Source organism: Plecotus auritus (assembly GCF_963455305.1).
Source record: "Plecotus auritus genome assembly, chromosome: X".
Classification (NCBI taxonomy): Eukaryota; Metazoa; Chordata; class Mammalia; order Chiroptera; family Vespertilionidae; genus Plecotus; species Plecotus auritus.
The window spans coordinates 46,073,415-46,361,772 of record NC_137784.1 but is presented as its reverse complement, the minus strand read 5'-3'; the positions used below and the strand labels follow the sequence as shown (position 1 = coordinate 46,361,772).

Below are 288,358 nucleotides of genomic sequence, written 5' to 3'. Positions count from 1 at the left end.
CCCTCAGACCGTTGGAGGGCCGGACTATAGTTTAAAAAAAAAAACTATGAACAAATTCCTATGTGCACTGCGGGCCCGGGACGAGTCAGCTGCTAAGCAGGACAGGCAGCGGCACCCAGCGGACCAGATAAATGTCCTCGGCGGGCCGCATGTGGCCCGCAGGCCGTAGTTTGAGGATGCCTGGTATAACCATTACTCTGAATTATTTTTCTGTCATATTGCATGCCTCTGTTTCACTTATTTCCTTTCTTGGCAATTCCTCTTTTTCTTTCCTCTGGGGATGGTTTCATTGTCTCCCCATTCTAACTGTCACCAGAAGGTCCAAATTTCAAGTTGCAGGGAACTGAGTCATGTGCAGTGGGAGTGTCACAACACTTGAGTGTCACTACAGAGCTCTGATACCAAGACCTGTGGCTGCCATGGGTTGGTGGGTGCCACGGGTGCTGATAATCAGAGTCATCAGCACTCAGTGCAGCCTTGTGTGCACACCTAGAATTCGGGACCCCACATGGGCCACGCTGAAAAAAAAGTCTATGCAAGCATTCGCTGAAAATCAGAGTTCCCTAGTGTGCACATGCCAACAATCAAATATCAAAGTCTCTGTCACTTGGTGCGTCCTCCTGCCAAGAATCAGGTCCCTGTGTGCATGTGCCCCAAGAATTGGAGTCATTGGTACTCAGTGTGCATTCACTGAGAATCAGGGATCCCATGTGCACTCAGTGAGAAACAGAGTCCTGGCTTTTGTGCGCCAAGGATCAAGTCACTGGTGCTCAGTGCTGCCTTTTGGGGCAGTGGGCTCAGGTGGCCTGCATGCTGAAAAGGCATGACTGTGGTGTCTGACAGTCAGCAGCTGTAGATTGAGAAGACTCAGTTTTTGCTGCCGGGACCTTGCGCCCTTGTTTGTATTTCCCTGCACCCAGCAGCAGTGGCTCACAGAGGCACCCGGGGGCCATTTGCCAGGGCGGTGCACTCAGAGGGGCCCTGGCGCTGAAGGTGCATGACCCGTGGTGTCTGTGGGCAGGCAGCTGGGAATGGGGTAGTCACAATTTCTACTGCCAGGGTGTACACCCTTGTTTGGATACGAACACACCCAGTGGGGGCTCAGAGTGGCACCCAAGAGCCGTGCACTGGAAAGGCACAACTCTACTGTCTAGAGGTCAGCAACCAGGGAGGGGGAAGTTGCACTTACTGCTGAGGGAGCCATGCACCCTTGGAGGTGGAGGTCCGAGGGTCTGCAGGTCTGTGGGTGGGGCAGCAGGATTTTTGCTGTAGTGGCTTCAGTGTCGTGGGCAGTATCCAAGCCAGTCTGGGTGGTGGTGCTGATGAGTTCCTAGAAGAGGCTGCTTTCCCCTTCAAGATGGCAAGGGGTCTGTGCCTGAGCCCTGTAGCCCAGGGAGTGCCCATGGTGGTGGTAGGTGCTCCCTGTCCAGGAGATCCTGGTCTGCCAGCCCCTGCTACTCCTGCTGGATTTAACTGTCCCTCACTCACTCACACACACACACCACACACACCCACACACTCTCCTTTTACCCCCTCACTCGCTCACACCCTCTCCCTCACTTCTGTCCTGCCAGCCACCAACTTATCTCCTCAATAGTTTTCATTTTTCCCTATTGTCTGTTTGCATCTAGATAACATACCTTTGGAATGTCAAGTTAACTTGTAACTTCCCCTTTTCTGAACCCCATGAGGTACAAGCTATGTGCCAGGGCGTCAGGGTGGATACCACAAATTCTCTCATTGTTCTTGTTTTCATGTTAATTGACTATTAACTATCCTGTAAAAGATGTATGTGTCTATCATTTTACCTTTTATCCATTCTCAGAGGTTTCCCCCTGTCATGCCCTCTTTGCTTTCTTCTGCCTCCCTAATCTATCACTGGTGGATTTCATGTAACCCACTTACATCTCCACCTTTGATGGTAATTCATAAAAATAGGTGAAAAACCACCATTCTTCAGAGCATTGTCTCAATGCATTGAGATTCTACTTCCCAGAAGTTGTTGACAGTTTGGCTCAATAAACTCACAAAATTCTTTACAGGTTTGCATGTTTCTTACATTAACATTTTCAAAGAAGCAGCTCTTTGTTTCATTGATCTTTTTTGTCTTGTTTTCATTTATTTTCCCCTCTGATCTTTATTATTTCCTTTTACTTACTTTTGGCTTTGTTCATTGTTACTTTTCTAGTTCCTTCAGGTGTAAAGTTACATTGCTTATTTGAGATTTTTCTTGTTTCTTGTTTCCATAATGCTCTGAATTTCCTTCTTAGTATAGTGGAACCTTCATTCTTGAACTTAATTCCTTCTGGAAAGCTGTTTGAAAAGTGATTTCTTCAAAAAGCAAATCACTTCCCATTAGAAATAATGTAAATGGAATTAATACATTCCAGACCCCCAAATTATTCTCTGTTTTAACCTTTCTTATATATAGTAAATGTCTAATGTGCTGTTTAATCTATAAATATGCACTTCCTATATTTATTCAACTACCCCCTAAAAGCTTTAAATGAATCACTTTCACCACTCATTCTAGAGATGTCTTTCAGGTCAGAATACAACATCTTTGCTTGTTAATATATCACTGTCTCCGAAACGCTGTCACCAGCTAACTTCTTTTTGTTTATAGAAATCAACCACAGTTTTTCTAGCTCTTCAATTGCCCATGATCATTCCTTCTTTCACTCCTTTGGCAACATTAGCATTCTTGATGGCCTCCTTATGTTTTAAAATTGTGTTTGATTTTGCCAGCAACAATAGCATTCTCTCTTTTGTCTGTTGCCTGAGAGATGCTTTTTCTCATGCTGAGATATGAGCATGAAAAGGTTGTCAGGTTGACAACTGAAGTTTGGTTCAATAACTGGGACATTATTCCTGTGAACAATTTAGTTGAGAACCAAATTGTTCGAGATAGAAGACATTCAAGAAATGAAGTTTGACTGTACAGCTCTCGCTGTGTCCCATAGACTTTGGGTTGTTGTGTTTCCATTTTATTTGTCTCAAGGTATCTTTTAATTCATTCTTTTATCTCATTGTTATCCCATTCGTGGTTTAGTAACATGTTATTTAGACTCATGTGTTTCTGTGGTTTTCCGTTTTTTTCTTATAATTGATTTCTAGTTTCATGCCAATGTGGTCAAAGAAGATGCAAGATTTGACACTGATCATGTTTGTGGCCTAAAATGTGATCTATCTTGGAAATTTTTCCATGTACACTTTAAAAGAATGTATACTCTGTTGCTTTGTGATGAAATTCCCTGAAAATATCAATTAAATCCATCCAGTCCAGTGAGTCATTTAAGGCCACTGTTTCTTTGTTTGTTTTCTGTCTGGAAATTCTATCCATCGATGTCAATGGGGTGTTAAAATGCCCTACTATGACTGTAGTACTGTCAATCCCTCCTTTATGTCTATCAAGGTTTGCTTTAGAAATTTAGGTGTTCCTATGTTTGTGCATATATATTTACAAAGTTTGTATCCTCTTGCTGGATTTAGCCTTTATCATTATGTAGTATTCTTCTTTGTCTCAAATTATAGTGTTTGTTTTAAAGTCTATTTTGTCTGATATAAGTATTGTGCTATGCCAGCTTTTGTTCATTTACATTTACATAAAATGACTTTTCCCATTCCTTTACTTTCAGTGTGTGTCTTTCCTTATGAGGTGGATCTCTTGTATACAGAATATATATGGGACTTGATTCATTATCTATTTAGGTAGCCTAACACTTTTGATTGGAGCATTTAATCTATTTATATATAAAGTGGTTATTGATAGGTACATATTTATTGCCATTTCATTCTTTATAATTATGTTCTTTTTTCTTTTTGTTCTTCATAAAGAAGACCCATTAACATTTCTTGTAATACTAGGTTGGTGATAATGAACTCCTTTTTATTGTCTGGGAAGTTCTTTATTTCTTCTTCTATTTTAAGTGATATCTTTGCTAGGTAGAGTAGTCTTAATTGTGGGTTCTTGTTTTTTATCCCTTTGAATATTTAATGTCAATCCCTTCTGGCCTTATAACTTTTTATTCTTTTTTATTGAATTTATTCAGGTGACACTGGTTAAGAAAATTATATAGGTTTCAGATGCACGATTCTACAACACAACACCTGTACACTGTGTTGTGTGTTCCATCTGGCTTTACTAGTAAATGTTTCTCTTGAGAAGTCAGCTGACAGTTTCATGGGAGCTTCTTTGTATGTAACTAATTGTTTTTCTTTTGCTGCTTTTATAATTTTCTCCTTATCTTTAACTTTTGACTTTTAATTGTGATGTGTCTTTCTGTGGGCCTCTTTGGGCTCATCTTGTTTGGTAATCTCAGCTTCCTAGATTTGGAGTTTTCTCTTCACCAGGTCAAGAAAGGTTTCAATCATTATTTCTTTAAGTAGGTTTTCAATCTCTTGGTCTATCATGTTGTCCCAGAGGTGCCTTAAACTATCCTCATTTTTTAAAATTTCTTTTTGCTTCTCTGATTGGATGTTTTTGTCTACCTTGTCTCCAAATCACTGATTCAATCCTTCGCTTCATCTAATCTGCTATTGATTTTTTAAAGTGTATTCTTCATGTATTATTCATCTGACTGTTATTTATGGTTTCTATGTCTTTTTATGCTTACTATCTCTTTATTGAAGTTCTCACTAAGTTCTTTGAGCATCCTTATAACCATTGTTTTGAACTCTGTTTCTGGTAGATTGCTTGCCTCCATTTTATTTAATTCTTTCACTGGGCATTTCTCCTATCCTTTCATTTGCAGCATGTTTCTTTGTCTCACCATTTTGGCTGCTTATCTGTATTTGTTTCTGTGTATTAGGTAGATCTACTATGTCTCCCACTTTTGGTGTGGTGGCTTTATGTATTAGGTGTGTTTTGTGGTACTCAGTGGCACAGTCTGTCTAACTACCTAAGCTAGGTACTTCAGGAATGTCTCTTGTGTGGGCTATGTGATCCCTCCTGTTGTAGTTGAGTTTTGATTGCCCTTGGGCCATCCACGGATGGGGTTGATCTCCAAGCTGGCTGGCTATGACAATCAACCTTGAGCATTGTATACAAGCTTCTCTGTGGGGGCTGACCACATGAAGCAGAATTTTCTCTAGCAGAGTCTAGTGCCTGCCAATATATCTCTTTGGGTGCTACTTAAGAAGTTTATTGGGTTATTTTCTGAAGTGGTATGAAACTTGTCATTGGGTATATTGGTTCTGGGGCCTCTTAGGAAGGACTCTGGTCCAGGTCAATATCTGGTGTTGCCATTGATTGGCCCTGAGCTATTGGTATAGAGCTACAAAGTGATCAACAGTTTGTGACTGCCTCTGCTGGCCCTGGGTGCATGTGTGAGAGCCCCAGCTGTATACCAAGGCCATATTCCACCAGCACTGAGCCTTGGGACAGGTCAGCAAAAGCCCAAGATACCCCAATATTTGCCTCTGCCTACTGGCTGCCTGTTAGGCTAATTCACTGAAAGAGCCCCTGGCTATATGCAAGTTTCATGAAGTAGGTTCTCAGTGAGTAACCAGGTAGTGGTGAATGATGTTCACCAGGTTGATACCAATTGAAACTCAGCACCAATGTTAGTTTTGAGACCACTCAGCAAAAGTTTCAGGATACATCAAGGTCAGTTGCCTCCTGCTAGGGACCTATGGACATTTGTGTTGGATCATGGTCACAAGGAGTCATCAGTTTAAGTCCAGTGGAGTCCATCAAGCCAAAGCAGACTAAGATTGGACCTTGTGGAGGGAGGGCTTTGCATAAGAATGGTGGCACCTATTGGATGTATGATGGAAAAAATGGTCTCCACCCTAGAGTCACACAACTCATTCTCTCCACATTTGTTCCTGCTACCCATGAGTTTGCCTAAATGTCCTTGAGACCCTTCCAGAAAATCTCCATGGTGGACCCAAGATGGCCACAGCTAGCTGACTCCTCTGAAGGGTGCATATTAAGTAGAGTGGGGCCAAAGATGTTGGTAAGGTGGGGCTGGTGCATTTCCCAGGTTGATGCATTTTGGTGTGGCATGCTGGGCCCAAGAGAGATGGTGCCTGTGGAAAGTATGGGAGAGGGACGTGGCTCAGGGACCTTGGTGGCTGTTCCTGTCCCCAGAGCCACACTATATAGTCTCTCTATATATGACTCCAGTCGGCTGAGAGCCACCTTTCCTCTGCCAGAACCCAGGATGAGTGGCCACAAATGAGTTTTTGTGCATTGGCCCTTTAAGGGGTCACCTGTGTTTCTAGCAGACTCCCATTTCTCCCTGGCAGACAGAATCCCCAGTAATTTTTATATCCAAATGTTATGAGAGCTCTTCTTTCCAGCTCTGGTTCTTTGGGCTCAGGAGCCCGGTGTGGGGTTGAACCCCCTCAATCCTCAACTGGGGTTCTTTGCAGCTGAGATATCCTTGCAGGTTGTCAGCTGCCACACGTGAGTACAGGCTGACCCTTTTCATAAGGTCAGTCCCTTTTTTGTCTCCACTCTTCCTACCAGTGTCAATGTGGCTACTTCTATAAATTCTTGGTTATAACACTTGTGTTCAGTTAGTTTTCAATTGGTTATTCAAATTGGTTGTTCTTTAATTTAGTTTTAATTCTGGTTTGCTCCTGGGAGGATGTGAATGTGACTTCCACCTTCTCTGCTGCCATCTTGGATCTCTTTCTCTAGTATTATGTCCTCAATACAATGATCCAATTTTCATTAAAGACAAATCAGACACTCAATGCAACACTATAATGGACATGCAATCTCTTCCTTCTGTAACATAGGGGGCCCTCCCCTTGTTTTTAATTATATTTTTCTCATTTTTCATAGTCTCAAAAGTTCTTTGGATAGGACTGAAGAAAAAAAGGATATTTCAACAATAGCCTGTAGAGTCATTAAGGATTAACTCTGTCTTTCTTAACTCCTTTTTTTTCTGAGAAGCACAGGAACATCATTTAGAATAGTGAAGGAGACTTGGTAATCCAAGTATATAGCTAATGACCTCCTGAATCTACCTGAAATGTAGTAAATTTTATGGTATACTTCTGATTGTACACTGAATCTATACTAACTTTGAAACCTTTACCAATCAGACTTTTTTGGGGGAGGGGACTGAATTATGGTCAACACACATCAGGACTTATCTCTAATAGATGGCTTATGCTTCTGAGGAAATCTGGATGTTGATTTTTAGACACATATTCTTCTAGGATTAGAAAATTACCTGTTAGTCCAAAAGGTAATATTATGGTTAAGGTAGTGAGACATGATTAAGAAAACATTTGCCTTGCATTTCCACTCCCAAATATTATCCATGTTTCCCATAATACCACATATTCACTCTTTGCTTCCCTCACCCTTTGTTTTCTTCTTAAAATGAGAGCCAAACATTGATAGTGCAAATTCCACCCTACATTTTATATCTGAAATTAACTTCCTGCTTGGCACAGAACTGTAGGGGAAAAAATGATGTCTTCATTTCCTGAAACTAGGAGGTTGTGTGTGCTTCAGCAGAAATACTACTAAGTTGGAGCCACAAAGGCACTATCATCAGCAAATCTCTTCCCATGAAAACCCTGAGTGGCATGTGGAGGAGGAGTGTCTGTCTAAGTTTCACCTTCATCAGCAGTGCTTACATTTGTTTGCATGGTTTACCATTTTATATTTATGCTGTTCCATGCTACTATCCAACCCCAAGAAGAAAAAGGTCAGATGTGGGCCTTGATAGTTCTTTTCACAAAAATAGTTTCCTGAGAAAAACACCCCAAAACTGGTCCTGTGATATTTTTCATTATTATTCCAAACTTCACTATAGACCATACACTTAGACCTGTAATAAATGGAACTCTAGACAATGGAATGATCTTCATCCTTCAGGGCACTGGAGCTCATCAGAACCTCAACTGATCATAGCAGCTCTGTCAGTTGTTGATTAATCTTAATAGCTTTAACACTTATTGCCTGGATTGGCCTCCAAAGCTGAGTTCAAGTTCTGCTAGATTGAGAATGTTATGGAAAGGACCAAAGGCTCCCTGTGTTAGTGGGATATAAACATCTAGTGGCATCTGGGCCTTCTGAAACCAAATCCTATATAATAAAGAGGTAATATGTAAATTGACCATCACTCCAACACACAAGATGGCTGCCCCCATGTGGACACAAGATGGCTGCCACAAGATGGCCAGCAGGGGAGGGAAGTTGTGGGTGATCAGGCCCTGCAGGGGAGGAAAGTTGCAGGGGGACCAGGCCTGCAGGGAAGGGCAGTTAGGGGTGACCAGGCCTACAGGGGAGGGCAGTTGGGGGTGACCAGGCCTGCAGGGGAGGGCAGTTGGGGCCAATCAGGCCAGCAGGGGAGGGAAGTTATGGGCTACAAGGCTGGCAAGGGAGGGCAGTTAGGGGTGACTGGGCCTGCAGGGGAGGGCAGTTAGGGGCAATCGGGCTGGCAGGGGAACAGTTAGGCATCGATCAGGCTTGCAGGGGAGTGGTTAGGGGGTGATCAGCCTGCCAGGCAGAAGCGGTTAAGGGCAATCAGGCAGGCAGGCAGGCAGGCGAGTGGTTGGGAGCCAGCAGTCCTGGATTGTGAGAGGGAAGTCCGACTGCCCGTTTAGGCCTGATCCCAGTGGACATCCCTTGAGGGGGTCCCAGATTGGAGAGGGTGCAGGCTGGGCTGAGGGACACCCCCCCCCCAGCATGCACGAATTTCGTGCATCAGGACTCTAGTTAAATTATATTGTTTGATAGTAATACCACTAATAGTCTTAAGCATAACTGCTTTTCCTAATGAATGTCACCATAAATGTGCCATATGGTAAAGTCAAAATATGCAACTTTTTTATGCACTGACAATTGATATGTTTCCCTCCACCCCAAGTCTGAGGATCTCATCTATTGATGATATTCAGATTGAATGCTCTTCACTCGGAGGAATACAGTCATCTCAAAGGCTAAATTGCATGTGAAGACAGTAAGTTATTTGAATTAGGTAGCTACATTGTTGCAGTACCTTGTACCTCTCTCTGTTCTGATTGCAGACAGTGAAGTAACTTATTATCTTTACCTGGCACCACATGAACAAAAATGCATCCATTGGGTTAAGCACTTTCCTCGGTTGAAGAGTACTTCATTTCTGGATTCCTAGGATCTAATCTAGTCTAAATTATAAATACGACTACTTATTTTTTTTCTCTTTCCTTTCTGGGCCTCTTCAGGTTACAAACTCTGGCATGTTACTTGGAAGAGGTCTACTCTGGCTGAATTATAGCCAGTGAATAATGTACTGAAATCTTATAAATAACAGTATTGTCTGGAAGTGAAATATCTGTAACTGGAAAATGCCATATACTTTGTGGTTTCTTGGTCTAGGACCTGCCACAATTTGTGAACGTTATTATGTTTGGATCTTTTTCTTAAAGATTGACTCTGGTATTAGTCTCAGGGTTGTGTGTCTCTTGGCAGTGACATTGCCATTTTTTCCATCCTTCTTGGCAGGAGAGTTTATTAATTTCCCACCCATCCATTTGTCATTTAAGAGATAAGCTTCATATACAATGTATTGAATCAAAGCTGGTGGAACAAAAATTATTGCTATGTGGGAATAAAGTGAATCATGTCAGTAAGTAAATCTATTAATTTATTTTTGAGACTTTACTGAATTTATGGGGGTTGTTCAACAAAAAAAGAGGATGATATATGACAACTGACACTGAGTATAATATTAGGCCTGGGAATTCAAAAATATTTTAATTATTATATTGACTTTTTTATCAATTTAATGTAAATGTTGTTTTTGCCTTGGTTTTAGGAACTGAAAATTGAAGAAACTGTTATAAGTTTCCCTGCCCCATAGTAACACCATAACTTATTTGTTATTATGTGGTGTGTGGTGTTTTTAATTGCTCTAACAACTTAAAATTAGTCTACATGACAGCAGCTACTGTGTATAATTGTGATGCTTTAATAACAGTTTTCTGTGTCTCCAAAATTCCTCTTCTTTTCACATTATCTTATTTTATACAAAACTGTTGTGTCAAATAGTTTTTTCTCCATGATAACTAAAAGTTTAGCATATAAGTAATTGAATTTTGTGTGTGTGCATTATTTATTTTGTTTAAAGTATTACAAATAGTAGTACATATGTCTCCTTTTTCCACCATTGGCTTCCCTCAGGTCCCCCTTCACCCCCCGCCGGCACATGCCCACACCCCCATCCCCAGTGTCTGTGTCTATTGGTTATCCTTATAAGCATGCATATAAGTCCTTTGGATGATCTCTTACCACCCCCGCAACTGTTCCCTGCCTTCCCGCTGTAGTTTGACAGTCTGTTAGATGCTTCTTTATCTCTGGATCTCTTTTGTTCATCACTTTATGTTTTTCATTATATCCCACAATGAGTGAGATCATGTGATATTTATCTTTCACTGACTGGCTTATTTCGCTTACCATAATGTTCTCCAGTTCCATCCATGCTGCTGCAAATGGTAAGAACTCCTTCTTTTTTACAGCAGCGTAGTATTCCATTGTGTAGACGAACCACAGTTTTCTAATCCACTCATCTGCTGATGGGCATTTACTAGTATGCTATTTCCAAATTTTAGCTGTTGTAAATTGTGCTGCTATGAACATAGGGGTACATATTTCCTTTCTGATTGGTGTTTCTGATTTCTTGAGATATATACCTAGAAGTGGTATTACTGGGTCAAATGGCAGTTCCATTATAATTTTTTTGAGGAGATACCATACTATTTTCCACAGTGGCTGCACCAGTCTGCATTCACACCAGCAATGCAAGAGGGTTCCTTTTTCCTCCTCATCCTGTCCAGCACTTGTCATTTGTTGATTTGTTGATGATAGCCATTCTGGCAGGTGTGAGATGGTATCTCGTTTTGATTTGATTTGCATCTCTCAGATGAATAGTGACTTTTAGAATCTTTTCATATGTCTCTTGGCCTTCTGTATGTCCTCTTTCGAAAAGTGTCTATTTAGGTACTTTGCGCATTTTTCATTAGATTGTTTATCTTCCTTTTGTTAAATTGTATGCGTTCCCTATAAATTTTGAAGATTAAACCCTTATCGGAGATAGTATTGACAAATATGTTCTTCCATGCAATGGGATTTCTTGTTTTGTTGATGGTATCTTCTGCTGTGCAGAAGCTTTTTATTTTGATGTAGTTCCATTTGTTTATTTTCTCCTTATTTTTCATTGCCCTAAGAGTTGTGTCGGTAAAGATATTTCTATGACAAATGTCTGCTATATTGCTGCCTATAGCTTATTCTAAGATTTTTATGGTTTCCCGTCATACGTTTAAGTTCTTTATCCATTTTGAGTTTATTTTTGTATATGGTGTAAGTTCATGGTCTAGTTTCATTTTTTTGCAAGTATCTGTCCAATTTTCCCAATACCATTTATTGAGGAGACTGTCTTGACTCCATTGTATGCTCTTGCCTCCTTTGCCAAATATTAATTGAGCATAATGGCTTGTTTCGATCTCTGGGGTCTCTATTCTGTTCAATTGGTCTATATGTCTGTTCCTGTGCCGGTACTTTGTAGTTTTGAAAACAGTGGCTTTGTAGTATAGCTTGATATCTGGTATTGTGATCCCTCCAGCTTTGTTCTTCTTTCTCAAGATTGCTGCAGTTATTCGGGGTCTTTTTTTTTTTTTTTTTATTCCAGATGAATTTTTGGAGACTTTGTTCCAGGTCTTTGAAGTATGTTGCTGGTATTTTAATGGGGATTGCATTGAATTTATAGATTGCTTTGGGTAGTATGGACATTTTAATGATGTTGATTCTACCAATCCATGAATATGGTATATTCTTCCATTTGCCTATGTCTTCTTCTATCTCTTTTTTCAGCATCCTGTAATTTTCTGAGTACAGGTCTTTTACCTCCTTGGTTAAATTTGTTCCTAGGTATCTTAATTTATTTGTCTCAATGGTAAATGGGATTGCTTTTTAGATTCTCTTTCTGTGAGTTGATTATCCTATCTAATAAAAGAGTAATAGGCAAATTAACCGTCACTCCACGACAAAAATGGTGGTACCCACAGCCACAAGATGGCGGCGCCCAGGCCTCTCAACCCTGCCGGAGTCCCCCAGTCTCAGGGAGGGCTGCCTCTGAGAGCCTGCAGAGTAAGCGGCCTGGCGGAATGCTGCCCAGAGGCCCCCCTGACCCTTTATAAAAAACAAAAACAAATTCACTCCCCACAGCTGATCCCCTGCCAGTGGTGGCACCCTGGGGACTCAGCCCAGCAGGGGCACGCACCCCCACGGCGCAATCCCCTGCCAGCGGCAGCAGCCTGGGCTAGGGTCTCAGCCTGGGAAGGGCGTGCACCCCCACGGTGCAATCCCCTCGCATCTGCAGCAGCTTGGGGTCTCAACCACTGAGTCACACCAGCCAGGCAGATATGGAGGAATCTTAAATGTTTCTTTTTTTAAAAAATATATTTTATTGATTTTTTACAGAGAGGAAGGAAAAGGGATAGAGAGCTAGAAATATCTATGAGAGAGAAACAACGATCAGCTGCCTCCTGCACACTCCCCACTGGGTATGTACCCCCAACCAAGGTACAGGCCCTTGACCGGAATCAAATCTGGGATCCTTGAGTCTGCAGGCTGATGCTCCAGCCACTGAGCCAAACCAGTTAGGGCTGTCCAATATGTTTAAAAAAAACCTTATCTAATAAAGAGGGAATGTGCAGGGGAGAACATTTGGGGGTGACCGGGTTGTCAGGGGAGGGTAGTTGGGGACAATCGGGCTGGCAGGGGAGCAGTTAGGTGTCAATTAGGCTGGCAGGGGAGTGGTTAGGGGTGATCAGGCTGGCACACGGAAGCGGTTAGGGGCAATCAGGCAGGCAGGCAAGCAGTTGGGAGCCAGCAGTCCTGGATTGTGAAAGGGATGTCCAACTGCCTGTTTAGGCCCGATCCTACAGGGATTGGGCCTAAACAGGCAGTCGGACATCCCCCGAGTGGTCCCAGATTGGAGAGGGTGCAGGTTGGGCTGAGGGACACCCCCCCCCAGTGCACAAATTTTGTGCACTGGGCCTCTAGTTGGTGTATAAAAAAGCCATAGTCTTCTGAGTGTTAATTTTGTATCCTGCTACATTGCCGAATTCATTTATTAAGTCTAGTAGGTTTCTGATGGAGTCTTTAAGGTTTTCTATGTACAATATCATGTCATCTGCAAATAATGACAATTTTACTTCTTTTCCAATTTGGATACCTTTTGTTTCTTATTCTTATCTGATCACCATGGCTACTACCTCCAGTACTATGTTGAACTGGAGGGATGAGAGTAGGCATCCCTGCCTTGTTCCTGTTCTTAGAAGAAATGGTTTTAGTTTTTGCCCATTGAGTATGATGTTGGCTGTGGGTTTGTCATATATGGCTTTCATTATGTTCAGGTATGATCCTTCTATTCCACCTTGCTGAGAGTTTTTATCAAGAATGGGTGGCCCTAACTGGTTGGGCTCAATGGATAGCGCATCGGCCTGTGGACTGAAAGGTCCCAGGTTCGATTCCATTTAAGGGCATGTACCTTGGTTGCAGGCATATCCCCAGTGGGAGGTATGCAGGAGACAGCTGATCAATGTTTCTCTCATTGATGTTTCTAACTCTCTATCCGTCTCCCTTCATCTCTGTAACGAATCAATAAAATACATTTTTTAAAAAAAGAAAGTGTGTTGGATTTTGTCAAATGCTTTTTCTGCATCAATGGATATAATTATATTGTTTTTACTTGTTAATTTGTTTATGTGATGTATCACTTTTATGATTTGCGGATATTTTACCATCCTTGCATCCCCAGAATAAATCCCACTTGGTCATGGTGTATGATCTTTCTAATGTATTGCTGGATTCAATTTGCTAGAATTTTGTTGAGAATTTTGGTGTCTATGTTCATGAGGGATATTGGCCTGTAATTCTTTTTCTTTGTATTATCTTTATCTTGTTTTGGTATTAGGGTAATGCTGGCTTTGTAGAAAGAGCTTGGAAGTGGTCTTTCCTCTTGAATTTTTTGGAATAGTCTGAGGAAGATAGGTTTTATTTCTTCTTTGAATGTTTGATAAAACTCCCCTGTGAAGCCATCTGGTTCTAGGATTTTGTTTGTTGGAAGCTTTTTGATTCCTGTTTCATTTCCTCCATAGTTATCAGCCTATTAACACTTTTTATTCTTCCTGATGGAGTTTTGGAAGGTCGTTTTTTTCTAGGAATATGCCCATTTCTTTTAGGTTGACCAGTTTGTTGGAGTAGAGTTGCTCATAGTATTTTTTTTACAATTTTTTGTAATTCTGTGGGGTCTGTTGTTATTTCACCTTTGATTTCTGATTTTGTTTATTTGGGTCCTCACTCTTTGCTTCTTGTTTAGCCAGGCTAGAGGTTCATCAATCTTGTTTATCCTTTCAAAGAACCAGCTCTTGGTTTCATTGACTTTTTTATGTGTTTTTGTTTTTGTTTTTGTTTTTTGGGGGGTGTTGTTTTTCTTTTTGGGTTATTTTTTTGTCTCTATATTTCCACTATGATCTTTATTATTTCTGTCCTTCCACTCACTCTGGGCTTTTCTTGTTTCTCTCTTTCTAATTCTTCAAGTTGCAGAGTTAGGTGATTTATTACCAGTTTTTCTTGTTTTTTGAAGTAGGCCTGTAATGCTATGAACTTCCCTCTAAGGACTGGTTTCACTGTGTCCCATAGATTTTGGATTGTTGTTTTTTCATTGTCTTTTGTTTCCAGGATGTGTTTTATTTCTTATTTGATCCCTTTGGTAACCCACTCATTGTTTAATGGTATGCTATTCAGCCTCCAAGTGTTTGAATTTTTGTGATTTTTATTGTAGTTGATTTATAATTTTATGCTATTGTGAACTGAGAAGATGCTTGATACGATTTCAATATTCTTGAATTTAGAGAGACTTTGCCTGTGTCCCAATAAGTGGTCTATCATTGAAAATGTATAATGTGCACTTGAGAAGAATGTATATTCTGTAGTTGAGGGGTGGATTGTTCTGAATATGTCAATTAATTCTATCTGATCTAGTGAGTCATTTAGCATTGCTGTTTGTTTGCTGATTTTTTGTCTAGAGGATTTATCCAGTGATATTAATGGGGTATTAAAGTCTACTGAGAGACAAAATTGCAGCAGAATAGACCAACATGTCCTGAGCCTTGTCCTGGAACAAATAGAATGAGCAGCTGAACGAATAACATCCAACATGAATTAGTGAAGGAGACTCAGCTGGTGAGACAGTTTGCAGTGGGGAAGGGAAGAGGGCCCATGGAGAAAGCCCAGGGCACTGCAACCATGTGAAGAGCAGACATGTGATCAGCCCACTTCTTTCCAAGGAGCAGCATCCCTACAAGCAGCCCACCCCAGTCCTAAGAGCAGCAGCCTCACATGGCCTGACACCATCCAAGGAGCAACAGCTGTGTGAATGGCCCGCTCCCCCGTCCGAGGAGCAACAACCACATGAGCAGCCCACCCCATCCAAGGAGCAGCAGCTGCATGAGCAGTGCACCCACGACTGGGGAGCGGCAGCCCCATGCAGACTGCCCCCATCTGAGGAGCAGCAGCTGCACACAGCCCACCCCCATCCGAGGAACAGTAGCTGTGCACAGCCTACACCCTGCACCTGTCTGAGGAGCAGCAGCTGTGCAAGCAACCTGCCCCCATCTGAGGAGCAGGAGCAGCACGAGCAGCCTGCCCACATCCAATGAGGAGCTCATTCTATGAAGCCAGCATCACCCTAATACCAAAACCAGATAAAGGCAACACAATGAAAGAGAATTACAGGCCAATATCTGTCATGAACATAGATGCAAAAATCCTCAACAAAATTCTAGCAAATCAGATCCAGCAATACATCAGAAAGATCATTCACCATGACCAAGTAGGATTTATCCCGGGGATGCAGGGATGGTACAATATTCACAAATCAATAAATGTGATACATCACATAAACAAATTGAGAGATAAAAATCACATTGTCATATCAATTGATGCAGAAAAAGTATTTGACAAAATCTAACACCCTTTCTTGTTAAAACTCTCAGCAAGGTGGGAATTGAAGGATCATACCTCAACATAAATAAAAGCCTTATATGACAAACACACAGCCAACAACATACTCAATAGACAAAAACTAAAACCATATCCCCTAAGAACAGGAACAAGACAGGGATGCCCACTCTCACTACTCCTGTTCGACATAGTACTGGAAGTGCTAGCCATTGCAATCAGACAAGAAGAAGAAATAAAAGGCATCCAAATTGGAAAAGAGTAAGTAAAACAGTCCTTATTCGCAGATGACATGATACTGTACATAGAAAACCCTAAAGACTCCATCAAAAAATTACTAGACTTAATAAATGAATTTGGCAATGTAGCAGGATACAAAATTAATGCCAAGAAATCTATGGCATTTCTATACACCAATAATGAACTTACAGAAAGAGAGGTTAAAAAAGCAATCCCATTTACCATCGCACCAAAAAAAATTAAGATACCTAGGAATAAACTTAACCAAGGAAGTAAAAGACCTAAACACGGAAAACTACAAGACACTGAAAAAAGAGATAGAGGAAGACATAAAGAGATGGAAGAACATACTGTGTTCATAGATTGGTAGAATCAAGATCATCAAAATGTCCATACTACCCAAAGCAATCTATAGATTCAATGCAATCCCCATTAAAACACCAACGGCATATTTCACAGACCTAGATTGAACTTTCCAAAAATTCATCTGGAAAAAAAAAAAAGACCCTGAAAAGCTGCAGCAATCCTGAGAAAGAAGAACAAAGTGGGAGGGATCTCAATACCAGATTTCAAGCTGTATTACGAAGCCACGGTTCTTAATACAGCCTGGTACTGGCACAAGAACAGCCATAGAGATCAATGGAATAGAATAGCGAACCTAGAAATTGACCCAAACCACTATGCTCAATTAATATTCGACAAAGGAGTCATGAACGTACAATGGAGTCAAGACAGTGTCTTCAATAAATGGTGCTGGGAAAATTGGACAGATACATGCAAAAAAATGAAACTAGACCACCAAATTACACCATACACAAAAATAAAATCAAAATGGATAAAGGACTTGAACATAAGATGGGAAACCATAAAAGTACTAGAGGAATCCACAGGCAGCAAAATCTTAGACATATGCCCAAGCAATTTCTTCACTGATACTGCTTCTAGGGCAATGTAAACTAAAGAGAAAGTAAACAAATGGGATTACATCAAAATAAAAAGCCCATCAACAAAACAACAAGAAAACCCACTGCATGGGAGAACATATTTGCCAATGTTATCACCAATAAGGGTTTAATCTCCAACATTTACAGGGAACTCATATAACTTAACAAAAGAAAGGTAAACAACCCAATAAAATAATAGGCAATGGACCTAAATATATACTTTTCAAAAGAAGACATAAGGAAGGCCAAGAGACATATGAAAACATACTCAAATTCACTAGTCATCCAAGTGATGCAAATCAAAATGACAATAAGCTACCATCTCACACCTGTCTGAATGGCTATCATCATCAAATCAACAAACGACAAGTGCTGGACAGAATGCAGAGAAAAAGGAACCCTCTTGTCCTGCTGGTGGGAAAGCAGACTACTGTGGAGAAGAGTATGGAGTTTCCTCATAAAACTAAAAATGGAAGTCCCATTTGACCCAGTAATACCACTTCTAGAAATATATCCCAAGAAACTAGAAACACCAAACAGAAATGATATATTCACTCCTATGTTCATAGCAGCACAATTTACAATAGCTAAGATTTGCAAACAGCCTAAGTGCCCATCAGCAGATGTGTGGATTAAAAAACTGTGGTACATCTACACAATGGAATACTATACTGTAGTAATAAAGGAGTTCTTACCATTTGCAACAGCATGGGTGGAACTGGAGAACATTATGCTAAGTAAAATAAGCCAGTCAGAGAAAGATAAATATCACATGATCTCACTCATTTATGGAATATAATGAACAACATAAACTGATGGACAAAAACAAATGCAGAGACAGAGAAACATCGATCAGACCATCAAATCTCAGAGGGAAGGTATGGGAGGGTCGGGGTAAGGGTGAGAGATCAACCAAAGGACTTGTATGCATGCATATAAGCCTAACCAATGGACACATACAGCAGGGGGGTAATGGCATGAGTGGGGGTTTGGTGATATTGTGGGGATAAGGACACATATGTGATACCTTAACCAATAAAGAAATTTTAAAAATAATAAAAAAATAAAGTCTGCTACTATGATTTTATTGCTGTCAATCTCTCCCCTGATATCTTCCAGAATTTTTTTTATGTATTTGGGTGCTTCTGCATTGGCTGCATATATGTTTACCAGAGTTATATCCTCTTGTTCTATCAATCCCTTTAGAATTCTGAAGTGGACTTCCTTGTCTCTTGTTATGGTCTTCACTTGGAGGTCTATTTTGTCAGATATAAGTATTACTACCGCAGCTTTTTTTTCATTTTCATTTGCCTGATATCTTTTCATCCCTTCACAATCAGTCTGTGTGAGTCCCTTGTTCTGAAGTGGGTCTCTTTTAGAATAGCATATGTATGGGTCATGTTTTCTTATTAATTCAGTCGCTCGATGTCTTTTGATTGGAGCATTTAATCCATTTATGTTTAATGTTATTATTGATAGGTACTTATTTGTAGCCACTTCTATTCTTTATACGTGTGTTACTTCCTCCCTTTATATTTCTTCTTTTTACAGCATTCCCTTTAGCATTTCTTGCATGGCTGGCTTGGTAGTGAACTCCCTTAGCCTTTTTTTTTTTTTTTTTTTTGTCTGCTAAGCTCCTGATTTCCCCTTCAATTTTGATTGATAGCCTTGTTGTGTAGAGTATTCTTGGACTCAGGCCTTTGCTTTGCATCACTTTGTATACTTCATTCCCTTCTATCTTGGTGTGTTTCTGTTGAGAAATCATTTGATAATCTGATGGGGGATCCTTTGTAGGTATCGCTCTGTCTCTTTCTTGTAGCCTTTCACATTTCTTTCTTTATTGTTAATGTTTGCCATTGTAATTATGATGTGTCTTTTTGTGGGTCTTTTGGGGTTCATCTTGCTTGAGACTTTCTGTACTTGTGTTACTTTTTTCTTCCCCATATCAGGGAAGTTTTCTGTCATTGTTTCTTCAAATAGGTTCTCTAATCCTTGCTGCTCTTCTTGTCCTTGTGGCATCCTTATTATATGTATATTCCATAATTTCATGTTGTCCAAATGTTCCCTTCTGTTCTCCTCCTGCTTTTTAATTTTTTCTCCATTTGTTTATATTGGGCTTATTTCTCTATCCTATCTTCCATCTTACTAATTTGGTTCTCCATTTCTTCTAATCTACTGTTGAAACCTTTCATCGTGTTTTTTATTGTAGCTATATCACTTTTGATTTCTTTCTGATTTTTGCATAGGTTGTTGATTTTCTCATCCATATGGTTTATGAACTGTGTGAACATTACTCTGAATTCTTTTTCTGACATATTGCATGCCTCCATTTTACTTATTTCCTTTCTTGGTGATTCCTCTTTTTCTTTCCTTTGTGTATTGTTTCATTGTCTCCCCATTCTAGCTATCTTCTGAAGGTCCAAGCACTGCATTGCAAGGGCTTGAGCCGTGCATGGTGGGAGCATTGCAGCACCTGAGTGTCACTGAAGAACTCAGACACTGAGATGTGTGGCTGCTGTGGTTGGCAGGAGCTGCGTGCACTGAGAATCAGAGTCCCCACATGCCTGCACCGAGAATCAGAGTCACGGGCGCTCAGTGTGGCTTCATGCATGTGACAAGAATCAGGGTCCCCACATGCACACTGAGAGTCAGGGTCCCTGCATGTCAAAAATCGGAGTCACTGGACCTTGATGTGGCTTCACGTGTGCAACTAGAATCAGGGTCCTCTCACACATATGGTTAGAAACAGAGTCTCTGCATGCATGTGCCGAGAATCAGAGTCCCCATGTGCATGTGCCAAGAATCAAGAATTGGAGTCTTTGGCACTCGGTGCGGCCTCCCACACACTCCAATCATCAGAGTTTGCTTGTACGCACTGAGAAACAAAGTCACTGGTGCTCAGTGCAGCCTTCAGCACATGTGCCCACAATCAAAGTCCCTGGCCTGCTACGGGGGGCAGGGTTGCACAGCCTCCCTGTGTCAGCGGGAGGCCCGCTCACGCTCCACTGGTCGTACAGTCCCTATGCTGCAGCGGTGGGCTGGCAGGGTGGGGGATTCACTATGTGACTCACAGAAATCTGCGGCCAGGATGTCTGGCATCTCGGTGTCCTTGGGTCTGCAGCTGTGGTAGCAGGTCTTTGTCCAGAGTGACTGTAGGGTCCCGGTTTGTGTCTGAGGCCAGTCTGGGTGCTGGTGAGGCTAGAATCCTAGTCACAGCAGTTTTGCCCTTCAAGATGGCATGGCTCTTGTGCCAGCACTGGCCACCTGGGAGTGTTTGCAGCAGCAGTGGGGTTTCGCAGTCTAAGACTGCCTGGTCCGCTAGCCCCTAATAGTCCTGCAGGATCTAACTGTCCCTAGCTCACACACACACTCACCACACATGTCTACACACTCCCCTTTCACTCCCTTTCTTTCTCACACTCTCTCTCTTCCTGCCATTTTGCCTGTCACCATCTTCCTTCTCCTCTTAAGTAATTGTATTTATAATTTTATTTTTAGTCAGTCAATTCTGAACTTCTTACTTTGATAACAAGTGAAAATAAACTACTCAATATGAAGGTCAGGGTAAAAATATATGTAAGATCCTTTTCTCTACTTCTTTACTAGTATATTGCTTTTTACATACTACCCAGCTGTAAGGAGTATATTGCACCCATATCAATGAAGACTGCCATGATAGTAGGTTAATAGCAAGAAAACTTTTCAGTTAAGTGAGTGAAGCAGGATGGCTTAAGGCATGCCTTCTATATGATCTCACTGTCTTACTCATGCCTTTTTTTCCTTTACCTTAATATTTACTAATTACAGAAAATCCCAGTCTAAATTAGTAAATATTTTTAATACTTTATTATTTTGGTGTACATACAAGATATATCAGAGACCAGCTTAATGGAGTAGAAATTTCTTTGTTCACGCGTTTGCAAATGGCTATTGATAAAAACAATTGACAAGTTCTTTTAATAAAATTGTTACTTTTCCTGACAATTATTTTATTTTGAATTATACAGAAAGAAAGTTTATTTTATTGTCTATCTAATTACAAACTGGAAAATATGTAATTCAAACTGATTTTACTATGGTTACCATTTTGAATAACAGAACTTTCTTGAGAACTTGTCTCTTGTGGCCAAGGGTACTGTGGAAAGTATTTAAGGGAATATTTTGTCAGTCAAAAAATATATATGCAGCCTAATTGGTTTGGCTCAGTGGACAGAGCATCAGCCTGTGGACTGAAAGGTCCCAGGTTCGATTCCGGTCAAGGGCATGTACCTTGGTTGCGGGCACATCCCCAGTGGGGATGGTGCAGGAGGCAGCTGATTGATGTTTCTCTCTCATTGATGTTTCTAACTCTCTATCCCTCTCCCTTCCCCTCTATAAAAAATCAATAAAATATATTTTAAAAAATTTAAATATATATATATATATATATATATATATATATATATATATATATGCATTTTAATCACTACCATTAGCACATTACCCATATGGTGGAGCAAATGTCTTCGCTTCTAGGAAGAAAATGATTTATGACCTTGATCATGTCAGTGAGGTAAGCCTATCAATTCATTTTAAGACTTTACTGCATTTATGTGGGTTACTCAACAAAAAAGAGGATGATATATGACAAATGGCACTGAATATAATATTATGTCTGGCATTCAAAAATATTTTAATTCTTACCTTGGCTTTTTCACCAAACCTGTGTATATTTGTTATTTTTAGCATTACTTAATAACTTAGGACAGTGGTCAGCAAACTCATTAGTCAACAGAGCCAAATATCAACAGTACGATTGAAATTTCTTTTGAGAGCCGAAAACCGACTTCTGCGCAAGGGCCACGAAGTTTCAATCACACTGTACGTGTGCGCCCACATGTGGTATTTTGTGGAAGAGCCACACTCAAGGGGCCAAAGAGCCGCATGTGGCTCATGAGCCACAGTTTGCCAACCACTGACTTAGGATATTCACACCATCTTTTAAACCATACATTTATAGCCACAGGTGGCCTTTTAATGAGAACAATTATTTTTAATTTTATTGGGGTGACATTAGTCAAAATGAATATATAGGTTTCATGTGTGCACTACTAATTTACAAAATCTACATAGAACATTTGATAAAGGAAGAATCTGTGCATTTTATTTAATTACTAGAGGCCTGGTGCACGAATTCGTGCACAGGTGGGGTCCCTTGACCTAGCCGGTGATCGAGGCCTATTGGGGGACTGGCCAGCCAGGGGGAGTGGCCACAGGAGGTTGGCTGTGGGAGAGCACTGACCACCAGGGAGCAGCTCCTGCATTGAGCATCTGCCCCCTGATGGTCAGTGTGAATCATAGTGACTGGTCAACCTGTCATTCCGGTCATTTGGTCTTAACGGTCACTTAGGCTTTTATATATATAGGTTACTTTTAGAAATGTTACTTTTAACATATTTTTATTGATTTCAAAGAGGAAAGAAGAGTGAGAGAGAGATAGAAACATCAATGATGAGAGAGAATCATTATTTTTAATGAACTTGGTTATGTTTTTATAATTGCATTTATTGGCATGACATTGCAAGCCACTGAACAGTAGAACTTATTTGCCAATGGTATCTCTGAAAAGGGGCTCATTTCCAAAATATACAAAGAACTTATACAACACAACACCAAGAAGACAAAGAACCCAATTAAAAATTTGGCAAAGGACCTGAATAGACACTTCTCCAAAGAAGACATACAGATGGCCAATAGACATATGAAAAAATGTTCAACATCATTAATCATCAGAAAGATGCAAATTAAAAACACAATAATAATCTGTGTGTTTCAGACTGTGACATGGTTAAGTATCTAAATGGTAATTACACTGTACAAATATTGGGTAGGTAAACAAATTTAAGCTATACTGAGAAATCATGCATTTTGACTGGACTGAGTCAGGTGGTAACTGGCCATAATTACAATGGAAATTGTAAGAGCAGGACATCGGCTTTTTTAAATACATTTTTTATTGGTGATAGTATTACAGATATCTCCCATTTACACCACCCTTTACCCCCTTCCTCCCAGCCCCTCCCCTCCCACAGTTCTTCACTACCTCATTGCCCATGTCCATGGGCTATGCATATAAGTATATAAGTTCTTTGGTTTATCTCTTCTCAACCCCACTTTAAAGTATGTCAGTCTGTTCCATGCCTCCATGCTTTGGTTCTTACTTTGTTGGTCAATTCATTTTGTTCATTAGATTCCACAAATAAGTGAGATCATGTGATATTTGTCTTTCTCAGATTAATTTCACTTAGCATAATATTTTCCAGGTCCATCAATGCTGTCTCAAAGGGTAAGAGATCCATCTTTTTACAGCCACATAATATTCCATAGAGTAAATGTCCCACAGATATTTTTTATCATTCATCTATTGATGGTCACTCGGGCTGTTTCCAAATCTTAGCTATTGCAAATAACAGTGCTATGGACATAGGGGTGCATATATTCTTTCTGATTTGTATTTTGGGGGTTTTAGGATATATACTTAGAAGTGGGACTACTGGGTCAAACAGAAGTTCCATTTTTAATTTATTTTTTATTATAAAAGTTTTTAAATGAACTTTCAATTTTTTAATATTTTAAAAATCTTTTTTGTTGAAAGTATTACATAAGTTCCCCTTCTTCCCCCATTGACCTCTTCCAGCCTGCTCCTGTCCCTTCCCGCAGGCCCCCAGCACCCCATGGTCTGTGTCCACAGAAAATGCATATACTAGTATGCATGCAAGTGCATTGGTTGATTTCTTCCCACCCACCCTCCCGTGTCTTTCCTCTGAGTTCTGGCAGTCTGATCATGCTTCCATGCTTCTGGGTCTATTTTTGTTCATCAGTATATTTTGTTTATTAGATTTCACATATGAGTGAGATCATGTGATCCTTATCTTTCTCTGACTGGCTTATTTGCATAGCATAATACTCTCCAGGTCCACATATGCTGTTGCAAATGGCAAGAGTTCTTGAGGAAGCTCCATACTGTTTTCCATAGTGGCTGCACCAATCTACATTCACACCAACAGTGAATTAGTGCTCTCTTTTCTCCACATCCTTGTCAGCACTTGTTGTTTGTTGATTTTTTTATGATAGCCATTCTGACAGGTATGAGGTGATATCTCATTGTGGTTTTAATTGGCATTTCTCTGATGATTGGTGACTTTGACCTTTTTTTTCATATGCCTCTTAGCCATTTGTATGTCCTATTTGGAGAAATACCTATTCAGGTCTTCTGCCCATTTTTTAATTGGAGTGTTTGTCTTCCTTTTGTTGAATTGTATGAGTACTTTATATATTTTGGATATTATCCCCTTATCAGATGTATCATTGACAAATATGTTCTCCCATACAGTGAGCTCCATTTTCATTTTGATGGTGGCTTATTTTGCTGTGCAGAAGCATTTTATTTTTATGTAGTCCATTTGTTTCTTTTCTCCTTAGTTTCCTTTGCCCTAGGAGATGTATCCATAAACATATTGCTACATGAGATGTCTGTAATTTTATTGCCTATGCTCTCCTCTGAGATTTTTTGATGCATCTACTTTTTAAAACTGCCTTTATTGAGCTCTTCCTTAACTTCCTGTGAATAGCAAGGAAATTTAATTCCTGGCAGGTACTTGTCTTTAATACTGTTCTTTTTAAAAATATATATATTTTTTTATTGATTTCAGAGAGGAAGGGAGAGAGAGATAGAAACACCAATGATGAGAGAGAATCATTGATCGGCTGCCTCCTGCTTGCCCCCCTACTGGAGATTGAGCCCACAACCCAGGCGTGTGCCCTTGACCGGAATCGAACCCAGGACCCTTCAGTCCGCAGGCCAACGCTCTATCCACTGAACCAAACCAGCTAGGGCTTTAATACTGTTATTACTCGTAGGTTGCTTTATCGTAGCTTAATAAGGTCTTAATTTTGTTTCTATTTTGAGACAAAGTGAAATAAAATAAAACTTTTCCCATAATTGTTTTCTCCAGCTAGGGAAGATCTAGGTGGAACTATTCTTATTATTAATAAGAAATGTAACTAGAAGCTGATATGCTTCTTGCTATATTACATAGTCAGGATGGCTGGAAAGAAGTGTTATTTTCTTTCTGCTAGACAGACTAGGTATGTTTGGTGAGTCTCACCATTCAGGTCCAAACTTTCAGATTCAAATCCAATATTTACTATGTTTGCTTCTGTCTTTAAGTTACATATTGATCAATATTATTTCAAGCTAAATGAAAGACAACTGGACTCACATCCTATAGTTGTATGTCACTGCACAATCAATTGATTCTAAAGAACAGTTAGTACAGAAAACTAATGGAAATATTCTTCCTTCAGTTTTTTAATCTCTCAATAGATTAAATACTTTTACCCAAGTACTTTTATTTAGCTTTATCTCTAAAAGTTATTGGCTTACAAAGATACCAGTACTTTCTCTTTCTATTTAGAATCTAAGTTTAATGAAAATTGATGGAGAGGTAAGTCCCCTTGAAGTCAATGAGGAAAAAGGTATGAAAGAATACTTGAAGAGGGATCAAAAATGTATGTCCTAGTTCTAGCCCTACCACTTACTACCTAAATGACTTTGGGTGAGTAATTTAACCTCTTTGAATCTGAGTTTATTCTTGTGTTAAGTACAACAATAACTGCTTTTCTTGCTTAGTAAGTTCGTGTGAATATCAAATGAGATAATATATATTAAATGTCCCTGAAAACTACTATATAAATTTAAGAAAAAAATATATTATGCTGTTTCTAAATTTAAGGCAAATCATGAAAAAAATTACCAAAGGAATATGCTGTAATGAGTTTCAGTTTTGAGCATGCCATCCAAAGAAGTTCTTTCTTAGAAAGTACCTCTTTTGTTCTTTACTAAGTCTAATCCTCCACAGCCTGCTTTAGATTTTATGAGAAATGTAGATCCTGCAGAGATCTACATTTCAGGGGTTAGTGCTATTCTGAAATCACTGGATATTGAAATAACTACATGAAATATCTTTATTCTTCTCCTGTAGAAATATCAACAAGATTGAAATAATGCATACACTAGGGCAGTGGTTGGCAAACTGCGGCTCGCGAGCCACATGCGGCTCGTGAGCCGTGGTTTGCCACTGTGTTGACTAATGAGTTTGCCAACAACTGGGATAGGGGCTTAATCACAAGGAACATCAACAGCCTGTAATTACTGGAATCGAGAGTCTAGGTCAGTGGTCAGCAAACTCATTAGTCAACAGAGCGGCAAACTGACAGTAAAAAAAAAAAGCCGCAGTTTGCTGACCACTGCACTAGGGAAAGCTCATGTTAGCTTCTAAGATCAGAGATGAAAGTACATTATTCATGGTTGATATGTCCCTCCAATAGCCAGTTTAGAGAGTACGACTCAGAAGAGTGAAAGAAGAACCCTTATCTTGTGCTGTGATGCACTTGGCAGTATAAGACTTGTGAATTATACTTTGTTTTAACGCCATTTCTACTACATTATGCATAACAAAGCACTGTCTTTCTACAGGCAAGCAGGTGGCACAATACAATATGAAAAATCCCCTGCTTTCCCTATTTGATGAGGTGCCATTGGTGACTTTGGAGAAAGATTTCAAAATTATAGTTGCCTCCTTTTGGATAATCTGATCAATCTATCTAATGTCTTACCAAATTTACATGACCACGATTATATATCCCTGAATTTGTCTTCTCCCTAGAATATGTTGTAAATCCATTTGAAATATTTAAACCCTAGATATAAGCAAAAAATAGTAGTAGGTTCATGCTATTTCTTTAGATGTTTCTCAACCCTGTTGCCTATTTTATTGAAGAGTACACTAAAATTGAGCTTTCTACTTGATTATATTTTGAGCTCCCTCTCTCAAATCTATCTTCCTGATGGAAAATACGCAGGAATCACACTACCTTTGGCTGTCCAGTGTATTTCCAGTGTACAGTATTTCTTAAATGCTATAATTAAAAATGTAGTTAAAGTTGTTATTACCTATACCTAGGCAAGATTTAATATCTAGGATGAAATTCAAACCACACAGAAAAGATGGGGAATACATTACAGTTGGTGGCGGGGGAGAGGATAAAAAAGTTTTTTTTAAGTTCTGAATGTTCTTCTAATACCTCATTAATATCTAGAACAGAAATTTGTGCTAAATACCCCAAAGCATGGAAGTTTTCTAAATAATTATCAAATCCATGTAGCTTGATTCTACTTATAGCAAATGAGTTATATCATTCCAGGTTTTTCTGGGACAGTTAGGTCTGTTTTTGAAAAGAATAATGTTTTTTTTAATATTTAAAAGATAAGACTAAAGTTTTTCCCAAAATTATTAGTACGTTTATTTTAGTTTTTATAATTAAACATGATTTTATTATATATACAGTTTTTATTTCTTATGGAAAATTTAATTTTCAGTGGGGTGGGGGCTGGGTGGAAAGGGGAAAAGTGGGGGAAAATGGGGAACATCAGTAATACTGTCAACAATTAAAAAAAAAAGATAGTCAAAACAACACTGATCCTGATGTAATCAATGATAGGCAGTAAAAGAATAAACAAATATTATTTTTAAAACAAGCTTAAAAACCAGCAATACCATACTGAGTAAAGAAATGACCTTAAAGGAGCAAATATACTTAAACAATTTAATAATTTTAAAAAGCAAAAAAAAATTTAATTTCCAAGATAAAATTTTAATTTTATATATCAGTGACCATCTGTTGCTCGAGTCAAAGGGTTCTCTTTACTCAATGCCTTGAATTCCACTTAAAGCCTTGTGCAATATCTTCAAGTCATATTATAACCAAGTTTTCCCGTAAGCATAAGGAAATCCAAGAACAAGTAGCTTATTAGAAAGGAAAATGATACATTCACAGTCAATAATTTCTCCATTATGTCTCCCATCTCCACAGTATCTAAAGTTCCTTCATGTACACTCTGATATATATAAAATTAATTATGCTTCAGAAATATTGTGGTATTTTTCAACAACCTGAAACAATCTTCATATAAACTTACCCAACATCAGCATTCATATTTGTGAAACCAGTGGGGACCACCACACTTAGAATCTAGATGATCTATAGGTAAAGAAAACATTTAAAACATTTTAGTTGTTCAACATCAAATGAAAAATTCAGGCTAAACTTTTAAGAAATCAGTTTGTACCACTTTCTTGCCCTTTTATTCTCATCTGCTAAACTGCCCTTATGTTCCTTTTCTTTTACAAAGTTCTACATGTGCTTTAATAGTCTGTCTAGTGAAGTCAATGTCAAAGGAAAGAAAAGTTTTGTCATTGTCTTCAGTCAATGTATTATATGAGGAGCATGTTTGTTTACTTAAATATAATGGTTTACACAATTTTTAAAATTCTTAAGGCCAGATTTCATTTTACTCAGGACTGGGTTTTTGATATGTAAGAGTGAATCTAGCATATTTCATAAATTGAAAAAAAGTGTGTTGTCACTGTAATGTTGTTTCAAATGTCACATCTACACTAATAAAAGAGAAAGATGCAAATTGACCATACCTCCGCTATGCCCACCAGCCAATCAGGAGTGAGTATGCAAAGCAACCCAACAAAGATGGTGAGTTAATTTGCATACCCAGGCACTCAGCAACCTGGGTCCTGGGAACATCCTTGGGACTTAGGCCACTCCGAGCCTGTAGGACCACATGTAAGCCCTGAGCTGCCAGGGTCCCAGAACACCCCAGGCCACTCTTAGCCTACCGGCCTTGGTGCACATTGGCCAGGGGTGGGGTGGCAGAGCCTTGAGCAGGGCCTGAGTGGAGCCGGGGGGGGGCCTGCACAAGCTGGCAGAGGCTTGATTGGAGCCCGGGGGCCCAGCCCAAGCTGTGGCAGAGCCTTGAGCAGGGACTGAGTGGAGCGGGGGCAGGGGGGCCCTGCCCAAGCCACAGTGGAGGCTTGAGCAGGGCCTGAGCAGAGGTGGGGGGGCCCTGCCCAAGCCGCAGAGGCTTGAGCAGGCCGGGAAATGGGGTTGGGAGGGGTGCCAGCCTCGGCTTGCCAGCAGTCCTGCCTCTGCAGAGGAAACACCTTTTCTGACCACTCATTGGCTAAGCTCCCTGTACGCCACTGGTAATGTTCTTGGTAACTTAGGTAATAAGAATCCAAAAAGGTGATCTAGGGTTTTTCCACCACTACTGGAGGAAAAAACGAAGGTCCGCTTCTGGAGGGCTAAGAAATGTCATATCCTGCCCTAGGCGGTTTGGCTCAGTGGATAATGCCTCGGCCTGCCAACCACAGGGTCCGGGTTTGATTCTGATCAAGGGCATGTACCTAGGTTGCAAGCACCTCCCTGGCCAGGGCCCACGTCAGGGCTCATGCAGGAGGCAACCAATCAAAGTGTCCCTCTCACATTGATGTTTCTCTCTGTCTTTCCCTCTCTCTTCCACACTCTCTAAAAATCAATGAAAACATATCTTCAGGTGAGGAATAAAGAAAGAGAAAGAAAGAAAGAAAGAAAGAAAGAAAGAAAGAAAGAAAGAAAGAAAGAAAGAAAGAAAGAAAGAAAGAAAGAAAGAAAGAAAGAAAGAAAGGTTATATCCTATGAAAGACACATCTTGAAAATGCCTAAAGAAAGTTGTCATTTTTTCATGGTGAAGGGACTGGAGTCCATGTTGATCAAAACACCTTGGTGGCTGCAGTGGCTGGCAGTGGCTGCAGCAGCGGGGTGATGGGGCTGGTGCCTTCCCCTGATCAGCCCGGTTGCCTCCCACAGAGGGAAGCCAGAGTGCAGCTTAGGCCCGCTCCCCATGGGCCCCTAGTAATTAATAAAGCATGTAGTATGCACTTATAGCATCCTTTTTTTTGTGGGAGACTGGGTTCTATGGCAAAAAAATGGTACAGCTTCTAAACATTTGCTTATATAGGTATGAAAGGTATAAATTATTAGTACATATGAATTTCTATTTGAAGCATTTTATGCTTCAAAAAATGTAGAGTGCCCTTCAATTGTGTGGTTCTATGCAAGTTAAAAACATTCCAGAGTCATATGAATCACAAAGCAGCATGAGCAAAAGTGAGCTGGATTGATAGACACAGTATACTATGTTAACCAGATAAGTAGACTTGAGGCTTAATTCTTTTTTTAAGGCTTGTTTTTTAAAGGCTGTTAAGACTTTTAAATAAATAACAAGAATTGGAAGTGAATATGGCATAGCTGGGACAGAAATTACAAATAGGAACAAAGAGGTAAATAAGTTAGGCAAAGTAAGGCGGTATTCCCAAGTCAATAGTTCAGGAGTTTATATTTTAAAATTATAAGAAATAGGAAGCAACCATGATGACCCAAGAAGATGAGAGGAAATTGGAATGCTGGTTGTACTTTGGGTAGCTTTAAGAATAAAACATTCAACCGAAGGACTTGTATGCATGCATATAAGCACAACCAACCAGGGGTGGGCAAACTTTTTGACTCAAGGGCCACAATGGGTTCTTAAACTGGACCGGAGGGCTGGAACAAAAGCATGGATGGAGTGTTTGTGTGAACTAATATAAATTCAAAGTAAAGGAGCGGAGGGGAGAGCAAGAGAACCCTCCGCTCTTTCGGCTCCGCGGGCGGGATAGAACAGCCGAACGGGCCGGATCCTGCCCGCAGGCCGTAGTTTGCCCACGGCTGCAACAGACTCAAGACACTGGGGGCAGGGGGATGAGGGCAAGTGCTGGGGGGTAGGGGAAGTGGGGGGAGGTCAGTGGGGAAAAAAAGAGTCATATGTACTACTATTTGTAATATCTTAAACAATAAAATTGAAAAAAAGAATAAAACATTCATAAATCTATTAAATGTTTTCTGTTTTCCCAGTGTCCACAAATAGGTAATGAAATAGTCAACATACTTTACTGCTAGCCTCAAACAAAAGACCAAATAACTGAGCAGTCTTAATGTTTACCAAGTAAATGTTAAACTGGGGCTTTTTGTTTATTTGTTTTAGTAAGATTTTTTTTCTAAACCTATCACTGCATTGCTTTGGAAAGCCTATAGAATACAAAACAAACAAACAAACAAAAACCACTGAGCTGAATGTTATAAACACCACAATATAATCTGGGACAATTTTCCTGATACTAGATTACTAAGTGAATTTCAAGAATGTGCACATTGCTTCTCTTCTCCCTTAAACAGTCATGATACCTTTTCCAGGCCAGGCAAATACCCATTGCTTTCATGGACACTCCTATAAGGGCACATGTCTGAAAAAGTTTAAATTTTGTAATTATATAAAATCTCAGTTATGTAAAAGACTGAAACACCCCCCAAAATAGAATACCATGTGCCTTATGAAATATACTTGCTTCATGAAGACTTAGAAGCTAACAGCTGCCCCTGGGATTGGAAAGCATGAAAAAAGTTTCTCTCAAACAATGGAAAATTTTCTAGCAAGTGCCTTCACTTATTTTACTTTGTGCTGAGGGCATTGTCCTTCAGAAATGGGAACTGGCAGTTCTAATTTTAGAACAGTGGAAGATCTCTGTTCCTTCTCCTCCAGGGCCTTATCAAGACACAAAATCTTTAAGCAAAGATAAGTCTTTGCTGACTGACTATTGTACTATATACAAAGACAGAGTAAAATGAACAAAGTTGTAAAACTCATAAATTAAAAAGATGATAAACCACCACCTTCTTTTCTATTGTTCTGAGTTCTCTAATTTAACAAATATTATTAAGTGCCTATTGTGTGCCAAGAACTGGAGATACAGTGGTGAATAAAACAGGGCTACAGACCTCATAGAGTTTAGTCTATTGGCAGCATCCTATTAATCACACAAATATGTAATTGTGTTAAATGCAAAGAAGAAAAGTGGAAAACGAAATTTATTTTTATTTGTTTACAAAGTTGACTAGAAAATATATTCCTTAAAATAAAATTTTAAGTAACATCAGTTTCCATTAAAGAAATACATTATAAAAGGAAATCATAGAGCAGGAAACTTACCAAATAACTGATTAATATTGTTGTATCCCTTTACATAGGAGATAGTATTACATAGTAGTAATATAGGGTCTGTTACGGGGGGGGGGGGGGGGTATTTGGAATATGTTATCTAATTTCAGGATCTTTCCTTACCATATACTTTATTTACATGCTTTCCCAAATCATAAGACTCCTTTCCATGACTGGTGAGCCCCTGACTCTACATTTTGATCACATGCCCCCTGAGGATAGTACTTAGTTTGATTTCACAGGATAATATTTCTTATGTGTGCCCATACCAAGAAAAAGGGGAAGAAAGAAGATGGTAATCCATGTAAATCTTGCTAGTTATATCTGTTTCACAGTAACTCAAATAACATTTGTATTTACACAATAATTACTCTAATGCAGTGGTTCTTAACCTTGGCTACACATTGGAATTAGTTGGGGAGCTTTACAAAATACCGATATCTAGGACCCACTCCTAAAGATTTCAATTTAATTTGTCTGAGGTAATATCTGGGAATTGGGAGTTTTTAAAGTCCTCCAGATGATTCTAAAGTATAATCAAGACTGATAAACACAAGTTTATCTATTTGATTAATTTGACACTATTTGATTGATAGTGAAATCCTGGATCCATGAAGTTAAGAACTTACCTGGAAGAAATTAGAACCAAACCAACCCTTGAAGATCTTCAACCAGACACAGCATAGCTATACACTGAGTGGCCAGATTATTATGATCTCTGAACGCATAATAATCTTGGCACTATTATATATATTATAATGAATTCGGTGCATGAATTCGTGCATGGGTGGGGTCCGGCCAGCCTGGCCAGCGGGGAGAGGAGATGGGCGGTTGGCCAGCCTGCCTGCCGGTTGAATTCCTGGTGGAGGGAACAATTTGCATATTAGCCTTTTATTATATAAGATATACACTGAGTGGCCAGATTATTATGCTTTCAGAGATCATAATAATCTGGCCACTCAGTGTATTCCCAAGATAGAGTAAAAAGTATACTTTTCTTCCTAGTACCTAAATATATATAAAATGTTTATTAAGCCTTTAGAAAAAGAAAGTGCTCTTGAAAATTCTTTTTTTTTACATTTCTGTGATATATAACACTCACTTTGAGAGATTATAACAATTAAATGGAGATGATAGTTGGAAATATCATTAACTGCAAGGCTCTGGAACATTTTCTTGCAATGGCTTCCAAAGTGGAAATGGGAAAGAGCTGTGTTTGAGTTATGAGGTCCATGTATATTGAAGAAAGTAGCATCTACTGTTGGAAGTATTGTAACCCCTCACATGATACAACACCAATAAAGTTCCATTAAGCCAGTTTTGACACAGGTAGCTGGACATCTACATCTATCTATTCATGACTCATCCTCAGTAGTATGCCATCCAGGAACAGTGTTACAAAGTAGAATAGTGATAAATTTAATATTACTATTTTTCATCTAGATGACAGTGACTAAACCAATCAATGAAATGCATGTGGTAGTGACCTATGCAACTCTGGGCATTCAGTGATTCCTTTTAAGTCTGTCTTGGTTGTTTCTTTCACCTGCCCTGTCTGTCCCGCAACTTCACTCTATTGATACATCTTCCTAGTTGTTCCATTCTCTATGAGGGTGGAGGGCTGATTTCACTATTATGTCATCAAGGAAATTTCTCCATCTCAGTCAGCACACCCTCTGAGAATGCTTTAATTTCCCAATCATGAGGTTGACTATCACAGCTTACTAAAATAGTCATTAGGAAGAAAACCTCATAAGGACTCTCAAAATGTGATCAAGGTCATGAGACCATGATCTTTGAAGCATGTTAATGGAACTGGAATTATAGGTTATACAGAACAAAAGGTTGGGAGGAATATTAGTGGGAGGGGTTTGTTCATCAGTTTATTTTGCTCATAAGATTCCACATATAAGTGATATAATATTGTATTTGACTTTCTCTGACTGGCTTATTTCACTCAGAATGATAATCTCCAGGTCCATCCATACTGTCACAAAAGGTAAGAGTTTCTTTTTTCTTTTTACATCTATATAGTATTCCATGGTGTGGATGTACCACGGCTTTTTATCCAATGATCTACTGATGGGCACTTTGGAGGTTTCCAGATCTTTGCTATTGTGAATTGTGCTGCTACAACATAGGGGTGCATCTGTTTTGTTTTTTTTTAATTAGTGTTTCAGAATTCTTAGGATATATTCCCAAAAGTGGGACCACTGGGGCAAATTGCAGTTACATTTTTAATTTTTTGAGGAAATGTCACACTGTTTTCCACAGTGGCTACACCAGTTTTCTTCTATGACTTTTATGGTTTTTTGACTTACATTTAAGTATTTTATCCATTTTGAGTTTATTCTGTGTATGGTATAAGTTGGTGGTCTAGTTTCATTTTTTTGCATGTACCTGTCCAATTTTCCCAACACCATTTATAGAAGAGACTGCCCTTACTCCATTGTATGCTCTTTCCTTCTTTGTCAAATATTAATTGACCATAAAGGCATGGGCTTACTTCTGGGCCTGTTCTGTTCCATTGTTCTATATGCCTGATATTGTGCCAGTACTAGGTTGTTTTGAGTACAGAGGCTTTGTAGTATAACTTGATATCTGGTATTGTGATTCCTGCAACATTTTTCTTCTTTTTCAAGATTGCTGCAGCTATTCAGGGTTTTTTTGGTTCCATATAAATTTTTGGAGTATTTGTTTCAGATCTGTGAAATATGCCATTGGTGTTTTAATAAGGATGGCATTGAATGTACAGATTGCATTGTGTAATAGGGACTTTTTAACCATGTTAATTCTTCCAATCTATTAGCACAGTATATGCTTCCACTTGTTTACTAGTATATCTTCTTCTATCTCTTTTTTCAACTTCCTGTAGTTTTCTGAGTACAAGTATTTTACCTCTTGGTTAAGTTTATTCCTAAGTATCTTAATATTTTTGTTGCAATGGTAAATGGGATCATTTACTTAGTTTCTCCCTTGATAGCTGACTATTGGTGTAAAAAAATGCCACCCATCCTGGTTGGTTGTGGCTCAGTTGGTTGGGTGGCACCCCATGCACCAAAAGTTTGCCCATTTGATTCCCAATCAGGGCACCTGCACAGGTTGTGGGCTCAAACCCAGGTAAGGGGCATGCAGGAGGTAGCCAATGGATGTTTCACTCTAACATTGATATTTCTCTCTCTCTACATCTCTCTTCCTTTCTCTCTAAAAATCAATTAAAAATACTTTTTTTTTAAATGCCACCAACTTCTCAATATTATTTTGTATCCTGCTACTTTGCCAAATTCACTTATTATATCTAGCAGCTTTTTGGGGGGGAGTCTTTAAAGTTTTCTACCATTATATATACTATCATGTCACCTGCAAATAATGACAGTTTTACTTCCTCCTTTCCAATTTGAATGCTTTCTATTTTCTCTCCTTGTCTGATTGCTGTGGCTAGGACTTCTAGTACTATGTTGAATAAGAGTGTTGAAAGTGAACCTCTCTGTCTTTTTCCTGATCTTAGGGGAAATGGTTTTAGTTTTTGCCCATTAAGTATGACGTTGGCTGTGGGTTTGTCATATATGGTCTTTATTATGTAGAGCTATATTCTCTCTATCCACTTAGCTGAGAGTTCTTATCAAATATGGGTGCTGGGGGAGGGAACAAAGATGGGGGCATAGGCAAAAGCCTGTACTAACCATCTCCCACAATCACATAAAAATTACAACTAAAATACAGAACAATCATCATCCAAACCTGACAGGAAGCTGGCTGAATGAAAGTCCTACAACTAGAGAAGTAAAGAAGAAAGAACTGAGACTTGTAGGAGGTGCCAAGGTGTGGAACAGGCTGGTCTGGCACCCATGTGTGCTGCTTTTTTGTTGTTATTGTTGTTCTTAATTTTTTTAAATTTTGCTTTATTGTTTAAAGTATTACAAATAGTAGTACATATGTCTCCTTTTTTTCCCCATTGACTTTCCCCCGGACGCCCCTACCCCCCAGCACATGCCCTCACCACCCCCCCTCCCCCAGTGTCTTGTGTCCATTGGTTATGCTTATATGCATGCATACAAGTCCTATGAGTGATCTCTTACATCCCCACCCCCAACACTCCCCAGGCTTCCCACTGTAATTTGACAGTCTGTTCAATGCTTCTCTGCTTCTGTATCTATCTTTTTATTCATCAGGTTATAATGATCTTTTTTTTTATTAAGGTATTATATGTGTACATATCTTACCATTTCCCCTCCACACCCCACTCCCATACACGCCCTCACCCCACAATGTTTTGCATCTGTTGGTTATTCTTATATGCATGCATATAAGTCCTTCAGTTGATCTCTTATTTCTCCCCCTTTTCCCTAAACTTCCCGCTGTAATTTGACAATCTTTGATGCTTTACTGCCTGTGTATCTATCTTTTTGTTCATCAGTTTATAATGTTTTTTATTATCCACAAATGAGTGAGATCATGTGGTATTTTTCTTTCATTGACTGGCTTATTTCACTTAGCATAATGTTCTCCAATTCCATCCAGGTTGCTATAAATGATAAGAATTCCTTCTTTTTTATGGTACCATAGTATTCCATTGTGTAGATGTACCATAGTTTTCTGATCCAGTCATCTGGTGACAGGCACCTAGGCTGTTTCCAAATCTTAGCTATTATAAATTGTGCTGCTATGAACATAGGGGTGCATATATCCTTTCTGATTGGTGTTTCTAGTTTCTTAGGATATATTCCTAGGAGTGGGATTACTGGGTCAAATGGGAGTTCCATTTTCAGTTTGTTGATGAAACTCCATACTGTTCTCCACAGTGGCTGCACCAGTCTGCATTCCCACCAGAAGTGCACGAGGGTTCCTTTTTCTCCACATCCTCACCAACACTTGTTGTTTGTTGATTTGTTGATGATAACCATTCTGACAGGTGTGAGATGGAATCGCATTCTCGTTTTGATTTGCATATCTCGGATAATTAGTGACTTTGAGCATGTTTTCATGTGTCTCTTGGCCTTCCTTCTGTCTTCTTTCGAAAAGATTCTATTTAGGTCCATTGCCCATTTTTTATTGTATCATTTATCTTCCTTTTATTAAGTTGTATAAGCTGCCTATAGATGTTGGAGATTAAACCTTTATCAGAGATAACATTTGCAAATATGTTCTCCCATACAGTAGGGGTTCTTGTTGTTTTGTTGATGGTTTCTTTTGCTGTGCAAAAGCTTTTTATTTTGATGTAGTCCCATTTGTTTATTTTCTCTTTGGCTTCCATTGCCCTAGGGGCAGTATCAGTGAAGAAGTTCTTTCCGCATATGTCTGAAATTTTGCTGCCTGTGGATTCCTCTAGTATTTTTATGGTTTCTCATCCTATGTTTAAGTCTTGTATCCATTTTGAGTTTATTTTTGTGTATGGTGTAAGTAGGTGATCTAGTTTCATTTTTTTTTGCATGTATCTGTCCAATTTTCCCAACACCGTTTATTGAAGACACTGTCTTGACTCCACTGTATGTGCATGACTCCTTTGTCAAATATTAATTGAGCATAGTGGTTTGGGTCGATGTCTGGATTCTCTATTCTATTCCATTGGTCTATATGTCTGCTCTTGTGCCAGTACCAGGCTGTTTTGAGAGCAGCGGCTTTGTAATACAGCTTGAAATCTGGTATTGAGATCCCTCCTACTTTATTCTTCTTTCTCAGGATTGCTGTGACTATTTGGGGTCTTTTTTCATTCCAGATGAATTTTTGGAGAGTTCTTTCTAGGTCTGTGAAATATGCCATTCATATTTTAATGGGGAGTGCATTGAATCTATAGATTGCTTTGGGTATTATGGACATTTTAATGATGTTGATTCTACCAATCCATGAACATGGGATGTTCTTCCATCTGATTATGTCTTCCTCTATCTCTTTTTTCAGTGTCCTGTAGTTTTCCACGTATAGGTCTTTTACCTCCTTAGTTAAGTTTATTCCTAGGTATCTTAATTTTTTTTGGTGCGATCCTAAATGGGATTGTTTTTTTAGTCTCTCTTTCTGTAAGTTCACTATTGGTGTATAGAAATGACATAGATTTCTTGGCATTAATTTTGTATCCTGCTACATTGCCAAATTCATTTATTAAGTCTGTTAGTTTTTTTATGGAGTCTTTCGGGTTTTTTATGTACAATATCATGTCATCTGCAAATAAGGGCAGTTTTACTTCTTCTTTTCCAATTTGGATGCCTTTTATTTCTTCTTGTTGTCTAATTGCAATGGCTAATACTTCCAGTACTATGTCAAACAGGAGTGGTGAGAGTGGGCATCCCTGTCTTGTTCCTGTTCTTAGAGGAAATGGTTTTAGTTTTTGCCCATTGAGTATAATGTTAGCTGTGGGTTTATAATATATAGCTTTTATTATGTTGAGGTATGATCCTTCTATTCCCACCTTGTTGAGAGTTTATATCAAGAAAGGGTGTTGGATTTTGTCAAATGCTTTTTCTGCATCAATTGATATGACTATGGGGTTTTTATCTCTCAATTTGTTTATGTGATGTATCACGTTTATTGATTTGTGAATATTGTACCATCCTCGCATCCCTGGGATAAATCCTACTTGGTCATGGTGTATGATCTTTCTGATGTAGTGCTCGATATGATTTGCTAGAATTTTGTTGAGGATTTTGGCACCTACGTTCATGAGGAATATTGGCCTGCAATTCTCTTTCATTGTGTTGTCTTTATCTGGTTTTGGTATTAGGGTTATGCTGGCTTCATAGAAGGAGATTGGAAGTGTTCCTTCCTCTTGAATTTTTTGTAATAGTCTGAGGAGGATAGGTGTTAGTTCTTCGTTAAATGTTTGGAAAAACTCTCCTGTGAAGCCATCCGGACACGGGCTTTTATTGCTGGGAGCTTTTTGATGACCGCTTCTATTTCTTTCATAGTTACTGGCATATTGAGCTGTTTAGGTTCTTCCTGATTGAGTTTTGGAAGGTTATATTTTTCTAGGAATATGTCCATTTCCTCCAGGTTGTCCAGTTTGTTGGAATACAGTTGTTCGTAGTATTTTGTAAGAATCCTTTGCATTTCGGTGGGATCTGTTCTTATTTCACCTCTTTCATTTCTGATTTTGTTTATTTGGGTCCTCACTCTTTGCTTCTTGGTGAGCCTGGCTAGAGGTTCATCAATCTTGTTTATCCTTTCAAAGAACCAGCTCTTGGTTTTTTTGATCTTTTGTATTGTTTCTTTTGTCTGTATGCCATTTATCTCTGCTCTGATCTTTTATATTTCCTTCCTTCTGCTTACTCTGGGCTTTTCTTGTTGCTCTTTTTCTAACTCTTTGAGTTGTAGGGTTAGGTAATTTATTACCATTGTTTCTTGTTTTTTGCAGTAGGCTTGTAGAGCTATGAACTTCCCTCTCAAGACTGCTTTCGCTGTGTCCCATAGATTTTGGATTGTTTGGTTTGCATTTTCATTTTTTGCCATGATGTTTTTTATTTCTTCTTTGACCTTTCTGGTAACCCAGTCATTGTTTAATAGCATGCTGTTTAGTCCCCATGTGTTTGATTTCTTTGGATTGTTTTCATTGTAGTTGATTTCCAGGTTTTTTTTGCCACTGTGGTTTGAGAAGATGCTTGATATGATTTCTATCTTCTTGAATTGGAAGAGACTTTGCCTATGTCCCAACATATGGTCTATCTTTGAAAATGACCCATGTGCACTTGAGAAGAATGTATATTCTGTGGCTTTGGGGTGAAATGTTCTGAAGATGTCAATTAATTCCATCTGGTCTAGTGAGTCATTTAAGACTGATGTTTCTTTGCGGATTTTTTGTTTAGAGTTTTTGTCCAATGGTGATAGTGGGGTATTAAAGTCTCCTACTATGATTGTATTGCTGTCAATCTCTCCCTTGATATCCTCCAGGAGATTTTTTATGTATTTGGGTGCTCCTGTATTGGGTGCATATATGTTTACCAGAGTTATTTCTTCTTGTTGGATTGCTCCCTTTTAGTATTATGAAGTGGCCTTCCTTATCTCTTCTTATGTCCTTCAGTTTGAGTTCTAATTTGTCAGATATAAGTATTGCTACCCCAGCTTTTTTTTTCATTTCCATTCACCTGGAAAACCTTTTTCATTCCCTTCACCCTCAGTCTGTGTGCGTCTTTTTTTCTGAGGTGGGTTTCTTGTAGACAGCAGATGTATGGGTCTTCTTTTCTTACACAATCCGTTACGCTATGTCTTTTGATTGGGGCTTTTAATCCATTTACATTTAAAGTTATTATTGATACTTACATATTTGTTGCCATTTTTATTCTTTACCCCTGTGTTCCTTCTTTGTTTCCTATTTCTTTTTTTTTTTTTTTCAGCAGAACCTTTAGCATTTCTTCCGTTGCTGGTTTGGTGGTAATAAATTCCCTTAGTCCTTTTTGTCTGTGAAGCTCCTGATTTCACCCTCCATTTTGATTGAAAGCCTTGCTGGGTACAGTATTCTTGGATTCAGACCCTTGCTTTGCATGACTTTGTATATTTCATTCCATTCCCTTCTGTCCTGATGAGCTTCTGTTGAGAAATCAGTTGCTAGTCTGATGGGGGTTCCTTTATATGTAACTTTCTGTCTATATCTTGCTGCTTTTAAGATTCTTACTTTGTCATTGGTGTTTGCCAATTTAATTATAATGTGCCTTGGCGTCGGTCCTTTCGGGTTCATTTTGCTTGGGTCTCTGTGAGCTTCTTGGATTTGTGTGGGTTTTTTCTTCCTTATATCAGGGAAGTTTTCTGTCATTATTTCTTCAAACAGGTTTTCTATTCCTTGCTCATTTTCCTTTCCTTCTGGAACCCCTATTATGCAGATGTTGTTTTTTTGTGTTGTCCCAAAGTTCCCTTAGGCTCTCCTCCTGCTCTTTAATTTTTTTTTTCTAGAAGCTGCTCTACTTTTGTATTTTTTTCCATCTTGTCTTCTAGCTCACTGATGCAGTCCTCTGCTTCTTCTAGTCTACTCTTGATGCTTTCTATTGAGTTCTTTACAGCAGCGATGTCATTTTTCATTTCTTCTTGGTTCTTCTTCATTTTCTCTTGGCTCTTGCTCATATTGTCGAATTTGTCTTCCATCTTTCCAGCCACCTTATGACCATTACTCTGAATTCTTTCTCTGGAAGGTTGCTTTTCTCTATTTTGTTTACTTCCTTTTCTGGTAATGCCTGCTTTTCTTTCATATGCGGGCTGTGTCTTTGTCTCCCCATGGTCTCTCTTCTCCAGATGTCTGGTTATGTAGTTCTCTCTCTCCTGCGTTGATTTAAAGGCACAAAATACAACACAACCAGGTACAACACACAAGGAACTGAACAGAAATGTATTCACGATATGAATAACCTCCAATAAAGGTGAACACCAGAGAAAGGCAAATTAGGGGATAGGAGAGAAAGAAGAAGAGGAAAAAGAAAGAATGAAAAAGGAAAAAAAAAGGAGTGTCAAAATGAAATTGGGAAAAGGAAAAAAAAAGAGATACAAGAAAGAGATTAAGAGATATAGGGGAACAAACTATATATATGGGGAGAAGACTCCAATAGAACAACCACTAATCCCAGCAAATGCCAGCAACAAGTACCTGGGGATTAATACAAACTACAACACCAACTAATATCAAGTGAGGCAAGGGAAAACAGAAGCAAAAAACAAACAAAAACAAAGCAAACAAAAAACAAAGAATCCAAAAAAAGAATAAGCAAAACAATCTCACAAAAAAGCATAAAAATTCGATATAATCAACATTCAAGCAAACAACAACAAAAGGACAGAGAGAAAAACAATTTTTTGGATAGTTAAGACAGCGAAGAGAGAGGTATGTATGGACTTGGATCAGGGGATTGTAGATAAGATATATAAGTGAGGTGAAATTTTAACTGGTGGTAAACAGAAAGAATAGGGAAAGTCTAAAGCAGGAAAGGGGTAAGATAAACAGGACACCTAAAGGGGAAAGGTTAGGAAGAGAGTGATGGCATAAAGGTAGAATTGAGATAGAGTAAAACGATGCTAAAGGAAATATGAAAATAGAATGTAGAACACTAATCCCAAAGTAAAATAAAGAGAAAATAAAATGACACTTAAAAAAAAGGTAAAATAGTAGTAGTAATAATAGTAATTGAAAATAAAAATATAATAATTAAAAAGGTAAAATCAAGTGAGGAAAAAAGAATAAAATATTAGTTTCTTGAGTAAAAGATGCAAAAAAATGAAAAAAAATAAAATAAAATGTGCAATAGTGAAGGTCATTCACTTCCTCTATTGTTCTGTTTGGCACTCCTATTTCTCAGTCTGGATAGTATTGCATTTCCCTGCTTTCCACATCTCCTCAGTGTTGTGAGCCAGTCCTGATTTTTAAGCAGGTGGTGTGTCTTAATTGTGGGAACCCCTTTCAATTCCCGCGTGGTTCAGGGTTCCAGTTCAGGGTTCGGGTTCTGGAGAAGGCCGCACACAAAAATGAAGAGAGAGACTAGAAAAGCGTTAATTTGGGAAAATGGGGGGCCAGGCGGGAGCCCACCTCTAGTGGGAGGACTACCCCTTGCTCTGGCCTTGCAATCCCTTTTATTGAGACTATGGGATACGCCCATAACCTTTAGGCAGGAAATTCCAATAACAGAAATTTACATAGGAGAAACAGAGGTGGAGGCTGCTTCAGCTAACAATGTTTTTACTAAACAGTGAGCGATTAAAACAATTAAGGTTGTTGACCAGCCTTCCCAGTTTCCTGGCCACATCTTTCTATGAGTGGTAGAATGATTGGTTTCCGGCATCTCCCCCGTTTCTTTCCTTAAAAAAAATCTTGCATCTGCAGACCAGAAATAAACACATAAGAACAAAAATGTTTTGAGTCCCAATTTCAATGTCCAACAGTTCTGAGTCCCAGTTTCAATGTCCAACAGTTCTGAGTCCCAGTTTCAGTGTCATACAGTTCCTTATGTGTACATGTCAGCAATGATATCTGGATGGTGGACAAATGGTGGTAATGCCAGGTCCGACCCTCTCTGGTTTGGTCCTAGGCAACCTGCAGCGACGCACAGCTGCTGACTGCTAGTTGTGGCAAGGCGTCATCAGCGTCTTCCATCTCTAGACTGTTTCTCCTCTTGTCTTCATGTCTGGAGGATTCTTGTCAATTCCTCTCTGTTGCAGGAATCCACATGGTCTTGGAGTTGTTTTCTGAAAATATACAAACAAATTCTCGACCAAAAGTTATTAAAGGAATCTTTTCTATAAATTTTACTTGGGATCCTTTTTATTTTTGCCCAAACGATTTTCCTTTGGCCTATTTTGACATCATGTATGTTTTTCATTGGTGTCTTGCTGTTAGCATTACAAATGAAAATGAAAATTTTTTAAAGTAAAAATTTTCTCGATGTAATTTATTTACAGAATATTTTTCCTTACATGCTATTTTTCCACTATCCCCCCTTTTTTTGATTAATGGAGGCTTTTGGAAATGTTATAATGCAGTCTTGGTAACTTTAAATTTTAATTTTTTGCACAAAAATATGACTGCTTTAGTTTCATTGCATGTTAAGCAATTTTACCATGAGATGAACTACCAATAGAAATTTCAGTTACCACTTTAGGAACAGCTTTTTGTCCAGTACAATTAAATTTTCTTGAATATTTACTTATTTTAATTAGCCAATTTAAATTAATCTGAAAACTTAACTATTTTACTGTCAAATTTAATATTCTAACAACAATCTTAGTTTACCTTGTAAATATTAATGGAAAGGATTATTTGCATCCTTGAGTAGGCCCTGAGCATTCCTGGTGCTAGGCTGGATTTAGATATAGGGCAGCTGCTGTTGGCCAAGTCTCGGTCTGTTCCCTGGGTCCCGATCTGAGCTGGGCTCTGTTACCTGGGTCCTGATCTGAGCTGGGCGTGGGAAGCGCGAAGCAGCCATGGGGGCTGGAGACCTCCCTCAGAAGGGGTTTGGGGCGCCAGATGTGGGAACCCCTTTCACGTCCCGCGTGGTTCAGGGTTCCGGTTCAGGGTTCGGGTTCTGGAGAAGGCCGCACACAAAAATGAAGAGAGAGACTAGAAAAGAGTTAATTTGGGAAAATGGGGGGCCAGGTGGGAGCCCACCTCTATTGGGAGGACTACCCCTTGCTCTGGCCTTGCAATCCCTTTTATTGAGACTATGGGATACGCCCATAACCTTTAGGCAGGAAATTCCAATAACAGAAATTTACATAGGAGAAACAGAGGTGGAGGCTGCTTCAGCTAACAATGTTTTTACTAAACAGTGAGTGATTAAAACAATTAAGGTTGTTGACCAGCCTTCCCAGTTTCCTGGCCACATCTTTCTATGAGTGGTAGAATGATTGGTTTCCGGCACTTAATTTCTTGTATTCCTTTATTTTTGATTACACAAGAGTCAATTTGTGATTCAGCCCCTGGGTGGCAGTGTTTCTGGATTGACTTCCAGATCTATTTGGCCTCTCTAGCCTGTATTTAGATCCTTCTTTCCCTGTGGCACTCAATACCGGTTTGTGGAAGTAGGCTGCCTCAGAGCTGGCTCTCCGATGGTCACTCCCTGCTCCGATCCCCAGATTCCAGAAAAACAACTTTCCCCTGCAGTCTCCCAGGGTGTCCCCAACTGGGTGATCCTATGTATTGGGCTTAGTCATCAGAAGCAAGGATTTGAAGAGGAAAAAGCCCAAGTGTGCAAACAATGGGTCTGCGCGCAAGTCTAAGCAGTTGGCACACCTTTGAAATTCTTAGGCTGTCCCTGCAAGTCAGATCAAAATGAGTTGCTTTTTAGAGATACCTTCTGTTAGCAGCTCTGAGGATCCCCTTCCACATTCACGGATCGTGCCAGCCCCAACAGCCACGGATTTTTCTAGGCACAGACTTCCTTGGTACTCCAGCTCCTGCAAAACGCGCGGTTCTCTCTCCTGTCAGGACCAGAGACCTCACCTTATCCCAGGCGAAATCTGACCTTTCCATGGTGGAGTGTAGAGCTCCTCTGAATCCACGTGTTTGTGCCAATTGGGAACCGATGCTCTGGGGCTCGCAGCTGTTCTGTGGGTGCTGCAGTTGTGGATTTTCAGGCTTCCGATAAGCTCCACTTTCCCTTTCAAGATGGCGCAGTCTCCGCGTCTGAGCCCGTAGCTCTGGGAGGGGACCCAGCCGCAGTGGGGGCTGCCTGGTCAGGGGAACCCGTCTAGCAGTCCCCCACCTTCTCCTGGAGTTTAGATGTCCCTTAACTTGCCAACAAACACTCCTCGTGCGACCCTCAGCTGTTCTTTCTTTCTGCTCCGGGACAAGGTTTGGAACCCATCTGTCTATTCCACCGCCATTTTTTTTCTCCTATAATAATCTTTATTATTCATAAATGAGTGAGATCATGTGGTATTTTTCTTTCACTGCCTGGCTTATTTCACTTAGCATAATGCTCTTTAGTTCCATCAATGTTGCTTCAAATGGTAAGAATTCCTTCTTTTTTTATAGCAGCGTAGTATTCCATTGTGTAGATATACCATAGTTTTCTAATCCACTCATCTGCTAATGGGCATTTAGGCTGTTTCCAAATCTTAGCTATTGTAAATTGTGCTGCTATGAACATAGGGGTACATACATCCTTTCTGACTGGTGTTTTTGTTTTCTTGGGATATATTCCTAGAAGTGGTATTACTGGGTCAAATGGCAGTTCCATTTTTAAATTTTTGAGGAAACACCATAATGTTTTCCACAATGGCTGCACCAGTCTGCATTCCCACCAGCGGTAAAGGAGGGTTCCTTTTCTCCGCATCCTCTCCAGCATTTGTTATTGGTTGATTTGTTGATGATAGCCATTCTGACAGGTGTGAGGTGGAACCTCATTGTTGTTTTGATTTGCATCTTTTGGATGATTAGTGACTTTGAGCATGTTTTCATGTGTCTCTTGGCTTTCTGAATGTCCTCTTTCGAAAAGTGTCTGTTTAGGTCCTTTGCCCATTTTTTCATTGGGTTGTTTATCTTCCTTTTGTTAAGTTGTATGAGCTCCCTGTAAATGTTGGAGATTAAACCCTTATCAGAGATAACACTGGGAAATATGTTCTCCCATGGGCTTTCATGTTGTTTTGTTGATGGTTTCTTTTGCTGTGCAAAAGTTTTTTATTTTGATGTAGTCCCATTTGTTTATTTTCTCCTTAGTCTCTCTTGCCCTAGGATCTGTTTGTAAAGATATTGCTACAACATGTTTGCAATTTTGCTTCCTATGGAGTCTTGTAGGATTTTTATGGTTTCCCGTCTTACATTTGAGTCCTTTAGCCATTTTCAGTTTGTTTTTGTGTATGGTGTAAGTTGGTGATCTAGTTTCATTTTTTTGCCTGTATCTTTCCAAATTTCCCAGCATCATTTATTAAAGAGGCTGTTTTGGCTCCATTGTGTGCTCTTGCTTCCTTTGTCAAATATTAATTGGGTATAATGGCTTGGGTCAATTTCTGGGTCCTCTATTCTGTTCCATTGGTCTATATGTCTGTTCTTATGCCAGTACCAGGCAGTTTTGAGAACCGTGGCTTGGTAATATAGTTTGATATCTGGTATTGTAATCCCTCCAACTTTGTTCTTCTTTCTCAGGATAGTTGTGGCAATTCAGGGTCTGTTTTTATTCCAGATGAATTTTTGGAAAGTTTGTTCTAAATCTTTGAAATATGCCATTGGTATTTTAATAGCTATTGCATTGAATCTTTAGATTGCATTAGGTAGTATGGACATTTTAATGATGTTGATTCTACCAATCCATGAACATGATATGTTCTTCTATTTGTTTATGTCTTCCTCTATCTCTTTTTTTTTAATGTCCTGTAGTTTTCTGAGTACAGGTCTTTTACATCCTTGGTTCAGTTTATTCCTAGGTATCTTAAATTTTTTGTTGCAATGGTAAATGGGATTTTTTTCATTTCTTTTTTTGTGAGTTCATTGGTGTATAAAAAGGCCATAGAGCCCTAGCCAGTTTGGCTCAGTGAATAGAGCTTTGGCCTGCGGACTGAAGGGTCCCAGGTTTGATTCCAGTCAAGGGCACATGTCTTGGTTGTGGGCTCCATCTCCAGTAGGGGGCGTGCAGGAGACAGGTGATCAATGATACTCTCTCATCATTGATGTTTCAATCTGTCTCTATCCTTCTCCCTTCCTCTCTAAAATCAATAAAAATGTATTTTAAAAAATAAAAAAAATAAAAATGCCATAGATTTCTGGCTGTTAATTTTCCATCCTCCTACATTGCTAAATTTATTTATTTATTTATTTATTTATTTATTTATTTATTGTTTAAAGTATAACTAATAGTAGTATATATGTCTCCTTTTATTTTCCCCATTGACCTCCCCCCGGCCTCCCAGCACGTGCCTTTACCGGTCCCCCCACAGTGTCTTGTATCCATTGGTTATGCTTATATGCATGCGTACAAGTCCTTCGGTTGATCTCTTACAGCTCCCCCCCCAACCTCCCCTGCCTTCCTGCTGTAGTTTGACAGTCTGTTCAATGCTTCTTTGCCTCTGTATCTATTTTTCCCCCATTTCTTTCCTTTAAAAAATCTTGCCTCTGCAGACTAGAAATAAACATAATAACAAAAAGTGTTTGAGTCCCAATTTCAATGTCCAACAGTTCTGAGTCCCCGTTACAATGTCAAACAGTTCCTTATGTGTACATGTCAGCAATGATATCTGGATGGTGGGCACATGGTGGCAATGCAGGTCTGACCCTCTCTGGTTTGGTCCTAGGCAACCTGCTGCGACGCACAGCTGCTGACTGCTAGAGTGGCAAGGCATCGTCAGTGTCTTCCATCTCTAGATTGTTTCTCCTATTGTCTTCGTGGTTGGAGCAGACCTGTCAATTCCTCTCTGTTACCGGAATATACATGGTCTTGGAGTTGTTTTCTGCAAATATACAAACATATTCTCGACCGAAAGTTAATAAAGGAATCTTTTCTACATAATTGATTTGGGATCCTTTTTATTTTTGCCCAAACGATTTTCCTTTGTCTTATTTAAACACCATGTGTGTTTATCATGGGTGTCTTACTATTAGCATTACAAATGAAAATTAATTTTGTAAAGTAAAAATTTTCTAGATGTAATTTACTTATAAAATATTTTTCCTTACATGATATTACCCTACTATCCCCCTTTTTTTGATTAATGAAGGCTTTTGTAAATTTTATAATGCAGTCTTGATAACTTTAAATTTTAACTTTTTGCACAAAATTTTAACTTTTTGCACAGAAATTTTACCATGAGATGAACTACCAATAGAAATTTTAGTTACTACTTTAGGAACAGCTTTTTGTCCAGTACAATTAAATTTTCTTCAATATTCACTTATTTCAATTAGCCTATTTAAATTAATCTGAAAACTTGATTATTAGTTTATTGTCAAATTTAATACTCTACCAACAATCTTAGTTTACCCTGTAAATATTAGTGGAAAGGATTATTTGCACTCTTGAGTAGGCCCTGAGCATTCCTGGTGCTAGGCTGGATTTAGATATAGGGCAGCTGCTGTCAGCCAAGTCTCTGTCTGTTACCTGGGACCCAATCTGAGCTGAGCCAAGTCACTGTCACCTGTGTCCCGATCTGAGCTGGGCGTGGGAAGCAAAGCAGCCATGGGGGCAGGAGACCTCCCTCAGATGGGGTGAGGGTTCAGGCCCCTGCAAGGTTGGGGGGGTGAGGGTCTGTGCCCCACCTCTGTTGATCCCCAAGTTCTCTCCTGGTGGCCCCTCTGCGACTGTGCCTGTCTTAGGTTGTTTCTTCCTTGAGGAATCTTACCCTTCTCTGGCTAACCAGTCATCCTCCGGGGCCAAGCAGGGTGATGTGAGGTTCAGTTCTGTCTCCTTGGTAGCCTATGCCCCCGTGGCCTCCACGCCCAACACCTGCCTTGGGATCCCCTGGCCTGCTGGCGGGGCCCCAGCACTGATCATATATCTTGGGGAACTCAGGTTTCTTCTCCAAGGAGGGCCCAGCTCACGCGATTGGGCGAGAGACAGATCCATGATACCATCCACCACGAGTCTTCAAGCTCAGCATGAACAGAAAGCTCAGGCAACAGCTGTGGGAAATTGGATTGTGAGAAGAGGGTCCCTCTTGGCGCCAAAAGGCAAGAGGGGCCAACATAGAATGCTCAAGTGCCTTCCCAGTGACTTAATTCCTTCTGAAAGGGATTAAATCCTTTCATGTCCTTTTTTTTAAATTGCTGCCAAACATTCCAAGAATTAGTTTGTAAGTTTGTTTGGGATAATTGTACAATATGCTGTTGTAAAATATCTAAAATTATAATGACATTGTAGAATAATATCATGTAAGTATATTCTTTGCGCTAAGCCATGGCAATTCAATTTCAAACTGGCTGTCAATTTCTTTTTATAACTTTATCTAAACTTTGTCAGGGAGGCAAAAACACAAATTACTTACTTTAGTTCAAGAGGCCAAATATATTGACTTTCAATTACAATCCTTATGACTTTTGAAGGAAACTTCTCTTTGTTTCCTTCCAAAATAATTTAAGGGCTACAGAGAGTTGCATTTAAAAATCTTTGTCACATGAAACAATTTCTCTTAAGGTTATGGTGACCACTAGTATGGATTAGATTTAATATTTTATTTTAATTTTATTTTTTATAATAATTTTTAAATCACTTTTTAATTTTTATTTTTTACATATGTGTCCTTATTCCCCCATAACCCCCCACCCCCCACTTATGCCCCACCCCCTTGTTGTCTGTGTCCATTGATTAGGCTCATATGCATGCACACAAGTCCCTTGGTTGATCTCTCCCCCTTACCCCCACCCTCCCCTACCTTCCATGAGGTATGACTTGCTGATCGACGTTTCTCAGTCTCTGGATCTATTCTTGTTTATCAGTCTATGACATTCATTATATTCCACAATAGAGTGAGATAATGTGATATTTATCTTTCTCTGCCTGGCTTATTTCACTCAACATAATATTCTCCATCTACATCTATGTTGTTGCAAATGGTAGGAATTCCTTCTTTTTTAACACAGGGTAGTATTCCATTGTGTAGATATACCACAGTTTTTTAATACACTCATCTGCTACTGGGCATTTAAGCTGTTTCCAAATCTTAGCTATGGTTAATTGTGCTGCTATGAACATAGGGGTGCAGATATCCTTTCTGATTCGTGTTTCTAGTTTCTTGGGATATATTCCTAGAAGTGGGATCACTGGGTCAAATGGGAGTTCCATTTTTAGTTTTTTGAAGAAACTCCATACTGTTCTCCACAGTGGCTGCACCAGTCTGCATTCCCACCAGCAGTGCAAAAGAGTTCCTTTTTCTCTGCATCCTCGCCAGTACTTGTCATTTGTTGATTTGTTGATAGCCATACTGACAGGAGTGAGATGGTACTGCATTGTTGTTTTGATTTGCATCTCTCGGATGATTAGTGACTTTGAGCATGTTTTCATATGTCTCTTGGCCTTCCTTCTGTCTTCTTTTGAAAAGTGTCTATTTAGATCAGTTGCCCATTTTTTTGACTGGGTTGTTTATCTTCTTTTTGTTAAGTTGTATGAATTCTCTGTAAATATTGGAGATTAAACCCTTATCATTGATATCATTGGCGAATATGTTCTCTCATGCAGTGGGCTTTCTTGTTGTTTTATTGATGGTTTCCTTTGCTGTGCAAAAGCTTTTTATTTTGATGTAGTCCCATTTGTTTATTTTCTCTTTGGCTTCCATTGCCCTAGGAGCAGTATCAGTGAAGAAGTTCCTTCGACATATGTCTGAGATTTTTCTGCCTGTGGATTCCTCTAGTATTTTTATGGTTTCCCGTCTTATGTTTAAGTCCTTTATCCATTTTGAGTTTATTTTTGTGTATGGTGTAAGTTGGTGATCTAGCTTCATTTCTTTGAAAGTGTCTGTCCAATTTTCCCAACACCATTTGTTGAAGAGACTGCCTTGACTCCATTGTATGTTTGTGCCTCCTTTGTCAAATATTAATTGAGCATAGTGAGTTGGGTCAATTTCTGGGTTCTCTATTCTATTCCATTGATCTATATGTCTGTTCTTGTGCCAGTACCAGACTGTTTTAAGAACAGTGACTTTGTAATACAGCTTGATATCTGGTGTTGAGATCCCACCTACTTTGTTCTTCTTTCTCAGGATTGCTGTGGCTATTCGGGGTCTTTTTTTTATTCCAGATGAATTTTTGGAGAGTTCTTTCTAGGTCTGTGAAATATGTCGTTGGTATTTTAATGGGGAGTGCATTGAATCTATAGATTGCTTTGGGTAGTATGGACATTTTGATGATGTTGATTCTACCAATCCATTTACATGGTATGTTCTTCCATCTGTTTACATCTTCCTCTATCTGTTTTTTCACTGTCATGTAGTTTTCCATGTATAGATCTTCTACCTCCTCAGTTAAGTTTATTCCTAGGTATCTTAATTTTTTTGGTGCAATGGTAAATGGGATTGCTTTTTTAGTCTTTCTTTCTGTAAGTTCATTATTAGTGTATAGAAATGCCATAGATTTCTTGGCGTTAATTTTGTATCCTGCTACATTGCCGAATTCATTTATTAAGTCTGGTAATTTTTTGATGGAGTCTTTAGCGTTTTCTATCTACAGTATCATGTCATCTGAGAATAAGGACAGTTTTACTTCTTCTTTTCCATTTTGGATGCCTTTTATTTCTTCTTCTTGTCTCGTCACAATGGCTAGTTCTTCCAGCACTATATTGAACAGGAGTGGTGAGAGTGGACATCCCTGTCTTGTTCCTTTTCTTAGGGGAAATAGTTTTAGTTTTTGCCCATTGAGTATGATGTTGGCTGTGGGTTTGTCATATATGGCTTTTATTGTGTTGAGTTATGATCCTTCTATTTCCACCTTGCTGAGAGTTTTTATCAAGAAAGGGTGTTAGATTTTGTCAAATGCTTTTTCTGCATCAATTGATATGACTATGTGGTTTTTATCTCTCAATTTGTTTATGTGATGTATCACGTTTATTGATTTGCGAATATTGTACCATCCTTGCATCCCCGGCATAAATCCTACTGGGTCATAGTGTATGATCTTTCTGAGGTAGTGCTGGAACCAATTTGCTAGAATTTTGTTGAGGATTTTGGCATCTACGTTCATGAGGGATATTGGCCTGTAATTCTCTTTCATTGTTTTGTCTTTATCTGGTTTTGGTATTAGGGTGATGCTGGCTTCATAGAAGGAGATTGGAAGTGTTCCTTCCTCTTGAAATTTTTTGAATAGTCTGAGGAGGATAGGTTTTAGTTCTTCCTTGAATGTTTGGAAAAACTCTCTCGTGAAGCCATCTGGCCCCGGGCTTTTGTTTGCTGGAAGCTTTTTGATGACGGCTTCAATTTCTCCCATAGTTATCACCCTACTGAGATTTTTAGAATCTTCCTGAGTGAGTTTTAGAAGGTTGTATTTTTCTAGGAATGTGTCCATTTCCTCCAGGTTGTGTAGTTTTTTAGAATAGAGTTGTTCATAGTATTTTTTAACAATCCTTTGTATTTCTGTGGGGCCTGTTGTTACTTCAGCTCTTTCATTTCTGATTTTGTTTATTTGGGTCCTCTCTCTTTGCTTCTTGGTAAGCCTGGCTAGAGGTTCATCAATCTTGTTTTTCTTTTTGAAGAACCAGCTCTTGGTTTTGTTGATATTTTGTATTGGTTTTTTTTGGTCTCTATGTCATTCATTTCTGCCCTGATCTTTATTATGTCCTTCCCTCTGCTCACTGTGGGCTTTTCTTGTTGCTCTCTTTCTGATTCTTTGAGTTGTTGAGGTAGATGATTTATGACTATTTTTTCTTGTTTTTTGATGTAGGCATGTAGTGCTATAAACTTCCCTCTCAGGACTGCTTTCATTGTGTCTCATAGCATTTGCATTGTTGTGTTTTTATTGTCATTAGTCTCCAGGATGTTTTTAATTTCTTCTTTGATCTCGTTGATCACCCAATCATTGTTTAATAGCATGCTATTCAGCTTCCAAGTGTTTGAATTTTTTGGAATGTTTTCATTATAGTTTATTTCTAGTAGTATGCCATTGTGGTCTGAAAAAATGCTTGATATGATTTCAATCTTTTAAATTTGGGGAGACTTTGCTTGTGACCTAGTATGTGGTCTATTTTTGAAAATGTCCCATGTGCACTTGAGAAGAATGTATATTCTGTGTCTTTGGGGTGATATGCTCTGAAGATGTCAATTAGGTCCATTTGATCTAGTGCATCATTTAGAATTGCTTTTTCTTTGCTGATTTTTTGTCTATAGGATTTATCCAGTGATGTCAGTGGTGTATTAAAGTCTCCTACTATGATTGTATTGTTGTCAATCTCTCCCTTGATGTCTTCCAGGGAGTTTTTTTTATGTATTTGGGCGCTCCTGCATTGGGTGCATATTTGTTTACCAGAGTTATATCTTCTTGTTGAATTGCTCCCTTTAGTATTATGTAGTGGCCTTCCTTATCTCTTGTTATGGCCTTTACTTTGAGGTCTATCTTAACAGATATAAGTATCGCAATCCCAGCTTTTTTCTCATTTCCATTTGCTTGAAAAATGTTTTTCCATCCCTTCACTCTCAGTGTGTGTGAATCCTTTGCTCTGAGGTGGGTCTCTTGTAGACAGCAAATATATGGGTCATGTTTCCTCATCCATTCAGCTACCCTATGTATTTTGATTGGTGCATTTAATCCATTGACGTTTAATGTTATTATTGACAAGTACATGTTTGTTGTCATATTTTTCCTTAGTGTTTGTGTTTCTTTTTGCCTTTCTCTTTCTTCTTTTTACAGCAGTCCCTTTAGTATTTCTTGCATTGCTGGCTTGGTAGTGATAAACTCTCTTAGCCCTTTTTTGTTTGTGAAGCTCCTGATTCCACCTTCAATTTTGAATGATAGGCTTGCTGGGTATAGTATTCTTGGATTCAGACCCTTGCTTTGCATCACTTTGTATATTTCATTCCATTCCCTTCTGGCCTGGTGTGTTTGTGTTGAGAAATCAGTTGATATTCTAATAGGAGATCCCTTGTAGGTAACTTTCTGTCTCTCTCTGGCAGCCTTTAAGATTCTTACTTTGTCATTGGTGTTTTCCAGTTTAATTATGATGTGTCTTGGTGTCGGTCTTTTGGGGTTCAACTTGTTTGGGACTCTATGTACTTCTTGGACTTGCATAGTTTTTTTCTTGCCAATATCAGGGAAGTTTTCTGTCATTATTTCTTCAAACAGGTTTTCTATTTTTTGCTTCTCTTCCTCTCCTTCTGGTATCCCTATTATTCTAATATTGTTTTGTTTTGTGTTGTTCCACAGCTCCCTTAGGCTCTCCTCTTGATTTTTAAGTCTTCTTTCCAGTTGCTGCTGTGTTTGTGTGTTTTTTCCTACCTTTTCTTCTAATTCGCTGATGTGGTCCTCAGCCTCTTCTAGTCTACTGTTTAAGCCTTCTAATGTGTTCTTTATTGCAGCTATGTCGTTCTTAATCTCCTCTTGGTTTCTTTTCATGTTGGTGACATTCTCATTCAGCTCCTTATAGTTCTCATTGAGTTGTGTGTATTTGTCATTGAGTTGTGTGTATTTGTCATCCATCCGTTTAAACATCCTTATAACCATTACTCTGAATTCTTTCTCTGTTAAGCTGCTAGCTTCAATTTCATTTAACTCCCTTTCTGGTGATTCTTCTTTTTCTTTCCTTTGGGAGTTTCTTTTGTGTCTCCCCATGTTTTCCTGTAATGTTTTAATTGTAGATCCAATTGCTTTGCTACCCAGGTTCTTTTGGTGATGCTGTTACTGGTGTAATCTCTCAGTTCTCCTGGGCTTGGTAATCTAGTGTAGCTCCCTACTTGAGCTATTTGGGTTCTCTTGATATAGGCCTGCAAGCTTGAGAGGCACAACTGCAGTGTCTAGAAGTCAGCAGACATGGAGGGGAGTATCCCATTTTTTGCTGTCTTGCACCCTTAATTGAAATCACGTGTGCCCAGTGGGCACTCACAGTGGCACCAAGGATCTGTCTGTTGGGGTGATGTGGCTCAGGGGGCCTGCCCTCTGGACAGCTGTGATTGTGATGCCCAGAGTTCTGTAGTTATGGGGTGGGTAGACTCAGCTTTCGCTGCTGCACCTGTGGTGGATAGGCGCTTACTCCCAGTGGCGGCTCACAGGAGCACCCGCAGTAAGTTCACCAGTGAGGCACACTGAAGCACTCTGAAGGGCCCTGGTGGTGCAGCCTTGTAATTGAGGTTCCTAGCTTCTAAAGATTTCTCTTTAGGGCAGATCCTATAGCCTCAGGGAGTATTCAGATTCCATGGTGTTATTCAGGGTGGGATCTGGGTGTGGCTATATTGGTTGCCTGGAGACTGGAGGGAGGGGCTATCTCTCAGGAGAAAATGGCGACCGGGGCTTAGATATGACTCAGCACCAGACTCGCTTCCACCTCTCCTGGACTGTCCGCTGCCTACTCCCCCCAGATTCCACAAGCTCACCCCTTCTTCTGCACCTCTGCCACAGGTAAGTGTCTTTATCCTAAAGATCCTACAAACTAGGTTCAGTGTAGAAAGGCGCAGGCCCCAGCGCGAGGAGGGACCGCGTCTCTGCAAGTTCCTCTCTTGCCGGCACTGTGCGGTCCGGCAGCTCTTCAGGGCTGCCTTTCAGCTCAGATCCCAAATCCAGATTCCAAGGTCTACAATCCCCTACCTCCCGCAGTCCCGTGGACCCCCCCCCCTTTTTTTTCCAGTAAGACGCTTTGCCTTTCCTCAGGGACACGGCTTGGCGCCATGTAGTTTCTCCCCGACCGACCTTCTGGGAACAGAGGTCCAGCAGATTCTACTGCCTAGATCTTTGATTTTACCTTTATCAGAGGGATCTCTGCCCTTCCCAGCTGCAAACTGTCTCACCAGCTGTGCCTCCTTCACCAATACGGGCTGGATTCCACTCGTTTCAGCTGCTCCCTCTATTTGCTCCGGGACAAGGCTCAGGACACGTCCCTCTATTCTGCTGCCATTTTGTCTCCCCCACTTCTAGTATTTTATTTTATTTGTCATCTGTTAACACAAAACTGTGGAGCACAATATTTAATTAACTTATCCAGAGCATCTTCCATTGCTGATAAGTCGGAAAGTTCCTCCAGCAGTTTTTTTTTTTTCCTGTTGGAGCACTGCTCCAGAATTGCTGAGATCAGACCCTATCCATCCCATCAAATATGATTCTTAGATTTTTTAAAAAAACCAGGTCAATTCCACTTAAGTCATTGGTGATTTCATACACTCTTCATTTTCATACTCCCAGTTTTGTTGCAACCTTTATTTACATCAAAAATACCCCCAGGAACATTTCTGACAAGATCCATAAATTTTTGAGTTAAATAAACCAGTGACAAATCAAAACAAGGTCTCTTCACTTTTAGAGCTTTATGCATGGTGACATATTACACAGTATCTTCTAAATTAATCCTTTAAAAAACATAAAAATTAATCCTTATTTTTTTTAAATATATTTTATTGATTTTTTACAGAGAGGAAGGAAGAGGGATAGAGAGTTAGAAACATCGATGAGAGAGAAACATCGATCAGCTGCCTCTTGCACACCTCCTACTGGGGATGTGCCCGCAACCAAGTTACGTGCCCTTGACCAGAATCGAACCTGGGACCTTTCAGTCCACAGGCTGATGCTCTATCCACTGAGCCAAACTGGTTTTGGCAATTAATCCTTATTTTTGATGGCAGTAGGCACTCCACATTGATGGGGTCTCAGCACTGGTGGTGTACTATCTCCTCTGCTGGTCTATCAGCAGGCTGGTCAGTTTTCAAGCCGGATGCTGCTGACTCATGCTACCCAACTGGAAGCTCCTGGGCCTCACACCCATGAGCTCTCCCACCTTCTCTTGGTTGGGTCAGATGCTACCCCTAACGTTCCCGGAGCCAAACATGAACTGTAACTAGGCTCTAATGCCTGCTCGGAGGTGCACCTGGCTGGGCAAGGCAATGGACCAACACACCATTGCACCATATCCCAGAGAGTTATAACACAGCTTTCAGGAGATACCATTCCCATGATCTTCCTGCATGTGCAGTGCTTTACTATTTATTAATCCTTTAGTCTTCCAGGCACCGTACTGAGCACTTTGTGTAGATTATTTCTTTTGATATTTATGACCCCTCAGGTGGCTATTATTTATTTACTGTTGTGTCTTTTCTATCACTCTTTACTCCCTTACACTGATTTACTTTTTCTTTGTAGAATTCACCACTACTTGATATAGAGTATATTTACTTGTTTACTTGTTTGTCTTCCACTCTAGAATGTAAGCCCACACAAGCAGGAAATTTTGTATTTCATTTTAATTGCTATATCTTCCATGCCTAAAACAGTGCCTGACATATAATAGGCACTCAATAATTTGTAAAATGAATTAATTAAATAAATAACCTTTTTGCAAGTGAGAATAAGGCCCAATGAGGATGGTAAATATCAGAATGGTGAAATCACTTACCTATATAGAAGATGTTTAGACAAGATCTAAACCCATATCCATGTGTTTTCCACAAATGATACTGTTAAGCACCACACTATTTTGCTTTCTGCACATCTTTAATGACCACTTACAAAGCATTTCCAAACCTTCTCTGGATGTTGTAAGGGAGAGAGAAGAAATGTTAAATATGATACCTGGCTTAGTGATATTTTTGTATATATGGAGTTAAGATGTACATATATGGGCACACCAATGGACACACACACACACACACACACATATATACACACTTATACAAGGAGGATTATTGAACTTTAAACATTGCGATGTGAAAAGACTTCCTAGAACAAGTATGTCAAACTCAAAGGCTAACATGGGCCAAATAAACAAGGTTTAAGTTTATGTGGGCTGCAAAAAAACAAAAGCTTCAATTTTCATAGAAATGTAGGTTTATTTTGATAGATACATGCTGAATACAAAGAGCTGAAATAAATGAGTAATTGTTAACATAAAATAATAGAACATTTTAATAAAAATTAATATTTTCTTGAACATTAACTTACCAGACACTGAATAACTGCACAAATTAATAAACATAATGCAAATAAACTTATTTTTCTTGTTCTCCAAAAGTGAAATATTTCCTGTTGCACACACCAAACAAGTCAGTACAAGAGTAATGGCGTGGCAATCAGCTGCTAAAATATCTGCTGCTAGTATTAGTGGAGAGAAATGGTGCACATGTGTGTAAGGTGCGTAAGGGAAATGAATGCAACATGATTATAGTAATCAGTCATCAGTGAATGTTGTAGTTTGTTATTCATAATTATGTATAACAGATTATTGTAAAAATTAAGTTAAGAATTTTTATTAAAACTTTTCTTACATACCGTTATATTGCCTGGGCCACAAGAATATTCGTTGTAGGCCACGAGTTTGACATGCTTGTCCTAGAGGAAGTAAATGAAAACTAACATTTATAGAACTCCTGCTTTGGGCTGGACACATTATCCTAAGTCCTTAACTTGCACAGAAGACATCATGAATCCTTCTTCTCTTTATTTTGGTTGAGGAAAATTGAGGTCTAGAGACACCAAGAGACCTATTCACAGTCATACAGCTGGTAAGTATCAGAAGGGAGATTTGCAATTTAAGTTGGTTTGTTTCCAAAGCCTGAACCTTTCTCCTCCACTCCTTAGGGCTACACATGAGCTGCACCAAGAAAGATGAGGTGGCTGAAGAGTAGAGGAAAGGAAGATGCATAGCTGCTCTAATCCAGAGAGTTCACCTTTTGTTTATCTTCAAACTCAATGCTTCCTGGGTTTATGGTATGCATGTAATAAAAGCTTACTAATTGTGGGTGAACAGCAGAGAAAAAGACCCATATATTTTGAGGTCTGGTAGTATTCAGAGGTTACTGACTCTGTGCCTACTTCCACCCCCATAACCCACCTTCCTAGAAAAAGGGCATATTGGAGCAATGCATTATTGTGCAAATATTAGCTGAGACCCTCCTTTTTGCATGTGTACCTTGTGCTCGACTAAGCTAGAGGAAAGCAATAGTACAGAGAAAATCCACAAAGGTCCTGTCCTAGAACATTCATACAAACAAACCCAGAAACACCACATATAAAGATGCACAGGTACATATAGGCCCATATAGATATACATATAGATATACATATGTGCATAAAATGGCCATAGGCATAAAATACTAGTATTAACACATTGACACACAAAACACAAAATATGCATGCAGAGATAGAGAACACAACATAGAGACATACACAAGAGTACAGAGACAAACAAATACACATAGACATGCACATAGACACACAAAAACAAACATTTTGGATTGTTGTGTGTTCATTTTCATTTGTTTCCTGGATGTTTTTTATATCTTCTTTGATCTCTTTGGTAGCCCATTAACTGCTTAATAGCATGCTATTTAGCCTCCATATATTTAATTATTTTTTAGCTTTTGTAGTATAGCTGATTTCTAATGTCATGTGATTGTGATCTGAGAAGATGCTTGATATGATTTCAATCTTCTGAATTTGTAGAGACTTAGCTTATATCCTAACATGTGGTCTATCTTTGAAAATGACCCATGTGCACTTGAGAAGAATGTATATTCTTCAGCTTTGTGGTGTACTGTTCTGAAGAATTCAATTAGTTCCATCTGTTCTAGAGTGTCATTTAGGATTGCTGTTTCTGTATTGAGTTTTTGTCTAGAACATTTATCCAGTGATTTTAGTGGGGTATTAAAGTCTCCTGTTATGATTGTATTGCTGTTGAACTCTCCCTTGATATTCTGCAGAAGGTTTTTTTTATATATTTAGATGCTCCTGTATTGAAATAGACTCTTCCTAGTTCAATGTTAATTTCCTCAAATTCCTTTTTATCTCTTCATTTATTTTTAAACTTTTCCACTTTTTATTTTGTAGTTCCTTTAAGGCATGATTTGTTATGTTTGTTTACTTTTGTGTTCCTCTTAATTTTTAAAATATTTCTAATTATTTCCTTTATTGGCACCTCATTTCTCAATGTTTACAATTCCTTGTTCTTTCAAGAGTCATATTTTCTTAATGAATTTCAGCTCATCTTGAAATAGGGTTTTATATATTTTTGTGGATATGTGTTTTTGATGTGCTCTCATTGTTCAAGTTGCTGTTACTCTGTTTCTTATTTTCTATTTTTAGTACAATAAAATTTTATAATAAAAGATTATAGAATTTTCCCTGGCTAGTGTGGCTAAGTTGGTTGGGCATCATCCCTTATTACCAGGAGGTTGCGATTTCGATTCCTGGTCAAAGGCACATGCGTGGGTTGTGGGCTTATATGTTTACCAGAGTTATAGCCTCTTGTTGTATCAATCCCTGTAGTATTATGAAGTGGCTTTCTTTATCTCTTGTTATGGCCTTCACTTTGAGGTCTATTTTGTTAGATGTAAGTATTTCTACCCCTAGCTTTTTTTTCCATTTCAATTTGCCTGAAAATTGGTTCCATCCCTTCACTTTCAGTCTGTGTGAGTCCTTTGTTCTAAGACGTGTCTCTTGTAGACAGCATATATATGGGTCATGTTTTCTAATACATTCAGCTACCTTATATCTTTTGATTGGAGCACTTAATCCATTTATGTTTAAGGTTATTATTAATAGGTACTTGTTTGTTGCCATTTTTATTCTTTATATTTGTGTTCCTTCTTCTCTTTCTATTTCTTCTTTTTATAACAGTCCCTTTAGCATATCTTGCATTGCTATCTTGGTGGTAATAAACTCCCTTAGCCTTTTTTTTGTGTGTGTGTGCAAAGCTCCTGATTTCACCTTCTATTTTTAATGATAGCCTTGCTGGATAGAGTATTCTTGGATTCAGTCCCTTGCTTTGTATCACTTCTTATACTTCATTCCATTCCCATCTGGCCTTATGTGTTTCTGTTAAGAAATCAGTTGATAGTCTAATGGGAGATCTTTTGAATGTAACTTTCTGTCTCTCTGTGGCAGCCTTTAAGATTCTTACTTTGTTGTTGACACTTTCCAAGTTATGAATGGTCTTGGTGTGGGTCTTTTGTGGTTCATCTTGTTTGGGACTCTCTGTGCTTCTTGTACTTGTGTGACTTTTTCTTCCCAAAGTCAGAAAAGTTTTCTGTCATTATTCCTTCAAAAAGATATGTTATTCCTTGCTCAGCTTCCTCTACTTCTGGCACCCTTCTTATGCGAATGCTGTTTCATTTCATGTCCTAAAGCTCCCTTAAACTCTCCTCTTGCTTCTTAATTTTTTTTCCAGTTGCTGCTCGACTTGGATGTTTTTCCTACCTTGTCTTTTAACTCACTGATTCAATCCTCAGTTCCTTCTAATCTACTGTTGAAACCTTCTAGTGTGTTCTTTATTACAGCTATGTCATTCCTCATTTACTCTTGATTCTCATCCAAATGTTTGTGCATCTTTATATCCATTACTCTGAATTCTTTCCATGATAAATTGCTTTCCTCCATTTAATTTAGTTCCTCTTCTGGTGATTCCTCCTTTTCTTTCATTTGTTTTTCTTTTCTTTGTCTCCTATTTTTGCTGTTCTTTTGTAATTGTTTCTATGTATTAGATTGAACTTTTATGTGACTCATTTTTTTTTGAATTGGTCTTCTGTAGTAGATGTTTTGTAGGACCCTGTGGTGCAGTCTCTCACATCTTCAGGCCTGGGTGCTCTAGGGAGGCACCCTACTTGAAATATTTGGGTTCTGATGTTGTTGGATATTAAATATTATTGTCTGATTTGTGGATGGAGTCTCTTCTCAGGGTGATTGATTATGTGGCTCACTCCCTACCATGTCATGCCAACTGTTGTGGAGGCGCTGACTGAACAGCACAAAATAAAACATGGCAAGACAGGACACAGAAGAAACAGAACACGAATGTACACAAGACACCTATAACCCCAATAAAAGTGCCCAACAGAGAAAAGAGAATTAGGAAAGAGAAGACAGCAAGAATGATAGCAAGAAAAAGAAAGAAAAAATATGGAGAGATAACACAACAAAACAAACAAATAAGCCAAAATGCACAAAAAAAAAAAAAAAAAAAAAAAAACAGAAAAAAAGGCAGGGCAGAATCTGTAGATGCAGAGCTGAAACAGAGAAATTTTTGTTAAGGAATTGGATGAATAGGGAAGGCCCATGCTTTAGAATAGAGGAGGGAGAGAAGAAATGGGAAGATAAGAAGAAAAAATTTAAAAATAAAAAAACACATTTTTTAAAAAAAGAATAGAGTAGAGAGCAGATAGGCCTAAATTTAGGAAGTGGAACAAATTAAAAAATTAGGGGAAGAAAAGAGAAAAAGAAGAGAGAAAAATATCGAGTAGTGAAGAAAAAGGAGGGGAAATGGAGTAGGAGCAGGGAAGAGGAAATTAGATATATGAATAAACCAACAGAGACTAGAATAATAACATATTAAAGAAGCAGATAAAGAAGAACCATTTTTGAAAAGGGGAGAAAAGAAAGGAAAGAGAAAAACTAAAACTGATAAAGGAGAAAAATGGGAGGAATAAAAGAGAAGTGATGAAGAAAAGGATGCAAGAAAGTAAAAATAAGGAGAAACCAAGATGGCAGCATAGGTAAGCACCTAGGCTGCTGCCTCGCACAACAATTTTGAAACTACAACTGAAAGACAGAACGGACACCATCCAGAACCACAGGAAAGCTGGCTGAGTGAAAATTCTACAACTAGAAGGAAAGAGAAAAGTTCACAGAGAATTGGAGGTACGGCAAAGGGTCTTTGTACGCACAGAGAAGAAGGGCGGCTGAGAGCCTGGCTGACTTTCTCTGGCGGAAGGGGGAAGGAAGCCCCCAACCGCAATGAACCCCAGTTCTGACTGCACTGAACCCCAGTTCCAGGCGAGCCCCTGGGAACCCACACTCTTGTGGGGGGAATCTGGACTCTCGGGCGGAGACTCGGGAGCCGGGAAGGCAGAGGTCTGAAGGCGCGCATGTGCGCGCAAGGGCAAGGCTGACAGGAAGCCAAGGCTGTCTGCTCCACCCTGAGACTCCACCCCATCCAAGCTGAGCACAGAGGCTATTGCAATTTGGCAAGTCTAATCCTATAAGGCTGTCTCCAGCACCGAACTTCTCCCAGCATAAACACAGCTGATCCTTACAGCCAACTGGCCTGGAGGTCAATTCCTCCCAGTGATACCAACAACAATCAAGACTTAATTACAACAAGGCTGTACACACAGTCCACAAAGGGGTGCACCAAGAGTATCCACCTCAGGTTAACTGGGGAGGCCAACCCACTGGGCCATATAGGAAACCTAGCACACAAATCTACCCTACCAACTCAGGGAAACAGTGAAAATGTGGCATCAAAGAAACAGATCACAAATGAAAGAAATGGAGGAAAACAAAAGACTGGATATAGAATTCAAAACCACGGTTATAAGGCTTTTCAAGAATATCCTAGAAAAGGCCAATAAATATAACAAGACCCTCAAAGATATGAAAATGGACCAACTAGAAATTAAACATACACTGACTGAAATAAAAAATATTATACAGAGACCCAAAAACAGACTAGAGGAACACAAGAATCAAGTCAAAGAATTGAAATACAAAGAAGCAAAAAACACTCAACTGAAAAAGCAAAAAAAAAAAAAAAATCCCAAAAGTTGAAGATAGTGTAAGAAGACTCTGGGACAACTTCAAGCGTACCAACATCAGAATCATGGGGGTGCCAGAAGAAGAGAGAGAGCAAGATACTGAAAACCTATTGGAAGAAATAATGACAGAAAACTTCCCCCACCTGGTGAAAGAAATAGACTTACAAGTCCAGGAAGTGCACAGAACCCCAAACAAAAGGAACCCAAAGAGGACCACACCAAGACACATCATAATTAAAATGCAAGAGCAAAAGACAAAGAGAGAATATTAAAAGCAGCAAGAGAAAAACAGTTAGTTACCTACAAGGGAGCACCCATACGACTGTCAGCTGATTTCTCAACAGAAACTATGCAGGCCACACGGGAGTGGCAAGAAATTTTCAAAGTGATGAATAGCAAGAACCTATAACCAAGATTACTCTACCCAGCAAAGCTATCATTCAGAATTGAAGGGCAGATAAAGAGCTTCACAGATAAGAAAAAGCTAAAGGAGTTCATCACCACCAAACCAGTATTATATGAAATGCTGAAAGGTATTCTTAAAGAAGAGGAAGAAGAAAAAAAGTAAAGATAAAAATTATGAACAACAAATACATATCAACAAGTGAACCTAAAAATCAAGTGAATTAAAAACCTGAGGAACACAATAATCTGGTGAATATAATAGAATCAGGGGCATAGAAAGGGAGTGGACTGATAATTCTCAGGGGAAAAGGGGTATGGGGGGTTCAGGAAGAGACTGGACAAAAATCATACACCTATGGATGAGGACAGTGGTGGGGAGGTAAGGGCAGAAGGTGGGGTGGGAACCGGGTGGAAGGGAGCTATGGGGGAAAAAGGAGAAACAATTGTAATAATCTGAATAAAGATTCATTAAAAAAATAAAAAAGAAAGTAAAAATAAGATAAAATAAAAACAAAAAATAAACAATAAAAAATTAAAAAGTGAAGTGTCATTCACTTCAGCTGAGTTTGATGCCCCATGGGAACTGGTTTAGTACCCCACTCTTCTGTTCTCTGCTAATTCTAGGCTTCCTGTTAGGTACTTTGGTGCTGGCCACTGTCAGGCACTGTCTTTTGGCTTTTAGCACTCTGCTTGAAGCTTGAAGCAATCCACAGATCCTCTGCTTTTGTCTGTCTCCACAGGTCTTGGCTGCAAGCAGCCGGGCCAATCTGCCCTCTTTGCCTGTCTGCCAGCTGTCAGTCTTAATTACTCAAACGTCTGTTTCTGACAGGGGTTGGTGCTGTTTCACTTTCAGGAAATAAGATGGGTGTTTTTTTCCTTACCCAGAGCTACTCCTCTGTGAGTGGCCCAATATATTACTCTGGCCTTGGTTGGTCAGAGATCCTTGTATGGAGACCAATGGGGTTGACTGGCAACCTGGAGTTTTTATCAGTCTGGTTCCCAGAATAGTGGCATGGAGTGGCCCCTCTTCCAATTCAGTCCCTAAGGGCTCCTTGGAACTATTCAGAACTGTAATCTTGGCCTTTGCCTTTGTTTCCTCTGTAAAGCTCAAAATTCAGGGTGTGGCAGGCTGTATCACCTGCCTTGAGCCTACTAGAAAGGGCTAGCTCTTCTAGGGAGAAATGGCCACTTCGGTTTGGAAGCTTAAGAATGTCCCGCCCTGACCGGTTTGGCTCAGTGGATAGAGCATCGGCCTGCGGACTGAAGGGTCCCAGGTTCGATTCCGGTCAAGGGCATGTACCTTGGTTGCGGGCACATCCCCAGTAGGGAGTGTGCAAGAGGCAGCTGAATCGATGTTTCTCTCTCATCGATGTTTCTAACTCTCTATACTTCTCCTTTCCTCTCTGTAAAAAATCAATAAAATATATTTAAAAAAAAAAAAAAAAAAAGAATGTCCCAATGCAGGACTCCTGGCCACGTCTCCCTGCCCTGCTTCCCTCCCCAGCCTCTCCTCAGGCACCTCAAGTCTCTGATTTTCTCCCTGCACCAAAGCCTCAGGTGAGTGTTTGCAATTGAAAAGTCCTGTGCTCTGGGTTTAGTGAACAAAAGCAAAGAAAAATCAAAACCAAAGCAACAAGGAAACTGCTGGTTTCTCTCCCCCCAGCACTATGCTGCTCTGGCCGTCTTTTGCAGTGCAGCCTTTTGGGCTGTGGTCTTGGGTCCAGATTCCCTGGCAGCCAGTATCCCTGTGGCTTTTCCTTTTCACAGTTCGATGTTACTCCTGTTACCAAGGGATGTGGCTTTGGTGCAACTCAGCTTTTTCCTCACCCTCTTGACCTGCTGACCAGCCACCTCTCTCAAGCCTACATTCCTGATCCTACTGATCTCCCGCTGTCCTTTGTCCTTCCTTGTTATAAATTGTCTCATGAGCTGTTTTTAATTTGTTAATTCTGGGTGGATGTTCTCTGATTTAGTTGTATTTCCAGTATGGCCCCAGGGACAAGGTGCATGACACATCTGCCTATTTGGCCGCCATTTTTTCCTTACCTGACAGTATTGTATTTTTAAATATTCACCCACATACTACTAGTTTCAACTCTCCAAATTCACATTAATCAGAACAACTCTGAATTTATCTCCTAGACCTATTGGGATTCTAACATGTAATTTTCCTGAAAGGAGTCTATGACTTGAACAATTTGAAAACCATAGACTTGGCTAATTTTTTTAAAATTATTGTTGAGAGTATTACAGATGTCTTCCTCCATTCTCCCCCCACTCCACTGTCCTCCTACACCTGGATCCTGCTCTGCCTCAGGTATTCACCAACCTATTGTCTGTGTCCATGGGTAATGCATATATGCATATAAGTTCTTTGGTTAATCTCTTTCTACCAACCCCTCCCATCTTCCCACTGAGATTCATCAGTCTGTTACATGTTTCTATGCCTCTGGTTCTGTTTTATTCATCAGTTTGTTTTGTTCATTAGATTCCTTGTCCATTTACTTTGATTTTTAGATTCAATTGTTGATAGATATGTATTTATTGCCATTTTATTGTTCATATTTTTTTTCTTTTTCTTTTTTTTTCTTCTTCTTAAAGAAAACCCTTCAACATTTCATGTAATACTGATATGGTGGTAAACTCCTTTAGCTTTTTCTTGTCTATGAAACTCTTTATCTGACCTTCAATTCTAAGTGATAGCTTTGTTGAGTAGAATAATCATGGTTGTAGGTCCTTGATTTTCATCACTTAGAATATTTCTTGCCACTCCCTTCTGGCCTGCAAAGTTTCTGTTCAGAAATCAGCTAACATTCATATGGGTGCAACCTTGTAGGTAGCTTAACTGCATTTATCTTGCTGCTTTTAAGATTGGCTCTTTGTCTTTAACCCTTGGCATTTTAATTATTATATGTCTTGGTGTGGGCCTCTTTGGGGTCTTCTTGTTTAGGACTCTCTGTGCTTCCTGGACTTGTAAGTCTATTTATTTCACCAGGTAGTAAGTTTTCTGTCATTATTTCTTCAAATAGGTTTTCAAGATTTTCTCTCTTCTTCTGGCAAGCCCATTATGTGAATGTTAGTACACCTGAAGTTGTCCTAGAGGCCTTACACCTTTTATGTTTGGATTCCTTTTTTTTTTTTTTTTGCTCTTATGATTGGGAGTTTTTTGCTTCTTCATATTCCAAATCGCTGATATGATTCTTGGCATTTTCTACTCTACTGTTGAGTCCCTGTAAATTATTCTTTATTACAGTTAGTGTATGCTTAATTTCTGACTGGTCCTATTTCATGTCTTCGATGTTTTCACTAAGCCCTTTAAGCCCTCATTAGGATCCTTGAGAGCTTCCATTATTCTGAACTTATAACCATTGTTTTGAACTCTGAATCTAGTAGTTGGTTTGCTTCCATTTCATTTCGTTCTTTTTCTGTAGATTTCTTCTGTTCTTTCAACTGTGGCATGTTTCTTTGTGTCTGCATTTGAGGTGCTTTCCTGTGTTTATTTCTATGTATTAGGTAAAGCTGCTGTATCTCCTGGAATTGGTAGAGTGTCCTTGTGTAGTAGGTGTTCTGTAGGTCCCAGTGGCTCAGCTTCCCTAGTCACCTGAGCTAAGCACTCTAGGTCTGCCCGTGTGGGCTATGTGCACAATCTTGTTGTAGTTGAGCCTTGATTGCTGTTGGCATCAATAGAAGAAATTGATCCTAGGCTTACTGGCTGTAAGGACCAGCTGTGACTCCAGTGGAAGAGCTGCTTTTCAGGGGACACCCTTATGGATCAGGATCTGCTTTATTGGAGTCTGCCCCTTGAGTGTGTTACTTGTAGATATGGTAGCATTGTAATCCGGCATGGTCTGAAGCTGTCCACTGGATGCAATGACCCTGGAGCCTCCACAGAGGTATAAAATCAGCCACTGTCTGCGCCCTGCCTGGGGGCCACCTAGCATGAACTATAGAGTGATTTGCAGATGGCTGCTATTTGTGTTGGGATTGGAGGTGCCTGGGAGAGTCTAAACTGTGAACCTTGGCAAACTGCAACTAGTGCTGGGCCTGGGGTCACATATCAAGTGGTATGGGGCATGCTGAGTCCAGCTGCTACTTGTTTGAGAGATTTTAGGAAAGCCTGAAGACTGAACCAGGACAGGCCATTCATATGGAAAAGACACTGCAAACAGCTTGGGTGGGGCTGCAAATTAGGGGGGGTAGTATTTCAGAGAATCATCAGGGCAGGATGAACATTGTGGACCAAGTTGATGGAGACTCAGATCAGGCACCTGCCAGTCAGCTCTGTAGGGTGGGAGGTCTCAGCAGCAGTACAATGACTTCTGTGAGCATTTTTGTCTGGAAGAAAGCTGCCCCCCAGTTCTTGTCCTGATGATAGACAATTTAGTTCCTCCCCATATGTCCCTTCAAGCTGCTGCCTCAGCACTGGAGCTCAGAGGGAGCAAGTCTGAAGAAGTCCATGCATGGTCCCTTTATGAGGGACTGCCTGGTTCTCCAGGTGCCTCCATGTGACTCAGCCACAATCCCCAATGGATTTTATAGCCCAAAGTTACAGGAACTTCACTTCCAAGCCCTGGAACTCTGGGATAATGGTTCTAGTGTTGTGCTTGGACTCCTTGATTTTCACAGGAGGCCTTCTCAGCCAAGATATCCCTCCCAACTAAAAACATGCCACTTGTGGTGGTTAGACCAGCTTATTCTGGATCTCTGCCCCTCCCACCAGTCTCAATGTAGTTTCTTCTTTAATTCTCTAGTTGTAGGGCATCCATTTAGCCAGATTTTATGCAGTTCTGAATGATGGTTTTTCTGTATTTTAATTGTCATTTTGATGTGGTTGTAGGAGGATGCGAGTACCTCATTTACCTATGCCACCATCTTGGTTTCTCTCCTGACTTAGATCATTCTTAAAGACCTTGATAAGTCTGACTTCAAAAGGTTCTGGTACAAGAGTGTAGCATGAGTCTAGGCACATAGTAGGTACTGAACAAATGCATATTACTTACCTTCAATGTTTCTGATATTGTTCCAGGTACTGAGGATAGAATAGTGAGCTAAACAGACATGTAGATTACTTTCTAATGAAAAGTGATAGTTATTAAACAAAAAGCCAAACAGATACACAGGAAAAGTAATATATATATATATATATATATATATATATATATATATATATATATATATATATATATAATAAAACTTATCCATGAAGTCCCAGCAATAAGAACACTGAATCTTGTTCTCACCACCAAAATTATCTATGAACTTATTGAGAGAATGGTAAGACAGAAAATATTCATGGGTGTGCATGTGCAGGGTTGAAATGAATGGAGGTGTGGGAGCAAATGATAGATAGATTCTCATCTGCTATAGAAAGTAGAAGGATTAACAATATAAGCATATAATTTAATGTAATGGAGTCCCCTCACCCCTAAAAGTTGAAAGGTTTGAAATGATTGTCTTTGAAGAAAGGCAAGTGTTTCAACAAGAATCAGAAAACTATTTTATTGATTTGATTATATGAATGTTTAACTAGAAAAATGTGAGTAGTATATAATGTGTCAGGTGGTGATGAGTACCATGAAGTAAAATAAAGCAGAGCTATAGGACAGAAAGTGTAGTCAGCAGAATACTGGATTCCCCCAAATGTTCACATGCCAATTCCTTATGAATATGCTAGTTTACATGGCAAAGGATAATTAAATTCACAGATGGGATTAAAGTTGTTAATCAATTGGCCTTAACATAGATATTAATGTATATTATTTAGATGGTGTCAATGTAATAACAAACATTCTTAAAAGTGAAAGAGGGAGGCAGAAGAGTCAGAGTAAGAAGAAAATGCTAACTATGGAAAAAATATGGAGAGGCAGAACGTCGCTAGCTTTGAAAGATGGTGGCCTCTAGGAGTTGAGAAGGGCAAAAATTTGGATTATCCCCTAGAGCCCCCAGAAAGAAATTTAACCCTGCTGAAATCTTGATTTTAGCTCATTAAGATCTGTGGCATACTTCTGAACTCTAGAACTGTGAGATAGTAAGCTTGTGTTGTTTTAAGCCACTAAATTTGTGATAATCTGTAATGGCAATGATATAAAACTAATACTAAGGTGGCATACACTCTCTAGGGAAGTGATATTTGAATAGAGACTTGAATGAAGTGAAGGAGCAAACTTGGGAGATATCTGGGGAAAGATAATTCCAGGAATGAAGGTCTATAAGTGGAAAGGTCCTGAGGAGGGAGCATGGTTGGTAGAGGATGTGATAGGAAAGGGTATGGTTGAGGAGGAATATATCACATAGGATTATTTAAAGGATTTTTAGCTTTTACTCTGAGATAAGTAATGATTAGAGGAATTTGAGCATAGGAATGGCATGATTTGATTTGTGTTTTAAAATAATTTTTCTGGCTTATCTATGGTAAACTCTAGAGGAGCAACAAATGAAGAAATATAGGATTGTGGCAGCTAAATCATAGTAGAAGAAGTAAATACCAGAGATTGGGGAAAGAAAAGTGACTAGAACTTGGCTATGTGTTAGTGTGAATCATGGCTAAATGAAAAGCATAGATACTGTTCAAGTGGTAGAGCTGGATGGCCTGGGCAACAATTAGGCCACAAATAAGACTCAAGAAACACTGAATGGATGAGGCAATTTTTAAAAAATGCTTTTATGGATTTCAGAGAGATGAAAGGAGAGGGAGAGGAAGAGAGAGATAGAAACATAAATGATGAGAGAGAAAGAAGCATCAATTGGCTGCCTCCTGCTACTGATGATGAAGCCTGCAACCTGGACATGTGACCTGACCAGGAATCAAACCAGTGACCTCTTGGTTCATTGGTCGATGCTCAACCACTTAGCCACACCGTCCAGGCAGAAGAGGGTATTTTTAGCAGACAATACTTTGGGACCAGACAATTGAGAATAGAAGTGATGTGACTTCCGCATTGAGATGTCTTCCTAGGGGAAATATGGTAGGGACCAGAGCACAGTAAAGAGATCATTGCAAGAGGGAGATATTTGACAATCAAGCCATGGAAGCTTGGCATACCAGTGAGGAGAGAAGAGTGGAGAAAAAACAGAGTCAAGAATGGAGAAGTGTGTGTTCATATAGGAAACCCTAATCCCTCCTTTGCCACCAATTCCAGACCCAGACTTAGAATCACAGAAAGTTGAAGCCTAGAGGACCCTTTGAGGTTACGATGGGTCCCACTTTGCCTCAATTGTGCAGGTGTGAAAAACTGAATCCTTGAAAAAAATGGAATTTATTCAAGGTTACACAATGTCAGAGGAAGGGCTAGAACTCACACTAACTTTAAATATATAACACTGCCACTTATGTTGTACATCCCCTAATTCTATAGATTCTGCTCAGTCACCCTAAGGAGTGTATTTGGAAGAAACCCCTGGGCATTGTAGAGCTGTTTTGTCTTTACTGAGCCATGATTACTCTCTCTAAAATAAAAAGCCAATATAATTGGTCAGTCTATTGTAACAGCAAAGCATGCACTTGAAAATCAAGACTGTATCCACTGGTTGTACGCATGCACAAAGAATGGGAAACAAACAAAAAAAAAATGAAACAAGAGTATGCCATCAGCTTTTTTACTAAAACTTTATGGGGCTCTGGTTCTTAAGGTGACTGAAGAAAAGGAAGTTAGACAGTTGTGGTGACTGTGAGTGGGTGGATATGATATATATACACTGTCCAAATTTCATGAGTTTCCTACTCCCACCCACTCTCCCCACTAACTTGGAGAGACACTGATATCCCAATGCCTAAGAAGATCTCTTGCAGGCTGGAGATGCCAGCCTTTACCCATGCCACCTCCTGAATGGACCTTCAATTTAATTCCAATTCATTTCATCAAAAGGTTTTATTAGTGACTTGTGTCAGGTTAGTGTTACTTATAGGAACTGTCTCCTTTATTTAACCCTTATAACAAGGACATGAGAAAGGCACTAATTTTACTCACATTTTGCATATAACAAGGGTAAGACTCAGGGAATGTAGATAACTTTCCTTAGGCTCCATAGCTAGTTTGACGTGGAGCTGGGAATGGAACCTATGAGCCCCTGTTCTGGCTACCACTATCCCAGACTGCATCTTGTACTATGAGGTTCATCTCTGTAATTCTGTATCCAGGTCAGGGCCTGGTATGTGTTTAGTATTTGTTATAATGCCTTCCACAAAATGAATGTGGAAGGCAATGTAACTAGGAGTTTAAAGTACTATAAAACAATTGGAGAATGAAGGATTAAATCCCCAAAGGGTCAGGAAAGATATTGAGGAGGAGGTGACTGCATTTAAAATAGACTTTGAAGACTTGGTAGGTCTTATATAGGAATAATTGGGGACAATTAAGGGGGTTACTTCAAGCTAAAGTTTAGGGTGAAGTGGGACCACTTGTGTGTGGATGGATGGCTTTATCTTTAGCACTTATAGCCTCATATTCCAGACTTCAATCCCAAGACATAGCAGATGTTTTTCCTTAGACAGGATTTGACTTATGGTATACCGAAAGCTATGTAACAGCACACCATGTAATACCAGTAAAATGATTACTGTATTAAGCATAAGTTCACGTTTCTTGAGCACATGCCATCTGGAGGATTTAAAAAAGGTGTCTGTAATAATCTTGGTAGGTAGAAACAAATAAGCCAGCATTAAAATTTCATTTTAAAATAAGTAAATTAATAGAATCAGGAAATAGATTAGCTGTTGCATAGGCTGGGGAGACAAGGGGAATGAGGAGTGACTGCTGATAGGTACAAGGTTTCTTTTGGAGTTCTTAAAGTATTCTAAAATTGATTATGGTGATGGTTTTACTAAAATATTTGTATTGTAAACTTTAAACAGGTGTATTTTTTTGGTCTGCATACAAATTACATCTCAATAAAGCTGTTAAAAAGTTCATTACAGTTTTGGAGAATCTTCAATGGCCTGGGAAAAGTTTACAATATAATGTTAAGCATTAAAGAAGAATATGAAACTGTACATGCATAATCCCAATTAGATTAAAAACATGATGGACTTGTGTTTAATATTTTTCTTTTAAGTTTTCTGTATTTTCCCTTTATCTCAACTACCATGCTTTCTTTTTATAATTATATATGTGAAAAATAAGCATCAAATGTTAATACTTGTCTTTAATTGGTTAAAAACAATTTAAATTTTCTCTTTTGTACTTGTTGCTTTTCATAAATTTCAAGTCAGTTTTTCTATGATTAAAATTCATTATTTTATCTTTTCAGAAGAGTAAATTTTTATTTTTAAATAATTTTTGTTTTCAATTACAGTTGGCAAATATTGTTACACTAGAGGCCCAGTGCACAGATTCATGCACATTGAAAGTAAATTAATTAGAAGGTGGCCAGTGGGGTGGGACTGGGCGATATGGGCTGGAAATGCCCTGGAGCCAACCTCCCACAGCCCCTCCCTGGCCAGCTGTACCTGGGGCAGCACCGGGGCTTGAAGGGTGTCTGCAGAGTGAGCAGGGTCCCTCTGGCAGGTGGGGTCCTTCGGCCTGGCCTGCAGGGATTGGGCCAAAACTGACAGTCCGACATCCCCTGAGGGGTCCCAGAGTGTGAGAGGGCACTCTTCAAAGTTGCTGTTGCTCAGAAGCTCCTGCATTGAGCGTCTGCCCCCTGGTGGTCAGTGTGAATCATAGTTACCAGCCAGTTGGCTGGTCAGCCGGTTGCTTAGGCTTTTATATCTATATAGATTATTGACTATAGTCCCTATGCTGTATTTTACATCCTCATGACTATTCTATTAATACCAATTTGTACTGCTTAATCCCTTCAACTTTTTCACCCAGTCCCCCAACCCCCTCCCATCTGGTAATTATAAAAATGTTTTCTGTATCTATGGGTCTGTTTCTGTTCTGCTTGCTCATTTATTTTGTTTTTAGATTCACTTGTTGATAGACAAGTATTTATTGATATTTTATTGTTCATATTTTTTCATATTCTTAAAGAAGACCCTTTAACATTTCATATAACACTGGTTTGGTTATTTTAATATTCAGAAAAAAAATTAATGCATTAAAAATACCATAAAATATTCATTGTATATTAGAGCATCTACAAATAAATAAAATAATTTAAAATAATCAATAAAAATGAGCAATAATTAGGTGACAACCTGCACAAGAAATAATATATTTGATTAGTAAATACATGGGAATAAGCAAAGCCTTGCTTATAATAGAAGAAAGATGAAACCAATGGATACTGCCCATTGTTAGTGGAGGAGAGTCACTCTCTCATGAGGATGGCCAGAGTATAAGACCGGTGCCAATATTTTAGAAGGCAATTTCACAATATCTATAAAGATAAACAGGTTTGCTGTGCTATTAAAGTTTTAGAATATCATTCTTTCTACAGAAGCATTTAGACAAGTGTACAATGAAATACAAACAAGGATGCTTAGTTCATCATTGATTATAATAGAGAAAAAAATAGAAGCAACCCAAATGTCCATCAATATGGAAGTGAATATATTCATCGATCTGAACCATAATTTAGAATTATTTAAATATAGTTCATCAATATCTATAATAATAAAAGTGTAATATGCTAATTAGATCAGACAGACAAACAACCTTTCGGATGTCATTTTGGACATCCTTCTGCACAAAGCTGTGCTGGCGGGGGGCAGAGGCAGAGGTGGTTGGGTGTCATTAGGCAGGCATGCTAGCAGTTAGGGGTGATCAGGCAGGCAGGTGAGCAGTTAGGGGCAATCAGGCAGGCAGGCACATGGTTAAGAGCAATCAGGCAGGAAGGCGAGTGGTTAGGGGCAAGCAGGCAGGCAGGCAAGTGGTTAGGGGTGATGAGGCAGGCAGGCAAGTGAGCAGTTAGGAGCCAGTGGTTCCGGATTGTGAGAGGGATGTCCGACTGCCAGTTTAGGCCTGATCCTACAAGGATCCCTGCGGGATTGGGCCTAAACCAGCAGTCAGACATCCCCTGAGGGGTCCTGGATTGCAAGAGGGTGCAGGACGGGCTGAGGGAACCCCCCTGCACGAATTTCGTGTACCGGGCCTCTAGTAATAAATAGAACTATAGGAAGAGATTAACCAAAGAATTTATATGCATATATGCCTAATCCATGGACACAGACAATAGTGCAATGAAGGCCTGGGGGGGATAGAGAGCAGGAAAGGAGCAGAAGGGATCAATGAGGAATAAAAGATGGAACATCTGTAATACTTTCAATAATAAAGATACATTTAAAAATATATCATTGAGAATAAAACATGAATATTTAAATTTCCTAAAAAAAAGCATAATATATAGCTATTGAAAAGAATGGGGTAAATAATGTGTACAGATACAGAAAGATGTCTACAACATATGCTTATTTTATGAAAGCAATCTATACAAATAAAAGAGAAATATGTAAATTGACCATCACTTCGCAACGCCCACAGCCAATCAGGAGTGAGTATGCAAATTAACCCAACAAAGATGGCAGCAGCCCCTCCCCCCGGCCGCTCTGGGTCTCTGGGCAGTGCACCTCCTCAGGGCCTCCCTGCCACGCTCCACACCTGTCAACCATTTTTGCAGCCTCACTGTGGCCCAGCCCTGGACCACAGAGGCAACCCTCTGGTGCCTGAGGTCGTAGCTCCCGGTGTTTGGCGTCTCCCTCTACCCCACCCCTGCCCCGCTGCTCTGGTAAACAAAACTCTAGCATTGGAGCAGCCTTGCAGGTGGGGACATGCACAGGACTTGCTCAGTACACAGTTAGTGAGCCCTGGAGCCCAGGGCCAGCCAAGGAGTGATGGTGGCAGCTGTGGTGGCAGCGGCATGTGGCTCAGCCTTGTTTTGAATAGATGAAAGAGGCCACCTACACAGTAACCCAAATTATCAGATCTCCCTCCTCCCTATCTTGCCAAATCCAGAGGGGAGGGGTGATGGGTATGGAGGGAGGGCAGACGGGCAGAAGGCAGAGGGCAGAGGAGGAAGAGGATGAGGAAGGGAGCCAGTTGCATCCCACTTTCAATATGGAAAAGTGAAATGCACTAGTGCACCCAACCTCTCCAGTCCTCCCCACCTGCCTCGCTCCCCTCACCTCTTCCCCTCTGTGCCTCCCTGGGAGCACCAGCACTGCACAGAGGAACTCTCTGGAGAAGGAGGGTGAGAAGGAAGTGGCGCCAGAGCACGCAGGGCTTGCCACCGCCGCTGCCGCTGCACAGGCTGCTAGAGTGAGCCCATTGTGTGCTGGCAACCAGGGCAAGGAAGGCCTATTCTTGCACAAATCTTCATGCATCGGGCTTCTAGTTTTTAAATAGAATGCATAATATGAGTCCATTTAATAACAAGCAAATAAGTTAATATATGCATAGTATAACTCTGTGCAGGGCAAATGACAAACTGTAATTTATGGGGTGAATTTATGGGGGATTTTCATTTTCTCCTAATAAGGAGGATTTCATCAATCCTACATTGACTACTTAAGTTATTTTATCTCTCTAGCCTCAGTTGTCATATGTAAGAGAAAACTAAAAGGTGTACATATTTCATGGGGTTTTCTTTACAATAAAATGAAAATGCATGTTTGTGCTCAATTAATGTTGGCTATTCTACTTTGTATTTTTCTAATTTTTAATAATTTTCATGCATTGTTCTTGAAACCAGAAAAAAAGTAGAAAAATAGGCTAAATATTATGTTACTAAACAATGAATGGCTTAACAATGAGATCAAGGAAGAAATAAAAAGCTACCTACCTTAAAACAAATGAAAGTGAGAATACAACAACCCAAAACCTATGGTATACAGTGAAAGCAGTCTTAAGAGGACAATTAATAGCATTACAGCACTACCTCATGAAACAAGAAAAATGTAAAATAAGCAATTTAACTTTATATTTAAAGGAACTGGGGAGAAATACACACACACAGAGATAAAGCCCAAAGTGAGTCAAAGGAAGGAAATAATAAAGATCACAGGAGCATTAAACAAAATAGAGTCTAAAAACACAATGCTAAACATCAATGAAATGAAGACCTGGTTCTTTGAAAACATAAAGAAGGTTGACAGACATTTAAGCAGACTCATCAAGAAGAAAAGAGAGTGGGACCAAATAAATAAAAAAAGAAACGAAAGTAAAGAAGGCACAAAAGACACCAAAAATTCCAAAGTATTATAACAAAATATTATGAACAATTATATGCCAACAAATTGGACAATCTATAAGAAATGGATAAATTCCTAGAAACAAACAAGTAATATGAATAGTTTAAAACTAATTAAATTTAAGCAGTAATTTTTAACGTCCCCTCCCCCCAAAAATAAAAGGGAATGGATTCACAGGTGAATTTTACCAAACATTCAAAAAAAATTAATACCCAAAAATCTCAAAATATTTCAAAAATTCAAAAACAGGAAAAACTCCCAAGGTCATTTTATGAGGCCAGCATTATCCTAATCTTAAAACCTGATAAAGACACTATAAAGAAAGAAAATTATAGGCCAATATCTCTGATGAATATAGATGCTAAAATCCTCAACAAAATATTACCAAACTGAATCCAGCAATACATTAAAAAGATCAGACACCATGATAAAGTGGGATTTACCCTGAGGATGCAAGGTTGGTAAAATATTTGCAAATAAATAAATGTGATACACCACACAAAGAAATGGATGATAAAAATCACATGACTATGTTAACAGATGCAGAAAAAGCATTGGACAAAATCCAGCACCCATTTTTAAATTAAACTAAATTTATTGGGGTGACATTTGTTAACACATTATATAAGTTTCAAGAGTATTATTCTATCATATATCATCTGTATTTGGCACTGTGTGCTCATCACTAATTTTTAAAAAATCTTTATTGTTCTATATAATTGATTTGGGATCCTTTTTATTTTTGCCCAAACTATTTTCCTTTGTCTTATTTAGACACCATATGTGTTTATCATTGGGTGTCTTGCTGTTAGCATTACAAATGAAAATTAATTTTGTAAAGTAAAATTTTTCTAGTTGTAATTTACTTATAGGATATTTTTCCTTACATGATATTACCTTACTGACCCCCCTTTTTTGATAAATGGAGGCTTTTGTAAATTTTATAATGCAGTCTTGATAACTTTAAATTTTTTTTTTTTTGCACAAAAATATGACTGCTTTAGGTTCTTTGCATGTTCAGGAATTTTACCATGAGATGAACTACCAATAGAAATTTTAGTTACTACTTTAGGAACAGCTTTTTGTTCAGTACAATTAAATTTTCTTGAATATTCACTTATTTCAATTAGCCTATTTAAATTAATCTGAGAAAAATTGACAGGTCTGCTCCAACCACGAAAACAAGAGGAGAAACAGTCCAGAGATGGAAGATGCTGATGACGCCTTGCCACGCTAGCAGTCAGCAGCTGTGCGTCGCAGCAGGTTGCCTAGGACCAAACCAGAGAGGGTCGGACCTGCATTGCCACCATGTGCCCACCATCCAGATATCATTGCTGACATGTACACATAAGGAACTGTTTGACATTGAAACGGGGACTCGGAACTGTTGGACATTGAAATTGGGACTCAAACATTTTTTGTTATTATACGTTTATTTCTAGTCTGCAGAGGCAAGATTTTTTAAAGGAAAGAAATGGGGGAAAAATAGATACAGAGGCAAAGAAGCATTGAACAGACTCTCAAACTACAGCGGGAAGGCAGGGGAGGTTGGGGGGTGGTGCTGTAAGAGATCAACCGAAGGACTTGTACGCATGCATATAAGCATAACCAATGGATACAAGACACTGCGGGGGGCCAGGTAAAGGCGTGTACTGGGGGGTAGGGGAGGCCGGGGGGAGATCAATGGGGGGAAAAAGGAGACATATGTACTACTATTTATAATACTTTAAACAATTTAAAAAAAAAAAAACAACGTGAAAAAAATAAATAAAAATAAAAAATAAAAAATCTTTATTGTTGAGATTATGACAGATTTCCCTCTGTTTTCCCTTTACCCCCTCCACCAAGTTCCTGCCCAATCCCAGGGCTTCGCCACCCTATTGTCTGTGTCCATAGGTAATGCATATATGCATACATGATCTTTGTTTAACCTCCCCCCCACCCCCTTCCCTCTGAGAATAGTCAGTCTGTTCCATTTTCATGCCTCTGATTCTATTTTATTCTCAAGTTTATTCTGTTCATTAGATTTCTTATTCGTTCATTTTGATTTCTGGATTAAATTGTCCATAGGTATGTATTTGTTGCTATTTTGTTGTTCATATTTGTTTGTCTCTTTCTTTGTCTTCTTCTTCCTCTTCTTAAAGAATACCCTTCAACATCTCATATAATACTGGTTTGATGGTGATGAACTCCTTTAGCTTTTTCTTTTCTGTGAAGCTCTTTATCTGATCTTCAATTCTAAATGATAGATTTTCTGGGTAGAGTAATTTTGATTGTAGGTCCTTGCTATTTACCACTTGGAATATTTCTTGCCACTTCATTCTGCCCTGCATAGTTTCTGTTGAGAAATCAGCTGACAGTCATATGGGCATTCCCTTGTAGGTAACTAACTGCTCTTTTCTTGAATCTTTTAAGATTCTCTCTTTGTCTTTAGCCCTTGATATTTTAAGTATGGTGGGTCTTGGTCTAGTCCCTTTTGGTCTAGTCTTTCTCTTATTTGGGACTCTCTGTGCTTCCTGTACTTGTAAGTCTATTTCTTGCACCAGGTAGGGGAACTTTTCTGTCATTATTTATTCAAATAGGTTTTCAATATCTTGCTCTCTCACTTCTTCTGGCACCCCCATAATGTGAATGTTGGTACACTTGAAGTTGTCCCAGAGGCTCCTTACACTATCTTTATATTTTTGGATTCTTATTTCTTTTTGCTCTTCTGGTTAGGTGTTTTTTACTTCCTCATATTTCAAATCATTGATTTGATTCTCAGAATCCTATACTCTACTGTTGAATTCCTGTATATTATTCTTTATTTCAGTCAGTGTATGCCTAATTTTTAACTGGTCCTTTTCCATTTTTTTTTTTTTTGCATTCATACTAAGATCCTTAAAAGTCTCACTAAATCCCCTGGAGGTTTCTAGAAATTCTTGAGTAATCTTATAAGCATGATTTTGAACTCTATATATAGTAGTTTACTTTCTTCCATTTCTTTCATTTGTGACATGTTTCTTTGTCTCTGCATTTTGGCTGCTTCCCTATGTTTGTTTATATGTATTGGGTAGAGCTGCTATGTCTCCTTGAGTTGGTAGAGTGGCCTTGTGTAGTAGGTGTCCTATAGGGCACAGTGGCTCAGTCTCCCCAGTCACTTGAGCTGGGAACTCTAGGTAAATCTCTTTGTGGGCTGTGAGCACAGTCTTGTTATAGTTGAAACTTGATTGCTGTTGGGATCATTGGGAGGAACTGACCTTCAGGCCAATTGGCTGTGGGGACCAGCTGCGACTAAAGTAGGAGAGCTACTGTGCAGGAGATACCCCTATGGAGAACAACTTCCTTCAGAGGTGCTTTGGTGGTCACTGAGTATGTCCCTTGAGTGTGTCACTTATGGATGTGTAGAGTTGTAATCTGGTATGGTCTGACATTGACCACTGGGTACACTGATCCTTGGTTCTCCAGGGAGGTGCAAAGTCAGCCACTGCCTGGGGCCACCCTACAGAAACTATAGATAAATCTTCAGATTCCTCTTCTTTGTGTGGGGTTTGGAAGTGCCCAGATGAGGCCCAGCTATGAAGCAAAACAGGCTGGTATTGGTTCTGGGTCTTGGGCCTTGTATTGATAGGTTTGGGGCTCCCTGACCCAGCTGCAGCTTTTTTGAGAGATTTTAGCCTGAGCAACGACATGCCATTCATATGCAAATGTTTGAGCAGGGTTGTAAATTGGATAAAACAGGGTGTTAGGGAATCACCAGGGCAGAGCAAACAGAAATGGCTGCCAGTTAGCCCTGGGACTGGAGAGATCCCAGCAAAGGAACAATAATTCCTGTGAGCACCTCCATCTGGGAGAAAGCCACCCCTGAGTTCCTGCCCTGATGCCAGACAATCCAGTTCCTCCTCATATGTGTCTGTGTCCCCCAAAGCCTCACCCTGGTGCTGGAGCTCAAATGAAGCAGGACCTTGTAAATTCAGTTCATGGTGCTGGCCTTTTAGGAGGAACAGTGGGGTCTCCAAAAGCCTCTGTGTCACTGAGCCCCAATCCATACTGGTTTTTACAGCCTGTAGTTACAGGGACTTCTCTTCCTAGCTCGGAGACCCTGGGCTGGGGGTCTAGTGTGGGGCTGGGACACCTTGCTCCTCGAGGCAACCTCCACAGAGACTACCTCCCTCCTGATTAAAAAAGCAGCACAGAGGACTGAAGATGGCTGCCAATGGCAAGGCACACTGCAAGATAATGTGTGAGTGTAAGGTTAGGGAGAGGTGGGGGAAATAAGAGATCGACTGAAGGACTTGTATGCATGCATATAAGAGTAACCAACGGATGCAAAACATTGGGGGGTGAGGGCATGTATGGGAGTGGGGTGGGGGGGGCAATGGTAAGATATGTACACATATAATACCTTAATAAAAATTGGAACAAAAAAAGATAATGTGTGAGTGAGAGAATGAAAGTAGAGTGTGTGGAAGTACGGGGAGTGTATATTTGTGGGTGAGGGACAGCTATACTTCAAGGGACTGTTGGGGACTTCCAGAGCGGGCTCCCCTGACCAGGCAGCCTCCACTGCTGCTGATATCTCTCCCAGAGCTACTGTCTCTGCTGGGAGACTGCGCCATCTTCAAGGGGAGAGTGGATGTGATCAGAAGCCTATACATCCTGGGACTCTACAATCACAACAACCAGGATCCAGCTGTGAACCCAGAAACACCAGACGTCAAGCAGCATGAATATGTGGACTCCTGGACAAGCTCTGTACCTTCTCACAGACAGGTCAGATTTCGACTAGGGAAAGGTGAGGTCTGTGATCCAGGCTGGAGAGAGAAATGCACGCAATGGGACTAGAGGTTCAGGGGAAGTCTGCGCCCCACAAAATCCACGGGTGTTGGGGCCAGCGTGATCTGCGAATGTGGTAGGGGATCCACAGTGCTGCTGGCAGAGGGAACTCTAAAAATCAATCCATAGCTGGACTGGACAGAAAAAGGCAGCTTGAAGTTTTACCAGAGTGCCAGCTGCTTAGTGCCAGGGGGAAAAAGACATGCACAGAGAAGTTCACAGAGTTGTGCCCAGTGCCGGAGGGTAAAAGTCGTGAGTTTGTGCACTTACTCTGGCTCTTTTTTTCTCTTTAAATCCTTGCTTTTGATTACTAAGCCCAGTACATAGGATCACCCAATTAAAAACACTCTCAGAGACTGCAGAGAAAAACTGTTTTTGTGGAACCTGGGGATCAGAGCAGGGAGTAACAATCAGATAACCAAATCTGGGGCAGTTCATTCTCCCAAAGCAGTAACAAGTGTGACAGGGAAAACAAAATCAAAATACTGGCTATAGAGGACTTATAGCCCCAGCGGTCAATCCAGAAACACTGACACCCAGGGGTTTAATCACAAATTGACTTGTGTAAACACAAATAAAGGCAGTCTAAGAAACAAAGAAATACTGCCTGCTTGAAAATCAGGACTGTGGCTTACAACACAGAGGAGCAGTGGAAAGGAGGGAACTTCAATACTGTCCTGACTACCTGACAGGAAAGGCGTTCCAAACAGAACAGAAGAGGAAGTGAATGACCTTCACTACTGCACATTTTTATTTTTTCATCTTTTACTTAAGAAACTATTTTTTTCTTTTTTCCTCATTTGATTTTACCTTTTTAATTATTATATTTTTATTTTTAATCAGTATTATTACTACTACTATTTTACTTTTTTTTTTAAAAAGTGTCATTTTATTTTCTCTTTATTTTATTTTATTTTATTTTATTTTATTTTATTTTGGGACTAGTGTTCTACATTCTATTTTCATTTAGCATCATATTACTCTATCTCAACGTTACCTTTATGCTAACACTCACTTTTCCCATTTTGTGTCCTGTTTCTCTTACACTATCTTTGCTTTAGATTTTCCCTATTCCTTCTTTTTACCCCCTGTTAAAATTAATTCTACTTACATATCTAATTTTTGATCCCCTGCTCCAAGTACATACAAACCTCTCTCTTCTCTTCCTTCACTATCCAAATTTTTTTATTCTCTCTTCCCTTTATTTTGTTTGTTTTGTTGTTGATGTTATTGTTTCTTTGTTTTGTTTTTTTGTTCTATTTTTTGCTTTATTTTGTTTTGTTTTCCCTTGCTTTCTCTCTGTCCTATTGTTGTTTGCTTGATTGTTGATTAGGTTGTTTTATTGTTTTGTGCTTTTTTTTGCTGGTGAGATTGTTTCTCTTTTTTTTTGTTTTTAGTTTTTGTTTTGTTTTAATTTTTGTTTGTTTTCTGCTTCTGTTTTTCTTCTCCTTGCTTGTTATTAGTTGTTGTTTGTAGTATGCATTCATTTCTGGGTTTTTGTTGTTTGCATTTTTTGGGATTAGTTGTTGTTCTATTGGAGTTTCCTCCCCATATAAATAGTCATCCCCCCTTCTTTTTCATTCTCTTTCTTTTCTCTATTACTGCTTTTCCTTTTGTCAATATCATTTTCCCCTCTTTTTTTTTTTCTAAAGATATTTTATTGATATTTTACAGAGAGGAAGGGAGAGGGATAGAGAGCTAGAAACATCGATGAGAGAGAAACATCGATCAGCTGCCTCCTGCACACCCCCCACTGGGGATGTGCCCGCAACCCAGGTACATGCCCTTGACCGGAATCGAACCCGGGACCCCTCAGTCCGCAGGCCAACGCTCTATCCACTGAGCCAAACCGGTTTTGGCCCCTCTTTTTTTTCTTATCCCCTAATTCCCTTTTCTCTGGTGGGGTTATGAGTATCATGAATACATTTGTGCTCAGTGCCTTGTGCATTGTGCATTGTTGTGTTGTATTTTGTGCCTTTAAATCAATGCAGGAGAGAGAGAGCTACATAACCAGACACCCGGAGAAGAGAGATCATGGGGAGACAAAGAAACAGCCCACATATGAAAGAAAAGGAGACATCACCTGAAAAGGAAGTAAACGAAATGGAGGCAAGCAATATGTCAGAGAAAGAATTCAGAGAAATGGTCATAAGGTTGCTGAAAAGAATGGAAGACAAATTCAACAATATGTGTAAGAACCAAGAGGAAATGAAGAACCAAGAAGAAATGAAAAATGGCATCACTGCTATAAGGAACTCAATAGAAACCAGGAACAGTAGACTAGGAGAAGCAGAGTACTGCATCAGTGAGCTACAAGACAAGGTAAGAAAAAATACCCAAGCAGAGCAATATCTAGAAAAAATCTTTAAAAACAGGAGGAAAGAATAAGGGAACTTTGGGACAACAGGAAACAAAACAACATCCACATAATTGGGGTACCAGAAGGAGAGGAAACTGAGCAAGGAAGAGAAAACCTGTTTGAAGAAATAATGACAGAAAACTTCCCTGATATAGGGGAAAAAAAATTCACGCAAATCCAAGAAGCTCACAGAGTCCCAAATAAAATGAACCTCAAAAGACCGATGCCAAGGCACATTTTAATTAAATTGGCAAAGACCAACGACAAAGTAAGAATCTTAAAAGCAGAGAGAGAGAGAGAGACAGAAAATTAACTACAAAGGATCCCCCATCAGACTAGTGACTGATTTCTCAACAGAAACACATCAGGCCAGAAGGGAATGGAATGAAATATACAAAGTCATTCAAAGCAAGGGTCTGAATACAAGAATACTGTATGCAGCAAGGCTATCAATCAAAATTGAGGGTGAAATCAGGAGCTTCACAGACAAAAAAAGGACTAAGGGAGTGTATTACCACCAAACCAGCAACACAAGAAATGCTAAAGGGTCTGCTGTAAAAAGAAGAAATAGGAAGGGAAGAAGGAACAAAGGAGTAAAGAATAAAAATGGTGAGAAACAAGTACCTATCAATAAAAAATTTAATTTTAAATGGATTAAATGCCACAATCAAAAGATATAGGGTAGCTGAGTGAATAAGAAAACATGAACCATATATCTGCTGTCTACAGGAAACCCACCTCAGAAAAAAGGACTCACACCAGACTGATGGTGAAGGGATGGAAAAAGGTTTTTCAGGCAAATGAAATGAAAAAAAGCTGGGGTAGACATACTTATGCCTGAAAACTTACATACTCAAGTGAAGGACATAACAAGAGATAAGGAAGGCCACTTCATAATACTAAAGGGAGCAATCCAACAAGAAGGTATAACTCTGGTAAACATATATGCACCCAATAGAGGAGCACCCAAATACATAAAAGTAACTTCTGGAGGATATCAAGGGAGAGATTGACAGCAATACAGTCATAGTAGGGAACTTTAATACCCCACTATCACCATTGGACAAATCCTCTAAACAAAAAAATCAGCAAAGAAACTTCAATCCTAAATGACTCACTAGATCAGATAGAATTGACATCTTCAGAACATTTCACCCCAAAGTCACAGAATGTATATTCTTTTCAATTGCACATGGGTCATTTTCAAAGATAGACCATATATTGGGTCACAGCAAAGTCTCTTCAAATTCAAAAAGATAGAAATCATATCAAGCATCTTCTCAGATAACAATGGCATAAAACTAGAAATCAACTACAATAAAAACAATAAAAAAATCAAACAACCCAAGGTTAAATAGGATGATATTAAACAATGACTGCGTTACCACAGAGATCAAAGAAGAAATAAAAAACCTCATGGTAAGAAACGACAATGAAAACATAACAATTCAAAATCTATGGGACACAGTGAAAGTGTCTTGAGAAGGAAGTTCACAGCTCTACAAGCCTACCTCAAAAACAAGAAACAATGGTAATAAATTACTTAACCCTAAAACTCAAAGAGTGAGAAAGAGAGCAATAAGAAAAGCACAGCATAAGCAGAAGGAAGGAATTAATAAAGATCAGAGCAGAGGTAAATGACATAGAGACCAAAAACAGTACAAAAGATCAACAAAACCAAGAGCTGGTTCTTAGAAAGGATAAACAAGATTGATGAACCTCTAGCCAGGCTCAACAAGAAGCAAAGAGAGAGGACCCAAATAAACAAAATCAGAAATGAAAGAGGTGAAATAACAACCTATCCCACAGAAATACAAATGATTATGAAAAAATTCTATGAACTACTCTATTCCAACAAAATGGACAACCTATGTTAGTGGTCAGCAAACTCATTAGTCAGCAGAGCCAAATATCAACAGTACAACAATTGAAATTTCTTTTGAGACCCAAATTTTTTAAACTCAAACTTTTTCTAACGCCACTTCTTCAAAATAGACTCGCCCAGGCCGTGGTATTTTGTGGAAGACCCACACTCAAGGGGCCAAAGAGCCGCATGTGGCTCATGAGCCACAGTTTGCTGACCACGGACCTAGGTGAACTGGGCATATTCCTAGAAAAATACAAGCTCCCAAAATTCAACCAAGAAAAATAAAAAAATCTGAACAGGCCGATAACTACCAAAGAAATTGAAACAGTGATCAAAAATCTTCCAGCAAACAAAAGCCCTGGTCCAGACAGCTGTACAGGGAAGTCCTACCAAGCATTCAAAGAACTAAAACCTACCCTCCTCAGACTATTCAAAAAAATTCAAGAGGAAGGCACAATTCCAAGCTCTTTCTATGATGCCAGCAATACCCTAATCCCAAAACCAGATAAAGACACCACAAGAAAGAGAACTACAGGCCAATATCTTGATGAACATAGATGCTAAAATCCTCAACAAAATTTTAGCAAATCGGATTCAGCAATACATTAGAGAAAGATCATAAACCATGACCAAGTGTGATTTATTTCAGGGATGCAAGGGTGGTACAATATCTACAAATCAATAAATGTGATACATCACATAAAAAAATTGAGAGACAAACCCACATAATCATATCCATTGATGCAGAAAAAGCATTTGACAAAATCCAACACCCTCCCTTGATAAAAACTCTCAGCAATGTGTGAATAGAGGGATCATACCTCAATATAATAAAAGCCCTATATGACAAACCTACAGCCAACATCATACTCAATGGGCAAAAACTAAACCAATTTCCCCTAAGAACAGAAACAAGACAAGGATGCCCACTTTCACCACTTCTGTTCAACATAGTTCTAGATGTACTAGCCATAGCGATCAGACAAGAAGAAATAAAAGGCATCCAAATTAGAAAAGAAGAAGTAAAACTGTCCTTATTTGCAAATGACATGATATTATACATAGAAAACCCCAAAGATGCCATCAAAAAACTATTAGACCTAATAAATGAATTTGGAAAAATGGCAGTGGAAGAGACGGACGTGTCCTGAGCCTTGTCCCGGAACAAATAAAGGGAGCAGCTGAAACAAGTGGAATCCAGCCCGAATTGGCAAAGGAGGTGCAGCTGGTGAGACAGTTTGCAGCCAGGAAGGGCAGAGATCCCCCCGATAAAGGTAAAATCAAAGATCTAGGAAGTAGAATCTGCCAGACCTCTGTGCCCAGAAGGTCAGAGAGAAACTACACAGCACCAAGCCACGTCCCTTAGGACAGGCAAAGCGTCGGACTGGAAAAAAAATAAAATAAAAGGGTCCACGGGACTGTGGGAGGTAGTGGATTTTAGACCTTGGAGTCTGGATTTGGGATCTGAGCTCAAAGGCAGCCCTGAAGAGCTGCCGGACCACACAGTGCCAGCAAGAGAGGAACTTGCAGAGACGCGGTCCCTCCTCATGCTGAGGCCTGCGCCTTTCTCCACTGAACCTAGTTTGTAGGACCTTTTGGATACAGACACTTACCTGTGGCTGAGGTATAGAAGAAGGGGTGGAGTCGTGGAGTTAGGGAGAGAAGGCAGCAGACGGTCCAGGAGAGGGGGTAGCGAGTCTGCTGTTGAGTCATATCTAAGCCCCGGTCACCATTTTCTCCTGAGAGATAGCCCCTCTATTCAGTCTCCAGGCAACCAATATAGCCACACCCAGATACAACACTGAATAACACCATGGAACCTGAATACTCCCTGAGGCTATAGGATCTGCCCTAAAGAGAAATCTTTAGAAGCTAGGCACCTTAATTACACGGCTACACTGCCAGGGCCCTTCAGAGTACTTCAGTGTGCCTCGCTGGCAAACTTACTGCAGGTGCTCCTGTGAGCCGCCACTGGGAGTAAGCGCCTATCCACCACAGGTGCAGCAGTGAACGCTGAGTCTGCCCACCCCATAACTACAGAAAACTGGGCACCACAGCCATGCCTTTCCACAGTGCAGGCCCCCTGAGCCACATCACCCCGACAGACAGTTCCTTGGTGTCACTGTGAGTGCCCACTGGGCACACGTGCTTTCAATTAAGGGTGCAAGACAGCAAAAATTGGGATACTCCCCTTCATGGCTGCTGACTTCTAGACACTGCAGTTGTGCCTCTCAAGCTCGCAGACCTACATCAAGAGAAGCCAAAGAGCTCAAGCAGGGAACTATACTAGATTACCAAGCCCAGGAGAACTGAGAGTTGCACCAGTAGCACCATCACCAAAAGAACCTGGGTAGCAAAGCAATTGAATCTACAATTAAAACATTACAGGAAAACATGGGGAGACAAAAAAGCAATCCCCAGAGGAAAGAAAAAGAGGAATCACCAGAAAGGGAGTTAAATAAAATTGAAGCTAACAGCTTAACAGAGAAAGAATTCAGAGTAATGGTTATAAGGATGTTTAAAAGGATGGATGACAAACACACAACTCAATGAGAACTATAAGGAGCTGAATGAGAATGTCACCAACATGAAAAGAAACCAAGAGCAGATGAAGAATGACATAGCTGCAATATAGAACACATTGGAAGGCTTAAACAGTAGACTAGAAGAGGCTGAGGACCGCATAAGCAAATTACAAGACGAGGTAGGAAAAAACACACAAACACAGCAGCAACTGGAAAGAAGACTTAAAAAGCAAGAGGAGAGCCTAAGGGAGCTGTGGGACAACACAAAATTAAACAAAATTAGAATAATAGGGATACCAGAAGGAGAGGAAGAATATCAAGGCATAGAAAACCTGTTTGAAGAAATAATGACAGAAAACTTCCCTGATATTGGCAAGAAAAAAACTATGCAAGTCCAAGAAGTACATAGAGTCCCAAACAAGTTGAACCCCAAAAGACCGACACCAAGACACATCATAATTAAATTGGCGAACACTAACGACAAAGCAAGAATCTTAAAGGCTGCCAGAGAGAGACAGAAAGTTACTTACAAGGGGTCTCCTATCAGAATATCAACTGATTTCTCAACAGAAACACACCAGGCCAGAAGGGAATGGAATGAAATATACAAAGTGATGCAAAGCAAGGGACTGAATCCAAAAATAATATACCCAGCAAGGCTATCATTCAAAATTGAAGGTGGAATCAGGAGCTGCACAGACAAAAAAGGGCTAAGAGAGTTTATCACTACCAAGCCAGAAATGCAAGAAATGCTAAAGGGACTGCTGTAAAAAGAAGAAAGAGAAAGGCAAAAAGAAACATAAACACTAAGGAAAAATATGACAACAAACATGTACTTGTCAATAATAACATTAAACATAAATGGATTAAATGCACCAATCAAAAGACATAGCGTAGCTGAATGGATAAGAAAACATGACCCATATATTTGCTATCTACAAGAGACCCACCTCAGAGCAAAGGATTCACACACACTGAGAGTGAAGGGATGGAAAAACATTTTTCAGGCAAATGGAAATGAGAAAGAAGCTGGGGTTGTGATACTTATCTCTGATGAAATAGACCTCAAAGTAAAGACCATAACAAGAGATAAGGAAGGCCAGTACATAATACTAAAGGGAGCAATTCAACAAGAAGATATAACTCTGGTAAACATTTAAGCACCCAATGCAGGAGCACCCAAATACATAACAAAAAACTCCTGGAAGTGCCCAAACCGGTTTTGCTCAGTGGATAGAGCGTCGGCCTTCGGACTGAAGGGTCCCGGGTTCGATTCTGGTCAAGGGCATGTACCTTGGTTGCAGGCACATCCCCAGTGGGAGGTGTGTAGGAGGCAGCTGATCGATGTTTCTCTCTCATCGATGTTTCTAGCTCTCTATCCCTCTCCCTTCCTCTCTGTAAAATATCAATAAAATATATTAAAAAAAAAAAACTCCTGGAAGATATCAAGGGAGAGATCGACAACAATACAATCATAGTAGGAGACTTTAAAACACCACTGTCATCACTGGATAAATCCTCTAGACAAAAAATCAGCAAAGAAAAAGCAATTCTAAATGATGCACTAGATCAAATGGACCTAACTGACATCTTCAGAGCATTTCACCCCAAAGACACAGAATATACGTTCTTCTCAAGTGCACATGGGATATTTTCAAAAATAGACCACATATTAGGTCACAAGCAAAGTTTTCCCAAATTCTAAAAGATTGAAAACATATCACAAATTTTCTCACAACACGATGGCATAATATTAGAAATAAACTATAATGAAAACATTCCAAAAAATTCAAACACTTGGAAGCTGAATAGCATGCTATTAAACAATGATTGGGTGATCAACGAGATCAAAGAAGAAATTAAAAACATCCTGGAGACTAATGACAATAAAAACACAACAATGCAAATGCTATGAGACACAATGAAAGCAGTCCTGAGAGGGAAGTTTATAGCACTACATGCCTACATCAAAAAACAAGAAAAAATAGTCATAAATCATCTACCTCAACAACTCAAAGAATCAGAAAGAGAGCAACAAGAAAAGCCCACAGTGAGCAGAGGGAAGGACATAATAAAGATCAGGGCAGAAATGAATGACATAGAGACCAAAAAAAAAACAATACAAAATATCAACAAAACCAAGAGCTGGTTCTTCAAAAAGAAAAACAAGATTGATGAACCTCTAGCCAGGCTTACCAAGAAGCAAAGAGAGAGGACCCAAATAAACAAAATCAGAAATGAAAGAGCTGAAGTAACAACAGGCCCCACAGAAATACAAAGGATTGTTAAAAAATACTATGAACAACTCTATTCTAAAAAACTACACAACCTGGAGGAAATGGACACATTCCTAGAAAAATACAACCTTCTAAAACTCACTCAGGAAGATTCTAAAAATCTCAGTAGGGTGATAACTATGGGAGAAATTGAAGCCGTCATCAAAAAGCTTCCAGCAAACAAAAGCCCGGGGCCAGATGGCTTCACGAGAGAGTTTTTCCAAACATTCAAGGAAGAACTAAAACCTATCCTCCTCAGACTATTCAAAAAATTTCAAGAGGAAGGAACACTTCCAATCTCCTTCTATGAAGCCAGCATCACCCTAATACCAAAACCAGATAAAGACAAAACAATGAAAGAGAATTACAGGCCAATATCCCTCATGAACGTAGATGCCAAAATCCTCAACAAAATTCTAGCAAATTGGATCCAGCACTACCTCAGAATGATCATACACTATGACCCAGTAGGATTTATGCCGGGGATGCAAGGATGGTACAATATTCGCAAATCAATAAACGTGATACATCACATAAACAAATTGAGAGATAAAAACCACATAGTCATATCAATTGATGCAGAAAAAGCATTTGACAAAATCTAACACCCTTTCTTGATAAAAAACTCTCAGCAAGGTGGAAATAGAAGGATCATACCTCAACACAATAAAAGCCATATATGACAAACCCACAGCCAACATCATACTCAATGGGCAAAAACTAAAACTATTTCCCCTAAGAAAAGGAACAAGACAGGGATGTCCACTCTCACCACTCCTGTTCAATATAGTGCTGGAAGAACTAGCCATTGTGATGAGACAAGAAGAAGAAATAAAAGGCATCCAAAATGGAAAAGAAGAAGTAAAACTGTCCTTATTCTCAGATGACATGATACTGTAGATAGAAAACGCGAAAGACTCCATCAAAAAATTACCAGACTTAATAAATGAATTCGGCAATGTAGCAGGATACAAAATTAACGCCAAGAAATCTATGGCATTTCTATACACTAATAATAAACTTACAGAAAGAAAGACTAAAAAAGCAATCCCATTTACCATTGCACCAAAAAAATTAAGATACCTAGGAATAAACTTAACTGAGGAGGTAGAAGATCTATACATGGAAAACTACATGACAGTGAAAAAAGAGATAGAGGAAGATGTAAACAGATGGAAGAACATACCATGTAAATGGATTGGTAGAATCAACATCATCAAAATGCCCATACTACCCAAAGCAATCTATAGATTCAATGCACTCCCCATTAAAATACCAACGACATATTTCACAGACCTAGAATGAACATTCCAAAAATTTATCTGGAATAAAAAAAGACCCCAAATAGCTGCAGCAATCCTGAGAAAGAAGAACAAAGTAGGTGGGATCTCAACACCAGATATCAAGCTATATTACAAAGCCACTGTTCTTAAAACAGCCTGGTACTGGCACAAGAACAGACATATAGATCAATGGAATAGAATAGAGAACCCAGAAATTGACCCAACTCACTATGCTCAATTAATGTTTGACAAAGGAGGCACGAACATACAATGGAGTCAAGACAGTCTCTTCAATAAATGGTGTTGGGAAAATTGGACAGACACATGCAAAGAAATGAAGCTAGATCACCAACTTACACCATACACAAAAATAAACTCAAAATGGATAAAGGACTTAAACATAAGACGGGAAACCATAAAAATACTAGAGGAATCCACAGGCAGAAAAATCTCAGACATATGCCGAAGGAACTTCTTCACTGATACTGCCCCTAGGGCAATGGAAGCCAAAGAGAAAATAAACAAATGGGACTACATCAAAACAAAAAGCTTTTGCACAGCAAAGGAAACCATCAATAAAACAACAAGAAAGCCCACTGCATGGGAGAACATATTTGCCAATGATACCAACGATAAGGGTTTAATCTCCAACATTTACAGGGAACTCATGCAACTCAACAAAAAGAAGATAAACAACCCAATCAAAAAATGGGCAACTGATCTAAATATACACTTTTTGAAAGAAGACAGAAGGAAGGCCAAGAGACATATGAAAACCTGCTCAAAGTCACTAATCATCAGAGAGATGCAAATCAAAACAACAATGCGGTACAATCTCACACCTGTCAGAATGGCTATTATCAACAAATCAACAAATGACAAGTGCTGGCGAGGATGTGGAGAAAAAGGAACCCTCGTGCACTGCTGGTGGGAATGCAGACTGGTGCAGCCACTGTGGAGAACAGTATGGAGTTTCCTCAAAAAACTAAAAATGGAACTCCCATTTGACCCAGTGATCCCACTTCTAGGAATATATCCCAAGAAACTAGAAACACGAATCAGAAAGGATATATGCACCCCTATGTTCATAGCAGCACAATTCACCATAGCTAAGATTTGGAAACAGCCTAAATGCCCATCAGCGGATGAGTTGATTAAAAAACTGTGGTATATCTACACAATGGAATACTACGCTGCGGTAAAAAAGAAGGAGTTCCTACCATTTGCAACAACATGGATGGAGATGGAGAGTATTATGTTAAGTGAAATAAGCCAGGCAGAGAAAGATAAGTATCACATGATCTCACTCATTTGTGGAATATAATGAACGGCATAAACTGATGAACAAGAACAAATCCAGAGACTGAGAAACATCAAACAGCATGTCATACCACAGGGAAGGTAGGGGAGGGTGGGGGTAAGGGGGAGAGATCAACCAAGGGACTTGTGTGCATGCATATGAGCCTAATCAATGGACACAGACAACAAGGGGCTGGGACATAAGTAGGGGGTGGGGGGTTATGGGGGAATAATTTGTGTTTTTTGCCTCCCTGACAAAATTTATATAAGGTTACAAAAAGAAATTGACAGCCAGTTTGAAATTTAATAGCCATGGCCTAGAGCAAAGAATATCCTTACATGATATTATTCTACAATGTTATTAAATTTTTAGATATTTTACAACAGCATATTGTACAATTATCCCAAATAAACTTACAAATTAATTCTTGGAATGTTTGGCAGCAATTTTTTAAAAAAAGGGACATGAAAGGATATAATCCCTTTCAGAAGGAATTAAGGCGCTGGGCAGGCACTTGAGCATTCTATATTGGCCCCTCTTGCCTTTTGTGCCAAGAGGGACCCTCTTCTCACAATCCAATTGCCCTAAGCTGTTGCCTGAGCTTTCTGTCCATGCTGAGCATGAAGCCTCGTGGTGGCTGGTACCATGGATCTGTCTCTCGCCCAATCGTGTGAGCTGGGCCCTCCCTGGAGAAGAAACCTGAGTTCCCTGAGATATGTGATCAGTGCTGAGGCCCGGCCAGCAGGCCAGGGGATTCCCAAGGCAGGTACTGGGCATGGAGGCCACGGGGGCATAGGCTACCAAGGAGACAGAACTGAACCTCACATCACCCTGCTTGGCCCCGGAGGATGACTGGTTAGCCAGAGATGGGTAAGATTCTTCAGGGAAGGAACAGCCTAAGACAGGCACAGTCGCAGAGGGGCCATCAGGAGAGAACTTGGGGATCAACAGAGGTGGGGCACAGACCCTCACCCCCCCAACATTGCAGGGGCCTGAACCTTCTCCCCGTCTGAGGGAGGTCTCCTGCCCCCATGGCTGCTTTGCTGCCCACACCCAGCTCAGATCGGGACACAGGCGACAGACAGTGACTTGGCCCAGCTCAGATTGGGACCCAGGTAACAGAGACTTGGCCGACAGCAGCTGCCCTATATCTAAATCCAGCCTAGCACCAGGAATGCTCAGGCCCTACTCAAGAATGCAAATAATCCTTTCCACTAATATTTACAGGGTAAATTAAGATTGTTGGTAGAGTATTAAATTTGAAAGTAAAATAATAATCAAGTTTTCAGATTAATTTAAATAGGCTAATTGAAATAAGTGAATATTCAAGAAAATGTAATTGTACTGGACAAAAAGCTGTTCCTAATGTGGTAACTAAAATTTCTATTGGTAGTTCATCTCATGGTAAAATTCCTGAACATGCAATAAAACTAAAGCAGTCGTATTTTTGTCAAAAAATTAAAATTTAAAGTCATCAAGACTGCATTATAAAAGTTACAAAAGCCTCCATTAATCAAAAAAGGGGGGATAGAAGGGTAATATGTAAGGAAAAATATCCTATAAATAAATTACATCTAGAAAATTTTTACTTTAGAAAATTAACTTTCATTTGTAATGCTAACAGCAAGACACCCATGAAAAACACACATGGTGTCTAAATAAGACAAAGGAAAATCATTTGGGCAAAAATAAAAAGGATCCCAAATCAATTATATAGAAAAGATTTCTTTATTAACTTTTGGTCGAGAATATGTTTGTATATTTTCAGAAAACAACTCCAAGACCATGTGGATTCCTGCAACAGAGAGGAATTGACAGGTCTGCTCCAACCACAAAGACAAGAGGAGAAACAGTCCAGAGATGGAAGACGCCTTGCCACGCTAGCAGTCAGCAGCTGGTGAGGCAGCAAGTTGCGTAGGACCAAACCAGAGAGGGTCAGACCTGCATTGCCACCATGTGCCCACCATCCAGATATCATTGCTGGCATGTACACATAAGGAACTGTTTGACATTGAAATGGGGACTCAGAACTGTTGGACATGGAAATTGGGACTCAAACATTTTTTGTTATTATATGTTTATTTCTAGTCTGCAGAGGCAAGATTTTTTAAAGGAATGAAATGGGGGAAAAAACAGATACAGAGGCAAAGAAGCATTGAACAGACTGTCAAACTACAGTGAGAAGGCAGAGGAGGTTGCGGGGGGGGGGCGGGGGAGTGGGGGGCAGCTGTAAGAGATCAACCGAAGGACTTGTACGCATGCATATAAGCATAACCAATGGATAAAAAACACTGGGGGGAGGGGGCAGGTAAAGGCATGTACTGGGGGGAAGGGGAGGCCGGGGGAAGGTCAATGGGGAAGGGGAAAAAAAAGGAGACATATGTACTACTATTTGTAATACTTCAAACAATTAGAAAAATAATATTAATAAATAAATAAATAAATAAATAAAATAAAATACTAACATATATGACATATCAAGATATTCATAGCATTAAAGCCTTCCATAAACAGATTGTTATTGCAGTTAAAGTTTCAGCAGAAATCAGACTGGACATTCCCGTTGCCAGAGAACACTCTATCACAGTATGTATAGGGAGCACCAAGGGGTCCATCGCTGCCTATCTATGTGAAGTAGATCGAGATTGCTCAAGTAATAAGGTGCATGAAGGTGTACGAACCTCTTCATCTAAAAAAACACACCCAGAATACCCTGATAAAAAAGAAAATACTGGCCTTGGCCGGTTTTCATCAGTGCTTAGAGCCTTGGCATACACTGTAGGGTTGCAGGTTTGATTTCTGGTCAAGGGCACACAAAAACTGTTTTGCAAGTTTAATCCCATTCCCAGAGTGCAAGTGGGAAGCAATCAATTAACGTGTCTCTCTCACATCAATGTCTCTCTCTCTCTCTTACTCTCTCTCTCTCAAAAAAAAAAAAAAATCAATGGAAAAAAATATCCTTGGGTGAGGATTAGCATAAAGAAAAAAAGAAAATCTTCCACAGCAAGGTGAAGAATTGCTTGAAGTGAGCAACTGATAGGATTTGAGAATTTGTTTAGTCAGTATTTTTGGATCTTGTCAGAAATCCTTATCAATGACCTATACACCAAATTGGATTCTCAGAGCAATAAATGACCCATGAATTTCCCTGATTCTCAATAGCAGCATTAAGGCCAGTAATTTTTTGAGCAATTCATTACTTACATTACTGGAGAGTTATGGTTTTCACATTAGAAAACAACTCTTTTTATAATTATTCACTGCTTTTTGTCAGTGAAATAGACATCATGCCTACCTAAATAACCTCATCACAAAGGGTATCATTAAAACAGATGGTCAATAAGTAGATGAATGGATAAAAAAGCTGTGGGACATTTGCACAATGGAATACTAGCAGCTGAAAAAAAAAAGAGGGATATCTTACCCTTTGGGATAGCATGGATGGACCTGGAGAATATCATGCTAAGTGAAATAAGCCAATCTGAGAAAGACAAATATCACATGATCTTCCTTATTTGTGGAATCTAATGAACATAATGAATTGACTAACAAAATAAGACCCGAAGCATGGAAGCCTGGAACAGACTGACATACCTTGATGTGGAGATGGGGGGATGAGAATAGATAAACCAAAGCACTTGTATACTTATATACATAGTCCATGGACATGGGCAATAGGGTGGTGAAGACCTGGGTGTGGGGGCTAGGAATAGTGAGTTAAAGGGGGGGGGGGAAATGGGAGATATCTATAATACTGCCATATCCTATATAATAAAAGCCTAGGTGGCATCGCATGATGTTGTCACAAGATGACCACCACAAGATGGCCACTACAAGATGGCCACCACAAGATGGTCACCACAAGATAGCCCGCAGGGGAGAGTAGTTGGGAGTGAACAGGCCAGCAGGGGAGGGCAGTTGGGGGCCATCAGGCTGGCAGGGGAGGGCCTGAACCGGCAGTTGGACATCCCCCAAGGGGTCCCAGATTGGAGAGGATGCAGGCCAGGCTGAGGGACAACCTCCCCTCCCGTGCAGTCTGGGAGCCCTCAGGGGATGTCTGACTGATGGCTTAGGCATTCTCCCCATGGGCCTAAGCTGTCAGTTGGACATCCTTAGCACTGCCACAGAGGCGGGAGAGGATCCCACCACCACCACTGCACTCACCAGCCGTGAGATTGGCTCAGGGCTTCTGGTGTTGAGCGCCTGCCCCCTGGTGGTCAGTGCATGTCATAGCAACCAGTCATTCCACTGTTGGGTCAATTTGCATATTACCCTTTTATTATATAGAATATATATCAGAAACTAAAAAACAAAACAAAACAAACAAAAAAAACGACAACAACAAATGGTCAGAGCTGAAATGGACAGTTCTTCATAGACTCTGCCCCTTCCTTTAATGATCACAAAATAAATTGCCTTAGCATGGTTCATGTCTGTAATTAGCTATTGTACATGGGATGGGAGTACACATGAATCTAAATGTGATGTCTTTGTATATATCTGCATAACATTTAGATTACTTACAAAATATTTCTAAGGAAAATCTTCCCCATTGCATAATCCAAATAATGTATATATGGAAAGTAACAAATTCTCTAGTTTCTGTGATAACTATAACTTATTAGATTACTCTAAATGAGGGTTAGAGGAGAATTATTTTCCAAACTTTTACATGTAGAAGTATCATAAATATGCTATACAATTAAATTTAATGGATTCAATTAAAGAATTTCAGTATGATTCTGAATGCTAGACCTGAATTTCGAACTACTTTCAGTTATTGTGTCTCAGCAGACCAGTGGCATGCCCCAAGCCTTTGGGGCAAGTGTAGAAATGCCATCAGGTAGTGATTTAATTAATTGCAAGACAGGAATTTAATCATGGTAAAAATTGGAAACTATTTTAACCTTTTTTTAAAATTTCTTTATTGATTAAGGTATTACATATGTGTCCTCATCCCCCTATTTTAACCTTTTTGCCAGCAGATATTATAATATGTTTCTGTATGTAACCTTGCTCTTAAATCAAAGAAGTTTACTTATGATGAGTTAGTTGTACCCTGCCCCCTCTCCAGCTCTAGTCCCCCATTTCCAAGTACCTAGCTAATCCTATCTCACTAGGAAAGCCATTTACCACTCTGAGCCTTGGTTTAATCAATATTTTAGTATTAGACAGTGAGCTCCTTGAAGGAGTTTGTCTTAATCATTGTTGTGTTCAGTGTCTTTGCCCCATGCCTGGCACATAAAAAGTGTTCAATATATGTTTAAACAAATAATAAAAAAGTAGCTATCATTGCTATAGTTGTTATATGTATAGTTTGATTTTTAAAAATCTGAAGAGATACAAACATCAAGTCTAATAGTGCTCATGTTAAAATTAGGGAAGCTGAGGTTCAGGGATACTTAACTTGGCCAATGTCTCAGAATGAAGTAAATGCAGAACCAGGTCTATCTCTGTGCTTCCTGACTTCCCCTTCAGTGCTCTTCTTGCTCAACAGGGAGCACACTGCAGGACTGGATGTCTTTGCCAGAAGAATGCTATATATGTTCCCCTGTATACTTATTTATCTTCAGATCTAAGAGGTTCTAACAAGAGGCAAGAAGATAGTTTTAAACATACAAATCCACCAGGCCAGTGGGAAACTGAAATCAATCTAATGGGGCATGGGCCTTCAGATCTTCATGATATGGAGCAGGGATGTGGAATCTTTTTTATGCCAGGGGCCATTTAGGTATTTATAACATCATTTGAGGACCATACAAAATTATCAACTTAAAAATTAGCCTGCATATAGGTCAAACATTTAATTAATTCACCCCTAATGCCTTTGCAGGGCCAGACCAAATAATTTTCTGGGCCTTATATGGCCCATGGGCCAGATGTTCCCTATCCCTGATGTAGAAGGAAAAGTGTGTGTGTGTGTGTGTGTGTGTGTGTGTGTGTGTGTGTGTGTGTAGATATATGGTGGTAGTGGTGTAGGGTATTGGTTGGAAATTACAAAGTTCAGAGTTCCCTGAGTGAGGACTCAAGAAGAAAGAATGACTAGAAGATCCAGAGAGGTGGACTGAAAGAAGTAACCAAAAAGCAAGGGACAACTAGGCAAGGGTGATTGAATCTGGGAATCAGAGTGTTTTGACAAAATTCCACGTGATAATGTCAAGGCTTAAAATTCTGGAGCCTCCTCTTAGCCTTTGCAGATCCCTCAATCATGTGTATATAATCACCTCTTGGCAAGCATATGGAGGAGATGTTTCCTTGTGGAGTCTTACTCCATCTTGTTGCAAAGCTCATCCATCCTCCAATCAAGATGTCTGTTATTCCTCTAATTAAAAAGAAAGGTAAGATTATATGTTACTTAGAAGTCAGTATGAATTTGTTGAATGAATTTCTCCTTTGGACATGTTTTATTTTCGAAGCTTAGTAGACCGTGGGCAGTGCCAAACCTAGATGTAGAGTGCTGGTGGACTTACAGTAACTCTGGAGCCTATAGAGAAGCAATTAAGCTTCCTGGGAGGCTTAATGTCATTCTATTGCAGTCAGGGATCTGTATCAATGGAAAGTCATTGAAAAATTCAACCTAATAGACTTAATTTTTCCTTAAAAATAAATAAAAGATCCCTTATGAGCACTAATAGGAACACTTCCCACCAAAGAGATGGAGCTGTAAGAGAAAGTGGTTCATAAAGGTTATTGTGCTAAGTGAAATAATTTAGTCAGGGAAAGACAAATATGATTTCACTTATTTGTGGAATCTAAAGAAAATAATCAAACAAAATAGACTCATAGATATAGAGAACAAACTGATGGTTGCCAGAGGAGAGGAAGGTTGAGGGATTGGGTGAAAAAAAGGATTAAAAAGCATAAATTGGAGTTACAAAATAGTCACAGAGATGAAAAGTACACCAGAGGGAATATAGTCAATAATCCTACCTAATAAAGAGGGAATATGCTAATTAACCCTCATGCCATCGCAAATATGGCAGCGCCCACAGCCAATAAGGAGGGGATATGCTAATTGACTGTCCCGCCCTCAAATATGGAAGCACCCACAACCAATAAGGAGAGAATATGCAAATTGACTGCCCCGCCTTCAAAAATGGTGGCACCCACAGCCACAAGATGGAGGCACCCAGTCCCCTCAGCCCCGCCCGGGCAACAGATGCTCAGCAAGGCCTGGCCTGCCCTAGGCAGGCCTGGCCACTCCATACACCTTCCTCCAGAGTCCTCCAGTCCCCTCAGCCACCCTGGGCCGGCCCAAGGTACAGGCAAGCCTCAATGGCGGCTGCCCAACCTCCCAGGGCCACCCGAGGCTCAGGTAACTAGGGCCAGCCAAGGCTTGCGCTACCGGCAGTGGCAGCAGCAGAGGTGTGATGGGGCATTGCCTTCCCCTGATCGCCGGGTTGCCTCCCGCCCTTGAGGGCTCCTGGACTGTGAGAGGGGGCAGGCCAGGCTGAGGAACACCTCCAGTGCACTTCACACCATATGTAGTTATTACATTACTAGAGGCCCAGTGCAGATAACAGTGAAGGATGAATCGAGGTTACTTTTAAGGTCCTATCTAGCTCTTCAACAACATTCCTTCTTTGGGAGGTATATGTATTAACAGGGATCAATTCATGCACTGGGCCTCTAGTAATGTAATAACTACATATGGTGTGAAGTGGGTACTGGGAATATCAGGGGAGCACTTTTAAAGCATATAACTGTCTAACCATTATGCTGTACACCTAAAAATAATATTGATTGTAAACTGTACACTGAGTGGCCAGATTATTATGATCTCTGAATGCGTAATAATCTGGCCACTCAGTGTATATGCTATATAATAAATGGCTAATATGCAAATTGTCCCCTTAACCAGGAGTTTGACCAGCATGCAGGCTGGCCAACCGCCCATGTCCCCTCACCCTGGCCAGGCTGGCCGGACCCCACCCATGCACGAATTCATGCACTGGGTCTCTAATGTGTGTGTGTGTGTGTGTGTGTGTGTGTGTGTGTGTGTGTGTGTGTGTTATATATATATATATATATTGAGTGGCCATATTATTATGCATTCAGAGATCATAATAATCTGGCCACTCAGTGTATTAGATATGGGGGTGTATTCTTCCATGATATTCTTATATAGCTGAGCAAGCAGGAGTTAACAGCATGATGCTGAATATTACACCAGCCAGCAAAGTTGATCTCTTTTCCTTAGACCCACCAGAAAGGTAAATACCCCCATACTGGAGGAAGCAGACTAATCCCAAAAGTCACCCCCAATATCTAAGTTTTGTGGAGGAAACCCAGAATAAACACATCCTGTGAGCTTTAAGATCAGAGAGCCCTATTGGCTCCAGGGAAGTAAAGTCAATACCCTAGCAGGGAGAGAAATTGCTTCACTCACCATCAAACCTCCAACCCCAGGCAAGGAAGGGAGGGGAATGCTCATGTGACTTGTGCTGAAATAGGGAAGGAAGGGAAATGTGAGATGGGACTGGGAGTCAAGTGAGAGATATGAGGAAGGAAGGGAAGTGAGCAGGCACAGACACTGGCAGCTATCAGGAGTTTGAGCCTCTTTGACAGCAGAAGGCAGGAAGAAAGGACAGAAGTGGCTCTGGCTGTGATGGGGTTCTTGCTGGGCCTGCTGTTCCTGGGCCACCTAATGATGGTCACCTATGGTAAGGCAGAAAATTGTGGCCTGGATGCCACTACTGGCACGGGAAAAAGACTGGGGTGTGGGCGGTGGGATTGAATGCCTACTGAGGAAAGCCTATTTCTGCTGAGCAGGAGTTTCTCAGGCAGTACTGCAGACTCTCTCAGCTTTGGTCAGAAGAGAGGGAGGTAGTTGAATGCCGGTGAAGGATCCAGGAGGTAAGTTTTCAAAGAAATGGAAAAGGATCCTCTCTTGGAAAGTATCCAAATACTTTCATAGTTCTTGTTTTTATCTCTGGGGCATTCAAAAAGTACCCAATGCTTCCCGAATCCCTCCACCATCTGCTGTCTTTCAACTGAAATTCTACCATTATAACTTCAGGCTTTGATCCCTGTTAATACACATACCTCCCAAAGAAGGAATGTTGTTGAAGAGCTAGATAGGACCTTAAAAGTAACCTCGATTCATCCTTCACTGTTATCTGATTACATACTTCCAGTGACTGCTAGTTCACTACTTTTCCAGGCCATCTAGTTTATTCAGAGGAATCTCCAACTGTTAGAAAGTTATTCCTAATATTGAACTAAATCAACTTTCCAGTGACTTCTCTCCAATGTCCCAGCACTGTTTCTTGGATACACACAGATCATATCTGCTTCCTCTATACTGTGACAGCCCTTAACATTTCTGAGAACAGACATCATGTCCCCTTGACCAATCTCTTATTCAAGCTAAACAACCCCACATCCTTCAACTTGTCTTCACATAACTTACTTTCTTACCACCTTCTTGGGTAACTCACTTCCCTGTCAACATGGTAGAGATTGTCTGGGGTAATAGTGGGAAATTAATGTTGGACACATATTCCAAAAGAGGTCTGAACATAGCATAGTAACATTATTTCCTTGGGTCTTCTTCCATCTTTATATCCATGAGAATTGAGATAGTCTGTTAAGAAAATACGACTGAGTAATAACTAAATGCAACCTATGGTAGGTCAAAGGGGTTCTTGCTGCACCCTTGCTTCTTTCATATTCTTAGATATAGAGGTTGGATGGGATTAGCTTTGTGTTCTTTGTATGGTCAGAAAGAATCCAGCTTACCATAGCTGACTCAATTAAGGCTATACTATCCTGAGGCTCTATGATCCATCAAACTCTAGAACTTCAACCTAGAATTAAGTCACCTAAAAGGGAAAAGCATTGGTGTCAGAATTAATGGTCCTAAAAATAGTGTTCTTTCTAGAGCTACAATATTTTCACTTTCTTTTTTATTATTTTTTATTAATTTCTTTATTGATCCCCCCATTCCCATCCTAAACCCCTCCCCATGCATGCCCCCACCACCCTGTTGTCCGTGACCACTGGTTAGGCTTATATGCACGCATAGAAGTCCTTTGGTTGATCTCTTCCCCTTACCCCCACCCTCCCCTACCTTCCCCCTGAGGTTTGACAGTCTGATCAATGCTTCCCTGTCTCCGGGTCTGTTTTTGTTCACCAGTTTATGCTGTTCATTATTTCCCCTAGATGAGTGAGATCATGTGATACTAGAAATACACTTATAAGAACCGAAAATGAGACAAGCAATAATGGTTATGCTGAGAGGCAAATGAATCAGCCTGTAGTGAGTTTCTTTCTGGGCCAACAGTTCTTTTGAGACCCAATTTCAATGTCAAACAGTTCCTTATGTGTACATGTCAGCAATGATATTTCAGTTCTGGATGGGGGACAAATGGTGGTAATGCAGGTCCGACCCTGTCTGGTTTGGTCCTGGGCAACCTGCTGCAATGCACAACTGCTGACTGCTAGTATGGCAAGGCATCGTCAGTGTCTTCCATCTCTGGACTGTTTCTCTTCTGTCTTCATGGCTGGAGCAGTCCTGTCAATTCCTCTCTGTTGCAGGAATCCACATGGTCTTGGAGGTGTTTTCTGAAAATATACAAACATATTCTCGACCAAAAGATAATAAAGGAATCTTTTCTATAAATTTGATTTGGGATCCCTTTCCATTTTTTTGCCCAAACGATTTTCCTTTGGCTTGTTCTGACACCATGTGTGTTTTTCATGGGTGTCTTGCTGATAGCATTACAAATGAAAGTTAATTTTCTAAAGTAAAAATTTTCTAGATGTAATTTACTTACAGGATATTTTTTCTTACATGATGTTCTTCTACTATCCCCCTTTTTTGATTTAAATATTAGGAGGCTTTTGGAAATTTTATAATGTAGTCTTGACAGCTCTTAAATTTTAATTTTTTGCACTAAAATATGTCTGCTTTAGGTTCATTACATGTTATGCAATTTTACCATGAGGTGAAATACCAATAAAAATTTTAGTTAACACTTTAGGAACAGCTTTTTGTCCAGTACCATTAATTTTTCTAGAATATTAGCTTATTTCACTTAGCCAATTTAAATTAGTCTGAGAACTTGACTACTATTTTACTGTCAAATTTAATACTCTAACAACAATCTTATTTTATCCTGTAAATATTAGTGGAAAGGATTATTTGCCTTCTTGAGTAGGCCCTGAGCATTCCTGGTGCTAGGTTGGATTTAGATATCAAAAACCCACTTCCCCACACCATGGGTACAAGACAACTCAAACAAGTCTTGTTGCAGTGAGAGAGCAGCTGCTGTTGGCCAAGTCTCTGTCTGTTACCTGGGTCCCGATTTGAGCTGGGCATGGGAAGCGAAGCAGCTGGGGGCAGGAGACCTCCCTCAGAATGGGTGAGGGTTCAGGCCCCTGCAAAGTTGGGGGGGTGAGGGTCTGTTCCCCACCTCTGTTGACCCCCAAGTTCTCTCCTGATGGCCCTTCTGCAACTGTGCCTGTCTTAGGTTGTTCCTTCCCTGATGAATCTTACCCGTCTCTGGCTAACCAGCCATCCTCCGGGGCCAAGAAGGGTGATGTGAGGTTCAGTTCTATCTCCTTGGTAGCCTATGCCCCTGTGGCCTCCATGCTCAGCACCTGCCTTGCGATCCCCTCGCCTGCTGGAGGGGCCCTGGCACTAATCACATATCTTGGAAAACCCAGGTTTCTTCTCCAGGGAGGGCCCAGCTCACCCCACTGGGTGAGAGACAGATCCATGGTACCAGCCACCATGAGGCTTCAACCTCAGCATGAACAGAAAGCACAGGCAACAGCTGTGGGCAATTGGATTGTGAGAAGAGGGTCCCTCTTGGCCAAAAGGGCAAGAAGGGCCAATATAGAATGCTCAGGTGCCTTCCCAGGGGGCCCTCTACACAGTGGAATGGATTAAATCCTTTCATGTCCTTTTTAAATTGCTGCCAGACATTCAAAGAATTAGTTTGTAAGTTTGTTTGGGATAATTGTACATTATGCTGTTGTGATTCTAAAATATCAAGAGATGTGTTACTTTTGTCTCCAAGCACCAAAAAGATGATTTTTTATTGATTCCCAAGGGTACGAGGTACTATTATAGGTAATGGGGGTAATACAAACCTGGGAAAAATTATAATGACATTGTAGAATGATAGCATGTAAGGATATTCTTTGCTCTAGGCCATGGCAATTTCATTTCAAACTGGTTGTCAATTTCTTTTTGTATAGACAATGTCTTAGTTACATTTTCTGCACCTCTCCTAGGAGCAAGTAGTGATAGTCCCTTCCTTTGGTGTCCACACAAGCCAGAAACCTCTCTTTAATTTTACACACAAAGGAGCAGTGGTTTGATTTTGTGTCATACAATATTTTCATTTTCTAACACCTTTTACACTGCACTTCCCTACCTTTCTTCAAATGTGTTGGTTTGAGGTGGGACTTATAAAGGCAGGGCTGGAGCTCATAGAAACATTTTGTAAATGTTAAACTTAAATCATGTGTGGGCATGCACATGAGAGCTCATATGTTTATTGTATCATCCCCAGACTCAGGTCCTCCAAACCTGAAAGCAGGGCTTTCATTTGAATGTAGGGTTTTACACTATAAGACCTGAGATTCAGGACATACTGAATGACCAATAATGCCTTACTCTCTCTGTATCTTAATGTACCCAGCTCATTTGTACATTGAGGGGATCATGTTAGCTGGCCTCAAAGGGCCCTGCCAACTGGACAGCTCTTTAGGACTATTTGGCTTCACTTCTGAAAAGCCTCTAGGGGCGCAAATCAGCTATTAAGCTTAAGGCAAATGTTGAAATAATCATAATAAAAATAAATAATATTTGCATTTTATGAACATTATAAAATTTTATAAACATCTATTATATAAGTTAATATTCCATCTAGGAGGCAGCACAAAAGAGGAAGAGTGGCCAGACACAGGAATGTGGGGTCATGGGAAGATCTCACCCTCTGTGTAATGGTAGGAGGAAAAAGATTCAAAAAGGGATCTAGAATGAGTTCTGTAAAGGGGTCCACACCCAGAAAACTAGGTCTTTCCTTTATTTAGTACCATTACACAGGCCCCAGACTTTTTTTTCCTAAGTCCAGGTCCTGGACTAGAATGGGCCCCCATATTCTTCCCTCTTTCTAAAGTTAAACCCTTTTCCAACAAAGCCTTTTGAGTCAATGCTCATCCCTGGTATTTCTCTTAAAGGGAGCTAATATTTGAATAACATTAAATTATTTCCTGGGGGAAAAGAGCAAGGCTCTAAAGTTCTTGGAAAAGATTTTTAGAAAGTAGCCAACAGATGGGAGAATTCTTTTCCAGGCAGTCAGGGAATATTATCCAATCATAGGATAACATCCCTTTAAGCCATGCCAAGTAGGCCCAGGTAAGGGGGTTGCTGGATTTAGCCACAACTGAAGCCAGAAACCCCTTAATAAGTTTAATAAGTTAGTAAGAAGGTAAGAAGGCAGTAGCTTCTGAAAGCCTTTACTCTATGCCTAGAGGCCAAGATCTGTTCCTGCTATGTGTGTCTCTTTGGATAATGATCTTTCTCTCTCTGAGCCTCAGCCTTGCCCATATGTACCATGAGGGAATGTGACTAAGTGGTTTCTAAAAGCCTGTAAATGTATGCAATTCTAGAAATCTCCAAAATACTATCTTGCCTGGTCCCCCAATGCCGCAGTCTTTTTGCTGCAAGTGTTCAGGAATATGGAGAAGGGCTGCACATAAATGAATATAGACAAGAAATATAAATTTGGAAGGCATTTTGGGGGAGCCAGATGGAAACTTAGCTCTACTAAGCTCCCTGAATCTCTGGACCCACAGCTTTTTATTTACTGGAAAACACATTGGTCCTTTAGGAAAGCAGATATACATATCAAAGGTAACGTTGGATAAACAGGAAAAGATGATCAGGTTAGGGGAAATGCCTACAGCTGTTCAGCAGCAGGTAATAATATGCAGATTTTCAGCCCTGTTGAAGCCCCAAGGTCCATCAGCCTTCTGGACTAGAATGGGCCCCCATATTCTTCCCTCTTGCATAATTATGACCTGCTGGAATTTGCCTTCAGCATCCCAAGACCTGTTGTACTAAGTACATAACCATTTGGTGGTTTTCATGGCTCCATAATGTGTAGAGCATCCACTCAAGTGTTGATGCTTTCCTGAAATAGATTTTCCCTAACCAATCTTCCAGGAAAGTGAGGAGTATTGCTTAATTTGGACAACATTTCACATTGACTTCCATGCCAGCCTTGTTGTTGGAGGCAGAGGCTACTGTGAACTTTTTGGCTACCCTACAAACCAGGGATGGCCTATTACCTGCCCATAATTTGGTGGGTGCCATCAGGCTGTGAAGGGTGACTTGCCTGCTCATGCCTTAACTTCTCTTTTAGGTCATTATTAAAGCTTACTATGATCCAATCTAATTGATCTATCCACCTTAGGGAAAATATAGTGAAGACTTCTATAGGATAAGAAGAATCAAGACAAATATGAGAAGTTTCCCTTGAAGCATGGGACAGGACTGGCATTTATCCAACACCTACTGAATGCCAACCACTGTGCTAGGTAATTTAACACCTATAAGCTTATTTTATCTTCATAGTAACCCTCTGTGAAAGGTTTATTATCAACTCCATTTTATTGATAAAGCTCAGACAGGTTTAGCAACTTACTCATGGTCACACAGAGAAATATGTGGTAGAGCAGACCTTGGATTTATATTGTGTTATGCCCAGATTTCGTGATCCCCAAAGACCACCAGGGAGCCGAGTCCGATGCAAAAGCAAAGAGCCTTTAATCGAGCTAGCTCGAGCTCCCCATCCACCACACTCGCCGACGCAGCGGCAGGAGGCAGAGAGAGAGCCCCAGGCCCCAAACGCACTGATTTATAGGGGGCCTGGGAGAGGTAGGAGGGGTGAGGTAGTGTGGCCTCCACTGATTGGTCAGGGTCAGGTTGCACATGGGGGCAGGGTGCGGCTTACTTTCCTCTTGCATTTCTATTGGCTAATTCAAAAGTGTGGGTTGGGCTCTTGGAGAGGTTCTAGGGCGGGAACCTGACTCCACGAGGTGGAGGACATGGAACAAAGGGAACATGGAGTCGGTCTCTCCCCGCCCTTTCAATTGGTGTTATTATTCTTACTCACCATGCAGCCTTTCACTCCCCTCTTGAATTTACTAGGTACTCCTGCTCAATGTTTTTTAGTTTTATTGAGTATTACAGGGATTGTTGAAATGTATAAGTCAATGCTATTTTTTTAATAAAACTTTATTGTTCAGATTATTACAATTGTTCCTCTTTTTCCCCCCATCGCTCCCCTCCACCCAGTTCCCACCCCACCCTCTGCCCGTACCACGCTACTGTCCTCGTCCATAGGTGTACGATTTTTATCCAGTCTCTTCCTGCACCCCCACACCCTTTTCCCCCCAAGAATTGTCAGTCCACTCCCTTTCTATGCCCATGATTCTATTATATTCACCAGTTTATTCTGTTCATCAGATTTTTTTATTCATTTGATTTTTAGTTCCACTTGTTGATAGATATGTATTTGTTTTCACTTGGTTGATCATAATTTTTATCTTTATCTTTTTCTTCTTCTTCCTCTTATTAGAGAATACCCTTCAGCATTTCATATAATACTGGTTTGGTGGTGATGAACTTTAGCTTTTTCTTATCTGTGAAGCTCTTTATCTGACCTTCAATTCTGAATGATAGCTTTGCTGGGTAGAGTAATCTTGATTGTAGGTTCTTGCTATTCATCACTTTGAATATTTCTTGCCACTCCCATCTGGCCTGCATAGTTTCTGTTGAGAAATCAGCTGACAATTGTATGGGTGCTCCCTTGTAGGTAACTAACTGTTTTTCTCTTGCTGCTTTCAAGATTCTCTCTTTGTCTTTTGTTCTTGGCATTTTAATTATAATGTGTCTTGGTGTGGTCCTCTTTGGATTTCTTTTGTTTGGGGTTATCTGCACTTCCTGGACTTGTAAGTCTATTTCTTTCACCAGGTGGGGGAAGTTTTCGGTCATTATTTCTTCAAATAGGTTTTCAGTATCTTGCTCTCTTCTTCTGGCACCCCCATAATTCAGAGGTTGGTACGCTTGAAGTTGTCCCAGAGGCTCCTTACACTATCTTCATACTTTTGGATTCTTTTTTCTTTTTGCTTTTCTGCTTGGGTGTTTTTTACCTCTTTGTAATTCAAAACTTTGACTTGATTCTTGTGATCCACTAGTCTGCTGTTGGATCTCTGTATATTACTTTTTATTTCAGTCAGTGTATGCTTAATTTCTAGTTGGCCCTTTTTCATATCCTCAAGGGTCTTGCTAAATTTATCGGCCTTTTTTAGAAAATACTTGAAAAACCTTATAACCGTGATTTTGAACTCTATATCCAGTCATTTGCTTTCCTCCATTTCTTTCATTTGTGACCTGTTTCTTTGTCTCTGCATTTTGGCTGCTTTCCTGAGTTGATAGAGTGGCTCTGTGTGCTAGGTGTCCTATAGGGCCCAGTGGCTCAGCCTTCCCAGTTACCTGAGGTGGACACTCTTGGTGCACCCCTTTGTGGGCTGTGTGCACAGTCTTGTTGTAGTTAAGCCTTTGTTGTTGATGGTATCACTGGGAGGAATTGACCTCCAGGCCAATTGGCTGTGAGGATCAGCTGTGTCTATGCTGGGAGAAGTTCTGTGTTGGAGACACCCATATGAGACAAGACTTGCAAAAGCCTCTGTGCTCAGCTTGGATGGGACGGAGTCTCAGGGCAGAGCAGACAGCATTGGCTTCCCATCAGCCCTGCCCTAAGAGGCCCCTGGGTCTCAGTGTCCCACAGTAATTGCTGCAAGCACCTCTGAAAGAAAGCCACCCTCGAGTTTCGCCCGCTGCCAGACAGTCCAGTTTTTCCCCAAATGAGTCTGGGTCCCCAGAGTCTCACCCGGAACTGGAGTTCAGAGCTGTCGGGAGCTTTTGTCTCCCTCCCGATTGAGAAAGCCAGCCACGTACTCATTTGCCAGCCCTCTCCGCGCACGTCCCTCTGTACCTCTGCCTTCTGCAGCTCCTCTGAGTCTCAGTGTGCTTTTCTCTTTCCTTCTAGTTGTAGAATTTCCACTCAGCAATCCTTCCTGTGGTTCTGGATGATGTCCCTTTTGTCTTTTAGTTGTAGTTTTGAAATTGTTGTGCAGGGCAGCAGTTTAGGTGTTTACCTATGCCGCCATTTTGGTTTCTCCCTAAGTCAATGCTATTGAGGTTACCTTCACTTTGTAAATAAAAGAACAAGAGGAATAGTATTATGTTACTTTTCCTGTGATGCCCTGTGCCTACCATATACTTTCTCTTTATTCTACTACTTAACAAGTAGGAAGAAGAGGAGAAAATAACACAAAAAAGAAGGAGGACAAAGAGGAGAAAGATGAAAGAATGGGTGGAAGAAAGGAGAGGGGAAGAAAAAAAGTAAAAATGGAATAACATGAGATTATTAGAAGTCTGGTTACTAACTCTGTCCCATAACCTTATTCTGAGATGGAAAAGTCATGTTTGACCCAATACTAAAAATGACTTCCAGGATTGGGAAATTGGGACTGGCTGTCCATGTTCTTGACAGAACAGAGTGATCTATGTGAGAATCCCCAGCAAGTTCCCAGAGAGGATAACATGAACCAGGCCTTGCAGTTCCCCCAAGGTTAGAAGGAAAACATACATACATGTAGGCAAAGGCATTTTCAGCTGCTCCAGATGTCCTCAGAGCAGAATTATGCTCTGTTCAACAGGAGGGGACTATGAGAATGATTTTAGGAAAAGGGGAGGGAGATTTGGGAGAGCTGGAGGAAGATTAGTGGAGAAGATCCACCCAAGCTCCCAAGTGGGTGTGCCATCTATGTCTGTATTCTTCCTCTGTTTCCCATCTTCAGGCCATCCCATCCTTGAAGCGCCTGAGAGTGTGACTGGGCCTTGGAAAGGGGATGTGAATATTCCTTGCACCTTTGCTCCTCTGAAAGGCTACATCCAAGTCTTGGTAAAGTGGCTGGTACGACGTGACTCAGACCCAATCACCATCTTCCTACGTGACTCCTCTGGAGATCATATCCAGCAAGCAAAGTACCGGGGCCGCCTGCACATTAACCGTGAGGTTCTAGGAGATGTGTCCCTCCAACTGAAGACCCTGGAGATGGATGACCGGAGCCACTACACTTGTGAAGTCACTTGGCAGACTCCTAATGGCAACCAAGTGGTGAAAGATAAGATCATTGAGCTTCGCGTCCAGAAACGTGAGTCACTGTGGGGGTAGGAAAGTACTGATTAGCAAAGACTCAATAAAGGACTATAATCCTAGAAAACCTTGAGAAACCCAGAGACATTTGTGCTCATCAGAGTAAGTGTACAGGCAAAGTATCCTCAGGGACACTTTCATGGCATAATTTTAAAAATCTTGGGAAGGGTCCTTGGCCTTCAAATCTCTACCCCTTGAGTGTCATAGAAATTCTTGTATCCACAGTTTTGTTGTCCTCTTTGGGCTCTGGGTCTTAAAACTCATAAAAATGAGGATATCTTATCAAGATATTGGATATTGAATTGATGCTGACATAGAAGCTCTGGGGACAGGGATGCAAGGGTCAGCTAAGATGAGTTTTGTTGACTTGACAATTATACAGATATCTCCTGTAATTCAAAAGCTAAATAATCCCCAAACTACTGGAGCTTAATAAAGCTATATTATCTTTTTTACAGTCAGTTGATTTTTAACTCCAGGTAGTCCAAAACCCAAATAATACAAAACAGTACCTAATCTTCTAAAAGGAAGGTATTTTTTTTACATTGTCCTGTTTGCTTCTTTCTTCCAAAGTCAGGAGCCCCTTTCAGTTCCCTTTGTAGATATGTACATATCCCTATACCCAGAAAATATGCTTCAGCTTTGTGTTCCCATATTCTTGTAACTTACCATAGCCTCTTCTCTTCTCTTCCCTTTGCAGTACCTGTTTCCAAGCCCACAGTGACAACTGGAAATGGCTATGGCTTCACAGTGCTTCAGGGAATGAGGATTAGCCTTCAATGCCAGGCTGAGGGTTCTCCTCCCATCAGTTATGTTTGGTACAAGGAACAGACTAACAACTCAGAACCTATCAAAGTAGCAACCTTGAGTACCTTACTTTTCAAGCCTGCAGTGTTGGCTAATTCAGGCTCCTATTTCTGTACTGCTAAGGGCCGGGTAGGCTCTGAGCAACACAGCAACATTGTGAAGTTTGTGGTCAAAGGTGAGCAACCCTCTCTCCTGGTGAGCATATCCATGGACAACCTGATTCTAGATATACCTCAGTAGAATGTCTTTATTCCAGAGAAGAGAGATTGATGTGTGTGAGGTCGGAGGGGTATTGGGTTGTAAAATCACAAAGAAAGAAAAATTTTGGACTTGGGAAAATAAGGCAGGAGATAATACTTGTCCTGCTGTAGGTTAAGTAAATAAAGTTTGTAAAGGGAAAAGTGACATTTGCTAGATATGTAGTTTCTTTCAATTTTCCTCAAGCCAACTATAAGTTCTACCATGTTTCCTCGAAAATAAGACAGTGTCTTATATTAATTTTCGCACCCAAAGACATGCTAGGTCTTATTTTCAGGGGATGTCTTATTTTTCCATGAAGAAGAATACGGTACACATTTATTGTTAAATGAAAATAAAGGAAATTTATTAGCTGTATACGGTACGGTGGTACGGTAGTTGTCAACACAAACCAGACAAACTGTGAATCCTACAGTATCAAGAATTTACTCATTTATTCAATGACAATCATGTCATCATCTTCTGGAACATCATCATAACAATCCAATTCCTGAATTTCCTGGTGAATTTCTTGTGACTCCATTTCTTTCAGAATCAGTGGACCAAATCTCTCATGTTTAGCAATAGCACTGTCTTTAAATGAGTACTTCTTGTCAAGGTAGCCTGCTCGCAGTGCATTTGCAATGCAACTGTCAGTGATTTTCTCCCATGAATTCTTCACCCAAGTCACAACTTCTTGCAGTTTAGGTTTCACAAAGTTTCCAAGCTGATTTCTCTTCATTCTATTTTCAATGTAGTCATTAATTTCCATGCGCAAATTGTCTTTGAATGACTTGTTTATTGCAATATCAAGAGTCTGGAGATAGGCCGTCATTCCTGCGGGAATCATTATCTGATCTATTTTTCTTTCGTGAAGAAATGTCTTCATGTCTTTAGCGCGGTAAGTGCTGGCTGCATCCCAGACTAGCAGACCTCTTTGGCTCCCTTGAATAACAGGCGGCAGCATTAAATCGACCCACTTCCTTATAACTGCTTGTGTGGCCCAGGCTTTTTCAGTTTCAAGAATAAAAATGTCCAAAACACTTTCAATCTTTTCCTTCTTGCCCTTAGAAATGGTTAAAGGTGGGATTTTAGTGCCATCCAGACGAATTGCCAAAATACAGGAAACACGTGCACTTTCGTAAGCAGTGGAGGGAATGTACGCTAAGGAGGCACCCCACTGTTCAATTGTTGTTTGAGATGATTGGCCCATAAACACTGCAGTTTCATCCATAGCAATCATGTTGGAAAGATTGTATTTAGAGAAGTCAGCATCATCAATAAAGGACTTGAATGCAAGTGCTCGCTTAATAACTTGAGTATCTTCCAACCTAAACAATGTTGTAGATCTTTTTAAAGACAGTTCACTTTGCTGAAGGAAATTATCCAGCCAGTGTTGTGATGCTTTGAAGTCTTCGGGGGCTATGTCAAACTGTGGTGCCATTGCAAGGGCAAATTCTTGAATCTGAGCCCTATTCACAACCAAAGCCTTTGCTCTCCTGTCAACAACCCATTCACAGATCAGGTCTTCCAGCTCGGAAAATAATGGTTGCCGACCTGATCCACACTTGCGCTTTTTAGCATTTCCCTTGTCCACTTGTTCAATGAGGTTACCATACTCTGCTCGCCATTTTCGGACCAATTGGATACTCAACATCTTCTCTTTGCAGAAAGCAGTAAGATTTTGGCCCCAAGAGTCTTCCACGATTCCTTTCTTGTACTCCACGGAGTAGCTTTTTCTTTTTGCGCTCATTTCTAGGGGTAAAAAAAAAGGAATTGGGGTATCAAGGTGGGGGAGGGGGATCACTCAAAATGACACAGGGGGAATCAGAGGGGGCAATCAAAATGGCACAGGAGAATCAGAGGGGGGATTACCATTTTAGTAACCCCTTTTGATCCTCCTGTGTCATTTTGATTGCCCCCTCTGATCCTCCTGTGTCATTTTAAGTGATCCCCCTCCCCCCACCCCTGTGTCACTGAACACCTTCACCAGACATCCTCCCTACCCCTTTATCAGACATTTACCCCCTGAGGCCTGCCTGGGGACTGTCACTGGGCTTGCTGGGGCCTGGATCTGGGCTGGAGCAGGGTCTGCCACTGACTGAGAACCTTCAGTCATCATGAAGGCGGCCATGAGCATCAGGTAGTGTCACCAGAGACAGACCAGCACTCAACACCTTTGCCATGTCCCGTCCGCTCTAATCCTCCTGTTCTTCTACACGCATCTGTGAAAGTCTCCTCCTCTCTCCCGCCCTGCGCTCACCGCTCACTCCGACCTCCGCTCCGCCTCCACACAGCAGTGTCAGGACTCCGCGTAACGTCACTGGTTGCTAGACGCCAGTCGGGGCGGCCCTAGCGACCAGTTTATGGTAAATTAATTTTCATTCTGAGACAGAGCCTGGGGCCTTAGTTTCGGGGGATGCCTTATATTTCACTCAGAAGGAAACCTGTGAGTAGGTCTTATTTTCGGAGGATGACTTATTTTTGGGGAAACATGGTAGTTCAGGTGTCAATGAAGACTAACTCTGGTTAATCAAGGTTATTTCTTACAGCATTATCCTGGGAGTACTACAAACTGTACATAAAGACTGTAGTGCTCTAGTTAGTTTGGCTCAGTGGATAGAGCATTGATCTACAGACTGAAGGGTCCCAGGTTCGATTACAGTCAGGGTACATGCCCAGGATGTGGGCTCCATCCCCAATAGAGGACATGAAGGAGGCAGCCAGTCAATGATTCTCTTTCATCATTGATGTTTCTATCTCTCTCTCCCTCTTCCTTCCTCTCTGAAATCATATATATATATATATATATATATATATATATATATATATATATATATATATTAGGGGGAGAGGTTTAAATAAACAGCCCAGCAATGATATATCTAAGTGAGTCTTGCTTCCTTCCAAGAGATTCTTTGGAAGGAAAGATGTGTTTCCCCACAAGCCTGCCATTGCTCAATACATTTCAGGAACAAACTGCTTTTAGGGAATTTTCCTCAGAACCTCCTAAAAATCACTATCCTCTGAGGATAGCTTTATATAAGGAATGTCATCAGACTGGCTCTCACCAATTGTGTTAGACTGATGTTAGTTTGAGACTCCTGCATTTGACTGAAAAGATTTGTTTTCCAAGTTGAGTTGTAATGACAATGTACATGCTGTAGGTTTTGGTCTGTTAATTTTGGGGGAAACAAGGGTTGTCTCACTCTGAGATTATTATATGAATACTGGTCCAGTTCTCTGAGAGTTTGCAATCTGGTCAAGCAGAGAGAGCAGGGAATGTCCAGAAAGTCCAATAATGTGTATTTTAAAGAGAAACAAGTTGTAATTTTCACCTTTCTGTAAGTTAGTTCCTAGCCCATCTGGTCAAGAACTTGATCACAACCAATCAATCTGTATATTTCTTATCATAGTCCATGCTTACAGGCAATAAAGCAATGCTCATGATTTCCCCTACTGACAGATAAGGAAACTGAGGCTCAGAGAAATTATTCTGAACCTTCCACCTTTTCTGCTCGCTGAGCCAAGCTTCTTTCACTTCAATTTTTTTTACCTGCCTCCTTCTCTACTTAAACCTTGTCCCATGAATCTGGTCCCCTGTTTTATATCTGCCTAATATAGTTCTCAGCCCCTCATCCCTCTCCCTCAACCACTGTGCTATTTCTCAGTTCTGGGATAGCCCTACAGACCGTGTCTTTGCTCATGCTCTTGGACTGCTGAGCTCTATGCACAAAAAAATACAGATATGTATTAACCCATGTTAGTTTTATGCTCTGTGACATCCACTTCTTGTACCCGTGCTGTATGCCAATAAATTTGCTCATTTTTGTCCTATTTCTAATATCAGTTATTCATCTTCTCCTTATCTAAGAAGATCAAGGTGAATTCTATCAACCACCTTCTCTGCCTTAACTTTTCTTTACCCATTACCTCTTGGATTAAAGTAAGATGTGTCATTCTTCTCTCCACAGCAAACCCTCTACTTGAGGTCTTCATCACAGCTACTCCAACCCCCTGTTCCATCCATTATCCTCTACGAAAGCCTACTATGTGTGTATATATATGCCTAACGTATGTATGTAAGCCTAGTATATATATGTAAATAACATATATATGATTTTTTTACATTCAATATTATTTTGTATTAATTAAAACAGCATAGTGGTTAAATAATCATATACTTTAAAAAGTGATCCCACAAATGTTTCAAGTGTCCACCTAGCACCATACATAGTTATTTTAATATTATTGATTATATTCCCCATTCTGTACTTCACATCCGCATGACTATTTTGTATCTACCAATTAGTACTTCTTAATCCATTACTGAGCCCACCAAACCTCCCCCTGTCTGTCAACTATCAGTCTGTTCTCTGTACCTATAAGTCTATTTCTATATTATTTGTTCATTTTTTTAGTTATTTAAATTCCACATATAAGTGAAATCATATGGAATTTGTCTTTGTCTGACTGATTTACATTGGCTATTTCAAATAATGCTGCAGTGAATATAGGGGTGCATGTATACTTTCAAATTAGTGTTTTGGGTTTCTTTGGCTATATAGCCAGAGATGGAATTTCTGGGTCATAAGGCAGTTCCATTTTTAATATTTTGAGGAATCTCCATATTCTCCATAGCCGCTAAACCAATCTGCATTCCCACCAACAGTGCATGAGGGTTCCCATTTCTCCACATCCTCAACAACACTTGCCAGAAGCCAATTCCATCATGTCAGCAGGGCTGAATCACCTGGAAATGGCTGAGGGCATTTCCCCAAACCTGAAAAGGGTGCATAAATTATTGCTTGCTGCCAAACAGCTGAGGGCATTTCAACCTACATGTTATTGCCTCCTCCTGGCCAAACACCTGAACAGCTTTAGGCAGTTCCTCCAATCTGACAATGGATTCTGTATACCAAACCTTAACCTTTGATGTGTATGTCTACCTTGCCTTAGGACAATTTGTGTTAACAAAAAGCAAAGAGTCTGGAGAAACAGAAGAACTTGCTTTCTTTAGCCAAGCTCCTCTGGCCCCCCAAATGCCTTCCCAAATTATGTTTCATCTCTGGACTCTTGATTAATTTACACACAGTGCCTTCCCCAGATTCCTGAACCCCTTGCAGATGCCAAGAAAGACCACCGGCAAACACTTCTTATTTGTTGATTTATGGATGATTGCCATTCTGACAGGAGTGAGGTGATATCTCATTGAATATTTTTAAATTTTATTTTTGTAAAGAGAGAGGAAGAGAGAGAAACATTGATTTGTTGTCCCACTTATGTATGCATTCATTGGTGATTCTTGTATGTTCCCTGACTAGATTTATAGGTTGATGACCTCTAGGTTCATAGGTTGATGCTCAACCACTGAGCAACACTGGCTGGTCAAGGGCCTTCATTTTAATTTGCATTCTCTGGTGATTATTGATGTCGAGCATCTTTTCATTTATCTACTTGCCATCTGTATATGTCTATTCAGATCCTTTGCCCATTTCTTAAATGGATTACTTGTGGGCTTTTTGGCATTGAGTTGTATATGTTTTTAATAAATTTAATTATTAACCAGTTATCAGATGCATCATGGTGCATATGTTCTCCTATTCAGTAGGTTGTCTTTTCCTTTTTCTGATGGCTTCTTTTGCTGTACAACTTTTTACTTTGATATAGTCCCATTTGTTTATCTGTCCTTTGTTTTCTTTGACCAAGGAGATATATAAGAAAAAAAAATTGCTGTTTATGTTTTTTTTCTAGAAGTTTTATGGTTCCAAGTCTTACATTTTAACTAATACATTTTGAGTTTATTTTTGTATATGGTGTCAGATGGTAGATATGTTTTATTTTTTTGAATTTATTTGTTCAATTTTCCCAACACCACTTATTTACCCCCATTGTATGTTCTTGCTTCTTTTGTCATATATTAATTGACCATATAGGCATGGGTCAATTAATATGTACTTCGGGGCTCTCTGTTCTTTCATTGATGTATGTGTCTGTTTTTTATAGCAGCACCATGATGTTTTCTTGATGGATATAAAGGGAGAAATCGACAGTAATTCAATCACAGTAGGGGACTTTAACACAACATTGAAATCAATGGATATATGAAAAACAACAAGGAAATGGTGGCCTTAAATGATACAGTAGAGCAGTTGAATTTAAATGCTATTTCAAGAGAATTTAATCTTAAAATAGCAGAATATACATTCTTTTCTAGTGCACATTGAACATTTTCTAGGATAGAGCACATGTAGTGTAGCTTGTAGTGTAGCTTGATATTAGGTATTGTGATACTTCCAATTTTGCCATCCTTTCTCAAGGTTGCTGTGGCCATTCAGGGAATATTGTGATTCCATGTAAATTTTTGGATTATTTGTGTTATTTCTGTGAAAAATGCCACTGGTGTTTTGATAGGAATTATGTTGAATCTATGGGTTTCCTTGGATAGTATGGACATTTTAACTGTGCTGTATGTGGCTTCTTAAATTTTTTTCTTCAATGTTTTATAACTTTCCGAGTAAGGGGTTTTTTTTATACCCTTGTTTAGATTTCTTTCTACGTCTTTTTTTTATGCAATTGTAAATGAGATTGTTTTTAGTTTCTCTTTCTTTCAATTCATTACTGGTTTACAAAAATGCAACTGGTTTCTATATATTTATTTTGTACCTTGCTACTTTATGAATTTATTTATAAGTTCTAGTACTTTTTTGGTGAAATCTTTAGAATTCTTTATATCTATTATCATGTTATCTATAAATAATGGCAGTTTAACTATTTTTTTTTCCAATTTAGATGGCTTTTATTTATTCTTCTTGTGTGATAGCTATATGTAGGACTTCCAGTACTATGCTGTATAAAATTGATGAAAGTGGACATCCCTGTCTTGTTCCTGATCTTAAGGGAAACACTTTTAGTTTTTCTCCATTGAGTATGGGGTTACCTGTGGGTTTGTCATAAATAGGCTTTATTATGTTGATGTATGATCCTCTATTCCCACTTTGCTGGAGTTTTATCACAAATAGATGCTGCATTTTATCCAATGCTTTTCCTGCATCTATTGATATGACCATATAATTTTAATCCTTTATTTCTTTTATGTTGTATATCATGTTAATTGATTTGTGTATATTGAACCATTTTTGCAGACCAGGAATAATTCCCAATTTATCATGGTGTATGATCTTTTTAATGTATTGTTGAATTTGGTTTGTGAATATTTTGTTGAAGATTTTTGAATCTATGTTCATCAAAAATATTGGCCTATAATTTTCTTTTTTTTTTAAATATATTTTTTTATTGATTTTTTACAGAGAGGAAGGAAGAGGGATAGAGAGTTAGAAACATCGATGAGAGAGACACATCGATCAGCTGCCTCTTGCACACCTCCTACTGGGGATGTGCCCGCAACCAAGTTACGTGCCCTTGACCGGAATCGAACCTGGGACCTTTCAGTCCGCAGGCCGATGCTCTATCCACTGAGCCAAACCGGTTTTGGCTAATTTTCTTTATTTGTAATGTCTTTATCTGGTTTTGGAAGCACAATAATACTGGCCTTGTAAAATAAGTTAGGAGGTACTTCTTCCTCTTAAAATTTTTGAAATACATTGAGAAAAATAGGTGTTAATTTTTTGAATCTTTGATAAAATTCACCTGTGAAACCATCTGGTCCATGATTTTTGTTTATTGATAGTTTTTTTTTCATTACTGCTTAAATTTTGTTTGTTGTAATTAGTCTGTTCAGATTTTCTGTTTATTCTTGATTCAGTTTTGGAAGATTACATTTCTTCCAGGTTGTCCAATTTGTTTGCATATAATAGTTCATAGTATTTTCTTATAATTCTATGTATTTATGTGGTGTCATTTATTTCTTCTCTTTCATTTCTGGTTCTATTTATTTGAGTCCTCTCTGTTCTTTTTCTTGATAAGTTTCATTAAAGGTTTATCAATGAACCAGGTCTTGTTTTCATTGATCATTTGCACTGTTGTTTTTTTTTAGACTCTATTTTATTTGTTTCTGCTATGGTCTTTATTATTTCCTTCCTTATAATAACTGGACTTGGTTTGTTTTTCTTTTTCTAGTTCCTTTAGGTGTAAGGTTAGATTGTTTATTTGAAATATTTCTTGTTTCTTGAGGTGGCTTGTGTTGCTATGAATTTCCCTCTTAGAATTGCATTGCTGTATCCCATCAATTTTGAGTTTTTGAGTTTTCATCTTCATTTGTCTCAAAATGTCTTTTTATTTCTTTATTGATCTCACTGTAATCCATTCGTTGTTTAACAACATGTTATTTAGCCTTCAAGGGTTAGAGTGTTTTTCAGTTTTTTTTTCTTTTAATTGATTTCAAGTTTCATACCATTGTGGTCAGAGAAGATGCTTGATATGATTTCAATTTTCTTATATTTATTGAGACTTACTTTGTGTCCTAACATGTGCTCTATCCTAGAAAATGTTCAATGTGCACTAGAAAAGAATGTATATTCTGCTATTTTAAGATTAAATTCTCTTGAAATAGCATTTAAATTCAACTGCTCTACTGTATCATTTAAGGCCACCATTTCCTTGTTATTTTTCTCTCTGGAAGCTATATCCATTGATTTCAATGTTGTGTTAAAGTCCCCTACTGTGATTGAATTACTGTCGATTTCTCCCTTTATGTCCATCAAGTTTTGCTTTATACATTTAGATGTTCCTGTGCTGGGTGCATAAATTATAAAAGGGGTTATACCCCTTGTTGGATTGAATCTTTATTATTATGTAATCTTGTTCTGTGTCTCATATATAGCTTTTGTTTTAAAGTCTGTTTTGTGTGACATAAATATGGCTATCCTGGCTTTTATTTTTGTTTTCATAAAATATCTTTTGCATAACATATCTTTTCATCTCTTTGTTTTCAGTTTGGCATGTATTTTGATCTGAAGTGAGACTTTTGTAGCTAGCATATTTGTGAGTCCTCTTTTCTTATCCAGTTAGCTATCCATTGTCTTTTGACAGGAGCATTTATTCCATTTACTTTTAAGTGATTAAGATACATAAGTATTTGCATTTTATCTACACTAATAAAAGAGAAATATGCAAATTGACTGTACCTCCATGACACCCATCAGACAATCAGGAGTGAGTATGCAAATTAACGCAACAAATATGGAGGGTTAATTTGCATATACAGGTGCAGAGCAGCCAGGCGGGCAGGGATGCCTGCTCTGAGGGGGAGAGCAGGGAGCGGAGGGACCTAAAGGAGTGGTGCTCCAGCCAGGAGTGAAGACTTGCAGGCTCTTGGGAGGCGGCCAGGAGTGAAGACTTGTGCAGGCTCCTGGGCGGTGGCTAGGAGTGAAGACTTGCAAAGGCTCCCAGATGGCTGGGAGCGAAGTCAGGGGAAGGAAGGCCTATTCTTGCACGAATCTTCATGCAACAGGCCTCTAGTTATTTATATTTATGTTCCTCCTTTATTTCTTTTCCTTTCTTAACAAAGTCCCTCTAACATTTTTTATAATACTTTTTTTTTCTTTTATGGGAAGTTCTTTATCTCTCCTTCAATTCTAAATGATAGCCCTACACAGTAGTCTAATTTTAGTTATCTATTGATTTATTGTAGTGCCTCACTTTTCATAACTTTCAATATTTTTTGCCAATCTGTTCTGGCATGAAAACTTTCTATTGAGAAATTAGCTGACAGTCTGACTGGAGCTTTCTTATAGGTAACTGGTTGTCTTTCTCTTGCTGCTTTTAAGATTCTCTCTTCATTTTAAAATTTTGCTGTTTTAATTATGATGTATTTTGGTGTGGGCCTCTTTGTGTTCAACTTGTTTAGGGATCTCTGCACTTCATGAACTTGTATGTCTTTTCTTCACCAGGTTAGGAAAGTTTTCAGTCATTATTTCTTCAAATAGGTTCTCAATATTTTGCTCTCTCTGTTCTTCTTCAAGTACCTCTATGATTTAGATGTTGCTATGCTAGATGTTTTCCCAGAAGTCATTTAAACTATTTTATTTTGATGCACTGATTGTTTTCTGCTACATTGCCTTCCAAATCAGTGATTCAATCCTCTGACTCATGTCATCTGCTCTTTATTCCTTTCAGTGTATTCTTCATTTAGAATATTATATTCTTCATTTCTGACTGGTTCTTTTATGGTTCCTATGCTTTTTTAATGCTGTTGAAGTTATCAGTAAATACCACATATTGGGTCACAGGCAAAGTCTCCCCAAATTCAAGAAAATTGAAATCATATCAAGCATCTTCCCAGACCACAATGGCATAATATTAGAAATAAAACAATTGGAAGCTGAATAGCATGCTATTAAACAATGATTGGGTTACCAAAAAGATCAAAGAAGAAATTAAAAACATCCTGGAAACGAATGACAATGAAAACACAACAATCCAAAATTTATGGGACACAGTGAAGGCAGTCCTGAGAGGGAAGTTTATAGCTCTACAGACTTACCTCAAAAAAAATTTTAAAAAATTGTAATAATTCATCTAACTCTACAACTTAAAGAATTAGAAACAGAGCAACAAGAAAAACCCAGAATGAGCAGAAGGAAGGAAATAATAAAGATCAGTGCAGAAATAAATGACATAGAGACAAAAAAACAACAACACAACAATACAAAAGATCAATGAAACCAAAAAGAGATGGTTCTTGGAAAGGATAAACAATCTTTAGATTATACACCATTATTTTAAATTCTATCTGGTAGACTACTTGCCTCTATTTCATACAGGTGTTTTTGTTTGTTTGTTTGTTTGTTTGTTTTTTGTGGGTTTGTGTGCGCGTGTGTGTGTGTTTAGATTTCTCCTATTCTTTTGATTGGGATATGTTTCTTTATCTCCTTATTTTGGCTTCTTCTGTGTTTCTATCTATATATTAGATATATCTATGTGTCCCAGTCTTAGTAAAGTGGCCTTGAGCAGTAGGTGTCCTGTGGGGATAAGTGGTACAGTCTTACTGATCACCTGAGCTGAGTGCTCAAGAAGTGTTTCTTGTGTGGGTTATGTATATCCTCCTGTTGTAGTTGTAGACAGTATTACATGTCTCCCATTTTACCCCACTTTACTCCCCTCCACCAAGCCCCTAACATACCCAATCCTAGGTCTTCACCACCATATTGCCTGCATCCATGGGCTAGCTGTATAAGTATATAAGTTCTTTGGTTTATCTGTCCTTGTCCCTCCACCCCCACATAGAGGTATGTCAGTCTGCTCCATGCCTTCATGCTTCAGGACTTATTTTGTTGGTCAATTCATTTTGTTCATTAGACTCCACAAATTAGTGAGATTATGTGATATTTGTCTTTCTCAGACTGGCTTATTTCACTTAGCATAATATTCTCCAGGTCCATCCATGCTGTCCCAAAGGGTAAGAGGTCCCTCTTTTTTACAACTGAATAGTATTCCATTCTATAAATGTGCCACAGATTTTTTTTTTTTATCCATTCATCTACTGATAGCACTTGGGCTATTTCCAAATTTTAACTATTGTATATAACACTGCTATGAACATAGGGGTGCATGTATTCTTTCTGATTGGTGTTCCAGGATTCTTAGGATATATTCATGAAGTGGGATTGCAGGGTCAAAAGGCAGTTCCATTTTTAATTTTTTGAGGAAACGCCAAACTGTTTTCCATAGTGGCTACACCAATCTGCATTCACCAGCAGTGAACTAGTTTTCTCTTTTCCCCACATCCTCACCAGCACTTGTTATTTATTGATTGATTGATGATAACCATTCTGAGAGGTGTGAGGAGATATCTCATTGTGGTTTTACTATGCGTATCTCTGCTGATTAGTGACTTTGATCATTTTTTCATATATCTCTAGGCCATTTGTATGTCCCCCTTTGAGAAGTATCCATTCAGGTCCTCTGTCCATTTTTTAATATGATTGTTTGTCTTCCTTTTGTGGAGTTGTATGAGTACTCTACATATTTTGGATATTAACCCCTTATCAGATGTATCATTGGAAAATATGTGAAAGCTGCAACCAGCACGGCTAGGGTTCAGGATCTGGAGAAGGGTCATGCACAAATGAAGACACTAGACAATAAATATAAATTTAGAAATAATGGGAGTTGGGCAGGCAGAGAACCCTTCTCTAGTGGAAAGGCTTTACTGGGGCCCAGCCCTGTTAGCTTTTATTCAGTTTTAGAATACACATCTTGCCCTTAGTCAGGCAGGCAATCCAGTAGCAGACAGACTATCCTAAAGGTCAGTAAATATTCATAAAGATTTACTTTGAGACTATTAGGTCAGGAAATTGCTTGAGCCACCATTGTCTCAACAGAACAATAAGTGCATAGCTTTTAGCCCTTGCTAAAGCTCAAGGTCCATCAGCCTTCCAAGTTCCCTGTTGCACTTTCATGATAGTGTACACAATAGATAGCATTCAGCATCTCCCCCTTTTTCTTTTCTTAATAAATCTTGAAAAGTGTACGACGCCTGAAGGGCTTGAGTCCTTTTAAGACTCTTCATTCCGCATCTGCAGACTAGAAATAAACATATAAGAACAAGAATGAGGCAGGCAATAGTGGTTATGCTAAGAGGCAAATGTAAGGAGATCCAGTGGAAGGAATTAAATTCTTTCATGTCCTTTTTAAATTGCTGCCAGTCATCTATGGAATTAGTTTGTGAATTTGCCTGGGATAATTGTACAATATGTTGTTGTAATTCTAAAATATCAAGGGTTGTGTTAACTTTACCCCAAGCACCAAGAAGGTGATTTTTTATTGATTCCCAAGGGTATAAGGTACTATTATAGGAAACAGGGGTAACACAAATCTGGGAAAAATTATAATGGCACTGCAAGGATATTATTTGCTCTAAGTTGTGGATTTTATCACCCATCCACAAGACTTTAGACTTTATTGCTGATAATTCTATCTCAAACTGGCAGTCAATTCTTTTTTGTATAGACAAGACCTTAGTTACATTTTCCTTAACGTGTTGTATAAACTGAGAAGTATGAACAGTTTATACCATGGATGAAGCAGCAATTCCCACAGAAGTGAGTAATATTACAAGCGCTAAGAATCCTGCAATAAACATTCCAAGAAATCTTTTTTCTCTTTTTAATATTTTTACCACATCATGTAACAGTTGGTAGGTTTGATGAGATTCCCAAGGCTCGGTTAGGTTAGTAGGAACCCAAGCACAGGTTGTTTTAAAATGAGGAAATCTTTTTGAAATGTAGAATTAATACAATGTGATAGTGTGCAGCCTATGCATGACACCTCATACAAATGGCTTGTTTCATTAAGGCACATCTGGATGGGGCCTGAGAGGAGTAAAAAAGGATCAAATACACAAGCGGTGGCAAATACTGTCTTATTGGGAGTTCCCCATAAGGTATGAATGGAATCACCTGAGCTATAGTTAAAACTATACCATTTTATAGGTGCAAGTGCAGCAGCTAATTTCCATTGCCTATTTTATCATGTTGTAATTGAGATCCAACAAATCCTCCTCCATACCATGAGATGGAGTGATTAGCTTCAAGATATAGATAGGATGCAGTCCCTTTCCATTTTAGGGTGCAATTGTTACTATACACAGACCTGTAGGGGCTCCAATCCACAAAGGAAAAACTTATTAAGTTTGCTGCTGGTGGGGCGGTCACTATAACAGTCTTGCCAATTAATTTCTTCCTCAGTGGGGTGCCATTCATAAAACTTTTTACATTATGGCTTAGTTGGGGGGGGGGTGTCTTAGTAATGTTACATTTTCTGTATTTCTCCCATGAGCAAGTAGTGATAGTAGATGCATTTGGGCTTTTGCTTCCCCCTGCTTTGGTGTCCATAATAGCCAGAAACTTCTCTTTAATTCTACACACAAAGGAGCAGTAGTTGGATTCTGTGTCATACCAAAGGGAAGTGGGATTCTGTGTCATACCAAAGGGAAGTGTAATTATACTTTGCCCATATACTTCCTTGTCCCGCCTGTGGTCCTCCTGGATGACCAAGGTGCTTGGTATTATTAGTGACTACATTAGACGTGGATCAACCCACGTAAGAGTTCTTACCTATGGAGGGTCAGGAACATAAGTCCAATATACTTCCCCATTTGCCCCTAGTAGTAGTACCGCACAGCTGATGACTGCTAGCATGGCAAGAAAGACATTCTCAAGCATTTTTGAGGTTCTGGTCTCCTCACAAATTGGCTTAGCTTTCTGGACTGTCTTCTTCACCATGCCCCAGGTCACCTCCAGACTGTTTGTCGTCTGCCTCATTCTCCTACCACTCCTTACCTTCAGTGTGTTGCTTGGGGAAGCTGCTATCTCTGGCTCAGGTAGTTGGTTGTCTGCAGCTGCAAGGTGCAGCTTCAAGTGCAAGGTCTTCATTAATTTGGCCAGTTCTTCTCTTGGATCCATGTTGAAATTTAATATTTCTTATAGGAATCCACATGGGCTTGGAGAAGTTTTCAGGAAATACACTAGCATATCCTTGACCAAATGTTAACAGGGGGTCAGGGCCTCTCCATAAACCAGACAAGATCTTTCCATTTAACCAGACCATTTTCCTTTGGCTTATTCTGACACCAGTGTAATTCCATGGGTGTCTTGCCATCAGCATTACAAGTGGAAAAATTTAAAGTAATTAAGGCTTGGTGTAGTCTATTTACAAGAGATTTCTCTATTATTCCCCCTTTTTGTTTTTCAAGTTGGGATTTTAGCCATTGATGTTGGCTTTCTATAATTGCCTGTTCTTGGGAATTATATGGTACTAGAGGCCCGGTGCATGAAATTCATGCATGGGGGGGGGATCACCTCAGCCCATCCTGTACCCTCTCCAATTGGGGACCCCTCAGGGGATGTCTGACTGTCAGTTTAGGCCCAATCCTAGGAATCGGGCCTAAACTGGCAGTCAGACATCCCTCTCACAATCCAGGACCGCTGGCTCCTAACTGCTCACCTGCTGGCCTGCCTGGTCACCCCTAACTGCCGCCCCCCGCCAGCCTGATCACCACTAACCACCTCTGTCTGCCGGCCTGGTAGCCCCCAACTGTCCCCCTGCCAGCTTGGTCATCCCCAACTACCCCCCCCCCCCCATGCACCCTGATGTTCAGTCATTTGGTGTCTCTTACTAACCCCCTTGCTGGCCTGGTCACCCCACACAGCCTGCTGTTCAGTTGTTTGGTCGTCCCTCACTAACGCCCCTGCCAGCCTGGGTTCCCCACGCAGCCTGCTGTTCAGTTGTTTGGTCGTCCCTCACTAACCTTGCTGCAGGCCTTGTCGCCCCACACAGCCTGCTGTTCAGTCATTTGGTCGTCCCTCACTAACCTTGCTGCAGGCCTTGTCGCCCCACACAGCCTGCTGTTCGGTTGTCCATCTGGTTGTTTTGGTCATCACAGCCCCTGGCTTTTTATATATTAGGATTCTTATAATTCTGAATTTTCCACTTTTTACAAAATTGCTGGGAATGACAGCTTGTGTAATCAGATCCATTATCTGTTTTAATAATTTTTGGAATTCTCATGACAGCAAAAGCAGCTAGGCAATGATTTACGACCTATTTTGCCATTTCCCCTGTAGATGCAGTAGCCCATAGGACCTTTGAAAAAGTGTCTACAGAGGCATGCAATGCCCCAAGGCATCCAAAAGGAGTATAGTGTGTTACATCCATTTGCCAAATATGGTCCCTTATCAATCCTTGAGGGTTAATTCCTGTATTAGGCCCTTGAGGTATATGTAACATGCAAGTGGGACATTCCTTGACAATCTGTTTTGCCTGTTGTCAAGTGATTGAAAATTGTTTAGACAACATTTTGGCAGGCTGATGTAAAAGCTGATGAGATTCTGTGGCCTGTTTTAATAAAGCAACCAATTGATCAGCATGTGCATTTCCTTTTGTTGAAGGGCCAGGTAATATGCTATAAACCCTAATATGAGTAATATAAAAAGGGTATTGTCTCTGTTGTACAATCTGATGAACTTGTTTAAATAGTATAAATAGACTTTGGTCACTGAGCCATTTTAATTGAGCAGCTTCAATTCTATTTACTAGACCTGCAGCATAAGAAGAGTCAGAAATTATATTAAGAGGCTCTTGGAAATCCTGCAATGCAGCCTTGATGGGCTCTAATTCAATTATTTGTACAGAAGTATGACTAGTCTGGATGACTCAGTCTGAATTTATTGTATGATAAGCAGCTTTCCCATTAGATGATCCATCAGTAAAAACAGTTAATGCTCCAGGAATAGGTTCCTGCCTAGTATTTTTTGGTATAATAATAGGGGTATAATATAAAAATTATAGTAATTTGTCTTTTAGTAGGTGACAACTAAGTTCCCCTGACTATCCACTTAGTGAAATTTGCCAACTCAAATCAGTTTGAAATAACATTTCTAATAGCTTCCCAGTGAGTGGAAGATAGATGCATTGAGGTTCTTCTCCTCTAAGCTGCCTTCAGTGTTTTCTGAGTTGAGATATTAACTGAGCCATGAGTTCTATATATGTAATCACAGTTTTAGAAGACTGATGCCTTAGGTGGACCCATTCAATAATAGCAGGAGAGTTTTTATTTTGGAAGATGACTCCAGTGGGACTATTTGCAGTAGGATTAATCTGTCCCAATAAAGGCAAATCAGGCTGTACCCATGCTACTTGGGCTAAGGAGAGTGCCTGCTCAATTCTTAGTAACTCCTTCCTAGCTTCATCTGTTAATGTTTGGGGTGAGGAAAGATTAGAGTCACCCCTAAGTATATTAAATAAATTTGTCATTTCTCCCATAGAGATTTTCAGATAAGGTCTTAAGCAGTTAATGTCCCTTAATAATTTTTGAAAGTCATTTAAGGTTTTAAGGCAATATTTTCATATTTCCACCATTTGAGGCCTAATACATTGGAATTCAATTATGCATCCTAGATATTTGAAAGACATTACTTTTTGTACTTTTTCTGAAGCAATTTTTAAGCCCCATTTAGGGAGTTCCTTTTCTAATTGGGAAAACATTTCTAAAGTCTGTTCTTCCCATGGACTTGCTAAGAGCAAGTCATCCATGTAATGGATAATATAGTATTGGGAATATTTGTCCCTTAAAGGCTGAACAGCTTGAGCTACATATTTTTGAAACAAGGTGGGGCTATTGGCCATTCCTTGAGGCAAAACTTTTCATTGATATCTTTTCATAGGTTCTATATTATTAATAGATGGCACTGAAAAGGCAAATCTTTGTTTATCTTGAGGTGCCAAGGAAATGGTGAAACAAATAATCCTTAGGATATATTACTATAAGAGACCAATCTAGAAGGATTTGTGAAGGCATTGGGAGTCCAGGCTGTAAAGCTCCCATAGTATGCATAGTAGGGTTAACCAGTCTAAGATCATGTAACAATTGCCACTTTCCTGTCACCTTCTTAGTTATTATAACTACAGGCACATTCCAAGGACTATTGGAAGGCTCTATGTGGACAGGCTTTATTTGTTCCTGTATTAATTCATGAATATGACCTAATTTCTCCTTGGTTAATGGCCACTGATCCACCCATATAGGTCTATCATCTTTCCATTGTATAGGATCAGCATGAGGGCAAGGAGACTGAGCAGTGACCATTCCTAAAACAACTGATATCCTAATCCTCATCTTCCTGTGTTTCCATAGGCTTAATTTGAATGGGTTCTTTAATTCCCTGATTATTTTTTCCCAAGCCTTGACCAGTCTGATATCCCATCTGAGTTATTAACTGCTGTCCCCTGCTGGTAATAATGCAAGCTTGTAAACCTTCTAAAATATCCAAGCCCCATAAGTTGAGTGCAATTCTAGAGACTATGTAGGGCTGAAACCATCCTGTCTGTCCTTCCTAATCTTGCCACCTTAACACTGCAGCACTACATTGTGTATTATCAGGAACTCCAACCCCCCTAATAGAGCCTATATCTTCTACCATGGACCAACTTGGAGGCCAGAATTCTTTACTGATAACACTAACATCCACTCCAATGTCCACTAAGCCTTTAAACAGTTTTCCCTCTATTCTTAAATTAATCATAGGACGGGTTTTGCTAATTTCATGTATCCAATAGATATCTGAGCTTCCAAATCCTTGTGTTCCTCTTTTCCTATTTATAGCTTCACCCTACTGAATATAAGGTAGAAGTAAGATCTGAGCAATTCGTTGTCCTGGAGTAATTTACATAGTATGTTTGCATTCTAGTATTACCTTGATTTCTCCCTCATAGTCTGAATCTATGACTCCAGGCAAAACAGTCCTTTTAGAGTGTTTCCACTTCTTCCTAAGACTAATCCTAATGTTCCCAGTAGCACAGGTCCTCAAATTCCTGTAGGAACAACCTGCCGAGCCATATCCGGGGTCAAAGTGACTGCTATTGTACTGTTGAGATCTAGGCCTGTGCTCCCTGGAGTGGCTCGGATGAGGGAATCCACTGTGGGCCTTGCAGGGCAAAAATCCCCTATTGATGTCGGGGCTGGGGATAGCCCCTCTGGCCATTTCCTTGTAGTTGGCCATTCCCTATGTCTTGATTTAACGGCTGCCCATTTTTATGAAATTTCAATCTACATTGACTGGCCCAATGATTTCCTTTTTAACATCTAGGACATAAAGTGGTTGAATCTGTGTTGTTTGAATTGGGCGGCGGAATGCTCATGCCTTTCCCTGGGGCACCACCTTTTGTCCTTCTTTGTTGCCTACATTATTTTTTGAAATGTCCTGTTCCTCCACTATTAAAGCATATTTTATTCCCCGCTGTTGCAGTGGCAGCTAGAAAGTTTGCTTGAAAAGTGCCTGATCCCACATTCTCACATGCTTGAATCATTTCTGTAATGGTACTATTATTTCTCAAAGGCATCAGACATTTCTTACAATCAACATTGGCATTTTCATAAGCTAACTAGTGGCCAGGTGCACGAAATTTGTGCACATTAAAAGGAAATTAATTAGAGGAAATATTTTAATATTGTTATTTGCCCTTTCTCTATAATAGAAGTGTCAGAGATGAAATAAAATTAGTAAAATGTATATGAAAATCTCCCTCGTGTCAGAGTCTGGGGTGCACCACGGGAACTAGAGTCAAGTCCCTGCCCACCTCCTGCATGCACTTCAAAAATGCAGGAGACAGCCGAAACCGGTTTGGCTCAGTGGATAGAGCGTCAGCCTGCGGACTGAAAGGTCCCAGGTTCGATTCCGGTCAAGGGCACGTACCTTGGTTGCGGGCACATCCCCAGTAGGGGGTGTGCAGGAGGCAGCTGATCGATGTTTCTAGTTCTCTATCCCTCTCCTCTCTCTTCTTCTCTGTAAAAAATTAATAAAATATATTTTAAAAAAAATGCAGGAGACCCAGACCCGGATGGCTCCACCCCTATTGGGTGAGACCCAGACCTGGCAGGCCCCACCCCCATCAAGCCCCTCTGGGCGGGTGGCACAGCTTCAGGTCCCCTGGCCTGGCACCAGGTGGGGGGTGTAACCTCAGGTCCCCCATCAAGCCCTGTTGGGCGGGGGGCGCAGCCTCAGGTCCCCCAGGCTGGCAACAGGGCTGGAGGCATGGCCTGAGGTCCCCTGGCCTGGCGCTGGGGCGGGGAGGGGGGCGGCCTCAGGTCTCCCCATCCTGGCCTGGTGCCACACAGCCTCAGGTCCCTGCTGATCACTCGTTACAGCTTGTTATGGGAACCCCACCTCCACTGTGGGTGCAGCCATCTTGTGTTATGGGAACCCTGACTCCACTGTGGGCGTAACCATCTTGTGATGGCATGATGGAGTGAGGGTCAATTTGCATATTACCTATTTATTATATAGGATTGCTGAATTAAAATGTCTCCTGCTGTCTCATGTTTTATTTGTCACCTCACTGTTCAAGTGAGGCGAGCCACAAAATCAGAAAATGACTCTGTAGGCCCCTGCATACACTTACTAAAAGCTCCCTCAGGGTCCCCTTTTGCTGGTAAAGCCCACGAGGCTTTTCTTCCACAAAGTCTAATTTGCTCATAAGCTTGTTGCACATAATGTAGCTGATTCTGCAAGTCACTGTATTGTCCTTGTCTTGCTAACATTTCATAAGTTATTTGATCATTCAGCCCTCAGTTTGTGTCAGCTTGTTCCTGACATTTCTCTAAAAATTCTCCCTTCCATAGTAAATAATCTCCTCCATCCAGGGTTGCATGAGCCAGAGAGTGCCAATCATAAGGAGATAGGAATGCTTCAGAAATGTTAGTCATACTTTCTCCGGTAAAAGGAGCAGTAGGACCATTTTGTACTACGCTCTCACGCAAGGCCTTTATCATTTTAAAGTCAATTTTTTCATGCTGTCTTATTATTTTATTTTGGAAATGTGCGTCAGCTACCTGTATAATAGAAAAAGCAAGTCTCTCCTCCACCATCATGTCCTTTAATTCCTCTCGGATAGTTCTTTGCACAGGTGATTCTTAGTGGCGAATTAAATGTCTCAGGATCAGCACATGGAGGTGGAGAAGGGTATGAAGGCCACTCCTCCAATTTTTCTTTCTGCTCCTCTTTAGGATCAGAGGGTGCAAGGTGAGGAGGCTTATCCTCTTTTGCCTCTCTAAAAGGTTCTAGCAAATGCAATACCATGTCTCCCATAAGGAGAAACAATTTGGAGGCAAGTTTTTCCCCTGCTGATGAGTTTTTTTCAAGTTCTGACCTACTCTTTCCCAACATTCAACATCTAATGTACCCTCTTCAGGAAACCAAGGATTATGTTCTATAATAATATGCAAAAACTGTAAGAAAATACCTTCCGGCACTTTAATTCCTTTATCCTTGTGCATGCAAGCCAAAAGTCTACAATAAAGTTTTTCCCCTTTAATCGAATTCTGTCCCATTATAGCCTGGCTAAAATAAAAGATGTTCCCACCCACTTATGGTTTCGTGACTTCCAAAGCTGGCATGAGCTTTGTACACGGCGAATTTCCCCACCTTTTCAGTGATCTTCCCACCTTTTCAGTGAACTTCATTTTTCACTCCAGCGAATCTTCTGCTCAAGGTGTCCCTCGTTGGGGAACCAGATGTGAAAGCCACAACCAGCATGGCTAGCATTCAGGATCTGGAGAAGGGCCACACACAAATGAAGACACTAGACAAGATATATGAATTTAGAAATCACAAGGGGCCAGGCAGAGAACCCTTCTCTAGTGGAAAGGCTTCACTGGGACCCAGGCCCTATTAGCTTTTATTCAATTTTAGAATACACATCTTGCCCTTAGTCGGGCAGGCAATCCGGTAGCAAACAGACTGTCTTAAAGGTCAGTAAATATTAGTAAAAGTTTAATTTGAGACTATTAGGTCAGGAAATTGCTTGAGCCACCATTGTCTCGACAGAACAATTGGTGCATAGCTTTTAACCCTTGCTAAAACTCAAGATCCAATCAGCCTTCCAAGTTCCCTGTTGCACTTTCATGATAGTGTAGATAATAGATAGCTTCCAGCAAAAATATGTTCTTCCATACAATGGGTTCCCTTTTCATTTTGCTGTTATTCATTCATTTTGCTGTTATTCATTCATTTTTCTTTTTAGTTTCTTGTACTCACATTTGTTTATTTTTTCCTTTGTTTCTCTTGCCCTAGGAGATGTATTGGCAAAAATTCTGCTGCATGAGATGTCTGATATTTTACTGCCCATGTTTTCTTTTAGAATTTTTATAATTTCATGGCTTAAATTTAAGTCTTTTGTGCATCTTTAGTTTATTCTTATGTATGGTATAAGTTGGTGGTCTAGTTTCATCTTTCTCCATGTGTCTGTCCAGTTTTCCCAGCATCATCTGTTGAAGAGAGTGTCTTTACTCCATTGTATATTCTTGCCTCCTTTGTCAAATATTGACTGTAATGGTTTGGGTCAACTTATGGGGTTTCTGTTCTGTTTCATTGGTTTATATGCCTGTTCTTATGCCAGTACCAGGTTCTTTTGATTTTAATGGTTTTGTAGTATAATTTTTTTTTGATGCAAACAGCAAGAGGCTTTATTTTTTATTTTTTTATTTTTTATTTTTTTTACATTTAACTAATTTTCTTTTTTTTATTTATTTTTATTTTTTTATTTTTTAAATAAATCTTTATTCAGATTATTACAATTATTTCTCCTTTTTCCCCCCATAGCTCTCCCCCACCCAGTTCCCACCCCACCTTCTGCCCTTACCTCCCCCCCACTGTCCTCATCCATAGGTGTATGATTTTTGTCCAGTCACTTCATGAACCCCCCCATACCCCTTTCCCCCTGAGAATTATCAGTCCACTCCCTTTCTATGCCCCTGATTCTATTATATTCACCAGATTATTCTGTTCCTCAGGTTTTTAATTCACTTGATTTTTAGGTTCACTTGTTGATAGATATGTATTTGTTGTTCATAATTTTTCTCTTTACTTTTTTCTTCTTTAAGAATACCTTTCAGCATTTCATATAATACTGGTTTGGTGGTGATGAACTCCTTTAGCTTTTCTTATCTGTGAAGGTCTTTATCTGCCCTTCAATTCTGAATGATAGCTTTGCTGGGTAGAGTAATCTTGGTTGTAGGTTCTTGCTATTCATCACATTGAAAATTTCTTGCCACTTGTGTCTGGCCTGCATAGTTTCTGTTGAGAAATCAGCTGACAGTCGTATGGGTGCTCCCTTGTAGGTAATTAACTGTTTTTCTCTTGCTGCTTTTAATATTCTCTCTTTGTCTTTTGCTCTTGGCATTTTAATTATGATGTGTCTTGGTGTGGTCCTCTTTGGATTCCTTTTGTTTGGGGTTCTGTGCGCTTCCTGGACTTGTAAGTCTATTTCTTTCACCAGGTGGGGGAAGTTTTTGGTCATTATTTCTTCAAATAGGTTTTCAGTATCTTGCTCTCTCTCTTCTTCTGGCACCCCCATAATTCTGATGTTGGTACGCTTGAAGTTGTCCCAGAGTCTTCTTACACTATCTTCAACTTTTGGGATTTTTTTTTTTTTTTTGCTTTTTGCTTTTTCGGTTGAGTGTTTTTTGCTTCTTTGTATTTCAATTCTTTGACTTGATTTTTGTGTTCCTCTTGTCTGTTTTTGGGTCTCTGTATAATATTTTTTATTTCAGTCAGTGTATGTTTAATTTCTAGTTGGTCCTTTTTCATATCTTCGAGGGTCTCGTTATATTTATCAGCCTTTTCTAGGATATTCTTAAAAAGCCTTATAACCGTGGTTTTGAATTCTATATCCAGTCGTTTGTTTTCCTCCATTTCTTTCGTTTGTGATCTGATTCTTTGACGCCGCATTTTCACTGCTTCCCTGAGTTGGTAAGGTAGATTTGTGTGCTAGGTTTCCAATATGGCCCAGTGGGTCTGCCTCCCCAGTTAACCTGAGGTGGACACTCTTGGTGCACCCCTTTGTGGATTGTGTGTACAGCCTTGTTGTAATTAAGTCTTGATTGTTGTTGGTATCACTGGGAAGAATTGACCTCCAGGCCAGTTGGCTGTAAGGATCAGCTGTGTCTATGCTGGGAGAAGTTCGGTGCTGGAGACAGCCTTATAGGATTAGACTTGCCAAATTGCAATAACCTCTGTGCTCAGCTTGGATGGAGTGGAGTCTCAGTCTTGGCTTCCTGTCAGCCTTACCCTTGCGCGCACGTGCGCGCCTTCAGACCTCCACCTTCCCTGGCTCCTGAGTCTCTGCCCGAGAGTCCAGACTCCCCCCACAAGAGCATGGGTCCCCAGGGGCTCGCCTGGAACCGGGATTCAGTGCAGTCAGGAACTTCCGACTCCCTTCCACTAGGGAAAGCCTGTGGCAACCTCCGCAGCCTTTGTGCGCTCTGGCACGCGCGCGCACTTTCAGTCCTCTGCCTTCCCCGGATCCCGAGTCTCCGCCCCGAGAGTCCAGATTCCCCCCACAAGAGTGTGGGTCCTCAGGGGCTTGCCTGGAACCGGGGTTCAGTGCAGTCAGAGCTGGGGCCCAGTGCAGTCAGGAACCTCCGACTCCCTTCCACTAGGGAAAGCCTGTGGCAACCTCCGCAGCTTTTGTGCGCACTGGCACGCGCGCGCACTTTCAGTCCTCCGCCTTCTCCGGCTCCTGAGTCTCCGCCCAAGAGTCCAGACTCCCCCCGTAAGAGCGTGGGTCCCCAGGGGCTCGCCCGGAACTGGGGTTCAGTGCAGTCAGAACTGGGGTTCAGTGCGGTCGGGGGCTTCCTTCCCCCTTCCACCAGAGAAAGTCAGCCAGGCTCTCAGCCGCCCTTCCTCTCTGCGCGCACAAAGACCATTTGCCGTACCTCCAATTCTCTGTGAGCTTTTCTCTTTCCTTCTAGTTGTAGAATTTCCACTCAGCCAGCTTTCCTGTGGTTCTGGATGGTGTCCATTCTGTCTTTTAGTTGTAGTTTTGAAATTGTTGTGTGAGGCAGCAGTTTAGGTGCTTACCTATGCCGCCATCTTGGTTTCTCCTGTAGTATAATTTGATGTCTGGTATTGTGATCCCTTCAGCTTTATTCTTCTTTCTAAGATTGCTGCAGCTATTCAGGGTTCCTTTTTGTCTCCATATGTATTTTTGGAGTGTTTGTTCGAGGTCTGTGAAATATTCCTTTGTAATTTAATTGGGATTGCATTGAATCTATAGATTGCTTTTGGTAGTATGGACAATTTAATAATGTTAATTCTCCCAATCCATGAACACGGTATATTCTTCTACTTGTTTTTATTTTCTTCTCTGTCTTTTTTCAACTTTCTGTGGTTTTTCAAGTACAGGCCTTTTACCTCCTTATGTTTATTCCTAAGTATCTTAATCATTTTCTTCCAATGGTAAATAGGATTGTTCTTTTAGTTTCTCTTTCTTATGGTTAATTATTGGTGTATAAAAATGTCATAAATTTCTGAATGTTGATTTTGTATCTTTGCCCCGGCCCGCGGGGCAGCAACGAGGGCACGCAGGAACCACCTAAGAGAATGAAACAAACAAGGAACGCGAAGAACGGAGGCAAGACAAGGTTCCTGGTCAAGCCTCGTTTTTTTATTCGAGTGTTGCGGTATATAAGCACTCAGGAGGGGAGGGGTAGGATAAGGAGTTGCCATGGGATGATTGGTTGGGGACTGGGTATCTGTCCTAGCTGATTGGTTATTCTGATATGGGGGGTTCTTCTGGCCCTTGGGCGCGCGGGCTTTCTTTGTCCTTGCTCTTTGTCCTTGCTCAATCAGGAAGTAGGGCTGACCAGGAAGTAAGACCAAATTCTTCTTTTATGGCTCCCGGCATCTCCTCCCTTTCTGTTTTTAAGCGGGAGTGGGCTTTAACCGAGCGAGGGAGTAGTGACCCGGCTCCTCCCGTGGGTTTCCCAAGCCCACAGGTAACGACTGTCTCCTCTTGTCTTCATGGCTGAATTATTTCCTGCTAATTCCTCTCTGTTGCAGGAATCCACATGGTCCTGGAGGTTTTTTTTTTCTGAAAATATACAAACATATTCTCGACCAAAAGTTAATAAAGGTGTCTTTTCTATAAATTTGACTTGGGATCCTTTTTATTTTTGCCCAAATAATTTTCCTTTGGCTTATTTTGACACCATGTGTGTTTTTCATGGGTGTCTTGCTGTTAGCATAACAAATGAAAATTAATTTTCAAAGTAAAAATTTTTCTAGATGTAATTTACTTACAAGGTATTTTTCCTTACATAATATTACTCCATTATCCCCCCTTTTTTTGATTTAATTATTAGGAGGCTTTTGGAAAATATAATGCAGCCTTGATAACTTTAAATTTTAATTTTTTGCACAAAAATATGACTGCTTTAGGTTCATTGCATGTTAAGCAATTTTACCATGAAATGAACTACAAATAGAAATTTTGGTTAATACTTTAGGAACAGCCTTTTGTACAATTAGATTTTCTTGAATATTCCCTTATTTCATTTAGCCAATTTAAATTAATCTGAAAACTTGACCATTTTACTGTCAAATTTAATACTTTAATAACAATTTTAGTTAATGGAAAGGATTATATGCATCCTTGAGAAAGCCCTGAGCACTCCTGGATTTAGGCTGGATTTAGGTATAGGGCAGCTGCCATCAACCACTTCTCTGTTGCCTGGGTCTCAGTCTTAGCTGGGCCAAATCTGTTTGTTGCCTGGGTCCCAATCTGAGCTGGGCATGGGAAGCACGAAGCAGCCATGGGGCAGGAGACCTCCCTCAGAAGGGGCGAGTGTTCAAGCCCCTGTAATGTTGGGGGGGTGAGGATCTGTGCCACACCTCTGTTGACCCCCAAGTTCTCTCCTGATGGCCCCCTGCGACTGTGCCTGTCTTAGGTTGCCCCTCCCTTGAGGAGTCTTACCCGTCATTGACTAACCAGCCATCCTCCGGGGCCAAGCAGGGTGGTGTAAGGTTCAGTTCTGTCTCCTTGGTAGCCTATGCCCCTATGGCCTCCATGCCCAGCACCTGCCTTGGGATCCCCCCACTGGTGGGGGGCCCCGGCATTGATCATATATCTTGGGGAACCCAGGTTTCTTCTCCAGGGAGGGCCCAGCTCACACCATTGTGCGAGAGACAGATCTATGGTACCATCCAACATGAGGTTTCAACCTCAGAATGAACTGAAAACTCAAGCAACAGCTGTGGGCAATTGAATTGTGAGAAGAGGGTTCCTTTTGACAAAAAGGGCCAATATAGAATGCTCAAGTACCTTCCCAAGGGGCCTTTCACACAGTGGAAGGAATTGAATCCTTTCATGTCCCTTTTAAATTGCTGCCAAACATTAAAAAAAATTTAGATTTTTAAGTTTGTTTGGATTAATTGTACAATATGCTGTTTGTAAAATATCAAAAATTATAATGACATTGTAGAATAATATCATGTAAGGATATTCTTTGCTCTAGGCCATGGCAATTCAATTTCAAACTGGCTGTCAATTTCTTTTTGTATAGACAAGGTCCAGTTACATTTCTGCACCTCTCAAATTTCTCCTTTTTTATTAAGCTGGAATTTTATTTTTTAAGAGTATCCCCATTAGCTAATTTGCATATACAGAGGGATCATGGGAAGCCTTCAGTAACTTTCTTAGAATACTTAATCAAATTGCTTACAAAGACATTGGCTTATTCCAAAGGAAAGGGTTGGCCCCTATGGCTTCCAAGGTGGTGGCCCCAGGGGGAGCGGCAAGACATGTGGCCATCATGGTGGCTGTCTAATCCGTTCCTTTAAAAGACAGTCAAATTTATATTGCAGACAAACAAAAATCTCACTAGCTGTTTCTGGTCTTTATTAGAATTGTTTATAAAAATATTGGCTTTTCATTTAGCTGAAAACCTGGATTATAATTTAATAAGCTAATTTATTTAAGTAATTAAAGTAGGTATCTTCATTTAAAAATAAAGCAAATTTACCTCTGATTCACAAGCTGCAAATGTTGCCCCGCCTCTAGCTTAATTAAGAATGCAGGCGGCTACCAGTCAGGTAGTAAATGGTGGCTTCTAATCTGTTCTTAAATTTTACTTGGATTCAATTACTTATAAAAACATTGGCTTCTTATGTAACTTAATTTATATGAGACCTTGATTATAATATAAAAGCTAATTTATAAGTTAACTTAAGTAGGTATCTTTAATTAAAAAGCAAAGAAACTTATTCAGTAAAAATTATAGGTCTGATACTTATTGGTCTGATCCAAAAGCATAAACACTGTTCTACCCCAGCCCATTCAAAATGCAGGCTGCTTGTAACTTTTGTCTTTCTTGAAATTCTACTGCTGTTGAAATTTTTGGTTATATTTAAGAAATATATTGATTTTGCCCTTCTCAGAGGCGAAAACCTTCATAACACTTAATATATATATATGTGTGTGTAAAATATATTACTTAATTTTTATTTGATAAAGCTTTCCATGCGATTTCAAGTATATTAGATCCGTTAAATTTAAAAATATTTCTTTTAAGAGAGAACAGACTTTTGAAAAACATTTCAGGGCCCATGAAATGTCCAAAAGTTATTCTCAAAACCTTGAAATATACTTGGAAAGATCAAATATATATATTTATATATATGTTTTAAAGATTATATACTTAAATTATCTTAAAGAATATCAATTAAATCTATACTGAATCACAGAATTAATCCTCTTTTTAAAATCAGATCAATAAGTAATATTTTTTGAATTCCTAATTATCAGAGAAAACAGTATTTTATTTTCTCAAAAACACGTTTTTATATTTTAGGCATTTAATTACCACATTTATATAATTTCTCCCAATTTAATTTGAACCTTGAAATTTTAGAGCTGGCAAGTCAAATATTTAGTAGTTCTTTATTAATAACCCTTTATACTTTTAAGAATATATTTCAAAATCCAATAATTAACTTTAAATGGACCATGTTTTTTCTGCCAGGGGCAGTTGAGAAGCAAACTTGTAGGTATTCAAATGTAAAATGGCCTTTAAAGAATGGCTACTGGCGGAAAGCTGATTTCAAAGGAGCCACTTTTTATTTAAGAGTTTGCCACTAAAGGAAAAACTTTTAGGCTACCAAAACAGGTTTTTTGGCCTAGCCGCTTGACCTTTTCAGGGAAGGGCGGCTAGCAAACCTGTAGCCATTTAAATGCAAATTATCATTCTTTAAAGATGGCTGCTGGCGGGAACTGGTCTACCTGTTTTTCTGGGGGAAGGGCGTCTACCCCTTCCTCCATTAACAAAGGGCGTTAGCTTTAAAACCTTTTCATGGTGAGAAAAGAGACCTTAAACTTTCAGAGCTTCAAATTTTAGGTAGCAAATTAAATACTTAGCATTTCTCAAATCAATAATACTTTTACATTTTTAAGAAAAATACAAGACATAATCAATTAATAGATTCAATTCTGTCCTCTAGGTTTTTTATGAGGCAAATTTAAACTTTACTTTTTATTTGCCAGTAGCTCTGTAAAACTCGGTTTGGTTTATTCTAATGTAAATTACATTTTTCAAAGATGGTTCCTGGCAGGAAACTAGATTACCTGTCTTCTAGGGGAAGGGCGTCTACCCCTTCCTCCATTAACAAAGGGCGTAGCCAGTTACCTGGGCTACTTAGCTCTTTATAATTAATACATTATTTATCTATATTTCAACAATTTCTTTGAGATTCTAGAGTCAATTATAATTATTTTCAAGCATTCACTTTGGATAAATTCTATAACAGAGACAAATTTATTTTCTCGTAGGCCTTAAAAGTTAACTTTTTTAACAAGGTTCATTAGCATTGTATTTTAGCCGATAGGGCCTGGGGCGGGGATTTAGTTTTAGTTTTTCGTCTGTTGGGGGGTGATTTTGTTGAGGGAGGAGTATTCTGTTGGGTAGGACTTAGGGTGGAAAGCTCAGCCTCAAGGGCTTGAATTTCTTTAATAAGTTGGACATGCTCTCGTTTCTGCTGTAAAATTTCCTTTAAAGAAGAAACTTCTCGAGCAAGGGTTATTTTAGCTTGTCTGATGGGGTCAGATGGACGGGAGTTAAAATCTGGAAGAGGAGAAGGATGAACTAGGGAATTGGGATTATAGGGTGGCGGTCTATGAAGCGCCGGGGCAGTTAGGCGCCAAGGGTCATCATGATAGCCAGCCGCCTCCTCATCTAAGGTTTCTTGTTCTTCGGGGGTTAGGTGATCTGAATGATCTCTTTTAAAGGTAAGCGAGGGGTAGATATTGGGGATTTTTTCTTGTGGCTTTTCTGGTTCTTTTTTAATATTTAAAGGTTTTTGGTCTTTAGGGGTCTCTGGGGGTTCTCCTGGGAGATCTATAACGACTGAAGGGCATGTTGAGGGGGAACGGGAGTTTTCCTTAAGAATCTCCTCTCCTGTTTTGATGACCTCTCTAACATCAGGGTCCTGAGAATGGATTTTTAGAATGTCATGAATTAAGTTCCAATAAGAAAAGGCATTAACGGGAATCTTCTCAGGGCCAAGGGCCCGATAAAAATCCTGTAGGGCATCTCCTACCCGTTCCCAGCGTTTTTGATTAATATTTCCTTCTAGGGGGAACCAAGGGCAGGTATCATGAACAAACTCAAAGAACTGCCTAAGGTCTTTTCTTTTAACCCTTATTCCTCGCGCTCTGAGGGATATCTTGACACCGTCAAGGAACATTTCATGGGCACTCAAAGAATTCCCCATTATTGGTCGACTGGATGGCTCTCCGAGTGACTCCTTCCCCCACGTAAGCCTCTGGGACGTATAATCCCCGTTCCAGGTCAGCCTGAATTTTCCCGTCAACCCAGGGATTCAGGCGGAATTACTCTCTTTTCGACTCTACCCTTTACTCCCTTGCTTGCGTGAAACAGTCGGTAGGTATAATCCGCCTACACGGATCTGCACAGACGGGAAGACCCCTTTTGCCCTTTTCAGGGAGTAGGAATTCCCTTTGTTGAGTCTGTGAGGTGAACGACCTTTTGTTCAAAGCAAGCTCAAGGTTTTAAGAGTAGATCTAATTGGAGAGAATTTGTGACAAGAAAGCCGGGCGACGATACTAATTCAAGTGAATCAGAGTTCTCACAGCCAGAGATGGGTACCTTTCATTCTTCCCCAAATCAGCAAGTGAGTGCTTATTAGTGGGCAGGAAAGAATCGACCAAGAGAGCCAATAATAGCAGTCGAGCAAAAAGGGGTGAAATGTTCTGAAATCTTGTTTGAAAAATCGTCTACCTACCTTCCTCCGATCTGTCTCACGGCGGGTGGGACCGTGGCGATCTAATGCTGAGTCTTCACTCGCGGGTCCTCGCGGTGACTCTGGGGGGGTGCCTGGCCAGGGCTTCTCCGGTAGACGTTCTCGTCGGGGGTCCCCAGGTTGCACCACGTTGGGCGCCAGATGCCCCGGCCCGCGGGGCAGCAACGAGGGCACGCAGGAACCACCTAAGAGAATGAAACAAACAAGGAACGCGAAGAACAGAGGCAAGACAAGGTTCCTGATCAAGCCTCATTTTTTTATTCGAGTGTTGCGGTATATAAGCACTCAGGAGGGGAGGGGTAGGATAAGGAGTTGCCATGGGATGATTGGTTGGGGACTGGGTATCTGTCCTAGCTGATTGGTTATTCTGATATGGGGGGTTCTTCTGGCCCTTGGGTGCGCGGGCTTTCTTTGTCCTTGCTCTTTGTCCTTGCTCAATCAGGAAGTAGGGCTGACCAGGAAGTAAGACCAAATTCTTCTTTTATGGCTCCCGGCATATCTTGCTACCTTGCTGAATTCATTCATTAAGTCTAGTAGTTTCCTGGTAGAGTCTTTAGGGTTTTCTATGTACAATATCATGTCATCTGTGCATAGTGGCAGTTTCACATCCTCCTTTCCAATTTGGATGCTTTTTATCTCTTCTTTTTGTCTGATTGTTGTGGATAGAACTTCCAGTACTATATTGAATAAGAGTGGTGAAAGCAAACGTCATTGTCTTCTTCCTGTTCTTAAGAGAAACACTTTTATTTATTGCCCATTGAGTCCGATGTTGGCTGTAGGTTTGTTACATATGGCCTTTATTATGTTGAGGTGTGATTCCTCTATTCCCACTTTACTGAGAGTTTTTATTTAAAAAAAAGAAAGAAAGGGTGCTGGATTTTGTACAATGCTTTTTCTTCATCTATTGATATGGTCATGTGATTTTTGTCTTTCATTCTGTTTATGTGATGTATCACATTTATTGATTTGTGAATATTATAGCAGGCTTGCATCCCCAGAATAAATCCCACTTGTCCGTGGTATATGATCTTTTTAATATATTGCTGGACTTGATTTACTAATATTTTGTTGAGGATTTTAGCATGTGTTCATCAGAGATATTGTCCTGTAATTTTCTCTGTAGTTGTCTTTATCTGGTTTTGGAATTAGGATAATGCTGGCTTCATAAAAATAGTTTGGAAGTGTACCTTGCTCTTGAAGTTTTTGGAATACTTTGAGGATGATAGGTATTAGCTCTTCTTTGAATGTTTGGTAAAATTCATCTGTAAATCCATCTGGTCCAGGACTTTTGTTTGCTGGGAGTTTTTAATTACTGCTTCAATTTCATCAGTTGATATTGGACAATTCAGGCTTTCTGATTCTTCCTGATTGAGTTTTGGAATCACCTAGGTTGTCCAGTTTGTTGGCATGTAGTTTTTCATAGTATTATCTTACAATCCTTTGTATCTCTGTAGTGTACATTGTATTTTGCCTCTTTCATTTCTGACTTTATTTATTCAGATCATCTCTGTTTCTTGATGGGTCTGGCTAGGGATTCATCAATCTTGTTTATCTTTTCAAAGAACCAACTCTTGGAATCATTGATCTTTTATACTGATATTTTAGTCTCTATGTCATTTATTTCCACTCTGATCTTTATTATTTCCTTCCTTCTACTTCCTCTGAGCTTTTATTGCTCTTGTCTTTATAATTCAACTAGAGGCCTGATACACGAAGATTCCTGCAAGAATGGGCCTTCCTTCCGCTGACTGTTGGCACCGCCTTTGCTCTGGCCCAGAGCCACCTTTCTGCCTTCACTCCAGCCTGGAGCTGCCTTTAAACCTTCCCACACTGCCTAGAGGCCCAGAGCAGCTGGGGCGGTGCGGAACATCCCTGGCCACTCGGCACCTGTGTATGCAAATTAACCTGCCATCTTTGCTGGATTAATTTGCATACTCACTCCTGATTAGCTGGTGGGCATTGCGAAGGTACAGTCAATTTGCATCTTTCTCTTTTATTAGTGTAGATTAATTGTAGGTTTAGAATGTTTACTATTGCTGTTTCTTGTTTCTTGAGGTAGGCCTGCTTTCATGACTGTTTTCACCATATCCTATAGGTTTTGGGTGGTTGTGTGTTCATTTTCATTTGTTTCCAGGAAGTTTTTAATTTCTTGCTTGATCTCATCAGTAACCCACTCATCTATAATAATAAAAGTGCAATATGCTAATTAGACTGGACAGCCAAGTAACCTTCTGGAGGTCATTCCAGATGTCTTTTCAGCAAAGCCACCATGTTGGGGGCCAAGGCAGAGGTGGTTAGGGCTGATCAGGCAGGCAGGCGAGTAGTTAGGGGCAATCAGCCAGGCAGGCAGAGGTGGTTAGGGATGATCAGGCAGGCAGGCAAGCAGTTAGGGGCGATCAGGCAGGCAGGGAAGCAGAGGGGTTGGGGCAATCAGGCAGGCATGTGAGTGGTTAGGAGTGATCAGGCAGGTAGGCAGGTGAGCAGTTAGGGGCCAGCAGTTCCAGATTGCAAAGAGGATGTCCGACTGCCAGTTTAGGTCCAATCCGCAGGGGTCCCATATTGCGAGAGGGTGCAGGCCAGGCTGAGGGACCTCCCTCCCCCTGACCCCCATGCACAAATTTTGTGCACCAGGCCTCTAGTTGTTTAATAACATGCTATGTAACCTCAATGTATTTTTGAATTTTTTCATTGTAGTTGATTTCAAACTTCATGCCATTGTGATCCATGAAGATGCTTGGTATTATATCAATCTCCTTGAATTTGTATAGACTTGTTTTGTGCTCTAACATGTGGTCTATCATTGAGAATGTTCCATGTGCACTTGAGAAGAATGTAGATTCTGTTGCTTTGGGGTGAAATGTTCTGCAGATATCAGTTAGATCCAACTGATTGAGGGTGTCATTTAAGGCCTCTGTTTTCATGTTAATTTTTTATCTGGAAGATTTATCCAGTGATGGCAGTGGGGTATTAAAGTCTATCACTATGACTGTATTGCTATCAATCTCACCCTTAAAATCCATCAAGAGTTTTTTAATGTACTTAGGTGCTCCTATATTGGGTGCATATATGTTTACAAGGGTTATATTTTCTTGTTGAATCATTTCCTTTACTATTATAAAGTGGCCTTTGTCTTAAAGTCTATTTTGTCTGATATGGGTATTGATACACCAGTTTTTTTTCCTTTCATTTTTTCATTTCCACTTCCAATGAGAGTGATGGGATATATATTTACATACTATCAGTCTGAGTGTATCTTTTGTTATTAGGTGGGTCTCTTGTAGACATCATATATATGGGTCATGTTTTCTTATCCATTCAGTCATCCTATGTCTTTTGACTGGAGAATTTAATCCATTCACTTTTAATGTTATTCATAGGTATTTATTTATTGCCATTTTTATTTTCTTTATACCTATGATCCTCTCTCTTTCCTCTTATTCTTTTTGAAGCAGTCTCTTTAACATTTCTTGCATTGCTGGTTTGGTGGTAATGTACTCCTTAAACCTTTTTTTTTTTCTAGAAAGCTTTTTATTTCACTTTCAATTTTAAATGATAGCCTCACTGGATACAGTAGTCTTGGATTTAGGCCCTTGCTTTTCATTACTTTGAGTTCTTCATGCCACCCCCTTCTGGCCCAAAGTATTTCTATTGAGAAGTCAGTTGACATTCTAATGGCAACTCCTTTGTATGTAATTTCCTCTCTCTCTTGCTGCCTTTAAGATTCTTTCTTTGTCTTTAGCATTTGTCATTATAATTATGATGTATCTAGGTGTGGGTCTCTTTGCATTCATGTTGATTGCATTGTTGAACTTGTGTGGCATTTTCCTTCACCTGGTTGGGGAAGTTTTCTGTCACTATTTCTTCAGACAGGTTCTCTGTTCCACATTCACATTCTTCTCTGATATTCCTATGATATGGATGTTGCTACATTTCATGTTGTCCTAGAACTCCCTTAAGCTATTTTCCTGATTTTTAATTCTTTTTTATATTTGCTGATCTAATTGGGTATTTATTTCTACCTTTTCTTCCAAATCGCTGATTAGATCTTCTGCTTCATCCAAGCTAATTTTAACCCCTTCCAGTGTGTTCCTCATGTCAGATATATCATTCTTCATTTCTGTCTGATTCTTGTTATTAGCCTCTATTTCCCTTTTCATGCTGTTGTAATTTCCACTAAGTTCCTTAAGCATCTTTATAACTATTGCTTTCAACTCTATTTCTGATAGGTTGCTTGCCTCCATCTCATTTAGTTCTTTTTCTGGAGAGTCCTTCTTTTCTCTCATTTGGTAGTTGTTTCTTTGTCTTCCCATTTTAGCTGTCTCTTTGTATTTGCTTCTATGTATTAGAACTGCTATGCCTCTCAATCTTTGTGGGATGGCCTTATGTACAAAATGTCTTAAAGGGTCCAGTGGTATAGTCTCTTTTTTCACCTGAGCTGGATGCTCTAGGAATGCCCCTACTGTACATTGTTTAGGTTCTCCTGTTGTAATTGGGACTTGACTGTTGATGTCCCATGTGTGGGAGGGATCTCCCCTCCAACTTGCTGCCAGTGAGGTTCAACACCAATGTCATTGTGCCAGCTGTCGAGTGCTTGGGTACTCTTTAGCCCAGAGGCTGGGTCTACCTTGAGTCTCCCAACTTGATGGACCCTGTTCTGAACTGTACAGCCTTCCTCCCATGGAGCTGTTCCTTCAGGTGTCAGCTGCAGGGGCTTGGGGCCCTGCTGGCTGTTGCCTCACTGAGCAGTCCTGGATGGTGTCTGTGGCTGGGACCCAAACTGCTGCTTCTGACTAATTATATCAGGCAAAGACTCAAAGCCTCCAGAAATCACCTCTGCCTGCAGTCTAATTGGATTCAGTCTGGAGTAGCCTTAAGCAACCATCCATAGGTGGGCTGAGAGGTTTTTCAATAGGGTGGGGCAATTACTTCTGCCTGGAGGCTAATTGTTATTCTCAGTCTCTTAATGGGCCTCAGAAACTCCACAGGGTGGGGCAAGGGATTTTCCAATAGAGTGGGTCAACTGTCTTCCCTCCAGGCAAAAATGGCGGGATAGCAAAAGTTTGCCTGAGAAAGATGACCTCCTCAGCATGAGGGAATGACTCAGCACAAGAAACCAGGGTGTCTGCTTTCCAAACTCTAACCACAGATCCCCCAAGCCTGACTTATCTTTATACAGCTCCAGTCTACTCTACCCTCCCTCTGCCAGAGCCCAAAATGTGTGGATGCACACAATATGTTGTGTATTGGCCCTTTAGGAGGGTGCCTGCAATTCTAGTCATCTCTCCCTGGCAGACAGCAACCCTGCTGTTTTCCACAGCCAGATGTTATGTGGGCACCTTTCTCAGTTGTGGTTCTCTCTTCTGGGGAGCCCAGCTTGGGGATTAGACTCAAGAGTTCTCAGTGGCAACCCCCCACAGATGAAATATCTCTCAGGAATTTTAGCTGCTGTCTGTGGGAGCCTTGCCAGTCCTTTTGGCCTCTGCCTTTCCTACCAGTCTCTACACAGTCTCCGCTTTCCATCCTTTGTTATCAAGGTTCTCTCCAGCTAGTCCCCAGTTGATTTTTCCAGAGTGGTTCTGTATTTTAGCTGTAATTCCAGTTTGGTCCTGAGAGCATGTCTGTGAGCTTCCACTTACTCTGCAGCCATTTTTTAATCCCCCCAGTAGTCTTTTTTTTTTTTTTAATCTTATCTCCATAGACTTGTGCAAGTTCAGTTCTTTACTTCCCTTTCCCTTTTATTTTTTTTTATTTATCACTTTTTATTTGCAAATTGCAGGAGCTATTGTCTTTTAAAAAATACTTTAACCTTCTTCAATTTTCATGTTATGTTTAAGTGTATAATACCCTATTCTGAAGAAAGGTTGCAATTCTTGTGTCTGTCTCTCTGTTAGTCATCTTACTCATAGTTTTGTATCATTTCTGTCTTTTTGTTTCAGGTAGAAGAGAACCTTTCAGCATTTTTTTTAAATGCAGATATTGTGGTAGTAAAGTCACTCAGTTTCTGTATGTCTGGAAAAGTATTTATTCTTTTTGTCTAATGGTTAACTTTGCTGGATACATTATTATTGGCCGGTGATTTCTCTCTTTTAATAATTTGAATATTTGGTTCCACTTTATCTTAGCTCGTATGGTTTCTACTGTAAAACCTGATGATAATGTAATGGGTTTTTTTTAATAGTTTACCATCTTATTTTTTCCTGGCTGCCTTGAGAATTCTTTATTTGTCATTACTTTTTGACAGTTATAATGTGTATTGGAGAAGGCCTTTTTTGATTGAGATAATAGGTGTTTTGTTAACTTCTTGGATTTGAGGATCCAGTTATTTCCATAGATTTGGAAAATTCTCATCAATTACTTGTTTTCATAGGTTCTCTGTTTCATTCTCCCACTCTTCTCCTTTTGGTATACCCATTGTCCTTATATTACTCTTTCTAGTGAAGTCACATAGTTTTCATAGAGTTCTTTTATTTTTTTTACCCTTCATTCTCTCTCTTTTTCTACCTGAGTCATTTCTAGATTTCAATATTCTATATCACTTATTATTTCCACCATCTGGCCTGCTCTATCTCCTAAGCCTTCTAATTCATTCTTCATCTCATTTATTGAGTTCTTCAGTTCCAGAATTTCTGAGGTTTTGTTTTTTTAATAGTTTCAATCTCCTGGATTAACTACTCCTTTTGTTCATTGTTTTTATTTATTAGCTCATTTACTTGCTTTTCTGAATTTTCATGATCACAAAGAACTTTGCATAACTGCAATCCTGATTCTTGGTCATTTGAATCACAGCCTTCCATATCTATTTTTTTTTATTAAGGTATTACATATGTGTCCTTATCCCCTATTGCCCCCCCCCACTTCCCACTTTTGACCTCATGCCCCTAGTGTATGTGTCCTTTGGATATGCTTATATGCATGCATACAAATCCTTTGGTTGACCTCTACCCCATCCCTCCAACCCCCTTGTATTCCCTCTGAGGTTTGGCGGTCTGAACGATGCTTCTCTGTCACTTGATCTGTTTTTGTTCATCAGTTTATGTTGCTCATTATATTCCACAAATGAGTGAGATCATGTGATATTTATCTTTCTATGACTGTCTTCTTTCACTTAGCATAATGCTCTCTAGGACCATAGATGCTGTTGCAAATGGTAGGAGTTCCTTCCTTTTTACAGAAGCATAGTATTCCATTGTGTAGATGTACTACAGTTTTCTAATCCACTCATCTGCTGATGGGCATTTAGGCTTTTTTCAAATCTTAGCTGTTGTAAATTATGCTGCTATGAACATATGGGTACATATCTCCTTTCTGATTGGTGTTTGTGTTGAGAAATCATTTGATAATCTAATGGGAGATCCCTTGTATATAACTTTCTATCTCTCTCTTGCAGCCTTTAAGATTCTCTCTGTGTCCTAAATATTTGCTATCGTAATTACAATGTGTTTTCATTTTAATCTTTTTGGGTTCATCTTGTTTGGGACTTGCTGTGCTTGTGTGACTTTTATCTTGGGATATATTTCTAGAAGTGGGACCACTGGGTCAAATGGGAGTTCCATTTTGACTTTTTGAGGAAACTCCATAGTGTTCTCCACAGTGGCTGCACCAGTGTGCATTCCCACCAGCAGTGAACGAGGGTTCCTTTTTCTCTGCATCCTGGCCAGCACTTGTCATTGGTTGATTTGTTGTTGATAGCCATTCTGAAAGGTGTGAGATAGTACCTCGTTGTTGTTTTAATTTGCATCTTTCAGATGATTAGTGACTTTTAGCATGTTTTCATATGTCTCTTGGTCTTCTGTACGTCCTCTTTCAAAAAGTGTCTATTTAGGTCCTTTGCCCATTTTTTATTGGATTTTTTATCTTCCTTTTTTAAAGTTGTAAAATACCAAGCCAGCAATTCAAGAAATGCTAAAGGGACTGGTATAAAAAGAAGAAATAACAAAGGAAGAAGGAACACAAGGACACACACAAAAAAAAACCAAAAAAAAAAACAAAAACACAACAAGTACCTATCAATAATAACTTTAAATGTAAACAGACTAATGTTGTAAATGTTGGAAATTAAACCCTTATCAGAGATAATATTGCTCTCTTTCTAATTCAATAAGTTGTAGAGTTAGATAATTTATTACCATTTTTTCTTATTTTTTGAGGTAGGCCTGTAGAGCTATAAATTTCCCTCTTAGGACTGCTTTCAGTGTGTTCAATAGATTTTGGATTGTTGTGTTTTCATTGACGTTCATTTACAGGATGTGTTAAATTTCTTCTTTGTTTTCTTTGGTAACCCAATCATTGTTTAATAGCATGCTATTCAGCTTCCAGATGTTTAAATTTTTTGATTGTTTTTATTGTAATTTATTTCTAATATTATGCCATTGTGGCCTGAGAAGATGCTTGAAATGACTTTAATCTTCTTGAATTTGGAGAGACTTTGCCTGTAATCCAATATGTGTTCAATCTTTGAAAATGTCCCATGTGTGCTTGAGAAGAATGTATATTCTGTAGCTTTGTGGTGAAATGTTCTGAAGATGACAAGTCCATCTGATCTAGTGAGTCATTTAGGATTGCTGTTGCTTTGATGATTTTTGTCTTAGGGATTTATCCAATGATATCAGTGAGGTATTAATGTCAGTACCCTACTATGACTGTATTGTTGTTTATCTCTCCATTGATATCTTCCAGGAGGTTTTTTTTTATGTATTTGGGTGCTCCTGCATTGGATGCATATATGTTTACCAGGGTTATATCCCCTTTAGCATTATGAAGTGGCCTTCATTATCTCTTGTTATGGCCTTCAGTTTTAGGTCTATTTTTTCAAATATAAAGTATTACTACCCCAGCTTTTTTCTCATTTCCATTTGTATGAAAGATTTTTTCAACACTTCACTTTCTGTCTGTGTGAGTACCTTGTTCTGAGGTGGGTCTCTTGTAGACAGCATATATATGGGTCATGTTTTCTTTCTTTCTTTTTTTTTTTAATATATTTTATTGATATTTTTACAGAGAGGAAGGGAGAGGGATAGAAAGCTAGAAACATCGATGAGAGAGAAACATCGATCAGCTGCCTCCTGCACACCCCCCACTGGGGATGTGCCCGCAGCCAAGGTACATGCCCTTGACCGGAATCGAACCCGGGACCCTTCGACGCTCTATCCACTGAGCCAAACCGGTTTCGGCTGGGTCATGTTTTCTTATCCATTCAGCCACTCAATGTCTTTTGATTGGATCATTTAGTCTGTTTACATTTAAAGTTATTATTGATAGGTACTTGTTTTTGTGTATGTGTGTGTGTGTGTGTGTGTGTGTGTGTGTGTGTGTGTCCTTGTGTTCCTTCTTCCTTTGTTATTTCTTCTTTTTATACCAGTCCCTTTAGCATTTCTTGAATTGCTGGCTTGGTATTGATAAAGTCCCTTAGCCTTTTTTGTCTGTGAAGCTCCTTATTTCCCCTTCCATTTTGAATGATAACCTTTCTGGATAGAGTATTCTTGGATTCAGTCCCTTGCTTTGCATCACTTTGTAAACTTTCTTCCATTCTTTTCTGGCCTGATATGTTACTGTTGATAAATCATTTGATAATCTAATGGGAGATCGCATGTATGTAACTTTCTGTCTCTCCCTTGCAGCCTTTAAGATTCTCTCTGTGTCCTGAACGTTTGCCATTGTAATTACCATGTGTTTTCATTTGGATCTTTTTGGGTTCATCTTGTTTGGGACTTTCTGTGCATGTGTGACTTTTTTCTTCCCCAAGTCAGGGAAATTTTCTGACATTTTTTCTCAAATAGGTTTTCCAACCCTTGTTCCACTTCTTTTCTTCTGGCATCCCTATTATTTGTATGTTGCTTCATTTCATGTTGTCCCAAATCTCCCTTAGTCTCTTCTCCTGTCTTTTAATTTTTTTCTCCAATTGCAGTTCAGTTTGGGTGTGTTTTGCTGCCCTGTCTTTTAATTCACTAATTCGGTCCTCCACTTCTCCTAGCCTACTGTTGAAACTGTCCATAGTGTTTTGTAATGTACCTATATCACTCATTATTTCCTCTTGATTTTTACATAAGTTGTTGATTTTTTTCATCCATCCAGTTTATGAACTGTATGACCCTTTTCCGAATTCTTTTTCTGACATATTGAGTGCCTCTATTTCACTTAGCTCCTTTTCTTTCCTTTGGGGGTTTCTTTGTCTCCCCATTTGTGCTCTCACCAAAGGATCTAGGTGTTGAGTCATGCTGGGGCTGCTCCTTGGACAGCAGCAGCTATTTGGGTGGCAGCTGGTTCTCAGATGGGCACTCCTGGTGAAGCTGCTTGCAGCAGTTTTGGCTCCTCTGGCTGGCAGGGGTGGGCTGCTCACACAGCTGTTGCTCCTTTGACAGAGGTGGGCTGCATGTAACTGCTGCTCCTCAGACAGGGGCTGACTGCTCACACAGCTGCTGCTCCTCGGATGGCAGTGGGCCACTCGTGGCTGCTGCTCCTCAGAAGGGGGTGGGCCATTCACAAGGCTGCTGCTCTTTGGATGGGGGGAAGGCTGCTCACAGCTGCTGTTCCTCAAATGGGTGAGGGCTATTTGCTGGGCTGCTGCTCCTTGGACATGGGCAGGATGCTTGCATGGCTGCTGCTCCTTGGATAGGTATGGGCTGCTTACTTGGCTGCTGCTCATGTGGTCACGGTGTACTGGGCTAAAGCATCAGGCAGCTGGAGGGGACCGTAATTTGGAAGTCACAGGAGCCCATGGCCGGGGTGGCTGGAATCTCTTTGTCCATGGGACCACAGCCAAGGCAGCAGGTCCCTGTTGGGGGTGGCTGTAGAGTCCCAGGTGGTGTCTGAGGGCACCATGGGTAGATGTAAGGCTGGGCTCCCAGTCACAGCAGCTCTCCCCTTCAAGGTGGTGTGGCCTCTGTGGTAGAGCCAGCTTCCCTGGGACTGTTTGCAATGGTAGCAGAGGCTGCCCAGCTAGTCGAGCCTGATCCACAAGCACCCAAAGGTCCTGTGTGATCTACCTGTCACACACACACACACACACACACACACACACACACACACACACAACACATCCACACACTCCCCTTTCGCTCCTTCCCTCACTCATGCTCTCTCCCTCACTGCCGTCCTTCTGGCCGCCACCTTCCTGCCTCTGTAGTTGGGTCTGGAGTGTCATTGACCTGTTTGTGGATGGAGTCTCCTCTCCAGATGTCTGGTTATGTGACTCGCTCTCTACCACGTTGACCAAACAAGACAAAATGCAACTCAACAAGACATGACACAAAGAGAATAAAACATGAATGTACTCATGGCAACAATAACCCCAATATAAGTGACCACTAGGGAAAAGAGAATTAGGTGAGAGAAAAGAGAGCACAAATGATATGGAGGAGAGAAAAAGCGGTAAGAGAGAAAAGAAAAGAAAAAGAAGAAACAGGGAAAACTATATATATGGAGAAAACACCACAGAACAGATAAACCAAAAAATGCAAACAACAAACACCCAGAAAAGAGGGTGGGGGAAGAATCTGTAGAAGCCTAGCTTATATACAGAAGTAAGGTTAAGGAATTGGATGAATATGGTGAGGACCTCAGTTTGGTATAGAGGAGGTAGAAAGAAGATGGGTGGATAAGAAGAAAAAGAAAAAGAAAAAATTAAGAAAATTAAAAAAGAAAAAAATAGGATGAAATAATAAAAAATAAAAATTGAATGATGAAATAATAATGTGAAAAGAAATAAAAAATAAATGAAAAGAAAAAAAAACAAAGAAAATAGAGAAAAAAGAAACAAAAAGAGATAAAATAATTAAAAAATAAATAAAAAAGTGAAGTGTCGTTCATATCCACCAAGTTTTAATGCCCCATGGGGGCTGGTTTAAGATCCCACTCTTCAGTACTTTCTGCCACTTCTCAGTTTCCTTTTATGTAGTCAGCACCGTGTTGGAGTCCCAAGTGATCCACCACTCCTCTGTTTGTGTCTATCTCCACCACCTTGACAACCAGCAGGAGGAACCAATCTGGCCACTTAGCCTGTCTGCCTGCTTTCAATTTTAATCTCTCAAGTGGCTGTTTCTGACAGGGCTATAGTTGGGGAGGTTGCCAAATCGCTTTCTGGGACTGAATGGCCTCTCTTCAACCCAGTCCCTGAGGGCTCTCAGGGACTATTCAGATTTTTTTTTTTTGTATTTTTTGTACCACTCAGGATGTAGTCTCAGTGTGGCTGTATTGGTTGTCTGGAAACTACAGGGTGAGGTTATCTCTTTGGGAGAAAATGGCTGCTTAGGTCCGAAATGTCAGGTGTGTCCCAGTGCCAGACTCCTGGCCACTTGTCCCCAACCTGCTCTTCTCCCTAGCCTCTCCCCAGACTCCACAAATCCGAACCTCCACCTGCACCTCAGCTACGGGTATTTGTATTTGTAAGGTCTTATGAACTGGGTTTAGAAAATAAAAGCAAAGATCAAAAAGAGGGGAAAGAGCTGCACCACTGCAAGTTTCTCTCCCCCAGCACCACACGGCTTGGGCAGTTGTTCAGGGTGCCCCTTCTGGGTTCAGCCTCTCATGGCTGTGGGCTTAGGTCTAGAATCCCCTGCCACCAGCAGCCTTGTGGACTTCCTTTCCACAGTCAGATGTTATGCCTATCCCCAAGGGGCACGGCCTTGGTGCCGTGTGGCTTCCTTCTGACCCTCTGGGCTCAGAGGTCTCACACTCTCACCAGCCCAGATCCCTGATTTTACTGTTCTCCAGGCATCCTCTACCCTTCCTGGCTGCGAATTGTCTCACCGCTGTGTCTATTTTGCCAATTCTGGGTGGATGTTATTCGATTTAGTTGCTCCTTCTATCTGCTCCAGATAAGGCTCGGGACACATCTGCCTATTCAATCACCATTTTATCTCTCCTCAGTCTTCCATATCTTTAAGTTTATTTTCTGAATATGTTTTCTTTTCCTGAATTCTCTTATCTTATTTATTCACTGTGCTTGATGGATTATTTCTCTTTCTGGACATTTATGGGAATAAAAGCTTTTTTAAAAAAATTATTTGACACTAGGTTAAAATGTATAGGCCTGTCTTTTGATTACCAGTAGGTGGTGCTAAAGGACAAGTGTTTATTTTCTCTTACCTGTACTGCTAAGGCTTCTGGGATCTCTGTGGGATGGTGTCTCCTCTGCTCTGGAAACCACTCCATATTACCCGAGAAGGTGGGGATCCGTTTTACAACCCAGTTACCTAGGTCTCAAGGCACCACTTAGTGGATTAGTTTGCCTCCTGTATGTTCCTGGTGCAACCTTTTTGTAGCCAGAAGTTGCTAGTGACCTGCTCTGTCAGAATTCACACAACTGCTTCTACCAGGTTGCTCTGCAATGGTGGGGGATGGGAAGAAAAGCAAGGGAGCATTGTGCATCCTGTGTCTTTTTTCTCTCCAGTGGGTTTAATTGCAATAAGTACAGAACACTTAGGCTGAAAAGTTTGTTTTCTTTTGTTTTCCCCAGTGTTTTCATGAATATTTTACTGTCGGGTGGGCCACAGAGGAATGATGGTCAGGTACCTGTATCTGCAAAATGTTTTGTCTGCTACTGATGAGCTATGGAATGCTGGAACCTTTTGCATGGCCTCATGCTCCTGACTCTGTACCAAGCCTCAATATATGACAGCCACTATGGCCTGATTGCTCTCTCTGCTCCTTTGGTTTTCTCAGTGGTTATGGTTTACACCATGTGCCCACCACCCAAAGTCAAATCTTCTCCTGTCACCTTATATTAGGACCCTCTTCTTCCCCCATTTCCTTCTCTCTGGCAACCACCACACTGCTGTTTGTGTTCACAAATTTCAGTTTTATATCCCACATATGAGATTTTTCTGACTGACTTATTTCGATTAGCATAATATTCTCAAGGTCCATCCATGTTGTTGCAAATGGCACTATTTCATTCTTTCTTATGGATGAGTAGTAATCCATTGTGTATATGTAATACATCTTCTTTATCCAGTCCTCTATTATGGGATGTAAATATTTCTCTCTTTTCTGCATCCAGCCCAGCTAGAGAGCGATCCAGTTCCTGAGTAGGGGCTGCTGAGGATTGAGAAAATGAAAGAGAAAGACACAGAGATAGAAGGAAAAAGCAGGGGCCGGGTGGGACAGCTGTCCTCTGATGGAGAGACAGTGACCCAGAGCCAATACAGTGCGTTTATTTTATACAGCAAAATGCCAGGAAGTTTTACTAAAGGCCAAGACAAAGGAGATTATATGAATTCTTGTGGCTTTTTATAATAGTCACTTCTAGGTGGGCCCAGATAATCGTGTTTGTTCCAGGTGCTTGGCTGGATTTAGATAATGAAACCCACCCCCTGGTGCCTGAGCTGAAGGTAAGGCTGACAACACACCTGCTTCTGGCAAGGTGTATTTCCAGGATGTGGCTCTGCCAATGCCACTGGATTCAGCTGACAATAATTAAAGAAATGCTCATGTGCCTTCCCAGTCACTCTCTACATCTCCCCCTTCTTTATTTTTTAAATGTAGCTTATGGATATCTAGTTGGGGCCTTCAGACTTGAGATCGCAGGAACTTGCTGCTGACTGAAAGAAAGCAGGATAAAATTAGTAGTGCACAAAAAAATCCTATTAGGTACCAGATGGTGTGTTTCAACATATTCCATGGATTAACTTAAATCATCCAGAAATTCTTTTGCCAATTTCGCAGGAGATATAATTTCATCATAACTATTCTGAATGGCTTGCACATGTTTGTGTAGCCTCCCTAAGTCTATACTGATATTATTATGATGCAATATTCCCTGTAGGTACATCTTGATTTTATTCCAATACCATAGAGAACTGTTATAGTGGGCTGAAGTCACACAAATATATGTAAAAGCAGCATGGCATTGCAGCTGCTGTCTAAGATTGACACTTTCTAATTTATTACCTAGTCCTATTACTATAGCTTCCAAAGCATTTAGCTTTGTTTATAGCCTTTTGTCTATATCTTCTTGATCATGAAATGTAGTTGAGGTGTTCTGAGCCAATTCATTGACAAACTTTGCATTCTGGATGCTTTGGGTCAATGCAAGAGAAACAGTTACAGCAAATGCGATAACAGTAACTAGGGTAACAATACCAAAAATAATAAGTCCCCAAGCACACTTTTCCTGGGACAGCTGGTTGTGCAGTTCCTGCAATGCCTGGAGGCCCGCATCTTGATACCATTTTCCTGTTATGTTAGTAGGAAGCATAATAAAAGAAGGCTGCTTTAAAATTAATATATCTTCATTCAGGTTATGCCTGGAAACACAGCTGGTAAGGTTACAGTGATGGTATTGGACAACATAACGGGTGTCTAATCTGGTGATGTTCACATTTCCAGTCACCAATACATATGGGGGCTGGACACAGACTCATAAGCCATTGTGAGGGCTCAATGAACATGCTCCTTTAATATTAGCTAAGAAAGAGCCAGTAAAATTAAAGTCAAGGGCAGCAGCTAAACGCCAAAGATCTTTCTGTAAACTTCCTGTTTTCATGGTCAGGGCGTTATCTACAAACCCTCCTGGCGACATAGGCTTGTGATGGGGATATTTAGCATCAAGCCTGTGAGACCAATTTAATACATACAAGTCAGAGCCAGAAATATTATGTCTCACTGGTACAGGGTTGGCACAATCTTGCCATTGAGGAAATGCTCCCAACTCAGTAGTGGTGCTATTAGGGCAGTAGGGAAACAGGGGATGCTTATCTGCCCTCCATCAGGTGGCCTTAGAAAATCCTAGTTTAGTAACTGTCTGACTATATTTTCCCATATCCCAAGGGCCTGCAATGTTAGCAATGTCTGTGTCCCATAGGACGTCTTATTTTCTTGGCCAAGCTGAAAACATCCTGAAGTCCCCTTTTTACATACACAAATAGGGAGCTCCCCACTAAAACCATTATAAGTATAATCACCATGGGAAGAAGAAGTTATAAGCTTGTCAGAGTTACCTCTGACCATTTTGGTGTTGTTAGTAAACACTGGCACTGATTTCTCGGTCCAGGTGGCTGGATTAACTATGGGGGTGTGGAGAGGGGTGTCTGGAATATATGTCCAGTAAGTTTCTGCTGCAGCCATACTTACCTGGCAGCTGACAAGTGCCAGCATAGCAACAAAAAGGGTGGAAGGGGTTACCTGAACCTCCTGTTCTTTCACCACTTGCCGAGCATCGATGGTCAGCTTTTTCAGTTGACCCCATGTGGGGACACTAGCTTCTCAGGTGGCCTTGGTCACCTGTCTTCTGCTTTTCTCCTTCTTCGGGGTTGGTGGATGAGCTGGCATCATCACAGGAGGTGTGAGCTGTTCTCCCAGGTCCATGGTCGTGACGCACCTCTCGCTCTGGCACCCAGATGGAGTTAGAAATGCCTTCTGGAAAGATACAAATGTGCCCTCTTTCCCACATCATTACTGGATATGGCCCTCTCCTCTGCCGTGTTTGTAAATTCTTCCATAGTGTCATACCAGCAGATGCTATGGCACCAGGAGCTTGATGCCTCTCAGCTGCTGTGCGACCCTCATTGTCACAATTTTAAAAATTTAAAGTGTAAAGGGCATGATTTAACTGATTCTGTGGAGTAGGATAATACCCCTCTCCCTCTTTCTGTTTTTGTAACTGAATCTTTAAGGTTCGATTAGCTCTTTCTACAATTGTCTGTCCTTAGGGGATTATATGGAATTCCTGTTTTATGTATTATTTGGTATTGCTTGCAAAACTGCTGAAAGGAGGAGCTAGTATAGGCAGGTCCATTATCTGTTTTTACCTCTAGGGGCCATCCCATGACTGGAAAAGCTGCTAGGTAGTGGTTAGTTACATGTTTTGCACTTTTTTGTGACATCCATTCGCCAGATTTGATTAGGTTTAAGTCCTCGGGGATTTACCCCTAATGCTGGCACAGGGAGGTGGATAACACACTGAGGGCATTGCTTGACAACTTAGCGAGCCTGCTCTCGGCAAATATGGAGTTCCTTGCACAAGGCAGAGGCATTTTGATGATGTAGCAGGGGTCCTCAAACTTTTTAAACGGGCCAGTTCACTGTTCCTCAGACCGTTGGAGGGCCAGACTATAGTTTAAAAAAAACAACTATGAACAAATTCCTATGTGCACTGCGGGCCCGGGACTAGTCTGCTGCTAAGCAGGACAGGCAGTGGCACCAGGCGGGCTGGATAAATGTCTTTGGTGGGCCGCATGTGGCCCGCGGGCCATAGTTTGAGGACCCCTGATAGGGCCTGGGAGACCTGTGCCATGGAAAATGGAGTGACCTCCTCTATTGAGGCAATGAGGTGATCTACTTCCTCATTACCTGAAGCCAAGGGCCAAGGAAGGCCAGAATGGGATCTAATATGGCCAATAGAACATGGAAATTGTCGTTCTCAAATAACCTTTTGAAGGCTGAAAAATAAATGAAAGAGTTCCTCTGAATTAGTGTGCCCTATAGTAGCTGTTTCAATAATTTTGGCCATACTTTACACGTAAGCACTATCACTATATAGGTTGATGGGCTCTGTAGCAAAATCTGTCAAGACATAAATAAGAGCTTGTATTTCTATCCGTTGTGCTGAAATATAAGGGGTTTAAAGGACCTTTGCTACCCTGCTGCAGTAGATCCATCCTTTCCAGAACTGGATCCACCTGTAAAAATGGTTAATGCCTGAGGTATAACATCTCCTTTAATGCGGCAACTAATACCATTCCCTGAACGTAGGCTGGTCCAATATAAGCATAAACGCGGATAAAATGCTTCCATAATAAGTAATCTCCAGGTGAGAGACAAGCCTCTGTGACAATATTAAGCATCTGGTAACCTTCTACTATTAGTTCCCTGAACTTCATTTGACCTAGGGTGTGGACGGTAAATGACACTAATTATATTTCTGCTATCAGTCTTTTTGAGTATATAGACATAAGCTTTCGTTAGGGAGGCAAAATATGAATTATTTGCTTTTAAGTGTCCTTGGTTTAGGGAAGATAGGATTTACCAGATGGCCCCAAACCACTTGGCATTTATATTTTTTAGATGGTTGCAAACTGCTGTTACATGCGAGTCACAAAATCAGAAAATTGACTCTGTAGGTCTTTGCATACACTTAATAAAAACTTTCTTAGGATTCTTAAGTGTATTGAATAAATTTGTCATTGCTTCAATAGAGATTTTTAGATAAGGTCTTATCTTATTAATGTCCTCTAATAACTTTTAAAAGTAATTTAAGGTCTTCAGGCAATCCTTTCGTATTTCTACTTTTTGAGGCCTAATACATTGATTATTTTTTAATAATTTCTTTATTGATTAAGGTTTCACATATTTGTCCTCATCCCCCCATTCCCATCCCAAACTCCTCCCCACACATGCCCCCACGCCCTGTTGTCCGTGACCACTGGTTAGGCTTATATGCATGCATACAAGTCCTTTGGTTGACCTCTCCCCCTTACTCCCACCCTCCCCCACCTTCCCTCTGAGATTTGACAGTCTCATCAATGTTTCCCTGACTACGGGTCTGTTTTTGTTCATCAGTTTAAGTTGCTCATTATTTCCCCTAGATGAGTGAGATCATGTGATATTAGAAATACACTTATAAGAACCGAAAATGAGACAAGCAATAATGGTTATGCTGGGAGGCAAATGAATCAGTCTGTAGTGAGTTTCTTTCTGGGCCAACAGTCCTTTTGAGTCCCAATTTCAATGTCAAACAGTTCCTTATGTGTACATGTCAGCAATGATATTTCAGTTCTGGATGGTGGACAAATGGGGGTAATGCAGGTCCGACCCTCTATGGTTTGGTCCTGGGCAACCTGCCGCGACGCACAGCTGCTGACTGCTAGTATGGCAAGGCGTCATCAGCATCTTCCATCTCTGGACTGTTTCTCTTCTGTCTTCATGGCTGGAGCAGTCCTGTCAATTCCTCTCTGTTGCAGGAATCCACATGGTCTTGGAGGTGTTTTCTAAAAATATACAAACATATTCTAGACCAAAAGTTAATAAAGGAATCTTTTCTATAAATTTGACTTGGGATCCTTTTTCATTTTTTGCCCAAACGATTTTCCTTTGGCTTGTTTTGACACCATGTGTGTTTTTCATGGGTGTCTTGCTGATAGCATTACAAATGAAAGTTAATTTTCTAAAGTAAAAATTTTCTAGATGTAATTTACTTACAGGATATTTTTCCTTACATGATATTCTTCTACTATCCCCCCTTTTTTGATTTAAATATTAGGAAGCTTTTGGAAATTTTATAACGTAGTCTTGACAGCTCTTAAATTTTAATTTTTTGCACTAAAATATGTCTGCTTTAGGTTCATTACATGTTATGCAATTTTACCTTGAGATGAACTACCAATAAAAATTTTAGTTAACACTTTATTTTTTTATTTTTTTAAATATTTTATTGATTTTTAACAGAGAAGAAGGGAGAGGGATAGAGAGTTAGAAACATCAATGAGAGAGAAATATCGATCAGCTGCCTCCTGCACACCTCCTACTGGGGATGTGCCAGCAACCAAGGTACATGCCCTTGACTGGAATCAAACCTGGGACCTTTCAGTCCGCAGGCTGACGCTCTATCCACTGAGCCAAACCGGTTTTGGCTAGTTAACACTTTAGGAACAGCTTTTTGTCTAGTACCATTAATTTTTCTAGAATATTAGCTTATTTCACTTAGCCAATTTAAATTAGTCTGAGAACTTGACTACTATTTTACTGTCAAATTTAATACTCTAGCAACAATCTTATTTTACCCTGTAAATATTAGTGGAAAGGATTATTTGCCTTCTTGAGTAGGCCCTGAGCATTCCTGGTGCTAGGTTGGATTTAGATATCAAAAACCCACTTCCCCACACCATGGGTACAAGACAACACAAACAAGTCTTGTTGCAGTGAGAGGGCAGCTGTTGTCGGCCAAGTCTTTGTCTGTTACCTGGGTCCCGATTTGAGCTGGGCATGGGAAGTGAAGCAGCCATGGGGGCAGGAGACCTCCCTCAGAATGGGTGAGGGTTCAGGCCCCTGCAAAGTTGGGGGGGTGAGGGTCTGTGCCCCACCTCTGTTGACCCCCAAGTTCTCTCCTGATGGCCCTTCTGCAACTGTGCCTGTCTTAGGTTGTTCCTTCCCTGAGGAATCTTACCCGTCTCTGGCTAACCAGCCATCCTCCGGGGCCAAGAAGGGTGATGTGAGGTTCAGGTCTATCTCTTTGGTAGCCTATGCCCCTGTGGCCTCCACGCCCAGCATCTGCCTTGGGATCCCCTCGCCTGCTGGCGGGGCCCCGGCACTAATCACATATCTTGGGGAACCCAGGTTTCTTCTCCAGGGAGGGCCCAGCTCACCCCACTGGGCGAGAGACAGATCCATGGTACCAGCCACCATGAGGCTTCAACCTCGGCATGAACAGAAAGCACAGGCAACAGCTGTGGGCAATTGGATTGTGAGAAGAGGATCCCTCTTGGCCAAAAGGGCAAGAAGGGCCAATATAGAATGCTCAGGTGCCTTCCCAGGGGGCCCTCTACACAGTGGAAGGGATTAAACCCTTTCATGTCCTTTTTAAATTGCTGCCAGACATTCAAAGAATTAGTTTGTAAGTTTGTTTGGGATAATTGTACATTATGCTGTTGTGATTCTAAAATATCAAGAGATGTGTTACCTTTGTCTCCAAGCACCAAAAATATGATTTTTTATTGATTCCCAAGGGTGCAAGGTACTATTATAGGTAATGGGGGTAATACAAACCTGGGAAAAATTATAATGACATTGTAGAATGATATCATGTAAGGATATTCTTTGCTCTAGGCCATGGCAATTTCATTTCAAACTGGTTGTCAATAACTTTTTGTATAGACAAGGTCTTAGTTACATTTTCTGCACCTCTCCCAGGAGCAAGTAGTGATGTCCCTTGCTTTGGTGTCCACACAAGCCAGAAACCTCTATTTAATTTTACACACAAATGAGCAGTGGTTTGATTTTGTGTCAAACAAAAGAGAAGCTGGGTGGCGACCCCTGTGTAATTATACTTCTTTACCCCACTCATGGTCCTCCTGGATGACCAAGGTGTTTAGTATTATTGGTGTCTACATTAGGCGGGGGATCAGCCCACTTAAGGGCTCTTACCCATGAAGGGTCAGGAACATAAGTCCAAAATGCTTCCCCATTTTCCCCAGGTAATATTACCATACAGCTGATGACTGCTAGCATGGCAAGAAAGACGTTTTCAGGCGTTCTTGGTGTTCTGGTTACGTCACAATTTTTTCTATTTTATTTTTATTTTTATTTTTTTATTATTTTTTTCCATATGTGTCCTTATTCCCCCATTCCCCTCCACCCCCCCCACTCATGCCCCACCCCACTGTTATCTGCATCCATTTATGACGCTCTTATGCATGCACACAAGTCCCTTGGTTGATCTGTCCCCCTTACTCCCACTGACCCCCTCCTTCCCTGAGATTTGAGGTTCTGATCAACGTTTCTCAGTCTCTGGATCTGTTCTTGTTCATCAGTCTATGCCATTCATTATGTTCCACAATAGAGTGAGATCATGTGATATTTATCTTTCTCTACCTGGCTTATTTCACTTAGAATAATGCTCTCCACTCCATCCATGCTGTTGCAAATGGTAGGAACTCCTTTTTTATCACAAAGTAGTATTCCATTGTGTAGATGTACCACAGTTTCTTAATCCACTCATCTGCTGATGGGCATTTAGGCTGTTTCCAAATCTTAGCTATGGTGAATTGTGCTGCTATGAACATAGGGGTGCATATATCCTTTCTGATTTGTGTTTCTAGTTTCTTGGGATATATTCCTAGAAGTGGGATCACTGGGTCAAATGGAAGTTCCATTGTTAGTTTTTTGAGGAAACTCCATACTCTTCTCCACAGTGGCTGCACCAGTCGGCATTCCCACCAGCAGTGCAAAAGAGTTCCTTTTTCTCCGGATCCTCACCAACACTTGTCGTTTGTTGATTTGTTGATGATAGCCATTCTGACAGCTGTAAGATGGTAGCGCATTGTTGTTTTGATTTGCATCTCTCTGCTGATTAGTGACTTTGAGCAGGTTTTCATATGTCTATTGGCCTTCCTTCTGTCTTCTTTCAAAAAGTGTATATTTAGATCAGTTGCCCATTTTTTGATTGGGTTGTTTATCTTCTTTTTGTTAATTTGTATGAGTTCTCTGTAAATGTTGGAGATTAAACTTTTATCATTGATATCATTGGCAAATATGTTCTCCCATGCAGTGGGCTTTCTTGTTGTTTTATTGATGGTTTCCTTTGCTGTGCAAAAGCTTTTTATTTTGATGTAGTCCCATTTGTTTATTTTCTCTTTAGTTTCCGTTGCCCTAGGGGCAGTATCAGTGAAGAAGTTCCTTTGGCATATGTCTGAGATTTTTTTGCCTGTGGATTCCTCTAGTATTTTTATGGTTTCCCGTCTTATGTTTAAGTCCTTTATCCATTTTGAGTTTATTTTTGTGTATGGTGAAAGTTGGTGATCTAGTTTCATTTTTTTGCATGTATCTGTCAAATTTTCCCAACACCATTTGTTGAAGAGACTGTCTTGACTCCATTGTATGTTCGTGCCTCCTTTGTCAAATATTAATTGGGCATAGTGGTTTGGGTCAATTTCTGGGTTCTCTATTCTATTCCATTGATCTATATGTCTGTCCTTGTGCCAGTACCAGGCTGTTTTAAGAACAGTGGCTTTGTAATACAGCTTGATATCTGGTATTGAGATCCCCCTACTTTGTTTTTCTTTCTCAGGATTGCTGCAGCTATTTGGGTCCTTTTTTTATTCCAGATGAATTTTTTGAAGGTTTGTTCTAGGTCTGTGAAATATGCCATTGGTATTTAAATGGGAAATGCATGGAATCTAAAGATTGCTTTTGTTACTATGGACATTTTGATGATGTTGATTCTACCAATGCATGAACATGGTATGTGCTTCCATTTGTTTATGTCTTCCTCTATCTCTTTTTTCACTATCATGTAGTTTTCCACGTATAGGTCTTTTACCTCTTTAGTTAAGTTTATTCCTAGGTATCTTAATTTTTTTGGTGCAATGGTAAATGGGATTGCTTTTTTAGTCTCTCTTTCAGTAAGTTCATTATTGGTGTATAGAAATGCCATAGATGTCTTGGCATTAATTTTGTATCCTGCTACATTGCCAAATTCATTTATTAAGTCTAATAATTTTTTGATGGAGTCTTTCGGGTTTTCTATGTACAATATCATCTCATCTGCAAATAAGAACAGTTTTATTTCTTTTTCCCAATTTGGATGTCTTTTATTTCTTCTTCTTGTCTGATCGCAATGGCTAGTACTTCCAGTACTATGTTGAACAGGAGTGGTGAGAGTGGGCATCCCTGTCTTGTTCCTGTTCTTAGGGGAAATGGTTTTATTTTTTGTCCATTGAGTATGATGTTGACTGTGGGTTTTTCATATATGGCTTTTATTATGTTGAAGTATGATCCTTCTATTTCCACCTTGCTGAGTGTTTTGATCAAGAAGGGGTGTTGGATTTTGTCAAATGCTTTTTCTGCATCAATTAATATGATTATGTGATTTTTATCTCTCAGTTTGTTTATGTGATGTATCACGTTTATTGATTTGCGGATATTGTACCATCCTTGCATCCCCAGAATAAATCTTACTTGGTCATGGTATATGATCTTTCTGATGTATTGCTGGATCCGATTTGCTAGAATTTTGTTGAAGATTTTGGCATCTATGTTCATAAGGGATATTGGCTTATAATTCTCTTTCATTGTGTTGTATTTATCTGGTTTTGGTATTAGGGTGATGCTGGCTTCATAGAATGATCTTGGAAGTGTTCCTTCCTCTTGAATTTTTTGAATAGGCTGAGGAGGATAGGTTTTAGTTCTTCCTTGAATGTTTGGTAAAACTCCCCTGTGAAGCCGTCTGGCCCCGGGCTTTTGTTTGCTGGAAGCTTTTTGATGACTGCTTCAATTTCTTCCATAGTTATCAGCCTGTTAGGATTTTTAGAATCTTCCTGAGTAAGTTTTGGAAGGTTTTATTTTTCTAAGAATGTGTCCATTTCCTCCAGGTTGTGTAGTTTGTTAGAATAGAGTTGTTCATAGTATTTTTCAATAATCCTTTGTATTTCTGTGGGGTCTGTTGTTATTTCACCTCTTTCATTTCTGATTTTGTTTATTTGGGTCATCTCTCTTTGCTTCTTGGTGAACCTGGCTAGAGGTTCATCAATCTTGTTTTTCTTTTTGAAGAACCAGCTCTTGGTTTTGTTGATCTTTTGTATTTTTTTTTTTTTGGTCTCTATGTCATTCATTTCTGCCCTGATCTTTATTATGTCCTTCCTTCTGCTCACTGTGGGCTTTTCTTGTTGCTCTCTTTCTGATTCTTTGAGTTGTTGAGGTAGATGATTTATTACCATTTTTTCTTGTTTTTTTCAGGTAGGCCTGTAGAGCTATAAACTTCCCTCTCAGTACTGCTTTCATTGTGTCCCATAGGATTTGCAATGTTGTGTTTTTATTGTCATTAGTCTCCAGGATAATTTTAATTTCTTTTTTGATCTCACTGATAACCCAATCATTGTTTAGTGGCATGCTATTCAGCTTCCAAGTGTTTGAATTTTTTGGAATGTTTTTATTGTAGTTTATTTTTAATATTATACCATTGTGGTCTGAGAAAATGCTTGATATGATTTCAATCTTCTTTAATTTGGGGAGACTTTGCTTTTGACCCAATATGTGGTCTATTTTTGAAAATGTCCCATGTGCACTTGAGAAGAAGGTATATTCTGTGGCTTTAGGGTGAAATGCTCTGAAGATGTCAGTTAGGTCCATCTGATCTAGTGTGTCATTTAGAATTGCTGTTTCTTCGCTGATTTTTTATCTAGAGGATTTATCCAGTGGTGTATTAAAGTTTCCTACTATGATGGTATTGTTGTCGATCTCTCCCTTGATATTTTCCAGGAGACTTTTTATGGATTTGGGTGCTCCTGCATTGGGTGCATATATGTTTACCAGAGTTATATTTTCTTACTGAATTGCTCCCTTTAGTATTATGTAGTGGCCTTCCTTATCCCTTATTATGGCCTTTACTTTGATGTCTATTTTATCAGATATAAGTTTCGCAACCCCAGCTTTTTTCTCATTTCCATTTGCCTGAAAAATATTTTTCCATCCCTTTGCTCTCAGTCTGTGTGAATCCTTTGCTCTGAGGTGGGTCTCTTGTAGACAGCAAATATATGGGTCATGTTTTCTTATCCATTCAGCTACCCTATGTCTTTTGATTGGTGCATTTAATCTATTTACGTTTAATGTTATTATTGACAAGTACATGTTTGTTGTCATATTTTTCCTTAGTGTTTGTGTTTCTTCTTGCCTTTCTCTTTCTTCTTTTTACAGCAGTCCCTTTAGCATTTCTTGCATTGCTGGCTTGGTAGTGATAAACTCTCTTAGCCCTTTTTTGTCTGTGAAGCTCCTGATTCCACCTTCAATTTTGAATGATAGCCTTGCTGGGTATAGTATTTTTGGATTCAGTCCCTTGCTTTGCATCACTTTGTATATTTCATTCCATTCCCTTCTGGCCTGGTGTGTTTCTGTTGAGAAATCAGTTGATATTCTGATAGGAGACCCCTTGTAGGTAACTTTCTGTCTCTCTCTGGCAGCCTTTAAGATTCTTACTTTTTCGTTGGTGTTCGCCAATCTAATTATGATGTGTCTTGGTTTTGGTCTTTAGGGGTTCAACTTGTTTGGGACTCTATATACTTCTTGGACTTGCATAGTGTTTTTTTTTCTTGCCAATATCAGGGAAGTTTTCTGTCATTATTTCTTCAAACAGGTTTTCTATTCCTTGCTTCTCTTCCTCTCCTTCTGGTATCCTTATTAAGCAAATGTTGTTTCATTACGTGTTGTCCCAAAGCTCCCTTAGGCTCTCCTCTTGCTTTTTAAGCCTTCTTTCCAGTTGCTGCTGTGTTTGTGTGTTTTTTCCTACCTTGTCTTCTAATTCGCTGGTGCAGTCCTCAGCCTCTTCTAGTCTACTGTTTAGGCCTTCCATTGTGTTCTTTATTGCAGCTATGTCATTCTTCATCTCCTCTTGGTTCCTTTTCATGTTGGTGACATTCTCATTAATCTAGTGTAGCTCCCTTCTTGAGCTATTTGGGTTCTCTTGATGTAGGCCTGCGAGCTTGAGAGGCACAACTGTGGTGTCTAGAAGTCAGCCGCATGGAGGGGAGTGTCCCAATTTTGCTGTCTTGCACCCTTAATTGAAATCACGCATGCCCAGCAGGGACTCACAGTGGCACCCAGGAACCGTCTGTTGCAGTGATGGGGCTCAGAGGGCCTGCACCCTGGAAAGGCTTGACTGTGGTGCCCAGAGTTCTGCAGTATTGGGGTGGACAGACACAGCTTTTGCTGTTGCCCCTGTTACTCCCAGTGGCGGCTCACAGGAGCACCCGTGGTACGTTTGCCAGTGAGGCATACTGAAGGACTTTGAAGGGCCCTGGCAGTGTAGCTGTGCAATTGAGGCACCTGTGGGCCAGTATCCAGGATGAGTGAATTCAAATCTTCTACTACTGGGGGAGGGGGAGTGTGCCCCCGCTTGTTCAAGATCGCACCCAAGGAGAGCACACAGTGGCTCCCACTAGTGCCCTGTGGGTATATCGGCTCAGGGTGCCTGCCTGTTGGAACTTTTCCTCTGTGGGGGTGCCCTTGCAGGGCGCAGAGTTCTGATGTACTCTGAGAGGTCCTGGCACCACGGTTGAGCTGCTGGGGTGAATGTGGGCAGTTATCCAGGAAAAGGGAATTCAGAATTTCTACTGCCAGGCTGCGCACCCTTGTCTGTGCAGAATCACACCCTCAGGGGCTCTCAGCGGCTCCCAAGCACTGCCTAAGGAGTGGAGTGCCCTGCACTGCTGGAAACGTGTGAATCCAGGTGGAAACGCGCGAATCCGGATACTCGTGAATCTGGAGTTCTGCCGCTGGGGAGGGGGAGGTTGCATTTACCGCTGCCAAGCAGTGCACCTTTGGAGGTGGAGGTCCCAGGGTCCACGGATCTGCAGCTGCGGTAGCAGGATTTTGGCTGGAGTGGCTGCTGGGTTGCAGGGCAGTTCCAAGGCCTATCTGGTTGGTGGTGTTGATGAGTTCCTAAAAAAGGCTGTTCTCCCCTTCAAGATGGTGTGGGCTCTGTGCTGGAGTCCTGCCATCCGGGGAGTGCCCTCAGCGGTGGTAGTCTCTCCTTGTCAAGGAGAGCCTGTCTGCCAGCCCCTGCTGCTCCTCCGAAATTTAACTTTCCCTCACTCACTCACACACACACCACGCACATCCACACACTCTCCTTTCATACCCTCACTCCTGCCTTAGAATGATTTTAAGTGTAAACAGGTAACATACAACTTTCCATCATCATGAGAGAAGTATTGAGACAGGTCCAAGTATATACATCACCGAGCTATAATTAATTCCCAATTTTCCTAGGTCATTAAACTGTTAACTCAAGGGTATCAGGAATGTTGACTGAGCTCCTTTTCTTTTTGCAGACTCCTCAAAGCCACACAAAACCAAGACTGAGGCACCTACAACCATGCAATTCCCTTTAGAAAGTAAGTTTTAATAAGGTTATTTTGAACTAGTAGAGATCTGAAATGGTGTTATGATAGCCAAGGGAGAAGGTCCCGTGCCATTAGATGGGCTAATAAGAGGTCACTGGGTTCCTCAGAGAGAAAAAGGTAATAATGTAATTGAAATAAAAGAAAGATAGGAAGAATTTAAGGATTATAAAGAAGTGGAACCATGGAGATATATATATATATATATATATTAGAGGCCCGGTGCATGAAATTCGTGCATGGGTCAGGGGTGTCCCTCAGCCCAATCTGAACCCTCTCCAATCTGGGACCCCTCGATGTCCAACTGCCCATTTAGGCCCGATCCTACCGGGATCAGGCCTAAACGGGCAGTTGGACTTCCCTCTCACAATCCAGGACTGCTGGCTCCCAACTGCTCGCCTGCCTGCCTTCCTGATTGCCCCTAACTGCTTCTGCCTGCCAGCCTGATCACCCCCTAACCACTCCCCTGCCATCCTGATTGATGCCTAACTGCTCCCCTGCCAGCCTGTTTGCCACTAACTGCCCTCCCCTGCAGGCCTGGTGCCCCCAACTGCTCTCCCCTGCAGGCCTGGGTTCCCCCCAACTGCTCTTCCCTGCAGGCCCAGTCACCCCCAACTTCCCTCCTCTGCTGGCCTGGTCATCCTTAACTGCCCTCCCCTGCTGGCCTGACTGCCCACAACTGCCCTCCCTTGCAGACTTGGTCCCTGCCAACTGCCCTCCTCTGCTGGCCATCTTGTGGTGGCCATCTTGTGTCCACATGGGGGAAGTCATCTTTGACCACATGGGGGCAGCCATCTTGTATGTTGGAGTGATGGTCAATTTGCATATTATCCTTTTATTAGATAGGATTAGATAGGATAGAGGCCTGGTGCACGGGTGGGGGCCAGCTGGTTTGCCCTGAAGGGTGTCCCGGATTATGGTGGGGGTTCCCTTGGGGCATGGGGTGGCCTGGGCAAGGGGCCTGTGGTGGTTTGCAGGCTAGCCATGCCCCCTGGCAACCCTAGTGGAGGCCCTGGTATCTGGGATTTGTTTATCTTCTATAATTGAAACTTTGTAGCCTTGAGCGGAGGCCTTGGCCCGCCAGGGCAGGTGGAAAGCTTGGCTTCCTCCATTGCCATGGGCAACCCAAGCCTCCTGCTTTCTTCATGTCCACAGCCATCTTGGTTGGGTTAATTTGCATACTTGCTCCTAATTGGCTGGTAGGCATGGCTTGTGGGTGTAGTGGAGGTACAGTCAATTTGCATATTACTCTTTTATTAGATAGGATATATATTTCTCTTTGTGAAAACTTTTGAAGCAAAAAGAAGAGAGAATAATCTCATGGGAAAAGAAAAAAACTGATTACTTCTATTCTGCTCCTAATCTCACTTGCTGTGGGACTTTGAATAAGTTGCCTTCCCTCTTTGGGCCTTCTTCCCACTACCAACAGTATTAAACAAAGGTAATTCACCTCATAGTATTAGTGGTCAATGATATGGCCAGAAATTCTGGGAAGTTCATCACTGATGTCCAGAGAAGGATCCCAAACTTGGCAGTTGGTCTCTACATCCAAGCTCCTGGCCAGAAGAAGGCCCTCTTATCCTAATGCCTTGTTGTCATAGTAATGCCCACAGTGAACTCATCCTGGAGCTGGACCACTGAAGTGCATCGCCACCTTGGTGAGAGCAATTCTGGACCATTTAAGAGCAATGTCACAACTTCTATCCTTTCTTTTGGCTTTAAACTTTGCAACTAACATTTTTCACAATATACATTATTATATGACATTCAACTCTGCTACCAATGCTTTGGTCCAGATAATGATCAAAGACCCTAGAGATGAGGAAGGTAGGTTGGATGAAGAGGGTGAGAGTTATATCCAGGGATGAACTGTCAGATGGGGTTAAGGAAATTGGTAGGTGAGTTATTAGCTGATTCATTGTTACTATACTTTACAAACATTTTAAGCAAGAATAGAAATGGGTCCATGACCTCAGCCAGATCTCCTAGAGATGAGCATTGAGCAGAGTAAAGGTAATGGGAGCTCTTCACCAGGGTTCACTAAGCAGCTTGCAACTGACTTGTGATTCCTCCAAAGTTTCAAGAATCCCTGAATCAAGATTTCAGAGATCCAAATCCCAATGAGAAGCTCTTTTGTGTTTCATCTGGAGCTTATAGTGAGTTCTTGTGCACTAGTATGACTTAATTGATTGTTAAAATAATAAAATAATTTTATACTAGTTGATAATTTGTTGTTTCCCTTAATGCTGAGCTCCCCATTATCACCTGGGCTGCCCTACTCTGTTTCTCAGAACTCTCCAGACCACCTCAGAGTCCTTCAACAAAAATGTCGATGCCTAGTATTGCAGGGGACTTCTAAGACTCCAGTTCTATAATAAGCATCTCTTTTGATTGATTGGTGCTAAATAGTGTGATGATTATTACTCCTGATATCATCCTCTGGCTGCCTATAATTGATGGTGGACTTTTTAATACTCCTGTACTTCTTCACTCCTGGTTTCAGAGCTTCTTAGATGTCTCTGGACATAGCCCAAACCTGTTTGGTTTGCCAACTTTGCATTTCCACCACTGGCTTGAAGGCTTTCATAACTTCATGCCTCTCCCAGGGCATCATCCAATTGGGAAAAGGAGGTTAGAAGACACCTCTTAGAGAGTTAGTTTGGGAAAATGAGACAATAACCCTGGGAAGAAGACACATTCTCAGATGTTGGGTCTGTGCCTTATATCCTTTATCAAATTTTTCATTGCTTAAATCTTTCCAAGGGGGAATCCTCCTTTTATATGTATCAGTTTATAGCTTGAGATCTCTCAGCTCCAACAAGAGTTGTGAGGCCAACAAATACACAGTTTCTAAGACAAAATATTTTGGGGTTTTATAAAAAAACAAAGTCAGTTTCAGCATCAAATTCTAAGGACACTGAGATTCCTTTACCTATTCTTTTTAACACTTTGATCATGCCCCTAGATTCAGAATATTGTAGATGCAGTATATTAGACATCATCCAATCTTTTCATTGAAATTATAGGGAAATTAAGACCTAGTCAATAATTTTACTAAACTCACTATATTTACTTTTCTATAATTGCTATAAAAATTACCCCAAAATTGGTGCTTTAAAATAATACAAATATATTATCCTACAATTATGGAGATCAGAAGTTTGATACAGTTAGCTAAACTCAAGGTGTCAGCAGGGCTGTGTTCTGTCTGGAGACTTTGGGGGAGAATCAGTTTCTTTGCCTTGTCCAGCTTCTAAAGGCTACCCATATTCCTTGGCTTTTGGTTCCCTCACACTATTTTCAAAACCAGCAATGTTGCATCCTTAAATCTCTCTGACTCTTTACTTTCACTTTTACAAAATACTTGTGATTACATTCAGCCTACACAGATAATTCAAGATTATATTTTCATCTTAATAACAACTAATTAGCAACCTTAAATCAATCTGCAACCTTAACTCCCCCTTACAACGTAAACTAACATATTGATTCTGGGGATTTGGATGTGAACATCTTTGGAGGATCAATATTCTTACTACCACATCAATAAAGCAAATAAATAACAGATCCAGAACCTGAAGCCCAATCTATTTGTTTCCTTCAGCCAGTAGACATGATTGGAATGGGTAACCCAGGGGACTCAGTGGAAATATGTGTGAGGAAAAAGAAACCTGAATTCTTGGCCAGAGAGTGTGAAGAAAATATTTTTGTGGTCAGAAGTAATTGACAAGAATCTCAATAAGGTAGTATTTTTGTGAAGTTGGTAAGTCAGGGTACTACTTTCTCCTCTTTAAGAGAAGGTGAAAACCTCGTGTCTTGACCCCATGGAAAGCATGGAGGACGAGTTAAATGCTCAGGCCTATCAAGCCATCAACCAGTGGGTTTTGAAGAACTTGTTTATACCTGGGTTATCTAGCCTCTCTCAAGTCTTTGTCATGGGCCTGGGATTTTGTTTGTCTTTATGACTAGCTAAGAAATTTAGATGGAAAATGGAGAATAAATAGGTGTGGGCTAGTCTGGGCTGATTATTTTGGTCTCTGTTTCTGTATAAATTTTTAACCAGATACCACTTGGTCTTATTTTGCATTCTAGGAGAGGGCCTGCCTATCTTTGTCATAATTCTCATCATCATCCTGTGCTGTATGGTGGTCTTCATCATGACTTATATCATGCTCTCCCAGAAGACATCCCAGCAAGGTGAGTGATGAGTATGACTGGGTGACTCTTAGTCATTCATTCATTTTGGTAGTATAGTTGAGTTTAAATTCTGGCACTATGTTAGGCATCTCAAAGAGGTCCCAGCCCAGTTTAAGAGTGAGGGTAGAGGTAAATAAAGTCAGACATGCAAGCTAACAATAATAATACAACTTACAAAAATTAATTTATAAATCTTTGGTATCCTGGCTAGTACAGCCATCTCTGAAATGGGTTGTCTAATGATGATACAAGAGAAGGAGAAGTCACAATCTTTGGCCTCAGCTTGCTTACAATTTATTTAGGGGATTTAATATAGAAGCATGGAGTTTATCAATAATGATACATAGCAATAAAAGCCATGGAGTCAAAGCCTGGAGTTCAATACAATAAAAGAGCTTACTTACAAGCGACAAGGAATTATTTTATCCCTTTTGTCTTTACTTCATTAAAGTTCTTTGTTTTAGAACATAAATTCAAGGTTACAATTACCTTGAGAAATCATCAATATTACAGTTAGGTTGAGTTTTACACAGTACCATAACAACCAATTGAAATGTGAAGAGATGAAGTCTAATCATTTGGCAAAATATTTCACTAGATTGACTATATTAATTTGGTCTGGAAGATTGCATAAAATATTTTATATTATCACTTTAATAGCATCAAGGCAGCATGTTTTTAAAAGATCCAAGTCAACACAAAGTGCACAAATAAAGAAAAAAAGCTAAAGATTATAATTAATTGATAATCATGTCACCCCTTTGCTTTCAAATATTTGGTGTCTTTTAGTGCATTTGCAAGGCCTAGAGAAGAAAGTCCAAATTCCTTAACCTGTCATTAACTTTCCCTTTTCCCTGTATTTTCCCATTGCTTAGCTACATACATTTTCTTTATTGATAACCTCACTAAGTTATTTTTTAAGCCTTTACACCTTTACTCATATAGTTCCTTCTTCCTGAAATACTACCCCTTTCCAAATTGTTTACATTCTGCAAGGCCTGGTTGTAGTACCACCTTCTTCTGAAAGTCCCTGCTAATTAGCCATAACTGGCCACAAATCCCAGGTGACATTATTAAGGTGCAGCTGTCAGGGGAATTTTACAACTGTGAGCCAACAGAGAAGAAAAAAGATTACTTAGATGTTAATTTATAAGTACAATCTAGCTACACCTCAATACCTGCTGCACTAGCGGTTTTACCTACCATTAGTGTGTCTATTCCACTGTAGCAGTTCCGAATCCCAAATAGCCTGGTTTCCACCTGGGTCTCTCGAATCAAAGAAGGGAAGGGAGCTTTGAATATCTCCATTTTCTGAATCTTAAGTATCAGCTTTGGTCTTGGCCAGTTAGCACAGCTATGAACCATGAGACTAAATTTGGAAGTGGAGATATCTCAAGTGGCCACAAATCCCAGGAGTACTAAAAGTAAAATATTCATTCATAGTCTCAATGAGACTGGTTAAAAACTGTAACCATATCAGATAGTTTCCCTTACAAAAACCTTCCAGGTCTCCTTGTGGCCCAGGGAATAGAAGTCAAAATGTAGCATTTCATTATAAGGCCCTCCGTAATGTAACTCTAGCTCACCTTCTCTATTCCCACCACTCCCTTACACTACGGTTAATTTCCAGTCACTGAATTCAAACAGCAAATAGGCTGTACACTTCACACCTTTATGCATTTTCCCTTCCTGGATTGCCTTCCCCAAATTCCTGATTTTTACCTCCTTATAAGGGAGATGATCTTGGGGCATCCATTAGATTCAACATGTAGTTACTGGGTACCTATTATGTGCCAGGTGCTGAGCATATAAAAATGCAATAGACACAATTCCTGAAGTAAGGGAAGCTATCTGACCAATGGAGGAGGTAAGGCATGGAAATACAAGGCTCTATCACATGACAAAAGGTCGGCTTCAGCATGCCACTTTAAATTTGTTGTGATGTAATAAATGCATTCCAGGTTGCATCCCTGAAAGATTATAAGCCCCTAGAGGACAGTACCAAGAGGCATTCATCTTTGTACCAGGCTATAGAGCCTTTAAACTAGCATGGAATATAGATGTTCCTCCTAGGGGGCAATAGTGACCTATCTCAGGACCCTTCCTGGGTGCAGGGGAAGGGTGAGTGTCTTTGGGAATGGCTTAATGGTTCTAGACAACAGACTAATTCAGCCCCTTTTGTCTAGGCTCTGGTCAGGCTGACAAGTTTCCCACAAAGACTCCCTAGGGATCTTCAGCAAGATTCCTGAGTGTGAAGTGAATTCAGTTCCAGTGTCCCTCACCCCATCACACTGCTCCAGCCCAATGTCCTGTGTCAGAGTATGCCAAAGAGGACAGTTACCAACTGTGTTTCCTCTTCCTTTCCCTAAGAATTCTACATTCTTGTGTTTCTTTTTTTTTTTTTTTAAATATATTTTATTGATTTTTTACAGAGAGGAAGGAAGAGGGATAGAGAGTTAGAAACATCGATGAGAGAGAAACATCGATCAGCTGCCTCTTGCACACCTCCTACTGGGGATGTGCCCACAACCAAGTTACGTGCCCTTGACCGGAATCGAACCTGGGACCTTTCAGTCCGCAGGCCGACGCTCTATCCACTGAGCCAAACCGGTTTTGGCTTGTGTTTCTTTTTTTAAAAATTAAATTTATTAAGATGACATTGGTCAATATGAACACATAGGTTTCAGATGTGGGTTTCTTTGTTACAAGATCTGTAAATCACACCATGTGCCCACCACCCAAAGTCAAATCTTCTCCTGTCACCATATATTAGGACCCCCTTCTCTCTGGCAACCACCACACTGCTGTTTGTATTCACAAGTTTAAGTTTTATATACCACATATGAGTGAAATAATATGGTTCTTATTTCTGACTGACTTATTTCACTTAGCATAATGTTCTCAAGGTCCATCCATGTTGCTGCAAATTGTGCTATTTCATCCTTTCTTATGGCTGAGTAGTATTCCATTGTGTATATGTACCACATCTTCTTTATCCACTCCTCTATTGTAGGACACTGGTTGTTTCCATATGAACAGCCAATAGATATATGAAAAGATGTTCAACCTCACTGGCAATTAGGGAAATGGAAATCAAAACTACAATGAGATACCACTTCACACCTGCTAAAGTGGCCATTTTCAACCAGACAAGCAATAACAAGTATTGGAGAGGTTGTGGATAAAAGGAAACCCTCATCCACTGCTGGTGGGAATTAAACTGGTATAACCACTATGGAAAGCAGTCTGGTGATGCCTCAAAAAATTGAGAATAGAGCTACCATACGACCCAGCAATCCCTCTCCTGGGTATATACCCTAAAAACTCAAAATCATGTATTCACAAAGATATATGCACCCCTGTGTTCATTGCAGCATTATCATAGTGGCCAAGACATACATCCCTGTGTTACAACTCACCTTCCCCATACCTCCCAGTCATTGGAAAGCTGAACTTATTGAGATCCTCCTCTATGTCTCCTCTTCCTTCACTTTTTAACTGGTACTCAAGGTCCATACTTGGTCCTTGTTTATATCCCCTGGAGAATTCTGACCTGATTTATCCTTCTTTTCTAGAGCACGTCTATGAAGTGGCCAGGTAAGATAGCCTCTCCTCTTCTATCTTCTAACTCTTTTCTTGCCCTCAATTATGTAGGTCACTGGTATAGCAGAAAGGGGGTTTGTCAAAGACACAATCCTAAGCCCAAAAGTCTTCAGAGTCAGGGCACAGAGTTTTCCCTTTCTGAAGCACCTCCTGATGCTCTGTTGTGACCCACCAAACACACAGGATAATTCAGGTCCACCAGCACTCTGTTCCCAGAATCTCTTGATGACAAGGATTAGGGCAGAAGGGTTGAAACCAGGGTCCAAGCCTCAAGTCCTTTCTTATGGGTAGTGGGCTCTTAGGCACAGGGTGCATGCTAAGGAGACCAGCAACTCTGGTGAAACCATGAGGTTGGCCATCTAAGAAAGTGGCTGCTCCAGCAAAGAGCCAGCTACCCGGACTCTAGGCAATGACTACTCTGATGAACCCTGTCTGGACCAGATCATCACCCAGATAAATGGTGACTACACTCAGCTGCTGCACACAGTTCCCCGGGATTATGAGCTCCTGACCATTGAGGGCAAGAGTGTCTGCTAAAACTGCCCTACTAATTTGCTGACATGATTATCTTTTAGCCCCTGCCTTCTGCGTGGTCCCCTTATCTTCCTGGCTAGCCCAACATGTCTTATCTGCCAACATTCAGATTCCTAAGTATGACTGGCTTTGCCTAAGCCCTAAGAAGTTGTCATGTGCACACATTCAATCCTGTTTCTGGGTTGGGCTCTGAGCCCTTCCAGTATCTCTGCCTGGGGCTTTTGCTGCTTCTCTCCAAGCACCAGAGGGAAGTTCCCATAGCACTAAGACACCAATTAACTTTGGCCTCTTGCCACTGTAAGACCAGAGGGAAGCTCAGCTCTGCCAGCTTGGGAGATCAGGTATGTCCATAATCACTTATTTATTTCCAAGGCCAGATTGTTTTTAATTGAGATTGTCATATAACAGGCCAGGGTTCAGTTCTGCTCTTACGCTGTGAGTCTATAACTCTGATATTCTTTTGGTGCTTAATAAATATCTAATCGTAATAGCAACCTTAGTTGTATCGGTCTTCTCTCAAGGACCTATTGAGAGTGATTAAAATGAGACCAGTTGAGATGGTTGGGGCTCTGGGACCATAAATAGCACCTTTGGTTTTTGTTTTTTTCCTTCCCACCCATGCCACCCTTACCTCACTTCAGAGGTGGGCCCAGCTAGAACACAACGATTCTTTGGTAAAATAGTACTCATCTGCCTTCCATTATCCCCTTCCCAATTGTCCTGCCAGTTTCATCTGGATGACTCTTCCCAGGTCAATTAAAAACCTGAAAAAAAGAGTCCCCCCCCCTTTTTTTTTTGCATACAGCAGACTTTTTTTAATGCTACATGGAAAGTGTAGATAGGTTGAGGGAGGGATATTTTGGTCCTATTTAAGTAACCCAGTTAGTTAAAAGAGAAGATTAGATACTCCTGCTTTTAAATCACTCAGCCAGGTTGGTTTTTGGAAAAATCCCATTGGCCACCATTCTCCATAGTCTCCAAGCTTCTCGCCATGTTGCATAGTCTTGTCCATCTTCTCCTCAGGCTGGCCCCTCCCTATCTCTTCAGTTCTCATTCAGAGAACAGGCTAGCCTGCAGTTTTTGGTTTTGTGCTGCCTCCTCACAGATGGTGTTCTCAAAGCACTTCTTAACTCATCCTTCCCTTACTCCTTGATCTAACAAGTAACATATTCTGCCAAGATGTTTCAAAAGGAACTTTATTCTGTGAACATAGAGATAAAGGGTTATCCTTCTTTCCAAAGTATGGATGCACTGCCCTCAGGGTTTCTCATCTCCTGTAATCCTAAAAATGTTGGAATAGTTGTGTTCTTCAACCCTGGCTCCTGGTCCATTCTTACAATGTGGTGTGGGGCTCAGAGCAAAGACGTATTTCTCCTCAAATAGGAGTGGGGAATAAGAGTGTGTGTGTGTGTGTGTGTGTGTGTGTGTGTGTGTGTGTGTACACGTGTGTGTACTTGTGCACACATGAATATCTTTAAATCAGTCTCCTCTGGACAGCATGGGGGGATCTGGAGAGTATTATGCCAAGCAAAATAAGCCAATGAGAGAAGACAAGTATCACATGATCTCACTTATATGTGAAATCTAACCAACAAAATAAACTGATGAACAAAATAGTTTCCGAGACATGGAAGCATGCAATAGTCTGAGGATCCTCAGAGGGAAAGAGCGGGGTTGGGGGGGGGAGATCAATGAAAGAACTTATATGCATATATGCATAACCAAAGGACACAGACAATAGTGGGGTGAAGGCCTGGGAGGGGCTGGAGTGGGGTGGAAGGGGCCAAAATGGGGCAAAGAGGGGACATCTGTAAAACTTTCAACAATAAAGATAATTATTTTTAAAAAATTAGTCTCCTCTGTAAGGACCTGCTCTGGGACAAGTCAATACTGCTTTCCCTCCCTCATGTAATTCATGTTAAATCAACTTATTCATTCTTCATGGAACCTGACATGTTGCCATTTGTTTCCAATGCAACATCAAGGTCAGCTCAGGTTTCAACAGGAGTTATTCTCCTTTGGGATGAGTATAGAAGTCAAAATAGTATACAAAAGTGAACAAGGAGAAGTCCTCCACTTCACCACCACTAACCTGCCAAGTCCATGGTAAAAACGTCAGTGTTTTCCTCATCTCCAGATGCTCATGAAAGGAGCAATGCTTTCTTCCCCATTGTGTTTACAATCCTCTGAAACAGCCCTCCCCCAACCCCAGTGGAAACCTCAGCTTCCTTCATTAAACATCTCTGTGTCCAGACCCCCACAGCCTTTAAAAACAGCCATTATTTATTCCTACTATCTTTAGAGAAAGGAATTACTGAGGTTGAGAAGAGAATCCTTGTTGCATGTGCCTTGGTAAAAGGAGCCCCAGATCCAGGCACTACTCCCTCCATGGACCCCCAAGGATATCTCAGAGTCTCTTGTCTTGGAGAGCTTAGAGATTATTGATTCTAAGTTTCCAATAATACAGATAAGAAAATGAAGTCCAAAAAGAAAGAGTGACTTGTCCAAAGTCAAACACATCAAGTCAGTGGTAGAACAGAGACCAGATTCAGGTCTGTGAACTGCTAGGAGAATATATTCATTGCAGTAGAGAAACTTCTGGAGATCATCTGTGTTCCCAAACTGAACATTCTTCCCCACACATGATAAGTCAGTAAAAGAGTCCTTGGTATAGGGCTACCCCAAAGCTGCAAGATAAGGCTAAACAAAAATGGGATGATAACATAGGATTTATCTTAGGTAGATGGCTGGTCAGGGGAAAGCAGAGGAGTAAAAAGAGGAGATCTCCAGAAGAGAGGAAAAGTACAAAGTTCCTCTAGGGCAGCTTCCCAGGTTTTGTTCCATGGAATAGTAGACCCAGGAGATGGTCCACAGGCAAAAAATAATAATAATAATAATAATAATAATAATAATAAATAAAATAAAATCACAATTGGCACAATCAGATAGGTATGGGAAATGCTTCATTCTATAGCTCCCTCTTGGAAATTTCCAGTGCAATATTAGAATATTAAAGGCTTTATAATATCCTGAAACAAGTCACCTCTATAACTTTGTGTTACCAAGTAATTCCAAAACATATTTGCCCTCTAAACCTACTTTTTAAAAATATCCTCCTGTAGCCCTTGACCCAATATATCAGGAAAAAAAACCCATTCATGTTAGCTATACCTTGCATGCCCTATAGCATTGTGGTGACCACACTTGAATTTTTCTCTTCACAAAATGCCTAGATGGCATGTGTTCCAAAGGCCAAAAGCTAACGAACTAGTGGAAAGTCAATCAATCAGTAAAACTTTATTGAGTATTTTCTGTAACCAGAGTCTTGTGGGGTAGAAATGGAATGGAGATACAGCAATCAAGGAAACACAGTCTTGTCATAAACCAAGGGGGGATTCAAAAATATATTCTGAAAAAGATCATTAACAATTTAAGCAGTGTTATTGGGCAGTAGGAGATAAAGGGGTACATAGAAGGACTCAGGCAAGAAGTGATTTGAGAATGAAGGAAAAAAGTATATATTTATTTTTCAAAAGTCCCTGCAGAAACTTGATTTTGCCTGGGCAAGGAAATATGGGAAGAAATTGAATAGGCAGAAAGAAATAGGGATCGTGTTCTCAGAAGGAGAAAAGGCATGAGGAAAAGGAGAGAGATAGGTAATGTCAAAGTGCATTTAGAGCTAAGATTGAGTGTCAGAAAAATGGGCTTCTAAGCCCTGCCATGATGGTTATGTGAGACTTCTGGTGTCCTTGCTGGGATGTGAAGGAAAAAAAATAATGAATTAAGTAGCACTTTCATTCCTGGGCCCTGGATACCTTTTCAAGGCTACCCTGCCCCCCTCAGGCTCCCACAATGTATGTAGACACCACCCAGGGCTGTGGCTCTCAGAGCTGTCTGACTTTTCCATTGGTAATCTCAGATACAATGCTTACATTCTCTTAAAGTTACCTAAAATAACTTGTGAGAGCTTAGTTGGTATTTGTTGTCTGTTCTTTATCCCACTGATCATCTATTTGTTGTACCCCAACTTCCCTGGCTTGGAGCTGCTAGGCACATGCCACACTTGGGGTATTTGACAAACTGACACTCTACCACAAGGAGTGTCCAACTCAGCTTGTCAAATACACGGAGCGTGGCACTGCAGGAAGTCCGGCCAGGGACTTCAGTGGTGAGGTGAGATCTTCTTTGGAGATGTAGCCCTAGAGGGAAAGAGAGAGAGAAGAGTCACACCCTGGCCTCCACGGAAACTGAACAGGCTCTATGGACTAGCCAAAGCACCAGAATAAGGGAAGTGAGCAAAATAGTCATAAGGCTCCTAATCAAAAAAGGGTTTCTGAGGTTAGGTAGGCAACTCCCAGTTGAGACTGCAGGTGAGGCCCCAGTGCTCAGCTGGGGATTCCTCAGGCCTGAGTCTTATAACTATGGCATTTTAAGTGTTCCAAGCTTTAGAGGGATCCTCTATGTAGCATAGAGAGAACAATTTCATTATCATCCTGCCTTCCTAACCCAAGAAGAGACCAGGACCCTTTCCTTCCCAAACCTTCCAGATAATGTTTTACAGTATTGTGGATATAAACTTAAGCATTGAGGCTGAACATGGGCTTAAATCCTGGCTCTGCCATTACTTAGGTGGAAAACTTTGGATAAATCATTTCATCTCTTTTTGCTTCATTTTTTTCACATCCCCAAAATATATAAATATAGTATGTACCTAATAAATTATAGTGAGAATGAAATGAGATAATGTGCATAAAGTTCTTAGCTCATTATTTGATACACAATGAATGCTCAAAGACAATGGTGGTTGTGCTGCCAGAAGGAAATCAAGGGCTAGTGACAATTGATTTAATAGGGTCAAGACAAATGAAACAGACATTTCTGATAACCTCAGCCTTACCTAACAATGTGCCCTTGTACCATAGGGACTCAAGAATGGCAGCTATAAAAGAACTAACATCTAGTCTCAGCTACTCATGTTATAAATGAGGAAATGAAGGCTCATGTTGGGGAAGAAAGTTGCTAAAGGTCATACAAGTTGCTCACAGTTTGTAGTTGTGTCATATATTAACCCATTGTGCCTTCAAACATTCCTCATCAATCCTCTTACCTCTTTGCTATACTTATCTGTCTGGGAAAAGGGAGACACATCATCAAGGAAGCCAAATGACAGGCAGTGGTCTTGGCAGTAAGGCATTGGAATCTTTCAACCCATAGCCATCAGGGGACCAAGGAAGCTGCCAGGAGCATTGTCAGGCCTGGAATTTCTGAGAGAATTCCCTTGGCAACACTTAATCCTGTTGTTAAATATTCTAAGATGTTTGTGTCAAATTTATCCCCTTCCCAGCAGTGGCAGTTTATCTGTTAGAAATTAGTTGGCCTATATTGATATATTGAATATTGACATGAAAAATGGCACAATAGAAAACTGTCCCATGAAGCTGAGGCAGAAGACTTGTCTTTCAGCAGCAGGGGGAGGGGGGGGGGGAATCAGTGTTTTTTATTATTGTAACTCTTAATTTAAGATCTTGGAGTGATTTCAAACCTCAAAATTTAAAATGTATTTCTCATTCCTTCATTTTTCTCTCTACCAACCCAATCCATCCTAAGCCATCCAGAAATGTGGCTCTTTTAGCCAAAGCAAAAATCATTGTCAACAGATATGGCAGAGTGAAAAGAGTCAGGCAATCTTCGATTCTAATGCTGCTTTGGGCACCAACTAGCCAGTTAAGGTATTGAGAAAGTCTTTCTTTGGGCCTCAGATTTCTTCTCAGGAAATGGGGATAAGAAGACTTACCTGGTAGAGTTGTTAGGAAAGTGTTCAATGAGCTTTCCAGAGACTCCCCAAAATTAGTCCACTTGGATCAGTCCTTGGACCTGTGAGTGGAGGCCAGCCAAGGAAGCTGATTAATAAAATTTGCATTCAGGGTGGCAAAGGAGACACAGCTGGTGATTACATCTATCATCACCCTCATTGGCTACAGCCCCAGTGAGAAGACCTGGATAAACTGGAGGTGTCCACAGCCTCCTGAACAGCTTTTCTGACTTCATCAAAAAGGAAAAGAGATATAAGGGTGGTAAAGATTCCTTCTTAGTACACTAGAAGTTGAAGAGCCTTAAAAACCATATTGCCCCCATATTAATGGAAGGTGTTGGTGGCTGAGCTGAAATTAGTATTATTTCCACACTTGATGTTCTAGTGCATGCCTTTCCAATAGAGTGTATATAAGAAAAGCAGGTTCAGTTGAGAAAGGCTGGCCAGACTTATAGGGAGAAGAGGTGGAGATTTACATGAAGCAATATTGAGGAATTTCAAAGGTCTTCTCTTGATCTGTCATGCTAAATAACATGTCATCATTTGTCCACTGTTCTACTGTGGAAGGGCTAACACACCAAGCAGCAGGACCTTCCATGAAACTGACTGATCTGGGCCTTATACTAGGAGCAGTCTGGATTTCTTTCAGACACAGTTCAGCCTCACCCAGAGATATTTACTCAGCATCACTTTCATGACCTTTCTCAACAGAGGGCTTACAACCATCAAAATAAGAGATATAAAAACTAAAAGTGTCTCTAGACAAAATCTATCTCATCCTTCCCTCTCCTCTTCTTTGCAGAAGAAGCAAAAAAAAGTGAATCTTATAATGGAAAAAGGACTTGCTTAAAACTACACAATGGGTAAATGGCACAACCAGGACTGTTACTCAAATACATTGACTCCTGATTCCAGAGAACATTCCACTTCCATGTGTTTATCTCCTAAATAGAATATATGGGGAGGAGATATTATTATCCCTTCTCAAATTAGAAGCTCCAGGATAGAAGGTCAATAGTAACCTTCTTCTCCCCCACCCTTAACCCAAGATTCCTGAGGAAGGTTTAAGGAGAATGTGATGGGCAGGTCTAAGCAATCTTTGGTAGCCATGGACACTGTTCTAGCTTGGGAATCCAAACAAAGAGGAAAAATGAATACTATACCTGTTACTGGAGTGGTACTTTGGTCTCAGAGGAGGCACAGGTTCCCTGGTGATGAACCAACCTGCAGCGGCCAAAGAGAACTGGGCTTTATGCTGTGAGCAGGAACATCATGTGTTTTGAAGGGCCCTTGGTGTCTTCAAGAGGAAACAGAAATGAGGAAGATAAGGCTGAGGTTAGCCAACGGAAATCTGGGTGCAAAATGACAAAACAGTGCTGTTGTGAAAGGGTCTGCTAGTGCAGCAACAATCCCCACCACTGTGCCCCCACCCACTCCCAGACAACCTCCAAAAGATACTGGTTCTCTGAGCTTCAGAGAGTCAGAGCAAAAAGCCCCTGGCTGCCCTACCTCTGCCTATGGGCCAAATACGTTCCCCAGAGCTACTGAGGGAATCCTGAAATTGAGAAATTGAGCCTCTGAAGGATGAAAGAAAATGTCTGATAACAAAAAGAAAATTAGTGGCATAACTAGAATTTGAATCCACTTCTATCAACTCCAAATTGTGTGTTCTCTCAATCTCAGAATGCCTCCTAAACCCGAAATACCCTTTTTACTTCCCCTGGCATAACCACTCTCCTGGCACAGCTGCATAATTGACAAAGTTCAGTCCAAAATGAAAATAAGGGCTCCTTATTTTAAAAAAGGAATTTCAAAATGGCAACAACAGAACATTAATCCAAATGTGGGGTCTTTCTAAGCATGGGGCTCTATGAAACATTATAGCTCCCATGCTTATGAAACTGGCCCTACTGGCACAGCTCTGACCACAGGTCACATTCTGGCATCCAAGAGCCTTACAAAAGGAAATAAAGAAGGAGATTTATATGTATTAAAGAACTTTGTATGTGCTTTACATGTGTTATCCCATTTAATCAACAATTCTGTAGTATGATTTTTTCATTATCCGTATTTATAGGTGAGAAAGCTGAGGCACATAGAAGTAAAGAGACTTCCCTAAGGGTAAAAAACTAGGAAATAATGTAGAAAAAAAGATCCACATACAGGTCTTTCTGGCTCCAAATGTTTGGCTTTTTCTACTCTCCCACATTGGCTACAAGGAGAGGGGAGAAAAGTAATTGACCTTAAGAAGGAAGAGATGGTGCCAAACCCTTAATTGTCAGACTGTATAAGAGACATGAAAGATATGATAAGGAAGCAAATTGCTTCCTAGCATCTTATTTTGCAATATTTTGGCAGTACCCATTCACGGTAAGGAAGGTGCTTGATTCCCATTATGCAGTGCTCTATGTCATGAATCCTGATGGCATGGCAGATGGGAAAGGCAATTACTGCAATGCTTTCAGGATATACTTGGGATCACTTCAATCACCTAATGATTGCAGTGCCCAAGTCCCAGTCATTAGTCTATTTAGCCAAAGTAAGATCCAGAGAAGTACTCAAGCCCCAAGGAATAATCTATTCAAGCTACATATAGTCTTATAAATCCAGGTTCAAAAGAAAAGACCATATTACATGAACCAGAAGTTCTGTGCCCCAGCTCCAGATCTGCTAACTGTGTTCCCTCTCTTAACCATGGTTTTCCATTTAACCATCAGAAGTTGGCTAGATGATCTTGGTGACCTCTTCAACTCAAACATTCCCTGGTTTCTTTATAAAGTGCTCCATCCTTGCCCCCCCTCACAGTGAGCTTTCCTATGAGAGCCTAGGGACTCTAAGGACAGCCTGGGATATGCATTTGCTTGCACTCACACTACTTGGCAGTAACTTCCTTCTTTCAGAATAATGTAGTGGCTTAGTCCTCATGACCTGTTTCCACAGATCTTGCATCTAGAAAGATTCAGTTCCTTTTCCTTTTTGGTTTCTAACTAAAGCTTGGGTTGGAAGCAGGATTGCCCTGTGGGTACTTTCTTACAGAGGGACTCCTACTCCTTACACATAACATAGTGATTAAGTTTATCTACACACTTTTTCTTATTTTCTCATCTATCAATTAAGGTACTTTTACTTTGTGTGTTTTTAATAGGAGCCTCTGGAGACATTGTCTTCACCTAAAGTACTAATTAACAGAGGCCACTTTGGACCCCACAGTAGGACAATAAAAAAAGAGCATTAGGAGCAAGGAGGACCTACAAATCATGCCACCTATGCAGAAGACCTGAATTAGTGCAAAGGGCATTGAGTTCCTTGGAGTTCTTCTTTACCTTACAACACAAAGCATTCTAGGAAGGGCCATGTGTGCAGCAATAGCAAAAAGGATTTTCTTTGAGGTCTGTTGTCCATCCAAAATACAAAAAGTCGTCCCATTTTGGATGTTCTCTGAATTGGCTATGCTTATAATGAGGGATGAGTGAGAAAAAAAAATTGGATGGGGGGCTCAGGAAAGCAGTGCTGAGATCCCATACTGTAGATACATTCATTTATTAACTCATTGGTAGAATGAAAAGAATGCTAAATTTTGAGTCAGAGACCCTATGTCTTAGGACCTAGGTTATAGTCTGTGGTTTTTAGACCCAGTTCTGTAACTCACTAAATTCTCTTTAAAAATCATTCACAGCCTGTCTGAACTTTAGCCATCACATCATATTGAGGGATCCTTGGGCTGGAGGGGAGGAGAGACACAAGTATGCACCGAAGGAACTATGACTGTCTACAGTATGAGGCAAGTTATTTGACACAGGTATGAAGTGCTATAAAAAATGTGGGTAAGGAAGGTGTGACTCTTCCAGGGTAGAGGGCAGAAAGGTAGTGGTATTTAGAAAAGTTTTTAGAGAAGTGGATTTTAGCTAGATCTTTAAAAATGGAGAGAGAAAATAACAATGCTCACTATCTCTGGAAAGCCTTCTCTGACCACCCCTTTCTCAGCAAAATTAGTTACGCCCTGCTTTGCCCACCTCGAGTACTAAAAATATTTCAACTTTGCAAACTTATGTGTCTGTTTCTCACAGGAGACCAAAAACTTCCCAAAGTAGGGACTGTGTCTGATCCCTTTCTTTTTTCACAGGGCCAGGAAAAAGTAGTTGCCCCAGACTCTGAGTTGAATAAATGAATGTGTCAGTGCATAAGCAAATGCAGGAGAACTCCTTAGCCCAAGGTCTCCATATTCCTTAGCTTACCTCACCTCTGTGAAGGAACTTAGAAGGCCTCCCTTCAACTCATAGTTCATCTTCCTACTCACTTATCCCCACCTCCTATCAGAAGTCGGTAAAGAAAAGGCCCCAGGGACAATTGCAAAGCTGAGACCAGTTCCTGTGCAAGAGGCTGGTGTCCACATAGTCCACCTCAACTCTGGTTATTGCTGTTCATATGATTGCACTGGGGCTTCCTCTGAAAGGAAACCCAAAGGCTGATGCAATGTATAGGGCACTTCATGTACATCTGGACCTGGGGACAAAGGGTTCACCGTGAGGTTCCCCACAAACCCAGTGATGTCGCCAAAGTAGTTAGCAGCAATTAACCTACCAGCTACAGCTCAACTTTATTCAACAAGAGATTTAACAAGAGTGTGTTGAGTACCTACTGTCTGCAAAACTTTATGCTTGGCACCAATGGGAAAAATAAGTATACAACAGAACAGTAATATACATCTAATAGAAATTTAATATGAGCAACATTAAATTTTTGAAAAACAAATAGATGAAAGTAATTTTGAGAACATATTTTATTTAACACAATGCATCTAAAATGTTATCTTAACCTCTTAGCAATGTAAACATTTTTAATGAGATATTTTACATGCTTTGAAGTGTGGTGTGTATTTTATACTTACAGTAAATCAAAATTTGGACTAGCCATGTTTCCAGTGTTCAATTGCCACATGTAGCTAATAGCTATGATATTGGATAGCACAGGTATAAGATGTGATCCCTACCCTGGCCAGGTGACTCAGTTGGTTGGAGCATCATCCCATACATCAAAAGGTTTCAGGTTCAATTCCTGGTTAGAGTACATACCTAGGTTGTAGGTTTGATCCCAAGTCAGGGTGTGTATGGGAAGCAATTGATCAATGTTTCTCTCTCAAATCAATGTTTCTCTCTCTCTCTCTCTCTCTCTCTCTCTCTCTCTCTCTCTCTCCTTGTCTCTCTAAAATCACTAAAAACATATCCTTAGGTGAGGATAAAAAAATGTGATCTCTGCCCTCAAGGAATTTACAGCCTAGTCCAGAAGCCAGACTAATACATATGCATGTACAAGAAATAAGTACTATAGTGGAACTGCATGTATGGAAAAGAGCACTGTATCACAATCAGGAGACCTGGGCTATAGTCTTTTCTCTGCCACTGATTCTCTGTGTGACCTTGAATAAATCCCTTTATCTCTATGGGACTCCATATTTCTTTTTTAAAAATTTATCTTTACTTTTGAAAGTATTACAGACATCTCCCTTTATTTCCCCCCCATTGACTCCCTCCACCCTGCACCTGCCCCCCTCCCCAGACCTTCACCGCACCATTGTCTATGTCCATGTGTTATGCATATATATACAAATAATTTCTTTGGTTGATCTCTTCATGCCCCCTACCTTCCCTCTGAGGTCTGTCAGTCTGTTCCATGCTTCCGTGTCTCTGCATCTATTTTGTTCATCAATTTATTTTGTTCACTAGATTCCATGTGAGTTGAGATCATGTGATATTTGCTAAATTAAATAAGCCAGTCAGGGACTCCATATTTCCATCTCTACAGTGAGGTTGGACTAGATTTATTTGCTCAACAAATACATGTTAAATGTTTTCTAAGTATTAAGTATGGTAGGAAGCACTCAGAATACTGAGATGAACAAGACACATAAGATGCCTGCCTTCTTGACACTTACAGTATGGTGAGAAATAGGTATTAATTCCAGGTAAATATGACAAAAACAAAATGGGGAAGCACATAGATCTGGGAGAACACATGACAAGGAAACCTAATCTACCAGGCCTGAATATGGTCAAGAAAACCTCTCAGAGGAAGTAACATTTGAAGTAAGATTAAAGAATGAGAAGGAGTAAACCAAGCAAATAATTGGTGAAAAGTCATTCCAGTCAGAAGAAATAGCAGGTGTCAGGCTCCAAGATGAGAAGGAATGAGGCTAGTTAAGGAAGATAAGGTTAGTGTGGCCTGTAATAGACTGAGCTAAGGAAAGAATAGCTCAAAGCAAAGTAGGAGAGGTAAACATTGGGGCTTAACTGAGGGAGGCCTTGTATGCTATATTGAGGGTTTGATACTTATCTAATGAGACATGAGAAGCCAGAGTAGGTATAATTGTGCAGTGCCCTTCCTTCTCTAAGACAAGGAATTTTGGAGTCTATGCCATGGAAAGAAAAGTTAATTCCAACTGTTTGGACTAGAAACGTCACAGAAGTGGTAACATTTTAAAAGACCCTTGAAGGATAATAAGATCAGAGAATGGCATTCCAGGCAGAGGGATGAATATTAATAAAAGTACAGAGGTAGGAAAGAACATATGAATTCATCTGAATGGAGAGACCACTGATGCAACAGGGTAAATATAAGCCTAAGAATATCTTTAATATCTATAGATATTCAAGCACACCAAATGTGTTATTAGAGAAATGAGACAAAGACCTTGGACCTACCAAAAGATTCATTTTGTACTATAATGATAATAATAAACACATACTGTGAACTTACTAAGTGCCAGGCATTGTCTCAAGCCCTTTACATGTATTACTTTATATAATATCTTCATGACAACCTTATGAGGGAGATATTATAATTAGCCCCATTTGACAAATGGGGAGCTGATGTTCAAGGAAGTCATGTCATTTGCCTGAAGTTAAACAGCTAGTAAATGGCAAAGGCAGGAGTCAAATGTCATGGAACAATTTATGAAAGGCAGGGCTTATGAAGCAATCTACAAAAATATATAATATGGCTCTAGATAAAAAATACCAAATTCAAGTCAGTTATCATCTCAGTCTACAAGGGCAGTTGTATCCAGAAAAACCTCAATTAATTTCCAGTTTATTGCCATTAGAGAGGCTAAGCTGAAGTGAACTTTTGCTTAGCTTCTTCTAGTAAACAATGTAAATAAGGTAGGAGTTCCAGAGAGTTATTAAAGACTAAGAAAAACAAACTGGTTCCACCCTTCACTCCCTATACCTTATTCCCAGTCAGAGTCTTTCAGAAACTTTCATCTATGACAAAAATAACTGGAGTCACCCTAACCAATCATTCTTATCTATTTCCTAAAATGATCCACCTAATCCCCTAGGCAACAGTTTTGAATGTAAAGGGAAGGCAGGAAGGAGGAACCAACTTATGATAGATCATTGCCTATATTTGCAAGAAACAAAACTGCATTTTTTAAAAATACATATTCTCTAATTCAGGAGGGAGAGGGTGTCCCTGGAATCATTGATTTGGCATAGCAGACCATTTTCATCTTCCTAGTATTTTCTCTGACTAAAGCAGGGGTGGGCAAACTTTTTTTTTTCTTTTAACAGCTTTATTGAGGTATGATTTATAGGCCATAAAATTCATCCTTTAAGTACATAGTTCAATGGTTTTCAGTAAATTCAGAGTTGTAGAACCATCACTACAATCCAGTTATAGAACATTTCCATGACTCCAAGATCTCCTGTGCTAACTGAATTAAAAATGTTTTTTGTACTTTTTTTCTCTTTTTACAGAAACAAGACAAAGTTATTTTAAACAATTTAGAAAATATTTGAAAGCAGAAAAAAGAAAATAAAAATTATCTTTATTCTGAAACCTATAGATAATCATTGCTATTTTGACATATATTTAAGCCCTCATTACCTATTCATATCTTTTTTTTTTAATTGTTTGAGGTATTACAAATAGTAGTACATATGTCTCCTTTTCTTTTTCCTTCCCCATTGACCTTCCCCCAGCCTCCCCTTCCCCCCAGTACATGCCTTTACCTGCCCCCTCCCCCCAGTGTTTTTTATCCATTGGTTATGCTTATATGCATGCGTACAAGTACTTCGGTTGATCTCTTACAGCCCCCCCCCCCCAACCTCCTCTGCCTTCCCACGGTAGTTTGACAGTCTGTTCAATGCTTCTTTGCCTCTGTATCTATTTTTTTTCCCATTTCATTCCTTTAAAAAATCTTGCCTCTGCAGACTAGAAATAAACATATAATAACAAAAAATGTTTCAGTCCCAATTTCCATGTCCAACAGTTCTGAGTCCCCATTTCAATGTCAAACAGTTCCTTATGTGTACATGTCAGCAATGATAGCTGGATGGTGGGCACATGGTGGCAATGCAGGTCCGACCCTCTCTGGTTTGGTCCTAGGCAACTTGCTGCGTCGCACAGCTGCTGACTGCTAGCGTGGCAAGGCGTCATCAGCGTCTTCCATCTCTGGACTGTTTCTCCTCTTGTCTTCGTGGTTGGAGCAGACCTGTCAATTCCTCTCTGTTGCAGGAATCCACATGGTCTTGGAGTTGTTTTCTGAAAATATACAAACATATTCTCGACCAAAAGTTAATAAAGGAATCTTTTCTATATAATTGATTTGGGATCCTTTTTATTTTTGCCCAAACGATTTTCCTTTGTCTTATTTAGACACCATGTGTATTTTTCATGGGTGTCTTGCTGTTAGCATTACAAATGAAAACTAATTTTGTAAAGTAAAAATTTTCTAGATGTAATTTACTTATAGGATATTTTTCCTTATATGATATTACCCTTCTATCCCCCCTTTTTTGATTAATGGAGGCTTTTGTAACTTTTATAATGCAGTCTTGATGACTTTAAATTTTAATTTTTTGACAAAAATATGACTGCTTTAGTTTCATTGCATGTTCAGGAATTTTACCATGAGATGAACTACCAACAGAAATTTTAGTTACCACATTAGGAACAGCTTTTTGTCCAGTACAATTAAATTTTCTTGAATATTCACTTATTGCAATTAGCCTATTTAAATTAATCTGAGAACTTGATTATTATTTTACTGTCAAATTTAATACTCTACCAACAATCTTAATTTACCCTGTAAATATTAGTGGAGAGGATTGTTTGCATTCTTGAGTAGGCCCTGAGCATTCCTGGTGCTAGGCTGGATTTAGATATAGGGTAGCTGCTATTGGCCAAGTCTCAGTCTATTACCTGGGTCCCAATCTGAGCTGGGCCAAGTCACTGTCTGTCACCTGTGTCCCGATCTGAGCTGGGCGTGGGAAGCAAAGCAGCCACGGGGGCAGGAGACCTCCCTCAGACGGGGTGAGGGTTCAGGCCCCTGCAAGGTTGGGGGGGTGAGGGTCTGTGCCCCACCTCTGTTGATCCCCAAGTTCTCTCCTGATGGCCCCTTTGCGACTGTGCCTGTTTTAGGTTGTTCCTTCCCTGAGGAATCTTACCCGTCTCTGGCTAACCAGTCATCCTCCGGGGCCAAGCAGGGTGATGTGAGGTTCAGTTCTGTCTCCTTGGTAGCCTATGCCCCCATGGCCTCCACGCCCAGTACCTGCCTTGGGAATCCCCTGGCCTGCTGGCGGGGCCTCAGCACTGATCACATATCTCGGGGAACTCAGGTTTCTTCTCCAGGGAGGGCCCAGCTCACACGATTGGGCGAGAGACAGATCCATGGTACCAGCCACCACGAGGCTTCATGCTCAGCATGGACAGAAAGCTCAGGCAACAGCTTAGGGCAATTGGATTGTGAGAAGAGGGTCCCTCTTGGCACAAAAGGCAAGAGGGGCCAATATAGAATGCTCAAGTGCCTTCCCAATGCCTTAATTCCTTCTGAAAGGGATTATATCCTTTTATGTCCTTTTTTTTTTTTTTTAAATTGCTGCTAAACATTCCAAGAATTAGTTTGTAAGTTTATTTGGGATAATTGTACAATATGCTGTTGTAAAATATCTAAAATTTTAATAACATTGTAGAATAATATCATGTAAGGATATTCTTTGCTCTAGGCCATGGCTATTAAATTTCAAACTGGCTGTCAATTTCTTTTTGTAACCTTATATAAATTTTGTCAGGAAGGCAAAAACACAAATTATTTCCCCATAACCCCCCACCCCCTACTTATGTCCCACCCCCTTGTTGTCTGTGTCCATTGATTAGGCTCATATGCATGCACACAAGTCCCTTGGTTGATCTCTCCCCCTTTGGGCAAACTTTTTGACTCGAGGGCCACAATGGGTTCTTAAACTGGACCGGAGGGCCAGAACAAAAGCATGGATGGAGTTTTTGTGTGAACTAATATAAATTCAAAGTAAAGGAGCGGAGGGGAAAGCAAGAGAACCCTCCGCTCTTTCGGCTCCGCGGGCCGGATAGAACAGCTGAACAGGCCGGATCCGGCCCGCGGGCCGTAGTTTGCCCACGGCTGGAGTAAAGCAAGGACAAGGATGGTGCATATTGTGGGGACAAAATATAAGTTAGGCTAAACCCTTGAGCTTGCACCACAACTAAACATCTAGAACTAGGATGCTAGAACTTTGTTTAGCATTGACTTAGAAGGCAATTGATTCCTACATACTTCTCTCTAGGGTTAGTCACCAGGACACCTCCTTAATATTTCTGTCCTATATTTGCATGTGTCAGTTTCCACAAGCTCATCTAAAAATTGTCAACCATCACAATTTGTGTGGCAATAGGTAGTTCAGAATTTCTAACCTCAACTTTTCTAACCCCCAAACAGATGTTATGATGTAGATGACCAAATATTTATTACTGTTCAAGAGTGTTATTACTAGAATAAGTGGAAAATAGAAATATCAAAGATGCTCATAGTGGGTTCTTAACTGATGACAGGTATTGGTGGTTGTCATGTGAGGCCTGTGCTATAGTGACAAGAGCACTAGCATGAAATTTAAAAACCTGGATTTGAATTTCAGTTTGCCACTTTCTAGCCATGGGGCCTTGAGTAAATTACTAATATTTCTCACTATCCATTTCCCCATCTCAGAATTAAGCTAATAATAAGTATCTTATGAGATTTTAGGAAAGTAGTATACTTGAGAGCTCCTGTATTTTACCTAATACAAGGTAAAAAGTTTTTAAAAAGCTACATATTGTCACAAGAAGGGTTTCTGCTTCTCTACTCCTCTGCTCCTCTACTCAGTTCTGGCAGAATGAGAAGTGGGAAATAGAAGGAATAAAAAAGCTTTGTTGAGTGCTTGTTATGTACCACATACTCTCAGGTCTATTATATCACTTATTCCTCTCAACACCCCATAGAGTAAGAATTAGTCTTATTTCACAAATGAGGACACTGAAGCTCAAAGATACTAAACAATTCCCTTCAAAGTCATATATTTAGTAAGTAGCAGAGCTGAGATTCAGAAATTTATTAGTTGTTCCCCTAATAAGGTATGAGAGCAAAGATATGTTCCAGAACCTGAGAGTGTCTCTAACTACATATTAGGCCCACTTAACTGACCCACTGATGTTATCAGACATCCAGGAAGCTCCCTAGCTTGTCTCAATGCTTGGCCATGGAGGTAGTAGGAGGGGTACATTGCAAGCCTCTCTGGTCAGCTTGACTTTCTTCAGGAGATGGTCAGCTCTTAGATACTGTGGCATGAATTCCCAGAATCTACAGGTTTTCCCATCTTATTATCTATTAAGAATTGGCAGGGGAAAGAAAGAGGTGAATCTGAGACCTCTGCACACTGTGTTGATAAGACTAAAAAAATTAAAGTGGGAAAGAAGAGCCAAGAGTTGACTAATGGCTACTATGTCACAGGCACTGTGCTGGATGCTTTAGGCACATCATCTCATGTAATCTTCACAACCATTCTAGGAGGTGGAAGTTGTTCTCTTCTTTCAAAAGATGAAAACAATGAAGTTCAGAAGGCTCAAATGACTTACTTCAAGTCACTCAGTAAGTAGCTGTGCTGAAGTACAAACCAACTTTCTTACTTTTTTCTGTACCACATGCCACTAGGAAGAGTCATTTTAGTACCTTCCACTGCATCCAGGCTGGACCATACCAATTTTCATTCCAAAGCAGAGCTATACTTGTTTATAATTTTGAGGGAATTGCAAATATAGAGATTATCTCACTTCTCTTACCATGAGTTATGCTCCTCTGGCAGGAAGTTGATCCTTTCATCTAATCTGACCCATGCCTGTTGTGGTTTAAGTCAACTTCCTCTCCCCTTATCCTACTTATCCTCCAAGCATTCTTCCCTGAGTTGTAATCTGTAGCCTCCAACATCTAGTACATATTTTGAACCTCCCACTTTGACCAAGCAAAGGGGTTTCAGAACTGAGGCTAAGGCCATTCCCATCTCACCTGCTTCTATTAATCCACAGGCTCTGCTCTCACAAAGTCCATTAATCCAAAGGCTTCTTCTCAGATGTCATCCTATTTATTCCTTCATCTGTTAATATCTCAGCTTGCAGGCATAGTCAAGTCACAACCAAATATCTTTACAATGTCCACTCAATACAACCTATTGAAAAAGTAGTTTCTAAAGGTTACCTCACTGTTTCATCTCCTAATCCACTATAATTTAGCTTTTTATTTGTTCTCTATCTCAATTTCTTCATTGGCTCTGCTATCTTGTGCCACCAAATTACCATGAATTCCTAATCAACAAAGCCAAAACCTCTCTACTAGCTCTCATCTTCCTCAAAGTCTGCCAAAGATGACTGTCAGCAATTCTTTGTTTCTTAAAGCCCTGGTTTAGAAGATATCCTTCATTCTTCAAGCTGAATTCTACCATTAGAAGCCAAACAAGCATGGTTCACATCAGATATAAAGATCAACTCTCTGCCAGACCATCCTAGCTCATAGCAGGGACCATCTTTGTCATTTGTTTCCTTACTGTCTAAAACAACACCTGATCCAAAGTAGTGATCAGTGAAAACTGTTGAATTTGTTTGCCTACAGTCCTCTGATTCACCCATCTTCCTGATCACTCTCCTTGGTGTTCTCTATAAGCTTCTCTTTCTTTTTCTGCTTCTTGTTACATGTTATTGTTTTCCAGAGCTCTCTATTTTTCTTTGTGGGTCTGTGCATATATCTGCATGCTTGTTCAATCTATCTCCCACTACCAGATCAGTAGATTCAATTGAATACTGAACATATACCCCTGAATGTCTAAGTCTTCACATCCTTGACCCTACACCTCAAATAAACCTGCTCATCATCCAAAAGATAATCTATATTTCCATGGAGGGAATAAGATTAGTCACCTTTGACGACATTATATGTTTATTAATATGATTATTACTATAGTAATTAATGCTACTAATAATAATATTGATTCAAACACTTACTACCTTATAACATGATATTTTATTTCCCTGCCTTTGCTTTATTATAGCCTGGAAATGCCTCAAGGACAAGGGTCCTATCTAAATTAATTTCTGTATCTCCAGTTTTTGACACAGAGTAAGTTACTGTTTAGAAAATGTTAGCTAAATGAGTGAAGAGTAATAAGGTCAGTTTCCAGAATGCCTTTATTAAGGGAGTCAATAATTGTATTACTAATGATTAAAATAATTTTTGAATGAACATGATGTTTAATTTTCAGTCAATAATATCTTTCTCTTTAAACTTTGGTATTTATTGTCAGGAAGATCTTTTAACAACACAACTCTGATGGTGTTACTCCACTGCTAAAAAAGGATCATTGGTTCTCCATTTCACAAAGCTAAAAGTCAAAGTTTCACAGCAAAATGGTCAGTACCCTTTACAACCTGTCCACAACCTACATCTTCATCCTTCACCCATGTTATATTACAACTACAATATACGCTATACTCTAGTACATTTTTGATTTTTCCACATGCCTCTACGTGGACCTGAAAATTTTATTGGTCCCATCACATCTATCTTGCCAGAAGATCCTGTGTTTGTTCTTCAGGCCCAGCTCAGTTATCACCTCCTCAAGGAAACCTTTCCTGAACAAAGTGTCCTATACTTTGTGTGTACCTAAATTATGGCCTGATCACATTGCATTTAGGTTATATCTATTTATATGGCTAGAAAGTGAGTTATATCAGGCAGGGGCATTGATTTACTTGCTTTTGGATTCCTAGAGCCTAAGAAAAGTTCTAGCATGAAGCAGTCTTTCTGTAAATTCTTGCTAAATCAAATTAAAATACCTATTGAAAGATTATTTTCACAGATGTTCAGTCATTAACTCCAATCTTACCTCAGTCCAAATATTTTCACATGGCAGAGTCTCTATTTTCTTAGACTTCATACCTAGCATGCAATAGGCTCTTAGTGAAAGAGCTAGAATCAGAATCTGGCTAGAGGTGAAGATAAAATGGCACAGCAACTGGGTTATTTTCAAAACCTCTACTTCCTTCCCATGGACATACACAGACAAAAGTAGAAAAGAAGCAAACACAGTTTCAATTAGGTTTACCTTCCTGTCACTTTAGGTAAGGAATAGGAGGCAATAAAAAGGAGAAAAGGGTGAGGGTGCTGGAAGGAAGAAGTATGTCATCTTAAGTCAAAAGGCAAAGCTGTGAATAAACCTCCATCCCTTGGGCAGTTACTGGACAAGTAACTAGGTTCAGTTGATCTAATAACTATGTTTCTGAGAGTTTACAGAACTCCTCTTCATGAATTAGGAGGTAATAGGCAGATTGCAGAATGCAGACACAGAATGTTGTAGTATAAAAGGTAAGGTCAGACAAGGCTATGACATAGTCCTAAATCCTGGCTTTGTCACTGACCCTCTTTGGGCTTCAGTGTCCCCTTCTGTAAAATAATGAGATTGGCGCTATAACTATACAAAGTGAGACAGAAATACCTTTTAAGGATATTGGCTTACTTTTTAAGCAGAGATCTCTCACACTGGGACACATTCCATTTTTGACAAGACACACTTGAAGTCTACCTGATCATATTCCATGAATTCACAGGAAACATATAATTAGAGGGTTTGTTTTATTTCATTTGTTTTTGTTTAATTCCAGAGAACATATAACCCCCAAACAGCTGGAAATGTTCATGTTGGCTGAACAACAAATTCTGTCTTACTCAGAAAAATCTATTCTGAGAGCCAAATTAATCAGAAAGTTACTTGATGAGCACAGACAGAACAAAAGAGATTAGATGAGCTTAATTAGTTTTTCCCTTCCCCATACTTCCTCAACCAAGATGAAATTAAAAGGAGGTTCAGGGTCACCTATTTTTTGTCTGTGTCCCCTAGACACTACCATGGATACAATGACCACATTCAGCTTTTGGTGCTCTTTTTTTCCCATTGTTCATGCAGAACACCCACCCACCCTTCTGTATCATTTTTGTAGATAAATTAATCTTGTTGATGAGGCTTCTGTAACTTCTTTAACATTCAGTCAAACCACTTGAGATTCCACCTTAATTAGATTTATGATTTCTGTGAGGACTTGTTCTTTCCAACTGTGATTAGCGTGAGTTATTGTTCCTTTAAGGCAGTGGTTCTCAACCTTTCTAATGCCACGACCCTTTAATACAGTTCCTCATATTGTGGTGACCCCCCAACCATAAAATTATTTTCGTTGCTACTTCATAACTGTAATTTTGCTACTGTTAATGAATCAAAATGTAAATATCTGTGTTTTCCGATGGTCTTAGGCTATACAGCAGCACGACCCACAGGTTGAGAACCGCTAGCAGGGTCACCACAACATGAGGAACTGTATTAAAGGGTCGCGGCATTAGAAAGGTTGAGAACCACTGCTTTAAGGACTTTTCCAGGTGGCTAATCTGTTATATGCTATTTGGGGGAGGGTGAAAATTCAGAAGAACCTATTACTTTAGGTGGAAAGAAAGGAGCAGGGAGGTCTCACTTTACTCCTACTACTATGTACAAAAAGCTCTGCTCTCTCCTCTGATAGAAATAATGAATGGGCTTGAGGAATTCTGGAAGATTCAGTGGATTTGCAGATACACTTTATTTCTGTTGACATTATTGATTTGAGAAACTTGGTAACTACAGTGCTTGGTTCTTATCAAGGTCAAATACTATTTCATGGGAAAAGACCAAAGTTGCTTCTGTGGTGAGGAAGGAAAAGAATGTTGTCTTTTCCTTTCTGCCCCTACTCTTCTCTCCTCACCTTCCCTTCTTCTACTCATTGCTCTCTTACCTGATCTTCTTTCTTTATCTTTTCTTTCTCTTCCCCTCCTTTACCTTCTCTTATTCTCTAGTTCAAGTTGGGATAGATATTAGAACAAGTGTTGGAATAAGCCTGAGCCTGGGGTTATAACTGGATGTAGCCACTATGAGCTCTTTGAGTTGCAGAGAAAAAGGAGGAAGAGGAGAAAAGAAGGTTATTGGAAGCAAATGGAAATGCATATGAAGCCCCAGGTTCCCTCCAAGGAAAGCACATAGACTTGGGGCCTTATAGCTAACCCCATTTTAAGGCCTCTGCCCCAACCAGGGTGAGTCTTATCCACCAAAGACACTGTACTGCAGTGTCTGCTCTTCCTGGAAATGTGTGTTGCTAAGAAAAGCTTTGCTAGCATCTAATGGCACAACCATACTGTCAAAAGCTCACAAGATTATTTCCTCTCCCCCATCCAAGATGTAGCACTCCATCCACAACTTCTTCCTAGGCAGTTCCAAGAGTCTGGTGCATCCATTTAATTTTTAGTTCAGATGAGACTGTTTCAGTCCTACCCAAGTAGATTAGGCCTCAAGTTGATGAGAGATGTACTTATCTATAGGACAGCCTGAGGCAAAATCACTTCACCTTCCAGAGCTTCAGCTTTTTAACTGAAAAAATGGGGTCATAGATTGAACTAGTTTATCTTTCCAAGCTATAAGAGCCTTCAGGGACCAAATAGTTTCAACTCTTTGTTTTACAAATAAAAATCTTGAGACTAAAGAAAATTTTTTAAAAAATGTGTGGTCAAGAGACAAGCTCGCTCCTGTCACATAGTATACACTTAGTAGATGTTAGTTCCTTTCTACTCCATTTAAAGAACTCTTAACAGAAATAGATCTAAAAGCAAGGGGATTCCTGAGGTTGAATCTAGTGCTATTCTTGCATACTACACTGCTTCCAGATGGCTATCAACCCTCGTCAGCTAGACTATACAGGCAGTCCTCGGGTTACGTCAGATTTGACATACGTCGTTTCATGGTTATGTCACCATCTCCCATTTATTTATATAAAAAAAGTTTTGTCATTTCTATATATGTAAATATGTGCTTTATGTTTTTTATTATTTACTGTATTTACCACAAGTAAAGGTCAGGAATTGTTATCTTTCTTTTAAATTTTTTTTTACTGTTTTACTTCATTACTGCTGTGTATGTGCTCCATGTGAGTGACGTAGGTGCTTATGTTGGTGGGTTCCGACTTATGGCGAAAATCACATTACATCGTGCCATAGGAACGGATCTCTGGTGTAACCCAAGGACCTACTGTATACACATCTGACTCTTATCTCTGGCCTTTGGACTTACCTTGGCTGACTCCTTCTCATCCTTTAGTTCTTAGCTTAAAATAGCCTCTTAATGGAATGACCTCTCTATGTTTGGAATCCTAGCTCAAATAGTTCTCCTCACCCCTTTTCCCTCACATACTCAGCACCCTACTGATTTCCTTCATAGTACTTCCTATCACTTGAGATAATTTATTGTTTGGTCAATGTACATGTTTATTTCTAGCCATCTTACTGGTTTTGAACACTGCATTTTGTGATTGGAAACTGTGAAATAAATGGAAACTGTGTTCTATTCATTGATGTATGAGCTAGTGCTTAGCCTAGTATCTGGCACATGGTAGGATATATTACATAATATTTAGTGGATAAATGACTAATGCCCCTGATACAACATAAATCAAGATGAAAAAAGTTTACATTACTTGGGTCAATGTTATGATTAGGTTGAAATGGAGAAGTTGAAGGCATGGAAAGATTAAAGAACTGTTAAGTTGGATGGACATGAGACTCCAGTAAGAGCAGAGCTCGGGCTCTGGCCATGGGAAGATCATTAGGCGAGGGGAGTTGAAGAGTTGAGTATGGGAAAAGTTACCTTATGGCCCACTTCTCTGGGCCTTGACACCTTTAAGTATAAAACAGTTCATAACTGTTGCCCTACCTACCTTATAGGACTGCTGTGAGGTTTGTTGTAATAATAGATGTGAAGGAGAAAAGTTGGATGGGGATAGAACTCAAGAGTGAGTGGCTTATCTGTCACCCCTTCTAGCCCAGGTTTGTCCTGACATGGCCTCTGTAACTGCCTCCCCAGCCTCTAGACTGCAGAGTCATTGTGAAAGAGAAGTCCCTGCAGCAACAGTCTGGACTTTTAGCCCTTACCTCCTCAGTTGCTTAAGAATGACAGTTAGCTTTTGCATCAGTCTGTCTTCTCATCCTGTCCCCCACCTCCCATACTATCTCCCTAAAGCCTATGTGTGACAATTTCCAGGTTAGCATTTCACTACCACTATGGTAATGTTTTGATCTCCCAGTCTCAGGGACCCCAGGGTGGTGATGGTAGGGGGAGAAACCAGGTTTCCTGGACCCCTTAACATGGCACCTGGTCTTTCTAAGAGCATGTCTATTAGGCTATCCTGTCTTCCTTTCTGCTACTTATAACTTTGTGGGGGAGTAAGTTAATTTGACAACTTGGGTTGATTTGCTTAGGGCCCAGCATTGGAAAGTCAGTTTAGATCAGGTCAGATCCAATAATTGGTAAACATGCTAGAAACCTAGACTGAGCTGTACCTAGTTCTACCTCATTCTCATATCATCAACTTAATCACAAAAAATCATGTTGATCATGTTAAAAGGTGGGAAATGGGAAGATGTTCATCCTTGGCAATGTCCTTTTCCCATTATTTCATTTATTTGAAAAACACATGAGTATTTACCTTAAGTCAGGTCTCTGTGCAATGAGAAATATAGCCAAATAAAGAGTGTTCCAATTAGCCCAATGTGTTCATCACTATGATATATCCAAGTATAATACATAATATAGAATGTATAAGCTACAGTGGCAAAACAGAAGTGCTCAACTTTCTGGAGCAGGCAGGAAACAAAAATTCACACAGATCTGAACTGAGACTTTAAAGATAAATCAGATGACAGTGCTCAGTTTACAGGTACAGGCAGGAAGAAGAGCATCATAGACATTCTAGAAGAGTATCCTAAAATAATATGTGCAAATATGTGGATATATTAAGCATACAAGTAAGTCTAGGTCAGTGGTGGGCAAACTGAGGCTCGCAAGCCACAAGCGGCTCATGAACTGCGGTTTGCTGCTCTGTTGACTAATGAGTTTGCCGACCACTGACCTAGACTCTCGATTCCAATAATTACAGGCTGTTGTTGTTCCTTGTGATTAAGCCCCTATCCCAGTGGTCAGCAAACTATTAGTCAACAGAGCGGCAAACCGCGGTTCGCGAGCCACATGTGGCTCATGAGCTGCAGTTTGCCGACCACTGCTCTAGGTGACTAAAATTATGTGTGGTTTGAGTGCAATATTTATGTCGAGGAGTAGCAGAAGGTGAAACTGAATAGATGTACAGGTCCACATCACTGAGGACCTTGAATATCAGGCTGAATTTAGAATTTGTGCCCAAAACAATGAAAAGTTATTGAAAGGAATACTAAAATCCATTTAGCATCTCCCCAAAGTATTTCTTTAGATACACTTGTATACAAAGTATATTTTCAAAGTAAACTCAGATTTAAACAACCAGTCTGACAAATGTGCATGTAGTTATGAGAGCAGCAGGTCCAAATTTTTGGAACTGAAGCTATGCTAGGAAATATAAAATCTATGTCAACCATATTTATGATTACCAATGCCTAAAAATATAATTGTATATTTCTGGATCAAAATATATAAATATAGACTAGCTTTATTTTGCATATGTGTTTCTAAAAAGTCAAGAGCCCAAACTTTTTTCAAAGGATTGAATATCAAGGAAAAAGGAGAAAGAAGACCAAGATTAAGCTAGTAAGGTTGCCAAGCAACCCTGAAATTCTAGGTTTGCTTGGTGTAAAGGAACTGGAACATGGGGAGAAGAGGTGCAGATACTAGATGGGAATTAATATCTTGATGCTTACCACCCTACATTCTTCACCTCAAAAATATCTCCTTTATATGACTCTTTATGCAGCTTTTCTCTAGTTATTTAAACCTAAAAAGTGGATTTGTTTTAACCCTAGCCCTGAGGAAGAGAGGGCAATGTTCTGAGCTGAATTGTGCCCCCACCATTCATATATTGAAGACCCTTACAATGTGATTGTATTTGGAGACAGCCTTTAAAGACATGATTGTGTTAAAGTGTGACCAACAGAATTGGCCTGGTGTCTTTATAAAAAGAGGAAATTTGTACACAAAAACAGATACCAGGGATGTATGCACCCAGAGGAAAGGCCATGTGAGGACACAGTGGAAAGATGGTCATCTACAAGCCCGTAAAGAGACCTTAGGAGACCAAACCTTCAGATACCTTAATCTTGAAGTTCTAGTATCCAGAACTGTAAGAAAATAAATGTATTTTTAGAACCACTTAGTGTGTGATATTTTCTTATGATATCCCAAAATAACTAATACAGGCAGAGACCATTTTTCAGTCCACTGTTCACTGATCCCTCTCTCAAGATACCAAGTCCCTGGCAAAAGGAGTCCTTCTTAGTAGTCTGGAAAGATCTCTCTCTTCCTCTTTAACCGCTATGACCACGTCACCTCATGGGCAGCAGAGTCTAAGAAATAGGCCAGATTTCTGTGCCCTCTACTTTAGGTATGGACCAGGTGCCAAGTGATTTTTCACTGGCATGTTTTGTCCCTTTTCTGAGGTCCCCAGATATGGTTAAAGAGGGATAGCTCCTGGCAGGAGCACAATAGGTAGGAGTTCCCAGTAACTTTTAGGTAAAACCAATGGAAAGGCAGAAAATTCCCGGATTTTGAGTCAAGATACCTTCTGTGTTCTGTTCTGCTATTAACTAGTTGTGTAACTCTTCAAAAATTGTTTAGTCACTCTAAACCTCGGCTTTCACATACATAAACAGGTGACAATGTGTATCTCACTGGTCTATTATAATGACTAATTGGAATGATGTGCAAAAGCTGACTATTATAAATTCTGGAGGAGTTGAACCTGGGATAGTTATTATGAAGGTGTGCCAATTCACACAAGAGGCACACCCTTTATCTAATCCTAGCTCCTCTACTTGTTCATGAAGAGGCCAAGTTAGAACAAACTTGATTCTTTTTGGAAATTGACCCAAACAGAATCAAAAAGAAACATGTGAGCTTAGCCCTTTGCAGAAAAAGTTGAGCCTGAAAAACGAATTTGGACACATGTTACTGATGTGACAGGATTCAGATGTGTCCCAAGTCTCTATCAAGGAACAAGGTCATGTTCCAACTCCAATCCTTAGGAAGACATATCAGGAATGGAATTTGGTAATACAGAAAACAGTAACCCACTCAATTATGTTGTAACTTGGCTGATGTTACTGTTATGTTGTCATAACAGAGAAGTTTTGGGATGGGTAGTGATGACCTCCATGGAGGCTAAAGAAAGAGGAGACAAAAACAAAAGAATGTGTCAGTATGGCACTGGCACTGTCCAAGGAGTGGGGCCACTGAGTCTATGGTTCAAACTGTGCCACAGAGACAGAAATCTCCCCAAATCTGGACAGATCAATTTATCCAGCTACCCTGGCTCTAGGGGTGTGTCCCAGAAGGGTGTCCAAGCCCATTTGTCTTAATCCTCTGTTCTTCAAAACCCTCTTTTGCACTCTAGTCTGCTATCCTGATTAGATTCACCATAGATCAGAGCAACTCGGATAAATAGCAGGTTAGGGCAATTTAGCTTTGTTTATGAATAACGGAAATTAATTTCCCTGTGCTTGATCAACTCTGGATGAAGTTTCTAATCTTGCTAAGCTAAATTCAGACACTGAACCCATGATGACCCCTCTCTGAGGCCCACTCTCTGCCAGGAGTCTCTATTGGTAGTAGCACTTGATTGGTGGGGCCTTCTTTGGGGATCAGTTCATATCCAGTTCTGAATTCTGTCCTCTCTTCCTCCCAAACTTGCTTAACGTGCACACACACGTCCAGGATGGAGGACATGTGGGTTTAGAAGCAGCATTTGTTGTATAGCTTAAGAATTTGGGTGGACAGTGAGTTCAGTGTGTTAGTTTGAGATGTGGCAGCCAAAAACTAATGCCATTTTTTACTGCATTGAAAAATATGCAGTGTCTACAACAAGCATGTCATACTCAAAGGCTAACACGGGCCAAATAAACAAGGTTTAAGTTTATGAGGGCCGCAAAAAAAAAAACAAAAAACCATAAAACTTCAATTCTTATAGAAATGTAGGTTTATTTCGATAGAGACATGCTGAATACAAAGGGCTAAAATAAATGAGTCATCTTTAACATAAAATAATAGAACATTTTAATAAAATTAAATTTTTATTGAACATTAACTTACCAGACACTGAATAACTGCACAAATTAATAAACGTAACACAAATAAAACTTATTTTTCTTGTTCTCCAAAAGCGAAATATTTCCTGTTGCTCACACCAAAAAAGTCAGCCCAAGACAAATGATGTGGCAATTGGCTGCTAAAATATTCCCTGCTAGTATTAGTGGAGAGAAATGGTGCACCTGCACATAAGGCATGTAAAGAAAACGAATGCAACACAATTATAGTAATCAGTCATTAGCAAACATTGTAGTTAGTTATTAATAATTATGTACAACAGGATATTGTAAAAATTAAGTTACAAAATTTTTATTAAAATGTTTCTTACATACCGTTATATTGGCTGGGCTGCAAAAATATTCATTGTGGGCCCCATGAGGCCCACAGGCCATGAGTTTGACATGCTTGGTCTAGAACTAGGGAGGTGACAGTCTTGTTCTACTTAACACTGTTCAAACCAAGGTATGTTTCCCTTATGGGCACCACACTCTGAGAAGAAAGTTGATAAACCAGGACAGCTTCAAACCCCACATTTCCCTAGAAATAGCTGTGGGGTCAAGCTTCCCCCTGGAGCAGCCCTAGCCTCCAAGGTCACCATAGCCCAGCCCTTCCCACAGCCTAGCCTCAAGTCATATTGGGATGCTCTCATCATCCAGAGAGCCATGAGTCTTGGAGAACTTGGGGTTTCATATCCTGCCTCTCAGGCTTTAGGGTCTTAAAATCATTAATCAATTCAAGTGAAAGTCATTCTATTTTCTTATAAAGCATCATAAATAGTAACCATTTAAGCCACTGACACATACCACAGACTAAACTGTCTTCTGTCTTTGGAAGACTTTTTTTTATATCCAAACATAGCTAGGTCTCTCACATTCAAGCATGGGAAGCATGGAAATGTGCGTAACAGGGGTTATAGAGGTTCAAATGGATCACTTCCCAAAATTCTTTTGAATCATCCTCATATAATTGTTTGGGGCAGTTCTTGCTTGGCATTATGATTTCCCTCATGGTTGTTGGTGTCTCTCCAGTGGATCATTGAAGTTTGATGGATCATTTTCTGGGCCACAGTTTACTCTCCTTTTCATGTCTGAGGTTGGAGGTGGCTTCTCACTGTAAAGCATGACAGAGATTTCAAGCATCCTAGAACATGATGTTATTGTCTTTAAAAGGTAGGTATGCCAGACCAGTGTGGCTCAGTTGTTGAGCATCGACCCATGAACCAGGAGGTCACGGTTCAATTCCTGGTCAGGGCACATGCCCGGGTTGCAGGCTTGATCCCCAGTGTGGGGCATACAGAAGACAGCTGATCAATGATTCTCTCTCATCATTGATGTTTCTGTCTCTCTCTCTCCCTCTACCTTCTTCTCTCTGAAATCAATAAAAAATAGAAAAAATTTAAAAGAGTAAGTATAAAAATGTCTGAGGTGCTCCTGTCATTCCTGTCCTTATATTGCCTGTTGATGTGGTTGATGTTGTTCTTGTTCTTATTGATGTTGTTGCTCTGTCATTATAGGTCTTTATATTCTTGCTATTGCTCTGAGTTTTGACTTGCTAATATTGTTTGTCTCACTGGTGTTGACAGTGCTATAATGGAGAGCAGAATACTACTGGAATCCCCCAATTTACAGTTTTTCTAGTTTCTTCAAAAGATACTTGGTCTATCTATCATATGTTTTTGTTGGCTTTACTAGGATTCTGGCAGTATATTTGTCCAGGGGATACAGAGGATAGTTTCTGCCTCATTGTTAGCTAAAGATTAAAATTGAAATGCCACATCACCCATTCAACCAGTGCTTTTATAGCCAACTTTATTTTATAAAACAATAGCTTTCAATCAGATTGTGACCCTAAAGTGAGATGAATGTCTTCAGGATATGAGAGATCCTCTCCTATTGGTTCTGGCTCTTTGAATGGAAGCAACTGCTACTCACCCTTTTTCTATTTCAGCCTACCCAATGGTTCACCAGCCTGACTACCTCAAGCCTTTTGGTTAAGGTACTTTTATTTAATAACACATAATTTTTTGTAACTATATATTTACATGTGTGATCATTTAATTGTCTTGCCAACTTAGATGAAAATAATTTTCATGAGGGCAGGGACTATCTCTCTTTAGTTCAACATAATGGAGTCTGGAAGATGGCAGACATTCAACAAATAGGTGAATAAAAGAATCAAATTATGCTAAAGAAGTCCATTTACCTCTTGACATTCAAAGCACTAATATAAGCTAATGCTGTGCATGTTTATTTAATGGCATTTCATTTATAAACATCTAATGTGATTAAAATAGACAAACCAAAATGGAAAAATTGGCAAAGGATTTGAAGAGGCATTTCACAGAAGGGGTAAAACCAATGGTTGTTAAACATACAAAAGGATGCCTGATTTCACTATTAATCAGGGAAATGAGAATTAAAGCAATAAAAATACTATTTCAGATTAGCAACATTTTAAAGTTAAATAATTTTAAGTTTGGCAAAGGGACTGAAAATAGGCAATCTCAAACACTGCTGGTGAAAATATAAATTAGTCTAGCCATTTTGGGGGCAATTTTTCATCATATATTAAATTATAAAAATATGCATCCAAATGATACGATTTGATTTAAAATAATCCAATATGTATTAGAAGGGGTGGAGTATACATGAAACAAGGTTGGTTATGTTTTGATAATTATTGAAGCTAAGTGTTATGCATCCTATGACTTACTAATATCTCTGCTGATATCTATCCTAAAGGAACATTCCTACACAAGTGCACAAAGACACCTTCCAAGCATATCTTTTAGTGCTGTTTGTAAGAGTGGAATTTGAAAACAACTTAAATCTACATCAATAGTGATATATTTGAATAAAAAATGGTGCATCAGTACTGCACAAAACCATACATCACTTAAATAGAATGAGATAGCCCTAACCAGTTTGGCTCAGTGGATAGAGTGTCAGCCTGCGGACTGAAGGGTCCCAGGTCCGATTCTGGGCAAGGGCATGTACCTTGGTTGCGGGCACATCTCCAGTAGGAGGTGCGCAGGAGGTAGCTGATCGATGTTTCTCTTTCATCGATGTTTCTAACTCTCTATCCCTCTCCCTTCCTCTCTGTAAAAAACCAATAAATATATATTTTTTAAAAATAGAATGAGATATGTCCCACTCACTTAAGTAGAATGAGATATCTAACTCACATTTTTGAATGCAAAAATCAAATTGCAGATTAATGTGTACAGTATGATACCACTTGTATAGAAAATAAACATTATGTATAACATCCAAAACATATATATACATATATATATATATATATGAGAAACTCTTCAGAGAGCCATCTCCACCTGTAATGCATACCAAACAATAATAGTGATAATTTTCAGAAGAATAGGGAAGAGGACTGAGACTAGGGTAAAGGTGGGAATGGAGGTTAAATAAGACATTAATTTTATATGTACACTAAAGGCCCGACTTGCACGAAGATTCGTGCAAGAATAGGCCTTCCTTCCCCTGGCTGCTGGCACTGCCTTTGCTCTGGCCGGAGCCGCCTTTCTGCCTTCACTCCGGCCAGAGCCACCTTCCGCCTATTGTCTTGTCGCATCAATTTGCATATTCCCTCCTTATTGGCTGTGGGTGCTTCCATCTTTGTCACAGAGTTACGGTCAATTTGCATATTCTGCCTTTATTAGGTAGGATTTTATATATTTCAATTTTTACAAGGGGAATATATTAAAATATTTTTATACCTATCCCAAAATGGCAGCATAGGTAAACACCAGTACTTGCCACCTCTCACAACTGCATCAAAATTACAACTAAAATACAGAACAACCAACATTCAGAACCACCTAAAATCTGGGCAAATGGAGTTCCTACAACTAGAAAATAAAGAAGAAAGTACATCAAGACCAGCGAGAGGAGTGGAGGCCTAGAACAGGCTGGCCCAATACCCACACATGATGTTTTTATTAATTAGGAGAGATATATCCACTGCAGAAGTCTCCAATGGGACACAAGGGGTCCAAGCCCCACACCAGAACCCCAGGCCAGGGTTCCAGAGCAGGGAAGAGAAGTTCTTGTAACTTTAGGCTGTAAAAACCAGCAGGGATTGTAGCTGAGTGACACAGAGGTTGCTGGAAACCCAGGCAGTTCCCCTTAAAGGGCCAGTGCATGAACTTACACTCAATCCCCCTGGGCTCCAGCGCTGGGGCAGAAACTTCAAAGGAACCTGGGACATTTGAGGAGAAACTGGATTATCTTGCATCAGGGCAGGAACTCAGGGGCAGCTTTCTCCCAAACTGGGGTGCTTGCAGGGGTCAATGTTCATGTGCTGGGACCTCCTCCATTGCAGAGCTGACTGGCAGCAATACCTGAGTTTTGATCAGCCTGGCTCACACTGTTTTCTCTGCCTTAGTGATTCCCTAAGACCCTGCCCCATCCACTTTGCAGCCCCACCCAAACTGTTTGCAGCAGCTTTTCCATATGAATTTTCTGTCCTTGCTCAGTCTTCAGACTTCCCTAAAATCTCTCAAAAAAACAGCAGCTGGTGTCAGTGTGCCCTAAAACTCCATATCAGAAGAGCAAAAAGAAAAAAAAATAATCAAAAAAATATGAAAGTAGTGTAAGGAGTCTCTGCAACAACTTCAAGTGTACAAACATTCACATTATGGGAGTTCCATAAGGAGAAGAGAGCAAGATCTTGAAAACCTAGTTGAAGAAATAATGACAGAAAATTTCCCCTACCTGGTGAAAGAGACTTACAAGTACAGGAAGCACAGAGAGTCCCAACCAAGAGGAACCCAAAGAGGCCCACACGGAGACACATCAGAGTTAAAATGCCAAGGGCTAAAGACAAAGAGAGAATCTTAAAAACAGCAAGAGAAAACCAGTTAGTTACCTGCAAGGAAGTGCCTATATGACTGTCAGTTCATTTCTCAACACAAATTTTGCAGGCTAGAAGGGTGTGGCAAGAAATATTCAAAGTGATAAATAGCAAAGACCTACAGCCAAGATTACTCTACCTAACAAAGGTATTATTTAGAATTGAAGGTCAGATAAAGAGCTTCACAGACAAGGAAAAACTAAAGGAGTTCATCACCACCAAACCAGTATTATATGAAAGGTTGAAGAGTTTTCTTTAAAAAGAGGAAGAAGAGAAGAAGAAGAAGAAGAAGAAGAAGAAGAAGAAGAAGAAGAATATAAATAATAAAATGGCAATAAAAATCAAAGTAAATGAACAAGGAATCTAATGAACAAAATAAACTGATGAACAAAATAGAACCAGAGGCATGGAAACATAGAACAGACTGATGAATCCCAGAGGGAAAGGGGAGAGGGGGAGAAAAGATTAACCAGAGATCTCATATGCATATATGCATTACCTATGGACACAGACAATAGGGTGGTGAAGGCTTGGGGCAGGGCAGAAACAGGGTGGAGGGTGGCATCTGTAATACTCTCAACAATAAAGATTTTTTTAAAAACATTTCATAACTTGGAAAGATTTTTATATTAAACTAGAGGCCTGGTACACTGATTTGTGCACTGGTGGGGTCCCTCAGTGTGGCTGCGGGGATCAGGCCAAAACCAGCAGTCCAATGCCACCTGCCACTCCAGCTTGCCACTCCAGTTTATCACAGCCCCACTGTGCCTGCCACGGGCTCACGCCCAGTCAGTCCCAATTGGGAGAGGCTAACAGCACCACAGAAGCACTTGCCAACCGTGAGCCCTGCATCTGGTGCCCATCAGCTAGCTGAGCAGCACTCCTGCTGTGGGAGCATACTGACCACCAGGGGGCAGCTCTTGCATTGAGCATCTGCCCCTGGTGGTCAGTGTGCATCATAGCAACCAGTCGACTGGTCGTTCGGTCACTTAGGCTTTTATATATACCCTATCCTATCTAATAAAAGGGTAATATGCAAATTAACCATCACTCCATCACAAAGATGGTGGTGCCCAGTCCTCTCAGCCCTGCCGGAGTCCTCCAGTCCAGGGGGGGCAGCCGCTGAGAGTGGGCAGTGTGAGCAGCCTGGCGGAATGCTTGCTTTGTCATCACTGTCCCGGAGACTCTGAAAGTAGGGAGGAGTAAGTCCCACCCCCACAGAATCAACCAGAATCAGCCGTTGGTCAGACAGCTCTCAACGGCCTGACAGCCAGGACTCTCATTCACCTGTATCTCAGACCATGACAGCAAGGAGGTGGGACTATGTCTAAAGAGAAACTATTGATACAATGTAGCTCTGCAGCTAAAAGAAGCTGGCTTTATCGACAGAAAATGTCTGCAGACCAACAAGGGTCTGATCTTGAAAGAAGGCGGCACCTGTGACAGAATGTATCTGAAAAGCTACTATTGGCAAAACGTAGCTCTGAAGCCAAAAAAAACTGGTGTCATTGACAGAAAATATCCAAAGACCAATGTGCCTTTGAAGTTGAAAGAAGGCGGTGGTGATGACAGAATATGTCTAAAGAACAGTCATCAACAAGTACTACCAATACTGGTAAGAACTGCCTTCTCAGCAAAAATGGAATACATGAGGATGCAATTCTCAAGCATAGTTGTGGTGGAATGACTGTTAGATGTCAATTTTGCCTATCACTAAATTTCTCTGATGAAAAACCATCCGATGGGAAATTTACTCGATGTTGTAGCAGAGGTAAAGTCTATCCAAATGATTTACATTTTCCAGAATATCCAGCATATTTAAAAAGATTAATGACAAACGAAGAGTCTGACAGTAAAAATTTCATGGAAAATATTTGTTCCATAAATAGTTCTTTTGCTTTTGCTTCCATCAGGATATAGGCCATACTGTTTTAGAATACATTGACAAGTTTATCACCATACTGGAACTTTACATCCTTCGAATGTTGTTTCTCAGAAGCAGGGGAGGGCAGTTGGGGGTGACCAGGCCTGCAGGGGAGGGAAGTTGGGGGCAATCGTGCTGGAAGGGGAGCAGTTAGGCATCGCTCAGGTTTGCAGGGGAGTGGTTAGAGCAGTGGTTCTCAGCCTTTCTAATGCCGCGACCCTTTAATACAGTTCCTCATGTTGTGGTGACCCCCAACCATAAAATTATTTTTGTTGCTACTTCATAACTGTAATTTTGCTACTGTTATGAACCATAATGTAAATATCTGTGTTTTCTGATGGTCTTAGGCTCTACAGCAGCGGTTCTCAACCTGTGGGTTGCGTAAGACCATCAGAAAACACAGATATTTATATTACAATTCATAACAGTAGCAAAATTACAGTTATGAAGTAGCAACGAAAATAATTTTATGGTTGGGGGTCACCACAACATGAGGAACTGTATTAAAGGGTCGCGGCATTAGAAAGGTTGAGAACCACTGGGTTAGAGGGTGATCAGGCTGGCAGGCAGAAGCAGTTAGGGGCATTCAGGCAGGCAGGCAGGTGAGCAGTTGGGAGCCAGCAGTCCTGGATTGTGAGAGGGTGCAGGCTGGGCTGAGGGACACCTCCCCAGTGCACAAATTTCATGCACCGGGCCTCTAATATATATTTATAGCTTAGTGAAAATAAATAGGTTACAGAGCAACATAATCACATTACAAGAATAAATATACACACAGAAAAATGTCTGTAGGGATGTACACCAAAATGTTTACATGGTTATCTTAAGGTGGTGGTGGTAAAATTTTTGGTATTATTTTTTTGTTGTTGCTTATCTGTATTTTTGCATTTTCTGTAATAAATATGTAATCTTATATAATAAAAGCCTAATATGCAAATCAACTGAACAGTGAAACAACTGGTGGAATGACCGATTGCTATGACTCACACTGACCACCAGAAGGCAGACATTCAAAGCAGAAGCTGCCCCTAGCCCACAGGCCCCAGGCCAGCCAAGGAGGGTGCCAGCGGGGGAGGGCCCCCAGATCGCCCCACGGTGGTGGCGGGGGGGTGGGGCCGGTGAGCAGCCGGTGCCAGGCTAGCCTAGGTGGGTGCCAGCAGGGGCTGCCCAATCGCCCCACCCGTTGCCCCACAGATTGGCCCTGATCGCCAGCCAGGTTAGGGACCCTACCCATTCACGAATTTCATGCATCAGGCCTCTAGTATTTGTATAATCACAAACAAATAAAAAATAAAGTATAAACATAACTGAATTTTCCTACATAAACAGCCTTCATTTAAATAAATATACTGAGGCCTGGCCAGTGTGGCTCAGTTGGGAGAGCATCTTCCCATTTACCTAAGGGTTGCTAGTTCAATTCCTGATTAGGGCACATGCCCAGGTTGTGGGCTCAGTACCTGGTTGGGGTGGGTATAGTAGGCAACAGATCAATGTTTCTCACATCCATTTTTCTCTTTCTCTCCATCTTTTCCCTTTCTTTCTCTCTAAAATCAATAAAAACATATTTTTTAAAAAGAGACTAATGAAAATGCATTCTAATAATCCATGCTAACTATATTCAAATTATTAGATATCCTGGAGTGGTTAATGTAAGTTTTGTAGAAAACAAAGGACTTTGAATTAAACCTCTAAATATATGGTTAGATACAGAGAAATAGAAAAAGGATAGTGGGGGAAAAGCAGCATAAACCAAGACATAAAGGTTGGAATAAAACTTACACATTAGGATAATTGAGTGGGAAAAGGGGTGAAATAAAGTGTTAGGGACCCTGATGCTGAAATTAAAAGCAAGACAAAATGGATGGTGCTTTAGTGTACAGGCTCCAGAATCAGACTACTTGGGTTAAAATCTTGCACTCTTTAGTTTTGTCAGTGGCAAAATGGCACCAAATTATTACTGGTGATTAGACCTCTGTCCAGCAACCTCGGTAGTTGAGTTCTGGATAAGATAGAATTCAAAACCAAGACTCAAATACAAAAATTTATTTAGAAAGTCCCAGAGGTAGAAGAAGGGAGAAGTGGAAGAAGTAAGCCAGCTTGGCTGCATGGTCTCAGGAAACAAGTTACAGAGTACAGAGGCAAACAAAAAGAACGAAAACATAGATATATGCGTCTAGGTGAAGGAGAAGGGGAAAGGCTTAGGCATGCTGAGAGAGAGAGAGAGAGAGAGAGAGAGAGAGAGAGAGAGAGAGAGAGAGAGAGGTGCTGGGCCCTCTGTCCTGAGGGTTTTTGTCTCTTCTCTGAAGATGGGGATTTTAAGGGTGGTCCCAAGGGAGGATCTCAGTAGGATATTCATCAGCTTTCCAGGTATGTCCTTTCAGGGTGATGGTGCTAGGGCAGAGGGTCATTAGTCACCACAATAGGTCCTGATGTCAGCCATGGCTTCACCCCACCTGGCCTTGCTGTTTTTCTGGGCCTTGAGCTGAAATACAACTGAGGCCTGTGGTATCTCTAGTTTGACCAAAATTCTGTCTCTGTGGTCAACAGACCTGAGGCTTTGTTCCTAAGATTGTTTAGTGCTGGTCAGAACCTCACTGTCTTAAGGGTTTAATGCTTAAGGGAGTGGTTGTGCAAGGGTTTGTATGAGAATCTCATTAGGCTTTTCTCTGGCCTCCTCATTCCTCCTCTAAGGGTCTCTACCACATGACTAGCATCATGGCACAGGAGGACAGGTCAGGGGAGGGTCCGAACCACATGGCCAGCAATATGAAAGGTCAGAGGTTCTGAACTTCATGACCTGTGATATGCCAAAGAGTCTAAACTGCATCACCAGTGATATACCAGGAAAGGAAAGGTCACCTTGGGGTCAAGGTTCCACCCTACAATTTTCCATTGCTAGGCACCTTGGTGACCTTCCATACCTGGCCTATTATCCTTGCTTTGCTCATGCGTAACTGCCTACTACAGTTTAACTTTGGACAAATAATTTAACCTCTCTGGGCATCAGTTTCCTTATCTGTTAAAAAAAAAAGGGTAGCCCTGGCCAGGTTGCTCAGTTGGTTGAAGCATCATCTAGTACACCAAAAGATCGCAGGTTCAATTCCCGCTTGGTACACATACCTAGGTTGTGGGTCCCATGCCATGTCAGGGTGCATACAGAATTGATGTTTCTCCCTCCCTTCCTCTCTCTCTAAAATCAATAAAAACCTATCCTCAGGTGAGGATTTTAAAAAAAGAGTAATAAAGTTAATGGTGTTTTGTAAAGATCTAAAGGAATTATAGATAGATTAGATAGATAGATAGATAGTTGATAGATGATACAGGGTGTCCCAAAAAATATATACACACTTTAACAACTGATAGCTCAACTGGTATTTCTCTCCTTTCAGATTTAAACCATTGGAATTAGTCATTATTCAAAGTGTGTATAGATTTTTGGGACAGCCTGAATATATACATATACATATACATACACATATACATATAAATATATATATACATACACATATACATATAAATATATACACACACACACACACACACATATATATATATATATATATATATATATATATATATATATATATATATATATATGCTTGTCACCACATAAGGTCATGAGGTAGTTTCAGCATAGAAGAGACAAGGTCTCTTAGAGACAGTAATATACACAGAGATGACAGAAACACAAGACACACAGAGAAAGAGCATTTAGAGAACAGTTGCAGATCCTTGAACCTCATCTTCTGAGGTTGGGAGATACAAAGAAAGGCAGTTATCAAAGAGAAGCAGCTAAAGGCATATGAATGTCATTGAACAACTCAGGATGGCAAGGGCTGTTTTATCTGGTGGGGGAAATAAATAAATTCTTTGGTAACATTTCCAGTTCCTGGAGCCCTAGGCATAAATGCTGCTAGGCTGGCCTTGTACTTCAGAGAGACCTCTCATCCCCTGAAGAGCCCTATTTTGCTGAGTAGAAATGACTTTGTTGACATTTTGGCTCAGAATGTAAATGTGTCACACTTGTCTGAGCAATGGTTCAGTGTGACTCCTCCAGGTTTTAGGACCCTGAGTTGGGAGAAAATGTACCAGAAATGAGAATTAACTGTGAGGGATTTTTAATGAAAGTGTTGTTAATGAGTCTTCAAAAAGCTTGAGTCTTTAGTGTTCCTTTTATTACATTTCCTCACAGGAACTGAATGGATGGCAACATTACTGAATTTGGTGTCCTGCTCTGCATTCTTCCCTTAGCTGAGGTGGGGGGAGGTCCATCTCTGAAATGTTGTTTTCTCTTCTGAAAAGACAGGAACTGAGTTCACCTCTTAACTTTCCCCCTAGGGTTGTTGAAGATCACAATGGTTGTGACAGGATTTTGTTTATGGGAAGCCACATACATGTGGAGTTTGGAGGCTAATAATTATTAATACATTCACCCAGATAAAAGATGGAAATCAAATGAGTACTATTTGGAATAAACATCAGAATTCTTGTGTGGTTTGAGGCTAATGTGTTGTGGCATGCCTGTTCTCAATGGAATTACAACCATCTCTGAAAATATTCTGGAGGTCAGTGGATAAATATGCTTTGGTGAATAAACATTTTCTTCCCACCCAATCTCTAGGCCTAAAGGTAAAGTAAAAGCCAAAGCAAACAGGACATAGTCTGCATATTGATTTACCAGAGGCTGGTCCAAATGTCTGTATCTGTCTAATTTTTTAGTTACTTTCTCCACATCAAACCCATCCCCTCAATTTTAATCAACATCAGGAAACCTAGAAGGCAGGAAACCAGAGTTTGGACCCCATTCAGCCTGGGTTCATATTGTACATCTGGGCAAGCTTAAAAAATCATTTGTTTTGTTATTTTTGGCCTGCCTGACAGATAAACTAAATAGCTTAGTTAATTGAGGGTGGGGGAGTGAGAAAGAGGTAGAGGTAGTGATAGCCTAGATAAAGTATTTGCTTATAAATTTTAGGAATTGTATAAATAGAGAGAGACGCAGAAGTCCAAATTACTCTTTGCTGGCACAATATCACAATCTGGATTTGGACCTTAGTCCCTCCACCCCTTACCCTCTCTCTAAAAATGCCATAACCTTTTTCTCAAATCCGTCTTAATACTTGCAGGTACCTTGGCTTGAAACCATCTCCCCTTTTCCCCTTCTCTGACAGGTAAATTATCCAATATCCTTGGTGACCCAGCAATTTCTATATGACTCTATCAGTTCTTTAATAACATCCTATCCAATAAAAGAGTAATATGTAAATTAACCATCACTCCGCTACACCTACAAGCCACGCCCACCAGCCGATCAGGAGCAAGTATGCAAATTAACCCCAACCAAGATGGCTGCAGCCACGGAGCGAGCAGGAGGCTTGGGTTTCCCAGGCAATGGGGGAAGCCAAGCTTTCTGCACACACTGGCAGGCCCAGGCCTCCACTCAAGGTTACAAAGATTCAATTATAGAAGATAAATAAATCCCAACAAAAATGGCTGCAGCCACAGAGCGAGCAGGAGGCTTGGCTCCGCTCAAGGCTACAAAGTTTAAATTATAGAAGATAAATAAATCCCAGATACCAGGGCCTGCGCTTGTGTCGCCGGGGGGCAGAGCCAGCCTGCAAACCACCACAGTCCCCTCGCTCAGGCCGCCCCACACCCCAAGGGAACCCCCACCCTGATCCGGGACACCCTTCAGGGCAAACCAGCTGGCTCCCACCCATGCACCAGGCCTCTATCCTATCTAATAAAAGAGTAATATGCAAACTGACTGTCACTCCAACACACAAGATGGCTGCCCCCATATGGACACAAGATGGCCGCCACAAGATGGCCAGCAGGGGATGGTAGTTTGGAGGGACCAGGCAGGCCTGCAAGGGAGGGCAGTTGGGGGTGACCAGCCCTGCAGGGAAGGGCAGTTGGGGAGGACCCAGGCCTGCAGGGGAGAGCAGTTTGGGGGGACCAGGCCTGCAAGGGAGGGCAGTTAGGGGTGACCAGGCCTGCAGGAGAGGGCAGTTAGGGGTGACCAGGCCTGCAGGGGAGGGCAGTTAGGGGTGACCAGGCCTGCAGGGGAGGGCAGTTAGGGGCAAACAGGCTGCAGGGAAGCAGCTAGGAATCAATCAGGCTGGCAGGGGAGTGGTTAGGGGGTGATCAGACTGGCAGGCAGAAGCGGTTAGGGGCAATCAGGAAGGCAGGCAGGCGAGCAGTTGGGAGCCAGCATTCCTGGATTGTGAGAGGGATGTCTGACTGCCCCTTTAGGCCTGATCCTACCGGGCAGTCAGACATCCCTTGAGAGGTCCCAGATTGGAGAGGGTGGAGGCTGGGCTGAGGGACACACACACACCCGTGCACGAATTTTGTGCACCGGGCCTCTAGTTGGGTTATAATTATCATGTTTGTCTGTACTGGGAGAGAGATTGGGAGCACCTCCTAAAACCGGATCTATTAATCTCTAGGTCTTAACACCATCTTTGGCACAGAGTAGTCACGTGGCATTTCTGAAAAGAAACAAGGGGAAAGAGAGAGAGTGTAAACAGAGAAGGGAGGAAGGAAAGCTACCTGGAAAGAACCCAGAATTCTAAGTCAAGTGATAAGGTTTGAATTATAATACAGTTACTTTGTAACTGAGTCATGTAGAACAAACTACTTCACCTTTCTAAGCCTCAGTTTCCTTATGTGTAATATGGAGCTAACTACTTCTAGTTCTGTCTGCTTCACTCACTCCATCATGAAATAAGGAAGTGGGAGAAAAGAGGAGGTAGAGGTGAAAAAAAAAAAGAGAGACATAAAAATATAACTCTGCCATTTGTGAGGAAGGGCATCAGTTTAAGGTTGTAGTTGTGTACCCCTGGTTACAGGAAGAACAATGACCACTAGAGAGCAGTATTACATAAGGGAAAATGTTCCCAGTAGCATAGGAAACAGCCCACAGCTGGATGGGCCAAGTCACAAAAGAACCTGTACTGCTGGAGGCTCAGTCAGAACTTACAGTTCCCTGTTAAGTTTGGTACATCATATCCCAGGTGATTGACACTACATATCTGGGTCACAATTGCCTAGTGTTCACAGTTGGAAAGAATGTTTGATTATTTATTTGTTAGAAATAAGGCCATCTTCATGAGACTGTTGGTGTCTGTAACTACTCAGAAAATACCAGTAATTCTTCATTGTCTACAGAAGAAAGTTAAAAAATCTTAGCCTGGTACTCAAGGTTTACTATAATCTGCTCCCAAAGAACCTTTGCCTGTCTTCCTCCTCATCTTTGCATCAACCTCCATGGAATTGCCAAGCTGAACTTTTCCCCAATCTCTGAACATACATACCCCTTCCCTGTATAGTTCTATTGGCTTGACTTGGCTCCCTCCATTGGAATCTTCCACAAGATGAAACTCAATAATCTTTTTTTTAATTTCTTTATTGATTAAGGTGTTACATATGTGTCCTTATCCCCCCATTGCTCCCCCACCCCCCACTCATGCCTTCACCCCCCTGTTGTCTGTGTCCATTGGTTAGGCTTATATGCATGCATACAAGTCCTTTAGTTGATCTCTCCCCCTCCCCCCACCCTCCTCTACCTTCCTTCTGAGGTTTGATGGTCTGATCGATGTTTCCTGTCTCTGGATCTGTTTTTGTTCATCAGTTTATGTTGTTCATTATATTCCATAAATGAGTTAGATCATGTGATATTTATCTTTCTCTGACTGGCTTATTTCACTTAGCATAATGCTCTCCAGTTTCATCCATGCTGTTGCAAATGGTAAGAACTCCTTCATTTTTACCACAGCATAGTATTCCATTGTATAGATGTACCACAGTTTTTTAATCCACTTAGCTATGGTGAATTGTGCTGCTATGAACGTAAGGGTGCATATATCCTTTCTGATTGGTGTTTCTAGTTTCTTGGGATATATTCCTAGAAGTGGGATCACTGGGTCAAATGGGAGTTTCATTTTTAGTTTTTTGAGGAAACTCCATATTGTTCTCCACAGTGGCTGCACCAGTCTGCATTCCCACCAGCAGTGCACCAGGGTTCCTTTTTCTCCGCATCCTCGCCAGCACTTGTTGTTTGTTGATTTGTTGATGATAGCCATTCTGATAGGTGTGAGGTAGTATCTCATTGTGGTTTTGATTTGCATCTCTCAGATGATTAGTGACTTTGAGCATGTTTTCATATGCCTCTTGGCCTTCCTTCTGTCTTCTTTCGAAAAGTATCTATTTAGGTCCGTTGCCTATTTTTTTTTATTGGGTTGTTTATCTTCCTTTTGTTAAGTTGTATGAGTTCCCTGTAAATGTTGAAGATTAAACCCTTAGCAGTGATAACATTGGCAAATATGTTCTCCCATACAGTGGGCTTTCTTGTTGTTTTGTTGATGGTTTCTTTTGCTGTGCAGAAGCTTTTTATTTTGATGTAGTCCCATTTGTTTATTTTCTCTTTTGTTTCCATTGCCCTAGGAGCAGTATCAGTGAAGAAATTGCTTCCGCATATGTCTGAGATTTCGCTGCCTGTGGATTCCTCTAGTATTTTTATGGTTTCCCATCTTGTGTTTAAGTCCTTTATCCATTTTGGAAACTCAATAATCTTTAATGACACAGTTACATAACACTTTTTCCCATACAAGCTTCCCTAATTCCACTAGCCACAAGTTACCAGAAGCCAGAGACTTCTCTGTGATTTATATAAACTTAACACTTATATTATATTTGTTTCATTCATTTATTCTTTTGTTTATCATGTATTGATTGAATATTTATTACGTGCCCGGTACCATGTAAAGAGCTAAGAAATGGCCAAGGCTTTGCCATGCCCTCTAGGAACTAAGTGTACACATGGAGAATGGCAGACATATCATACTCTATTAGTTGTGTACATGTTGTGTGATAATAGAGGTACAGGGGTACACAAAAAGACTGAGAAAATGAGGTTAGAGCCAGTCAGGAATGCCAGATAAAAGAGTTAGGATATGAAGACAGAGAATGTCTCTTTGGATTAATGTTCTTCAAATACTTAGCATGTCAACATGTATTTGGCGAATCACTAAACACAATATAAAATGGGTCTTTTGAAGGAATTTTTGAATTGAAGAGAAGGCTGAGGATTGGTGACTTAGGCCAAGGATTCCAGATGAGGTGAGAAGGACAATGACAGTAAACATTAATTTCCTCTACTAGATGTGAAATTGTTTGGAAGCAACAATAATGCCATGTTTAATTATACCTCAGAGCACCTGCAATAGGGTGTTTATTATTAGAAATTTATGCATTTGTAGAGTTTCAATGTTGGAAGGGACCTTAGGGGGTATCTAGCACTTGTTCTGCAAATGAGGAAAAGGAAACTGTAAGAAATGAAGTCATCCAGCTTATTTGTATAAAAGTTAAGACTTGGAACTCAAAGTTCAGTGCTCTTTTAACTCTTCTGCACCTCATATTTCAAAACATTCAACAGTCCTCATTGCAGCTGAGACACTGGAAGTAAAGATCTGAAATATATCTCCAGCATGTTGGTTTCAGAAGGAGTGCTAAGGAAGATCCAGATCTCATTGTATACATGGGGAGACTGAGACCCATAGAGGAGAAGTGACTGGCTCAAGGTCACAGGTCTGGAGCCAGATCTGGGGCCAGAACTCATTAGATATTTGTTCAGTATAATTGAGCAAATTCCCTCTAATCAAGGCATCATGTCTTATATCAGTTAACAAGTGATTACTCTTCACTTTGGAGAATAAACAGTCCTCCAACTGATATCATTTGTCATTTAGTCTTAATCTTGAACATGTATACTTTTGCAAAAATTTTTTCATAGCCTGGAACATTTGCCTTAGCCACAAGCATAATAACCAATGAGCTATTCCAAGGTATCTAAATAATTTGTAACTACCCAGAGAAAATTTTCCTCGCTCCCTCTGCTTGGCTCTTCTCCTTCTTCCCTGCTATCACCAAAGTGAAAAAGAAAATGAAAGATATGTAATAATTTCTAGACAGTGGTTTTCATTGTGGAAGTTAAAAGGCTGATTTTTACAAGTTATGGGAGCAGATAGCATTGAGGCTGAGTTGGGCAGAGGGAGAGCAGTTAGGTACCAGGACCTACCAGGTCTGGGTTTTCAGACATTGGGTTGGAGTATAAATGGAACTGTTTGCAAGAACAGGATTTGGGGCACCAGGTGCTATACAAGGCCCTGGAACTAAAAATACATTTTTGGTTTTTAATAAAATCTAAACCAAATTCTCATTACAGCTTGACATAAGCACCAGAGGCTGAGTTATTCCAGCCAAGGTAATAAAATCTCTCTATGGTCTCTAAAAGTGATTAAAATGTGGACAAGATTTATAAGCAGGGTCCTCCTTATATTGTAGATAAGGTAGTTATAAAATCACACAAAGTTTGATGTATAAGTGACCTTATAAATCCCATTTTATAGGCATAAAGCTGAGGGTCAGAATGGTGACAAGATGTATCCAAGCTCTTACTATTGTGTTGCAGAGAAGATACTAAAAATCGGGTTCTGATTTCAAGCTGAGTGTCCTTCCATAACAACAAATGTTGTTCAACATTCTTGCCTTTACCCTAAACCTTCTGGGTAGAAAGACACTTGTGGGTCTGGAAGTACCTTACTCTAACATGTCTTTCCTGTTTTCCTCCCTCCTCTTTCAGATTTCCATATTTGTCTGGTGCAGATGATTATCTTGCTGACTTTCTGGACTTCTCTCATATGCACAGGCATACACATGCACACAAATATATAAGTGGTGATATGAAGGATGGCTTCCAGGTTCATTTAATAAAATAAAATTATATCCTATGGTCTCCAGGTAAGATTTAGGCATTAAATCCATGATGTTCCCTTAGCTCTATAGATAAGGCTTCCTGAGTCACAGGCCTCTTAGTTCGTGGTACAAGGGAGGCAGAGGAAATGAACTGAATGTGACAGCAAGTCGATGAAGTTTTGGGGGCTCTTACCAAGCTCTTATGACCAGACAGATTATTCTTTTCCCACTAGAAGGCCAAAAGTTCAGGTAATTAGGTATTTAAGTTCAGGGTATTAAATTCCTATTATTTATTCTGTGGTGTTAGGCAAATCATTTAGACTCTCCGAACTTCAGTTTCCATTTCTCACCTAATGTTGTACTGAATCTTCCCAATCATGCTTAAATGTCAGTATGATGAAACTGAGGCTCAAAGTACCTCAATGATCTTTACACAGATTTGAGCTTCAGCCTAGCCCAAAGGTAAAGATTTACTAATTAGCTGGTTTATACAACAAAAATGAACATGTGTGTATATTTTTGGCTAAGTAAGCGTGGCATTATGGTCATAGGCTTCTGCCCCTATATGTGACTAAGTGTGGGGCCAGTTGTAGTGGATGGTTTGGAAGGTTGATGCAGTTGACTTCAGTGATCCAAGATTTTCCATATTTAGATCCTTCATCTTGCCAGGTTCAGGATATCCTTTAGCCATTCACAACCCAGAGTAAGATAAAGAGAGTCCTCAGAACTGGAAAGGAAAGGCTGGGTAGTTGGGATGCCTCTAGAGGTCTGGAATTCCAGCCCCAAATAATGGGGCCTCTCCAGCCCACTGTTCCATAGGCTATTGCATCCATCACATTTCCCCTCAAGCATTTGAGAAAGAGGCAGGAAACTCCTTGAAGTAGTGGAATAAGATTTGCATAGGGAGGGATCAGGGCACATATCAAAAGTCCACATTTTGCTAACCACTTTAAAGTACATTCTTATACATTTATTTGAATTATAACCCCCAAAAGAGGGCATTTTGTTTTATTTTATTTTGTACTTAAGTAAAATACCTATATAGTCAAGTGTGCCAATCAAGAGTACGTTTGATGAGTTTTGACCAAAAATATACACCTAGGATCAACACCAAGATCAAGGTATAAAACATTTTCAACATCCCCAGAGGCTCCCTTGATGCATAGAGGTAACTTTTATTCTAAGTTAAGTTACCAGACATTAGTTTTGCATATTGTTCATATAAAATATGAATATACGTATAATACCTGAACTTTATATAAATGTAATCATACAACTTGTATACTTTTGTGTCTGGTTTCTTTCACTAAGCAGGTTTTTAAATTCATTTCATGATATTATCCATCTATGGTTCTGTAATAATATTACTATAAAATTAGCAGATTAAAACAAAACACATTTATTATCTCATGATTTATGTGAGTCAGTAGTCTATGCATGAATTTTTGGGTCCTCTGCATCAAGGTCTCATAAAGCTGAAATCAATATGTTGACCAGGGCTGGAAGCCTCATTTGTAGCTTGACTTGAAAAATATTTACTTCCAAGCTCCCATGGTTATTGGCAGCATTAGGTTACTTGCAGGTTGCTAGACCAAGGGCCTTAGTTTATTGCTGGCTATTAGAGGCATATTACTAATGAAGCTTTAAGCATCCGCTTCTGTTGGTGTATCTCTAGGAGTAGGAACTCTGGTTTATACAGCACACATACTTTTAGCTTTAGTAGATACTTATATATTATTCTCAATCCTCAATAGGGAGGTAGCTAGCACTATCTTTATTTTATACATGAGGGATCAGAAGCTTAGAGATGGAGTATCACTTGGCCAAGGCCCCAAAATAGTAGGCATCATCCAAGTTAAGATTCCAACCAAAGTCTTGCTGGTTCCAAGACCCTTCATACCACAGCAGCATCTCACAATCTTCATGATTTCTGCCAGATCCTAAGCAATAACAATCCATAAAGTTACTGTTTTTATCTGATAGCAATTTTTCCTAATACACACACACACACACACACACACACACACACACCACACACACACTATATATATCTATATATATGTATATATGTATATATATATATGTGTATATATATATATATATATATATATATATATATATATAGAGAGAGAGAGAGAGAGAGAGAGAGAGGTATAGATAGATATAGATATAGATATAGATATAGATATAGATATAGATATAGATCTAAAGTAAAAACAGTCATCCATGTACCAGCTAAAATTATCTTGCATACGACAGATGAGTGGTGGTTGTACAATTTGGTAAATACTTAAATAGTTGTCTGGCTATATATTGCAACTTGGAATTGCATTCTTCTTCTGGCACTATTGCCAATTTTCTGTGTCCTTAGACAAGTTCCTTCCCCTTTCTGGGTTCCACTTTCCCTATATATTCAATGAGAGATTTAGAATGAATCATTTAGGGTCCCTTTTAGGTCTGCTTTGTGTTCTGTGTCAGAGATAGCAATAAACAGAAACAGATGACAAATTGGTACACATTGGTAACAGGATGGGGATGCTTAAGTCCATCCATTTCTCTCTCTCTCTCTCTCTCTCTCTCTCTCTCTCTCTCTCTCTCTCTCTCTCTTGCAATGGCAAAGCCCTTGCTTCCTTGTTTTCTGTCATCCACATATGTGTGCACATTTGCTCTTTTGAACATGGAGTATGCACATACACACATTTATTTGCTTAGGTAGAGGGGGCTTATATACATATGTGGGTGGGTATGAGCATTTCTATTACATGGCGCTACTTCCCACCATCCACTACAACTACAATGCTTCCAGTTCCCCAGCTTTCCATGTGATTTGAGCCTTCCAGCTATTTATATTCAAATAGTAGAGCTATTATTTGTCTTTTTGGACTCAGATAGCATCAGTAACTGAGTTGTGCATCTTAGGAACAGGGGGCATTCCCCCAACTTTCCTGTGAACCTGACTAGTGCTTTTCCCTCAGGGGAGATTCACTAGGCACATTCTTTGGGCTTCAGTTGCACCACCAACATGACTCTTAGTAGCTCTGCCCCACCCAGGTAAAATCTAGAACATATTGAGTTGTGTGCCACCATCACCCCTGAAGCATGACCTGCTTCTCCCTCTCACAGGAGATCCACTAGCACCATTCTCCTGGAGGCTTAGCCCTGATGAGCTCTGTCTCCCACTGGCAGAATCTGGAATAGACTGATTTGTGTGGCTCTAGGGCAGAGGCCATTTTTCCCTCACACACCCTACCAGAATAGGGCCTTCCTTTGACAGGGCAAAATATTAGTGTGTGAGCCTGATAAACTCCCTAAGACCCTGCCCCAACACAAAAGGGTGTGAACACCCAGGAGGTAGTAGCTAGACTTGGTATATCCAGTGACATTTACTTAGTGGCCTCAGACACAACACTCACACTGAGTTTGAACCTGTATCAATCTGGTGAACACCACTCACACCTACCTGGCGACTCACTGAGAACCTAACTAATCCAACTCGGGTACTGCCGAAAGCTCTATCAGTGAGAGAGCCTAATGGGCAGCCATCAGGTGGAGGCAAGCAGAGGCAAATATTTCTCAGAGTGTCTTGAGCCTTTTGCTAACTTACCCCTGGGCCTGGTTCAAGGAATAGCCTGTTTTGGTGCATAGGTGGGTCATTCACACATTGCCCCCATGCCCGGCAAAGGCAGCCACAAACTGTGGATCACTTGTAGATCCAAAGAAGTTATCCAGGGCAAGTCACAGGCAGTGACTGACATTGGTCTACACCAGAGCTTGTACAAAGAGGCTTAGAACTAATATATCCAGTGGCCAGTTTCAGACAACATTAGAGAAAGGTCCAATTAATTTCAAATGCAGCATAGCCAAAGGGAGATCTCTGCAGGCACCAGACTCTTCTGAGGTGAATTCTGCTTAATGTGGTCAGCACCTGCACAGCAGCTCACTTGGTATGGTCAGGATTGAGTCTTACAATCAGCCAGCCCAAGGATCATTCCCACACATGAATGGGCCAATACCAATTAAGACTCAATAGAGCACCCACCTCAGGAACTCAAAAGGACTCCACCACTGCACCCCACATGACACCTACTACATAAGGCCACCACACAAGAATATGAGTCAAAGCAGATCTATCAAATACACATAAACAAACATAAGAGGCAGCCAAAAGCAACATGCTCCAAATGAAAGAACAGGATAAATGTCCATAAAAAGAAATAAAAGAAATAGAGGTAAGCAATTGTCAGATATAGAGTTCAAACCAATGGTTATAAAGATGCTCAACATCATGAAAAAAAACATAGAAACCATCAAAAATAATCAGTCAAAAATGAAGAATACACTGCTAAGAATAAGCCATGGGTGGGATAAAGCAGAGAATCAAATCAGCAATTTGGAAAAAAGGTAGAAATAATGCCGAATTAGAGCAAAAAAAAGAAAGAAAAAATTTGCTGTGACCGGTTTGGCTCAGTGGATAGAGTGTCGGCCTCCGAACTGAAGGGTCCCGGGTTCACTTCCAGTCAAGGGCATGTACCTTGGTTGTGGGCACATCCTCAGTAGGGGGTGTGCAGGAGTTAGCTGATCGATGTTTCTCTCTCATCATTGATGTTTCTAACTCTCTATACCTCTCCCTTCCTCTCTGTAAAAAATCAATAAAATATATTTTAAAAAAAGAGCCAGACCTACTTGAAGAAACCCTAAAAAAAAAAAATTTTTTTTTTAAAGAAAGAGGTTAATTAAAGGGACCTTTGGGATAACATGAAGAGTAGAATCATCCACATTATAGGGGTATCAGAAGGAGAAGGCATTAAGAATTTATTTAAAGTGCCGAAAACCGGTTTGGCTCAGTGGATAGAGCGTCGGCCTGCGGACTGAAAGGTCCCGGGTTCGATTCCGGTCAAGGGCATGTACCTTGGTTGCGGGCACATCCCCGGTAGGAGGTGTGCAGGAGGCAGCTGATCGATGTTTCTCTCTCATCGATGTTTCTAGCTCTCTATCCCTCTCCCTTCCTCTCTGTGAAATATCAATAAAATATATTTTAAAAAAAAAAATTTAAAAAAAAAAAAAAAGAATTTATTTAAAGAAATAATGATGAGGAGAGGGAAGATGGCAGCATGCAGGACGGAGGTGAGGGAGAGGGTGTGAGTGAGTGAGGGGGTGAAAGGAGAATGTGTGGATGTGTGTGGTGTGTGTGAGTGAGTGAGTGACAGTTAAACCCAGCAGGAGCAGCAGGGGCTGGCAGACCAGGCTCTTACCACGGCTGCCAGCACTCCCAGAACTGCGGGACTCTGGCACAGGCACGGAGCCCACGCCATCTTGAAGGGGAGAGCGGCCTCTTCTAGGAACTCATCAACACCACCACCCAGACAGGCCTTGGACACTGCCTGGGACCCAGCAGCCACTCCAGCCAAAATCCTGCTGCCCCACCTGCAGACCCATGAACCCTGGGACCTCTATCTCCAAGGATGCACACTCCCGCAGCACTAAGTGCAACTTCCTCCTCCCCAGCGACTTAACTCCTGACACCACAGTTGCACTTCTCCAGTGGCATAGTCTCACTTTTCAAGCCCACAGGCTGCATGAGCCCACCACTCCACAGGCCACTGGTGGGTGCCACTGCAGGGCACACTCTTATTCAAACAAGGGCCCACTGCCCCAGCAGTAGAAATTCTGGATTCCCCCTTCCTGGATACCTCCCAGCAGCCACCTTGGGAGCATGCGCAAACCCAAGAAAGGGCATAAGGCCCCCCCACACCGCAGTAGAAATATGGACTTCCGCCACTCCCGGCTGCCTTCCCAGAGACACCTCAGTCATGCAGGTTCAGTGCAAGGGCCCATCTGAGTGCACTACCCTGGCTATCAGCCCCAGGGTACCCCTGGGAGTCACCACTGGGCTCCTGTGAATTCAACCAAGTCCACAGCAGCAAAAACTAAGTTTTCCCACTTCACAGCTGCTGATATCTGCATGCCACAGTCGTGCTCTGCCAGCATGCAGGCCCCCTCAACCCAAGGCCACAAAGGTGGCTCTTGGGTGCCTCTGTGAGCCCCCACTTGGCATGCTCTTATCCAAACAAGGACCCACTGCCATGGCAGTAGAAAATCTGGATTACCCCTTCTTGGATACCTGCCCACAGTCATCTCAGTTGTGCGGCTTCAGCGCCAGGGCCCCTCTGAGTGCCTGAGTGCGCCGCCACTGGGCATAAGCGAATCCAACCAAGGACATAAGGCCCCCGGCAATAGAAATTTGGACTTCCTCCACTCCTGGCTGCCTACCCACAGACACCTCAGTCACGCGGCTTCAGCGCAAGGGCCTATCTGAGTGCACCACCCTGGCAAACAACCCCGGGGTACCTTTATGAGCCACCACTGGGTGCATGCAAATTCAACCAAGGGCACAGCAGCAAAAACTGAGTCTACCCAATTCACAGCTGCTGACCTCCAGACACCACAGTCATGCTTTTTCAGTGCGCAGGCCTCAATTCAGACACTCCCGATTATGGCTGCTTGCCCATAGACACCTCGGTCACACGGCTTCAACACAAGGGCCACGCTGAGTGTGCCACCCTGGCAAATGGCTTCCAGGTGCCTCAGTGAGCCACTGTTGGGCAGGCACAAATCCAACCAAGGGCACAAGGCCTCGGCAGCAAAAACTGAGTCTTCCCACCCCACAGCTGCCAACGTCAGGACACCATAGTCACACCTTTCCAGAGTGCAGGCCTCCTGAGCCTTACCACCCCGACAGATGGCTCCTGGATGCCTCTGTGAGCCACTGCTGGGCATGTGCATTTTCAAACAAGGGCACAAGGCAGCAAAAATTGGGACATCCCCCTCCCTGGCCACTGACCTCTGGACACCCCAGTTGTGCCTTTCCAGCACACAGGCCCACTGAGCTTACTGCCCCTATAGGCAGCTCCTAGGTGCCTCCTTGAGCCCCAGCTCAGCATGATTGTATCCCAACAAGGGTGCATGGCTCCGGCAGTAGAAATTTGGACTTCCTCCTTCCCAGCTGCCTACCCACAGACATCAGACACCATGTTGCATGGTTTCAACACACAGGCCCCCTGAGGACACTGCCCCAGCAGGCAACTCCTAGGTGCCTCTATGAGCTGCCACTAGGCGCACTTGTATCCAACCAAGGGCTCAAGGCCTCATGGCAGAAACTCAGATTTCCCACTCCTCAGCTGCTGACCTCCAGTCACTTCAGTCACACAGATCCAGTGCGCAAGCCCCCTGAGCCCACTGCCCTGGCAAGCAGCCCCCAGGTTTTTCTTGGAACTGCCACAAGGCACAACCCCAGCCACTGGCATCCAGTCCCTGCAGTAGTGCTGCTCTGCAACAAGGGACTCCTGAGCCCACTGCCCCAGCCGATGGCTCCTGGGCACCTCTGTAATCAGCCTTTGGGCGTGCATATCCAACCAAGGGTGCACATCCCCCGAAGCAGAAACCAGGACTTTTCCCTTGACGGGGCCGGTGGCACACCACAATTGCTCTGATCCAGTGTGTGGGCCTCAAGATATCACACGCCCAGCAGAAGGTGCCTGAGCCCCTCTGTGTGCTGCCACTGGGCGTGTGCCTCTCCAACTAGGGGAGCATGACTCCCGCAGTAGGATCCACAACATCCCTCTCCCGGCTGCCTACCTCTGGACAGCTCAGTGAATTACTGAGGACTTGCCTCCCTGGACAAGGTCACATTATTTCAGCCACAGAACCTGAGATTCCCACATCCCCAGCCACAGGATCCTGAACACCCTCATGATTCAGAGAGGGAAATCACTTTTGCCAGAGTCCCACTGCCTCAAATAGAGAATACAAGACATCCGCCCCCTACTGTCACAGGTTCAGTGCCCCTTGCAGTGAGTTGCAGAGTGATGCTAATCCAGTGTCACACCACACTGGCTAAAGTCACAGTACCTGAGCCTCAGGCCCTGAGACTCCTTCCTCCCAGGCTGGATTCTGGGAACCCACAGTGATAACATACCAGTGAGACCTCAGACAACCTTTGCCAAAATAGCCAGAACCACAATCACATCCAAAACAGTATGCACAACAAAGCTGGGGGTGAGTAACATTGCCAAACTGAGACGACAATTCATCCACAAATAAGAAACTAATATTGAAGATCCAACTACATAAAGAGAACACAAATAGCTCAAGTAGGGAGCTCTGCTAGATCACCAAGGCCAGGAGACCTGAGAGATCGCACCTCTAGTACCACCCCCAAAAGAACCTGGGCAGCAAAGAAGTTGGATCTAAGAAACAGAAATAATTAAAATGTTACAGCAAAAAAATGGGGAGACAAAAAAACAATCCCCAAAGGAAAGAAAAGGAGGAATCACCAGAAAGGGAATTAAATGAAATGGAGGCAGGCAACATGTCAGAGAAAGAATTCACAGTAATGATTATAAGGATGCTCAAACAACTGGATGACAAATACACACAACTCAATGAAAATTATAATGAGCTAACTGAGAATGTCACCAACATGCAAAGGAACCAAGAGGAAATGAAGAATGACATAGCTGCAATAAAGAACACAGGGGAATGCTTAAACAGTAAAATAGAAGAGGCTGAGGACCGCATCAGTGAATTCAAAGACAAGGTAGGAAAACACACACAAACACAGCAACAACTGGAAAGAAAACTTAAAAAACAAGAAGAAAACCTAAGGGAGCTTTGAGACAATGCAAAATGAAACAACATCCGCATAATAGGGGTGCCAGAGGCAAGAAAACTCAGCAAGCAATAGAAAGCCTGTATGAAGAAATAATGACAGAAAACTTTCCTGATATTGGCAAGAAAAAAACCACACAAGACCAAGAAGCACATAGAGTCCCAAACAAGATGAACCCAAAAAGACCAACACCAAGACACATCATAATTAGATTGGCAAACATCAACGACAAAGTAAGAATCTTAAAGGCTGCCAGAGAGAGATAGAAAGTTACCTACAAGGGATCTTTCATTAGAATATCAACAAATTTCTCAACAGAAACACACCAGGCCAGAAGGAAATGGAATGAAATATACAAAGTGATGCAAAACAAGGGACTGAATCCAAGAATACTATACCCAGCAAGGCTATCATTCAAAAATTAAGGAGGAATCAGGAGGTTCAAAGACAAAAAAGGGCTAAGAGAGTTTATTAGCACCAAGCCAGCAATGAAAGAAATGCTAAAGGGACTGCTGTAAAAAGAAGAAACAAAAAGGCAAGAAGGAAAACAAACATTAAGAATAAAAATGATGGGGAACAGAAGATGGCTGCCGACGGGAAGGCAGACTGCAAGATACTGTGTGAGGGAGAAAACAAAGGGAGAGTGTGTGGTCGCACGGGGAGTGTTTGTTGGTGAGTTGAGGGACAGCTATACTCCAGGAGACTGTGGGGGACTGCTGGACGGGGCTCCCCTGACCAGGCAGCCCCACTGCTGCTGGGTTCCCTCCTGGAGCAACCAGCTTGGATGTGGAGACCGCCCCATCTTGAAAGGGGAAAGTGGATGTTATTGGACATCTGAAAAGCCCAGGGAACCTACAACTATGGCACCCACCGAACAGCTGCGAACCCAAGAACACCGGTCCCCAATTGGTGTAAGCACACGGATTCAGAGGATCTCTACACTCTACCACTGAAAGGTCAGATTTTGCCTGGGATAAGGTGAGGTCTCTGGTCCCAGCAGGAGAGAAACCTGCATGAGGGAGGTGGAGAACCTGGGGAAGTCTGTCCCTAGAAAAATCAGCAGCTGTTGGGGCTGGCACGATCCGTGAATGTGGAAGGGGGTTCACAGAGTAGCTAACAGAAGGGAACTCTAAAAAGCAACCCATTTTGATCTGATGAAAAATGACAGCCTAAAAATTTTAAAAGTGTGCCGGCTGCTTAGACCCAAGGGGGATAAAAAGACTGCACAGACCTGTGCGCAGTCCCAGAGTTCACACACTTACTCTGTCTCTCTCTCTTTTTTTTCTTTTTTCTTTTCCTCTTTAAAAACTTGTTTCTGATTACTAAGCCCAATACATAGGATCACCCAACTGGGGACACCCTAAGAGACTGCAGGGGAAAGTTGTTTCTTGAACCTGGGGATCAAAGCGGGGAATAACCATTAGAGAACCAGCTCTGGGGAAACCCACTCCCACAAACTGGTATTGAGTGTCACAGGGAAAGCAGGATCTAAGCACTGGCTACAGAGGACCTATAGACCTGGAGGTCAATCCAGAAACACTGCCACCCCATCGTTGAGTCAAAAATTGACTCTTGTGAAAACACAAAGGAATACAAGAAATTAAGATGCACTGCCTACTTAAAAATTAGGACTGGCTTACAACACTGAGGAACAATGGAACTCAGGAAACTTAAATACTGTCCTGACTAGGAAACAAGTGTGCCAAACAGAACAGTAGAGGAAGTGAATGATCATCACAATTGCACATTTTTATTTTTCTTATTTTTTTTCATCTTTTACTTAAGAAACTGATTTTTTTCCCTCACTTGATTTTACCATTTTAATTATTACATTTTTATTTTCAATCAGTATTATTACTACTACTATTTTACCTTTTTTTTAAAAAAAAAAAGTGTCATTTTATTTTCTCTTCATTTTACTTTGGGATTAGTGTTCTACATTCTATTTTCATCTTTCCTTTAGAATCATTTTACTCTATCTCAACTTTACCTTTATGCCATCACTCTCTTCCTAACTTTCCCCCTTTTGTTGTCCTGTTTCTCTTACCCTATTCCTGGTATATGTTTTCCCTATTCTTTCTTTTTACACCCTGTTAAAATTTCACCCTACTTATATATCTAATTTCCAATCCCTGCTCCACATCCATACTCACCTCTCTCTTCTTTTTCTTCACTATCCAACATTTTTTTTCTATCTGTCCTTTTGTTATTGTTTGCTTGAATATTGATTATATCAAATTTTTATGCTTGTTTGTGAGATTGTTTTGCTTATTCTTTTTTTGTTTGTTTTTTCCTTCTGTTTTCCCTCACCTCACTTGATATTAGTTGTTGTTTGTAGTTTGCATTCATCTCCAGATACTTGTTGCTGGCATTTGTTGGGATTAGTGGCTGTTCTATTGGAGTTTTCTCCCCATATATATAGTTTTTTTCCCCTCTTCTTTCTTATTCTCTCTCTTTTCTCTCTTACTTGATTTTCAATTTTCCAATTTCATTTATGCACTCCTTTCTTTCTTTTTTTTCTCTTCTTCTTTCTCTCCTATCTTCTAATTGGCTTTTCTCTGGTGGTCACCTTTACTTGGGGTTATTAATATTGTGAATACATTTGTGTTCAGTGCCTTGTGCATTGTACCTGGTTATGTTATATTTTATGCCTTTAAAAAACACAAGAGAGAGAGAACTACATAACAAGACACCCAGAGAAGAGAGACCGAAGAGAGAAAAAAAAAACAGACCGCATATGAAAGAAAAGCAGGCATCAACATAAAAGGAAATAAACGAAATGGAGGCAAGCAACCTGTCAGAGAAAGAATTCAGAGAAATGGTCATAAGGTGGATGAAATGAATGGAAGAAAAATTCAACAACATGAGTAAGAAACAAGAGGAAATGAATAACCAAGAAGAAATGAAAAATGATATTGCTGTTATAAAGAACTCAATAGAAAGCATCAAGAGTAGACTAGAAGAAGCAGAGGACCGCATCAGTGAGCTAGAAGACAAGGTAGGAAAAAATACCCAAGTAGAGCAGCTTCTAGAAAAAGAAATTTAAAAAGCAGGAGGAGAGCCTAAGGCAGCCTTGAGCAAACTATGGCCCGTGGGCCGGATCAGGCTGTTCTATCCGGTTCTCTTGCTCTCCCCTCCGCTCCATTACTTTGAATTTATATTAGTTCACACAAACACTCCATCCATGCTTTTGTTCCTGCCCTCCAGTCCAGTTTAAGAACTCATTGTGGCCCTCGAGTCAAAAAGTTTCCCCACCCCTGGCCTAAGGGAACTTTGGGGCAACACAAAACAAAACAACATCCGCATTATAGGGGTTCCAGAAGGAGAGGAAACTGAGCAAGGAATAGAAAACCTGTTGGAAGAAAAAATGCACACAAATCAAAGAAGCTCACAGAGTCCCAAGCAAAATGAACACCAAAAGACTGACACCAAGGCACATTATAATTAAACAGGCAAAGACCAATGACAAAGTAAGAATATTAAAAGCAGGCAGAGAGAGACAGAAAGTTACCTACCAAGGAACCCCCATCAGACTAGCAACTGATTTCTCAAAAGAAACTCATCAGGCCAGAAGGGAATGGAATGAAATATACAAAGTCATGCAAAAGAAGGGTCTGAATCCAAGAATACTGTACCCAGGAAGTCTATCAATCAAAATTGAAGATGAAATCAGGAGATTCACAGACAAAAAACAGGACTAAGAGAGTTTATTACCACCAAACCAGCAATGCAAGAAATTCTAAAGAGTCTGCTGTAAAAATAAAGAAGTAGGAGGTGAAGAAGGAACACAGGAGTAAAGAATAAAAATGGCGACAAACAAGTACCTATTAATAATATCTTTAAATGTAAATGGATTAAATGCCACAATCAAAAGAAATAAGGTAGCGGATTGGATAAGAAAACATGACCCATATATCTGCTGTCTACAAGAAACACACCTCAGAAAAAAAGATGCACACAGACTGAGGGTGAAGGGATGGAAAAAGGTTTTTCAGGCGAAAGGAAATGAAAAAAAAAAGTGGAGGTATCAATACTTATATCTAACAAATTAGATCACAAAGTGAAGGACATAAAAAGAGATAAGGAAGGCCACTTCATAATACTAAAGGGAGCAATCCGACAAGAAGAAATAACTCTGAAAATCATATACGCACCAAATACAGGAGCACCCAAATACATAAAAAAAACTCCTGGAGGATATCAAGAGAGAGATTGACAGCAATACAATCATAGCAGGAGACTTTAATACCCCACTATCACCATTGGACAAATCCTCTAAACAAAAAATCAGCAAAGAAACATCAATCCTAAATGACTCGCTAGACCAGGTAGAATTAATTGACATCCTCAGAACATTTCACCCCAAAGCCACAGAATATACATTCTTCTACAGTGCACACCAAACTTTTTCAAAGATAAACCACATATTAGCACACATGCAAAGTCTCTTCAAATTCAAGAAGATAGAAATCATAACAACCATCGTCTCAGACCATAATAATATAAAACTAGAAATCAACTTCAATGAAAACAATGGAAAAAAAATCAGACACTTGGAGGCTAAATAGCATGCTATTAAACAACGTTTGGGTAACCAAAGAGATCAAAGAAGAAATTAAAAAGATCCTGGAAACAAATGACAATGAAAACACAACAATCCAAAATCTATGGGACACAATGAAGGCAGTCCTGAGAAGGAAGTTCATAGCACTACAGGCCTACCTCAAAAAACAAAAAAAAGAAGAAACTGAATCATGGAGAAAACCAAGATGGCAGCATAGGTAAGCACCTAAACTGCTGCCTTGCACAACAATTTCAAAACTATAACTAAAAGACAAAATGGACACCATCCAGAACCACAGGAAAGCGGGCTGAGTGAAAATTCTACAACTAGAAAGAAAGAGAAAAGCTCAAGAGAATTGGAGGTACGGCAAAGGGTCTTTGTGCGTGCAGAGAGGAAGGGTGGCTGAGAGCCTGGCTGACTTTCTCTGGCGGAAGTGGGAAGGAAGCCCCCGACCGCACTGAACCCCATTCCCGGGCGAAACCCCATGGACCCAGGATCATACAGGGGGAGTCTGGACTGTCAGGTAGAGAGAAAGGCACTGGGAGACTCGGAGACCCGGGGGAGACCCAGGGGAGCCCTGGCAGGTAGAGCTCTGGATGCGCGTGCACCAGTGTGCACAAAGGCTGTGGAGGTTGCCACAGGCTTTCCATAGCAGAAGGGAGTCTGAAGCTCCTGACTGCACAGAACCCCAATTCTGACTGCACTGAAGCCCAGTTCCAGGCGAGACCCTGGGGACACATGCTCTTACGGGGAGAAATCTGGATTCTCAGGCAGGGACTCGGCAGCCGGGGAAGGCAGAGGTCTGCAGGCACGCGCATGCCAGTGCGCACAAAGGCTACGGAGGTTGCCACAGGCTTTCCCTAGTGGAAGGGAGTAAGAAGCTCCTGACTGCACTGAACCCCAGTTCCAGGAGCGCATGGGGACCCATGCTCTTGTGGGGGGAATCTGCACTCTTGGGCGGAGACTCGGGAGCCGGGGAAGGCAGAGGTCTGGAGGCGCACGTGCGCAAGGGCAAGGCTGACTGGAAGCCAAGACTGTCTGCTCCGCCCTGAGACTCCACCCTATCCAAGCTGAGCACAGAGGCTATTGAAATTTGGCAGGTCTAATCCTATAAGGCTGTCTCCAGCACCGAACTTCTACCCGCATAGACACAGCTGATCCTTACAGCCAACTGGCCTGGAGGTCAATTCCTCCCAGTGAAACCAACAACAATCAAGACTTAACTACCACAAGGCTGTACACACAGTCCACAAAGGGGTGCACCAAGAGTGTCCACCTCAGGTTAACTGGGGAGGCCGACACACTGGGCCATATAGGAAACCTAGCACACAAATCTACCCTACCAACTGAGGGAAGCAGTGAAAATGCGGCGTCAAAGAAACAGATCACAAACAAAAGAAATGGAGGAAAAAAAATGACTGGATATAAAATTCAAAAACACAGTTATAAGGGTTTTCAAGAATATCCTAGAAAAGGCCGATAAATATAACGAGACCCTTGAAGATATGAAAAAGGACCAACTAGAAATTAAACACACACTGACTGAAATAAAAAATATTATACAGAGACCCAACAAAAGACTAGAGGAACACAAGAATCAAGTCAAAGAATTGAAATACAAAGAAGCAAAAAACACTCAACTGAAAAAGCAAAAAGCAAAAAAAATCCAAAAAGTTGAAGATAGTATAAGAAGACTCTGGCACAACTTCAAGCGTACCAACATCAGAATTATGGGGGTGCCAGAAGAAGAGAGAGAGCAACATCCTGAAAACCTATTTGAAGAAATAATGACCGAAAACTCCCCCCACCATGGTGAAAGAAATAGACTTACAAGTCTAGGAAGTGCACAGAACCCCAAACAAAAGGAATCCAAAGAGGACCACACCAAGACACATCATAATTAAAATGCCAAGAACAAAAGACAAAGAGAGAATCTTAAAAGCAGCAAGAGAAAAACAGTTAATTACCTGCAAGAGAGCACCCATGCGATTGTCAGCTGATTTCTCAACAGAAACTATGCAGGCTAGAAGGGAGTGGCAAGAAATATTCAAAGTGATGAATAGCAAGAACCTACAACCAAGATTACTCTACCCAGCAAAGCTATCATTCAAAATTCAAGGGCAGATAAAGAACTTCACAGATAAGAAAAAGCTAAAGGAGTTCATCACCACCAAACCAGTATTATATGAAATGCTGAAAGGTATTCTTAAAGAAGAGGAAGAAGGAAAAAGTAAAGATAAAAATTATGAACAACAAATACATATCAACAAGTGAACCTAAAATTCAAGTGAATTAAAAACCTGAGGAACAGAATAATCTGGTGAATATAATAGAATCAGGGGCATAGAAAGGGAGTGGACTGATAATTCTCAGGGGGAAAGGGGTATGGGTGGTTCAGGAAGAGACTGGACAAAAATCATACACCGACTGATGAGGACAGTGGTGGAGAGGTAAGGGCAGAAGGTGGGGTGAGAACCGGGTGGAGGGGAGTTATGGGGGGAAAAAGGAGAAAAAATTTTAATAATCTGAATAAAGATTTATTTAAAAAAAAAGAAACTGGAGAGAGAAACCAAGATGGCGGCATAGGTAAACACCTAAACTGCTGCCTCGCACAACAATTTCAAAACTACAACTAAAAGACAGAACGGACACCATCCAGAACCACAGGAAAGCTGGCTGAGTGAAAATTCTACAACTAGAAGGAAAGAGAAAAAGCTCACAGAGACTTGGAGGTACGGCAAAGGGGCTTTGTGCGCGCAGAGAGGAAGGGCGGCTGAGAGCCTGGCTGACTTTCTCTGGCGGAAGGGGGAAGGAAGCCTCCGACCGCACTGAACCCCAGTTCTGACTGCACTGAACCCCAGTTCCGGGCGAACCCCTGGGGACCCACGCTCTTACGGGGGGAGTCTGGACTCTCGGGCGGAGACTCGAGCTGGGAAAGGCAGAAGTCTGAAGGCGCACGCCGGCCAGTGTGCACAAAGGCTGCGGAGGTTGCCACAGGCTTTCCCTAGTGGAAGGGAGTCAGAGGATCCTGACTGCACTGAGCCCCAGTTCTGACTGCAGTGAACCCCAGTTCCAGGCGAGCCCCTGGGGACCCACGCTCTTGTGGGGGGAGTCTGGACTCTCGGGCGGAGACTCGGGAGCCGGGGAAGGCGGAGAACTGAAAGTGCGCACGCACGCGCGCGCCAGTGCGGACAAAGGCTGCGGAAGTTGCCACAGGCTTTCCCTCGTGGAAGGGAGTCAGAGGATTTTGACTGCACTGAGCCCCAGTTCTGACTGCAGTGAACCCCAGTTCCAGGCGAGCCCCTGGGGACCCACGCTCTTGTGGGGGGAGTCTGGTCTCTCGGGCGGAGACTCGGGAGCTGGGGAAGGCGGAGTACTGAATGCGCACATGCGCGCAAGGGCAAGGCTGACAGGAAGCCAAGAGTGAGACTCCACCCCATCCAAGCTGAGCACAGAAGCTATTGCAATTTGGCAAGTCTAATCCTATAAGGCTGTCTCCAGCACCGAACTTCTCCCAGCATAGACACAGCTGATCCTTACAGCCAACTGGCCCGGAGGTCAATTCTTCCCAGTGATACCAACAACAATAAAGACTTAATTACAACCAGGCTGTACACACAGTCCACAAAGGGGTGCACCAAGAGTGTCCACCTCAGGTTAACTGGGGAAGCAGACCCACTGGGCCATATTGGAAACCTAGCACAAATATCTACCTTACCAACTCAGGGAATCAATGAAAATGCGGGGTCAAAGAATCAGATCACAAATGAAAGAAATGGAGGAAAACAAACGACTGGATATAGAATTCAAAACCACGGTGATAAGACTTTAAGAATATCCTAGAAAAGGCCGATAAATATAACGAGACCCTCGAAAATATGAAAAAGGACCAACTAGAAATTAAACATACACTGACTGAAATAAAAAATATTATACAGAGACCCAGAAACAGAATAGAGGAACACAAGAATCAAGTCAAAGAATTGAAATACAAAGAAGCAAAAAACACTCAACCGAAAAAGCAAAAAGCAAAAAAAAAAAAAAAATCCAAAAAGTTGAAAATAATGTAAGAAGACTCTGGGACAACTTCAAGCGTACCAACATCAGAATTATGGGGGTACCAGAAGAAGAGAGAGAGCAAGATACTGAAAACCTATTTGAAGAAATAATGACCGAAAACTTCCCCCACCTGGTGAAAGAAATAGACTTACAAGTCCAGGAAGCGCACAGAACCCCAAACAAAAGGAATCCAAAGAGGACCACACCAAGACACATCATAATTAAAATGCCAAGAGCAAAAGACAAAGAGAGAATATTAAAAGCAGCAAGAGAAAAACAGTTAGTTACCTACAAGGGAGCACCCATACGACTGTCAGCTGACTTCTCAATAGAAACTATGCAGGCCAGACGGGAGTGGCAAGAAATTTTCAATGTGATGAATAGCAAGAACCTACAACCAAGATTACTCTACCCAGCAAAGCTATCATTCAGAATTGAAGGGCAGATAAAGAGCTTCACAGATAAGAAAAAGCTGAAGGAGTTCATCACCACCAAACCAGCATTATATGAAATGCTGAAAGGTATTCTTAAAGAAGAGGAAGAAGGAAAAAGTAAAGATAAAAATTATGAACAACAAATACATATCTATCAACAAGCGAACCTAAAAATCAAGTGAATTAAAAACCTGAGGAACAGAATAATCTGGTGAATATAATAGAATCAGGGGCATAGAAAGGGAGTGGACTGATAATTCTCAGGGGGAAAGGGGTATGGGGGGTTCATGAAGAGACTGGACAAAAATCATACACCTATGGATGAGGACAGTCGTGGGGAGGTAAGGGCAGAAGGTGGGGTGGGAAATGGGTGGAGGGGAGCTATGGGGGGAAAAAGGAGAAATAATTGTAATAATCTGAATAAAGATTTATTTAAAAAAAATAATAAATAAAAATAAAAATAAAGAAACTGAATCACAACCAGAAAAGAAAATGCTAATAAATTATCTAACCTTGCAAATTAGAGAACTAGAAAGAGAGCAACAAGAAAAACCCACAGTGACCAGAAGGAAGGAGATAATAAAGATCAGAGCAGAAATAAATGACATAGAGACCCCCCCCCAAAAAAAAACGAAAAAAAAAAAAAAAAAACAATACATAAGATCAATGACACCAAAAGCTGGTTCTTTGAAAGGATAAACAAGATTGATGAACCTCTAGCCAGGCTCACCAAGAAAGAGAGAGACAGGGCCCAAATAAACAAAATCAGAAATGAAAGAAGTGATGTAACAACTGACCCTACAGATATACAAAGGATTGTAAAAAATACTACGAACAACTCTACTCCAACAAACTAGGCAACCTCGAAGAAATGGACACATTCCTAGAAAAATAAAAGCTTATAAAACTCAATCAGGAAGATTAAAAAAAACTGAATAGGCTGATAACTAATAATGAAATTAAAACAGTAATAAAAAAAACTTGCAGAAAACTAAAGCCCTGGACCAGATGGCTTCACAGGGGAGTTTTACCGAATATTCGAAGAACTAAAACCAATCCTTCTCAGACTATTCCAAAAAATTCAAGAAGAAGGCACATTTCCAAATGCTTTCTATGAAGCCAGCATTACCCTAATCCTCAAACCAGATAAAGACACCACAAAGAAAGAGAATTACAGGGCAATATCCCTCATGAACATAGATGCTAAAATCCTCAACAAAATTCTAGCAAACCGGATCCAGCATTACCTTAGAAAGATCATACACCATGATCAAGTGGGATTTATCCCAGGGTTGCAAGGCTGGTACAATATCCACAAATCAATAAATGTGACACATCACATAAACAAACTGAGAGACAAAAATCACATAGTCATATCAATTGATGCAAAAAAAGAGGCATTTGACAAAATCAAGCACCTTTATTTATTGTTTAAAGTATTACATATAGTAGTATATATATGTCTTCTTCCCCTTTGACCTTCCCCCAGCCTCCCCTACCCCATGTCGCATGACATCATCCCACCCTCCCCCAGTGTTATGTGTCCATTGGTGTGCTTATTTGCATACATACAAGTCCTTTGGTTGATCTCTTTCTCCCCCCCCCTTCTCCCTAACACTCCCCAGCCTTCCCACTGTAATTGGACAGTCTGTTCAGTGCTTTATTGCATATGAATCTATCTCTTTGTTAATCAGGTTATAATGTTCTTCATTTTCCATCAATGAGAGAGATCATGTGGTATTTTTATTTCATTCCCTGGCTTATTTCACTTAACATAATGCTCTCCAGGTGAATCCATGCTGCTGCAAATAGTAAGACTTCCTTCTTTTTTATGGCAGCGTAGTATTCCATTGTGTAGATGTAACATAATTTAATAATCCACTCATCTACTGATGGGCATTTAGGCTGTTTCCAAATCTTAGCTATGGAGAACTGTGCTGCTATGAACAATGGATTGCATATATCCTTTTTGATTGGTATTTCTAGTTTCTTGGGATATATTCCTAGAAGTGGGATTACTGGGTCAAATGGGAGTTCCATTTTCAGTGTTTTGAGGAAACTCCATACTGTTCTCAACAGTGGCTGCACCAGTCTGCATTCCCACCAGCAGTGGACAAGGGTGCCTTTTTCTCCACATTCTTGCCAGCAATTGTCGTTTGTTGATTTGTTGATGATTGCCATGCTGACAGGCGTGAGATGGTATCGCATTATCGTTTTGATTTGCATCTCTCGGGTATTTACTGACTTTGAGCATGTTTTCATGTGTCTCTTGGCATTCCCTCTGTCTTCTTTTGAAAAGATTCTATTTAGGTTTGTTCCCCTTTTTTTATTGGATCACTTATCTTCCTTTTATTAAGTTGTATAAGCTGCCTGTAGATGTTGGAAATTATACTTTTATCAGTGATACCATTTGCAAATATGTTCTCCCATACAGTGGGGGTTCTTGTTGTTTTGTTGGTGGTTTCTTTTGCTGTGCAAAAGCTTTTTATTTTGATATAGTCCCATTTGTTTATTTTCTCTTTCGTTTCCATTGCCCTAGGAGCGGTATCCGTGAAGAAATTGCATCAGCATATGTCTGAGATTTTGCTGCCTGTGGATTTCTCTAGTATTTTTATGGTTTCCTGTCTTATGTTTGAGCCCTTTATCCATTTTGAGTTTATTTTTGTGTATGGTGTAAGTTGGTGGTCTAGTTTCATTTTTTTGCATGTTTCTGTCCAATTTTCCCAACAACATTTGTTGAAGAGACTGTCTTGACTCCATTGTATGTTCATGTCTCCTTTGTCAAATATTAATTGTGCATATTGGTTTGGGATGATATCTGGGTTCTCTGTTCTATTTCATTGGTCTATATGTCTGTTCTTATGCAATTACCAGGCTGTTCTGAGAACAGTGGCTTTGTAATACAGCTTGAAATCTGGTATTGAGATCCCACCTACTTTTTTCTTGTTTTTCAGGATTTCTGTGGCTATTCAGACTTATTCCAGATGAATTTTTGGAGAGTTCGTTCTAGGTCTGTGAAATATACTGTTGGTATTTTAATGGGGAGTGCATTGAATCTATAGATTGCTTTGGGTAGTATGGGCATTTTAATGATGTTGATTCTACCAATCCATGAATATGGTATGTTCTTCTATCTGCTCATTTCTTCCTCTATCTCTTTATTCAGTGTCCTGTAGTTTTCCAAATATCGGTCTTTTACCTCCTTAGTTAAATTTATTCCTAGGTATCTTAATTTTTTTGGTGCAATGGTAATGGGATTGCTTTTTTAGTCTCTCCTTCTGTAAGCTCACTGCCGGTGTATAGAAATGCCATAGATTCCTTGGTGTTAATTTTTTTTTCAAATTTTTATTAAGGTATTATATGGGTACATATCTTACCATTGCCCCCCCCACCCCACTCCCATACATGCCCTCACCCCCCCCCAATGTTTTGCATCCGTTGGTTACTCTTATATGCATGCATACAAGCCCTTCAGTTGATCTCTTATTTCCCCCAACTCTCCCTAACCTTACCGCTGTAATTAGACAGTCTGTTTGATGCTTTACTGCCTCTGTAACTATCTTTTGGTTCATCAGTTTATAATGTTTTTCATTATCCCCAAATGAGTGAGATCATGTGGTATTTTTCTTTCATTGACTGGCTTATTTCACTTAGTATAAAGTTCTCTAATTCCATCCAGGTGCCTACAAATGGTAGTAATTCCTTCTTTTTTATGGCAGCATAGTATTTCATTGTGTAGATGTACCATAGTTTTCTGATCCAGTCCTCTGCTGACGGGCAACTAGGCTGTTTCCAAATCTTAGCTATTGTAAATTGTGCTGCTATGAACATAGGGGTGCATATATCCTTTCTGATTGGTGTTTCTGGTTTCTTAGGATATATTCCTCAGAGTGGGATTACTGGGTCCAATGGGAGTTCCATTTTCAGTGTTTTGAGGAAACTCCATACTGTTCTCCACAGTGGTTGCACCAGTCTGCATTCCCACCAGCGGTGCTCGAGGGTTCCTTGTTCTCCGCATCCTCGCCAACACTTATCGTTTGTTGATTTGTTGATGATAGCCATTCTGATAGGTGTGAGATGGTATCGCATTGTCGTTTTGATTTGCATATCTCGGATAATTAGTGACTTTGAGCATGTTTTCATGTGTCTCTTGGCCTTCCTTCTGTCTTCTTTCGAAAATATTCTATTTACGTCCTTTGCCCATTTTTTTATTGGATCATTTATCTTCCTTTTATTAAGTTGTATAAGCTGCCTGTAGATGTCGGAAATTAAACCTTTATCAGTGATACCATTTGCAAATATGTTCTCCCATACAGTGGGGTTTCTTGTTGTTTTGTTGATGGTTTCTTTTGCTGTGCAAAAGCTTTTTATTTTGATGTAGTCCCATTTGTTTATTTTCTCTTTGGCTTCCATTGCCCTAGGGGCAGTATCGCTGAAAAAGTTCTTTTGGCATATGTCTCAGATTTTGCTACCTGTGGATTCCTCTACTATTTTTATGGTTTCCCGTCTTATATTTAAGTCCTGTATCCATTTTGAGTTTATTTTTGTGTATGGTGTAAGTTGGTGATCTAGTTTCATTTTTTTGCATGTATGTGTCCAATTTTCCCAACACCATTTATTGAAGAGACTGTCTTGACTCCATTGTATGCTCATGCCTCCTTTGTCGAATATTAATTGGGCATATTGGTTTGGGTCGATATCTGCATTCTCTATTCTATTCCATTGATCTATATGTATGTTCTTGTGCCAGTACCAGGCTGTTTTGAGGACAGTGGCTTTGTAATACAGCTTGAAATCTGGTATTGAGATCCCTCCTACTTTATTCTTCTTTCTCAGGATTGCTGTGGCTATTCAGGGTCTTTTTTTATTCCAAATAAATTTTTGGAGAGTTCTTTCTAGGTCTGTGAAATATGCTGTTGGTATTTTAATGGGGAGTGCATTGAATCTATAGATTGCTTTGGGTAGTATGGACATTTTGATGATGTTGATTCTACCAATTCATGAACATGGTATGTTCTTCCATCTGTTTACATCTTCCTCTATCTCTTTTTTCAGTGTCCTGTAGTTTTCCGCATATAGACCTTTTACCTCCTTGGTTAGGTTTATTCCTAAGTATCTTAATTTTTTTGGAGCGATGGAAAATGGGATTGCTTTTTTAGTCTCTCTTTCTGTAAGTTCACTGTTGTTGTATAGAAATGCCATAGATTTCTTGGCATTAATTTTGTATCCTGCTACATTGCCGAATTCATTTATTAAGTCTGTTAGTTTTTTGATGGAGTCTTTCGGGTTTTTTATGTACAATATCATGTCATCTGCAAATAAGGACAGCTTTACTTCTTCTTTTCCAATTTGGATGCCATTTATTTCTTCTTCTTGTCTAATTGCAATGGCTAATACTTCCAGTACTATGTCAAACAGGAGTGGTGAGAGTGGGCATCCCTGTCTTGTTCCTGTTCTTAGGGAAAATGGTTTTAGTTTTTGCCCATTGAGTATGATGTTAGCTGGGGGTTTATCATATATAGCTTTTATTATGTTGAGGTATGATCCTTCTATTCCCACCTTGTTGAGAGTTTTTATCAAGAAAGGGAGTTGAATTTTGTCAAATGTTTTTTCTGCATCAATTGATATGACTATGTGATTTTTATCTTTCAATTTGTTTATTTGATGTATCACATTTAATGATTTTCAGATATTGTACCATCCTTGCATTCCTGGGATAAACCCTACTTGGTCATGGTGTATGATCTTTCTGATGTACTGCTGTATCCAATTTGCTAGAATTTTGTTGAGGATTTTGGCATCTATATTCATGAGGGATATTGGCCTGTAATTCTCCTTCATTGTGTTGTCTTTATCTGGTTTTGGTATTAGGGTGATGCTGGCTTCATAGAAGGAGCTTGGAAGTGTTCCTTCCTCTTGAATTTTTTGGAATAGTCTGAGGAGGATAGGTTTTAGTTCTTCCTTGAATGTTTAGTAAAACTCTCCTGTGAAGCCGTCTGGCCCCGGGCTTTTGTTTGCCTGAATCTCTTTGATGAGTGCTTCTATTTCTTCCATAGTTACTGGCATATTGAGCTGTTTAGACTCTTCTTAATTGAGTTTTGGAAGGTTATATTTTTCTAGGAATATGTCCATTTCCTCCAGGTTGTCCAGTTTGTTGGAATAGAGTTGTTTGTAGTATTTTTTAACAATCCTTTGTATTTCGGCAGGTTCTGTTGTTATTTCACCTCTTTCATTTCTGATTTTGTTTATTTGTGTCCTCTCTCTTTGCTTCATGGTGAGCCTGGCTAGAGGTTCATCAATCTTGTTTATCCTTTCAAAGAACCAGCTCTTGGTTTTGTTGATCTTTTGTATTGTTTCTTTGGTCTCTATGTCATTTATCTCTGCTCTGATCTTTATTATTTCCTTTGTTCTGCTTACACTGAGCTTTTCTTGTTGCTCTTTTTCTAACTCTTTGAGTTGTTGGGTTAGGTAATTTATTTCCACTGTTTCTTGTTTTTTGCATTAGGCTTGTAGAGCTATGAACTTCCCTCTCAAGATTGCTTTCGCTGTGTCCCATAGATTTTGGATTGTAGTGTTTTCATTGTCATTTGTTGCCATGATGTTTTTTTATTTCTTCTTTGATCTCTCTGGAAACCCAGTCATGGTTTAATAGCATGCTGTTTAGCCTCCATGTGTTTGATTTCTTTGGGTTGTTTTTATTGTAGTTGATTTCCAGTTTTATGCCACTCTGGTCTGAGAAGATGCTGGATATGATTTCTATATTCTTGAATTTGAAGAGACTTTGCCTATGTCCCAACATATGGTCTATCTTTGAAAATGACCCATGTGCACTAGCGAAGAATGTATATTCTGTGGCTTTGGGGTGAAATGTTCTGAAGATGTCAATTAATTCCATCTGGTGTAGTGAGTCATTTAGGATTGAAGTTTCTTTGCTGATTTTTTGTTTAGAGGATTTGTCCAATGGTGATAGTGGGGTATTAAAGTCTCCTACTATGATTGTATTTCTGTCAATATCTCCCTTGATATCCTCCAGGAGTTTTTTCATGTATTTGGGTGCTCCTGTATTGGGTGCATATATGTTTAGGAGAGTTATTTTTTCTTGTTGGATTGCTCCCTTTAGTATTATGAAGTGGCCTTCCTTAACTCTTGTTATGTCTTTCAGTTTGAGATCTAATTTGTCAGATATAATTATTGCTACCCCAGCTTTTTTTTCAGTTCCATTTGCTTGGAAAACCTTTTTTCATCCTTTCACCCTCAGTCTGTGTGCGTCTTTTTTTCTGAGGTGGGTTTCTTGTAGACAGCAGATATATGGGTCATATTTTCTTATCCAGTCCATTACCCTGTCTTTTGATTGGGGCATTTAATCCGTTTACAGTTAAAATTATTAATGATAGGTACTTATTTGTCGCCATATTTATTCTTTACCCCTGTGTTCCTTCTTCGCTTCCTATTTCTTTTTGGTTTTTTTTTCAGCAGACCCTTTAGCATTTCTTGCATTGCTGGTTTGGTGGTAATAAATTCCCTTAGTCCTTTTTTGTCTGTAAGCTCCTGATTTCACCTTCAATTTTGATTGATAGCCTTGCTGGATACAGTATTCTTGGATTCAGACCCTTCCTTTGCATGACTTTGTATATTTCATTCCATTCCCTTCTGGCCTGATGAGTTTCTGTTGAGAAATCAGTTGCTAGTCTGATGGGGGTTCCTTTGTATGTAACTTTCTGTCTCTCTCTTGCCGCTTTTAAGATTCTTACTTTGTCGTTGGTGTTTGCCAATTTAATTATAATGTGCCTTGGCGTCGGTCTTTTGGGGTTCATTTTGCTTGGGACTCTGTGAGCTTATTGGATTTGTGTGGGTTTTTTCTTCTCTATATCAGGGAAATTATCTGTTATTGTTTCTTCAAAGAGGTTTTCTATTACTTGCTCGGCTTCCTTTCCTTCTGGAACCCCTATTATGCGGATGTTGTTTTGTTTCGTGTTTTCCCAAAGTTCCCTTAGGCTCTCCTCCTGCCTTTTAATTTTTTTTTTTGAAGTTGCTCTACCTGGGTATTTTTTCCCATCTTGTCTTCTAGCTCACTGATGTGGTCCTCTGCTTCTTCTACTCTACTCTTGATGCTTTCTATTGAGTTCTTTACAGCAGCGATGTCATTTTTCATTTCTTCTTGGTTCTTTTTCATTTCCTCTTGGTTCTTGCTCATATTGTCGAATTTGTCTTCTATTCTTTTTAGCCACCTTATGACCATTTCTCTGAATTCTTTTTCTGGAAGGTTGCTTGCCTCCATTTCGTTTACTTCCTTTTCTGGTGATGCCTGCTTTTCTTTCGTATGTGGGCTGTTTCTTGGTCTCCCCATGGTCTCTCTTCTCTGGGTGTCTGGTTATGTAGTTCTCTCTCTCCTGCGTTGATTTCAAGGCACAAAATACAGCACTACCAGGTACAACACATAAGGCACTGAACAGAAATGTATTCACCATATTAATAACCTCCAATAAAGGTGACCACCAGTGAAAGGCAAATTAGGGGATAGGAGAGAAAGAAGAAGAGGAAAAAGAAAGAAAGAATAAGAAAAAAAAAAGGCCGAAACCGGTTTGGCTTAGTGGATAGAGCGTCGGCTTGCGGACTGGAAGGTCCCGGGTTCGATTCCGGTCAAGGGCATGTACCTTGGTTGCGGGCACTTCCCCGGTGGGAGGTGTGCAGGAGGCAGCTGATCGATGTTTCTCTCTCATCGATGTTTCTAGCTCTCTATCTCTCTCCCTTCCTCTCTGTGAAATATCAATAAAAATATATAAAAAAAAAGAAAAAAAAAGGAGTGTCAAAATGAAATTGTGAAAAAGGAAAAAAAGAAGAAAAAAAAGTAAGAGAGACAAGAAAGATTCTAAGAGAGAAAGGGAAACAGACTATATATATTGGGGATAAAACTCCAATAGAACAATCACTAATCCCAGTAAATGCCAGCAACAAGTACCTGGGGTTTAATACAAACTACAACACCAACTAATATTGAGTGAGGCAAGGGAAAACAGAAGCACTAAACAAACAAAAAAAATAAACAAAAGAAGAATAAGCAAAACAATCTCAAAAAAGCATAAAAATTCAATATAATCTATATTCAAGCGAACAACAACAAATAGACAGAGAAAAAAACAATTTTTTGGATAGTTAAGACAGCAAAGAGAGAGGTGTGTATGGACTTGGAGCAGGGGATTGGAGATTGGATATATAAGTAGGGTGAAATTTTAACGGGGGTAAACAGAAAGAATAGGGAAAATATAAAGCAGGAAAGGGGTAAGATAAACAGGACACCGAAAAGGGAAAAGTGAGGAAGAGAGTGATGGCATAAAGGTACAGTTGAGATAGAGTAAAATGATGCTAAAGGAAAGATAAAAATAGAATGTAGAACATTAATCCCAAAACAAAATGAAGAGAAAATAAAATGACACTTAAAAAAAAAAGATAGTAATAATACGGATTGAAAATAAAAATGTAATAATTAAAAAGGTAAAATCAAGTGAGGAAAAAAGAGAAAAATTAGTTTCTTGAGTAAAAGATGCAAAAAATGAGAATAAAAAAATAAAAAATAAAAATAAAATGTGGAGCAGTGAAGGTCATTTACTTCCTCTGTTGTTCTGTTTGGCACGCCTGTTTCTCAGTCCAGACAGTATTGCAGTTCCCTGCGTTCCACTGCTCTTCAGTGATGTAAGCCAGTCCTGATTTTAAGCAGGCGGTGTGTCTTAATTCGTATTCCTTTATTTTTGATTGCACAAGAGTCAATTTGTGATTCAGCCCCTGGGTGGCAGTGTTTCTGGATCGACTTCCGGATTAATCTATGGCCTCTCTAGGCAGTGTTAGAGCCTTCTTTCCCTGTGGCACTCACTACCGGTTTGTGGGAGTGGGCTGCCTCAGAGCTGGCTCTCCGATGGTCACTCCCCGCTCTGATCCCCAGGTTCCGGAGAAACAACTTTCCTCTGCAGTCTCCCAGGGTGTCCCCAACTGGGTGATCCTATGTATTGGGCTTAGTAATCAGAAGCAAGAATTTCAAGAGGAAAAAGCCGAAGTGTGCGCACTCCGTGGCTGCATGTAAGTCTAGCACACCCCTGAAATTCTTAGGGTGTCCCTGCACGTCAGATCAAAATGGGTTGCTTTTTAGAGAGCCCTTCTGTTAGCAGCTCTGAGGCCCCCCTTCCACATTCACAGATCACGCCAGCCCCAACAGCCACCGATTTTACTAGGCACAGACTTCCCTGGTCCTCCAGCTCCCCCAAAACGCGCGTTCCTCTCTTGCGCTGGCACCAGAGACCTCACCTTATCCCAGGCTAAATCTGACCTTTCCGTGGTGGAGTGTAGAGCTCCTCTGAACCCGTGTGTTTGCGCCAATTGGGGAGCGTTGTTCTCGGGCTCGCAGCTATTCCGTGGGTGCAGCAGTTGTGGATTCTCAGGCTTCCCATAAGCTCCACTTTCTGGTTCCAGATGGCGCAGACTCCGCGTCCAAGCCCGCAGCTCCGGGAGGGGACCCAGCCGCAGTGGGAGCTGCCAGGTCAGGGGAACCCCGTCTAGCAGTCTCCCACCTTCTTCTGGAGTTCAGCTGTCCCCCAACTTGCCAACAAACACTCCTAGTGCGACCCTCAGCTGTTCTTTCTTTCTGCTCCGGGACAAGGCTCGGAACACGTCTGTCTATTCCGTCGCCATTTTTTCTCCACCCCTTGTTGTTAATTTTGTATCCTGCTACATTGCCAAATTCATTTATTAAGTCTAATAGTGTTTTTTTTATGAAGTCTTTTGGGTTTTACTATGTACAATATCATGTCATCTGCAAATAAGGACAGATTTACTTCTTCTTTTCCAATTTGGAAGCTTTTTTTTGTTTTTGTTGTCTAATTGCAATGGGTAATACTTCCAGTACTATGTCGAACAGGAGTGGTGAGAGTGGGCATCCCTGTCTTGTTCCTGTTCTTAGGGAAAATGGTTATACTTTTTTCCCATTGAATATGATGTTGACTGTGGGTTTATAATATATGACTTTTATTATGTTGAGGTACGATCCTTCTATTCCCACCTTGCTGAGAGTTTTTATCAAGAAAGGGTGTTGGATTTTGTCAAATACTTTCTGCATCAATTGATATGACTATGTGATTTTTATCTCTCAATTTGTTTATGTGATGTATCATGTTTATTGATTTGAGGATATTTTACCATTTTTGTGTCCCTGGGATAATTCCTACTTGGTCATGGTGTATGATCTTTCTGATGTACTGCTGGATTCGATTTGCTTGAATTTTGTTGAGGATTTTGGCATCTATGTTCATAAGGGATATTGGCCTGTAATTCTCTTTCATTCTTTTGTCTTTATCTGGTTTTGGTATTAGGGTGATGCTGGCTTTATACAATGAGCTTGGAAGTGTTCCTTCCTCTTGAATTTTTTGGAATAGTCTGAGGGGGATAGGTTTTATTTCTTCTTTGAATGATTGGAAAAACTCCCCTGTGAAGCCGTATGGCCCTGGGCTTTTGTTTGCTGGAAGCTTTTTGATGACTGCTTCAATTTCTTCCATAGTTATTGGTCTATGGAGATTTTTAGAATCTTCCTGATTCAGTTTTGTAAGATTGTATTTTTCTAGGAATATGTCCATTTCCTCCAGTTGTCCAGTTTGTTGGAATAGAGTTGTTCATAGTATTTTTTAACAATCCTTTGTATTTCTGTGGGTCTGTTGTTAATTTGCCTCTATCATTTCTGATTTTGTTTATTTGGGTCCTCTCTCTTTCCTTCTTTGTGAGCCTGGTTAGAGGTTCATCTATCTTGTTTATCCTTTGAATGAACCAACTCTTGGTTTCATTGATTTTTTGTATTTTTTTTATGTCTATGGCATTTATTTCTGCTCTAATATTTATTATCTCCTTCCTTCTGCTCACTCTGGGCTTTCCTTGTTGCTCTATTTCTAATTCTTTTAGTTGTAGAGTTAGATGATTTATTACCATTTTTTTTTTTTTTTTTGAGGTAGGCCTGTAGTGCTATAATCTTCCCTCTCAGGACTGCTTTCATTGTTTCCCATAGGTTTTGGATTATATGTGTTTTTATTGTCATTAGTTTCCAGGATGTTTATAATTTCTTCTTTGATCTCATTGGTAACCCAATCAATATTTAATAACATGCTATTCAGCTTCCAGGTGTTTCAGTGTTTTTAATTATTTTTATTGTAGTTTATTTCTAATATTATGCCATTGTGGTCTGAGAATATGCTTGGTATGATTTCAATCTTCTTGAATTTGGGGAGACTTTGCTTATGACCCAATATATGCTCTATTTTTTGAACATGTCCCACGTGCACTTGAGAAGAATGTATATTCCGTGGCTTAGGGGTGAAATATTCTGAAGATGTCACTTAAGTCCATCTGATCTAGTGAGTCATTTAGGATTGTTGTTTCTTTACTGATTTTTTGTCTAGAGGATTTATCCAGTGATGTCCGTGGTGTATTAAAGTCCCCTACTATGATTGTATTGTTGTCGATCTCTCCCTTGATATCTTTCAGGAGTTTTTTTTATGTATTTGGGTACTCCTGCATTGGGTGCATATATGTTTACCAGGGTTATATCCTGTTGTTGTATTGATCCTTTTAGTATTATGAAGTGGCCCTTCTTATCTCTTGTTATGGCCTTCACTTTGAGGTCTATTTTGTCAGATATAGGTATTGCTACCCCAGCTTTTTTTTTTTTCATTTTTAATTGCCTGAAATATATTTTTCCATCCCTTCACTTTCAGTCTCTGTGAGTCCCTTGATCTGTGGTGGGTCTCTTGTAGACAGCATATATATGGGTCATGTTTTTTATCCATTCAGCCACTCAATGTTTTTTGATTGGAGTATTTAATCCATTTACATATAAAGTTATTATTGAAAGGTACTTGTTTGTAGCCATTTTTATTTTTTTGATCCTGTGTTCCTTCTTACCTTTTTATTTCTTCTTTTTATAGTATTCCCTTTAGCATTTCTTGCATTGCTGGCTTGGTAGTGATAAACTCCCTTAGCCTTAGCCTTTTTTTTTTTTGGTCTGCAAAGCTCCTCATGTCCCCTTCAATTTTGAATGACAGTCTTGCTGGATAGAGTATTCTTGGAGTCAGTCCCTTGCTTTGCATCACTTTGTATATCTGCTTCCATTCCCTTCCAGCTTGATGTGTTTCTGTTGAGAAATCATTTGATAATCTGATGGGGCATTCTTTGTAGGTAATTCTCTGTCTCTCTCTTGCAGCCTTTAAGATTTGATCTTTGTCGTTAACATTTGCCATTGTTATCATCACGTGTTTTGGTGTGGGTCTTTTGGGACTAATCTTGCTTGGGACTCTCTGTACTTGTGTAACTTTTCTCTTCCCCATATCAGGAAAGTTTTTTGTTATTATTTCTACAAATAATTTTTTTAATCCTTGCTCCTCTTCTTTTTCTTCTCACAGCCCTATTATACGTAAGTTATTTTGTTTTCCATTGTCTCAAAGATTCTTAGGCTCTCCTCCTGCTTTTAAATTTTTTTCTCTAGTTGCTGTTCAGATTGGGCTTGTTACTGTACTTTATTTTCTTTTTTTTTTTTAATATATTTTATTGATTTTTTACAGAGAGGAAGGAAGAGGGATAGATAGTCAGAAACATCGATGAGAGAGAAACATCGATCAGCTGCCCCTTGCACACCTCCTACTGGGGATGTGCCCGCAACCAAGTTACATGCCCTTGACCGGAATCGAACCCGGGACCTTTCAGTCCGCAGGCCGACGCTCTATCCACTGAGCCAAACCGGTTTTGGCTGTACTTTATTTTCTAACTCACTAACTCGGTTCTCTGCTTCTTCTAGTCTACTGTTGAAGCCTTCCATTGTGTTTTTGATTGTAGCTATATCATTTTTCATTTATTCCTTATTTTTGCATAGGTTGTTGAGTTTTTCATCCATCTGTTTGTATGAACTGTATGACCATTACTCTGAATTCTTTTTCTGTCAACTTGCATGCTTCCATTTCACTTATTTCCTTTCTTGGCGATTCCTCCTTTTCTTTCCTCTGGGGATTATTTCATTGTCTCCCCATTCTGACTATCACCAGAAGGTTCAAATGTCGAGTTGCAGGGGCCTGGCTTGTGTGCAGTAGGAGTTTTGCACCCCCCCCCCCCAAGTGTCATTGAAGAGATCTGACACAAAGACATGTGGCTGCTGTGGGTTGGTGGGAGCCATGCTTGCCCCAGGTCAGAGTCACAGGCACTTAGTGTGGCCTGGTGTGTGCACCTGGAATCAGGGACCCTGCCTGTACCATGTTGAAACAGAGAACCTGCTGGCATGTGCCAAAAATCAAAGTCCCCTAGTGTGTGTCAGGAGTCAGAAGCTCCCTGTGTTTGAGCCCTGAATCGAGTATCAGAGTCTCTGTTGCTTGGTGCTACCTTGCACCGAGAGTCAGGGTCCCTATGTGTGCATGCACCAAGAATTGGAGTCGCTGGCTCTTAGTGTGAATGTACTGGGAATCAGGGATTCCATGAGCACGCAATGAGGAATAGTGTCTAGTCACTGGTGCTCATTGCTGCCTCTTGTGTGGAGATTCAGGGTCCCTGATCTGCTTGGGAGACTGGGTTGCGCAGTCGTACTGTGTTGGCAGGAGGTCCACTCCTGCCCTGCGGAAAACAGCCTTCTGTGTGAGCTTGCCCTGAATCAAAGTCAGTTGGCACTGCCGCTCAGTTTGGTTGTGGGATCTGGTCACGCGAGTGTACACTGCAGACAACAAACTCCCCATGTCCATGCACCCAGGCTCAAATTCAGAGCTGCCCCCCCCCCCCCCCATGTGGGTACGAGGTCTGGTCATGGAGAACAAACTCCCTGAGTTCGCACATACAGGTTCAAATTCAGCACAGTCTCCTGGCTTGTGCGCAGGGTCTAGTCATGGGAAATAAACTGCTTGGGTTTGTGCCCCCAGGCTCAAATTCAGCACTCTATCCCCGCATGGCACAGGATTTGCTCACGAAATATAATCTCCCCAAGGTCGTGTACCTAGGCTCAAATTCAGTACAACCTCCCTGCCTGGGCATGGAGCCTGGGCAAAGGAAACAAACTCACCGAGTTTGCACGTCCAAGTTCAAATTCAGTGCAGCCTCTCTGCTAGTGTGCTGGGTCTGATCGTGGGAAACAAACTCCCCAGGTTTGCACTCCCACGCTCAAATTCAGTGCTGTCTCCCTCAGTGGGCACAGGATCTGGTCACAGAAAACAATCTCCCCAAGGGTGCCCACCTAGGCTCAAATTCAGCACTGCCTGCCTGTCTGGGCCCAAAGCCTAGTCGCGGGAAACAAATTCCCCAAGTTCGCACGTCCAGGCTCAAATTCAGCGCTGTCTCCCTGCTCTGTGTTGGTGCAGGATCTGGTTGCAGAAAACAATCTCCCCAAGGATGAGCACCTATGCTCAAATTCAGCAGAGTCTTCCTTCCTGGGCTTGGAGTCTGCTCACGGGAAACAAACTTCCCATGTCCGACACCAAGCCTCAAAGTCAGGTAGAGCTGCCCCTGCTGTGTGTGTGCAGAGAGCCTTATTGTGCAGTCGGGGTCTGGTAGTTCCTATGCCGCTGCCACGGGAGCAACAGGGGAAGGGGATTGGCTTTGTGACTCACAGAAATCTGCATCCAGGGTTCCTGGAGTCTTGGTGTCCCTGGGTCTGCAGCTGTGGTCACAGGTCCTTTACCAGAGTGGCTATAGGGTCCCGGTTTTCTACTGAAACCAGACTGGGTGGTGGCAAGGCTGGGATCCTAGTCTCAAGCAGTTCTGTTCTTCAAGGTGGCGTGGTCTCTGTGCTGCCGGTGTCCTCCCCATAGAAAAATATTTTTCAGGCAAATGGAAATCAAAAACAATCTGGGGTAGCAATTCTTATATCTGACAAAATAGACCTCAAAGTGAAGGCCATCACAAGAGATAGGAAGGCCACTTCATAATACTAAAGGGATCAATCCAACAAGAGGATATAACCCTGGTAAACATATATGCACCCAATATAGGAATACCTAAATATATAAAAATCTTCTAGAAGATTTTAACAGAGAGATTGACAACAATACAGTCATAGTAAGGGAATTGAACAACCCTTTGACTTCACTGGATAGAGCTTCCAGACAAAATGTTAACATGAAAACAGAGACTCTAAAGGACACACTGGATCACGTCGATTTAATTGACCTTTATAGAACATTTCACCCCAACACAGCAGAATATACATTCTTCTCAAGTGCACAAGGATCATTCAAAAGATAGACCACATGTTAGAACACAGAACAAGTCTCTACAAGTTCAAGAAGATTGAAATCATATCAAGCATCTTTTCAAATCACAGTGGAATGAAATTAGAAATCAACTATATTAAAAACACCCAAAAACATTCCAACACATGCAGGCTAAATAACATGTTACTAAACAATGAATGAGTTATGAAGAGATCAAGAAGAAATAAAAAACTTCCTGGAAACAAATGAAAATGAACAAACAACCCCAAATCTCTGGGACACATCAAAGGCTGTCCTGAGGGGGAAGTTCATAGCACTACAGGCATACCTCAAAAAAATAAATAAATAAGAAAAGTCAACAATAAGCTACTTAACCCTACACCTTAAAGAACTAGAAAGAGAAAAATAAGAAAAACACAGATAAGTAGAAGGAAGGGAATAATAAAGATTAGAGCAGAAATAAATAACATAGAGACAAAAAAAAAACAATAAAAAAAATCAATGAAACCAAAAGCTTGTTCTTTCAAAGGATAAACAAAATTAATAAACCATTAGCCAAACTCATCTAGAAACAAAGAGAGAGGACCCAAATAAAGAAAATCAGAAATGAAAGTGGATGAGTAACCATTTACACCACAGAAATACAAAGGATTGCAAGAAAATACTATGAACAACTAAATGCCAACAAACTGGACAGGTGGATGACATAAACAAATTCCTAGAAAAATGCAATCTCCCCAAACTGAATTGGGAAGAATAAAAAAACCTGAATAGGCCAACAACAACTGATGAAATAGAAGCAGTAATAATAAAAATAAAATCCCAGCAAACAAAAACCCAAGTTCCAGACAGCTTCACAAGGGAGTTTTACCAAACATTCAAAGAACGAACAGCTATACTCCTCAAACTATTTCAGAAAGTCCAAGAGAAATTAACACTTCTAAACTAGTTTTTATGAGACCAGCATTACCCTAATTCCAGAGCATGATAAAGACACTACAAAAAACGAGAATTACAGGCCAATATCTCTGATTAACATAGATTCTAAAATCCTCAACAAAATATTAGTAAATGTTATCCAGCAATATATTAAAAATATCATACACAGTGATCAAGTGGGATTTATTCAAGGTATGAAAGTTTGGTACAAATTTAGCAAATCAATAAATGTGATACATCACATACACAAATTGAAAGTCAAAAATCACATGATCATATCAACAGATACATAAAAAGCATTTGACAAAATCCAACACCCATTTTTGATAAAAAAAAAAAATACCCTTAGCAAAATTAGAATAGAGGGAGCATATCTCAACATGACAAAGGCCATATATGACAAACTTACAGCCAACATCATACCCAATGGGCAAAAACTAAAACCATTTCCCCTAAGAACAGGAACAAGACATGGGTGACCACTTTCACCATTCCTGTTTGACATAGTACTAGAAGTGCTAGCCATAGCGATCAGACAAGAAGAAGAAAAAAAAGGCATCCAAATTGGAAAAGAAGAAGTGAAACTGTCATTATATGTAGATGACATGATACTGTACATAGAAAACCCCAAAGACTCCATCAAAAAACTACTAGACTTAATGAATGAATTAGTCAATGTAGCAGGATACAAAATTAATACCCAAAAATCTATGCCTTTTTTATATACCAATAATGAACTCACAGAAAGAGAAACTAAAGAAAATCCCATTTAACATTGCACCAAAAAAATTAAGATACCAAGGAATATCCTATATAATAAAAGGCTAATATGCAAATAGACCAAATGGCAGAACAACCGGAACAACCAAACAACCAGTCACTATGATGTGTGCTAACCACCAGGGGCCATGTGTGGAACATGGCAAGCATCGGCCATAGCGGGATGGTGGAGCAGGTGAGTGGGGGTACCAGACCAAGGCGGGGCACTGGTCACTGTCATCGGGGTGAGCCTCTGGTAGTTACTGAAAATTCTTTGTTCCCACAAGCCACAGTCCCACCCGGTGCTTGCACCTGCTGCAGGTGCCGGCCCTGCTCACACCCGCTGCCAGTGCCCGGCGCCGGTCTCAATAGCTCAGCGCCATCAGTGGGTGTTAGCCGCGGCTGCTGGCCCTGATCACCCCTGAGAGCTTCTCTACCTCCCCCTGATCCTGAGGGGTGATCAGGGCAGCAGCTGCCGCTAGTACCCACTGATGGTGCTGGCCCCACTAGCAACAGTTGCTGGCGCCATCCCCAATTACTCCACGCCTTCAGCGGGTGCAAATGGGGCCAGTGCAGTCAGCGTATGGGAGCTGCAGCAATGGGATCAGGGCTGCCAGCAGACAGGGGACTGGGGGCCGAGGCATGAGGGGCAGGGTGGGGGTGCATAGGATGGGCCGAGACCTGCCCCCGTACCTACCGCAGCCTCACGGCCCACAGTTCTTTTCAAGCTGCACGAATTCGTGCACTGGGCCCCTAGTACTTAAATAAGGTGGTAAAAGACCTGTAGTCTGAAAACTACAGGACACTGAAAAAACAGATAAAGGAAGACATAAACAAATGGAAAAATATACCATGTTCATGGATTGGTAGAATCAACATCATTAAAATGTCCATACTACCCAAAGCAATCTATAGTTTCAATGCAATCCCTACTAAGATACCAACAGAATATTTCATAGACATAAAACAAACTCTCCAAAAATTCATGTGGAATAAGAAAAGACCCTAAATGGCTTCAGCAATCCTGAGAAAGAAGAACAAAGTTGAAGGGATCACAATACCAGATATCAAGCTATATTACAAAGCCACTGTTCTCAAAACTGCCTGGTACTGGCACAAGAACAGACATATAGACCAATGGAACTGAACAGAGAACACAGAAATTGACCCAAGCCATTAATGCTCAATTAATATTTGACAAATGAGGCAAAAGCATACAATGGAGTCAAGACAGTCTTTTCAATAAATTGTGTTGGGAAAATTGGACAGATACATGCAAAAAAATGAAACTCGGCCACCAACTTACTCCATAAACAAAAATAAACTCAAAATGAATAAAAGACTTAAACGTTATTCACGAAACCATAAAATTCGTAGAAGAAACCATAGGCAGCAAAATCTCAGCCATTTCTTGTAGCAATATGTTTACCAATACATCTCCTAGGACAATGGAAACTAAGGAGAAAATAAACAAATGGGACTATATCAAAATAAAAAGCTTCTGCATAGCAAAAGAAAACATCAACAAAATAATTAGAGAGCCCACTGCATGGGAGATTATATTTGCCAATGATACATCCGATGAAGGGTTAATCTCCAAAATTTATAGGGAACTCATACAACTTAATAAAAGAAAGATAAACAATTCGATTAAAAAAATGGTCAAAGGACCTAAATAGACACTTCTCCAAAGTGGACATACAGAAGGCCTTTATGAAAACATGCTCAAAGTCACAAATCATCCAAGAGATTCAAATCAAAATGACAATGAAGTATCAACTCACACCTATCAGAATGGCTATCATCAACAAATCAACAAACGACAAGTGCTGGTCTGGATGTGGAGAAAAGGGAAGCCCTTTCCACTGGTGTTGGGAATGCAGACTCCTGCAGCCTCTGTGAAAAAACAGTATGGAGTTTTCTCAAAAAAAAAAAAAAAATGGAACTCCCATTTGACCCAGTGATCCCACTTCTAGGAATATATCCCAAGAAATCAGAAACACCTATCAGAAATGATATATGCATCCCTATTTTGATAGCAGTGCAACATACAAAAGCTAAGATTTGGAAATAGACTAAGTTCCATCATCAGATGAGTGAATTAAAAAAAAAAAAACTCAGAGGAAAGGCAGGGGAGGGTGGGCGGTTGAGAAGACATCAACCAATGAACTGGTATGCAAAAATGCTAACTCATGGACACAAACAATTCATGGTGAAGGCCTGGGGTTGGGGAGGGGGCAGGCTGGGATACGTCAATGGGGGGGAAAAGTGAACATTTTTAATACTTTCAACAATAAAGATTTAAAAAGTAAAATAAATAAAACTCTTAAAATTTGTAATATGCCTAAGTTTATCTATTAACTCTTCCCTGACTTAAACCTTCCAAATCCTTTTCATCCTCATTAGGACTAAAATCTGAATCCCATTGTAATTACAATAAAATATGTCCTCTGCTCATCTCTCTAATTTTACTAGTATAACTTACCTTCACAACTGTGCTATATTAACATTGACCTCCTTATAGCTTTTGACTGTTTTAAGCTTGATCCTGTCTTAGGGACTGTGTAGGTTGTTCCTTCTGCCTATAGTGATTTTTGCCCATAATTTTACATGGTTTGCTTCTTTGTATCATTCAAGTCTCAGTTCTGTGGATAAAAGTAACCCTTCAGGTGATCTGATCATAAATTCCTAACTGGGCAGGTCATCATGGATAGTCATGCCCCAGGCCTATAACATTTTTAGTAAAAGGTTTATCTTTGTCCTAACCGGTTTGGCTCAGTGGATAGAGCGTCAGCCTGTGGACTGAAAGGTCCCGGGTTTCATTCTGGTCAGGGCATGTAACTTGGTTGCGGGCACATCTCCAGTAGGAGGTGTGCAGGAGGCGGCTGGTCGATGTTTCTCTCTCATCGGTGTTTCTAACTCTCTATCCCTCACTCTTCCTCTCTGTAAAAAATCAATAAAATATATATTTTTAAAAAGGTTTATCTTTGCATTAGCAAGCTCTGTCCCTTGTTTATGTGCATCTAGGTTAGTACACCTTTGAAATAAAGGTAACTACCTTCAACAGAGCACATAATCTTGTTTACTATCCTGTAATCCAATCCCTGCCTTGCTTTCTCCCACCTTTATGTAATCTTTTCTATGTTGCCCCCTTAATTTCAAATGCATAGAAGACACTGCAAAACTGTTATTATCTGGAGCATTTGAGATATTGCTTCCCAGTAATTGTTATCAGTTTGGGCTCAAATAAAATAATATTTCTCTACAGGTTTGGAGGTTCCTTACTTTGACCATACACATGTTGCCTCCTGTGGAAGTCTCCAAAGATGACCCCTATGGAATCACACTTCCTCATTATTCACATTCTTGTGTATTTCATCTCCTTGAATCTGGCATGATCTTATAACTCCCTTGTAACCAATAGAATATGGCAGAGGTTCTGTCATATTGATAGGGGGGACTTATAATCTAATAGATAGAGCACCTGAATCAATCTGAAAAGTAATCATATTATTTTAAATCTTAGAACACATATACTTATGAGAACTAGAGGCTGGTGCATGAAATTCATGCACTCAGGTCAGGGGTTCCCCAGCCTGGCCTGTGCCCTCTCGCAGTGTGGGAGCCCTGTGATTGATGTCTCCCACCCACCCATCTGGGACTCCAAAGAGGTAGGCTGGATCCAGGGGACCCCAGGCTGGGGGACGCCCGGCCTTGCTGCGTGGCGGTGGAGCCACCAGGACCCACCTCCATGGCTCCACGTGGAGCCACTGGGACCCACCTCTACAGCTCCACATGCACACAACCTCACCCACCCATGAGCATCTGCTGTGCACGCAGTCTCCTAGTGATGGATTGTGATGGGATGATGGCATCACGGCATGATGGTATGAGGGTGTGATGATCATTTGCATATTAGCTCTTTATTATATAGGATAGGGAGTTAAGTTTTTCTTAGTTTCCTTTTCAAGGCCTGTGCAAAGCAATTGAGGAGGTGACTCAGTTGTGAATCCAGCAAGCAGAAGTGATAAGCAAGGTCAGACCAACCCAACAGGAGTCAAAATATCATCTCATCAGCATCACCACATCACCTGATGACTAATTACAATAGTTGATGTCCATTCCTGGCCTCACGCTTGCCCCTTCCCCTATATAATCCTGTACCCTGCACCTCACTGGAAGACAAGATTTGATGCTTATAAGTGTCCTGTCTTCTTGGTTGGCTAGCCTTCTCAATAAATGCCTAATATGATTCAACCCTGCCTTCATTATTTGACAGGCAGCCTGTGCCCAACCGGGGGTTTCCCAGTAACAATATGACTTCTGAGGCTAGGTCATAAGAATACTTGTAGCATAGGAATGAAATAATGCTTGCAAAGAGTAGGCCTTAGATAATTTTTGGACTGAGATTCATGACATAAGCTTTGTTAGTTAGGCAAAATGCAAATTATTTACTTTTCTTTTTGAGGCCTAACACATTGATTTTTAATTATAGTTTTCTAGATATTTGAAGGGAATCTCCTTTTGTTTTTTTCTCCTAGAGTAATTTCTAGGCCACAATTAGGGAGTTTCTTTTAAAAACTTGTTTCTTTCTTTTAAACAGAGCAACAAACTTGGTTGCTTTTCAGATGCTGGCCAAGGCTGCCATGCACACATAATTAAGTAAAAGTAACTCTCTTTTTACGTATGGTGACTTATTAATGATGAGATTTAATGCTTGAATAATAACTTTTAGTTTACCTCATAAATAGTAAATTTTATCATTTTTATTAAGCTTAAAATTTACTTTTAAACAGCATTCTTTTTGATGAGTGCTTATTTGCATACATATGCAAATTTTTACTTTTGCCTTTGTTAAGATCCAATTACTTATAAAAATATTGGCTTCTTGCCCTAACCAGTTTGGCTCAGTGGATAGAGCATCAGCCTGTGGACTGAAAGGTCCCAGGTTCGATTCCGGACAAGGGCATGTACCTTGGTTGCAGGCACATCCCCAGTAGGAGGTGTGCAGGAGGCAGTTGATCGATGTTTCTCTCTCATCGATGTTTCTAACTCTCTATCCCTCTCCCTTCCTCTCTGTAAAAAATCAATAAAATATATTTTAAAAAATATTGGCTTCTCATATAACTGAATTTATATGAGACCTTGATTATATTTTAAAAAGCCAATTTATTAAGTAATTAAAGTATGCACCTTTATTGAAAAAGCAAAGTAAGCAAACTTATAAATTTGACCTATGAGGTACAGATGCCATCCCATCCCCCAGCCTATCTAAAGAGCAGACTTCCTGAGGGTTTCTTAAAATTCCACTGCTGAATAATTTGGTTTTGCTTAAGAAGTATTCAGCAATTTTGCCTTGCCATCCCTTAGAGGTTGAAACTTTTATAACATTTAAAATATATGTATATAAATAAAATATAGTTATTAATTTTTAATTTGATAAAGCTTTCCACATGATTTCAAGTATATTAAATCAGCCTAATTTAATTCAAAAATATTTCTTTGAAGAAGAGAGTAAATCCTTGAATCATTCCGGGGCCTTGAAATGTCCCAAGGCTATCTTTTGGTTAAAGTCTTAAAATTTAACTTGGAAAGACCATCAAATATATATAACCCAAATACTATATTATATAATCTTTGTAATTATTCTACAAGATATTAATTAAATTTAAACTGGTTTTTATATTAAAATTTTGGTTTAGTTCATAGAATTAATCCTTTCTTTAATTAGGCCATATAAAATATTATATTCTAGGTTGAAATTTTACCACACATAGTATACATAGGGACTAAAATATATTTTGAGCTACTAATTTCTCCAGAGAAAACACAAGAATTTTTTTTTCAAAAATAAATTTCTATACTTTATGTATTTTGTTATCACAACTATATAATTTCTCCCAACTTACTTTGAACTTTAAACTTTTAGAAGCCTTAAATTTTAGGTGGCAAGTTAAATAGTTAGCATTCTTCAGATTAGTAATACCTTCACATTTTTAAGGATATATTTCAAAAATACAAGACATATTTAATTAATAGATTTAATTCTGTCCTCTAGATTTTTCATATGAGGCAAACTCAGATTAATATTTCAGTGTTTTGTCATTTTAAAATACTTAAATATTTAATAATTTTTATTATTTAATTTAGTAAACTCCAAAATTTTAAGTTACCAAAGACTTTGGAAGCAGGCCTGGCCTAGCCGCTTATATGTAAAACCACCACATTCTTCCTTAGAGATAACATCTAAGGTTACTGCTGTGGGAAATGAGACCAGCCCCCTCCTCCATCAAAAAGCACAGCCAGTCTCCCCCTGGGCGACTGGACCTCCACTATCAATATACCTATAATTATTACTGAAAAGCTCCACTACAAATTCTTCATTTTAGTTATATTTATTTATGTTTCAACAATTTTGAGATTTTTAAAGCCAATTATTACCATCTAAGGCATTTACTTTGGCAAATTTTGTAACAGAGATAACTTATTGCCTGTGAGGAATACAGCCTATTATTATTCAAAAACTGCCCTTTATTATGGAAATACTAATCTTATTGCCCAAACCTGGCCCGTATTTTTTTTTTCTTGTGTCATTTTCGCCATCTTTTAAAGAAAAAACAAAAAACAGTCTTGGGTTTATTCTATAACATCCGTGAAGAGAGGGAGCTCAGTTAAAGAGCCATCCAAAATAGGACATGGTGTGCCATCTCTCATTCTAGCCTTTATCTCTTCATGAGTACAGAAATCCCAGACATATCCTTAAATTCTGTCAAATTTTAAATGATGGACTGGGAAATAAAAAACATGGCAAAATGAGACTTTTAATAGCACTCTAGAGAGTGGGTGTCCATTTTACAGATTCACCAAAAGACTTAGTAATTAATGGGCCAGGGCTTTTTTGTTATTGTTGTTGTTATTTCTACCACCCTTTGTCTCCTAGGACAGGTACTATTGGCCACATATCTCCCCACCTCCACATCCTGTTTGCTCTGGGGAAATTCAGTAAATGGCTTGGCCACCTAGGTTGCTTTTCTTATTAAATTAAATTAAAGGCAAGGTTAATAGACTAACAATAAACAACAAAGACAGATAAAACAACAATCAACAGGACATATAGACAAGGCTTAATAAATCAAAGTTCTTTTCCTGGCTCTTTCTCTCCACAGCATTGACTAGCCTTTAAAGTTATTTTAGCTAAAATCTGCCTGTCCCAAGGCATCACATGGCAACTTTCAGACAAAGTATCAAAGAGCCCCCCTGGGAGAGGACTGCCAGCTCCACCCTCTCCGGCCATTGAGTCTCTCCACACCAGAGGCGGAGGATCCAGCGGGGCCTTTTTAGTTATTACAGACTTTTGATCCCCAATATGAATTAAGCATTTTGCACTTTGAACAAGAACCCACATAGTTAAAGATGACAAGGGTGTTCATTTTCCTTGAGCCTGATTTAAGAGAGTACCTTTTGACATTTCAATTTCTCTATCCTTGAGCATACAAGCTAAAAATTTACAATGATACCTTTGCCTTTTAATCGAATTCTTCCCCATTATGGCCTGGCTTGAAACAAAAGATGTCCTTGCCCACTTCAGATCGCGACTTCCAAAGTTTGGTGCAAGCTTTGTGCACAGTGAATCTCCCTGCCAGGGCCGGCCTGACAGGTTGAACCAGGCTGAGGTAGGGAGGTGGGAATTGAGAAAAGAAAGAAAGACAGGAAAGCGGGATTGGGAGGACTACAGGTCATGGAGAGACTGCAGCAAGTTTATTAACTGCGTAATGCTTTTTATACACAAAACACTGAATAGGAGGTCTGCCAAGAGGAATGTATTCTTTGTTCCTCTTAATCTCTAAGGGAGAGACAGAGCAGAAGGACAAATTCTCAGTACAGCAAATCTCAGTAAATAGTTACAGACTTCTTGGTAAGCTATGAAAGGTTGCTCTCATTCTACTGATAACCGCCATCCAAACAAGCCTGGGAAAACTGTGTGGGTAGGGGACAGCCTTGCTAGTCCCTTCAGGTGCAAGGACCTTGTCAGCTTACACCCGGTCTCCAACATCTCCCCACCTTTTTGGTGATCTCCACCTTTACCAGTGAACTTCCTTTTTTTGCTCCAATGAATCTTCTTCTCCACTCATCCCTTGTTCAGTGCCAGAAATGCTGCAACCTTTTGCAGCAAGAATTCAGAATCTGGAGAAGGGACCATGCACAAATAGATATACTAGGTAAGAAATATAAATTTGGAAGGCATTGCGGGAACCAGGCAGAAGCCCTTCTCTAGTGGAAGGGCTCTCTGAATCTTCAGACCCATGCTAGAATATACATTTTCCCTTTAGCAAACCAAACAGACATATCAACGGTAAGGTTTGGTAAACAATAAAAGATTATCAGGCTAGGAGATTGCCTTCAGCCACCATTGTCTCGACAGAACAATCGGTGCATAGCTTTTAGCCCTTGCTAAAGCCCAAGGTCCATCAGCCTTCTGATGGACCTCTCACATGTATTATGCTACTTTTTGGTCTTTGCCTCCAGCAGAGTTAGTTGTCCTTCAGACTCATTAATGCTGGCCGTTGAGGCTGTGGGCTATAAGCGGCTGTTAGCAGCTGTTGTTATCATTGACCTGCTGTCTCACCCTTTGTGTGACTACCTCTTACTGAGCCAGATAGGGTGACTGCAGGCTGTTCCATGAAATGAGGCTGGGGCCATTTTCTCATCCAGGTCTCTCTAGTCCACCTCAGCCAAATGTCCTCTGCTGGCCTGTCACATAATGATGAGAGAGAATCATTGATCAGCTGCCTCCTGCATGCCTCCTACTGAGGATCCAGCCTGGAATCAAACCATGACTTCCTGATTCATAGGTTGATGCTCAACCCCTGAGCCACACTGGCCAAGCTAAATACAGATTCTGATTCAGAAGGTCTGGAAAGGGGCCTGAGATTCAGAATTTCTAACAAGCTCCCAAGTAGCTGCTGCTCCACAGTCCACACATTGAATAGTAAGACAGTAGAGATCTCTTGATAAAAGTTAAAGAGTTTAAGAGTACACCTTAGTGAACTGGTCTCCTTCTCAATGGGTCTCTGGATATCTATCTTCTATTAAAAAAATCAGAAGGTTTGGCATTCCTGGGCTGGCATTTCCTCCTTACAATAATCAGATGGATCTGGGTGAGGTTGCTTCATTTTAGAGGCACAGCACCTGCCTAGTGGCTCCTTCCTAACCTCATAAGACATCTGAATAAAGACTATTACTCTTCAGGGCTCTCTGGGCTTTATTTTTTTCCAACCTCACAATTCCAGAGGACCAAACTCAAAATATCTATTACTTCAAACAAGTACTTTTTTCTAGGAATAGCCATGTCTATATTTGAAAAATGTACTCTGTATAGAGCAGTGCTTCTCAAACTTGTTCATATCTATTGATGATATTGTTAAAATGCAGATTCTGATTCAGTGATGGAGCCTGGTATTCTGTGTTTTTAATAAGCTCCAGGTGACACCAATATTGTCAATATGAACCATACTTTGAGGAATGAGAATCTGGAACAGGGTAGACCCTTGATATTTGTTGGACTAATACAGTGGTCAGCAAACTCATTAGTCAACAGAGCCAAATATCAACAGTACAACGATTGAAATTTCTTTTGAGAGCCAAATTTTTTAAACTTAAACTATATAGGTAGGTACATTGTTATTAACTTAATTAGGGTACTCCTTCAATCACACTGTACGTGCTCGCCCGCACGTGGTATTTTGTGGAAGAGCCACACTCAAGGGGCCAAAGAGCCACATGTGGCTCACGAGCCGCGGTTTGCCGACCACTGGACTAATTAATTCATTTCATACAACAAACCTATTGTGGTAGCATTACCTCAGCTTTCTAGACAAGGTAACAAACTCAGAGAATTGAGATACTTGTCTAAGGTCACACAATTAGCATGTATCAGAGTCTATGTTCAACCAATCCATCTGATGGCAAAGCCAATCTCTGATTTCCTAAAATATCAGCCTTGTTCACCACTGGGGTGGCTTTATAAGTGGGTATAGTATGATTTCATAAGCAGCAAGTAGACCATCAAATCCGCAGGGCCCTTTCATCTGCCTAGAATTCCTCATACAGGCTACAAAATCTTGAACCTAATAACTGGGCTTTAAATGCAAACAGTTAGTGGTGTTAAGGATAATACTGGAACCAAGAGAGCTAGAAAAAGGTCAGGATCCCAAGTAGTCAGGTATGACCTAAAATATCAAGCATACATTATTATTCAAAATATTTAATAACCTGTATAGCAATGGCCCTAAAATATCTGGATGAATATAAGCCCGAGATGCTGGAACATGTTCTAGAGGTGTTACATCTTTAGTTGTTGAACTCCAGGAAGGTTTCAGTGTCCCAGGTGAGTAACTGGGGCAAGAGGGGACATGCAGGGGACTTAGGGTAGTGACTTTTTACAAGCTGGTATGGAAATATTTCAAAATTCAAGAGCTGGCCCAGCCGGCATGGTTCAGTGGATTGAATGTCTTCCCATGCACCAACAAGTCACCAGTTTGATTCCAGGTCAAGGCACATGCCCAAATTGCAGGCTCAATCCTCAGTAGGGGGTATACTGGAGGCAGCCAATAGATGTTTCTCTCTCACATTGATCTTTCTATTTCCCTCTCCCTTTCCCTTCCTCTCTCTAAAAAATCAATACCAATATATTTTAAAACATATTTAAGAGCTAGTATTTCCATACAAGTGTGAACTAACTGAATATTAGCCCTGAGCATCAAAAGTTAGAGCAAGTTCAAAAACTTGGGAGCCAAGTCCCAGATAAAGGTCAGCAATAGACCCTAGACATTGAACTGACTAGTGGCCATAGAATCAGAGATACTAAAAGCCATATAAATGGTTCCTGTGGTAGCAGATTCCATCAGGTTGAGGAAGGACATTAGGAAGATCTGGCTGTAAGAAGTGTGGGCCAATAGAGCCTGACAAGCTAAAATGCATTCATGTTAGGTTGTAAAACACTAATCAGACAATTCCTAGTACAGATGTCACCTGCTATGGAAGGAAATAAGATGAACTGTGTTTTGTAGCCTTTCTCCAGTTATAGTCCCTGGACAGCTTTCCTCAGAATCACCTAATAAGTGTGTTAAAAAATAAAGAGTATTTGAGAACTCAACCAAGGCCTATTAAACCAGAGTTGGGAAAGAAAGTGTAGGAAATATGCATTTTGTAGCAGGCATTTCAGGAGACTACCATGCATGCTCAAGTTTAAAGTCCACTTGTCTGAAATTTGTATGTAAGACAAGAAATTATATACTAGATAAGAAATGTTGCCTTCTTTGGATATGCAAGTTGAGGACAGATTAAAAATGGCCTAGAGCATCAGTTTAAGAACCATGGGTGAATATGACATAATAAAGAACACCTGAATGTTTATGGGGAAAGGGAAGGTTAAAAGAAGTGTTTATGACAACTTTGGTGGCAGCATAGATAGAAGACTGGAGGCATGGAGCTAAGTTAGGTTTTAAGGTAAATTGGAGTTAGGTTTTAGGGTAAATTGGAGGTTTTTTTAATTGCTAAATTCCTGGAGGACCTGCCATCTGACTATAATCAGATGCTTAGGCAATACTACTAGGGAGAAGCTAAACTGACAATACATGAGTCCTACTTTTTCCTTTTTACAGGTTTCAGGAATTTGGCTCTCATAGCTCCTGTTTTATAAGATGAGGTCATATTATGTCCTCCCATGGCACTTGGAAGGGCTAGCGTTAGGTCCCAGGTCCACCCTACAGTCTAGGCATTTAGCAACCACTCATCCAAGAATTGACAGGACTTTTCATTTTCACATCTTTTTAGTTCATCCAGTTTGAAAAATTGAAGGGCTATTTTGGGCCAGAAACTGCTATGCGCTGGAAATACAGAGAATAACTTAAGATATGGTACTTTTCCTCATAAAGCTCTTAGTATAGTTAAGAGAAATCAACACACAGACACAAATAATATGGTGAGTCCTGATATGTAGCTCTCATAATAGAAGAATATACAGAAAAATAATATATTTACTCTAATAGAGTCAGAAAGAATTCTGGAGAAAGAATAATTTTGTCAATAATTTGTTAGATGCAAAACAAAACTTTTTTTGTTTCTTATATGAATAATTTCACAGGTAAAATCAATTCTCATTTTATGAGTCCTATTTTTAGCCTGTAAAATATAACAGATTCTGAAAAAAATCTTTTGGTTTATTTTCTAGCTTTGTTTCTTCCCCTGTGTTTGGAATACTGCAAACACTGTACTTGTATCTAGAAAACATGTATGAGTTCCAATGCTGCCATTCTCAAATTTTGTTACCAATTCTTTTCTATATGCCTTAGGGTGTGTGTTTTTTTAATCTGTAAAATGATGCATACTGTCTGGGAGTCTACCCCCCATATAGTATGTATGTAAATGCACCTCATATAAATATGAGGTCATTTATATTATTTTATTCTAAGGTTTCCAGGTACATACCCCACAAGTCATCTATAATCCTGGCTCAGGAAGCCTTAACTTTAGTTCAGTGAAGCAAAGAATGTTTTTAGGGAACTTACTTTTGGCCATATTCTCCACCCATGAGTCACAAGAAGACCCTAGCATCTATCTCATGGTTGTTATTAAAATATGTTGGCTACAGAGAGTATGTCAGGGATGTAAGAGACAAAAAGAAGTGGGTCAGAAGAGCAACCCAGTTGTTCCTACTACATTCCTCAAAACTATTCCTAAAGCAGGTGTCTCAGCTCTGGGACATCGCTGGCTGCAGAGAGGATATATGAGTAACAGCATCTGATTTTTAGCTAGAAGAACAGGTCTTGAATAAAACATTTGATTATCATCCTAGAATAAATGACTAAAAAAATGAGAGCTCCCCAAAAGTCTTAAGAGACCATTTGTCCCAAGCCTCTCAGATGGGAATATTTGAAGTCCAGAGAGATAAACACACTTGGTCAAGGTCACAAAATTACACAGGGGCATAGAGGCAGTTGGAATTCAGACTTTTAGTTTTGCAAGTCAGAAAGTTTTCTACAACTACTACAGTCTCTTCCCAGAAATGGATTTTCTTTGCATTGGTTGAAGAAGAAACTGGGATGGTTGCTGCTGCAGGTTGAGGTTATGTATATGCATTTTCTTGGTTATATGTAGAATGAGTCATGAGGCCTGTCTTGGCAATTGTTTTCTAAAAGTGAGAAGACAGCTGGATCTGCTGAGGTGCCCATCACGTCTAACATACCTAATTATTAAACTTCAAGAAAAATCTCGGAGGAAATGTTCAGTTAACAGAATACTCTACTGACTATTCTAAGACCATTCCCATTGAGGCTATAAAAGGAGGCTTACATGAATTAGTTACTTCTTTTTATTGTATCTTTCAGGGTCTTTCCAGACTTGTCAATTTATTTCATTTGAACATACACTTATTGAACCAGGTGCAATATTGGGTTGATATGTTGATGAGCAAAAACATTGATGAACAATATATATTATTTCATAAATAGTATATGATCCAATGGAGGAGGCAAGCAGATACTTAAATACCCACACTGCATAACAGAGAATGATATGAAAAATATTACTTTTGATTAATAGACAGAGACCATTGTGTTTAACACAGGCCTGGGATGATAGGCATAATAGTCTTAGTTGGGAATGGGGGAGAAAACACATACCAATCATCCTATATAATAAAGAGGTAATATGCAAATTGACCCTCACACCCTCGCACAAGATGGCCGCCTCCATGTGGTCAAAAATGGCCACCACAAGATGGCCAGCAGGGGAGGGCAGTTGAGGGGGGGAACAGGTTGGCAGGGGAGGGCAGTTAGGGTGACCGGACTGTCAGGGGAGGGCAATTGGGAGCAACCAGGCCTGCAGGGGAGGGCAGTTGGGGGCAACTGGGCCAGCAGGGGAGGGCAGTTGGGGGTGACCGGGCCGGCAGGGGAGGGCAGTTGGGGGCAATCGGGCTGGCAGAGGAGCAGTTAGGCGAAGATCAGGCTGGCAGGGGAGTGGTTAGGGGGTGATCAGGCTGGCAGGCAGAAGTGGTTAGGGGCAATCAGGCAGGCAAGCAGGCGAGTGGTTGGGAGCCAGCAGTCCCAGATTGTGAGAGGGATGTCCAACTGCCAGTTTAGGCCTGATCTTGAGGGGTCCCAGATTGGAGAGGGTGCAGGCTGGGCTGAGGGACACCCCTCCCAGTGCATGAATTTTGTGCACTGGGCCTCTAGTATAGAATAATTTGAAAGACAAGGGCTAAGAAATGGGAGTGAGGGGTTGAAGTGGAGAAGAAGTTGTTGGAAGATTTTGAATTCATGCTAAACAAATAGTTTTGACTTATAAAAAGGGAAACATGGAAGACAATGTTATATTGTAAATCAGAAGATGCCTTAATCAATAAGCCAAATTTATTTGGAGTCTTTTTCATTTCGCTAGTGCTAGCAGGCCCAGAGGAAATATTGCTTCTCAAATTCTGGGGCCCCAAATAGAGGAAGTCTTTCCCATATATACCTTTTTCAGTTCTTTGTCTTCCACATTTGGAGTGAGACTTTTAGACCTTCTGAGAAAAATTCCTGTGTGCTGGGACAGGGCCATGAGACCATACATATCTCAAGGCTTGGCCTGGCACCAGAACTGACAACGCTGTCTGGGGCATAGTTTATGGCCTCTCTGGAATGCGAGTAGTCTTATTTTTCCCTATTATTTAAGCAAGCAAGCATTTACAGAAACCAAGAAAGCAGGGTTAAAATTTCAAACAACAGTTTTTACCCAAGATGGAGGTTACTATGCTTCAATAACAAAGCAAACATCTGATTTGATCAGATCTCCACTCCAGAAAGCTCATACTAAGGCTATGTGTAGGATGGATTGATTGGGTGAAGAAAGAAAGACAAGGAGGTATGTCAGGGTATAAACTATTGCAATAGTCCAGGCACAAGTTAGCAATGCTAAGATGTAAGGAGGGTAAAACGTTCACAAGGATTCTGGCAGAGCATATAGAAAACCAGGAAGGTATTTGAGTATGGGAGAGCTAACCACACATCCAAACTGGGCTGCAGGCCACAGCAGAGTCTGGAGCTGGTATACCAGAGCCAGTTGGAGAGAAAGCTGCAGTTTTGTTTCATTTGTTTGTTTTAACACAGAGCACAGGAGTTTTCATTTGCAGCTACTTGTCCAAGGCTTTGATGCAGGGAAGGAGGCACAGACTCCAGGTGCCCAAGGAGAGGCTGGGGTAGGAAGCATTGTGGGGAGATGTGGAAAAGCAGCAGCAAGGCCATTTTTCCTGAGAGGAGATAGACACTCCCAATAGCCATAGGGCAGGAAAAGAAAATAACCATGCCCTAGGTGATAGAGCCTGTCCCACCCTCAGGAGTCCTGCATGCACCACACCCTGCATTTTGAGCTTTGCAGAGGAAACAAAAACAGAGGTCAAGCTATGGGTTTGAATGGACTCAGGAGCCCTCAGTGACTGGACTGAGGGAGAGGCCTTCTGTCCCACTATCCTGGGAACCAGACTGGTACTTTCCCTGCATGGGAAAGCTGATAAAAACTCCAGGATTCCAGCTGACCCTACAGGTCTCCATACAAGGGTCTCTGTCCAGCTGAGAGCAGAGTAATATTTTTGGCCACTAGTGGAGTAGTAGCTCTGGGACAGGGAAAGACACCAACCACATTCCCTGAAAGCTAAACAGCACCTTCCCCACCCCTGTTTAAAACCCTTTCATAAAGAGACTTTTAAGTGATTAAGATTGATAGCTGGCTAGAAGGCAAAGGAGGGCAGAGGTGGAGCCCAGGAACAGGGGAAGTTTCCTGACCCAGCCCTGGGCCACATGCTGTCAACAATCCTACTTTAGAGGGCAGATTGGCCCCTAATGCTTATAGCCAAGTCCTGTGGAGACAGACACAAATGGTGTACCAGTGGATCGCATGAAGCTTCAAGCAGGTTGCTGAAAGCCAAACGAGGACTGGTTAGCACCTAAATTCTTCACAGGAAGTCCAGAATTGGCAGACAGAAGAGTGGGATTGAAAGGGAGCTCCCATGAGGTACTAAACTCAGCTGAAAAGAATACCAGTTTACTTCTTTTTTCTCCCTTTTTTTCTCTTCTTTTCCTTCTTCTTTTTCTTCACTTTTCTTTTATTTTTTCTCTTTCCTTTCTCTCTTTAAATTTACCTTCTGTATCTACCTGCTTTATTGATTTGTTATTATATTAGTCTCTGTTGTTTCATTCATATATCTAATTTAACTCTTCCCTGTTCCTACTAATTTTTTTTTCACTATTCAATTTTTTTTCTCTTTTCTCTCTTTTCTATTTCTCTTGCTTTCTCATCTTTTTTCTTTTTCTTAGTTTAGGCCTATCTGCTTTCTCCTCTATTTTCCTTTTCAAATATTTTTTCTCATCTTTTCTTTTCATTTCTTTTCTCCCTCCTTTATTTTAAATCACTTTCCTACCCCTATTCCCCTAATTCTTTATTCTTATTTTATTTATTTCAGCTGTGTATCTTCATATTCTATCCTTCTTTTTTATTTTTTTTGTTTGTGCTTTTGTTTGTTTGTTTTGTTTTATCCTTGTATTTTTTTTCTTTACTTTTTCTTATGATTCTTGCTCTCTTTTCTCTTTACTAATTATCTCTTCTTTGGTGGTTACTTTTGTGGGTGCTATAGGAGTCTTGTATACATTTTTGTTTGGCTTCTTCTGTTTCGTAGTTTGTTATGTTGTATTTTGTTCTGTTCGGTCAGTACCTTCACAACAGCTCACACGATGTGGTGGGAGGTGAGCCACATAGTCACCCAGCCTGAGACAAGACTCCAACCATGAATGGGACAATAACATTCAAGACCCAACTACAACATAAGAACCCAAACAACTCAAGTAAGGAGCTTTCCTAGAGCACCCAGCTCAAGACATTTAAGAAACAAGACCACTGGTTCCCACAAAACACCTGCTGCATAAGACCAACCCACAAAATCTGGGAGGCATAGCAGTTTGAACTAGTACATAGAAACAAAAACAAAGGGATAGCAAAATTGGAGAGACAAAAAAAAATGCCTAAAATGAAAGAATAGGAGGAATCACTAGCAAAGAAACTAAATGAAATGGAGGTAAAAAATTTGTCAAAAAAGAATTCAGAGTAATGATAATAAGGGTGGTCAAACAATTCAGTGAGAATTCCAAGCAACTTAATGAGAATTATAAGGGTCTTAATTAGAGCTATACCAACAGAAAAAGTGAGCTTGAAACCATAAATAAGAATCAACTGAAAATGAGCAATAACATAGCTGAAATAAAGGACACCCAGGAAGGATTCAACAGTAGATTAGAAGAAGCTGAGGAGAGAATCAGTGAATTAAAAGACAAGGTAGAAAAAAACACCCATTCATAGTAGCAAATGGGAAAAAAAAGCAAGAGGATAGTTTAAGAGAGCTTTGAGACAATATGAATCATAAGAAAATTTTCATTATAGGTGCACCAGAAGCAGCAGAATATGATAAAGGACTAGAGAACCTGTTTGAAGAAATAATGGCAGAAAATATCCCTAAGCCGATAAAGAAAAAAGTCACTCAAATTAAGGAAACACAGAGAGCCCTAATCAAAATAAACTACAAAATACCCACACCTAGGCACATGTTAATTAAAATGGCAAATATTAAAGTCAAAGAAAGAACCTTAAAGGCTGCAAAAGCAAGACAGAAAGTTACCTACAAGGGAGCTCCCATTAGATGGTCAGCTGATTTCTCAATAGAAACACTTCAGGCCAGAAAGGAATGGTATGAAGTACATGAAGTAATGGAAACCAGGGTATTGAACCTAAGAAAACTCTACCCAACAAGGCTACCATTCAAAACCAAAGATGAAACAGTTTTGTAGAAAAAATAAATAAATTTTAAAGGGGTTTATTACTACCAAACATGTACTGCAAGAATTGTTAAAAGGACTGTTGTTAGAAGAAGAAATAGATAGAAAAAGAACACAGGCATGAAGAATAAAAGTGACAATAAATAATCACCTATCAATAATAACCTTAAATGAAAATGGCTTAAATGCTCCAATCAAAAGACATAGGGTAGCTGAATGAATAAGAAAACATGACCCATATATATGCTGTCTACAAAAGACCTACCTCAGGGAGGATCCAAGATGGCAGCATAGGTAAACACCTAAACTGCTGCCTCGCACAACAATTTCAAAACTACAACTAAAAGACAAAACGTCTATCACCCAGAACCACGGGAAAGCTGGCTGAGTAAAAGTTCTGCAACTAGAAGGAAAGAGCAAACAGCATTGAGGGGTGCACAAGCGCTGAAAAGCTGAGGTACGGAGGTGCGTGAATCAGGCTGGCGACGGGCGACTGGGAGCGCTGCATTTTTCAACCCGAAGGGAGACAAGCTCCCAATTACTCTGAACTCCAGTTTCTGGGGAGATGCGGGGGGCCCAAACTCTTACAGCGAGAAGCTGGACTGTCTGCTGTGAGGTCGGAAAGTGAGAGAGGCTTGCTTGCAGGGCTGCGTGCAGGAATAATTGTTTATTGTGCTGGGGCGCAGGACACGGGGATGCGGTTGGAAATGCAGAGCCGGCTAACTGGCAGCCATCGCTGTTTGCCACACCCTAGCCTAGTCACACCCAGAGACCCCGCCCACACAATCTACAAACCCACTCAAGCTCCAAGCAGCGGCTTTAGCATATGAATGACCTGCCCTATTGCAGCTTAACCTAGCAAACTTGCAGCCTGGGTCAGACAGCTCCAAAACCTCCAAACCCCAAGCAAAGAGGAGAAAACTGTAGTTCTCGCTGTAGCACCTGCTGGGTAGCCTCAGACAGTAGCTGACCTGCACCCCATTGGAGATCCAGAAGCCAGTGTACCTAGTGGTCAGTGTGAGACACCAGATTTCAACTCCTCACATCCATAAGTGACAAATTCAAGAGACAGACTCAGTGAGCACCAAAGCCCCACTGAAACAAGTCCTGCACCATAAGCGTGTCTCCAGCGCAGCAGTTCTTCCATTATAGACACAGCGGGTCCTCACAGCCAATTGGCCTGGAGGTCAATTCCTCCCAGTGTATCAACAGCAATCAAGGCTTAACTATACCAAGACTTTGCACATTTATAAGGTTACTCAAGAATCTTCTAAAAACTGCTGAGGAACTTAGTGAGACCTTTTTTTTTTTTTAATATATTTTATTGATATTTTACAGAGAGGAAGGGAGAGGGATAGAGAGCTAGAAACATCGATGAGAGAGAAACATCGATCAGCTGCCTCCTGCACACCTCCCACTGAGGATGTGCCCGCAACCAAGGTACATGCCCTTGACCGGAATCGAACCCGGGACCCTTCAGTCCGCAGGCCGACTCTCTATCCATTGAGCCAAACCGGTTTCGGCCTTAGTGAGACCTTTAAGGATCTCAATGAGAATGCCAAAAAAATGGAAAAGGACCAGTCAGAAATTAAGCATACACTGTCTGAAATAAAGAATATACAGAAACTCAACTGTAGATCAATGTACCCCAAGAATCAAACCAAAGATCTGAAATATGAGGAAACAAAAAACACCCAACCACAAAAACAAAAAGAAAAAATCCAAAAATATGAAGATAGTGTAAGGAGCCTCTGGGACAACTTTAAGCATACCAACATCTGAATTTTTGGGGTGCCAGAGGAAGAGAGAGAGCAAAATATTGAAAACCTATTAGAAGAAATAATGACAGAAAACTTTCCCTACCTGGTGAAAGAAATAGACTTACAAGTTCAGGAAGCACACAGAACCCCATAAAAGAGTAATCCAAAGAGGACCACACCAAGACACATCATAATTAAAATGCCAAGAGCAAAAGACAAAGAGAGAATCTTAAAAGCAGCAAGAGAAAAACAGTTAATTACCTACAAGGGAGCACCCATACGACTGTCAGCTGATTTCTCGGCAGAAACTATGCAAGCCAGAAGGGAGTGGCAAGAAATATTCAAAGTGATGAACAGCAAGAACCTACAACCAAGATTACTCTACCCAGCAAAGCTATCATTCAGAGTTGAAGGTCAGATAAAGAGCTTCACAGACAAGAAAAAGCTAAAGGAGTTCATCACCACCAAACCAGGATTACATGAAATGCTGAAGGGTATTCTTTAAGAAGAGGAAGAAGAAGAAAAAGGTAAAGATAAAAATTATGAACAACAAAATGACATCAAATACATACTTACCAACAAGTGAATCTAAAAATCAAGTGAATAAAAAATCTGAAGAACAGAATGGACTGGTGAATATAATAGAATCAGGGACATAGAAAAGGAGTGGACTGCCGAAACTGGTTTGGCTCAGTGGATAGAGTGTTGGCCTGCGGACTGAAGGGTCCTGGGTTCGATTCCGGTCAAGGGCATGTACCTTGGTTGCGGGCACATCCCCAGTGGGAGGTGTGCAGGAGGCAGCTGATCGATGTTTCTCTCTCATCGATGTTTCTAGCTCTCTATCCCTCTCCCTTCCTCTCTGTAAAATATCAATAAAATATATTTTTAAAAAAATAAAAAAATAAAAATAGAAAAGGAGTGGACTGACAATTCTCAGGGGGAAGGGGTGTGAGGGGTGCGGGAAGAGATTGGACAAAAATCTTACACCTATGGATGAAGACAGTGGCGGGGGGTAAGGGCATGGGGTAGGGTGGGGAATCAGGTGGAGGGGAGCTATGGGGGGAAAAAGAGGAATACCTGTAATAATCTGAACAATAAAGATTTATTAAAAAAAAAAAGACCTACCTCAGACCAAGGGACTCACACAAAATGAAAGAGAAGAGATGTGTGTGTGTGTGTGTGGGGGGGGGGGGGGGGTTTAGGCAAATAAAAATTAAAAAAAAATTCTGGGGTAACAATACTACTCATATCTGATAAAATATTCTTTAAAATGAAGGCCATAACAAGAGATAATGAAGGCCACTTCATAATATTAAGGGAATTGATGCAACAGAAGGATATAACTCTGTAAACATATATGCACCCAATGCAGGAACATCAAAAAAAATAAAAACCTTCCGGAAGATTTTAAGGGAGAGATTGACAGCAATACAATCATAATAGGGAATTTTAACATCCCTCTTACATCACTGTATAGATCTTCCAGACAAAAAAATTACCAGGAAAATAGTGATCCTAAAGAACACACTAGTTCAGATAAAATTAATTGATATTTTCAGAACATTTCACCACACAGCTACAGAATATCCATTCTTCTCAAATGCACATAGGACATTTTCAAAGACAGACCACATAGTAAGATATAAGCTAAATCTTTACAAGTTGAAGATTATTGAAATCACATCAACCATCTTCTCAGATCACAATTGCATGAAATTAGAAGTTAACTATAATAAAAACAATAAAAAATATTTAAATATATGGAGGCTAAATAGCATGCTATTAAACAATATATGGGTTACCAAAGAGACCAAAGAATAAATAAAATAAAATCCTGAAAGCAAATGAAAATAGACACACAACAACCCCAAATCTATAGGACGCTCTGAAAGCAGTCCTGAGAAGGAAATTTATAACATTACAGGTCTGCCTCAAAAAAGAAAGAAGAAAAACTTCTGAAAAACTATATAATCCTACAACTGAGAGAATTAAAAAGAGAGCAACAAGAAAAGACCAGAATAAGTCAAAGGAAGAAAATAATAAAAATAAGAGTGGAAATAAATAACATGGAGACTAAAAAAATAGTACAAAAATCATTAAAACCAAGAGCTGGTTCTTTGAAAAGATATACAAGATTGATGAAACTCATTAAGAAATAAAGAAAGATGACCCAAATAAACAAAATAAGAAATGAAAGAAGTGAAGTAACAACTTATCCCACAGAAATACAAAAGATAAGGATCGTAAAAAAATACTATAGATGACTATTTCAATAAACTGGACAATCTAGATGAAATGGACATATCCTAGAAAAATGTAATCTTCCAAAACTCAATCAGGAAAAATGAATAAGCTGATAACTACTTATAAAATTAAAGCAGTAATCAAAAATCTTCCAGCAAACAAAAGCCCTGGTCCAGATGGCTTCACAGGGGAGTTTTCCCAAACATTCAAAGAAGAACTAACACATATCCTCTTCAAACTATTTCAAAAAATTCAAGAGGAAAAAACACTTCCAAGCTCTTTCTATGAGGCCAGCATTACCCTAATTCAAAAACCAGATAATGACACTACAAAGAAAGAGAATTACAGGCCAATATCCCTGATGAACATAGATGTTAAAATCCTCAACAAAATTTTAGCAAATCAGATCCAGCAACACATTAAGAAGATCATACACCATGACCAAGTGGGATTTATTCTGGGGATTCAAGGCTGGTGCAATATTTGCAAATCAATAAATGTGATACATCACAAACAGATTGCAAGACAAAAATCACATGATCATATCAATTGATGCAGAAAAATAATTCGACAAAATCCAACACCCATTTTTTAATTTTCTTTATTGATTAAGGTATTACATATGTGTCCTTATCCCCTCATTTTTGATAAAAGCTTTAAGCAAAGTGGGAAAAGAGGGATCATACCTCAACATAATAAAAGCCATATATGACAAACCTACAGCCAACAACATACTCAATGGGCAAAAACTAAAACCATTTCCCCTAAGAACAGGAACAAGACAGGGATGCCATCTTTCACCACTTTTATTCAACATAGAACTGGAAGTCCTAGCCATAGCGATCAGACAAGAAGAAAAAACAAAGGACATTCAAATTAGAAAGAAGGAAGTAAAACTGTTATTATTTGCAGATGACATGATATTGTACATAGAAAACCCTAAAGATTACATAAAAAAATGACTTGACTTAATAAATGAATTTGTCAAAGTACCAGGATACAAAATTAATACCCAAAAATCCACAGCATTTTTTATACACTAGTAAGGAACTCTCAGAAAGCGAAAGTAAAAAACCAATCCCATTTACCTTTGCAATAAAAAATGAAGATATTTAGTTATAAACGTAACCAAGGAGGTAAAATACCTGTACTTGGAAAACTAAAGGATGTTGAAAAAAGAGAGGAAAATATAAACAAGATGAGGCATATTCTGTGTTCATGTGTTGGTAGAATCAACATCATTACAATGCCAATACTACCCAAAGCAATCTATAGATTCAATGCAATCTCTGTTAAAATACCAAGGGCATATTCTAAAGATCTAGATCTAACCTTCAAATATTTATATGGAACCAAAAAAGCCCCCGAATAGCTGCAGCAATCTTGAGAAAGAATAACAAAATTGGAGGGATCATAATACCAGATATCAAGTTAAACTACAAAGCCTCTATACTCAAAACAGCCTGGTACTAACACAAGAACAGGCATATAGATCAATGGAACAGAACAGAGTCCCAGAAATTGACTTAAGTCATTATGTTCAATTAATATTTGACAAAGAAGGCAAGAGTACACAGTAAAATATTGACAGTCTCTTCAACAAATAGTTTTGAGAAAATTGGACAGGTACATGCAAAAAAATGTAACAAACCACCATCTTACACCATACACAAGAATAAACTCAAAATGGATAAAAGACCAAAATGTAAGTTGTGAAACATAATAGTGTTAGAAGAAACCATAGTCAGGAAAATCTCAGGCATCTCTTGTAGCAACATGTTTACCAATACATCTCCTAGGACAATGGAAACTAGTGAGAAAATAAGCAAATGGGACTACATAAAAAAGCTTCTGCTCAGGAAAAGAAACCATCAGCAATGTAATAAGATAGCCCACTGCATGAGAGAACATATTTGCCAATGATACATCCAATAAGAAGTTAATTTCCAAAATATATCGGAAACTCATACAACTTAACAAAAGGAAGACAAACAATCCAATAAGAAATATGGGCAAGGGACCTAAATAGACACTTCTCCAGAGTGGACATACTGAAGAGACATATGAAAAAACTAGAGGCCCGGTATATGGATTTGTGCACCGGTGGGGTCACTCGGCCTGGCCTGCGGGGATCAGGCCAAAACCAGCTCTCTGACATTCCCTGAGGGTTCTAAGATTGCAAGAGGATGTAGGCTAAGCCAAGGGACCCCACCAGTGCATGACTGGGGCCAGAGAGGGACCACAGGAGGGCTCCAGGGTGTGTCCAACCCATCTCTCCCAGTTCCCATCAGCCAGACCCTAGCAGCAAGCAGCAAGCTAACCTACTGGATGAAGTGTCTGCCCCATGGTGGTCAGTGGACATCATAACAACTGGTCGAATGAACAATTGGACACTTAGCATATTAGACTTTTATTATATAGGATGCTAAAAATCATTAGTTATCCAAGAGATGAAAATCAAAACAATGAGACATCACCTCACACCTGTCAGAATGCCCATCATCTACAAATCAACAAATGACACCTGTTGGTGAGGATGTGGAGAAAAGGGAACCCTAGTACACTGCTGGTAGTAATGCAGACTGGCACAGCCACTGTGGAAAACAGTATGGAGTTTCTTCAAAAAATTAAAAATGGGCCTTAGCCAGTTATGTTCAGTGGATAGAGCATCGGGCTGCAGACTGAAGGGTCCCAGGTTCGATTCTGGCCAAGAGCACATGCTCGGGTTGTGGGCTCAATCCCCAGTAGGGGGCGTGCAGGAGGCAGCCGATCAATGATTCTCTCTCATCATTGATGTTTCTATCTCTCCTTCTCCTTTCCTCTCTGAAATCAATAAAGAAATATATTTTAAAAAAATTAAAAATGGAAATCCCATTTGACCCAGCGATCCCACATCTAGGAATATGTGCTAAGTATTCAGAAACACCAATCAGAAAGGATATAATAGCTAAGATTTGGAAACAGTCCAAGTTCCCATTACCAGAGGAGTGGATAAAAAAACTGTGGTATATGTACATGATGGAATACTACGCTGCTGTTAAAAGAAAGAACGCTTACCATTTGCAACAGCATAGATGGACCTGGAGAATACTGTGCTATGCAAAATAAGCAAGTTAGAGAAAGATAAGTATCACATGATCTCACTCATATGTGGAATCTAATGAATAAAATAAACTGATGAATAGAATAGAACCTAAGGCATAGAAGCATGGAACAGCCTGATGAATTTCAGAGGGAAGATGGGGGTGGAGAGGTGGAAACTTATATGCATATATGCATATGTGCATATATGCATAACCCATAGTCACAGACAATATAGTGAAGGCCTGGGAGGGGTGGGCATGGAGTTGAGAGGGTCAATGTGAAATAATAATAAAATAAAGATTCATAAAAAAGAAGAATGTATATTCTGCAGCTTTGGGGTGAAATGCTCTGAAACTATCAATTAAATCCATCTGATCTAGTGTGTTATATAAGGCCATTTTTCCTTATTCATTTCCTGTCTGGAAGATCTATCCATTGATGTCAATGGGTTGATAAAATCATTTAGCATGACTGTATTACTGTTGATTCTTCCTTTTATGTCCATCAAGAAATCGACTCAAACCACTATGCTCAATTAATATTTGACAAAGGAGGCAAGAACATACAATGGAGTCAACACAGTCTCTTCATAAACAGTGTTGGGAAAATTGGACAGATACATGCAAAAAATGAAACTAGACCACCAACTTATACCATACATCAGTGGTTCTCAACCTTTCTAATGCCACGACCCTTTAATACAGTTCCTCATGTTGTGGTGATCCCCAACCATAAAATTATTTGCATGGTTACTTCCTAACTGTAATTTTGCTACTGTTAATGAATCATAATGTAAATATCTGTGTTTTCCAATGGTCTTAGGCGTGACCCACACCTGTTGTGACCCACAGGTTGAGAACCGCTGCTGTAGAGCCTGTAGAGCCTTATCAGACCGCTTCTGTAGAGACTTATCAACATAAAAAGCTTCTGCACAGCAAAAGAAACCATCAACAAAACAACAAGAAAGCTCACTGCATGGGAGAACATATTTGCCAATGTTATCACTGATAAGGGTTTAATCTCCAACATTTACAGGGAACTCATACAACTTAAAAAAAGAAGATAAACAACCCAATCAAAAAATGGACAACGGACCTAAATATATACTTTTTGAAAGAGGACATAAGGAATGCCAAGAGACATATGAAAACATGTTCAAAGTTGCTAATCATCCAAGAGATGCAAATCAAAATGACAATGTGGTACCATCACACACCTGTCAAAATGGCTATCATCAACAAATGACAAGTGCTGGTGAGGATGCAGAGAAAAAGAAACCCATGTGCACTGCTGGTGGGAATGCAGACTGGTGCAGCCACCATGAAGAACGGTATGGAGTTTCCTCAAAAAACTAAAAATGGAACTCCCATTTGACTCAGTGATCCCACATCTAGGAATATATCCCAAGAAACTAGACAGGATATATGCACCCCTATGTTCATAGCAGCACAATTTACCATAGCTAAGATTTGGAAACAGCCTAAGTGCCCATCAGCAGATGAGTGGGTTAAAAAACTGTGGTACATCTACACAATGAAATACTATGCTACTATAAAAAAGAAGGAATTCTTACCATTTGCAACAGCATGGATGGAACTGGAGAGCATTATGCTAAGCAAAATAAGCTAGTGAGACAAAGTTAAATATCACATGATCTCACTCATTTGTGGAATATAATGAACAACATAAACTGATGAACAAATATAGATCCAGAGACAGAAAAGCATTGATCATACCGTCAAACTTCAGAGGGAAGGTAGGGGAGGGTGGGGGTAAGGGGGAAAGATCAACCAAATGACTTGTATGCTTGCATATAAGCCTAACCAATGAACACAGATACCGGGGGGGTGACGGCATGAGTGGGGGGTAGGAGGGGGCAATGAGGAGATAAGGACACATATGTAATACCTTAATCAATAAAGAAAAAAAAGAATTGCTTTACAACCTATAAAAAGAATTGTTTTATATATTTAAGTGCTCCTTTTTATGTGCATAAATGTTTACAAGGGTTATATTCTCTTGTTGGATTGCTCCCTTATTATGTAGTGTCCTTCTTCATCTCTTACTATAGCCTTTGTTTCAAAGTCTATTGGTCAAATATAACTATTGCTACCCCAGCTTCTTTTTTTATTACTATTTGCATAAAATATCTTTTTTTTATTTTACTAGTAGTCTGTGTCTTTCATTCTGAGGTGGGTCTCTTTTAGACAGCATATACTAGTATATGGCTCTTGTTTTCTTATCCATTCTGCTACACTATGTCTTTTGATTTGAGCATTTAAGCAATTTTTGTTTAAAATGATTATTGATAGGTACATATTTATTACCATTTCATTATTTTAACTACATTCCTGTCTTCTTCTTCTTCCTTTCTCCTTCTTCTCCTTCTTCTTCTTCTTCTTCTTCTTCTTCTTCTTCTTCTTCTTCTTCTTCTTCTTCTTCTTCTTCTTCTTCTCCTTCTTCCTCTTTTCTTCAAGAACACCCTTTAATATTTCCTGTAGTACTGTCAGAGTGGTAATGAACCCTTTCGATTTCTCTTGTCTGGGAAACTCTTTGTCTTTCAATTTTAAATGATATTCTTCCTAGGTAAAGTAGTCTAGGTCCCGTTTTTAATCGTTTTGCATATATCATGCCAATCCC

The 288,358-nt window shown here is 40.3% G+C and overlaps 1 protein-coding gene and 1 long non-coding RNA gene across 4 annotated transcripts; one reads left to right on the top strand and one right to left on the bottom strand.

Moving 5' to 3' along the window:
* Window positions 1-102,086: 102,086 nt before the first annotated feature.
* VSIG4 (V-set and immunoglobulin domain containing 4) lies at window positions 102,087-223,094 on the top strand. 3 transcript variants are annotated; one of them, XM_080652153.1, is made up of 8 exons: window positions 102,087-102,274; window positions 111,498-111,854; window positions 112,557-112,838; window positions 170,925-170,987; window positions 175,086-175,190; window positions 178,766-178,787; window positions 209,535-209,582; window positions 222,829-223,094. In XM_080652153.1, exons 1-7 carry the CDS (start codon window positions 102,220-102,222, stop codon window positions 209,557-209,559), a joined length of 909 nt encoding a protein of 302 aa, XP_080508279.1. In that variant the 5' UTR covers window positions 102,087-102,219; the 3' UTR covers window positions 209,560-209,582; window positions 222,829-223,094. The 3 variants fall into 3 exon arrangements, with proteins under 3 accessions (XP_080508279.1, XP_080508278.1, XP_080508277.1); XM_080652152.1 differs by lacking the exon at window positions 209,535-209,582 and adding an exon at window positions 196,976-197,056 and having other exon boundaries at window positions 222,829-223,075; XM_080652151.1 differs by lacking the exon at window positions 209,535-209,582 and having other exon boundaries at window positions 222,829-223,092.
* On the bottom strand, window positions 182,597-186,417 carry LOC308239610. Its single transcript, XR_013959751.1, has 3 exons — window positions 186,303-186,417; window positions 185,122-185,201; window positions 182,597-183,526 (listed from the first exon to the last, which is right to left on the bottom strand). It is a non-coding gene; the product is annotated as an uncharacterized lncRNA (long non-coding RNA).
* Window positions 223,095-288,358: the final 65,264 nt, after the last annotated feature.

Bases quoted from the DNA above. Each gene is read 5' to 3' on its own strand.
- VSIG4 (XM_080652151.1), top strand. From the start codon at position 102,220: ATGGGGTTCTTGCTGGGCCTGCTGTTCCTGGGCCACCTAATGATGGTC. The intron at 102,275-111,497 runs GTAAGGCAGAAA...TCCCATCTTCAG, and splicing joins CCTAATGATGGTCACCTATG to GCCATCCCATCCTTGAAGCG. The intron at 175,191-178,765 runs GTGAGTGATGAG...CTTCTTTTCTAG, and splicing joins CCAGAAGACATCCCAGCAAG to AGCACGTCTATGAAGTGGCC.